This window comes from Xiphophorus hellerii, chromosome 2 (assembly GCF_003331165.1).
Source record: "Xiphophorus hellerii strain 12219 chromosome 2, Xiphophorus_hellerii-4.1, whole genome shotgun sequence".
Classification (NCBI taxonomy): Eukaryota; Metazoa; Chordata; class Actinopteri; order Cyprinodontiformes; family Poeciliidae; genus Xiphophorus; species Xiphophorus hellerii.
The window spans coordinates 11207012-11455083 of record NC_045673.1 but is presented as its reverse complement, the minus strand read 5'-3'; the positions used below and the strand labels follow the sequence as shown (position 1 = coordinate 11455083).

At 37.9% G+C, this 248072-nt stretch overlaps 9 protein-coding genes and 1 non-coding gene across 17 annotated transcripts; 7 read left to right on the top strand and 3 right to left on the bottom strand.

The window, feature by feature from the left end:
• The first annotated feature begins 1535 nt into the window (after positions 1 to 1535).
• Positions 1536 to 25607, top strand: vwf (von Willebrand factor). Its single transcript, XM_032550680.1, has 53 exons — positions 1536 to 1661; positions 1781 to 1832; positions 1945 to 2088; positions 2337 to 2439; positions 2522 to 2730; positions 3346 to 3467; positions 4147 to 4366; positions 4438 to 4560; positions 4642 to 4753; positions 4847 to 4893; positions 4982 to 5118; positions 5232 to 5370; positions 6386 to 6486; positions 6571 to 6766; positions 6844 to 7059; positions 7815 to 8061; positions 8155 to 8249; positions 8401 to 8552; positions 8628 to 8731; positions 8805 to 8943; positions 9053 to 9187; positions 10317 to 10463; positions 10561 to 10701; positions 10955 to 11053; positions 11127 to 11283; positions 11647 to 11814; positions 11907 to 12042; positions 12127 to 12436; positions 13392 to 14541; positions 14623 to 14727; positions 15404 to 15547; positions 15698 to 15841; positions 15917 to 16081; positions 16173 to 16219; positions 16304 to 16481; positions 16644 to 16885; positions 17172 to 17361; positions 17491 to 17832; positions 17922 to 18160; positions 18628 to 18730; positions 18812 to 18883; positions 19165 to 19269; positions 19370 to 19575; positions 19650 to 19799; positions 19872 to 19988; positions 20117 to 20297; positions 22495 to 22535; positions 22614 to 22730; positions 22942 to 23040; positions 24708 to 24836; positions 24930 to 24969; positions 25058 to 25155; positions 25305 to 25607. The coding sequence occupies exons 1-53, from the start codon at positions 1656 to 1658 to the stop codon at positions 25488 to 25490; spliced, it is 8547 nt and encodes a 2848-aa protein (XP_032406571.1). The 5' UTR covers positions 1536 to 1655; the 3' UTR covers positions 25491 to 25607.
• A 1480-nt stretch (positions 25608 to 27087) lies between these two features.
• On the top strand, positions 27088 to 49851 carry LOC116729584 (anoctamin-1). The gene is given in 31 exon segments (XM_075074339.1): positions 27088 to 27196; positions 29416 to 29535; positions 31918 to 32087; positions 32223 to 32528; positions 33994 to 34089; positions 34792 to 34964; positions 35206 to 35260; positions 36147 to 36198; positions 36486 to 36541; positions 37895 to 37942; positions 38167 to 38231; positions 38584 to 38718; positions 38818 to 38978; positions 40784 to 40866; positions 41282 to 41293; positions 41534 to 41608; positions 41703 to 41759; positions 42253 to 42327; positions 43165 to 43366; positions 43626 to 43737; positions 43820 to 43877; positions 44434 to 44534; positions 44970 to 45133; positions 45243 to 45395; positions 45616 to 45668; positions 46421 to 46599; positions 46796 to 46901; positions 48012 to 48335; positions 48337 to 48393; positions 48395 to 48563; positions 48654 to 49851. Coding segments are annotated over 29 exon segments (3909 nt in total). The 5' UTR covers positions 27088 to 27196; positions 29416 to 29535; positions 31918 to 31958; the 3' UTR covers positions 49307 to 49851.
• A 1919-nt stretch (positions 49852 to 51770) lies between these two features.
• Positions 51771 to 59851, top strand: cers3b (ceramide synthase 3b). The gene is given in 15 exon segments (XM_032546204.1): positions 51771 to 51833; positions 51975 to 52002; positions 52005 to 52041; positions 52298 to 52344; positions 52566 to 52611; positions 54945 to 55121; positions 55282 to 55399; positions 56329 to 56486; positions 56582 to 56639; positions 56835 to 56885; positions 56983 to 57075; positions 57324 to 57452; positions 58163 to 58269; positions 58351 to 58504; positions 58600 to 59851. Coding segments are annotated over 15 exon segments (1380 nt in total). The 5' UTR covers positions 51771 to 51785; the 3' UTR covers positions 58729 to 59851.
• On the top strand, positions 59245 to 67021 carry cfap161 (cilia and flagella associated protein 161). The gene is given in 9 exon segments (XM_032546194.1): positions 59245 to 59390; positions 61360 to 61449; positions 61535 to 61752; positions 61826 to 61907; positions 63951 to 63986; positions 64078 to 64200; positions 64291 to 64364; positions 66618 to 66765; positions 66767 to 67021. Coding segments are annotated over 9 exon segments (864 nt in total). The 5' UTR covers positions 59245 to 59318; the 3' UTR covers positions 66788 to 67021.
• A 1689-nt stretch (positions 67022 to 68710) lies between these two features.
• LOC116728922 (high-affinity choline transporter 1-like) lies at positions 68711 to 78135 on the top strand. The gene is given in 10 exon segments (XM_032577269.1): positions 68711 to 69441; positions 73201 to 73391; positions 73481 to 73518; positions 73520 to 73595; positions 74055 to 74210; positions 74500 to 74648; positions 74796 to 74942; positions 75190 to 75343; positions 75540 to 75757; positions 75838 to 78135. Coding segments are annotated over 9 exon segments (1638 nt in total). The 5' UTR covers positions 68711 to 69441; positions 73201 to 73207; the 3' UTR covers positions 76354 to 78135.
• trnae-cuc (transfer RNA glutamic acid (anticodon CUC)) lies at positions 70979 to 71050 on the bottom strand. The gene has a single exon. It is a non-coding gene; the product is annotated as a tRNA-Glu (tRNA).
• Positions 78136 to 81441: 3306 nt separating the features above from the next.
• igf1ra (insulin-like growth factor 1a receptor) lies at positions 81442 to 179082 on the top strand. The gene is given in 24 exon segments (XM_032583469.1): positions 81442 to 82599; positions 94699 to 94880; positions 94882 to 95263; positions 149878 to 150101; positions 150103 to 150179; positions 152153 to 152289; positions 152750 to 152894; positions 154499 to 154707; positions 156428 to 156554; positions 156703 to 156938; positions 157018 to 157185; positions 157299 to 157506; positions 160748 to 161034; positions 161120 to 161262; positions 161842 to 161955; positions 161957 to 162008; positions 162577 to 162679; positions 162870 to 162940; positions 163040 to 163269; positions 163823 to 163927; positions 164754 to 164913; positions 165122 to 165251; positions 167333 to 167467; positions 171366 to 179082. Coding segments are annotated over 24 exon segments (4251 nt in total). The 5' UTR covers positions 81442 to 82499; the 3' UTR covers positions 171892 to 179082.
• Positions 166161 to 181392, bottom strand: pgpep1l (pyroglutamyl-peptidase I like). 6 transcript variants are annotated; one of them, XM_032583513.1, is made up of 7 exons: positions 180508 to 181392; positions 180381 to 180433; positions 180187 to 180303; positions 179637 to 179863; positions 179389 to 179565; positions 169442 to 169509; positions 169237 to 169356 (listed from the first exon to the last, which is right to left on the bottom strand). In XM_032583513.1, the coding sequence occupies exons 1-6, from the start codon at positions 180536 to 180538 to the stop codon at positions 169443 to 169445; spliced, it is 672 nt and encodes a 223-aa protein (XP_032439404.1). In that variant the 5' UTR covers positions 180539 to 181392; the 3' UTR covers positions 169237 to 169356; position 169442. The 6 variants fall into 6 exon arrangements, with proteins under 6 accessions (XP_032439412.1, XP_032439427.1, XP_032439397.1 ...); XM_032583521.1 differs by lacking the exons at positions 169237 to 169356; positions 169442 to 169509 and adding an exon at positions 166161 to 166714; XM_032583536.1 differs by lacking the exon at positions 169442 to 169509 and having other exon boundaries at positions 168418 to 169356; positions 180187 to 180325.
• Positions 181393 to 181394: 2 nt separating this feature from the next.
• Positions 181395 to 189067, top strand: synm (synemin, intermediate filament protein). Its single transcript, XM_032583554.1, is given in 7 exon segments — positions 181395 to 182046; positions 182048 to 182302; positions 183095 to 183219; positions 185311 to 185390; positions 185518 to 185774; positions 185776 to 186689; positions 186691 to 189067. Coding segments are annotated over 7 exon segments (3012 nt in total). The 5' UTR covers positions 181395 to 181500; the 3' UTR covers positions 187526 to 189067.
• ttc23 (tetratricopeptide repeat domain 23) lies at positions 187715 to 202617 on the bottom strand. 3 transcript variants are annotated; one of them, XR_004341903.1, is made up of 12 exons: positions 202335 to 202617; positions 201696 to 201849; positions 201111 to 201234; positions 200385 to 200544; positions 200164 to 200289; positions 194208 to 194379; positions 193989 to 194094; positions 193133 to 193260; positions 192214 to 192363; positions 190489 to 190571; positions 187972 to 189328; positions 187715 to 187937 (listed from the first exon to the last, which is right to left on the bottom strand). XR_004341903.1 is itself a non-coding variant. In XM_032583482.1 (11 exons), the coding sequence occupies exons 1-11, from the start codon at positions 202382 to 202384 to the stop codon at positions 189217 to 189219; spliced, it is 1365 nt and encodes a 454-aa protein (XP_032439373.1). In that variant the 5' UTR covers positions 202385 to 202617; the 3' UTR covers positions 187715 to 189216. The 3 variants fall into 3 exon arrangements, 2 of the variants coding, with proteins under 2 accessions (XP_032439373.1, XP_032439386.1); XM_032583482.1 differs by having other exon boundaries at positions 187715 to 189328; XM_032583495.1 differs by lacking the exon at positions 202335 to 202617 and adding an exon at positions 202218 to 202306 and having other exon boundaries at positions 187715 to 189328.
• Between the last annotated feature and the right edge of the window lie 45455 nt (positions 202618 to 248072).

Below are 248072 nucleotides of genomic sequence, written 5' to 3'. Positions count from 1 at the left end.
TAGAATTCAACACCTATGGCCCTATTAGCCACACATTCAACCTGGAAGTGCATCACAGGAGACACAAATAGAGTTCAAAGACCTGGCAGGTTTTGACATTCCACAAAATCAGTTTCATTTCCTTAGAACTTTGTAACTTGTATTTGTTTGCACCAATATAATGTATAATGCGAGGTAGGAAACTGTTAAAAATCAGTTTTTAACAGGTGTACTTGTTCAGCCATGTTAGTCACATTTACAGTTTAAACTTTGCAGCTATCAATCTGGCTGTAGGGATTGGAAGGAATGCTACTTTATTGTTATCATTTTTTGGTTTATGAATATTATCATTTTGTGCATTTTATTCTTTCTTTCCCAGTGTTTGGTTGGTTGACATCCGCCTCAGTGTCGACCAACCAATCGAGACAGGAAAGAAACAGGAAGTCTTGGGTTACTAAATGAAAGTTCTTAAATACTCTGGCAAACTAAATACATGAAGTGTGTGATTTAAAAAATCACCAGTTGCATTTATTGTATGCAACTGTTGCATACAATAACTAGCATTGTAGGCAATGTTAGTTATGTATGGTGACTATAGAGAGTTTTTTGTTGTTTTATAATCAGTCAAGATTTACTTATTCAAATCAAGCAAGTAAATCTCATTTACTTATTTACTTACTGAGCATTTACTTCCTATGTAAATGCTCAGACAGCAGGAGCATTTAGATATCAGGAATCATATGTCAACATAAGTGAGTCACTAAATTAAACCAAATGTAACAAAGTCAAGTTTTTATAAGGTCCTTCAAAACAACAAAACCTCTGTAGGAAGGAAGCATCATTGGCAAAGGAAGCATAACAAGTTAGCAGAGATAGATTAAAACGATGTTAATCAGACAGTTGATTGTGCAATTTTATTAGTATTAAACAAAATTCAAGTCTACGTTTATGCTCTAAAAATGTAATTAAATCATATATTCAACACAAAAACCATAAAGGGGGAACTTATAGATAAATTGTCATATAAAGCAGATGGTTTAACAATCATGGATCAAACAATGGATTTATTTACATTTGAGACATTTTGGCAGAAATTAATATTCAGTTTCCCCTTCTTTATCTAAATTCCACACAATCACCAACCATTTGACCTGAGAGCTTTTATCAACACTTGTTCTCAGTGTGTGTGTGTGTGTGTGAGAGATTTTGGTACAATCCAATAAAGTGTCCATGCTTGGGACACCGCAGACACAGTGTTATTGCGTGAGATATCTCTGGTGAGAGTGTTTTCCACTATAGTTGTTTGGGTTGGCGCTGGTACAGATGCGTTATGTATGGACTAATCACTCAGCCCGGTGATCAGTAGGCATATCCTGGCATTGTCTTGCTGAGTTGTGTTTGATGGTGTCAGTCTGCAGGCACCACATTGCAGACAGAATGATATTCCTTCTTGACATAACCTGGTGAAGGGAGTGGCCTTCAGGGAAACCCCTCAAGAGCTGGGCGGGGGTACAGTCTGTGTTATAAAACAAATCTCCTACAGTAGCTGCAAATCTTTATGTTCCCACCAAAGCAGTTCTTGACCATCACAATATCTCTTAACTATGTAACGTCTGAATGTGGATTTTTTTTTTCCTTGTTCTGAATTTTGTTTTCCCTTTCTGGTGTCTGGAGCAATGGAGGTAGGACTAGTTTGACAATTGAGGAAGAGCTTGTTAATCAAACCTGCAAATTTGTTAATAATTAAGGAATGTCAATAATGTAATTAACTGTGATGGTTACTTTTATGTTTTTAATTCAGTTGCACATGAAGAGGCATCTGCAAGGAATTTTTGTTTTCCTGCAGCTTACAGGTGTATATCTATCAAGTTTTACATTTCTGTTAACTCTCACTTTCCATAAAATAGCCTGCATTTAATGTTGCACATTGCTATTTTCATACTCATTGGATATTGTTGTGTCCAGCTTGTGTGGCAAGCATAACTGGGAGATGCAGTCTTTTCGGACGACATCATATTTACACTTTTGATGGGGTTATATATGAGTTTCCAGGAGACTGCAGTTACCTTCTGGCTGGGGACTGCAACCATCACTCCTTCACTCTGCTGGGTGAGTAACATGAAGAAAATTAATTTAAGTTAACAATTAAGTTTAATGGCCTTCCACTAAAATCTAACATTCATTTTCTGTTGTTTAATTGATAGTGTTATATTAAACATTACTTGCTACAGAATGTATGGTAAAAAAATGTGTTTTTATTTAGAAACCCTCATTATTAGCTTTAAATTCCAATGTCATTCTTTTTATGCAGATGTAGCTGTATCACTCATGTAAACATATGCTTTGAATCGCTATAGGTGATTTTCAAAATGGCAAAAGAACAGGAATAACATTGTTTCTGGGGGATGTCTTCGAGTTGCACCTATCTGTAGATGGACAGCTTTCACAAGGAGGAAAAAGGTGAAAAAATAATAAAGATAAAACACACAAAAAAAATCATCAAATCATTGATAGTGACAGAAATTAATTTTCCTTTTCACAGACTGTCTCTTCCCTATGCATCTCATGCTGTGTTTGTGGGCTCAGAGCTTGGGTTTTATAAACTCTGGAGCGAAGAGTTTGGCTTCGCTGTCACCATTGATAATGCGGCCAACATCGCCGTGACTATGACTAAACTCCACTCCAATCGCACCTGTGGCCTCTGTGGCAACTTTAATGCAATCCCATCTGATGAATACACTGCTCAGGAGGGTAGGTGCATCGAGAGAAATACTTTGTAGGTGCATATCAGTAAATTAGAATAGTGATATAAATTATGTCTGCGATGGACTGGCGACTTGTCCAGGGTGTACGCCGCCTCTCGCCAGAAACATTCACTGGAGATAGGCACTATCACCCCTCCTGACCCCAAGGGTGTAAGAAAATGGATGGATGGTATAAATTTTGTTTCATGCAATAGTTTGAAATTAGGAGAAGTGGAATTTGGGTTTTCATGAGCTGCAAACAAAATCAGCAAAATTAACAAAAATAAATACATGAAATATATCAGTATGTATAACAAATCTATTCATTATATGAGTCTCTTTTTTAATGAACCAGTGGAATAAGCACATTTTTGTTAATATTCTATTTAATTGAAAGTCACCTGTATGTCAGGGAGTTTTGGAGCTGAACAAGAGAGAGTTCAATATTCCTGGAATTTAGGAAATGATTTGAATCACCAGAACTCAGCAACAGGAAGAGTAGCCATTGAGTACAGGAAAAGATAACAGGATTAAAGCAAGCAAAGACATTTGTGGTAGGATGAGATTAAGGAGAATCTGTCAGCTCTTATGTGTGTCATTGTTCATGTTTGTGTGCTTTCAGGATTTCTGACAGAGGACAGTTATGATTTTGCAAACTCCTGGGCTGTGAAGGGAGCTGACCAGGCTTGTCGACGCGTCTCAGATCCCACTCAATCCTGTAACAGTACAAAGGGAACTGCAGCGGTAACAGACAATTAACACTAACATGAGCAGTTCTAAGAATATTAAAGTATATCTGATTTTAAATCTTGATGTTAAGAGGAAAGTGGAAAGACAACAGAAAGGTCTAACAATATCTGAACTTCCCCACATGATTATGTCTTTCCCTTTCTAAATTCCTTCCTCTATTGCAAAATTCAGAAAGTGTACATCACTTCAGAAGACATGATCTGACTTTTACTTGTCAGATCCCGACTGACAAATCATCGTCATTACTAACAAAGCATTATAAGCCATTTTGGAGAAAATGACTGATGGTGTTTTAAATGGAGTTTAAATAAATGACGATAATGGACTAAGTGTTCAGTACAATGTCATTATCTAACATCAGATTTGTGAAGTAGATCATTTCACTCAAGTCACTCATTTCATTAGAATAATTTCACTCAAAAATTAAGTGTTGTGATATCCCAACAGTATGTAGCACATCTTATGTTTGTGTTTTTGGCTGTCACTCCAGTGCCTTACACAGAATGTACAATTTCAGCCAAAGATAAAAAAGACAAGATTTTGTTAGTAACTAATGTAACAAATAAATTGGTAAATGAAAGCCTTAATTGCATGAAGCCTAAAACATAAGAGGTATGTGTAGTTTTTCCATTCAAACAGGAAGAGTTGATCATTTACATGTCTATTTGTGCAGGTATTGTCCAGCTGCAGCGTGCTGCAGACCTCTAGTGTGTTTCTCCACTGCTCCCACCTGGTCTCTCCCGATGCGTTCCTGTCCCTGTGTCAGGCAGAGGCCTGCTACTGTGACCAGAAAAATCCAGAAGACTGCTCCTGTCCTTTCTTACTGGAATACGCTCGCACATGCCATGCTCATGGGATACTCCTGCACGGCTGGGTGGAAGAGAGCCAGTGCTGTAAGTTTGTTAAATCTGAAAAAAAGTAATAAAAAAGTTTGTAAAGTAAAACATGCCATGTGTTTTTGCAGTTCCCAAGTGTCCAATTGGCATGCAGTACAGTGAATGCACCAAACCCTGTTCTACAACCTGCCACAGTCTCAACATACAGGAGGTCTGCAAGGAGGAATGTGTGGATGGCTGTACATGCCCCAGTAAGCTCTCACTGACTAAATATAACTCTTCCCTTAGCTGTAGTGTTGCCAGCAGTAACATGGCATGTGCATGTGTTTCAGCTGGAAAGGTTTTGGATGGGAATCGCTGTGTGGAGGTATCTCAATGTTCCTGCACACACATGGGGAGACATTTCCCCCCAGGATCTACCATTTCACAGGACTGTAATACATGGTGAGAAGCAGTAGCCATGCACAGATTTGCATGTGCATAAAAAATAAAGCATCCAAATGAGCTATGCCTCAAATATTTTATCTGCCACTCTAGTGTGTGCCGCCACGGGTCCTGGGAATGTACCAATGAAGGCTGCCCCGGTGAGACACGTGTCCAGCACCACATTCAGGCATGTTGTTGACATTCTGTGGAGCCAATTTCAGGTGTTGAATCTTCTTTTTTGTGTAGGTGAGTGTTTAGTTGTTGGGCAGTCTCACTTCAAGTCTTTTGACAACAAATTTTTCACCTTTACTGGTCACTGTCAGTATCTCCTGGCAAAGGATTGCACAAATAACGGGTTTTCTGTCATCATTGAGAATGTGCAGGTAATTCTTGATTTTATGCTTTTTATTTGATATTTTTAGCTGTAATGCAACGTTCGCCTGACAAAAACAGGTTTGAATAGTTTGAAGCATTTTTTGGTTGCTTTATGTCCCAGTGTGCAGATGATCAGGATGCTGTGTGCACACGCTCAGTGACACTCAGTCTGCCCTCTCTGGAGAACATGACAGTGAAGCTGAAGCATGGAGGAGTTGTGTCTGTCAACAGTATGGACATCCAGACCCCAATGAATCATGGTGTGTATTTTTGGTATATGGGTGGAAAACTGCATTTTACAGTCAATCAAATTATACTGTATTGTTGTGTGGTGAAACATTTGCCCAATTACAAATTTCTTTTGATTATTCTTTTCTGTCAAGCTTAAATGTTTCAGATCATCATAATCATCATCATCATCAAAAAATAACTAAAATCAAACAAAGATTCTCTGAGTAAATACAAAATGCTGTTTAAATCAGTGTTTTTTGTTTAATAAAGGAATAGCTCCAAACCTAACCTGCTCCTACATGAGAAAGTAATTACTTAGAGTGACCCAGTAGCCCACTTGGCCACTCTATGTGCTTTTGTTGGTGCCATTTTACATCTAATGTCTTTCTTACAATTGAATCAGAAATGTTGACTTTAACTAAGGTCTTTGTGGATTAGTCATTAATGTATTTCTGGAATAATTTTGATAGGCCAGCCCCCAGAAGGCTCACAAACATTTCCTTTCTATACAATGGTTCTCACTGTGGTTCACTTGAGTCCCAGAGCCTCTGACATGGCTTTGCAACTTTTTCTAGTGTGTTAGATGGTGGCTTTGTTTGTCATCTGTTTTTTTTTTTTTTTTTTTATCAAGACATTATATGCGTGGTTTCTTGAGATATTTTAGTCTACCTCATTTTGTCAGACAGGTGCCACTACTTAAGCTTGATTTTACAGGTCAGATCATAATCAGACAACCTATTTTTTATTTACTTTTTGTCATATATCACTCATGCTCAGTGTAAAAGCAAATTTCACTTTTTTTCAGCATATATGTTTCCCCATGTATTTTTTTGCTTTTTATTCTGATTTGTCACACATTTGCATTTTTTATGTAATTATTAGAAGGTGTGTGTATTCTGTGTTATAGCAAATCAACATGCTTCAGACACATGGGGATTTTTTTCCATTCTGGGACAAGCTTTGAGAGTAACATTAGTTCAAAACTGTAGGCCTACATTTATTTTGAATTCACATTTACACTTTGTTATGTATGCAATCTTACAGGCCATCTGCATATTGCCAGATCGGCTCAGTCTTCTGTTCGAGTGAGGTTTGGTGATGACCTTCGATTGGACTGGGACGGTCGGGGTCGTGTTCTTCTGAAGGTTGGATTATAGATGTTTTCAGTGATAATGCTGTAGTAAAGTTTCAAACAGCCAACAATACTGAATCCTGTAAACCTTTCCCAGCTGGGGCCACGATGGACAGGGCAGACATGTGGTCTGTGTGGGAACTACAATGGAAACCATGGTGATGACTTCTTGTCTGGTTCTGGGCTGGTTGAAGCAAGTCCCCAGGCTTTTGGGCAGGCCTGGAGGATCAATGGCGATTGTGAATCCACTCACAAGCATGACACTGATCCATGTGCAACAAATCCCAAAAGAGGTATCATCTGCGCATCCATTGAATCCCGTTGTATTAAAAATAATAAATATCAACATATGTTCATCTGGCCCTTCCAGTGCGCTATGCAGAAGAGGCTTGTGCAGTGATCATGTCAGATGTGTTCAGCTCGTGCCATTTTCTGGTGAATCCTGCTCCATTCCAGCGGTTTTGTCGGTATGACGTGTGCGCCTGTGGAAACGGTGAGCAGTGCCTCTGCTCGGTTCTGTCTGCTTATGCAGCTGCCTGCTCTGCAAAAGGAGTGCTGCTCAACTGGAGATCCCATTCACTCTGTGGTAACTTTCATTTTGAACTCACTTTCCAGTTATTCAAAGTTGTCTCTAAGACAAACATTTGATTTAATGCTTGTTTTGGATCCTTTTTGAAACTGAAAGAGCAATGTTTCTGACACTGTCATATACTGTAGCTCTGTTGTTTAATTCTCAGACGTCACACAACCACAAAATACATTTTGATGTCTCTGTGTTTGAAGTTGACGTGTCTTTTTGCAGTTGCAAAAATCCTTTTTCTAAAAACAAATATTATTTGCAGTCAAATAGTCTAACTAATAGGTCCTAATAGGTTCTTCAACCACATTTTCATGGAGTCTAACAGCTGAATGTACATCTGAAATACATTACTTATTCACAAAATTCATCTCTTTTGTCACCAAGAACTGTGTTTGTTTATGTTGACAGGAAGTTGGTCAAAGGAAGCTACCACAAACTTAAACCGTCTTACAGTCTATGATCAAAAGACGTCCAACTGAGTAACTCAGCTATTACAACTTCTCTGGAGTTTGGCTGATTTTAAAAATTATTTTAAAATTTTCATCCATCAGCACATGTGCATCCATCCATGCAAGATTAGGACATTGTAACACAGTAATAGTCAGCGTATACAGTGAATTTGTGAACAACTTTTACATAAAAATCAACACGCTTTTACTGGTACTTTCACTTTTTAAACTCCTGCGTTAAAAAGGAGATGGGAAAAAACGTAAGCTAACCAAGAATTTATAATAAATTTCCCTTTGATTTGATGTTCTCAGAGATGGAGTGTCCTGGAGGTCAGGTGTACGAGGCCTGTGGAAGTACATGTGAGCGAACATGTCACTCTCTCTCGGGTGCTGAGCCTGGCTGTGAGGGAGAGAGAGTGTGTGAGGAGGGCTGTTTCTGTCCAGCTGGGAAATACCTGAGCCCTTCTGGTGAGTGTGTGACTGCGGACATGTGCCCCTGCCTACACGATGGACAGCTGTATCAGCCCAGTGACGTCTATGCCGATCACAACAGCATTTGGTATGTGACTCCATCTGCAGTTGCAGAAAATGGTCTGAGAAGATGCATGATTCTATTGCATTATCATAATTGGTGTTATATTTGACCCTGCAGCTACTGTGAGAATGGGGCCATGCGGTGCAGCTCCACAGAGATGACATCATTTCTTTCGGACCTCTTCTATGATGATGACACAGTGCCATCAAGAGGTACTATCTTATATTCCTTCTGTTTTTGCTAGTTATAGTCATGCACTTCTTTATTAGTCAACATGTTTTTGGGAGTCACTCTTTTATTTTTTCTCATGATACAACAAAAATTGAGAATTATTTGGTGTAGATAATGAATTTTTGTTTGCAGAGCGACGGTCAGCCCAGTGCCCTCCTCCCCTTGTTCATTCAGAGTGTAGTTCAGGTGAAAGGGGGCTGGAGTGTGCCAGAACCTGCCAGAATTTGGACCTACCATGTGTGAGTCTTGCCTGCATCCCTGGCTGCCTCTGTCCACCCGGCACAGTAAGTGGTGTGTTTGCTTTTTGTTCGCTAAACACTTAAAAAGAGCAAAGAGATTGACTGATGGATTGATTTCAGGTACGCCATCGCAGAGACTGCATCCAACCAGAGCAGTGTCCCTGTTACCATAACAACAGACCGTACTCCGCAGGACGGAGTATCACCGTTGACTGCAACACCTGGTAAAATGACAATTGGCAAATAACAAGGAAACCTTAAGTAGTTTGCCTGACATGTTTCTCCTATATTTTCCAGTGTGTGTGAGAACAGGAAGTGGCGCTGCACACAGAAGCTGTGTGATGGTGTGTGCCGCACCGTGGGGGAGGGGCATTACATCACATTTGATGGCCTTAAGTACTCCTTTCCTGGTCTATGCCAATATGTCCTGGTTCAGGTATAAAGCAAACAGATCTGCAGAATCCCACTCCAGATTGCTGTGTAAGCTGGTTCTTAGTAAATTTGTATTGATTAGTATGTTTTCTCCACCTATCCTATGTGAAAAGGATATGTGTCACGCAGACGAAGGCTCCTTCAGAGTGCTGGTGGAGAATGAGGCATGTGGAATTGTCGGGCATCGTTGTGCAAAAGCTGTCACTATCTTCTACCATGGCGGCTTGATTGTAATGCAGGATGGAGAGGTAATACACAAGCAGTCCAAACTGTTAATTCTACTTATATATAGCATTATTTAGGGTGGTATTAACATTGACCTGGAAAAAAGCCAAATTGTGTCTTTTCTTTCCCTCTCTCTGTATGCTGCCTTTCTTGGCCAAGTCTCTCTTGTAAAAGCAATCTTTTGAACTCAATGGGAGAAACCTGGCTAAATAAAGGTTATTATTATAATTACATATAATCATTTTTTTTCATTTATAGCTTCCTTAAATTTTGAAGCAAACAAGTTTATTTTTGTCAAGAATCTCATGCATTGTTTTGCAGAAGTATTTAGAACTTGCACACCTTTTCACAATTAATCACATTACATATAAATTTAAAGTGATTGACCAATATAAAGTAGAGCTTGGTTTTTGTTTTACAAATAAAAATCAGAAAAATGTTGCATTCATTTGCATTAAGGGCCAATGTGTCTCTTGACCATTGGCAAGACTATAGAACTTATCTGCATGCTAAGGAGGCAATACACCCACTTGACTCAGGTGTGTTGGAACAGGGATACATCTAAAAGTTGAGGAACACTGAACTAGAGTTTGACACTTCTAACTAAACCACCTCACAGTGTCTCTGGGGGTCTGTTTGGAGTCACTTAGAAAACCAAACCACAGTATGATGCTGCCACCATGTTTCACATGTAGATGGTGCATTCAAGGTGATGTGCAATGCTAGTTTTTGGCCACATATTCCATTTTGCGTATAAGATTAAAGCTAGGTTGTGGCTTGTACCATATGCACCGTTTTATTTTCACTACACAGTTTAGTGTCACTTTAAGTTGTTCTACTACAAAGCATTCCCAGTGAAATACAAGTGATTGTGTGTTTTTAATGATAGAAAAATGAGTACTTTTTTGTTACTACAGGTATGAGCACTTTGGCAAGGCATTGCACATGCAAAAAACACAAACCTTATAATGTGCAAAACCCACTACATTCATATCTACCTCATTATATAAAACCTTTTGGTTACTTTTCAATATATTTACTCATAACATTAAATACATTCCTATTACTTCAATTTTCTTCAGCCCCTTTGCAAATATCCCAACCAAGGTACTTCAGACATGACATCTGTATGTACTATATGCATCCATCCAGGTGACGATGAAGAGGCCTGTGCTGCAAAGTTCCCAAGTGGAGATTATCAGATCTGGTCAATTTTATACCGTCATGTTGGGGAAACACATCTCCCTTAGCTGGGACAGAGGAACTCGCCTCCTTGTTCACATCTCAGCTTCCTACAGGGTACTACTGCGTTAGTCTAACTCCAGTTTGAACTGATTTACTCACATCTGTTTAATTAATACAGTTTTCTTTGTCATGATTACTTTGTCATGTGAAGGGCCGTGTCTGTGGTCTGTGTGGGAATTTTGATGGAAATGTCAACAATGATTTGATGAGCAGTAACAACCAGATGGAGGTGGATGCCTCACACTTTGGCAATTCCTGGAAAGTCATTCCCAGCTGTGCTGATGTAACTGAGGTAATTTTGAGGGGTTTTACACTATTTCTGCACAAGTACAGTCTGTATGTTAATAACTCAATGGCTTACAATCCATCTAAATTAACCTAAAGGAGTATGCTTTCTGGTTGAAAGAAAATTAACATACTAAGCTTCCCAAGATACTTGCTGTTACATTGCAAAACTTCAAGTATTCCCTTCTACCAGTCAATGAATACAATTAATAAACAAAGTAATACATGCTGCTGATGTATGTCTCCTTTTGGATATTCAGATGCCAGCTCCTTGCAGTGATAACATTGTAAAGTTGGTTACAGTGGAGCAATCGTGTCGTGTGATTACTGGTCCGCTCTTCAAAGAATGCAACAGCCAGGTATGTAAAAGTAATAGCTCCAAAGTTGCTCATCAACACTTCCTTCCTCTAATGTTCATTCTGTTGTCTCCAGGTGGATGCAGAGGCTTATGTAGAGATGTGTGTTGAGGCAGCATGCTCATGCTCGTCTGTGGGGGATTGTGCATGTTTCTGTGACGCCATTGCTGCTTACGCTCAGGCTTGTTCAGAGAAGGGAGTGTCTGTCATGTGGAGATCCAATGAACTTTGCCGTGAGTGATCACATCAAACTGATAATACATGTCCTCATTTTTTATTTTTTTAAAATAGAGGTTTATTATAGAAGCTGACAAGAGATTGGATAAGCTGAATAGAATCTTTTTGACATGATTTTTATTTTTTTTATTTCTACTACTTTTTATTTGTGTCGTCTTTGTCAATCTAATTCCATTTGTATAATGTTTTTTAGGCGTTTTTAATTTTTGTTTTTTCTGATTTCAATCAATCTGCAAAACATAGATATCGAAGTTTGTTTTGACTATCTTTAGACTAGAACATCAAATTTAGAATCTTATCTTTTTGACTAAGTCACTAAAATTAAGTTGTTTAACTAAAGTTGTTTCACTAAATCCTAGCTATGAGCTGTGAAGAGCTGAACCCTAAGCTCGCAGGTACAAGGGAGGAGTTGTGCCAGTGGAGGTATAACACCTGCGGACTTGCCTGTCCAATTACCTGCCAGCATCCTGATCCCCTCCACTGTTCACTGATGTGTGTGGAAGGTTGCCATGCTTACTGCCCACCAGGTGCCAAGACACAAAATACAACTATTTTACAATCAAACATACAACGATATTGATAGTGTGATTTAGTGTCAGTCTAAACTTAATCTGTTTAGGTCAAATTCTTGATGAGGTGGCAATGCAATGCGTAGATCCCTCTCAGTGTCAGGTTTGTATCCACGAGGGTCAGAGGATATCCCATGGGAACAAGGTCATCCTGAATCATGACGACCCAACACACTGCAAAATATGGTAACGTACAGAATAGCAAATAGTTTTATAAAATGGAACCAAAGTGTGATTAATTTAAAGTCAATCTATTTTTTCCTATAAAAGCCACTGTGAGAACAACACTCTCAGCTGTGAAGACTGCACCTCCCTCAACATGTTGTCCACTCCCACACCAACACCGAGTTACGGCACTTTTACCACGATGCCTTTCACCACCTTGATGCCTGAGGGCATGTGTGACCGTGCAATGGATCTGGCTTTCTTACTGGATGGATCAGAAGCACTGACTGAAGATGAATTTCAGGCCACCAAGGAATTCATAGTCGGAGTGGTTGAACGTTTCCGTATGGGCTCAGCTCACACTAGAGCCACAGTGCTGCTTTACCACTCTGGAGTTAAAACATATGACCTGCAGGTACAGTAGCAAATATTGACCATGTGTGACCTTACACAAATGAATCACTGATGGCTTTAGGAATAATAAAAAGGCAGTGTTATATTACATCAAATTATAACTCAAACATTTTTTTATGTTTTTTTGCTAGTGTTATTAGCAAATTTGTAAGATAGAAGTTGCTGATGGAATGAAAGGAAGCAGAATAATTTGAAAAGTGCAAAACAGTAAAAATACTGATAGAGCAAAAAATCTTGAAGTACAAAAAGATACTGACTTGCAGAAGCTGAAACTAAAGCTAAAGACTTCTGAAGTAATTGAAGTCAAAGCAGACCAATCATCTCAACGTGTTGTTAAGAATCAGTATAACAGAATAAAACAAAAGCAAAATAGCTACATTTTTACACCTACTGGCATAGCTAACTATTATCACATTAACATGTTAAAAACCCAAAATCGGAAAGCCAACAAATGAAGGTAGTGTTAAAATCAATTTAAATTGCTAATATGCTAAAAGTTATGTTTCCAACTAATACGGATGAATCTTCTCAAATTAAAATATTAAAGAAAGGTTTTATTTAGTTCAGTAGTTCAATTCAAAACATAAAGCTCATAGATTTTACTCATAAGTGTCTATTTCTATCCATTTTGATGGTTATGGCTTGATGGTTATGGAAGCCTGTGCTGTCCCTGCACAGTCAAGTGATGTACCAACGGTTATAACCAAAGAAGCTGGCTGTTCACAGAAGGCTGTATAAAACCATCTGAACAGTTTTTTTTTTTAGAAGAAAAACGTGTGATAGACAAAGCAGCACAAGCAACAAGTATAACCACAATCTCTCAAAATGCATTAGAGGAGCCACATCCTCAAGAGATGCCCCAACTTTATATGAAAACACTTTTCAATAGAATGACATATAAAACATTCAGACTTGGTTGCCTCATGCTTGTTTCTTATGCTTTTTGAAACCTATAGGTTCAGAAGTGGCTGTTTAAGAAGACTGTGCGTGAGCTTCATTACACAGGGGGAGATGCAGCGTTCTTGGACGAAGCTGTCAAGTATCTTGCCATTAACATCTATGACAAGAACAAGCGTGACAATGCTGGCCGTGTAGCAATTATCCTGACCGCTAGTGGTAACCCTCGTCCCGTCCGTGCCATCGTGAAGATGCTCCGTAAGAAAGCCATCACCACCTTGACAGTGGCGCTTGGTCCTGGTGTCAACATGGGTCAGATTAATGACATCACCAAGGCCAACCCAGACAACAGGGCCTATGTCCTAAGCAGCACAGGTGAACTGTCTGATCGTCTATTGGAGGTAACAGATTACCTTTGCACCTTGGGGATGGAGCCAGAGATGCCAAAACCTACACCAAGTAAAGCCCGTCGGGCCTCTCCCACCACTTCCCCTGTGTCTTATGTGAAAACAACACCTGCACAACATGTACCCAGCACTCTGGCATCCACTGCACCCTCTGGCCTGTCTCCTGCAGCCACAATACCACCATACCACCCTCCAGCCACAGATGTGACATTCATCATAGAAGGTTCTGATACTGTTGGTGAGGCCAACTTCAATAAGTCTCTAATATTTCTGGAGGAAGTCATCTCTCAGTTGACAGAAAAGGAAGAGTTTATCAGCATCACAGTGATCCAGTATTCTATAACAGTCACTGTGGAAATCAGCCGCTGGGAGCTGAGGCAGCAGAGAGAGCACCTGCTGCAACGACTGCGGCAGATTCGTTGGAGAGGAGGAAGCAAGACAAACACCGGAGCAGCTGTCACCACGACTCTTCAGGAAATGGCTACAATTCATCCTCCTCATGTTCCTGCCCCACCTCAACTCGTCTTTCTTGTAACTGAAAATCCCCCCACTGATACAGTGACACGCCCACCAACTACTAGCACTCAAACACGTGTGTATCCCATCGGTGTTGGACCAAAGGTGCATGAAACAGATTTGGTGCAATTCAGCCACCCTCAGCGTCCGATGATGGTCGAGGACTACAGCCGTTTGACGTCTCTAGTCCATCGTGTGGTCAACATCACACAGACCACAGTCAGGCCCCTCTCTCCTACGTTGCCACCCCTCATCGTCCCAACTCACTCCACTCTGCCACTCACAGGTGGTATCATGGTTAATTTTCAAGTATCTTTCCAGTAGAGGTCTATCAGCCACATTAATATAACAATGTATCATCACACAGTGCCATGCAAGAAGCCTCTTGATGTTATGTTCCTGTTAAAGGCCGGAGAGCAGTTTGAGGACATGAAGACCTTTGTCAAGACTTTTATTAGTAATTCTGATATAGGTGGGTGTGACGCATTCCTTCAGTACATGCAGAGATAACTGTTATCATAACAGTCCGTTATCAAAGTTTGTCCTCTTTAGAAACATTTTAAAACATCTGATTACTTAAAATGCACAGGTTAAATAATCTCTAGAAACAATAAATAACTTTACTGTATATCTGTAATTTTGAATAACTAGGTTTTATTGAACAAATTGTGAAAGGAAATTATTTTCAAAACTATTTTCAGTAGTTGAAAATTTATGAACGGCTATGTATTTCCAGGATGCCAAACATTAATAGATGTACAATTACTCAACCTAACATTCCTACCATGTCTTTTTAGAACCTCAATCAGATTTAAAGATCTAGCATGTGATATGATTTTCTTTCAAATTATACATACCCAGTTCTTAAATTATAATTGACATAGTCTGGGTAAATAATATTACACTTTACAAGAAAAACATCTACAATTGCAATAAACACACATGGAATACTATGCTGTTATTTTGTTCCTTTTATTTATTGTTTTCAAATTTGTGAGTCTAAATCCTTGTTTTGAGTTATTTTCCTCAATTTATTTGTCATGATTGAATGTAGTCCAACTATTGTAGTACTTCGGAACAAACTGTAATGAGTTTAAACAAAAAAAGGGTAATTATGTAAATGTCTCACTGTTTTTTTCCATGCGCAGGGCCAGGTGGCACTCAGGTGAGCTTAATTCAGTATGGAGACATAAACACAGCTGAGTTCATGTGGAACAGTCATCAAAGCAAGTCAGACCTTCTGAAGCAGGTGGAAGGCATCCCAACCAGGACTGCTGGAGCTCCAGCATTAGGTAATTAACATTAATCTCTGTGCTGTCAGAACTGGGTATGTATGAGGACATTGGTTTCCTCATGGAACCATTGTTTGACATCTGAGGGTTTTGGAGGTAACTGGAAACAGGTCAAGCTGGATGTACACTAACTGTTCCTTCCATTTGCAGGGTCAGCTGTAAAATTCGCTGTGCAGGCATCCATCTCATCTGTCAGCGGTGGGAGAGTTGGTGTCCCGAAGGTAGTCGTGATGGTGATGACAGAAAAATCAACTGATGATATTAAAGAGGCAGCTAATGAGGCTCTTGCAGCAGGTAACCTGGCTACTATTAAAACAGTTAAAATCTTCCTGACATGACAGAGTCTCACTGCTTGTAGTTACTTTCCAGGTGTGTCAGTGTTCCCCATTGGAGTTGGGCCAAACTATGACAGCAATGACCTTAGTGTACTCGGTCACCACGGCAACCAAGACAATACTCTGCATCTAAACAACATGGACCAGTTAAGAATATTTTTAACTCTGGACAAAAGCTACACGGAGAGAATCTGCAGAGGTGTTTTCTCTTTTTTGTAGAAAATAAGTCTGCATTTTAGATTATAGTAATAACTAAAGGCAGTAATAAAAATGTGCTTGGTTATTTTTAGCTGGTCCACCAGGACTGTGTGTTGATGATAACGGAAATGAGAGGAAGGTTTGTAATATGGCTGGATCGTTTTCAAAGCCAATTTACAATTACTTGTAATCATTTCTGTAATCAGTCATCTGTTTGTTGCAGCCTGGTGAATCGTGGCTGCTTGACGATGGCTGCCATTCTGTCTTGTGCCACCCCAGTGGAGCGGTGACGGTTCAGAATCACAAAATCAGTTGTGACAGACTGGAGCCGCCAGCATGCAGAAACAACATGCCCCCTGTCAGAGTAGAGGAGGCCTGTGGCTGCCGCTGGGAATGTCCTTGTATGTGTAATAAAGAACTTGCACTTTGATATTTTGCCTCTCTGTATAACAAGCACATCATTTCCCACCTGCTAACTGTTAATAAGAAGGGCAAGCATCCCAGGCCAAATTGGACCATATATTTGACTCCTCCTTCCCCTTTTCCCTTGTGTGTGTATATAGGCATATGTATGGGCAGCTCCACAAACCATGTAGTGAGGTACGATGGCCTAGCTCTCAGGTTGGAAGGAGAGGGATTGTGCTCCTATACACTTCTAACGGTCAGTAAAGGCAACAGCGAAGGCTCAGAGGTCAAACTTCACACCGGACCTTGTCAAGACTCAGCAAAATACAGCCAGATCTGCATGAAATCCATGGAGGTGACCCATGGACCATACACACTGCTGCTGAAGGATGACATTACGGTAATCTGTACAGTATGTGTTTGAAATAGTTAGAACAACTCTTTTTCTCAAATTTTTTCAAGTTAAAACAGAAACTATTTTATTTGGGTTTACGTGTTGCATAGACAAAGGAATGTATAATTATGTAGAAAATGGAAAATGATGCATGGCTTTCAAAACTATGCATTAATAACACAGAATCAATCTGTGTTATTGATTCTGACTTCAATAAAATAATCAGTTTTTGTAGTTTATCAAAATGTTTGCACTTCCTGCAAAAGCTCTTATTTGCTCTCTCCACAAACAGGCCATGATTGGTCGAGAAGAGCTTGCCTTGCCTTGGCGACATTCTGGTCTGGAGGTGGTGCGCTACGGAGGAGTGATGCTGCAGCTGAAATCAGATCAAGGCTACGTTTTGACTTTTACCCCTCAAAGCAATGAATTTACCATCACCTTGCTCAGTTCGGAAACCAGTGGGCACACTGCTGGACTCTGCGGTAACAGAACCGGCGAGCCATTTGCTCACAGCTTTATGCAAACTATCGGAAGCGAAAAGTGTGTCTTCCTGTCCCTTTTGGTTTTGGCCGTGTTACTTTTGAGCTGTGTTGTCTATACCTTTCTCACAGGTGCATGTGGGGAGGCGAAGGTTAATGTCCTGTCTTTCCGTAATGGCAGCACAACCACCGACCAGCCGGCCTTCATCTCGGACTGGACTGTGGCCGGAGATGGTGGTGTGTGTTTGCCCAAACGGAAGGCGGTGTGCGTGTCTGGAGTGGCAATGGGATGTCAAGCCTTACGTTCTGAGGTGTTTGAAAAATGCCACGCCTATATTGCTGTCCAGGTTTTCCTCATCAAGTGTGAAGAGCAGGCGTGTGATGAGTCAGATGTGTGTGAGATAATATCAGCCTATGCACGCCTCTGTAAACAAAGTGGTGTGTGTGTGGATTGGAGGAGCCCTCATCTTTGCCGTAAGTCACTGTGCATAACCCTTAGTTTATTACAAACATCTTAACTCTTGGAGGTGGATCCTAACTCCTTCTTCTGTTCTGTTGTGCAGCACTGAATTGTCCAAACGCTATGGAGTATGATGCATGTTGGACAGGATGTGTGGAGGACTGTGGCAGTATACAGGCATTGCCAGGCGACTGGTCGACTACCCGGCACAACGAGTCATCATGTATGGCGACACCTACAGAGGGCTGCTTCTGCACCGGAGGGACGGTTTTGCATCACGGAAAATGCGTCTCTCCGGAATCCTGCAGACAGTGTGTGGATCATCAAGGACACACATATGCGGTGAGACATGAAGGACTGAAAGCCCAAGAAGAATCAGAGATCATTAAGATATTATGGTAAAACTGGACAAAATGTTTAGTAATCATTGGAATCCCTGTTTTAATGTGTGCAATATTGTAGTTGTAAAGGAAAGCTCAAACTAAGATAGGGAAAAGCATAATTACCCAGTTGGATGAAAATAGATGCCTTTCTTGTCCAAAACTTGAAGGAATGTGCTGGTGGATTGAAAAGACGCCATTGAAAAGTTCTGAAGATGACAATCAACAAACATTTGTTTGATTGCAATTGATATAGTAACCACAATATTCACCCATAATACTGTAATTGCATCTTTTCATAATATTTGTGCACCCCTGGAATATAAGGTAGTGTTACAGAAAAGCTCACATCCCAAATGTGTGATCCTACTGCCCTCTGCTGTTTATTTCTAAATGGAAAGGAAACATGTTTTCCCTCTGTTTAAACAGCATATGCAGAGTTGGGTGCCAGATGACAACCCATGTTTGATTTGCATGTGTTTGGACCAGCAACATATCAACTGCACTGCCAGACCATGCAATGATGTCAAAGGTTCTTATCTACTTTTACTTCCACTTGCTTCATCAGCTAAACTTTTGTCAGCCTTTTAAATTAGCATGGGTGTGTGTTTAGCTCCAGTGTGCGGACCTTGTGAGATCCTGCAGGAGAAGAAAGAATCCAAGTGCTGCCCTGAGTACGAGTGCGGTATGTATGGATATTCATGTATATAAAAATATGTTAATGTTTTTATTTCAACATGGGATCTTACAGTAGCTTTTCAAAGTAAGAGAAGTAGAGCAGATACACTTTTGAAAACAGTAATGGAATCCCAAAAATATCAAACTTTTCTGTGAAGTGTATGAATAGTTAAGACCTTTCTAGAATTACTAATATTTAATGATGAATTAATTATGAAATATCCCATAAATAATATGGTTTATACTAATGTATTAACTGCTGACCTCAGTCTCACCTTGTGACCTCAGTGTGTGATCTGGTGAACTGTGATCTGCCTGATGTCCCTCGCTGTGAGGACGGTCAAACAGTGGTTCTGAAAAACCCCGGCGAATGCCAGCCTATTCATGAGTGCGGTAGGCTGATGGTCTCTTTTACAACGCATGCAAGCATTAAACAGATGACGCTCTAGGTGTGATTTTTTTGTTATGCCACATTTCTCTTTCTCTGATCTAGTGTGCAAAAAGGAAGAGTGTTCCCAACAAGACCCCCCTGACTGTCCAGCCCACCGCCAGCTGTCCACAAAAAAGACAAAGTGCTGTGACTCCTTTGAATGTACATGTAACTGCCAGAACTCCACCCACTCCTGCCCCACTGGGTTTGTCACATCGTCCTTTACCAATGACTGCGCTTGCACAGAAATCCTCTGCCAACCTGACAAGGTGAGTTCTCTGAATGTGGCACTCCTGGACACACTGGAGAATTCATTTACTGTGTGGCCAATGTGTGTCTCCAGGTGTGTGTAGTCGGTGGAGTGGTTCATCCAGTGGGCAGTGAGTGGGAGGAAGGATGCGAGAAGTGTCGATGCACAGAGCTGAAGGACAGAGACACATCGCTCCATGTCGCCCAGTGCAGCCCACCTGTCTGCAATCGGAACTGTCCTGTGGTCAGGCAGCACTAAATGTGAAAAATATGCACAGTTATTGAATGTTTTCTAAAAATGTTTAACAAATTTCAGGGATCTACATACACTGAGAGAAAAGGGAGTTGCTGTGGAGACTGTACACCAGCCAGCTGCATAGAGACTGAGGGAGCAATGCGAGGGGACACAGTCATTGGAGGAAAGCTCAGAAGGGTATGTAGGTTGCTTAAATACTTTATAAAACTGTGCTTTTTTGTCTTTCTACCTAAAAGAATCAGTGGTGTCCCCCCAAAATAACGCAGAATATTTTGATTGGTTTGCTTCACTTTCTCTGAATGTAGGTGGGTGAGAAGTGGCTGTCGGCACATGATAAATGTGTCGAAAATGAGTGTAAGAAAGTGAAAGACGAGGTGTTTATCTCTACAACAAATGTCAGCTGTGGCAGTATGGAGACTACAAGCTGTCCGCTGGGAAGTGAGCTTCGCTGCGACACTCAGGACTGCTGCCCCCGCTGCCACTGTGGTAAACACACACACATACACACACACACATACACACCAACATTGGCAGAAAACATGAGTTAGAACTCTGATCATCTATGAAATTGTACATGAATGACTTGTGTAGCTGATGTAAACAGGGTTTGAGGCTAAAAAGGTCTTAAAATTGAATGACATTTAAAAACTAGAAAATTTCTTAAGACATTTAAACTGGGCCTGCCAAAGTATGCCCGTCGGTTGGAACCCAGCGTTCTGATGCTAAACATCAGCATCAATGCTAAAGTAAGACACAATGTACTCAATAACATGTGGAGAGTCACAAGCATGTTGAGTAACATGGACTTACTCCATTCAGTATGTTAAAATTAGTGTGTAAGCTAAAAATAGCCAAAATGCTAATGTTAGCCTAAATGGTGCCAGTGGCATGTGAGGTATAACTAGCATATTGTCTTACATTGACTTCCTCCATTCAGTGTGCTAAACGTGGCTAATAAATAAACAAAATAGCTAAAAAGCTTATTTTAGGGAGAAAGCTACAGCTAATGTGGGCAGTGAGTGAACTGTTAATGTTTGTGCTAATGTTAATGCACTGCCTTCTGATTTTTACTTTTACATGTCTTACCACCAAATTCATTATTGTTTATAAAACCTAAGCTCTTTTGAAATGCTGCTTATCTGCTTAGACACAAGAAATTTATAGTTTGTACATTTAGAAAAAGTAAAAATCAGATGTTTACTTCATGGCACTTGGTTACCAGGAAACGTGCTAATCTCTTAGCAACAGATTAACAACAAATATTGTTATTGTTCAAAAACCATAAGATTTCATCTGCTCTTTTGAAATACTACTTATCTTATAACAAGAATTGTGCTGTTAGTGAATTTTTCAGAAAAGTGATTTTTTTGTTTTTGTCATAGTTGGTGAATATATTATAAAACAGACATTCAACACTAAATTAAAAATTGGGTTTATACTTCGTGGCAGTTCGTTACCAGAATAAAATGCTTGTTTCTTAACACCAAATTAATAACAAGTAATATTATTGTTTATAAAACATAAGCTCTTTTGAAATGCTGCTTATCTGCTTAGACACAAGAAATTTACAGTTTGTAAATTTTGCAAAAGTACAATTCAGATGTTTACGTCGTAGGACGTGGTTACCACAAAACGTACTCAACTCTTGGCAACAGATTAACAACAAATATGTTATTGTTCAAAAACCATAAGATTTATTCTGCTCTTTTGAAATACTACTTATCTTATAATAAGAATTGGAACTCTACTTTGAAATATTATTTTTAAATTCAGCCACATTGAAGGGTGTTAGATCTTTAGTGGCCTGTTAAAAGTAATTTCACAGAAACTTAGCAGGATTTGAATTCAGACTTTAACAACAACACAACTTTTTTTTTTATCCAGAGGTATACTTGCTGGTGTGATCATTGTCTCTTAGTTTTGCTTGAGCTTAAAGTCCCAACTGATAGCCTGACATTCTCTTTAAGATTTTCTAATAGAAAGCAGAATTCATGCCTCCATAATATATGGCAAGTGGTCTAAGTCATGAAACAATAAGATCATCACACTACTAGCACTCGTTTGATTAATGGTGTAATGCTCTTTTTCTGAATTACTATCAGTTTTGAACCAGATGTAATGGAACAGCATACATACAGCCTATATTTGTCAGTAAAGAAAAATCTTTTTATTTATATGATTGTGAAACGGCATTGTAGCATGTTCTATTTAATAAGGTTTAACTGGAAAGCAGGGATTTTAGTATATTAATAATGGGTTTGAAAATTAAGGTTATGCTCATTAAATTTATGTACCTTCGGTGTAAAAGAACACTAAATTGCACATCAAATTAGCTGTTTTTTGTCATCTTGCTTAAGATATATATTTGGTTGTAATTTTCAAGTCACTAAGTTAATTTAAGTTATTTTTAATTCATGTATGTTAAAAACGTAAATGGTCTTAAATATCTTCTTAAAATATTTAACTTACTGAAACTTGCCTGGTTAAATTGCAGTTGCACACGGTGTCCTGCAGATGTCTCCATTACATTGCTGCATTCTTAAAGCCAGTTATCCTGATTTGACCTCTTAAATAGCTTTTACAGATCAAGCTAGGTAACTTAGACTCCTTATAAATTGACAGAGTTGACATAACATTCAGAGAACTGAAAAAAAAATATGCTTTTCTGCTCTTCTCTCACCAGCACGAATGGATGCTTGTGTTCTCAATCATACTGTGATAGGGGTAAGTCATCCACAGCAATAAAATGTGGACAGCGCTTTCTGTACTCTGGTTTTAAATACTGTATGTATATTTATGAAGGCAGGCGAAAGAGTGATGGTGGATATGTGCACACACTGTGAGTGCACAGTGGAGAACGGAGCAGTGAAGAAATACAAACTGTCATGCAAGCAAGCCAGCTGTCCATCCTGCCCCAGGGTAACTCCTTACGTCATCATTTTCCATTTTGACCATCACTGTTTCCCGTCCTCTACATAACTTATTAATAAACTCAAATGTCCATCGCTTTCATAAGAGGTGCTCTTAGGTTCTGACTACATTTCCTCTCTGCTCATCATTAAACAGAGGCTGCCCTTAACGTTGTTTTATGTCATTAAAATAACAGCTAACAATTTATTTTTTTTGCAAGGGATACGCAATGCAGAAGGAGGGAGACAGTTGCTGTGGACGCTGTGTTGCCACTGCCTGCTTCATACAGAAGCCAGATGGAAAACTTACCAGTCTGCAAGTGGGTATTATATGGAGAAGATGGCGTTGATACATGTGCTACATAGTATATAATAAACAAAAAAATGTTTAGATAAAGTTTTGTTTGTTAAAACCTTTTTCTTTAACACATTTTCAATTAGGATGTTTTTCCCCACCACTTTGACCCTATCACCTGGAAAAACAAGTCGAAGAGGAAAAATGAAAGAGAGATAATTCACAGTAAAACTGACAGTCCCCATAGGTTAAATGCACCTACTTAATCTCTCCAGCTCAATTTGCTATAATGAGTTGTTTACTCAAAACACTGGTTTATGTGTTTTCCAAAGTTATAGTTGAAAACTGCTCTCCTGACTATTTTATTCTTGTCAGCATGGATTTAACTCATGTCTGAAAGTTGAATTCACTCATATTTTTAAGGCAGCTTTTGGACTTTTGTTTATAGGTTAAAGGGCTTAAAATTTATTACAGTGCTGTAGTCGTGTGTCCATTATGATTTCCTAAATTTTTATACCCAGAGCTCGATATCTCAGCTTCACAATTTGTTGTGCACATTTCCTCTGCCCTGCAGAATTGTGCTCTTTATTTAATTTATGTTTACTGACTTCTAAAGTTCAGCTCCTTGTCATTAACTACTGTCTGCGTCAGTTGTACAACTTCCATTAAAACCACATTGCAACTAAAAGTAGTTCAACAACCTACTACAGCCTTCTTAATGTTAATGTTCTACAGCCTTCTTATCTGTTAAGTTTTACATTTACAATAGAAATTATTTTATTGTCGGTAAAAAAACAAACAAACAGGAAAAACAGTTAAGCTTTGTCTTTGCTCCATCATAAGTCAGATGTGGAGACGTCCTGGTCTTCTTCCTGTGATAATGCACCAGAATGGGACAGAAAACAGACTGTCTCATTCTGGTGCATCACAGGGGTTAAAGTTTAAAACAGCAGCAAAAACAGCCAAACTTCCAAATCTGAATCAGGAGAAGCAAGTCATCTCCTGAAGAAGATGACTTGCTTCTTCAGGACAGAGACTACTTGCATTGTTGGTGAAGTCATGAAAAATTCTGAAAGAGAATGTCCTGTCCTGTAACAGGCTTGTGTTAAGGCTCAGGACATCGCAATGATCCAAAGCACATCAGCAAGCAAACAACATGAACATTTTGGAGTGACCCAGACTCAAGTCCGATTGAGATGTGGGATTTCTAAACAAGCTGTTCAAGCGAGGAAAAAAAACCAAAACAACCACTTCAGTTTGGGTAAAATAAGACAATACTGCATAGAAGAGTTGGCCAAAATTCTTCTAGCATGAGTGACAAATAACTTATTACATTACATAATTAGGGCCAGGTTAGTTTAACAACTTTTACCCTCAATGTAAAAAAAATGGTCCTATAGCGACTGCTATTTTCTGTTTGCTTTACAGTCTGATAATAAAATTTGTTTAGATGATCTGAAATATTCAATTCTGACAAAAAAAGCTAAAAACAAAGGAATATGTAGGGGGGGCAAATATTTGTTTTATGCCACCATGGCTTCTCCTGCAAGCCACCTTTCTTCCCATTCTTCACATAAATTTAAAGAAATAAAACATCCTTAAGGGTGTAGGTAACAAGCACATGAACTGTTTATAGGAAAGGACATGAATCAAAATGCCCGATCTTATATGCATCTGTGATAAACTTATCAGGTCAACTCAACCCATGAGGATGGCTGTTACTTGTATGCTTGTGGTGTGAACAGCAGAGGAGATCTTGTCCTGGAGACCAAACAGACCACCTGCCCTCCTTTTAACCGCCAAGCCTGCCTAGATCAAGGGGTACAGCTCCCTGACCTTTTATTACGCTATTATTTTTCCTTTCTCAACACTAAGTTACATTCAGATGTTTTACTTGTGTGTTGTCTTTGACAGGGCAAAGTCAACCAAATTGGTAAAACCTGCTGTGAGACTTGTAAGTGATTCTTTTTCCAAGACTGGATTATTATGAGAAAATTTGAATGATCAAATTTTTTTTTAAAAAAACAAATGCATGCGCACAGGTAATGAGCCAGAGTGCCGCAGGACAGCGGGAACACTCAACTATGTCAAAGTGGATGACTGCCAATCAGAGCAACAGATTGAGCTGCACTACTGTGAGGTGAGACAGCATAGACAGATTTAACATTCTGCCCTTGGTTTGGCCTTTAAAGTTACATTTTTTTTTTCCTTCGCCCTTCCACCTGTTCAGTCTGGCCTGTGGTGCTTATGCATGAGTCAATCCTGTTTATCTGTCTGTCTGTCTTTCAGGGCAAATGTCGCAGCAAATCTATGTACTCCCTGCAGAGTGCTGCCGTAGAGCAGGAGTGTGTGTGTTGTGCAGCCGTGAAGACAGAGCCTCTCAGCGTGCCCGTCTTGTGCGCCAATGGCACACGCAGCCACCACACTGTCCAGTCTGTAACTACATGCGACTGTGTGTCCAAACATTGCAACTAGAGAGACAATAACAGTTTGCTAAATGTAGATGCTTTGTGTGTAACCAAGCAAAATGTACCCATCGAGAAACACAAATACTATACCAATAAAACAAACCTCACAGTTTCTGCAAGTTTAGCTTGTTGCATTGTGCATTCTTTTTTAAAATATGTTTGTAAAAGTTGATGCTGGGAGTTTTTATAAGCTTCCATCGTTAGAGGTGCCTGATATTTCAACCAACATCCATCCATTGACTTTACCCGCTTGTCCTTACAGGATTGCGGGGGTAATAGTGCCATTCTCCAGGGTTCATTGGGCAATAGACTTTGTACACTCTGGATTGGTTGCTATTCCATCACAAGGGAACAGAGAGACACAGAGGAAAAACAACATTCATGCACAAATTTAAATCTAAGAAAAATTCAGAGTAATCACACAGCTATGTTTTTGTATCTTTGGGACAAAGCCTACACATGGAATGGGAGAACATGCAAACTTCATGCAGAAAGAAGCTAATATTGCAGACCAGGACAGTGCTACCACCTAAGCTACTGTACAGTCCTGTCTGTAGTATTATTTTTACTTAAGATGATTTTAATTTGGTCAAATAAACATCCCAACACAGAAGTGGTAAAGGCTTACTGCAATCTTTAAACTGAAGTTTTTACATTCAAATATATTGTACTTATAAGATAAGATAAGATAAGATAAGATAAATCTTTATTGTCATTGTCACAAGGACAACGAAATTCAAAGGGTGCCATCAGTCGGTGCACATGCCCAAAAACAAAAAATAACTGTCTCACAATTCACACACAACGTAAGAATCAACAAACAACTGGCAAAAAAAAAAATATATATATATATATATATATATATATATATACATTCCAATCACGTTTAATAGAAACCCTGGTGTAGTTGTGTAAAAGGTTTTCTAATAAATGTTATAGTGGTGTTATCTCTCACTGAAATATTTAGAAAAGTACAGCAAATGGTAACTAGTTGCCATAACAAAAGCTTTGTTGGTCATGCAATCACAAATGTAGACATGCAGAGTTTTGGTGAGCCCTACTAGGAGTTTTACTTGAAACCTATGCTTTAAACAGATGAGTCTAATAAAGTCTGGCTGTAGAAAAGCAACTCCTGGTCACTGTTAAGTACATTAAAGGATGGACAATGATGTGGACTTGTGTTGGAATAGTCAAACGTAACCCTCTCTATCCTTCTTAAATGAAGTAGAAGAATAACTGCTGACCTTTTGGTTAAAAGGGGCTATAAAATAGTTATTAGCAACAGAGCTAACAATTAATGATAGATAGATAGATAGATAGATAGATAGATAGATAGATAGATAGATAGATAGATAGATAGATAGATAGATAGATAGATAGATAGATAGATAGATAGATAGATAGATAGATAGATAGATAGATAGATAGATAGATAGATAGATAGATAGATAGATAGAAGCAGAGGTAGAGTCTGATCACCTGTAAGCTCTTCTTTCCCTGCTGCTTCACATACACACATGATGGCTCAGTAATATGCCCCACACCTTCCTTCTTCTCTGCGTGGACTGCTCGGGGAATTAGCCGCCCTGTTCGCGCGCAATAAGCCAGTGGTTGCGAGAGCGCGCGCGGATTGTCCACCATCTCAACGCTTCGGGCGGTGTCATGTCTTAACATTTATCCCCCTAACAAACAACTGTTTTCGCGTGGATACTGGTGAGTTTTCTGTTTACTTTTCTTTGATACTAGGTGCGTTTAAAATTTCCCCTTGCATCTTTTGGAGTTTATACTTCCTATGGTGCTCTAGCAGTGTCATCTATAGATAATTTTCTTTAATATGACAAATCTTTACTTAGCCAGAAGGATACATAAAGATAATCCAGGGTTTATAATGTTTACTAAATGCTGCCTCCAAAGCGGTGTAACGGAGTGCTAATGGTGTTTTTCCCCCCTTTTCATCCATCCATATGTGCGTACAACTGTTGCTTTTAATTAATCACATAGCCTGATAAGCAGTGCGAAACATCTACCTTGGGATTAATTAGCCAAGGTGGAAATTATGTAATGTGGAGCATAGGCCTAACTGTTATTTTGTCAAACTTCTCAAAAACCTAATTTAAAAGTGAATGTAGTTTCTATCAAACTCTACATACATGCTTTAGTATTATTGCTATGGCATAATGCAATGATACATGTCAATGTATTTTAAATAGGATGTGTAATCTGCTTTGAATTGGTGATGCATGGTTGTCAGTGTGAGAGTGCAGTCCAGCCTCTGATTGCGCTGACTGCAGGTTTACAAGCTTTTAAGCCTCGCACTGAGGCGCACACGCAGTGGCGCACTCTTCTCTGTGTCTTCTCCAAAATAAACAGGGGGCAGAATAAAATTTGCAAAAAAAAAAAAAACTGAACGCAATTTGAACCTTTTAAACACTAAAAAGCCAAGGGGAAATGTCAGGAGGATCGCAGCAGGGGCAGAACAATAATTTATGGGGACCTCAGAAAAATTCATTTTGGGTCCCACATGCAGCTAAAACTATCACAAATTTTAGAATCAATGTGAAGTTTAACATTTAATTACAAAAATCTAAAGCAAAGGAGGGACAAATACTCAATCTGGTGTTCAAGTAAACATCTACAACTGGCATGAATTGTGACTCTGAGACAATTGGGCATCTGAGACAAAAGCATCAGCAATTACTAAGTTAGCACTAAAGTAGGTCTTTGTTAACAAAACTCACCTTTTAAGAAAAAAATTCACTGAGGTGTAAATCTAAAAAGAGTATCCAATCTAGAAAAAAAAGCAAATTTAGCATGACACCTTTTTTTCTTAAGAATTTAATGTGACATGATGAACATCATCAGTGTTATGAGTCCTAGAAGCAATAAGAGCATCAATGCCTGAAGGAATTGTATTTTAATTTCTGGGTCAATCACCTCTGCTCTCCAAGAAGGAATGTGTGGTAGATGGGTTAAACACACATTTTATCTCGCTCTCTCATTCTCTCTCTTTCTGTCTCTCTAGCTTTCTCTTTTTTAAAACAGCATCATTTGCTTTTAAATTCATTCAACATTCTTTAATATCAAAATGCATTGAATTGTCAGACCTATTTCTGTACCACAATGAGAAAGCAACCTAAATATGTGTAAAAAATAATGTCTCATACAATTTCTACTAAAACAGGGTGAAAAAAGTAAATGTATGAACACAGAATTGATATTTGCAGATATTGTTTTGAAACGGTAGCAATAATCCAAATGCAAAACTCCTACCAGGTGGTCAAAATAATACCTTTGATAAAATAAACTCATCATTGAATTTATCTCTGAATTTTAAATTCTATGGGCATAAAGCATAGTTTAAGAATATAGATCTACAGAAAGCAAAAAAACCAAACATTCTAGAAAAAAAGGCATAGTATCAATACAAAACTGCAGTTCACAAAGATACTACATGCCAAATGTTTAAAGTAAATAAATTTAAAAAAAAATTAAACTAAAACAAAGCAAAAAAACTGAAATACTTTGTCAAAATAACTACCAGTCCATTGTTTCTACTGGAAGCTAAAGCAATCATACCCAGAACCTCCATTGGACTCCTTGTGGAAAATGAATGAATGCATGATCTTCTCCCACCTAAGAGTCTGCATGCTAACATTGGGTCTCAACAACACAAGTTGAAACAGACCGAATCACAAGCAGTCAGGTTTAAAACCCCTTTCTGCAACCATCTCAGTGTGCTGAGGTGTAAAGGGTTGAACCTGAAGAGATAAATAATCTTCACTTCCATCTTGGCACTGCGCTTCTTAATGCTTGGTTAACTGAGATTATGAGGTAAGTGGCTGCACATGTGTAGAAGGATTGACAGGTAAAGCAATGTGCTTACTGTCAACATGCAGTTTGGTTGATTGTTGTTGTGTTTACATGTCTCACAGCTTTCCCTGGTTTCTCAAAAGGACGGACGGATTATGTTCAGGCCTGGCCTGGGACCATTATGTGTGTGGATAACTGAGTATTGTCAGATTGTAGTCTCTTCTCACCATCAATTATTTTAAGTAAGTGTCTCTGCAGACCTCATAATTTTTGACTGAAAATTCTACCTTTGAGTTTGTGGAATTTCTTGGTTTCAGTTCCAACACACAGGACAGCACATATTTATGTTAACATTGTTTAAAAAAATTAAAAAATCACTTCACCGATTAAAGACGTTTAATATAATCTGATTTTGTGATGTGAAATACGCAAAGCCACTGTGATAATGCTAGACTTTAGAGATTCACCGATCAGATTTTGTACTGATCAATACCGATTTTGACATAACCATTTTTTCCCCTAAGCACTTAAAGACATGAAAGAGAAAATAAATGTGTTGCAGTTTATTTGATAGACCTAGCATTTTCAAGTTCGACCAAAACAAATTACTTACAGGATAGTCCCCATTAATGCACCAAAGCAAATATCCATAAGCCTTAATTGATATCTCCAAAAAAATTGAAAAAAGTACATCAGATTTTGACGAATCTATTATAGACTGAAAATGGTAGGAGTTCTTTGATTTGATACAATGGTAAATAGGAGTACAGAAATGTATATTGTTCAGTGCTTTACCAATTAGAGCTTATCGACAAAAAATGGCTCATTGATTGATTCATCCCTTCTAGTCTTATTAATACATCACACTATATTTAGATCATCTCCATTCATGTTAAGAGCTTTTTTAAGACCTTTCTCATTTGCACCATGTGAATAGACTGTAAAAGTCTTTAAATAATTAATAAAAGAAAGTATACTGAATTGCTGCTCTGAATTAGAATACACTGTCATTCAAACATTAAGATATGTCTAGTGTTACAGTAAGTTGGATCTTTAAAAATATTTCAGAAACTGGGAATTTTTGTCTTTTTTTGTGTGCCATGTTGAACCATGCTTAATGTTTTCTTTTGGTAGAATTAAATGTAGGGATTTCCATCTGCTTCTCATAGTGTAATGCTTAAGAATTTCTGAGCGTATTTTATTCTTTGCAGAATGAGCCCACTGACCAAATTACCCCAGCAGATTGAAGCTGTGCTGTCTGGGTTTCATTCTGCTGCACTGCTTAATCTGACTCTGCGGCTTCCAATTAGTGAAAGACATGGGCAGGGCAGATTAAATTTGCTTAAGTTTTTATGGCTGCCTAAACAGACTTCCACTGTGTATTGTGTCATAAAACCTCCAATGGTCATTTTTGAGAGGTAATTTTTGTTATTGCTTTTCTACTGTTTTTTTTTTTCAGAAAGAAATGAAAACCAATACCCTTAACATCACTGAAACAAACTGTTAATCAAGAACATATCTTCATACATCCCAAATCAAAAGGATTGGATTGGAAAAGGATCCAAAAATGTTTTCAATAATGAGTAGCTACATAGCTCTTGTTTATCATTCCAAAACTGGTTTAGATATGCTTAATTTGAATGTTCCTAGTAGGCTAGTGTAGATGGTGCAGTGTCTAAACCGTCTACACTGAATGGTGTAGATGGTGTAGATAAGACTGACTCCCTTTTGAAGACCTATACCCTTTTTGGGTGAACAGTTCATTCTATTTTAAAGGGATTTAGATCAGGTCATTTTTACAAGATTATCCAAAAGAAGGGGTCCTCTTCAGGAGTATAATATTTTCAAAGTTATTCTTTTGGAAAATGTATTTATCTGAGTGAATTTGTGAGCAGAAGGCTTTTTCTTTTTAAGGACACTCATTATTGCACAGGCGAAGACCCTGAGTTGAGAGGGATGGTCACTTAAATCTTCCCTTCACAAACAAACATGTTTCAGCAGCTCTGGACATCCTGAAGCTTTATTTTTACACTGAAGGACGTGTAGAACACATCTACAACAGTTTAACCTTGTCATGGCATTCCTGGGTTTTTTCTCATCCAAGAATGGCGTTTCCATTTGGTGTTCCAGTGCAATGTGTAAATGGACAGGTTTGTGGTATGTGAGGATCAGTGGCTTTCAAATTAGATTTTTTGTTTATTCTTCCTGGCCTTTTATTACTATTACTACTTTATGGTTATTGGACTTCAGTCAGAGTCATTAACGGCCTTAATTTGGGTTGAAGCCATCTGTGTTTTCATGATTCAAAGACAAAAAGCATTTTGCTATTGCCTTCAGGAGGGTCATAAGATGTTGAGGGAGTGACAGAAAGTGAAAGGAATGTGTACATTCAGATTTTTATTGTTTTGAAGTGGTTCTGAACTGAATCTGACAAAGAGTTTGTGGGGGAGCTTAAGATTAAGGTGCTAGCAAGGAGGACTAGACTTCAAGCTCATCTCCAAAAGTAAAAATGGCCCAAAAAAAAACCATTTATCAGCAATAATAAAAGGTGTGGACGGTTTTAATACCGCTAAAGACTTTTTTAAGCTCAAAGAAAAACAAAAAGCTTTTTTTCTTTCCTTCAGAGGGATGAAACGGAAAAGGGCATATATCCTTCACCAAAGCAATGAGTGAGTCATCATCCTTTCACTCAGCAAAGCTTGTGTCACTGGCGCGATCTCTGTCTGGGTTTGGACTTGATGCTGCCAATGGAGGACCTGTCAACCTCCCTGACAGCAGTGAGCCCCCGCCACCGGTAAGATTACTGCTGAGGATAAATCTTTAACAGATTGTCTTTCCTTTAAAAAATGGTTTCACTTTTTTTTTCTCCTATTTCTAGATTACATGCTTTAGTAATCATAACCTAAATATTTGCTTGTTTGTTTGTTAGGAGTCTGGCATTGATCTTGGACCTGGACTTTTTTTTGCTGATGGCAAGAGAAAAGTGGACTACATACTTTGTTACAAATACAAAAAGAGGCATAGCTCTAAGCCCCGATTGTCCATTTCTTCCAATGGAAATTTGCCAATAATACTACCGGTTCGACTGGAAGCAGAAGCAGAATCTGGGGAGGCAGGTGGAGCAGGAGGGGATGCGGAAGACTCAAAGCTTACTGAGGAGGAGAAAGCTCTGATGAGGGAGGAGTTTGAAGCAGGTCTGCTGGAGGCTGGACTACAGATTGAACGTGACAAAGAAGTAGGTAACCATATATCCTTACACTGATAACAGACCATCTTGTTGCATATTGTTTTCTTGTATTTCCAGCATGTTTATGTGAATGCATTTTTCCTCTTTCTGAAGGAAAGTTTGTAATTTTGTGTCAGTCTCTGCACACCATTTGCTCATGCATTAAATCAGCTGCTGTTTTGGTTGCAGATTAAAAACACTGTCTGTAAGCAACTTGAGCCAAGGGCTGGATTACAAGACCTTCTTAGAGAGTGATTCACTATTGAGAAGTGTGTTTACTGGACGAGAGTTACATTTGAGGGTTTATTTAGGATTCCTGAATGTGGTTACAAAGATTGTACATAATAAACAATATATTTGACAACAAGTACTTAATGGATACCAGATCAGATATTATTTGAATAAATACGTGTTACATTTTATATAGTCTATAACCTCTGAAACAAAGAATGTTTTTCCTATTTTATCTATTGTTAAAATATTGTCAATATACAATCAGCATCTACAGTGCAGTGAAGACATTTTACACAGATGTCTTATGTTTTTTGCTCTTAGTGTTCTCTCTGATCAAACAAAAATTCTCTGGTATAAAAAAAACATATAAATTTTTATTTGTTATAGGAAAAAGCTATCTAAACCTGTCCTTTGTGAAAATAGTATATATTTTGAGGTCTGGATTTCTTAACTAAGCCATCTCAATTCCTTCATTCTTTTTTTAGCCACTCTGTTTTAGATTTGCTGCTATGCTTTAGGATTATTGTTACAATTGACTTTTAGCTTGAAATGTTACACAGGTGGTCTCTTCTTTGACCTTAATATACTATGGTAAACAGAGAGTTTTTGGTCGACTTAATGACTGTACCCAAAACCTACAACTGCAAAGAAGCCTAATTTATCTCTTTCCTGGATGCTTCACAGTAGATATAAAGTATTTGAGCTGATAATCAGTATTTATTTTTATTTTTTTCAAAGAATAGCACAACCTGTTATAATCAGATATCTTAACTTTGGATTCAGGTGTCTAAAGAATGATCTTCAAGAAGTCTTTCAGTTATCTCGGCTGCAAATTTGCAGACCTACATACTATCTGATCTCCATAAATTCTGCAATTGAGATATACAACTTTTGTCATTTATTTGAGCATTGCTGGATTTGACCTTGGGTCAAATTTCCAGAGACGTTGAGTAGTGTAAAGATTAGCAGCTGTTCTTAATGTTTTGTCACTCGTGAATAGTCTCTCTTACTGAGAAAGATTAACTTCAAATTGTTTTCCAGATTAATGGAAAGATACAATCCACTCTTTCAGGTTATTCTTGATGTTTCTCCTTTTTGGCATTGTAATTTACTCCAGATCAGATTGTTATGATGACTTGACAAAAGCAATGTTTTTTGGTACTGAATTAGGCTCATTATGAGTCAACATGGCTTTTCACATTTGTTTTTACCCCATTTTCATGTGTGTCTTAATGTGTAGAAGTTAAATGGCATCAGCTTCATTCGACTGCACATCCCATGGTCAATTCTCAGTCGTGAGGCAGAGTTACAGAAGATCAAGGTAGCTGTGAAAAAGGTAAGTCTGTTTTCCTCTCCTAATGGTGAAAATATTAGGTTTATTCAGCACTTTTTGGCCATTTGCAAAGCCTCACTTTGAGGAAGAGTTATATAGACTGTTAAGCCATAATATTTTGACCACTGTGAAGAAAAGGGAGCAACACCTTGCAGCTTGGTAAATTGTAATTCTACTGAGAAAGCCAGTATTCTGACTTGGAAAAATATAATTTTGACACCTAACTCAGCATACATATTTGAAGATAACTGGTCACCACTGGTAGAAATAGTTGGTAATCAGGCTGCGTGATATTAGGAAACCTTGTAATTGGAAAATTTGGAGGTGACCGAACAATACTGTATATGCCTATTTTATTCTTTCCTGTCTTTGGTGCTTCTTGCACTCTGGGACCTTTGGCACTTTGGACAATGTCATTTGTGTTTGGTGTGAGGCTCTGTCGCACTGGATAAATATTAAATCAGAATTTAAAATGCAACTTCATAACAATTGGAATATATTAGCCAACAATTCTGGCAGTCCAAACAGTCCTTTGTGATATAAATACACTGCTATATAATTGGACAATATATCAGGCATTTTAGTTGGAAACAAAAATTTATATGTTAATAATGTTACAGCTAATGAGTATCTACTTTTTAGGGAACTATGAAATCTAGTTGATTGGCAGTGGTCAAAGATTTTTCATTTGTTTCTTTTGAACAGAAATGTGAATTGCGGAAAAGGACAGGCATTGCTGGAATGTGGGATACTGTCATCTCCCAACTAAACAGACCATTTCAGCCTGATGTCCCTGACAACGACATCCACAAAGACTTGCAGTCACGTGTCAATTTCAAAACTCTCAAACACTCATTCATCAGAGATAAGCTCCACCTGTGAGTACATGAGCAAGCTCTTCGCATGACTTGATGTCTTAGATGTGATTTGATATAACTATGCTGATTTAGTTATATCAGCATAGTTATATATGCTGATATATGCTAACATCAAAATCTCTCAATGGTCTTTTGCTTTCTTTGCCACATTGTCCACAATTTCCAAATGCCAAATCTAAATTAAATATATATTTCTACTTCAACCGATAGCTGATGTTTGTAATGTTGTAATTTCTTGCAGGTATGACATCAAGTCAACAGCAACTTTATTTGACAACGCAACACGGAGCAGAATAGTGAGTCTATGAGATGATTTCTCCCAACTGTTGCCTTATGTAATAGTCTTTACTTTCCTTGAAAGAAGAGGTTACTTTCCCGGAACTTATCAAGAAAGCCTGTATTTACAAGGCATTTGCCAAGGACTGTTTTCATACTTACTTGTTACTTATATAGAGCCTACAAGGTACTATCAGGAACTGGGATTTAGACTGCTGTTTTTTTACATAACTTTCCTGGAACCTTTAAGGGACATATAAGGTACTTTCTTAATATTCATGTAATACAGTAAGTTTGTAATATTCATGAGACTTACTGTATCAGGAACCTTTCTTAAAACAACAAGGTACTATTATGAAATTTACTTCACTGAACTTTTCTGAAGTTACCAAGTTCTTTCTGGAACTTTTAGAGATTTTTGAGGGGCGATTTTGTAATGAACATTTCCACAACTTTCTAGCTACTTTCATGGAACTTACAAGATATTTTCTGTGATTTTCATGGGTCTTATCAAGTACTTTACAGAACTTGGGTCAGTTCCTTGCAAGCTCCACAAAACTTTCTGAAACAAAGGTTTCAGAAAGCAAATTAGTTATCAGAAACTAACAAAATTCCAGATAAGCTTCTATGAAAGTTCCATGAAAGTAAACGAAAATACCTGGTGAGTTCTAGAAAAACTTTTTTTTTTTTTAGCAATAATCAGTTAAGTAGCTGAATGTTAAATTAAAATGCTGGTAAGTATTTGGAAAGTTCCATGAAAGGACCTGGTGATCTTTGGAAACTATCTAGTAAGTTTTATGAGGTTAACCAGCAAAGTCACGGAAAAGTCAGTGGAAAGCAACCCCTAAGTTCTAGGAATTTTTTAATTTATTTTAAATAGGTAACTAATGTCATGTCTGCTTCTAGGTTGCTGAAATTATTTCACGCACTACCTGCACACGCACTTGCCAAACCACAGGTGAGTGGATTTGGTGGCTCTCCGAGTTGTCGTGGGAATGCAATTCATTAAACAAACACAGTCAAAAATAGCTTTTTCATGTTGTAATGGTTAAAAATCTTTAAACTCCAAATTATTTTATTGGCCATAAACCAGCAACAAAACAGGCACTATGGTGTCAGACTGTGTCAAGATATGCTTCAAGTGCAGGCACCCTAAAACAATTTTTAGAAATGTTACATGTGTTCCTTGTTTATTCCCAGTGGTCTCAAAACGGATTTTGTGTTCCTCTGTTTTTGTGTCATAAGGCATCAGCTCATTACTGGCTCGAGGTGTTTACATTTCTGCCTTCCCACTGCATGATGTAAGTAAAACTGAAACCTGAATTAAGCAACTTTTCTTTGTTTTGTTTTTTCCACATGAAGCTGTTTCTCAGCAAATGTTACCTCTACCTTAATGTTAATTACATAAACAGTGGACCAATTGGGCATAGGGATCCCAACAGCCTGAAAATTAGCTATTTGACTGCCTGTTTTAGTAGTTCAAACACCTAATTTACCTTAGTGTGCATTAATACACACAAGGAAATCACCTTAGGACTACTGCAGAAGCTAATGTCTACAGTCTTTCCTTATTTCCATTTTTGGGGTACAGTCAATCAGTGGCAAGGAAAATGAATGGTGCTCCTGGATTGGCTGCTTTGGCAACCACACTCAAAAAAATAACTCTTTGGATTAACATAAAAAAATCATGGAAAGGATTTTCACCTGATTACTTTGCTTTATTTCAGCACTATGCAATTATGTTACTCCAATTTAAAGTAAATGTGTTCAACTCAATTTATTACGGTTATTAAAATTTAAAGCAAATATGTTTGCTCAACTTAATTTATTAAGGTTATTCCAATTTAAAGCAAATGTGTTGGCTCAACTTAACTTTTAAGGTTGATTCAACTCATTTACTATAGTTGGACCCAATGTAATTTAACAGAGCCAGCCCAAATAATTAGCAATGTTTTGGACCAAATAATGGCCTTTACTTGACTAAGATGAATGCAAATTTAGTTGAAATCAACTTATTTTCCAATGGTACCTTCACACTACTTAATTAAGTTGATCCAACTCATGAAAATTACCGTAAGTTAGCTCAACAAACATGCTTCATGCTGAAAGAAAGCTATTTAATCTTGTGGAAATTCTTTCCATGATTGAATTATGTTAATTCAAAGACATTCTTTTAAGTGTTATTAAATTAAGTGTTTTAAGACAACACTGGCTGATAGGGTAGAAAGAACACTCAACAATTAGAAAAGGTACAACAGAACTGTATTTTCAAAATTGTTATCCATTTTCTTTTACATGTGCAGTGCAGGCACTTTACAACAAAAGGAAACTCTTGCCATATGGCAACCCATTTGAACATGCATTTAAGCTAGTTTAAATTAATAGTTTAAACAAAGCCTTTAAAGTCAGTGTTTAATTAGTAACAAGAAACTTCAAAATAGATCAGCCTACCACAGTGTTTAAGTGCCAATAGTGCCCTGCAAAGAAAAACAAATAACACAAAACAAAAAACAGCTGAGGTGAACATTGATGTTGGAGTTATAGGTGTATGATGTACTGTGGATAAGCAGGGGTCTACTATGGTGTGTTTAATGATCAACAAAATTTGCTACATTATATGCATGAGATAAAACTGTAGTCCTGCTTTTCTTTAGGGTCCATTCACACGGAGAGGAACAAAAGATCAACGAAATGAAAGACAGGTATGTAACAGTGGTAATGGTGTTTTCTTCCTTAAAATGTCTGCAGATAAATTGGTAGATTATATTCTTTAGACCCCGTCAAGATAAAAATACAGTGTCACTCTTTAATACATTACAATAGGGTACTAAGAGACAATCATTAGCTTTTTGTTTTTTTAACTGGACCTAATTCCAGACATAAATGAGTACATTAACCCTGTATGATATATGTCTTTGTTGTTTAGCTGCTTCATGAAGAGTGGGCCAACTATGGAGTCATGTTCAAATATCAGCCTGTTGACCTGATCAGGTGACAAGATCTTTTAGCAAACTACGATTTGTTTTCAGCAATTAGTTTTGACTGCTGTTTGCAGAATGCTTGTGATGAAATACAATTACAGTATTACAGAAAGCGTATATTTTTTAAATGTCCCTGATTATTACTGTATATTAAGATGATTTAAGTCTCAATGACAAATTATGCCTTATGATAGGCTCAGTTACATTCCAGTGAAGATATTGTTAGATTTATATTTAATACATTTTAAGTTTATTTATTGTTTGATGTTGGCTATAAGAATGATTTGTAGCTTTTCCTATCAACATAAGTTGAATCCTGCTGATGAAGGCAGCTGATTTATCTTCTGTCTCCATGTTTACAGGAAGTACTTTGGAGAGCAAATTGGGTTATATTTTGCCTGGCTGGGTGTTTATACTCAGCTTCTCATTCCACCATCTGTGCTGGGCATCATTGTCTTCCTGTATGGCATACTTACCGTAGATACCAATGTGCCAAGGTAGGCAAACACTTTATCTATGCTCATCAAAACTAATCACTCTATTCAAAGAGAGAGAGAAGTAACAAACTTCGCTATGTGTTTCTACTCATATTTCAGTCAGGAGACATGTGATGACAACCTGAATATCACAATGTGTCCACTGTGTGATGCCGTGTGTGATTACTGGCGTCTGAGTTCAGTATGCTCATTGGCTCGAGCCTCATACCTGTTCGACAATGGAGCTACTGTTCTCTTTGCTATTTTCATGTCCCTTTGGGGTAACTATATACACCAACTACACACTTCACTCTGAATGTTTTAAAAAGCAGCACACAACTACTCAAACAACTAGCCAAACAAAGACAGGAAGACTTCAATTCATTATTTGATCAAGATTACAAAAGAGACTTGAATGAGAATAATTTTTACAGTTCATTATTTGAAAAGCACCCAGGACAGAAAATGTCTGCTCCCTTTAGTTTTATGTTGGCTGGAAACCAGAGAGAAGGTGTTAAGTGGATAATCTAATTACTCTTCACCACTGCATAGACACGCAGGGTGAAACACTACAGTAGTGTACATATACTGCTCTGGAAAAAATGAAGAGACCACTGCACTGAACCCATGGTTATTCCACCAAATATTTATTTCTGAACTCTTCCTGAGTAAAAACATTAGTATTGATGTTTCAAAATGAATGTGAATTTGTTTTCTTTGCATTATTTGAGGTCTGAAAGCAGTTCATTTTTTACGTTATTTTGACTATTTCTCGTTTTCTGCAAATAAATACAAAATTTAACATGCTGTTAGTAGTTAATAGAATAAAAGAATAATGTTCATTTCACTCAAACATATACCTATAAAAACTAAAATCTGAGAAACTGATCATTTTAAGTGGTCTCCTATTTTTTCCAAAGCTGTATATTTATTAATAGTGGGCAAAATGTATGTCTTGCTGGGAATTTATCTTCTTAATGCCAATACTTTAGCATGTAGTTCAGTGTCTTGTCTGCATCATATAGTCTTCATGTTGAGATTTGTTGTTACATCATGCTCTTAGTTGCATCAGTCTAATTTTGCTCCAATGACTGTGAGGCTCTCTGTGAAAACTTGCTACTGTCTGCAGAGGAAGAACATATAGAACATACGTTAAATAAATTGTTCTGCAAAGTTTCTTTTCTTTACTTTACTGTTAGTTCAAGAGATTTTGTCAGATCATATTTAACATTAGAACCACAAATATAACATAACTCCTTGATCTATTTCACCTTTTGTACCATTGCATCCACAAACCTTAAAGCATTTTTAAGAAATTTCATGGGATAGACACAAAAAGAAGTATAGATGCATTTAAAAACAGGTCAATCCTGAAAGAAAAATGAGAGGAAAAGAGGTACACTTGAGTTAGATCAAGCCAAGTTTATTTATTGGAGTGGCCCAGGCAAAGTCCAGCCCTCTGTCTAGGTGAGAATTTGTGGTAAGACTTGAAATTTGCTGTTTATAGAAACCCTCCATCCACTATAATTGGAAAAGAAGAGCTGGAGAAAATGTTTTGTCTCTGGATGTGCAAAGCTAGTAGAGATACACTCTAGATGTTTGCAGTTTTTATATCAGTAAATTGTGGTTCTAGAGTATTGACTTCTGGAGTAAAGAAACACTGAACATGCAACACTTTTCAAATAGTCATTTGTAAAATAAAACTATATGTTCACTTTCCATCCATGGCCATGCTTTGCCTTGTGTTGTACTATCATAAAATCCTAATAGAAAACATTGACATTTGTGGTTGTAACATGACAAAATGTAATGTACCATATAAATGATATAAAAATAGCATGTCTTAAAGTAAGAAACTATAGCTTCTAATTAGGTTTTGAGTAAGTAGATTTATTCACCTAGTTTTGTTTACTTGTTTCTTCTCTTAACTTAAGAGAATAATTTGTCTTCTAATGTTTTTTGAAAACACCATTCCAGTGAGATGTTTATAAGCTTCCCATTCTGTTTGCTTGATGTAAATGACAAAATTATCAGATTTATTTTTGTCTTTTTCTAAAAATGATTCTATGTGCATATTGTCCTGCAGCTGCATGTTTTCTTGAGCACTGGAAAAGGAGACAGATGTGTCTGAAACATTCGTGGGACCTTACAAGCTTGGAACATGAAGAGGTAATGAATTTCCTCAAGAAAACCATTTGTGGACACATATGTAGACACAAAAGATTTTTATTTATAAATTTATTGTGTCACATAAGAATGAATTATCATACCTGTGTCTCTGCACTGGAGCTTGTAAAAGAGGAAGCCAGTAATGCCTACAGTGATCATTTTATGGCCCAAGCCATGCACAAAAGGAATACTGGTTTTCCTGGACGCCTCTCATTAGCACTTGACCTTTAAATTCCTCTAACAAACCAAAATGCTTGCTGACAGACAGTTACCCTGTGAAGCACAGTAATGGGATTGGTCCTGGCCTTTAAGGACAGTTGGGGGATAAAATGACACAGCAAGGTCGCAGGACAAACAATCTTAAACTAACGCCACTGTTCTCTCTGTGTTTCATGTGTCTCCTGATGCCCTGAAGGAGCGAGTTCAGGTAGGGAACTTTGTATTAGAAAGTAAAAAAAAAAAACAGAACAGCATAGATTTTAGAAAAACAAGACAAAAAACAAGATAATCACTGAAAATGTGGATAAACAGAAAATAAAACTACAGTATATGCACGTGTTATGGAATGGCAAAACAGTGTGTAGAAATGCTCAGAAATTGCAAAATGTAAATCCCCAAGATATGGTTGTTGTATTTTAAAGTGCATGTTTTTGGATGTGTACTGCAGGATGAACTGAGACCTGAATATGAAGAAGCTCTTCAGGAGAAGAAGGCTAAATTGAAAGCACAAGCTAAAAAGAAGGTAAGTCTACATGTAAATGTTCAGATCTCTGTTCAGTTTTTACTCTTAAGGCAAATTTTGTTTGTTAACAATTTTTTTATATCCTCTGTGTTAGTTGACTCAAGCTGGAGAAAGTGTGGATGGAGAAACCGATCAAATGCTGGCCTCCCAGGTACCATTGTACTGTACATTAAATAGATGGACCCTTTTCATGAAGCACATACATACATACATACATAAATTACCTATTTATATTAATATTGCTCAACTGTGAAATGTAGCTTTTGTTATTGAGACAAACAGTACTGTTTGTTTACATTGTTAGTGTCAAAATAAAGTTACTGTGAACTAATTCTGCTTGCATGACATTATGTATGTACATAATGAACTTCCCTTTCTGCACTGTGTGGGGTTGGGTCCAAAGAAGATTAGCTGCCTGAGATTAGCCCAGATTACTGACAGAGACATAAAGAGGAGGAGGGAGTGGAGGAAGGGGAGGAGATTTCTGTCCTTTCCGATGGCAAACATGCACCCTCCCCAGTGTTAACATTGTGTGTCTGTGGCAGAACAAACAGCCAATCACAGACTCTGATGCAATGTGAAGGATGCGTCTGAAACCATTGTTTTTCTGTGCATCCACGTAACATGTACCTTTGCCTTGACAGCCAGATCCCGAGTCCTTGGACATTGAGGATCACCTGTCAGGTTATGTCATCAATGTGTCCACCTTGCTGCTGCTGGTACTGCACTCAGACTCTCTTCATGTTCTCACTTTTCCATTTGCCATCTGTCTCTTTGTCGATCCTCTAGTTAATCTTTTGATTAACAGAAGGATGAGGTGGATTAACAGACAGAGAGTCATTATGGTTATTTTTCATGACGTCGCAGGTAGTTCACAAAATTCGATTGTTTTATTTTTCTCAGTTCTGTCAATCTCTATTGGTTTGTCTGCATAACATTTTAGATTTCTCCAAATTCATCTATATATGGGGTCTTTCAAGGTTAGGTCAGACAATATTTGGTAGCTTCCAAGGAATGACCCTTTCTTAAAATCTTTTAAGTTTTTTAACCTACATTTTACTGAGATAAAAAAAATCTCTATCAAGATTAAAAACCAATCTTTTAAGGCAGTCCTAGCCAAGAGGCAGCAACAAATACACTGTATACAAGTGATGGACATGATTTTTTTAATCTTTCTCTGGGACTTTGCTTTATTGTAATTTCATTTTAGTATCTAAACAGATCTTTAAATAATATTGGCTTTTATTGGGTAAAATATGCTCCTTATCTCTTTAGATTAACCAATGACATTTTCCACTAATAATCAGTGGAGTCATTTATTTTTTGATTCTCTCAAAAAAACCTCTTTGACAGATTACAAGAAAGTCTGGCTCCTTCTTCAAAGGAAGAAGTTTCCTTCTTCTTTTGAAGAAGGAAACTTTGAAGAAGCTGAATTTTGCCTATAACTTTTGCGCAACACAGAATAAACAAATTCAAATGCTCTACAACTGTAGTTGTATCCTCCCTTAGAATCTGTATTAGTTTAACCTTTTTATTTTGTTTTATTTCTTTGTTAGATTTTTGTCACCTTCTCTGCAGTGTTTGGAGTGGTAGTTTACCGCATCTGCATGTTAAGTGTGTGGTCCATGAACCCTGATCCGGAAGCCAAGGCCAGTGTGAGGATGACAGTCACCACCACAGGCATCATCCTCAACATGCTGGTTGTTCTGGTATTAGAAGAGGTCTATGGCGCAATCGCTGTGTGGCTGACTGAGCTTGGTAATGTGTTTAATGCTGTTATAGAGTAACCACTAATCAAGGATGGTTAATAATTCACAATGATTTCCCTATGGGGCATTTGTTTTAAAGGAGACAGATGAGAGGAATGAATCAAGCACTAATTGTGTAGCAATTAGTCAGCATATTTCAACAGTTTTAGGAAATTTAGTGTAATAGTTATATTTCCTAAGTTTATTACACAATTAGTGTTGATTGTTGTGTTGATATATTGCTAATTGTTTTGTCCAATTTCCAACAGAACTTCCAAAGACAGAGGAAGAGTTTGAAGAAAGGTTAATCTTTAAGTCTTTCTTTCTGAAATCCATGAACGCCTTTGCCCCTATTTTCTATGTTGCCTTCTTCAAGGGCAGGTGTGTTTCACCTTTTTTTTTCACAATTATTTGCCTTAGACCTTAAGTCCTATTCAACTAACCTGGTCCTGTCGTCATACAGGTTTGCTGGGCGGCCCGGTGATTATGTTTACGTGTTTGGAGACTATAGAATGGAGGAGGTAGGTATAGCTTTGCATGTAGCTGCTTTAGGATTTTTGGAGACAAATATTGGTACATTCTCACAAAACAGGAATTCTGTTGTAAAGTAACAGTAAAACCCAAAACAGTGTTGTAACATGCTTGGCATACATTTGAAAAAGTTTTCATTTTATAAATGTAATCCTTTTTTGTTTAGAAAATTGTATAACTTTTAAATATTGTTTAAAAATTACAAGAAATTTTAATTTAATTTGTAAACTTAGGTGAGGTTATTATTGGCTTTAATCTATTGTGTATCTGTTGTGTCAATTATGTACTTGCATATGCAAATTTAATTAAATTACACTTACGCAGCGATTTTCTACACATCTGATTCTGTGGTACTACATAATATTTTCAGTAAGCTTTTCTTTGGAGCTACAATGTAAAGTGCTTGCCAACAACCAAGACTTTGCTTCTGTAGCAAAATAATTACAGGTGTAGAAAAAAAAGGTACATTTACTGGTTAAAAATAAAGTCTATTTAGACACTGTGGTTTAAACAATCATGATGAAAGTATGTATTTGTTCTCCACAGTGCGCTCCTCCAGGTTGCCTCATTGAGCTGTGCATCCAGCTCAGCATGATTATGCTCGGAAAACAGCTCATTCAAAACAATGTCTTTGAGATTCTTATCCCGTACGTATACACCAGTGTCTTCTCATACCGTATTTATTTTTGTAATAGCTTAATAACCAATAGTTAAATTAAAACACAGTTCACAAGATATTTAAACTATTTCTGAGGGGGGGTGAAGCCCGTCTCAGTTCACCTTTTTTTCCTATAACTTCCTGTAGACATTTCAGAATTTACTGAGTTCTGTTGTAGTTCTGAAAAAAAAAAGTTCATATTCCTACTAAAATTAGGTAATCAACAATTTAGGGCCTCTATTATCAAAACTTTGGGTCACACAGCCTATTTACAATTCTTGTTAAATTCATATGTTTAAACAAGTATAAAACTTTAAATAATTAGCATTATGTTTTCATTTACACCTTAGCATCCTGACTATTGTGAAAATGTTATTTTTTAATTTTAATTTTGTCTTTGTCCTATTTATGCTCACTTTGTTAGTAAAATGAAAAAGATGTACCGAACTATACAAGAAGAAAAAGGAAAGAAAAGAGCGGCAGAGAACGAGGAGAATGAAACAGAAGAGATAAGACCAAAACAACAGTTTGACAAAGATTTTGCTCTTGAACCATTTGAGGGTGTTAGTCCAGAGTACATGGAGATGAGTGAGTATAATTTAGTCTCTTTTCAAGTCTTTTATACACTGATTCTCCCAAAATCACAGCAGCACAATAATTTTAATCATGCATACTTGTGTCTCAATACTTCACGCAGTTATCCAGTATGGATTTGTCTCTCTATTTGTGGCTTCCTTCCCACTGGCACCTGCATTTGCTCTGCTCAACAACGTCATTGAGATTCGGCTGGATGCTGCAAAATTTGTCACCGAGATCCGGCGACCGGATGCAGTCAGGTGTAAAGACATAGGTACAGAATCATTTTACATCAGGACCTATCTTCTTTCAGTCTCTATAAATGTGTAGAAATAATGTGTAGTTCATTGTATTCACTTCATTTTTCTTTTTTTTCATGCTGAACTTACACATCTTTTTCATACCACAAAAACCCACTACAATCATACACACTCATATGAACTGGACACTCTTCTCTTTCTTTGTCTGTCTCTTTATATTCATGCTGTTCTCAGGGATTTGGTACAACATTCTGTGTGGAATCAGCAAGTTCTCTGTCATTACCAATGTAAGTCTGCATGTGTCTGTTCTGACTCTCTGTCTGCGACCTATCATCAGTGGTTTATTTTACTTGTTTATTTACATACATTTTTAGGATGAAAACTAGCAGATGTATTTACACTCTAAACCAAGCTCCCTAATATGTGCCTGATTTTGAAAAAAGGAATAATACAACATGTCCCTTCTTTAAAGAAATGGAAATGTAGATGTTTTCCTTGCTGTAGATTTTAGTTGATAATAGTATGTCTCGAGCAAAATTCAGTTTCTTGTTTATTCTGATCGCCATTCAAAAATCATAAGATGGCATCTGCCAGAACAAAAACAACTTCAAACTTGTTAATTTGGACTTGGCATAGAGAGCAATACATAACATGCTAAACGATGAAAGACATTATTGAAAGACTTATTTTCATCTCGGATAGTCTTGATGTCCTCCAACATTAAAGACCTTACAAAGAGATCACAGTGGAGATATTTTCTAAATAGCACACTGGACAAGATTTCACTATGAACTAGGGAGCTTTTTCCTTCGTTGGGAAAAAGGACTCTTCAGGTAGATTCTCTGTTGGCTGTGTGGAGATTTTGCATCGCACAGTGCTCTTAACTGAGGGCTCTCGTAGGTGGTTGTTATATGACATCTCTCAAAGCCCAAAATTGAATTGGTATTGGATTCCTCATTTGAAAACTAAAATTCAGATCATTATGTTTCAGCCAAAACTGCAGCGTGTCAAAGCTTTCCTCCAGTGTTTATCTTTAAAGGCATTCGTCATCTCCTTCACATCAGAGTTCGTTCCAAGAATGGTCTACCAGTACATGTACAGTGGAAACGGCACCATGAGTGGCTACACAGAGCACTCGCTGTCCTACTTTAATGTCAGCAACTTTCCTCCTGGCACAGCACCAACCACCACACTCATCACCGGTGTCTCCATGTGCAGGTCAGAGTGATTCTCCTAACCTTGACCTACCTTGATCTTCCTTTTAATCCCTTAGCCAGAAGCTTAAGGCTTCCTTTGGTGCAAAATTTGGCAAGGATTTCAGGATCATGCTGAGAGCAAAGCACCATTACCAGAATATATTTGCATTTAGGTGCAGTGAGCTAAGATTCTTGTTTAATCCATTTTTCTCTTTTAGATACAAGGACTATAGAGATCCACCATGGGCATCAGATGCGTACACTTTCTCCAAACAGTACTGGTCCGTCCTTGCTGCTCGACTGGCTTTTGTAATATTCTTCCAGGTATCAAAAAATATTTTTGCTAAATGGTTATTTCAGTTTGAAATACTTAATATCAGAGGTCTGAGGTCATTGTCTTTTAAATTTATGAATTCATTGCCATTTATTTGGTTTTCTTAGGTGCCAGTCAGATTATTTAATAATTATCTCTTTAAACAAGGCTCCAAAAAAACAATTTCACTCTTTGTCTTTCTATTTATTCTTATATTTACTGTTAGTTTGATATTGGTGGAATCAAGTGTTTAAGTATCTTTGGCACCAAGGCCAGCCTAAAGTCTGGGGAATGATATTACTATATTGGCAGGCTTCCTTTGGGAGATTCTTTGTGTTCTTGGCAGAGATATTCCTGCTTAACCAGGTTGGAATGAAAATGTCAGTCATTTTGAGGTACCAACAAAAATGCTTTAATGGGTTCAGACACAGGACCTAACTGGGTCAATCTAGAGCTTTGACATTTTTTTTTCATAAAGCTTCTATTTTTTTTTTCCTAGCTGTATACCTCTAGCTCTTTTATTACTGAGTTTGATTTGAGCGATTACTTCAAAGTAATGATGTGAAATTCCTGCTTTTCTCCAGATAAACTTATTTGAATTGTGGCCAAATGGGTAATGACTCAGTCTTTGGTCGGTTAGAACAGATCACACCAGAGGATTAATAAGGTTTAGATCTACGCTTAATTCAACTGCCTTCTGGGAAATTCCCAGCTTGTGCATTTGGTGAAACTTGGCTCCTATCTGACAATTCTACGTTAATGGTGTTTGCGCAAGATTTTCGTGGCCCTGGATTTTATTCTGTCTAACTCTCAGTGACCAATTAAACTAAAGATTAAGAATGGGATGAAGATAATTCATGCAGTGCTTTCTATTGCATTATGGCACTAGAGCTATTCCATGTTATGCAATGTTACACTTGTTCAAAATGCAATTTTGTGGAATTTCACTTCATAAACCAACACAAACACGTGTATAATTGAGAAGAGGAGTAAAATATGCGGTTTTTGTTTTTGTTATTTTACAAATAAAAATCTGAAAACTGCAACATGCATTTCCTATCACACAGACATGACAAAAACAAAAGAAAAACTGCTTGGTTTCTTCTTTTTTTTCCTTAAAGAACCTTGCCATGTTCCTCAGTATGCTGGTGGCTTGGATGATCCCAGATGTCCCACGGTCACTGCGGGAACAGCTGAAAAAAGAGAACATGGCATTGATGGAGTTCTTGCTTGGACAAGACCAAGAAGCATGTGCCAAAACTCTCTCCCAAAAATCCTCAAGCCCTTGCTTTCCTGCCAACATAGACATTGTAGTGGAGGAGGCACCAGAGGAGGAGGATGTGTGCCAAGTGGGGGAGAAAGAGGAAGAAGTGAGGGTTGAGATCAGTCTGGATGAACCTAACAGGTTTGATACCAACCCAGAGGTATATAAATCATTTGAAGAAGGCTGAAACTAACATGGAAGATGAGCCAAAAGGTGAAGAGTGTGAGGAAACTGGTAAGGATGGAAGGTAAAGAAAAGGAAGAAAGTGGAGAAGTGGAGGAAGAGGATGAAGGAGAAAAGGAAGACAGCAGAAAGAGCAATGAAGGTCAAGTTTATGAAGCAATGGCAACTGAGGAGGCAAACTTTACTGTGGATCTGGACTCTTTCATGAGTGAGCTGGGCCTGTTAGGTAAGAGGAGAAAACTCTGTTGTTACTTGTGATTTACATGACACTTCTTATGATATGTTCTGATCTGTTTCTCGTCTTCTATTCGTCTAGATGAAGAGCCTTCATCAAGCATGTTTGAGAAAAAAGAGCTTCCTCGTTCAGAATCCAAGCAAAGTCAACAGAAGGACAGGGAACCTGCGTCCCATCCCTCATCCCAAAGAGGCTCATCCCAGAGTCTGAGAGGCTCCAGGCCAGACATTACAAAATCAAATGTTGAAACTCTGATGTTGACTCTAATTGCTCCACCCCCCAGAGAGCCAGACACAAGGGTAAAATCCCGCTGCTCCACCCTTCCTTCCCGCTACAGAGGTGCTGAGACTTGCTACAGCCTGCCTCGGCCCAGCCAATCCACCAGCCTCACAAAGCTCCAGCAGCAGCCCTTGCTCACTGCCCTGGTTCCTTTGGGCTCCATTTCCCCGAAACCATCCTCTCCTTTGCACAGCCCTGTGTCCCTGTCATCTCCACAGACACCGTTGACCCAACAGCCCCAAGCCTCAAGTGAACTTTTCATGCTGAAAGGCCCTCCACCTCAGCTGCCACGTTCCAGGGGCAAAACCCGCTGCTCCACTCTGCCTCCCCGGCAGAGAGCACCCGGACCCGAGGAGGCGACCTCGGGACCAAGTCATTCCTCCAGTTGCGTGAAGCTTGGAGACCGCATTCCACCATCACCCAGTGAACTGAAGCGTAATAACACTCCAGTATAGGGAGACCAAGGAGTGGGAGCTGTAGGCTGCAAAGGGAACGGACCAGATCAGCCTCTTCTGCTTGTGCCTGAGGCTGCATCCTTCCGGCTGCCCTTCTCACCTACATACACCTGGGCTCTACAGAGAGGAGCATCCAGGTGAAATGGACATCATTTAAATTCTTGTAACTTCACACGTAATACTATTTATATCATTTTTTTTATATCAAAAAGTGTTTTAGATCTGAAGAGGTCAGAGAAAAGTTCCTCAGAAACTCATTTTTTATGCCATGAAAAATAAAGACTCAAGTTGTTCTATTTCTATTTTACTTCATTTTTGAAAGTTGTTTCATTTTAATCACATGCATATCTCATAAGGCGCTGCGGTGTTGTTTGCATTTATTTTTTATTGTGATTGTTTTACACACATGCAGCAATGCTACTGTATAGACCGGTTTAAGGTGACACCTAGAAACAAGAGCTCTGCTTGTAGTGTTTTTGTTTATTTTCAGAGATTTTGATATATAAAAGATGTGAAATTCTAATAAAACAACCACATATTTTTGATGTTTGTTCTTCATTTTGTTGTCTTTGACATTGCTTATTCTGTTTCGCACAAAAGTGTTGTTCTGCACAAACTGGTTGTTTTGTTTGAAACACCAATATAACTCTTAAAAAAGCTTAAAAGTAACATACATTTAGCAGTTGTTTATATCGGTATCCATCTTATTAAATTAGATGTTATGACATTTACTTTGAAGTTTTGATTCAAAAACTAAAACTCATCACATAAATTCATTACTTGGGGTGATTTATTTCAGAAACATTTTGTTAGAACTAAACCCTAATTCAATTTCACAGAAAATCACAATATTAAAGATGAACGAATGTAAGAAGGATTTTCAATACATACATGAGTGTTTATGTACAGGATGTGCACTACTAGTAAGGTAGATCCTCCATGCACTGTAGCATGGAGGCTCTACTGAGTCTACAAGGAAGCCCAGACTTCTTGAATGGCAACCTTCGGATCGTCGGCATTGTTGAATCTCACACTTTCTTCTTGACAAAAATCCATAGTTTCTCCAAAGAAACCATACTTTGGGGCAAGGTTAGACCAGCTTAATGGCCAATAAAGCTCATAGAAACCATGATGATAAAGCAGGTATTGATACTTTTGGACATGTGGGCAGGTGACAAGTCGTGCTGTAAAGTAAACTTTCCACAAAGCATGAAGTGCTTTGAAATTTCCTGGTAAACAAACTCATTAAAATAACAAACCAACATTATATGGACAATATTGCTGCCCAAGATCCTCACTGGTGTTAAAACGTCACAATTAACCTCAAGCTACTCAGATTATTTGTATTTTGAACTCTCTCTTAAGACTCTTGAATTTTGATTTCTAAATTAAATTCAAAATGTACTTTAACCTTAGAAGATGACTTGTGTTTGGAGGAACCTAACACAAGAAATGTGAGTTGTAGTCCTACATCCATCACTCACAGTTCCTACTAATGAATGCCCCACAATCTCTTAAAAAGAACCTTACTTCCAATCTTCTTGCATATTCACCTTTGTCTACCACACTGTTTTTCTCCTACTCCAGTAATGCGAGATTATTCTTATCTTTCAGTTACTAAACATCATGTTCTGAAATGGACTAAATACTCAATCAATACTTCTCTTGCCATACTGACCACTTCAAGTACTTTACTTTAGAGCTACACTCAAACATTTGCACTTTTTGTACTACTCTTTTCCCTTCTGCTTAACTTTCCAGCAATGATTCAACACAGCTCTCTATGTAAAATGTGATTCTTGTATGGATTTTTGCTGCTTACTCTCTTGGTGGAGGATATCTAAGACTGTCAAGCCAGCTTTTCCCATTATACACCTTAATTTTGCTGTACTATAACATTTTGACTTTAGAAATCCTTCAAATTTGCTTTTCTGCAATACATCCTAATTTCTGAAAAACTGACTTTAAGATTTTCATAAGCTCTAAACCATAATCAACAACTTTAATGGAAATAAATACTTGAAATACATCACACTGTAAGATAAAAGTGTGTACTTTTAAATTAAATGAACAACAGTCTTTTCAGCCTCTTATAGACATGTATGGTAGCCTTAAATTTGTTGTCTGTGTTGACCTCCTTAAGCACAGGTGTAACACAACAAAATGTGTCTCAGATTTAATAAAACAAAGACTCAGACATCTCTTGCTGTACTTTTATATCCCTCTAGCTGTATGTTCAAGACAACTAATACCTCCCAAAATAAAGCCATAAACTAGTTCCTGAGAATAACCTTTGCCTTGAGAAAAACTAAGGAAATTGGAGACTGTGTGCCGCACCCAGGGTAGCTCAAGCTCCATTTATGTGTTTATTATTAACTCAGGTAGCTATCTTTGCAGCATGATGTTTCACTCTTTGTTCTTGTGTGAGAGAGTTCCTCTTTCTCGCTTGGCTCCTCCTCCCTTGCTGCCCCACCAGTGAATGGGGCCTTTGTGGGGGCTGCTCGGCATTCCAAGGGAATTCTTGCAGGTGAGGGTACTGCAAACGATCCTGATCCTGTCCTTTAGATGACTTGTTGCAGTTTAGTCTTTTGCAAACTAAAAAAATTACTGCCAAAATATTCATAGAGCACTAAGCTGTTAACCGTTACTCATATCAAACGACTTGTAGCAACAACGAGGGTGTGATCAACACAGCAGGCAAAGTGGGAGGGAAGGACCCAGGACTTTTTCATCAGGTGAGCGACCAAACACAGATCTACTAATCTATTTGACATGTTCACTGGAGACAGTCCAAGCACATTTATGTAAGTTGTGCAGATTAGGACGATTACTGATTTTCAAGCAAATCTTTTTTTTACTTTAACTTCCTACCTCTCCTTGAAGAGACCTCTTAATAGCCAGAATGCTTTGGGATCTAACAGAACTGTTATCTGATGTGATTAAGTGCAGTGTATGGGTGGCATATTTAATAGACTGACCTCACTCAGACAGATTCCCAGACAACACCCAGCATTACCTGCACTGGGCACAGCGTAAAGGTAAGTGTGTGAATCTTGAGTTTAATATTTGTTATGCTGTTCATTTGTCTCTGCTGATGTATATTTTCAAATCAGTGAAGAGAACAATAACATCAAAGACATAAAAGCATATATTAAAAGATTTACTGTGGAAGAAATTATTACGTAAAGAGCAATTTGAGTTGCGTAGTGTTTTACTTGACTTTCATCAGACCTGGTAACCCACTGTGTATCTGCTTCAGCTTCTCTCCTCACTGTTGAAACTTGTCAAGACAACACCGCCTGCAGGTATGTCTGCCTTTTCCCATGCTGACTTATTAACCACTGCTGAGCTTCAGGGACATTTTCATATGGCTTATGCTGCCTTTGTAAATACAATTAATTAAAAATAAGCATTGATCATCTTGTCTGTTTTGTTAAGAAGCCCTGAATTCAGATATGAAGGAGAGTTTTTTTGTTTTTTGTTTTGGTTTAATTAGCTTGTTATATTTTTTCTGTACTCTTGTTATGTGCAGAGTCCATAAGAGGAAGGACTTTACTTCTCTTTAATCTCTGCTTCCATGAATTGTTCCTCACCTTTCTTTTTATCATTCTTGCCCTTTGATATCTGCTGGAGTTCTTTATCTCCAGTATGCTGGCTTCCTTTACAACTTCAGGTTCTCACCGCATAGATCTGGTAACTTATTTTAGATCACTGGATGCCTCAAAAATAGGTAATTACAGGCTGATATCTAGTTTTAACTTGCCAGTGATCATAGTGATACATATAAACATTCTGCATTGTTATTATTGGACCACAGTACTACATTTGGCCCAGATGATCATAACATACTGGATTACTGACTGGAAAATTGAGTGGGATTGTCTGCTACTGTGCGGGAGTGGTTTATTTATTTATTTATTTATTTATTTATTTGCCAGAGTCACAATATGTTGTCTCATTTGGTATTTATAAAATTGAACAAACAAAGATCACATGTGGGGTTCCTCAAGGCTCACCTCTTGGACTAGATTTATTTAACATCTATTTGCTCCCCCAGCTCAGATTATCAAGTAATCTGAGCTTGGTAATCTGAGCAAATATTGTGTGCTATTAGCACACAAAAAGTTTTTTTGTGTGCTAATAGCATACAACTTTATATTTTTGTCACCACATGACGACAGTGCACTATGGTATTGTTTTTGACTTAAAAAATGCAAGATTAGAATTCTGCTTTCTGTCATACTCAACAATGTTATGGATTTAGGTGTAGTTTTTAAAATCTATATTAAGTCTATTGCAAAATTCACCTCCCACTTTCAAAAATCATTGGCAGAATAAAGGATTTGTTGTCAAAACTGGACTCAGAACAGGTGCATGCTTCAATCACTCAGTCACTCAATCACTCAGTCAGTCAATCAAGCAGTCATTTATACGTCTTCAATACTGGTGACCAAAATCAATACATAAATGAAAACATTAAAAAAAACAGGCTAAAAAGAAGGTAGATCAAACCAAACGAAGCAAACATAATAGACAAAAACAAATGCGCCACCAGCATTTTTAAGCATTAAAAGCCTTCCCCAGATTTAAAAATAAAGAGTCTTGAGCTTTAATTTAAAAGAGGCAAAGTTCAGCTGTAGTTCAAAGATCTAGTCAAAGTGCGGCCACAGAAAAAGCTCGGTCACCCCAATGTATGTACTTTGTTTGTGGAATCATGAGTAAACAATAACTGTCTGACCTCAAGAACTTGTCCTGACCAAAAAAAGAGAGAAATTGATCATCTCACATCAGTCCTGCACTGATTGGAAGGACTTCCTGTTTATTAAAAAATATAATTTAAAATCTTGTCAATGATCTATAAAGCACGGAAGGTTAGGTTATGAATCATCTGAACCTAACAGGTCATCAGATATGTGTACGCTCAGTGTTTCCTAGACCAAATCCAAACAAAGGAGATCAACATAATGTTTGCATTCTTCTCAGCTTTGGAACCAACTTCCTGAAAACATGAGATATTCGGAAATAGTTGGCTCTTTTAAATTGAGACTGAAAATAAGTTTACTTCGTCTTTCTCACAAAAGTCAAAGATTATTTCATTAGTTAATTTCCACTATTTTATAGCAATTTGTTTGGTATTAAGTTGCCTTTCACAGTTTCTTTCCTTTTGTGTTGAATTGTTACAATTATTCTCTTAATGTCTTTCTTATCTTTAATCTAATTCTCTTCACCAATTTTCAGCTTATATTTATTCAAAGTACTTTGAATTACCTTACACATGAATGGCACTGTACAAATATACATGCCACACTTTGTGAGGATTTGAGATAAACTTTCCTGATTTGGGATTTTAAGAAAGAAGAAATTACCTTTTTCAGTCATAAATCTATTTGGACCAAAATATGCGATATAGCAACAACAAAAATTTTTATCTGACTTATTTTCTGATTAATTAAATCCTTAGGTCAAATTTTTTTATATTGAAAATAAAAAATGTCATTATAATAAAGGAATTATGAACCCAATATAGTCTTCTCCGTAAAAATGTTTTCTTTATTTTATGTGAGAAAAATGTAAAAAGAAGATGCGTATTGTTTAAATTGTGCTTGCTTTGTTTTGGTTTTTTTCCTCCACATTTTAGCATCATGTTGCAGACAATCAAAGACTGGCTGTGGTGGGAACGTCTGTGGCTTCCAGAGAAGGTCTCCTGGGCAGATCTCAAAGACAAAGAAGATCGTACTTATGCCAAAGCCTCTCAACTTTATGCATCTGTGCCCTGTGCCCTCTGCCTACTAGTTGTCAGATACCTATTTGAAAGGCAAGACTACACAACTTAAGAGTAATTGTGACTGAGAGTTCAGCCATTCCATCGTCTAATTTCAATATACTGGGATTATGTTGCACAATCTAGGAGATTCTAAAAAGTCGCTGCTGTTGTGCAATAAGGAAGGTTCACAGAGCTCTGTGTACTGTTTCAGATACTTGGCCACACCGCTGGCTAAAGCTCTAGGGATCAGAGACAAGGTACGTCTCACAGCTGAGCAAAACTCAACCCTAGAGAAATACTTCTACAGCCAAACCCGGAATCCGTCACAGGTAAGTTAAGAGAGTTTATTTCTTACACACTTTAATCACAGGCAGAAATGTGTTGTGCTTTGTAGTTTTTGTAGATGTTTTTCAATAAATAAAATAACTTGTTGTGGAAGAAAATAAAGATAAAATAAATTTACAATATTGCTGCTGGAAGACAGCAACAAAGATATATTGAGATTAAGAATCTCAATAATGTGTTTTAAAATAAACCTCCAGTGTTATATTAAAGCATTTACCCCCTTAAATATTTTTGGCTTTTTGCCATATTTTAAGGTCTGAGATCATCAAAAAGATAAACTTCATATGATTATATGCAAATACAACATGCAGTTGATCAAAGGCAATTTATGAGCTGTTTGGCTGAGCAGTAAGACGATTCTAGGTACAAGTCCCAGACAGTGGCCTTTTGGCAGTGATTTTGCATGTTATGTTATCTCCACCATGCTCCAGTTCTCTCCTGTGACTGTGACTTCCTTTCACAGTCCAGGATTTGGATGGAAACTGATCTTTGGTGTGAAGTGTCTATGTCCACATTGTTGTCTGTCTTTTGTGTCTCTGTATGCAGCCAAAGCAAACAACTGCTGTTGATTGTGCCCCCCTGCAGCATAACCTCTAATGTCAGCTGGACATTGTCCTTCAGAATTTTCTACTAGATAGCAAAATTCTGGAACCGAACCCTTGAAATTTGGAACCTAATTTTTTTACTTGATAAAATAGAAGACACAAACAAAATCTCTAACTAGCCTAAATACTTGTTTATGCAACATTTCTGCAAGCTGTAAATGTAGGTTAAAAGTCAGGGAAATCTCTCAAAATAAAGAATCATGTTTCACCTGCCTTAGTTATTGTAAATGTATACTACAGCATACTGCAGGTGCAACAACTTGATTCTAGTGTATAACTTGTGCAAAATTGAAGAGTGTGTATGGTAGTGTGTTTTAACACCTGAACTGTTTGCTTTGTGTCTCAGGCGGACTATTCGGTCTCTGTGTAAGAAGACCGGCTGGCCAGAAAGGAGAGTAGAAGTATGGTTCAGGAGGAGGAGGAATCAGGATCGACCTGGGCTTCAGAAGAGGTTCTGTGAAGCCAGGTGGGTGTATGTCGACACAAAGATTTTTGGACATTAGTAGGACAATAAGGGTCTCTATGTAAACATTTAACTTTACTGCTCCTCTGTTCGGCCAGTTGGAGATGCGGCTTTTATCTTTGTGCATTCCTTGGAGGACTTTTAGCCCTTTATGATGTAAGTTCTCAGAAATTTTTTATTGTTATTTTCGCTTTCCACCTTTAATGTGAATTGATTTGTTATATGCTGGAAGCAGCTTGGGCAATAAATACAAGATCCAAAGGACCACAAGTTACTAAGCAAATAAGCAATAATTTTTGCTTTTGGTTCAGATCTTTCTTACTTTCTTCTGTGTCCTGTTGTTGACTTTAGAAACCTTGGTTTTATGATCTAAAAGAGGTTTGGGCAGAATTTCCTAAACAGGTAACTCTATTCCCTTTGTTGTATCAGCATAGGCTGCACAAGAGTGTAAACAGTGTGATTCATGAAAATGTTTTATGTTTGTTAAATATTCCTTCAGTCCATGCTCCCATCACAGTACTGGTATTATACCTTGGAAATGGGCTTCTACCTTTCTCTGCTCCTCAGCCTAACGTTTGATGTGAAAAGGAAAGTGAGTATACAAGTGTGCTGAAGTACAAAATTAGCAAATCTTTATTGGTTTGAATTTAACTTCAAATGTTTATTAGATTTTATATTGAAGTGTTAAATCACAGTTCCTATTACATTCATAAACTGAGGAATGGAGGAATGCATGACTTATAGAAAAAAAGTAGCACATACCACTACTAACTTTATAAAAATCAATGTTAGAGTTTTACAAAATGCAGTAATGTTAACCTGTGGTTTGCATGCTGGCAGGACTTTAAAGAGCAGGTGATTCACCATGTAGCCACACTGACACTTCTGAGTTTCTCCTGGATTTCTAACTACATTCGTATTGGAACTCTTGTGATGGCTGTTCATGACTCTTCTGACATACTGCTTGAGGTCAGTGCTCTCGTAATGCTCAAGTTGTAATGATTCTGAATCATAGTTGTTGCTATAAGAAAGACTATTTGCTGATAAAGCAGTGGATATTCGTTGTCTACGTCTGATATTCTGGAAAGCAAAAGTCCAGTGAGAAGATGTTTATATGTTTGACAAAGCAACAACAGAGAGAGCCATAACTAAGTGAATAGGAGGACCAGAGTGGGTATGAAAATGAGATACATTCTCTTATGCACTATAATTTGCATAATTTTTCCATAACAGATGTCTGCAGGCTCAATAATGCCTGTTTATTTACATAACTGCCTCTTTTTTTACAATTTAAAGTAAAACATTTTTTTTAATTATTTCTCTAAATCTGCGAATACTTTGAAAAGCAGAAAGCTACAACATATATGTGTATAATGTAATTGACTAAAATGTCTTAGAAACAAAAGTTGGTACTGCACACAATTTTAGATAGATGGATAAAAATATTTATCTACAAGACAGCATGACATTATGTTGGTCTATTATTTATAAACTAACAAAAAGTCATTTTTTATGAATAAAAATCTGAAAGGTTTGGGATGCATATCTATTCACCTCCCTTTACTCCCTTTCTGCTTTGTTATTTCTCCTGAAGTAACAGTATACTTGTTATTCCGTTGAATCTCTTTTTTTTCCCCAAGAGAAACAATGCTCTTATCCCTGTCTTTGCTTCTTTACAGGGAGGAAAGTTGTTTAACTACGCACAATGGGAGCAGACTGCTAATGTTATGTTTGTGATATTTACAACTGTCTTCATGGTGACAAGACTTGTTATTTTTCCTTTTTGGTGAGTAAATTAAAAAAATTTGTTTGTGTAGCACATTACAGCTGGCAGCTAAGGGAGAATAACAAGCATACACATCTACAGGCTCATCCACTGTACATGGGTGTACCCACTGGAGAGGTTTGACCCCTTCTTTGGCTACTATTTCTTCAACATCATGTTACTGGTTCTTCAAATTCTACATGTCTACTGGGCTTTTCTAATAACAAGAATGGCTTACAAGTTTGTCTTCAGCAAGGTATGTTCAAAATGGTTTGTGTGTATGTGCAGTGTTTCTCGGCTAAATGTCTGCCTCTCGGTTCTAAATCTTCTGTGTGGCATGTTTTCATCCAGCAACTGGATGGCGATGTTCGGAGCGATGAAGAGGAGGACGACAGTGATTCGCAAAAGAATATAAAACACAAAATGAATCATATTAATGGTGCCATGAATGGCGCCAGAGATCGAGCTAACGGTCACTAACTTATACAGAGAAAAGAGGAGCATCTACCATGACAGATGGACACTTTCTACTTGGAGTGCTTCAGTTAAAACCTTGAGAATTCAAGGAAGGGATATTGTATTTGAAATAACTGTGAAGGAACCTAAATAGTGTGATTTTAATTTAGCCCTAATTAAAATTTAGGATTAGCTCTTTCATGAGTTGACTTGTATTTTATGTGAGGGTACAAATTGGAGTGATCATAAAAAATACAAGGCTGATTTTGAGTCTTGAAGTCATATGTACCTGTTTATGCTGCAGCAGTTGATCAAACTTTATGTATTTATTACATTTTATGACCGTGTTCGTGTTTTTAGAACGCTGCAAATCAGTATTTATTTTTGTCTTGTTAATTGTTTGGAAGGCAGGCTATGAAAGATTGATGTCCTGTGTAATACCAGTACGCCCCCTAGCGACAGCTGGTGAGACGCGGTTAAAGCTCGTATCTAGGGAAACCGTCTCTATAGAAACCGCGTGTAGCTTAACACTATGGTTATCGAAATCTGTTAGCATACTGGCTGGTTGGTGTGTGTTTGTGTGTGTTTGTTAACGTTTCATAGCTATTGTCAAAATGACTTATCAGCGAATGTATCAGCCTAAGGTGAAAACCGGAAACTGGTTTGAAGACCTGCTAATAAAGGAGGTTTGTGGAAAAGAAAATGAGGACATATTATCTGAGCTAGCCGTCACGTCGACATATTTTTAGCTAAATCAGTAAGGGTGTAGAAACGTGAAAATAAGAGTTTAGAATTTACGGTAAACTAAAAGGGTTTCAATTTATTTCATATTTTTATATTTAGCATTTCCATTAAAGTTAACCTCATAGCTACATTTTTTTCAAAGCTGCATTTTAGATGTACACATTTATGCATCTGATCGTCTATGGTAAGCAAAAAATAAGTGAAACGGTAGTTTAAAAATGAATTAATTTGTGCATGATCAAAGTTTCTTCCAAATACTGCTTTTTCTTCTTCTTTTTCTTTTTTTAACTCAGTTTGATTTACCAGGTTGTGAAAAATGTTTTACTGATACATATATGAAGTGTACATTTGTGTTCACCCTACTTTAATTTTACACGCTCAAAATAAAATCCAGTGCATCAAATTGCCTTTAGAAGTCACCTTAATTTTAAATATAATCCACTTGAGTGGCTATATAAGAGAATGTATTTATCTTATCAATTTATTGACCTACGGTTAAAACAGGAAGCAGGAAGGTTAATACATGTGAAGGTCCTAAAGTTCTTAGTCATTTATTATGATGAAGTATAAAATATTTCATGCTCATGGTAGATATAGTTATAAAGTATTTTCTTTAAATTTGACCAACAAGTTTCTTCTGACTAGAAGTGATGTTAACAGTCCTGACTTGAAGCTAAAAGAATTAATCTGGAGATGGCATAGAGGCCTTCCAACCTCAATGACTTGGAGCTTGTCATGGAAGATAAATTATGAAAACAGCATTGGAAACATGCAAAACGCTCTCTAGCAATAAAAAGGGTTTGATTGCTGCAACGCAAAGAAAGGTTTTTCCATTGAAAAAAAGGCTTGAATAATCTTTAGCATGAAATTTTCAAATAAAATATTAACAATAATAAGAAGACGATGAAGGCAAAGAAGAAAAAATAAAATAAAGTTTTGATACAAACAATATGCTTTTTATCCAATTAGAATTTTAATGGAATTTATTATTCTTGAGAAATCCACCTCAAAATGTATCATTTTCAGTGATACATTTTTGATTGAATAGAATATAAATTATTTTGAATTTGACACTGCCATGAAGTATGAATAATTTTGAGCTTAACAATATCTGCTGCATCTTTGCAGAGGGTATCTAAAGGATATTTCAGAATACTAAACAAAGCAAATAATAACTTAAAAAAAAATAATTAAATGAAATATTCTAATATGACCAGTATTCTCATTGTTATTAAATTATGATCATAAATTATTTAGCTGAGATTTGTTAACATAATTGTCTGATAATGACAAAAAATATTAGCTGGTGTTCAAAAAAGAGAAGAACATGGGAGAGCAGGGAAAGCTTTGTGAATCAGTTGATTTGGTCAGACTTCTTTCTCTCTGCAAGTTTCATACTTTTAAAGGTTTATTCTTATTCCTGTTGAAAATTCTGTTATGTCGCTTAATATTTTACCATCTATCTGAAAGTCAAGTCACATACAACTTTTTAACATTACATTTTAAGAGTACTTTTAAGTCATCTGTGGAATTAGAAATATATGTCAAGTCAAATCAAGTTTGTTTGTAAAACACTTTTTAGCAAAGCAGATCAAAGTGCTCTACATCATAAAAAACATAATAGAGTTTTTACATATATAAGCAAAAGACCGGCCTAAGTTTTAAACAAACGTTGACCAAAGAACCACTTCAGGGTTTGAAGTTTCAGCAAAATGCTGGGCTGACCAGAGGTAAAAATAGTTCTCTTCCTCTCGCTGTGTACTTGCCAGTCTGACAGAAGAAAAGTTACCACCTGTTTCTCGCATCAAATACTTATCTCTACTTATTTTAAGACATTGTGAAAAAAATACAGTGTGTCGTGGTAAATAACAGCTTGCAGGGAAACCTTTCATATGCCGTTGTTTTTTCCAGGATACAATAAAAGAATTTCTTAACAAGAGAGGGCGGGGAGAGCTTCTTTCTCAGAAAGTGGACTTTCTCAAACAAAACATTTTGAAGCCGGTAACATGAATCTAAGTTGATTTAAAAGTTTGAATAGTTACTTACAGGCATCAGTGATGATGAGGGTGTCTATCTACATGTGCAGGTGAATCTCTCTGCGACAATCAATGGACAGCTACATTTTGGAGATGTTGTGATGTTGGTGAATGTGGGAGGAGCAGACAGGGAGCACAGCGCTCTCAGCATCAACGCCAATATCGACAATCTAGTAAAGACATCTCCGCCGAGCATTAAGATACCATGTGGGGTCAGCGGAGGAAGAGGCATTCAATCCTGCGTTCGCACTGCTTTTATCATCACCAGGTAAGCACCCAGAAAATGACTTTAACAGAAACTAAAGAGTGAGCACCTAGCTGACGTTGTCTGTGTGGTGCAGTGTTGATGGCAGTCCTGAAGGATCAACTCTGCATTTTGACCAGAGTTTTGCTCTCAGAACAACAAGTGGCTTTGCCAAAGGAGTAAGTAAAACCTTTTCCTGAAGCTTTATTTGTTTTAGCGTTAGTTGGTTTATACATCTTCTCACAAAATATAGGTGTATCTGAACTGATTGGAGAGTTATGATACTTTGATGGTATTCAATAAATGTCATCAAGTTTTAAGAATGTAATGTTAAAACATTACAAACCTAAACTAAAGCTCTACTAAAATATGTTGCACTGTAAATCCTTAAGTTCCATCCATTTTATTTACATAGTGCACATGTTTTCTAAAGGCATTTGCAAGGCAATTCTTATAGAGAATACATAGTCAGTGCGGTCTCTTCATAAAAACAGATTTAACTTCAACTGCACATATTGCAAATCCAACCTTGCTATAAATTTTGTAAAGTTCCCTGTACTACAGCAGCTTTGCTGATTGTATCGAGTTGTCAAAATCAATGAGTAATTATACATTTAAATGTAATGGTAGATGTCTATTTTTAAAAATGGCCATTAAGAAGTTTGCAAAAAGCAGTAACCTTAGTAAGATAGCAATACATGCAAAAAAAAGTTAAAACAGACATGAAAAATCAATCAATGAGTAATTATACATTTAAATGTAATGGTAGATGTCTATTTTTAAAAATGGCCATTAAAAAGTTTGCAAAAAGCAGTAACCTTAGTAAGATAGCAATACATGCAAAAAAAAAGTTAAAACAGACATGAAAAATCAATCAATGAGTAATTATACATTTAAATGTAATGGTAGATGTCTATTTTTAAAAATGGCCATTAAAAGGTTTGCAAAAAGCAATAACCTTAGTAAGATAGCAATACATGCAAAAGAAAAAGTTAAAACAGACATGAAAAACAATATTGTAAACAGCTACCAGGCCTGGTAGCAGTGCCAGTAAAGAAAACCCCCCAAAGTTATAGTTTTTGGACTGGCTTGTGATTATTAGAGTCTGGAGCAGATTTCTAACCAAGAAAATTGATCTAAACTGAGCTCACACAATATTACAGTTTCAAAAGGGAATTGTGCTGGTTTTCATGTCTGTTATTTCAACCGTTATTCTACCTTTTTTAGTACATTTAACAGGATAACTTACAAGTTTTATTTGACTTTGGTGACTAATTTTGACCTGGTCAAATATACAGTCCTACAGTCCTCATAAATTTTGTTAAGAAGGAGCTGAACAATATGGTTTAGTGAATTATTGCCTCAGGAAATAATCTTTCCACATAAGTTAAATTTAAAATGTTAATTTCCTGTTCTGTGTTAAACACAGAAAACACACATTATATAACAGGGTGCAGTTTTACTGACATCACACATGACTTTGGTCAGTTATATACTTTCATCTCAAGTAAGTTATAACAAAAGCAGCTTAGTTTAATTTCTTTCTTCTACACTATCCTGTAATATATTTAATATAATGTAAAAATCTCAGGAGAGTGGTCCTTAATAAAACACACCAAAATTAATAAAGAAAAAGGCCTTGTCAGGAAAGTAATTATATTCAGGCTCTTGGAAAAACACATATTTTGTGAGCAAGTTTATTCAAGAACAAAGTGACTTGTGACAAAAGTTTTTTTTAATAATTAACACCTGAAGTCAGGTAAAGTTTCCATTAACCTTTGTTTCACCTGCAAATGGCTGCTGTAGCACTTGAACTCATTCATGATTTAGTTAGTTGTACACCACCTGCAGAACACCCTTGAGTAATCTCTTAGCAACCAGTCAGACACAAAGACAGGAGTTTACTCTGCCTTACAAATCCACGTAGAACAGAACAAACTTTTTATAGAGTAAGTTAGCTTAACTTCTAAGTGGGCTTTATCAGCTTTCTGGAGCTTCTGTTGAGAATCTTTAACCTAAAAATAACAAATATTTACAACAGTCTTCTTATCACAGATTAAAATGTGCTTTGCAAAATTCCTCAACACACAAAAAAAGAGAATTCCAGAAATAAAACAGTGAATGTATAATTTTCTGTAAAAAAAAGTCAACACTTCTTCTTAAACACTATCTTTAATCTGTCATTTGACCACTGCTTTTTTTCTGTTAATGTTTTGCCTCAGCTTTACTTGACCAGTGATAAACCGCGTTTCATAAAGGTACATCCACATTTATCATAAATGTTAAGTGAAAATCACTGAAACGAAAACATGTGCATCTATCACCTATTGGATTGTGTTTAATTTAAAGTGTGCAAAGAAGTCTGGCCTCCAAGACGTTTATCTGGATGAGACCTTAAGCATTTTGTCACGGTGGAAAATATCGCACTTCGACCCCCAGGAAAGATTTGAATCTGAGGGTCTGCCAGTTCCTGTAAGTTATTAACAGTTAGACATGTGCACTGCTGAAGGCAGCATATGAAATGTTATGTAAACAAAAACTACCCTGTATTTGTTTTTGCAGGCTAACGAGAAGGTGCTGGTCGTCCACTGCATGACAAACCAAGGCCTTGCTGTTCTGAGTGAAAAGCAACTCTGGTATTTTATTTTTGTATTTTCTTTTACTTTTATTATAAACTTCACCTAAATGGGATATTGATATTTTACAGGTGGTGGTTTTACAGTGCTGGTGAAAATCCAGCTTTTACTACAGCAGCATCATCTCACACAAAAAAAATTCTACAGATACTGGTCCGTTTGGCGACACCTGCAGAGCATACAGGGAAACTGTTGACAATGTGAAAGACATTTTGGTAAACTCGCGATCTAGAACATGGCCAAGGGCAGAACTGTGCAATAACCACAGGGTGAATTCAGATATATTTGATTTGACATCAGGCCATTTGTCATTGCATAAGTATGTATCGTTGCCTTGAAAAGTATACAGCAAAGCTGAAGATGATTTCCTAATGGACCCAAACCAACAACATGACTTATTTGCACCTACTTGCATATGTAATGTAAGGTGTGTCCAAATGTGGAATTTGATTGGAATGTACCAAGGAAATGTGCTTAAACTAATGTGTATCTACACATCTGTACACCATTACTTTTGATGCACATTCAGTTTCTAAATTTGAACAAACATCAGATTTCAGTAGGATTTTTTCTAGCCAAAGTTCCAGAAGAATTTGTCCAAATGCCATGTGTTCACATTTATGATAGCAGAAATTATGAAAGTAAAGTCTTCTATCTGGCATCACACAACAACTGCTTAATATGCAGGTGAAGTCTAGTGGTTGTCATGGAGATTTGATGAATGTGAGAGGTCAAATTTTCCTGTAGTTCTCTAACATATTAAAGCAATATAGGCTTCCTTAGCACTTCAGAACTGGCAAAGGCTCATCTCCTCTATGCCACTTTCACTTTGATACAGTAATTAAAGCAAAACTAACATGGATCAAGTATTGAGTTCAAACACTGTGCAGTAAAACTATTTCATATCTGACTTATTTTACAATGCTATTCAAAGTTACAAAGGTGCATTAGTACAGTGTAAGGATATAATTAGTTTTGAGTGCAAGCACTTCGCTGTACGGCGCTTGCTTGTTGTTCTCCTTCTTGTCGCTATATGTTTTTTAAACTTCCTTTACAATTTTTTTTCTCTGTGTGTGGTGGAAAGATGAAGATTGGTCCTTGTCCAGCGTGATGAGCAGTCCTACTTATACCGCAGGAAAACAGAAAGTCATAGATTATCAATTTGAATTTCCTAGAAACTCTGACTGATTTAAAAGTTTAGTGAAAACTTTAAAGAATGCTTCAGTTGTATTTGCAAGCAACTATTTCTTTTGGTGAAATTGTCTCCCTCCCTAAATACATATTCAAATTAAAAGTTGACTTGTACCTCAGATTTGCTGTGTGCAGTTATGCTACTGCAACAAAAGACACCAGCTACTTAAAAAACCTTAAAATATAATGTAATGCTATTATACTTCTTTTTCTATCTCCACCTTGGTAATGAGCTTTATTCGTATTGAGTAAACTGTGGTACAAAGAAACTTCAAAAGAACACTGCACATTCATCAAAGCTGTAGTATATAAATTATATTAAAAAAAAATCTTTTACATATTTGTTTAAACTGCTACTATGTTGTGACTGTATAGTATGAGACAGATGATCTATGAAAAAAAAGCAAGACCCTCTGCCTTACTCCCAGTGCTCCCAGTGCTAACTATGAACAACCAATCACAACCACAAGGACAGTCTTAGCGCTGTCAATCATGCCCATGTGCACACTGCTCATCTCCATGACTCCCTCCCTACTGTCTGTTACGCAGCAGCTTCTCACCGTAAGAAGAGCCTGCTGTGAATGAGGAAAATCTAGTTAGCATGGCCCCAAATGACAGCGGATGAACGATTTTCCTGTAATAGTCAGTTGTCTCTTCGCCGCTACCACATTTAGCCTCACCAGGTTGACTGACAGCACTAAAACATCCTCCTGTCTCTGACTGGTTGCTTTTCATTGGGAGCAATGCACTTCTTCAGACTGGCAATTGTAGCTCAAGGAGGAGGTGAAGGAGATTGATCTTTTCATAGATTATCTCGCTCATAGCAAACAGTCATGACATAATGACTAGTTTTAGCTAATATGTATAAAACATATTTCTTATTAAAGTTACATACTGCAGCTTTAAGTCATACTAAGTAAGAAAAAACTCACTGGCACAAACGATAGGCAAATACAGCATGTAATTTAGATAAGGGGTCATACTGTGAGTCCAAAAGTTTGTGTTTGGCAGTTGAGACATTTTTGCCCTTACCAAGTGTTTAATGATTTGTTTTCCTTACAGGACAGCTTACGGAAGAGAATATGAAGTGGTAGCTCACACATTCCTTGACACCCATAGAGCTGAACAAGATGTTAATTTCTGGATCCTTGGTACTTCTGATCCTGCTGGGGATGGGCTTCTATTCCTGAGGCACTTACAACCTAGAGGTTCACGTCCAGCAGCCCACCTAGACACCATTTAGTTTTAATGTGCACAAACATCATAAACAATACCGGAAATTTCCACAATAAAGGCTACCTTTTCTAACTGAATCATAGCTTTTACTTGATACATAAGAAGCTTCGAGGCTGGACTCTGACCATCGTGATAAGGTTATATGATACTTCCAACCACAAACTAGCATTAATGCTTTGTCAAATGTACTGTCTCTTCCCTTATTAAAATGAAGCAGCTGAATATTTTCATTGCAATTGTTAAGTGGAATTTTTCCATAGCATTTGGTCTAGAATATAATGACTAATGACAGATATAGTCACAGAGCAATTGCCTAACTCGGTATAAACTGAAATACTCTCATGTTTCTCAAACAGGTAACTGTAGTCATTGATGATTTTGAGACCAATGTTATTTGCCTTTTGCCCAGTGTTTAACATAGTAAAAAGTCAGTGCAAGCCAATCAGAAAATTTTAGAGTATTACTTGCTTCCTTCTGCTGACAAGGTGTAACTATTTTGAATGTAATGTAGAGGCTCTCTCATTTTTTAGGAGGACTCAGTATCAGCTCCCACTGCCTTTAATGTACCTCTTTCATGACCACATTCACTGGAAAGCAAGTGTACCTGACCTAAACTCCATAGAGAATCTATCAAAGACAGTAGAGGAAGATGTGAAACCAGATCCAACAATGAAGTATACTGCTCAAATTTACAAAGTTGCATTGGTACATGTAGTAAATTTGGAATGTATAATTAGTTTGGAATGCAAGCCCTTCGCCCCAAGCTGTGCAGTGCTTGTCTATTGTTCTCCTTCTCATCTGTGTGTGTGTGTGTGTGGAGCCAGAGGCAGTTCTAGCTTGTTTGGGCGAACCATCTTTCTGGCATCCCTCAATTCTCCTAACACACCCAAAGTTCGTCATTGTGCTCTGCCTTCGGCACTGCTGAGATTCAGATCCTCCTGTTGTAAGAGCGGGAGGTGCTCAGGCAGCTCATGTTGCTCTCGACAAGATGCCGCCCTGGGTGGTTTGCCATGCAGCCCATATCAGAAGCTGGAGCTTTAAAGAGATGCAGTGTTTTTCACAAATTAACAAATTAGTTAAAACTACACGTGATCCTGCTCTCACTTTTGGCACAGTATCACACATTCACATCCCTGACTACAGCTGTGACACCCTGGATGCAATATCACCCATGGGCGGAAATCCTAGGGTGTTAGGGGGAAAAGTCTAGAATTGTCCCCCCCCAAAAAAAATCATAAAATAAACTTTTGTATTTAAACAATATCAATATGAAATGGCGAAAGAAGCAAAGAGCGAAGTAAGTCCACCATTCATCAAAGAAAAAAATAAGAATGAATTTAGGTCCACCCCAGCCATTGTTAGAACAAAGTGTGTCCAAAGTGTAGGAGCAGCAACAGCAGGCTCCGTCAGAGCCTCTGAAGAGAGGAGCTAACTGTGGCTCTGTAGCACTAACACTAAAATAAAAAAACATCCAGTAAGTAAATACTTAAAGCAAAAGACATGTAACATTATTTACTTTCACTGCTCAATAGGAAGAAACAGATCAACAATAAAAATCAGACTGCAGTTTATTATATTATTACTTTGGCTGAATCATGATAAACTGCCTCGTTATGCCTTGGAAATCAAAACTGGCTACATTGCTTTGATAGACTTAAACTTTTTGTCGAAGGTAGCAAATACCTCAATTATATTGAGCTCTTTAACTCTTATGTTAATGAGAAGAGTTTGAAACGGGAGGGACTAAGCACTACAACTAGGTTGTTGGCAAAACCAAAAAAGATTTAAACGTAAAGCAACTTAGCAAGTTATAATTTAAGTAACACATAACTTGAGAGCCACTACAAAAAATCAATATTTATGAGGAATTTTATCAGGTGGAGTTACTCATTAAAACTTGTTTTTATTTATAGCCTTAAATTTTTGTAAAGGTGTACAAAATTTTACATTTTAATTGGACTTTTATGCGTCTCAATAGTTTGCTTACTGAGAAAAACACATGTTTGAGCATTACTAGTCATTTTTGGTCTTGCAGCTTGAACACATTAGATACTTTTTAAACCACATTTTACGTTACATTTCACTGTAACTTTGCCGACCCATCCAAATTGCTCTTAAAAATATCTTTGTTTATGCCCCTGCAAGTAATGGGATGTCCTCCTTTGGTATAACTATTATTTCAGCTCAGTACAAGACCCAGGGTAAAACATGCATGAGGTTTGGCGTGAGTAGGAACGGATACTCCGTCTATCTGACGAACCTACTCTCGGTGATTAAAACTTTTAGCAAAATCCTATTATAAATGTATAGGAGGTAGCAGTCAAACCGACTCATCGCCTCCAGCTACGAGGTGCATTCAAGTAAAAAAGAAATTAACGTTTCTTTGAGTGGTACCCAAAATATCCGTTTTGTCTAGGTTTTGTGAACTAAGCAACGCAACTTTTTGTAAACTATCACATATTTGTGCAGAGACTTATAATGAAGGCGAACTGAAGAGTCAGCGAATATGAACAGGCGCACTGACTAACAACGCTCTGTGGCGGGGCACTGAACTCAACCTGACCTGCCAGTTTTTTACAATTAGCCAAGCTAGTTCAGTGCCTAAGAAGAGCAAGGTTTCAGCGAGGAGGGATCTCTTCTTTACTGAGAGGTGAGTTAAACACAATTTATTCCCAAATAAGTCTCGCATGACGGATTGAGCAGAAAGGCGATGCGCCTGCACAGTCACTGACAGAAATAATCATACATAACTGGCAGCAGAATTAGACAGGTGAAATATTGTTGATGCTCCTTTTCTTCTCCGGGGGAAGCTAGTTTGTTATTACTGGCTATGAATTCACGCTGATAGGCAGCTATTTCAAGGAGCATAAAGTGAGCATATTAGAAATTTCTGTCGTTGCATGCTGTTTGATAAAACACATGGCAATAGAAATAAAAGGACGAGATAAGCCTCCTAAAGGCACATGCTGTAGTTTTCCATTCCTCTTCCTTCTTTCTCTCTCAGTTGGACAGCGCATTGACACAATATCAGGCGCTCAAAGGAAAAAGCCCCCCACCCCTCCCCCGCGCTTTCAAGATTCACGATGCAAAGCAAAGTCCTCCACTTTTTGCAGCATTTGCCACTGCTATTTCCTTTATTTCTACTTTGGATTCACAAAGAATGTACCACTAAACACATAAGAGCAAACCTACCAAAAACTACAAACGATTTGAACAATTTACACCTAATTAACCTTCTCTGACCTCTAACCCTTCAAGGCACCATGTAGGTTTTTACCTAAACATGCATTTAACAGTGAGAAAAAGAAAACAAGACAGATAAACTATTTTAGGAACAGATTTACCTTTGGCTCTAGCTTCAGAATGAGAACATTTAGCATCTACAAATTCTTCTGTGCATCAGCCACTGTGTCTGATAATAAACATATATGGTAAAACCCCCCCACCCAAAAAACGACATAAGTCACATCGAGTCATTTCTCGACATGACTCGACTGCATGTCTTGTGAGGTCGGGTCTCCAAATTTGGTTATTTTCAGTTTATAATTGTATTTTCAAATGTCAGTGGTGTAAACTCCTGGATGTACAATACATCTGGGATGTTATCCGTCAGCTTGTGTGACAAGCTGCATTTCTATCAGGAAACATTTATCAGCACCCACCCCTTGTCTATGTTCATTTTCTGTGGCATCCAGTACAACCACATACTGTTCTTTGGCCTGGGGGAAGAGCTTCTCAAACTTCTCAAATAGTTTGGGGGCGATGTGTTGGTTGCCATTGCCTTTCTTTACCATTGACATAGCATATGTGTTAGAGGTATTTCTTAGCTAAAGACACATCCTTTGCACATCCTGTGTACACTAAAGGAATGCTGTTTTATTGCATTTTAAGCAACTTCAATTTGCTTATTTGCATTTTTGAATGTATTTCTGATATTACATAAAATAAGCTAAAGTGGTTAAATGAAAAGACAGCTAAATGTGACTTTTTTTTATAAGATAACATCAGAGTAATAGATAGACTAATTGAAAATAATGTTCTCTAGCATAATAATTTATAATATAATAATTCCTTTATTTAATCAGGTAAACCCCATTGAGATCTAGATCTCATTTTCAAGAGGGACCTGAAACAAACTTCACTCCCCGTCGGGGAATCGAACCCCGGTCTCCCAATTCTAAAACAAGTTCCCTGACCGGGAATCGAACCCGGGCCGCGGCGGTGAGAGCGCCGAATCCTAACCACTAGACCACCAGGGAAGTTAGCATGATAGAAAACAGTTGAGAACCATTGCCTTGTAAGTATTGAAGGTAACTGGAAAACTTCCAAATTTGACTGTGCTTTAAAACTAGCATACCTAAGCCTTAAACAATAGAGGTGTAAGATCAGTACCTGCTAATCTATTGACTCCTCTTCACACCTGAAGGTGTGTTGTGAAGTTTGGCACCGATATGTTAACTGCAGATCCTTCAAGACTTTGAAGTTGAGAGGTCCAGACTTCTTGGATCTTATTTTTTTGGCCATGGTCTCCAAACCTACAACGCTTCGAAAAAGTATTTTCTCCCTTCTCTTTTCTTTTTGCTTTTCTGACACATTTAAATGTTTCTGATTAAAAAACAAACTTCAGTGTCACAGAAAGATAAGAGTAAATCTAAAATGATTTATTTAATTCTTTAGGGGAAAAAATGCAACCTAAAGCAACTGTGAGCTATAGTAAAAAAAAAAATACTCTAAACCTAGTAACTGGGTGTGCCACCCTTAGCATCATCTGCCAGAAAGCATTTGTGATGATTTGTAACAAGTCTTTCACATCACTGTCCCACAACATCATATCTATCTTTGCAGACTAGTGCACATCAGAGATGTTTTAAACATGAAAGGGCTGTTGAAGACCTTAGAACAGGCATCTTAATCAGACCTAAATCCAAACATTTACTAGTCCTTTCTAAAACTTTCTCTTTGTCTTCTATGAGCTGCTTAGATTTGGGTGATCTTTTGAGCATCACCCTGCTGCATAACCCAATTGATGGCTGAACATTGTCCTTTAGGATTTTTTGTTACAAAGAAAATTTGTTGGTTTCATCATTTATGGCAAGTTGTGATCCCGAAACAGCAAAGTTGTTCTGGTCAATTTGCAATGAATTCAAAATAAAAAAATAAAACATCAGTAAGAGATGGAATGATTTTGTGATCCTTACAGGGAAATAGGTATAATATTTTGCTGGACTAAACTACCTCCTAAATTGATTTTTTATTAATTTTATTTAATAAAGGAATGAGCATGAATCTCTTCCTTAGGGCCTTCTCATTGTTTTTGAACTTCTGTCATAAATAAAGCATCCTGGTGGAAAATCATTAAGCCTAGGAATATTAGAAATCTGGAAACCGCTAGGCATTTTGTTCAGCAGTTAAAGTTCTTTCATGAGAAAGAATCTCTATCTGGCCGTATGCCTCTTGTTTTTTTCCAACTGTCATGAACGAAGTCCCCCCTCACCTCTGTTTTTGTGTGGGTTCATGATTTGCTCAGTGTTAAATTATTGGTTTAATTTAACTATTGTGGTCAACCCAGAAGGAGGGATGACAGGAACTCATTTGTTTGAAGCTGTAAGTAAAACCTGTGCTACAACAATTCACCTTTGCAGCCTTCGAAGGGTTTTAATAGCATGTTGAAGTCAAGCTGACAGGTAGATGGATGAAAGGAGTATTTAATTTATACAGTAACTTTTTTATCAATATGAAAAAAAAAACAAGTGGTAACTGCTCCAGGAGATTACAGTATTACTCATCTGAAGTTTAAATTATTATCTTCTGCTCCAGTCAGTGGGATTTCTTGAGTGAATGGGCCGTTGGATGATTCCTTCTTTCTGATCCCCTGTGGGTATTCATCCCTCGCTCAACACAATTCGAAAAAAATAAATAAATAAATAATTTTTTATTATGTAATTTATAAGAAATATTAACAACTACAAAATATTGATATGTTAAAAAAAATACTTTCATAGATGATGCAGCTGTTCCTCCAGATGGAGGTCAGATTATTTTAATAAAGACTGAGCTAGCCCTTTAGTTTCACACTGACACAGTGACAGCAGAGTTTTTTTCAGAGGGTGCTGTTTCCTATTGACATGTAATTAACAAAATAATTTTCTTTACGGTGCAACTGATATATATATATATAAATCTATATATAGATCTATATATATATAGATCTATATATATATGTATAGACTCTTAAGGGTGATCCCTGGACATGCCACCGTGGGTGAAAGCAATATAACCTGTACCACAAACCACCACTGACAGATTGAGAACAGCTTTGTTTTGTTTTATCAAAGTCGTTTGCTATATATTGTGTTTTACACATTAAAACGTGTGTAAGAGACAGGCATTATATCTGTGTTGTAACCAGAATCATCATGGCAGTAGATGTCCCTGGACTCGTCTCTGTGATCGTTTTTTATGTTTGCATCCTGGCAATTGGAGTGTGGGGGTCTCGAAAATCCAAGAAAGTGGAGAAGAAATGCTCTGGCTCAAAGAGTGAAGTTGCCATCATTGGTGGCCGCAACATCAACATCCTGGTTGGAATTTTTACCATGACAGGTGGAGAGCATTTCATTTTATATGTTGAAGCTGTAACTACTGTTTGTGTTTTCATACCCACTTATATTGTTTCTGTGCTTTACTTTTAGCAACATGGGTCGGTGGTGGTTACATTATGGGAACTGCCTGAGTCTGTTTATTCTCCTACTCAAGGTCTCGTCTGGGCTCTGGGCCCCCCTGCATATGTCTTGTGTTTTTTTGTGGGTAAGTAGGCAAAACAAATTCTCTCTGTATGACGCACAATTGAAGGTTATAGTTTCCCTTATTGTTTGCAGCATGCCTAATATTACATTTTGTAAGCTTGTATTTTTTACCAGGTCACATAAAGTTCCTCATATTGTCCTTGTACATGACAGAATGTTTCCAAATATTCTGTGCAGGCATCATAAAACACTTAATATTTGTATAATCTATAAGATTAGTTAAAAACCAAGGACTTTCATTTGTACAGATATTGCTGAACTAATTAACGGGCAGTACTAAAATTCTTTTCTTTTTTTGTCTTTGCTATCTTGACCCTTCATCCCTGTCAGAAGAATTGCCTATGAGAAAGTAATTTTAAAACAACTCTCCCTAATTAGAAAGATCATGATTGAGAGCAGACTTTAAGATTGAAGCCATGCCCAGACCCCAAATTTGTTTTTCTCTCTGTTCCTTCTTTAGCTGGACTGTTTTTTGCAAAACCTATGAGGTCAAAGCGTTATGTGACAATGTTGGACCCATTTCAGAATCGCTATGGCAAAGCATTCACTGTGACACTCCTGCTTCCTGCTTTGGTCAGTGACATATTATGGGTGGCCTGTATCCTTGCTGCTCTTGGTAAATAAAGCTTCTTCTGAATCTTAATGGCATGATGTGTAATGTGAATAAAATAACTATCCTATAATTCTGTCTATATACTTATAAAAGAGTTTTTTTTTTTTAATTTACCGCTTTTAGTTTTCAAGGTTATGTTTCTTTTGTAATCTTGCTGATGATCTTGCATCTTGCTACTGTTGCTATGACAGTCTCTTTGCAGTGTTTCTAGGTGCTTTAAGAAAGTAAATTCTACTCTGGAAAATATTATGGAATTAAAACAAACTGGTGGATGATTTGTTTTGATTTTCAGGTGGAACAATGAGTATAATTCTTGGGCTGTCTTCTACCATCTCCATCATCATCTCAGCAGCTGTCTCCATTGTCTACACATTATTAGGGGGTCTCTACTCAGTTGCATACACTGATATCATTCAGCTTTGTTTTATTTTTTTCAGCTTGGTAAGAATTTTGAGCTCAAGTGGGAATGAAAAGCGAACTAAGCAGATGTATGCAATGGCTAAAAATGTGGAACTGGAATCTTACAGATTGAGCTAAAATTTGGAAGATAGTCATTTTATTTTGGCCTTTTTTTCCTCTCTCTTTCAGTGGCTTTGTGTTCCTTTTATGGTTCTTAGTCCAGCAGTTACTGTCATCTCACAAACACTCCCACTCAACCAAACAAGTGAGCATGCATGGATGGGACACCTGGACCTGGAAGTTGCAGGAAAGTGGGTTGATGAGATGCTTCTTATGGTAAAAATTTATGTGCAATAAAATCATAACATTTTGGCTGTCGTAAATAACCTACAATTTTCAGTAAAACTATTTTATTTGATGATTACTTTTGAGTTCTCATTTAAGGAAGCGTACAGTGCATATGAAGACACATTATTTATATGTACAGAGCCAGTTCTGCTTCACTTCGCATGAAGTGAGAAATGATCGGTGTGATAAGTGCAAAGTAGTTTAATTTTCTAATCCTGTTTTGTTGGTGTTGCAGGCTTTAGGGGGATTGTCATATCAAGCTCTATATCAAAGAATTCTTTCGGCAGCCTCCTCTGTTCAGGCTCAGATATCCTGCTTTGCTGCGGCTTTGACAGTTTTTATTATGGGAATCCCCTCAGTTGTCATTGGAGTGATGGCTTCTGCTGCAGGTGTACCTGTCACACTGTTACATCAGAAAGCAATACACGTTGTTACACTTTTAAATCTTGACCATGGTAAATTTCAAAGCACCATATACTGTATATGTCTGTTTTTTGTTTCATGTTTTAATATATCCAAAATCTCAGCTTTGCATTCCCATCATGTATTTGTCTGCCTCGGTAACCCCCTCTTGTTTTCCCTAAGACTGGAACCAGACTGCATACGGTCTTCCCCCTCCTTTTGAGCGTGGAGATGCAGGGAAGATCCTGCCTCTCGCTCTGCAACATCTCACACCCACCTGGGTGTCAGTGCTAGGCATTGGTTCTGTAGCTGCAGCTGTTATGTCCTCCATGGACTCGGCGCTGCTATCCTCTGCATCCATGTTTACACAAAACATATACAAGACAACTTTGAGGAAAACGGTGTGTGTAGACATAATTTGAATCCGCTCTAATTAAAGAGACTGGGTTTTTTATCTGCTATTGTCCTTCCTCCCCTGCAGGCCTCAGAGAGGGAGCTCCAGTGGGTGATCCGTATTGGTGTTCTGGTCGTGGGCCTGGCTGGAACAGGTCTGGCTTTTGGAGATGACAGTGTGTTCGCTCTCTGGGTTCTAAGTGGAGATCTCCTTTACTGTGTGATTTTCCCACAGCTGCTCTGTGTTCTCCACTTCCAACGTGCAAACACTTATGGTGCTTTTTCTGGTTTCGTGGTGGGTTTGTTGCTGCGTGGACTGAGCGGGGAGCCCATACTTGGGATCCCTCCTGTTCTCCTATACCCTGGTTGGAGGGAGGAAAATAATGTGATCAGACAGTACTTTCCTTACAGAACTATTGCCATGCTGCTTTCTGTGGTAAGTATTCTAGCAGTCTCATGTCTGCTGAACCTGATTTTTGAGCACAAACTTATCCCACAGTCCTGGGATTTTCTGCAGGTTTTTAAAAACAAGAATGATACAGAGGAGGATGAAGCACCTGGCTCCTTTGAGGAAATGAACCAAGTTCTCCATACTAAATTCTAAGCTAAACTTCAATGTAACCCAAAGAGTAAGACTAAACATGCTGCAGATGGTTTTGTGATTTGTCAAGGCAACTCCATCTGTAGTTACTTTTTTTAAGAAAACAGTTTTGCAGTCATTGAAAGAATAAATGATTCCAATTTCTAGTTTCCAATCACAAACTTCAGTGTATGTTTTAGGCGTTCATGATATATAGTACATAATTTCAAAGTAGAAGGAAAGCATAGGTTTTTTAAATTTGTTTTTAAGTTAAATAAAAACCCTAAAGTTATTACATGCACTTGTGTTCAGCTAATATATGCAGATTCTTTTTTGCAAACATTCCAGTTTAAGGTCAGTCAGACTGAACAGAAAGTACCTGCAAACACCAATGTCTAATGTTTTGATTGAAATTCCCAGTTGGTTTTAGGGCTTATGTTTTTGTTAACTGAACCACAATTTAATCACACACTAAATTGAGCAGCAAAATTAATTACATAATTTTATCACAATTAATACCTTCAGACCCCACGCCCACTGGAATGGACATGATATTTCTCTGATTTTAAATCAGTAAGAAAGGAGGAAATTTGCTATTTAAATGATACTTGTTACTTATTGCTTTCTTATTAAACAAAAACAATGTAGTTCAGTACTCTTAACTTGACACTACTGGGTTTTAAGCATCAGATGAGATGCACATTGTTATGAAACCAGGGAAAGGGAGGAGTAAGTATCTCTTTTCTATCAAAAATATTAATTTATCTTCATAGCAGCCTAGAAAAATTGCTCTCAGCATAATTTTAAGTATTTCCAGTGATAGTATTTTAAGGTATTTTGAACATTGTTTCTATCATTAAATTGCAGGATTTTTTGTAAAGTTGAATGTCCATCCCAATGGACATCAGTTTAGGTATGTTAAACCACACTTTATTATTCAGTGCTACTGTGCAAAGAAAAAAAAGCACCCATAAGCATTTTGAAGCCAGTTTGCGAGGTCCATACTTTTCTTAGTACTTTATTTTTTTCAATAACGGAGTATTAACTCTGACTTTCTTGAACTGCTTGTACATGGAGATATATCTGATTATGGGTGCTCAGATATAGGAAATAAGTCATGTGAGAACAGGAGTTAGACGGTATATTGAGAAGTAAAGCAATTCAAGTTTCTTAAAATGTCTCAACCAAAGGAGCTTCAAGCTGTACAATGAATCAATGGATGGTTTTGTCCTAGATGAAATTGTCAGTCTGTACCACAAAAAATCACACTGAAACTACTTCAAGGGTGCTTATCAAAATTTAGAGATTACATGAAAATGCCCAGCAAGCTGATGGTTTGCCAACTGTTTAACTGTGTGATCTGTTGTTAAATAATCTAAACTAAAAACCTGCCTGTTTAGAATTTCTTTTTCTTTTTAGATTATGTTTAACAATCTGATGAGTAACAATAGCACTTGACAAAATGCAATGCGTGAGTTGTTGACTGTGTTGTATGAGTTTGTATTTTTGTGTTTTTATGATGTACAGCACTTTTGAAATGCCTTGCTGCTGAAAAGTGCTATACAAATAAGATTTGATTTGGTATGTTCAGATTACTATACATACAAAGTAAAAAGTAAAAAATAATATTAGATGTCACACACAAAAATAAGTTCACTATGCTCAAAAATTGTATACATGACTGTAAGGACGTTCTTATTACTATAAACATTACCTTTTTCTGTACAGTTTATATTTACATTTTCTACTTCATATTTGGGCATTTTATAGTAATTTGCATTGTAATTAATTTCTTCCTTTTAATTATTCCTGTTTGTACATTATTGACTTGGTTTGTAACTGGTTTTTTTTTTTTTTTTTTTCGTTTTGCCCTGGATCAGTTGAAAATTATATCTTATCTCCGTTTTTTTTTTTGTTTTTTGTTTTGTAATGTGCTTGGTGGAGCAGCAGGGGGCACCACCGAAACACTAATGGAAACTATGACAGTTATTTTTAACTAGGTTCAGGGTCAGAGACAGTAAAAAGCGATTTAAAAAATTAGACTCGTTGGCTGGTTTTCTCTTCTTTTGAAAATAACATATATGTGCAAACCTGTATGGGGATGGAGGCATCAAAATGAATACAGTGCGCTGTCTCTGCTGTTTGTGTGGGAGAATAAATGAGGGATGCAGGCAGAGTTGGCCGTCCCGACTCCGCTGAATCCAGAGATCCATGCCAGATTTTCCTTCACGCCTAAGGAGGGTTTTCAGTGTCACTTTAGTGTATTCTGTGCATTAAATTACTCTCAATATTAAAAATGGTTTATATTTTGTCCCAACAAAATTCTCCAAATTTAATAAAGCAATAAAGCTGTAATCTTCCACTTTCCTTTTTCTATAGCAATACTGTAAAATGGAAATGGACCTACCACCTATGGCAAAATTTTACTGTCAGTCTTTCTTAAAATAACTTTCTTTTCAAAAGATACTGAGACTTTGCAAGACATCTCTGCAATGTTTAAGGTATTACACATCAATATTTACATATCATGTGTATTAATATGCAGTAGCTGGCAGCAGAGTTCCCCTTAGAGGAAAAGACCAGTAATGTACTCATTATAGTACAATGCAGAGTATGCGTCTCCTATTTCTTGCACTGAAGAACATCACAGCTAACAGCATTAGCTGTGGTGAAGAATAATTGGACACCTACACTGTTTAAAAGAGCAGAGGATCAAACCAAATTCACAAAACCATTATATTTTCTACAGGAAGAGAATGTTGTTACTTGCTCCTTTTTGAGATTTTTTCCCCCCTCACCTTCAGTAAACAGCATTATTTTCTACCTAAAGTTTTATATCACCTTTATTTATTCCTTTCTTATCATACTTTTAGAAGAGAATGTTATTATATTCATATGAAAACATTATAAATAAACAAAACACCTGATCAGGTCTTTATTCATGTAGCGAATGAAGCCAAATTCCTTAGATTTATACTGTTGATTGTTGAAGAAACAACTTTACTCAAAATCTTTGACAGCAAAATGTCCGACAAGACTTTTTAGATCAATCTAGTTTTTACACACCAATCTCTTCTAACAACCAGGTCATTATGAACGTTTCAAGAAAACTTCTGTCAATTAAAAGTATTGTCACACCATACTATAAAATCTTCTACCTGCTGACCAGGTTGAGCTCAGTGGGACAGAAAAGTAAAACCGTAATTAGGTTTTACAGTTATTTAAAAAACTGCTTTACGTGATGATGCATCAGAAGGCAGTAGTTGAAAGAATGCCTTAAAAGTTTGTTACAATAAAAATAGAAGAAGTTCGCGAAAGGTTGTTTTTATTTTCTCCTGAGTTTTTATGTGAATAAACAAGAGCTCTGTCAATTAGAGCTGAATTTAAATCTGAGGGTTTCTTGTTCTGTTATGTGTGAAACAAAAGCAGTTCTGTATTTGTAGGAGCCTTGTTTACTGACCAAATAAACTTCTTTTAAATTAGAGGAATGTCCCCTGCCTTCCAACTTTCTCCATTTATTCTGCTTTAAATTACGCAGCCAGTAGTGGCTGTGGGGCTTCCTCCCACTGTCCAAAAACATGCATGCTGGGTTAATTAGTGGTTCTGAAATGACTTTAAGAGTGAGTGTGTATGAGAGCTGCCCCACCCAAAGTGGTATGAATACCATTTTTACTAATCAGACCAACATTTCTCCCTAACCTTTCAGCAGCCTGTGTTTTCTACACAGCTTGCTGGACACAACCTTTACTGTACATCCAGTGGCTAAAAGGTACCAAAAATAGGGAAGTTTTTCATTATTTGCAAAGCAAAGATGCGACACATATTTTTAATGATCTCTGATTAACAAATGTAAAATGATGATGTTAGTTTTAACTTTTAGTCATCAGTGTTTTGTTAAAAGCTGCCCACTCTGATTTAATAATTAAGATGAGACTATACTGAATTATAGATGTTATTTTGTGCTTGCAGTTTCAAATTAGTGTTAGATGATAGGTGAATATTCTACTGACAAAATGCAGCCAATATGAGACAATTTGTCTATATAGTTCATAATGGTAAGATCTGCTTCTTGTCATGCAACAGAAGTTTTTTACATAAAGCTGTACTGGGGCACTAAGCCGTATATAATTTAGTTTGATTGTGTAATACTGATTGAATATTGAGAGTCTCAGAAAACTAGAATATTACAGAGCAATATAAGAATGATATTTTAAACAGAATTGCCAGGTTCATTTCTAAACATTTAATACTTGGTTTTGCCGGCTTTATATTAATAACTGCAACAATGAGGCATGGGATGGACATGATCAACTTATCGCTCTGCTGAGTTGTAATGAAAGCCCAGATTGCTTTGATGACTGCCTTCAGGTCATCTGCCTTGTTGGGTCTGGTGTCTCTCATCTTTGTCTTGACGGTACTGTGGGTTCCAGCTAAGGTCAGTTTGCTTCATAAAACATAAAACGTCAAGCAGCATGACTTCCAGTCGTCCTCCAGGCTCTGGGAGCTTGATTTCCAAATGAAATTGCAAATTTTACTTCCATCTGGAAAGAGGATTTTTGACCACTGAGTCTAGTTCAAAAACTACAACTGCAGCACTCTGTGAGCAGCCAGTTTCATTAGCAGTGACCTTTGTGGCTTCCCTACTTGCTGAGGGTGTCAATGACTGTCTTCTGTCTAGTTAGAAATCTTCCCCATCATTGTGTTTCCTACTGACCCAGACTGAGAGAGAAAGCTCATTGAAGCACTTGCAGATACTTTGAGTTTATTACCTGATTAAGGTGTGCCACCATATAGTTCAAATATTAAACTTTTTCACAATATTCCAACTTTCAGAGACACTGAAGTTTGGTTTTTCTTTCAAATGACCAGAAATAAGTTTGAAATATTCAACTCTATCTGTAATGAATATCCATGATTATCACTTTTTGAAATAAGTAACGAAAGATATAGAATCTTTTGACGATATTCTATATATTTTTTTTTAAACTGTATCAGTGCTGTTTTCCGTTTGGCGTGGTGCTCTTTGGGAACTGGATCTGAATCCACTCCGGGTTTTCACGACGCTCCCACTTTATCCGTAAAGCTATGTGTTTTCTGTGTGAGAGACGCCGACTCTTGTTTGGAGCAGCGATTCCACGGAGGGGCTGAGACCCGCAACAGCCTGCGCTAACCGAGGGCGAGTCTGAACCATTTCATCCTCTGGATTTTACGCGCAACCGGACTATTTTTATTTTTTTTTTCTGCGTTTTTTTCCACGTTTGTGTGAGGACAAGAGCAAAAAAAGAAGAATCACTCGTAAACGGCAACTGCGTGGCCACGCTCTCCCTCCCACCCCAGCCGAGGTCGTCTAGCTGGAGATCCATTCTCTTGCGTGGCACAAGTCTGGTATTTTCTTTCAGCTGCAGACCCAGACTGACGGAGGGGATCAGTCCAAGAGGAGCTAACGGGAGAAATTTGGTTTTTAAACCGAGCAGGAACTGCTCTGCGGGGATCTTACTATACCCTGTTCTTGCTGGATGGCATAGGCAAAAACGGGTGGGGGGGGTTTCATTCATTTTTCAGCCCCTCTCAGCCACCACCCCTGTGGATCTGTCCGTGTGTTTTTTTTCCACCCTCCTCTTCATCATTCAGCCTTGTTCACGAGTGGAATGCTGTGAACGATTTATTGGGCTGCTTGTGGAATTATAAATAATAATAGTAAAAAAAAAAAAAAAGTCTAGGCAGACTTGTGTTTTTATTATCCACGCTAGGCCTTAACACACTGGAGGCGCACTGCTGTTTTTAAGAGATGGAGAATGAAGATGGGGATTACCATCATTTATCCAGGAAAATCATTGGCCCGTGTGCCACACCAGCCAAAGTGTACAGTGATCGGCAAAAATAGCAGACTGCATTTTTGGGATTTTTCTTTCCGATCAAAAACGCCTCCCCTCTCCAATCAAATCGCCTTTATTTATATTTTTAAGTAGATCTACATAAAAAAAAAACAACAACACACGTTTGGAGGCTACTAAAGAGTAGCCTTTCGGGCTACAGACATTTATTATTCCTTTTTTATTTTCTTCAATTCCTGTTTTTATTTTAATGTGCAGGATCTCTTGCAAGGGGTGGACGTGTACGAACCAGTTATTTTTATTTTTATTTTTTTTGCGTTTTTTGAAAGGAAAATAATGAACGAGGGAGCAGAAACATCGATGGGTAGCCTGACCTTGTTTTGGGGTTTGCTGCTGTTTTTTTCTTCTGTCTGCGTGCGATCCACTCATGGAGAGAGTAAGTATTTTGATAGTGTAAATGCTATAATTTATTTCTCCATTCTCAATACGTCTGAAAGCTTATCATCTTTGTGCGCAATATATTGCAAACAGGTTTTTTTTTATGTGTCAACAGTGAATAAATTATTATTTTAAGATTATTTTTAATTAAATACGCCAGTGTAGCCGCGCCGCGCGCCTGTTATTAAAGCAGTATATTTACACCATGTGTCGGAGGGTGCCCATAGATAACCCAAATACGTAGTATTATTTTATATGCACATGCATACTTATTAATGTGAACCCAAAGGGAAGGAATCCAACAGCAGGCGCATCCGACGCATTGTTTTGAACGCGTAGAAGTCAGAGGGATGGATCCAGAGAGCAGAGCTGAAGGTTACTACGACCATGTGGCCATTTTGCATTTCGTAGTGCGTCGCTGCGCAAAAACAACAACAAAACCCCCCCAATTCAGACAATCCTATTAGCCCTGTTATTTTTTTAAGTTAAACTTATATGGCTGCAAAAACAGGTGAATCAAATTACACTTATCTTCCATTAAAAACTATATTTGAAAGCTAGTTAGCCTCTTGTTTTTGTGCGTCTGTCAATGAAATCTTTAAACTAGAGCAACTTCAGAGCGCAGCTTGTTTTCCACCTCTGCTTTAACACTGTGTGCTCTGCGCTAATTAAGCTTAAGAAACGGATGGTGGCTTTCAGTCATAGACATGGACAATTTTTGACTTTGTTATGGAAACATTTTATAACAGGGTATATACCACACTGGTAAATAGCTAGAAAACACTGGGGATAGCACGTATTTTGAGACGTTTTCGTGATTTCACCTTCTAAGCCAAATTTAAACATGAACTTATCCTACGTGTTACACATTTTTAAGTTCTTCAAGTTGTTGATTCACTTTCAAAAAGCAGGGCTCCCACTTTTATAGTAGTTGACCGTTTTTGAATGATGCAGGGTTCATATGCAGCCACATTTCTTCATGACTTGTCTTCCATCTTTCTTTCTTTCCTTGTGTCCTTTATTATTTTCCTTTTATCTGTCTTCTTTAATTTCTTCCTACCATCTTTCTTATTTCCTTTCCTGTCTCCCCAGGTTGTCTCTACTTCACTTCTTTGTGTTCTTTCTTCCCTACTTCCCCAGGTCCATCTTTTCTTTTTGTCCTGACAGCCTATCTTCCTTGCTTGTTTTTTCCTTGCATGCTCAATTTAGTTTTTCCTTTCTTCCTTCCTCGAGTCCATATTTACTTCCTTCTTTCTTGTATTTTTCTTGTGTTCTACCTTTCCTTCTTCCTTCTGTTATTCCTTCTTTCTTCTTCGATACCTCCATTGTGTTAGAATTTTTTTAAAGAGATTTAAAGCCTATTCTCTGTAGAAATATCTACCATAAAATCATGGTGAACTACAGATTTTATATTTAAAATTAAAAGGACTTAGTGAGAAAGTTGAGACTTAAAAAGTCTGTAATTCTTTCAGGACTATGCAGAAAACTGGATTTTTATTCATTTGGGACATGATTTTATTGGTGTAGAGCATTACTTTTAGCTGTAAAAGTGATAGCAGTCATCATCTTACTCTTGATTTGCGACGCCAAAAGGAGACCCAATTCCCATAGTGGAAAGCACTGTACTATGCTAAATTGGGAAATAAAAAAGAAGCAAAACAAAATCATTTAATTTAATTGTAATTAAACTGTTTTATTTTAATTATTTGTCAATTTCTTGCTTTTTGTCTGATCTGAATATGTTCAGTATCAGGGATACATTGATCAGCGTGGCCTGGCCAACTCTAATCATTGGTTTTCTTTGAGATCTGACCTGTTAATTTTACTTTTCTTTCCCTAAGCCCTATATTAGACAAATGGCAAAAAGTACACCCCTGATTCAGTCTTTAAAAATAAAATTAAGTCATTGCTGCACGGGAAGCAATGATCAGGCCTCTTCTTGCTCATTCAGATTTTGTTTACTGTATTTTTTTCCCCTTAGGTATGTCATAAAAAAAGAGAAAAAATGAGCTGCAGATTCTTTTTGAATTATTAGAGTCAGCGTAGCAAGAAATACGCCGATCATTATTGTGATAGCCAGTACCGATTTCCAGTTTTGATTGTGGTCTGACACGATGAGTCATATTTTTATTACCAATTATGATTTTTATTTCTTAATGTATATATGACAAAAGAAAAATGTGCTCCATTTTTGTTTAGCAAAGAGCAGCCAATACAGAAACAGTGTTTATCAGTATTGTTCACATTTATACAATTTAACTTCTCTGATAAACATTGTTGAAAATGCAGAAATGCCAAGTAGTGTATTTACCTAATATTTTAGATTTTTGTTAAACTAAAAAGCATATAAGTACATGCTGTTATTATCTGTTTTAATGAATGGAAATTGTGTTTTTATTTTGAGTTTTGACGCATTTAACGAAGAGGAAAAAATGTGATGTTCTAGTATTAATCGTAGTCAATCAGGGCAAAACAGGTCTATTACAATCTATCTGATGGACTGGTGTGTTAGTGGCTTTCTTTAACTAGTACAGTTAGTTGTAGTTTTTGAGACTACATTTCTCTCTGCTATTAGGACTTCCCTCTTACTTTCACTCATATTTTATATGTTATTACAACAGCAGGCATTACTCATTCATTAAGCGCCTGTATGGGTGGATCGTTCTGCCCTGAACGTAGAGATTGTGCTTGTGCTGCAGGACATCCCTCTGCACCCCATCACATCAATTCCCTTATTACTTAAAGTGGAAACATCTTTGTATGTGAAGGGGGCAGGCAGAATAACCTATATTAGCATCCAAATACAAGAGAAAAAAAAATGGTTTCATCCCTGTTGACCAGTGGCCCGACCTTAGCCACGTTCTTTGAACCTCTCTGAGCTCCCTGAAAGGCTTGTGAGCGAGGGAGTCGCTCTTAGATCTCGAGCCTCTGTGCTGTATAATACATCAGACCTTCCAGAACACAGAAACTTCGGTGACAAAAGCCTGCAGAGAATATAAGGATCCGTGTCACTGATTCACCACTTGTAGATGGTGTTTACTTTACTCGGGCTGGAGAGCGTCAGAATTTCCAGCTGCTGTCATCACTTAGCGGAAAATCACAAACCTCTCGGAGCTCCATTTGGGGTTCAAATTTTTCTGTTCGTTTTGATAATCTGTCCGCACCAATAAAATGTAATTAAGCCCCCTTTTAACTCTCACCGCAACAGACTTTCCATGCCACAGCTTTCAAGTATGTAGCTGTTTTTTCTTAAAAGAGAGCAGAGAGAGTTGGTGTTTGGAAATCATACATGAAACACTTGCAGGAGACTCGGATTTGGTTTTATTGATTTCAGTTTCTGAGCTGCTCTAAACCTCATCACTTGGCAGCTCCACCTGCAGCTCTTAAACTGTCACCAGCAGCACTGGTGCAGAGGTTGTGAGAGCACAGGCACTCTCTGTCCTGTCTCACGAGGACACAACGATGTTCCTGTTCCTGTCGCCTTGGAACATTGGATTGGCAAAGACAAATGATCAAGCATCATTGAGAATCGTGTTTGACAGGTACTCTTCTCCTGTCCGACTTTTTCCCTCCTGGGTTGGGCTTGTTGCGGGTCGGCTCTTCCTTTTTGTGGCAGGGCACGTACCTCAGCTATGACTGCTGTCACTGTCATCCAAGGTGCCCCGTTTTGCCTTTTGACAGTGGTGACATAAGACCTCCACGCTGACTGGGTGGCCTTCTATCTCTGTGATTACTGTGTATAACTCGGTGTGTTAGTCTGAGTCAGTGGAATGCCCCTGGGTATGAATGTGAAAGTGTGTCACTGGGCTGGTTTGTGAGCATCCAGTGAAAACGCTGTCCCGTATCTCTTCCGGTCTGCCAGCCGAGGTTTGGTTTGCAAAGCTTTAATCAAACACTGTATTTCAAGTGGCATGCCAGTGTATTTGTTCAGTTATAGTTTTTCCATCCAACCGTGTGCCTATCATCATTTGCTGTGGGTTTAATAGCCTGTAGAGTGTTTTACAATTTGTGCGATGATTGTAAATGTTAGCTCCTTGACTGCATGCCACCTGTCTTATCAAATAAGTGGTGTAAACACATAAAAAAAAATAAACACATAAAATCATTCAAAGATAATGCTATCTTGAGATGCATTGATTGTTGTATTCTGGGACAATTTCATATTCCTCGACAAAAACATATTGAAGTTGTTTTTCTGATGGAAATCAAATGTTCATAAATTCAAGGAATTATTCAAATTGGTTAAAGTTTTCAATCAAAGAAAACCCAGCAGATTGCTCTGAGTCACTGAGTTGCAGTATTCACTCCACCTCGCTTGCATTGTGTTGTTGAAATAGTTTATACCTGAAAAGCAGCTGTAGAAATGTAGTTAGAGGTTGCCTTAGAGATCATTAACATGATTTCAAAATCTAGCTGTTGAAAATCATGGAGCCAGCGAAGTGACTTAAGGATTGTTGTGATGTGATCCATATTCCTTCTGTCAGTCAAGACTCTTGCAGCAACATTTTACAAAATGAACCAGAAAAAGTAAACAAAAACATCTAAACATACATATTGTATGTGTGTGAAAACAATTAAAATTGACCATCCTACTTTTTATTATTATTACTTTTTTGGCTATCCACTATTGCCACATTCTTACTCCAGAAGAGCGGTAGTTGTAGACTCACTGAATCAACATAGTTTGCTAGGTTGCTTTAAATCTGGACCTATTTCTTTTTACCAAGTGGTACAATAAACTCAGCTGGACCAACTTTATGGCCAGGATCTAATTGGAACGTATGTAATTGACTTTAATTCTGTCTACATCTTTGGATTTAATTCAGCGTACATTATTTAAATATGAAATAAGTATAAAGAGCGAACAGACTTTTCTAAAGTGTTTGAGACGAGTTTCTATATATTTATGCAGTCTATTAAATCACATTAAAAACTTACACTGAAGGATTGCTTTTGCTCTAATTATCGCCTGCGATATGATGCATTCACTGACTTGTTTAAGTGAAAAAAACAAAGTCTTTGTACATTTGATCTGGCTGTCACCAGCCAACCTGGATCGGTGCATCTCTACCACAAATCCTTTTGGTGCATCCTATAAGTCGGGGCATTGGTGGTTTGGAGTTGTTGTAATAAGGATAAACGACAAGTAAATTTGTTTATATAGCTCTAGATTAAGGGATCCTGAGTAATTCCATTTGTCTAATTGTCATAAACTAGCTTATTCTGGGGATTATAACACCTTAATATTTGTTCAATAGCTTGTTTTACTTCATGCTTTCCACATATAGCTTTTTATTAGGGAAACAACTTAATATTTTTGTGATTTTGCAAAAAGAAAAAAAAGCTGCCTGAAAGTGCTAAGTAATGTAATAGAAACATAGTGCTGAATAGAACAGTTTTTATTTTCTTCATTTTGTCTGATTTCTGTCAACCTACATGCACCCTTCTCCTTATTGATCTATTATCAAAGCAACTATTTCATAGAAATCAGGTCATTGCAGCTTGTAATGCTGTAATGCTCCTGCCCACTTGAGTGAGAGGCAGTCTTTGTTTGGGACTTGTTATGATGAGGAGTGTAGAGTTACTGTTTGGGGTTTCGGTGATATCTGAGCCACAGTGTTTGAAGTTGGGTCCACTGAGGGGAAGTGGCCCACCAGAACACTGGTCAGATGACTTCCAGTATGCGGTGGATTAGAGCCGGTTGATGTGACAGGTGCAAGTTGACGTGACATGCATAACAAGTGCTTTCTGGCTCGATTTCAAGTTAAATTGTTGGTGGTAAATGAAGCAAGTATTACCAGGATAAAATCCCGTGGAAGTATATTTAAAAAAATATATTAATATGTAATATATTGATCCAGTGCAACTATGTACTTTTAATACTGCTTAATTTTAGTGGTGTAGTAATGCAGCCTATTTTGAAATTGAAACTTTGATTTTGTAGCGCATTATTTGTATGTTTTTCTTTTATAATTTTTTTTAATAGCCAAAAAGATCATGTTTTTTATATTTTCGTTTCTTCTTAATTTTATTGTCATCCCAAAAAAGGCAATGAAAATTGTTATAATATTATGTCCATATCCTAATAATTGTTAAAGTGAAGTTTTGAGTACGAATCGAAATCGGTTTGCTTTCTAAAGTTTTGAGCAAAATATTTGGTTTCACTGCCATGAAGAAGCTGAAATCGCCTGTTTTCTAAACAATATTCAAAGAATATACATTTAGTTTTCATTTTTTGTTTTTATGTGATTCTTGGCAGCTTAAACAATACTGTGGATCTAGTGGCCTTACAGTGTCAGTGATAGATTTGCTCTGTTTACTGGAGAAAAAATGACACTAATTCTAGTCTTACAACTGTGGATTTAATTTTCTTCATGGAATCTTTTATTAAAAAAAGTCTGTTATAAATTTAAAGATCTATATATAAAACAATACTGTCTTTGCTTTCTGGCTTATTAAATACATTTAATAACTTAAAACTCCAAACATACTTGGTCCATAAATTGATAAACCAACAGCATTAACTGTGATTCACTTTTGAATTTAGTAAAAATAAGCTACAGGTTAGTGATTCATGATTTTATGCACACATAGGATTGATCTTATTATTCCTTACTCTTCTGTTGTATTCAAACATATATATATATCAAAAAACCTGCAGATAATTTTTGTTTTATGGTTAATGTTTTCAGCTTATTGTTGAAATAACACAGTGAGTTTGTAAATGTTGTGGTTGTTAGCGATAACCCCCCCCCCAAAAAAACACTCAGAATTAGTATCAGCAGAGAAAACCTGAGTGATGTCTTTTCATGCAACTAATTAACTTAACAGACCAAACTTTCTCACATGATTAAACATTGATTTAATGTGTTTGAGCAAGTTGACTAGAGATCCAGTAAGGGTTTAAAATGTCCTCTATGTAGGTGTTGTAAAATCTCAAATTTCTGAGGTTAAAAATAACTGCGATGTCATCAGGATTGTCATTAAAGAAGAATCTTAGTAAACTTTTGTGGAATAAAGAGATCTCCCTCTCAGTGTTTCCAGATTTATCGTTCATATACTACTTTTTCTCCCAAATTTCATGTTTTTAAATTTCTATTTTTTCAAAATGTTGTGTTTGACAAAAAACCCCAAAACAAAACACATTGCTTCAACTAAAACATAACTATAAATGTCATAAACTAATACAGTTCAATAGTTGAAAAATAAACAAAATGTAACAAGATCAGGAAGTATGTTTCTTAAAATAATTAAACAAGCAAATGTTGTGAAAGTAATATTTTCCATCTAAATGTGAAATAAAGTTTATTATTTACAAGCTCAGCATGTTCTGTGGATTCAACAAGTGTTGGCCTTTAGAGTCGTGGTTTAATTTTAACGGAGGTGCGCAGGGTCATGTTTGCCTGTGTGTGTGCTGGTGCAGGTGCGCTTGTGTATGTGTTTGTGTGTTGACATCTCCACAGAGGTTCGGGGCAGGGTTTATCAATCATAAACATGAGCCCATGGATCCCGTTACGCTGTGCAGATATGTGTGTTTACTCAGCAGTGTGAAGAGCAAAGAGACCCAGGAGGAAGAGACGGACACATGCGTGCAGGATATCAGTCTGTGTGGACAGGGCTGAAATATGTCTTTATCTAATGTAATCATGGTAACTACATTATCTTTAAGTGTTTTTTTTTGTTGCAACAAGTGGAGTAAGGAAAGCTTGCAGCCTTAGTTGGAGGCAAAATCTTTCTCAAGCTTTTGTGTGAGAAAATGATTGGAATTCCTGCTACTTAACATGCCTAATGGGCAGAATAAGAGCCTCACAAAGAGGAAGGCTGTCATTCCTCTCCCTTGTTGTATTCCCATTCCAGCCTCTCTTTTTCAAGAGTCTTCAAAACATTCAGAAACGCATTCAGAAGGTAGCAGTTTTTGCTTGCAGGAGTTCTGCACCCGTGTGGCCTCTCCATAGTTTGGCTTGGCTGAAATCTTATCTTCCGCTGGCCAGACGCCCCCTGATTTTATTAATGCCCTCATCAGGAAGTGGAGCCCAGAGCTTCTCTTTACTAACAAACAAATTAGCCTTTGTATTGGAGTGGCTCCACCCCTCCTCCTTCGCTCCCCGGCTGCTGGAGAAGCTGGAAGAAAATTCTCAATGAAACAAAGAAGACATGCAGCTCGATGGCTCACATGTGGAGCCCAGGGGCATTGGTGTTGATTGGACAAAAGCAAATACTATTTTCTTTGGGAGTAATTGTTTCCGTTCTAAATTTGGACAAGTGAAACATCCCACTGGGGGCAAATGTAACCCATTCATCCTCTTTATAAACAATGTGACTTCTATTTTTAAGCAAAAAAGGTTTACGCAAAGCACAAAAAACAGTGATTTTGATGTGTAGATTGAATGCATGTATTTCCACAGGAAACATAATTTATGAGGGACTTCCATTACCATTGTTGTGCAAATAAATCAATGCATGGGTACAACATTTGTTTTGGACTAAAATAGCTCAGTTATCTGCTTTTCTCCGCAGTACGACAAGGATCAGAGAAATACTTTGAAGACTTGCCTGTTTTATTGGACAGGGACTTCAGCAGTGTAACTATGGCTGTCTCCTAAGCTTCTGTAAGAACATAACAGGTTTAACCAAAGAGCTCATATGTCAAGGCATTTCCTGTACCAATCACTAAACCTCCTTTTAGACAACAATTAACAATGTTCTCTGTACTATTCACACCTTCACTGAATAGATAAACTACTTATGATGTTTTGTTTACTGTGAAATAAAGGATAGGTAAATGCGATACTAATTTAAATGTCCAACATTTAAGCTTAACAGACTAAAGTTGTTGGAATAAATATTAAGAGTTCTAAGGAAAAAAAAAGGTTTTTGCATTAAGTGAATAAATGTTGTGAGAGAACTTTGAAAACTGAAGATTAAGATATAGGAGATTATTGAAAGTGAGAAATCAAGATAGAATAATGTAAAACATTTAAAGTTAATAATTATAATGATAATAAAAATACTTTGATAAAATGGTAAATGTCAAAAAAAGTCAACAGGAAATGTATAATATCTGGAAGTTTCTTCTAATTGCGATATCATGTAAAATAAGACCTAAAAATCTGTGCTGTTTTTGTTCCTAGTTATTACAAAGGGTGGTAAAGCTGCATTTATTAGGAACAGTACATATAGTACAAAGACCAACGTTAGAGAGGCCAGGTTTAGTTTATAATTTTTCGCTTATAATTTATGACTGTGTTTTGTCTTGTGTTTTTTTAATACTGCTCTACTTTTTGTACTATTTCCTTCATTCAAGCACTTTGAAAACACGTGAACAACAAAAATCATTTATAGCACGGCAAGAATTCAATTAATGAGTAGAACAGGCACGGGCTGCTTGCTCTAAATAAGATAGAAAACAGTTTTAAAAGAATTCAAAGCTCGTAAGAATTTCAGCTAGAATTTTCCCTCTTCTACCTGGTGCTGAGCCCTGCTGTCCAGCTGGCTGAAAGAGGGCTGCTACACTTTCCCTTACTTACATGTAACATAACAAGCTGCTTGGAAAAAAAAATCTGGTGACACAAAACATGGACTATCATTGTGTGGACACTAAATAATCTCCGGTCATCCCTCTTATAAAAACTACAGCTGGGAAGCTTAAAACGTCTTGTTAAGCAGCTGACTGCAGCCTGGCCACCAGAGTATCTAGGCCGACTGATTAACCAGCTAATATCAGTTTGTTACATATGTCACTATAAAGAGTGGCACGGCAAAAAGTTGTATTAAGAAGTGTATTCAATTTCTACTCTTGTAGCAATCTGAATGTATTTTGTAAAACATTTAGTTTGTTAAAGATTTTTTTTTTTTTGCTGTTCTTTTACTCAAACTAATTACCCCTTGACAATCTCATAACTACAGCAGATGCATTTTAGATGAGTATATGCTCATTAATAATGGGCAAGATAACAATACATGACCTTTCCTAAGTTAACATTCTGATGAGAAAGCAAAATGTGGGTAATTCAGAGTGGCTCTGGATTAACTCACTTCAGATCTTTCCATGTAAAGAAATAATAAAAATTGGAACCTATATGTAGTTTTCCTTCTACTTTGCAATTATCCAAAGTAATTGCAAAGTAATATATTAGATGACACTGTTTTAATTACAGTCAGTCGTTCATGGGCCTCCCTAGAAACCACAATTCTAGATTACTAAAACAGTAATGGCTCATACTGATGGAACAGGTCTAAAAGGAGGCAACCACTAAAGGTGTCTGAATAAGCCATGAGAAGCCATTTACAAGAACTTCAAATACATTACAACAAAACTTTACTGGAAATGTTTCATTTGAGTAGCTAAGCAAGGTAATAATATTGACATTCAGACACTTTACAAACTCTGCCTCTCTTCTATGTGTCATATTTACATATTACATCTTTCAGGAAACCAATACACCTATTCCCTAAGCAAATCTAAGGAAATGATGGGAAACTCCTAACAAACAGTCCTAGAAAGGCCATCGCATTCTCAGATGGAAAAGGGTATTTTGAAATGGACTTTGATCAATAGAAAACTGTAGTTTTACAAGTAAATATGTTGTAATCCTGGATACCACATCCTCCACGCTCAACAAAGGAAAGGTTATGCATTTTAAAAAGCACTCTTTGCAGTAATAATGGGGTTGCTTTGAAGCATATTTGTGAATAAACCAGTCATGCTGATCCATGATGAATTTAAATGTAAGGTTAGAATGATTTGCAGATCATCTGTTTTTGTTTATATTAATGTAGTCGCAGGATTTTTGGAAATAACATTAAAAGAAAAGTCTCTTCATATGGCGAACACGTGTGGATCACTGGTTATGCCTGGGAAACTGCATGATGTCACTACATTAAATTCATATCTCAAAAGTTTATATTGTTGTTGTTGTTGTTGTTGTTATTATGGGACTTCTGGCATGAATTTTGTCACTGCTTCTCTGTCAAAACTTGTTCACACATTGCTGCATGCTTGGAAGGTAGCATCAGAAGCGATCAGTGTCACAACCTGGCATCCCTGAGCACAACCAAAGCTAGAATTTGGCTGGCAGATCGAGACAAGTTTAAGTTTTATGGGTAAGGATTATGTTTATGTAAGTGTGAAAGTTACAGATTTGCATTTGATGGAGCGGTGCATAGTTACATTTACTGGCAGAGCTGATTGTCATCAATAATAAAAGGTTAATGTGAGTGTTGTCAGTGGGCGCTCCCAGCACTGTGGTTTCAAGTGTTGTTTTCCGAGCTCAGAGAATTGGCTCATGTACACGTTGAGGTTATCTGAGGTGAAGGACGAAGCATTTTACTGTAAAACACAGGTGTTGTGTTTGAGGTTATACAAAAAAGAAGTTTTCAACATGTTAACTTGTGCATCTCAGTGGGAAAATAAGAGAGAGTTTCTGTACTCTGGTAATAGTTTCTTATTACTGAGAACAAACTAATCTTTTTTTTTTACAGAGTGTTGAAAGATGATGTCCTAGTGCAGCACACAGGCTTCCAGAAAGCGAGAAAACATTCTGTCAGGCTCACTGTCTTGAATAAAAGGATTATATGCTTCAAGAAGATTAATGAAATTATTATTTTTGGTCAATGAATACATGCTTATTTAAAATCTGGCCAAATAGCTTTACTACCTTTATTCAGTGTTTCTGCAAAGGCTGTGAAAGTGCAGAATTTGTTTTAAGAAGGTTCCAGATCTGGAATGGCTGGAAAGACAGATAATTTATACAAATAAAGCCATACTACATGGCCTATCCTGTTCCACAGCCATACTTCTTGTCTTCCCTCTGTCCATCAATCTGTTGGCTCATTGCTTATTATCCACTTATCCTTCCATTAGTTCACCATCCAAATATCTATTCATTGTCTGTCCTTTCATCCACCCATCCATCCATAATTCAAAAATTGTCTTTAAATAGTTGCTAACTTTGGAGATTTTAATTGTTGAAATAAAATGATGTATACAGACCCTATTTTTTTTTTTGCTACACGTGTAGAATGTTTACCAATAATTCTGTTAGTTATCAATTCACAAATGCATTTATTAATTATTTCTTATTTTTTTTTCTTTCAGTCTGTAGCCCGAGTATTGACATCCGGAATTACATAAGTGAATTCCAGGCTCTTGAGAACTGCACAGTGTTGGAAGGTTTCCTACAAATCGTTTTAATCAATGAAAAGACAAGCAACATCAATCAGGAGGTCTTCCGCACCCTCAGCTTCCCGAAGCTGACAGTCATCACCGACTATCTGCTGCTTGTTCCGCGTTCCTGGCCTGGATAGCCTCAGCACGCTCTTCCCCAACTTGAGCGTCATTCGGGGCCGTAATCTCTTATATGGAAATGCTTTGGTGATCTATGAGATGACCAACCTAAAGGACATTGGCCTTTACAACCTGATGAACATCACCCGTGGGACAGTGCAGATTGAAAAGAACCCAGAGCTCTGTTTCCTGGACTCAGTGGACTGGTCTCTGATCATGGACAGCAATGTTAATAATGTTATAACCGGGAACAAGAAGTCGAAGGAGTGTGATGATGTCTGCCCAGGCACAATGGAGGACAACCCTACATGTCAGAGGACATTGGTCAAAGGCAACAATGACCACCGCTGCTGGACATCAAAGCATTGTCAGAAAGGTAACCCAATTTCTGCTTTTTTAATTAAAGAATGACTTTGATCTTTGAAGTTTACTGCCTTTCAGACATTTTACAATTGCATGCAACTTCAACACTTAATCCAATGAATCTATGTAGAGATTTTTCTTTGTTTTGGTCAGACAGTACAAACATTTTCCTCTGTTCATTGCACAGACATTTTCTTTAGATCAGGCTATTTATGAAGGGAAGCATGGCGGAAATATACAGCACCAGGTATTAAGGAGACATACTTGGTTGAGGTTAAAGGAGCTCTGCCAAGAAATGAGGTAGTCTAGCAGTCTGGAGCATGTCAGCTAAATATTTGCCAGAGGGACATTTAGAAGTTTGTGAAAAAAGGGGTTCATTGAAGGATCTGGGGGAGGGTTGTCCTCGTTGAACTTTAGCCCAGTGGTGGGGTTGGCCACTTTTCATTAAAGTAGTTCAGAAGGAGGTCACATAACAGCAAATAAGGCAAATAGAGATAACATTGATGGATAGCTATACACACTGATAGCATCCGAACAAGGAAAGTTGAGGAAAACCTATGCCTTAAGTTGAGCAAAACTTGTTGAATAAGTGTGAAAGTACATTGAAACTGCTTGTTGCACAAGGTGATAAATGTGGACACACGCCTCTGACAGCTACGTTAGCTTTGACATTGAGTACCACATGTGGAGTCAAAACAGATATGTAGTGCCAAAAACTTAAAGATACAGAGATATTCTGTTCTAAAAATATTTATGTAAAATTATACTCTGCTTTCATTATTTCTCTGAGCTACATTCACTTTTAAAAGAATATGCATTAATCCATATTAGATTTTGTTTTGCTACAACGCCATACTTCAATGAGTTTTATTTGAGTCTTATTCGATAGTATAGTAGTTGCCACTCAGAACTAAAAGGATAAATTATTTACAAGTAAACATTTGAAAAGAATAACATTCAAATGTGTGTAACCCTTTTTACTCTAATACCCTGAAATAAAGTCAAGTGTAACCAATTACATGTTTTAGTCACCTGCAGAGATCCACAACAGTTGAAAGGACAGCTAGTACTCATTCACTCCACAGATCTGACCTCCATAGATGAATGGCAAGATTGTTGACCTAAACCTAATACATTGAGGTTTGTAGTTGTTACTTGACAAAAGGTGCAGAAGTGTTTGTAAAGCACTGTTAGTTAAATAATAGTGAGAATAAATTGCCTCAGACACCAAAGGCCTGAATCATATTTTTCTTTTTTCATTGTCCTTAAGACCTCTGTTCAGCTCCAATGGTCAGTTTAGATTCACAAACAAACTCGGGGTCTCTGTGGGAACCTGCAGAACAAATAGTGGAAATAAAACCTGCGTCTTTCCCCTTGTGACCACATCTTTCTCTGCAACGTTTATTGTTTATCTGTATTTATTCTTGGACGGGTTGACCCATCGGGAGTTTCCCGCAACGTTATCAGCTGCTCAGTTCGTGCACAACTGACCCTGTAAAATAAAAGTTTTTAAATCCCTTTGTTAAAGGAAAAAAGTTTCATAAAGACTGCCACATTGTGAATGGTGTAGTCCACACAATTTTATTCTTTGCACAATTGAGGATTGTGTGGTGTTTTGCTGAGTTTTTCTCACACAACAGACCTGAGAGCAGGAGTATTGTTTAGAGCAGTTTGCCTCTCTCAAAGGGCCTGGCTGAGTTCAGGGTAAACACATTCATCTGGAGAGCCCTGAGGTATCAAGACCTGCAGATAAAGGTTTTCAGGAAGCTATACTTTGGTTACAGAAAATAGGGTTGGGTGGCATAGAGGCAGTGTGAAGCATTTTTCATTCAATAATGCGGCAGAATGAAGCTAGAACCAAACTGGGTTGTGCTTTAATATGTTAGAATTTGTGTTGGGATTTTTTTTTTTAGGTAAGATGTGTTTTCTTGGAACTTTCCCACTGTAGAGCACTCTTCTCCCCTCTCTACCCCTTTGTATAATTGCCTTGTTTTTCTCCGGTACAGATGTTCCTTCAAGGGCATGCAGTGGTTTTCTAGTCAATACAGCCCGGTCTTCTCTTTAATTACACTACATGAGGAGGAGCGCTGTCTGCTAGCTAACTACAGTAGCCTCTGGGGCTTCAAGTTCTCTTCAGAAAAAAAGTTTTTTTTTCTTTCATTTTCTTCTGGTCTTTAGACATTATTGGTTTGTATTAGATTAGGAAATGTTAATGGTAATGTGGAGCTGAGTGGAATATTCCAGGTTAATGTTAGATAAAGGTGAGTGGGAGTCAGCTATGTTGCTAAATGGAGACTGGAGAAATGGGCACTTCTTAGAGGCAACCAGTGATGCGGAGAGAGGCCCGTTCTGAGAAGTTCTACACAGGAGGAAGGGCATAGAGGCAAAATGTCAGACAAATGTCAAGTATACAGACTCAACAGCAGTCTATGAATGAAAGGCAGTTCTGTGTGTTGAGAACAATCTTTCCCTACTCGTGTTTTCCTCTTCTTTTTGAAACACCCACCCCTTTAGCTTCAATGCCGTTTCTTCTCCCCTCTATGTCTGTTCATTTTCTTCCTCTCCACTTCACTTAGCCTCATCTCTGATTGTCCTTGTCAGAGGTTCTGCTGGTGTTTCCTGCTCTATTTTCACCTCACTCTTTTCCGCAGGGCTTATCAGAGGCTGCTAACAACCTCGGCTGTCAGATATCTTCACTGTGTACTTGTCAGAGATGTTCTCTCTCTCGCTCTTGTTTGACTGGCCCCTGAATCTTTTACTGTTTTTCAAAGGGTTTAAAAGGTGTATGGTGTATTTGCCCTCTGCAAAAAAATAAAATAAAAAAATAAATAAAAAAGACTTGTGACAGTTAGTCACATAGGCAGATTGTGTCTTATTATATGCCTGCCCTGCTTCAGGTCTGGTTGGTCTTCATAGCTCCACAGGGAGGCACACATTCCCTGATTCGCAAGTTCTCACAGAGCTCACATTTCTTCTTCATGGAATCAAATATTAACTTGGTATGCTGGAGGGCACATTCAGTTAAGGCTATCTCATGCAAAAGAATACCACTTATGTAACGTTTTTCTTTTCAATAAGCAGCATGTCTGACTCTGCACATTAACATACTTTTAAGACAATGGAAGCAGACAACATGCCCGACTCATGACTTGTTCTTGTCTTTTTTGTTCTCCTTGATTTAACTACAGTCACATTCAATAAATGAAAACGGTTCCGATGAGGTTTATTTGTCAGATTAAAAGTGCCTTTTTAAAATTACAACCTTTAAGGAGGTATCAAACATAATTTTCATTAGACCCATATTTCTGCATTCAGAATGTTTTTTTAATTAATGGTCTGATGTAATATTCTAATCTTAAATGTCATGCTTTCAATAGCTGCAAGCAAGAAATCATCAGCCTTAAAAAAAAGCTTTTAAAACATCAGTCTACAGTGTAATTAGTTGATATAATGTGTTTTACTTGTGAGCTGTGTTACTGAAATGCATGAATTTCTGATTTTTATTTGAATTTATTGAATATGTATTTATTTAGTTATTTGAATTTATTGAGTATATCAGCAGGAGGTAGACACAATTTATTGACCTTGGCTTAATAAGTAGGAATATTGGAATGAAGCAACTTTTTATAGAATTTTCCATACCATTGGCTCATTTGTGCACATGCTGAAGAAATACTTATGGAAGACTCTTAAACTATACATCACCAAAGTGTAACATATTTATTTATGTCAATTAAAATACTACTTGTTATAAGATAACTTATTTTCCTAGACAATTATATACATCTCTTAACAAATAATTGTCATATGTTTAGATTATAATTCAGTAGAAAATTGTGTATGAACTATACTGTATTTACATCAACAATGCATATTTTGGTGGACTCATTACAAACAACAAAAAAACACTATTTCATTCATCTTTTATGAGAATAACTAAAGGTGTTATAGGACTGCACAACACTTTTCTTCACATCTTCATTTATCATGTATGCATACATAGCTGTTGATATGATAACATATATATCTATATATATATATCGATATATAAGCAGCATATCTATATCTTATATATCTATATCTATATATATAGTATATATATATATATATATATATTATATATATATATATATATATATCGTATATATATAATTATATATATATATATATATATATATATATATATATATATACGTATATATATTTATTTAATTTGGTACCATTGCCCCTAAAGTCTTAAAGATATGAATCTTTTATCTCAATTGCATAATTTTACTGGAAATCTCAGGAAAAAAAGCAAACCTTTTAAGCAAATTTGTTTAGTGAAGGAAATAAAAGAAAAAAGTCCATATATATATATATAAACTATATATACACCATTCTGGCTTTGCAGTAGGTTGCAGAGTTGACTCACAATAAGTCAGTGACATTGATTCCATATTTTTGTTTTATTGCCAGGGATTGTTAGAAATTTGTATATTTGGTGTAAATGAAATCTAATTGCCAAGAGTCAGATTTGTATTTTGGCATATGAAGTGGGAATTGCAAAGACGTCTGCCATTAACAATGTAAGAACATAAGTTTTCATCTTCTGGCATCTACTAGCAATACTAGATTGTCAATTGTTTTCATTTTTGAAAACTGTTTCAAATAGCAGGAATTCACATATTCACACTGATCACATAGTTTGCTTTTTGGATGGCTCAAAAAACAAGCTAAACCCAAGTAGAGTGTTAGGTTTTATCAAACTGAGCGTCAGTCAATTCCAATCACTATCCAATATCCTGATACATCTCTAGTTATACAAATTTGCTGTTAAGAAAAATATAGGTCTTTCACTCCAATTGGGTTTGCTGTTTTACGTCTTTTGCTGTCCAACGTGTGCAAGGAGTGGCTGCAGCTGTAGACCCAAAAGTTGTCTCCTTTTTCTTTCAGTTACTTCGTTGTCTTTGAACAAAAATAGAGAATAAAAAACCCTTTCTTGTTGCATGCAGTAGTGGAAAGAAAGTCACATGATAATGTTTGGACATCATTGGTTGTTTATTTATTAATGCAATCTGTTGTATTGCTATGAATAGCAGATCATATGCCAAATAAGTACCCAGCAGCATTCTTTGGCTGTATCTTGCAAAGGGACTTGTGAGATGTGCTGTGTTGAAAGTGATACCTTAATGCTATGAGGTCCAAAGCTCAAAGTTTGCCATTTGAAGTTAGAATTCAGAAACTGAAAAACAAAACTAAACAAACAAAAAAACATTAAGTATCACAGAAAGAATTTGCTGTTTCTTTATGTCCTTATTTAAAGATGCATTTTGGGTTTCAAATGTGGCCCACTCTGCTACTTTTTATTAACACTTTATTCATGAAAAATATTCTGAAAAGCAATAAACATATTTAAGAAAATATCCCAAAGTCCAATTTCTATTCTTGAAAATCGAAGCTACTTTTGCTACTGTTAACTTTTATCTCACAAAGAATAAGCTGGATTGCAATACTGCTTATTTTTACTTGCTGAAAGCCAGAATGATATTTACTAATAGAGAATGTATGTTGGATAAAATGTCTCTGCCCCTTTAAGTATATAAGGCAGAAATTCCTCTTGGCTTACTCATTGCACGTGTGAGGGGATAAAGAGGGGGAAATGCACCACACAGGCTGTATGTGAAGACTGTCTGTGCTTGGTCATACAGAAACTGCTTGTGTCCTATTTGCAATTATGAGTAAAAGAGATTGATCTGTGGTCCATTCTTTGTTTTTCTGGACTTGTTGTTCCTGTAAAAGTACCTGGGTGGGCTCAGTTCACAGATAACGGAAGGCTTTAAAATAGTTAGTGGAATCTCTGGACCTTATCAAAGTCCTGCGGTTTCAGGGACAGGAAATTCAAAAGAGCTCAAATTCCAGACTTGTAGTATGGTGCTTTCCTCAGGGCACATCTTGTGCCATGACTCAGTGCCCATACATCCGCTGTTTCTGCTCGCCTGCTTTTGCTTTCATGAAGAAATACTGGGGCTCCAGCATTAATGCTTTAAAGATGGTACGGATGTTGATCAAACTCTGTCACACCTAAATGCAGCACACTGTTCCCTGTTCTTTTCTGTATAACTGCAGCTCTGTGGGAAGGAGAAAGGTGTACAGACATTATTACTGCAAAGACACTTCATTATAGAGACCTTAACTAAGACAGATTTATACAACTCACGAGCCACAAAAGTCTTGTTTAATTACCTTTTAACCTACATTCAATTCCATTTAATTTAGTTTTATGTAAATAGCACCAATCACAGATGAAGTCATTTTGTGCTGCCTTTTGTAAGTTAAGCTGGACCAGCAAGGTTGAAAACCGCACTAGAACGCCCCCTGGTGGATATTTTGTTATGTTTTGGTGACGCTAAAAAAGAATATAGATCCAAGATGGTGGAACGCATCACCGAACAGTTCATGATTTAAGCTGATTATTATCCTTATACGTTGTGTTTCAGACAAGATTTGTTCGTAAGTATTGGTTAATTGTAAAAGCAATAATTGTCTCTTTGTTTTATGTAACTGGTGTAAATAATTGTACGCTGGAGTGATTTAGGAAAAAGTTTTTACTTTTAGCTAGCAGCAAGAATGGCTAATTTGCGATGTTTGTTGGCTAATACTCAGTTTTGTATGTTTCAGTTTACAATGGCCAAAGTGATGGCAGTGGTCAGAGGCCACTCTTCAATAAACAAGTAGAAATTAAACAAGTTTGGTTATTGGAGCGTCGTTGTCTGGCTATCTAGCTGCTGAAAACTGGAAATCTCAGGGCGAGGACAGCACACATTTCAAGGAATTTTAAGGAACAAGTATGTCCAGGTTATTCTTAGATCATCCACAGGGAAGTTTTCTTTGTTTTGGACTTCTGTAAGAGGTGAAGTTTTCGAGCAGGACCCTATCCAAGGTGGACCGACTGCCAAAAATAACAGTTAAAAACTATTTTTAGGATTTTTTCTAATAAAATAAATATTCAATAAGCATCAAACTGTGTTTTAATCAATTTCTATACAATGTGAGAATATTTAGCTTTGACCAGTTTAAGTGTTTTAGACAGTTGAATTTAAGTTGAGTCTTGATTCCTTAAAAAAATAACCAAATGGTTATTTAATTAGCACTGGAAAGGAAGCTAAGTTGGATGCAAACATCAGTCATTAGCAAGCCGTGGTGAACATATATGTATGTATGTATGTATTCATACAAATAAATGTAACTCCAGCAGACAAATACATGTTCCACCATGCTTCTGTGTGTGAGACATTAGTCAAAATGCAAGAAAAGCAAATTCTAAATATATTTAATCCACTGTCAAGCAAAGAATTTGAGCTTTTACCAACATATTTTGATGGATGAAATTTTCTTCTTTGTTGATTATTTCATATTTTCCAGTCCACATTCATTGCATTGGTTTCTGTATTTCTTTTTATGTATCTCATCTCCATCCTCTAACCATCCATTCCAGCCATTTCTCTTCAGGGTCTTTGCCGCTTGTGTCCCTTCTGGATGCCTTTCAGAAATGATAGAAGTTTGTCATATATTAGCTTTAAACAGAAACGTTCTTCACTGGGTTCTCAGAGCACGAGCTCTCTTAAAATAAGGGGGAAACATTGCTTGGTTACAAATAGTTTTTCTCCTTAATTTGTTTTATTGGTGGCATTTGGACTTCCTGAGAAGCTGGGTTGGATTTTTTTTCTTGCCTCACACTTCTAATATGTTTTCTGTTTCTTGTAAATGCAGAATTATAAAATAAAAATTTGTCTCACTGCTCTCAAGCTGTGTGTGGTGGAAAAATTACAGACACATGTTGACCACTAATACTAACATTTAATGTTGTTAACAGTGTCCTTTCTTTGGAGGGATTAAACTTGTGAGCTGGCACAGTTTTTCCAATTCATGATGACATGGTCGCACAGTGTGTTCTTGTCCATGTATGAACAGCAGTCTGTATTGTCCATTGATGGCTGGCCTGTGCGAGTTTATCCTACTCATGTCCTCTGTGGCCTATAAAGGTCTTCTCTCGACAAATTAGTCCTTTTTTTCCAAGGTTTCCTCTCATCAACTCAGTTGACCAAAATAGGACTCGTGTGACTTCTTGCCAAAATCCAAAGAGACGGACCGACACGCTTGTGCTCTCATCCAGATACACAAGGAAGCCCACTGAATACAGATGTTCCTTTCTGCTTAAAGTACGCAGGTTGTTGAGTTTTAGCAAGATAATTTAACCTATCACTGTTGGCACTGGATGACTCACTTTACTTTACTGACTTTAATGTAAATATCAGTTTTTATTTTGCCAGCCTTCATGGTGTGTAAGTGTGAATGCATTTAAGCTTGTGGAAGAGCAAGTTGCGTGTGTAGTATATTTAAGCCACCCAGTGCCTCTGGTGATAGGTTGCCTGCTGCTTCCTGGCTGTGCAGTACAGAAGTAGTGACTCATCCTTTACTCTCACCACTCATTCATAAATCTGCATGAATACTATAACTTCCATGCAACACCACCCCTACTCCAGCTCAGGCTGTGTTGTGGCTTCCTCTCTGTCCTGCTTTGCACTGCAGGAAGGGAAGGGTGAAGTCTATTGCCACCTCTCTGTGATGCCCCCCCACAGAGGTGAGAAAGAAGTGTGCTCTCGTCTGCTTCCTGTCCCTCCCCTTGGCACCTAAATGGCACCTCTGACTTGATGCCTACTCCAGCTCCCCTTTTCTCTTGCTCTCTCTCCCTCTCTCTCTCTTCAGCTCAGGCCAGAGCAGCCATTTACTCACAGCTTGGCTGCCTTGGCAGGGACTCCTGGGAGATAATGTGCCATGCCTGCAAGTAAGCTCTGAGAGCATGGGTTAATACCACAGCGGAAAAAAGAAATCTCATGCTGACAAATCTCTCCTGCAGAAGTGAGGATGTACGCTGGTGAGCCGCAGAGAGAGGAGATTATTCTGCTCTGCCAGAATAGTTTGTCAGGTTCACTGAGGTCATTGAAATACTGCTCCTTATTTTCTCCCAGTTATGTTTGTGGTAAAGGGCATCTGAGCTTCTCCTTTCACCTCTTCCTTCGAACATGCCTGAAATGTACACAGCACCTTGCAGAAGTGTTCAGCCTTCTCACATTTTGCTGCTTTGCAACCTCAACTTTGATCCATTTTTTTGAAATTGTATGTAATAAACCAACAGGAAGTTGGTCTGATCTGTTCCTTTTCCTCAATGATGCTGTTTGTTCTCTAGCAAAGCTCTGATATATTTATTTTTCTGCTGCATTTATCTGAGATTAAATTGCACAGGTGGACTAATTTACTCATAAGAGGACTTCTGGAACAGTTCAGTTTCGTTATACTGGAATATGTTTACGGTCATCAGAATAAAGGGGGATGAATACAAACACTGTAGATTTTGAATAGAACTGGTTTTTTCTACTTCTGCTTCCAAAACAGTGTGCGTGTCATAAAACCATAGCAAAATGCTTTGACTTTTGTCATTCACATTTATTCTAATGTGAATAAATAGGAAACACTCCAGGCTCTGCGTTATGAATGCAACGTGTATCAGCATAAACATCGGTATTGGTGGTTGCTAATAATATTTTGACGTATCGCTATCAGTTCCAAAAAGTAAAACTGGGCCTGTATTTATAACTGATGTTTACGTTTCACCCCTGTTTTTGCCACTTTTGTATGCATTTCAGGAAGGACATGGTAGGTGGTTGATCATGTCTCAGTGATAGTTATGTAGTGCAGGATTGTTGTTTGTTTAACTGAATCGATATCATTGATTTTTCCTTTTTGTGTGTCAAACCTTTGGGCAAATATGTATATTATGTATTAAAATGGTAAATTGACGATCACTGCAATTTTAATATTGGACGATGACAAGCAATCCAAATTTTTAAATCGGTTCATCTCTGCTCTATATTCATGTTTAAAGTTGGTTAAAGCTCTTGCTTTTGTTCAAGGGGTCTCCTCCTACAGAGAGAACAGCAGTGTGACTAGACTGATGTTATGCACAAGGTTGAATTCCAGTAAAGTACATTGAAGTTTATGGTTGTAACAATGTGGAAAAGTTGAAGGATAAAAACTTTCCTCAACTCAGTTAGTGATGTAATCTGGAGTGATCGTGTCCTTATCAAATGGTTCTGGTCATAAAAAGGCAACGTCATATATGAGATACAGAAAAAATAATGGTAGTGTAGCTTATAGTATCGTATCTTGTGGCTGCTTAGCAAAGGGCGGATTATACTTTTAAAGCTTGTATCTGTCTGTGCATTTTGAGTTCACTTCTTTCTGTAACAGACATACTGAACACGCCTCAGCGTGCCAGCAGTGATCTGCTGTCTGTTCTTCTTTGTAGCATGTGCACAATGAGGAGATGAAAGGGCATCATAAAATTACAAAGGAAACCTCATGAATTACACAGCTCGATGAAATGCCTTTGACAACCACGCACTTCCCCTCAAATAGTTTTCTTTTTTGTCCTTTATGCTAGCATGAGGAGTTGCATTATGTTTGCTCCAAGCAAAGTTTGAATTGTGCCAGCTTTGTACAAATGGTCCTTCGTGTTGTTTTTAGTGTCAATAATGAATAAAGTTACCATACCCACTCAAGGGCTCAAAAAAGCAAAGTTTAAATTTGATAAAACACTTTAATGAAGGCTCAAGAAGTCTTTATACTATCTAGGTGTGATTAATGTAATGACATGGTAGGTTGGTGGGGGTTCACCATGTTATTTAGTCATTTATTTTGAAAATAATAAGAGAGGAGATATCGGACGCACATTTTATTTGTAGTACTTATATCAATATGCCTCTCAGTCCCTCTCTGTGCCTCCTTGGTTGTGTGGTGTTTCATTTATAAACTCTCAGATCGCTGTTTGACATGGCCAGCTTTATTGGTGATTTATGAACAGCCGGAGGCAGCATGAAGAGTGGCGTCTCTTTGTGGTCATATTGAAAAACTGTTTTGTGAAAGACTCCTACGACTCATGTAGAAGTAATCCCTCTGATTCATAATTGCTAACCTACTCAAAATATGTTGTGACATGTTTAACTTTGTGGAGATCCTGTTGTTAGTATTTCATAGTGTTGAAGATATTTCTGTTGATTGGAGCAGACATGCTGCTACCAGCTGTAGATGGATTTGTCCAACGGATCATTTTCTCCACTTCCTGGGAAGATCTGGGAGTTTTCAGTTAGGATGGGTCTCTGGAGATAGATACTTTGTTATCATGGTTGGTCTACTGTAAATAGTAACATAATTAATGATGTTTACTATTGATAATGACCCTGATATTCCATCAATAACATTTTTTTAAACATTTGTCTCATTTTCTATTTTTAACTAGTTGTAACTGTTTTTGTCTGTATTGCTGTGAGCACAGCGAATCTTCTGGCTGCTCATGAGTGCGCTGTATACATTAGTTTGTTTTTGGCTCATGTCATTTGTTGTCTGAGCAACACCTTCGAACCAAACATGGCAGATAAAACAACTGATCCACTGCCAAAGCGGTGTGGAGGTACTTGAAGTTAGCCGACAATAAACAAGGGTTTGGATGCTCAACACCGCAGAACAGACTTGATGGATGAAGAGATAGGAAAAGAAAGGAAAGGAAAGGATAGGATCTCCGGGCTTCTCTGGAACTAGAAAAAACAAAACTACTGTGTTTTGCTTCAAAGCTAGGAGACACAATGAAAAATTGTTTAACACTTAGATGTATGAATAGAATAGACATTTCTTTTATTGTCCCATACTGGGGAAATTCAGGTAGCTGCATCGGGATGTAAGTTTACGCAAAAGATTAAAAAAAAAAGGTGTTTAAAAAAATAAATAAATAATATATATATACAGTACAGACCAAAAGTATGGACACAACTGTTGTGTCCATACTTTTGGTCTGTACTCAATACAGACCAAATGTATGGACACACAGTTGTGTCCAAACATTTGGTCTGTACTGTATATATATAGAAGGTTTGTACCAAAAGTTTGGACACACCTTCTCATTGATTTCAATGAGAAGGTGTGTCCAAACTATTGGTCTGTATTGAGTACAGACCAAAAGTTTTGACACACAGTTGTGTCCAAACTTTTGGTCTGTACTGTATATACAGTATATATAATAACAATAATAATAATCTCAATATACCGTACAAGGTTATAACATGAAAAAAACAGCATAGTTGTCAGACAAAAATATCATGCTGACAATGCAAGGAATGTGTAGCTGGGTAGGGATGTTTTTTTTTTTAATTTACATATGTGTATTGAACATTAAAAAGACAGCTTACAAAACAGTATGCGTGCAGTGCAGCGTAACGTGCAATAAAAGCAGAGATGTTCCTTAAAAATGAGTATAACAGAGTAAAGGTTTGACTGTTCCTGTGCTTGCATGTGTTTATGTGCAGTTGACTAAACACAGTTGACTAAAATAAATGAACTTTTTCCTGTTTTTAATCAAATTTAATTTCCTGAATGTCTGAATTGTCTGAATTAATTAACATTTAAACCAGAAACTATTATAAAAAACACATGCTTATAACAAGTTCTGGTTATTCTATAGCTGCAGATTACATAATTACTTTTGATAGAAATGATGTACAAAAAACAGATTGTTCTTTTTTAATTTGAACTAGCAATCATCGCCAAACTAAGGCCTATTTTTGTTTTCCTCGTTCAGACCCATTATGTCTGATATTCCCATTTAAATTTTTTTTAGGATTGTTGCAAATCTTAATAAACATTTTCTTCTGGTAAAAATGCAAAAAATTGTAAATGTAAACAATTATTGTGATAAAAAATATGTATACTGTATATTTTTATACTACTGTGACTTTCTACAATATCACAGATATACTGTAATAGTCCTTGTCCTTGGTGTTAATTTACAAACATGGGGTGTTATTCCGTTAGTCTAGTATGTCTGCTCTCTATCAGTAACAATAATAATGACCTTGAGCCTCTTCTTCCTCTGCTTATCTTGTTTGGGTGGGATCTTGAAGGCCGGCGTAGCTGTCAGCGCGCGGCCTAACAGGCACAGGTGGCTGAGTCTGCTCTGACTTCGCCTGCCCTCTTGGCATGGCTCTCTTGGCAGACCAGCAGCTCCTTGGCTGCTCGCCTCAATGGGCCACTCCAACTCTATAATCACCAGTTGGTGCTTTGTTAACATCGGGTTGGCCCACGATGAATTATTGCTCTCAGCTTTGAAATATGGCTCCTCCTGTGGAGAAATCCAATGGAGTGTGAAGTGCCGATCAGAATCTTGCGTATGTCTCTCCCCTTTAGCCACGGACGTAAATACAGTGTCATTCATGACAACTCTCGTGGTGATGACATCTTACTGGGTCAGTGCTGGACCCCTCGTGATTGGCTGCAGTGGATTAGACAAAAAATAAACTGAATGGGGATGAGGCAGTTAGAGAAGGGGTTGATGAAGACAAACCGTGTCGCACCATGCTGCAGTCAGACAGCAGCTTGTTACTGTGTCAGATAAATATAGAGGTCTCTGGAGCTCCCCTCTGCAGCGCTGTCTTTGCTTGAGGGGAGGGGAAGGCCATGTCACCTGGGAGCTGTCGCTATCCTCATTCATCCTCATTAAATTGGCTTTAGATTTGCAGGGCATTAAAGATTTTGCCATCTCTGACGTGACAGATGACGGTAAAGTAAGGTGACCGGACAATTTTGTCACTCTTGTTCCGTAACCTCCCTAGGCTGCCTGGATGACAGCGCAATGCTGACCCAATAATAAGATCAGCAGAGAGATTTGTTGCTTTGGCAAGCGTTGAGTCTAGACGAGGGATATTGGTAATTTATTTAGATATATTTTTTTTATCTGATGTGGTGCTACAAGAAGCACAAACCTTCACACTCAATAAACTTGAATGAAAGAGACGAGTCAAAGCAAAATATCTGTCTCTTTTCATTCACACTTTAAGTTTGTTGTACAGCTCAACTTGGCAGTTTCCTCAAAAACAGAAACAAGAGAGGGTTTTTCTGCTCAACACTGATATCTGATATTAAGATGGCAAAGTCTGTTTGATGTGGGCATTTATCCTGGGCGGCATTAAAAGATGTCTGATGTAAAATATCAGATTTGACTGTGTTTTGTGTTACTGTGCATCTTCCTTTGTCAGTCAGGCTCTGCTGATGAAGCAAGAGAAAAAAAAGGGATAGCTTGATGCGGGTCGGAAGAGAGCAGAGCTACATTGGTACCTTTCATCTCTTCCATCCCGATGAGAAGGCAATGGTTGAAAACTATCCATTCTGAAATGACCCTTCCCGCATAAGTACGGTGTGAATCACCCCCACCAGCCTGCTCCTGTTAGTGCATCGGTTACAGAAAACAAAGCTTACTAGGCTTGTTTGTGCTTGACTGTGAATCAGGAACCTGCTCTTTCTCTCTCAGGCGGTCTGATAAACAGGAAAGGCACTATCCTCCCGGCTGCATATAAACATTGTCATCACATGTTATTACTCACATTTTTTCAGTTTTACTGTCAGACTTTGTTAAGTGCCAGTTTTTTTTTTCCGTTAACCTTCTGCTTTTCAACGTGTCTGCTTCAACATTGGGAGTTAATTAAAAGTTTGTCTCGATCTTTAACCCTTCTTAGACGCTATCCGCTCCTGTGTGCCCTGTTGTTGTTAGATTTCCACAGCAGACATGTACTTGCTTGTTAGAGGGTTGTTGTTACGTTCCACCTACGTGCCTGCATAATATATGGTGTTATCATGCCGACCTTTTAGCATTCTTGTTCCCTTCCTGCATGTGGGGTAATGACACCGATCATTCCTGTTCAGGAAATCCCCTCACATTTTGTCCTGGTTTGACTTTCTCCTGCTTGTTTTGTTGTGCCTCTGGTTTCATTTCTGAGATGTATTAAAAATGCCCATCCAGTATGTGTACCGTAGTGGTGTTAGGTAGACAGAATGTAAAAAGAAGCAAAGACCAATCTGTTATTCCCCTTAATTGTACTTATATTTGTTTCTTTCCCAGTTTTTGAAAACAAGAGAGCTCAGTTTCTCATTTCCTCCTTTTCTGTACTTTTTATTTACTACATGGATAAATTCCTCTCTGTCTCCTTTTCTGGAATGCAAAACGTTTCTATTGCAAACTTACAAAGGCAGATTTTAGTCTCCGTTGTTGTTTTTAAATATTTACATAACTTTTCTTTTCTCTTTTTTGTTTGAGAGCTAACTCAATAGGTTGGGGCTTTTTATTTCGCCATTATGGCACAGCCCTCTGTCAACAACGCCTTTTAAAGGGATGGAGATTAACTCAAAACACTAAGCTTAGTGTTCAGAAAAAAACAAAAACAAAACCCTACACCACTTATGTCAGCCTGAACATCAATCAGCAGCTGGGAAGTGCATGAGCAGACATGTGCATCACCCTTTTTCAGTGTATACCAATATACTGAATATCTGTGCAGAATCACAGCTCACAGTTACATTCATTTAGCAAATTGCAGCATTTTGAAGCTAATATATTTTTTGTTAGTCTTGTTTATTTACATGATACAGTAATTTTCCAAGGCTCTAATCAAAGCATTTTTCAAAACCATTTACTTTAATTTTTGATGAGAATAGCTAATTCGAAGTATTATTCATAAACTAATGGCAAGCGTCTGAAGACCATCTACATGTTGCTACATATACTATAAAATTGTAATGAATTTTTACTTTGTTTTTATTTTTCCTGCATTTTTTTAAAATTATCTTTAGTTTTAATTTTGTTTAGTTTTAGATTTTGTGATGCCTCTGGTCTTGAATATTTCAGACAGGAAAGGCACAGAGAAAGAGTGAAGGGGGGAAGATGTGCAGCAAAGGTCCAGAGGTCAGGGAGCAAAAAAACACTGACTGCTGCACTGAGAAGTGCTAGACTCCATAAATGAGAGATCAACCTTTTATTTTTCCTCCTTTCCTTTTCCAGGCATCTTTATTTTTCAAATATAGATTTTTGTATAACTCTTTTTTCCCATTTTTATATATTTTTTCTTACAATTGTCCTTATTGTCTAATCTAATTATGCGTTATAACTAGTGCTGTTTCTATTTCGTAAAGGATTGTTTATTCAGTCAGTTTATTCAATCAATCCAGAACAGATTGTATTGGAAATTGCTATGTACAGTACAATCAATTTAATTTAATATCTGTTTCACATATTTCATAGTGTGCATTAGGTCATTTTATGGCCTCTTACTAAACGTTTGGTGCATGACTCAAGGATGGAGGCATACCTAACACTTCAACAGAGAACCTATCTGAGACTATCACCGGGACAAAATTCCCCATTATATTAGATTTTAATCACATACTATCAAGTTTAATAGCCATTGCAATTTTAATATGTGCAATATTGGTGGCTATTATATTTCTCTATTTTCTTACCCTTCCTGCTGTGTATGCCAGTGATGGATCTGGTCAGCTGCATGGACTTTAAATGCTCACACCTGGAAGAGAATTTAATGGTTGGGATGAAAGAAAGCACAGTTAGTCATACCACATTTTTCAGATATGTATTCAAAATTGTGAAGAAAATAAGCAATCCCATTTCTTCCATTATGTATATATACAGTATATAATCTCAATAAGATGAAGAGAGGTTTATGGTTGCTACCTGACAAATCATGAAAAGATTTGCACTCTTAATACTTTTATAATGCCTTGTAACTATATTTTTTTCATTTTATTATGTTTCAATCACTTTAATGAAAAGATCTATGTTCTTCATAGTATTGTGAGAAGATCGAAAAGAGTTTTTACTATATTCCAGCTTTCTTGTATACGTTCTCTTTCCGACATGCTCTCCTGCGCTGCCATGGAGACAGACACCTCGGCATCCATCACTTAGTGCCTGCGGCTGTCAAGAAAACGCTACACATAAGCATGTGTTTAAAACCTCTGGCTCTGAGGCAGTGGGAGGAAGCGGCCTCTCGGAACACGGCTAACAGATCCTCCTCTGCCGCCGTCATTGTCTCTTTTTCCCCCCTTTAAGTACAACAACGGAGATGAAGCCCTTGATTTATGGAGTGAGTACAAGCTAGGCGGGGCAAGACAGGCCAGCTACTGGAAGCAGAGTGAGTGTGTGGGGGACTCAAGTCTAGGCCCAGAGCAGCAAGGTTTCAAAAATATCCACACAGCTGCAGGGTCCCATCTTACCACATGGCTAAACAAGAAATCAACTGATCATCTCCGGTTGAAGTACAAAGAGAGCAGAGCTGCCAAGCTCTTAAACGTTTTTTCTTGTAACCTGTGTTTGTGTATGTTTGTGTCTGAATAAGTAAACTGGAGTAAAGGGCCGCTGTCTGAGCATGAAACACGGGCCAATCCTGCTGGGAAATGTGCTTTTATGTGATTTTTTTTTTCTTCTACGCGCCTTTCATTTTTTTTCTTCCTGTCAACTAACGGACACACCCATTCCAAGAATCTCTGGTGGTTTTGCTGATTTAAACTTTCTCATGTAAATGCTGAACCTCTAAATGGCCCAAATTAACTTTATCATCCTGCAGACTGATTCGGGAAAGAGAGTAGACGGGCCACTTTTGGGAATGTTTTGCAGCCCTAATGTTCGACAGAGGAGGTCTTGCATGTCTGCCTTTTGTGGTTAAAAAAAAAAAAAAAAGGCTGTGTTTGTGTGTAAAGAGGTGGGGCAGTAGGTGGGGCCTGAAGAAACAGCGGCGACTGCTCTTAAGAGTGTCGCCTGGACTCTGCCTCTTGGCAGCAAACTTGATCAGCGAAGGAAAATACATGCTCTGCCTTTACAATGCAGGTCTTTGTCTCTGTTCTGCATCGGAACCATCAACTATTTTGGAAATAGTTTCCAGCTTATTAAAACGGTTCCAGACCGTGACTGTTGAACCAGTGAGTTTCCACTTAATGTTTTGGCATCCTTCCCCATCTTTGGTCTGCTGCGGGCATCTTCAGAGAATTAAGGCATTCTGGTAGAAATTTATCTACCGTTGGTGTTTATCTTTCTGTTTTTTGTTAGATTTTCTCCCCATTCCCCTTCCTGATGGCCCCTGACTTTGATTAACTGTGAAGATCACAGTCCTCTTGCCTCATACCTTTGCTGCCTTGCTGTCATTGTTCTGACTAAGCTTCTCTCTTCAGCAGAAATGAATTAGGCTTTTTGTGCCAATGGCCACTTATAAGTGCCATTAACAATGTGCTGGAGTAGTTCTGACTCTATCTAAGCTGAATCACCAAGGCTATGTAGCAATTAGGCGACATTTGACTCACTGTTAAAACTGTGACCCTGAGTTAAGATGCACATTATTCTCTAAAATTGTTTGTGAATTTGAACTCGCATTAAAAGCTTAACTAGATTTCTTTCATGAGATATTCCTTCATCTGTGTTTTATTTAACCAGATAATATTTCTCTGATATCATTCTTGAATTGATTTCTTGGAGGTAATAGGAGCGTAAAGCCCCCTGTGTTATTAGATCCAGAATCTTTTATTGCTCATCTGAGTAGCCTTTCCTCCCCATTAACTGATTATTTTTTTTTTTTTGTGCCCGTAAATACTGAATAAATGATCATGAACCTGCTAACCGAGTTTTCTCAAGTGTGATGCTCCCTGAAACTGTACAGCTGTGAGTTCTTGGCAGATCCTCATGATTCGATTCAATTACAGTCCTTCAGTGCAGGATTTGATTCGTTTGTGCTGCATCTGCCCTGCTTAAAATTTGTAATAAAACTCCTTTAATTACTTTTGGTATTCACAACAGCCTCTGAAAGATCAATAGTGGTCTTTTAAGTTCACAAATATATATACATTATAGCTCCTCAACTTGGAGTGGAGTAGAGCAGTACGGTAGAGTACCTTGCAAATACTTCTTGTACTTGATCTTACCTTGTCAAGTTAAATCCACAAACCTCAATATATTTTGTTGCAGTTTTACATGCTTGACCAACATAAAGGGGCATAAAACTTTGAAGTGAAAAAGAAATAATTTATAGTTTTTGTTGGGTTTTTTTCAAATAAAAATATGAAAAGTGTGTCATTCAATACTACTGACCGGATACTTTGCAAACGCATTTTTTGCTGTAGGGCTCCCCAGGATACGTTTTAACCAACTTTTGCAGATCTTCAGATACATGTATCCATTCTTCCTCACAAAATAGCTCGAGCTTCAGTGAGACGGGACAGAAAACCCCTGGGAACAAGAATTTCCAAGTCTTGTCACAGTATCACAGTTTAATTGAACTTTGACTGGGCTATTCTGAAACATGAGTATTCTTTGATGCAAATGTTTTCATTTTAACTTTGGTTGCATATTTTTCTGGTGGAAGGGGAACCTGTGTCTCTGTCTTAAGACTTTAATTGGCTTTTTATGCAAGATTGCCCTGTATTGAACTTCTCCCTGCCTGCTGGCGATGCTGCCACCATCATATTTCATTGTTTGAATCCTGTGTTAAGAGGGATGTGAAGGGTTAGTTTTCCACCTGTGTATTTGAACAGTTACAGAACTGAAGATGGACTTAGTAGAGGTTCTAAATTGCTGTTTACCGCAATTGCTGAAGTACTCTTGATTATATAATCTCCTTGCATTTACACAGAATCATTAACAAAGAAATGCGTCAAAGACTCAAAATATTAATTAACAGGAATAATTTGCTTTGATATAAATGATTGTACTTAAACACAACTTATGAAAGTTGAGCATGCTGATGATTTTGGAAAGGAAATGCATAATTTCATTAGGTTCATATTTTTCATTCCTCTGATATTTTTAGGGCCTTCATCACCCACTTGTTTTTTGATGTGCTGCCAGAGAGTTGTGCAGGTTTACACAGGAACAAGTTTTAAATTCAGCTCAAACTGATCAAAACTGATCTAGTTTTTGCTCACTGCTTTACATTTACAGTCTAAACCTGAACTAGGCTGTCAATCTGTATACACAGTTAGCATGAAAACGAGTGTGAACACGTTTGGGCCTGACCATGACCAAATACAGTTACATTTAATTAACCACAAACACCATGTTTGTAGTGAATCCAAATCCAATTTTTTGTATGCCCGTAAGGGGAGAACAATTCTAAATAGAAAATATTTATCCAATGATTTCAGTAACAAAAAATGTGCAATGATGAGAAAGCTTGTATAATGCCTTTTCAGAGTAGTTTCTGTAAGCCAGATCTGGTGAGGCAAACAGCAGATAATTTCATTCATTGTGTTCAAAGACAAATATTAGCAACTATTTTCTACATAAAACAGATACAGTTTGTCTGAAATTCTCTCAGTTGACATCAGCAATTCACTCCTGAATGAAACATTTTTCAATGTCTACTTCAAGTTTGTCATGTAAAAGAAAAATATATAATAAGCCTGTTACAATAAAAATTGTATTTATATGAATTTTTATTAACATGGTCAACAGTGTGCAGCAAACTTAATGGTTCTTTAACCAGACATCTTCCAATAACAGTGACTTTTACTTTTTAAATTTTTATTTATGTAATATTTTGCTGTCATTTTAAGCTAATTCTGCTGACTGAGTTCTCGGTTGACATTGTTGTTGCATGCTAAAGATTCCTCTGGCAATGAGACAGATAAAAAAAATGGATACAATGGTATCTTGGAATGAAGGGTGCTAGAGAACAGACAATGGGCAGATTCTGGTAAATGAGTCAGTTGATTATTGACTCAGGCTTAATCCATCTCACATATTGTGACAGCGTTGGTATTATTCTCTTGATGATGTCATGTCTGCCTCGTGAAATTGTTGTTCCTGATGCCTGGTAGTTGAAGCTTGTGCAAAACACAGACAGTGCTTTTATAGGACGCAGCATGTGGGGGGCGTTGTTCTTTTCACTGTCTGACCCTTGCAGGGAGATCTGGAAGAATGCCTATTGTTTCCTCATTGCATGCTTTGTCTGATAAACTCTGACCAACTCTATAGCGCCCTGAAAAGTTGTCGGCACTAACTGGCTCTCTTTCCTTCACACTTTTTCCATCATGAAGGAGGTTTTCTTATACTTCTTCAGACTCTACTTAAAGCAGTTGCTGACCTGGAAGACCATCTCTTGGTGTTGCTCTTTAAGCCTGCTTACTGATAATTAAAATGACTCATCAGTGTGATGAGTTACTCAGGATTACTCAACAAAATAACAGCGTCTTCCTTAAAAAAATAAAACAAAACAACAACACACAAAAAAAAATGACGACAAAACAGTAAGACAGGTCCCAAAGATTCCATGCTGACAATTAGAGTTCTACTTCATAACTCTCGTTACTTTTGTTGTTTCATTTTGCTCTAAAGATCTGGAAATGATCAAGTACATATTTAGAACCTTGGTTTCCTTTAAGCTTGTGTTTGTGAGTTTAACAGGGGGCTTTACAGGAACAGCCCAAATAAAGAATGTGTGAAGGTACATGAGCTGCTCACACGTCACACGTTCACTAAGCTCCTCCAACATTAGGTGTTCAGCCAATAAAACTCAAGCAAATTAAGTATTTTTAGAAAAATCTGCTTCTTAGTCCTTGTAACCCTGATTAGGCTGTGATGTCACTGTTTTCCTCCTCGTTTCTTTCGGTCTTCGATAATATTATTGAGTTGTATTGTAAAAGGTAATACATGCAGTCAGACTAGGGATACAGCTAATCTTCTGTTACTTTTTGAGCTTTTATACTCTGACACAATTCCTTCAAGTTTGGACTAGTTACAGTTGAACACGTCAGTTGATTGTGTTCATGCTCAGCTTGGATGTTCTAGAATTGCTATTATTTTCTATGATGTTAAAATATCACTGGATTCATTCATACTGTATAGATTACACATACTAATGTATTTCAAGTGTTTATTTCTCTTAATATAAATGATGAAAATGTACAGCTAATGAAAACTCAAAATCCATCTACTATAAAGATTAGACTACTTTCTGAGATTATTACATAAATATATACATAAATGTTTTGGACTTAGTAGAGGTTTCTAAATAGCTGTTTACCACAATTGCTGAAGTACTCTTGATTATATAATCTCCTTGCCTTTACACAGAATCATTAACAAAGAAATGTGTCAAAGACTCAAAATATTAATTAACAGGAATAATTTGCTTTGATATAAATGATTGTACTTAAACACAACTTATGAAAGTTGGCCTGCTCAGTCATGGCCAAGATTGCTGAACTAACAGTTGTCCAATGAAAACTCATTAATACGTCACAAAATATCTTGACATCAGAAAATGGCTGTTTAAAAAGTCCTGTATCCAAGCAAATTCGAAGTTAAGTGGAAGGAAAAAATTGGTTATAAACGGTGCACATGCACTGCCTTGAGAGGAATATGGGAGACGGTCTAATCAAGAAATTGGGAAGATTCGCTAGGTGTGAACTACAGCCGAAAATTAGAACCATCTTATCTGGGTTAAAGAGAAAAAATATCACTGGAATGCTGCTCAGTGTCATGGGAAGTCAAGAACGTTTTTTGTTTTTTTTTCTCATTTTATTTGAGCATTAGCTCAGAATACAAGTTGCTTGAATTCCAATGTGAAGTCTCCACAGTCCATGAGGATTTAATTCAAGTCCTTACTGAATCACAGAGAGGTTTTCAGTTTTACTTGGGGTGGAAGAAATTTTAATACGGCAATACACTACACCCCAGTCCCCCGACACCATTCCTGTGCAAGTCTCAAATATACTTCCTGATTGTTTTGATGATAAAAAGCTCCTTTAGTTTTAAGAGCACATACTGCTTCTGCACACCTGTGGCTGTTTTGACACAGTTATTCATTGACCCGCACATAACATTACAACTTCACAGCTTACCCTCATGCATGCAAACAAAATATGTCTGAGTGAGATAGTCAGATAAGTGTCTTCTCAGTGGGATCCTTTGGCCCGTCTCTGACAGCTGCAGCAATATGAGAACATGGGGTTCACCTCTGACCAAAAACAGCCATGTGCCCAAATGACGAAGTGGGGTTAAGAGTGCACTGCCATGTTCTTTCATGTATTCCACTTGCAAGAATAAATGCTGACTATATAGGGGCAAATTGTCCATCAAAGAGCTGCCTTAGTTCTTGTTCTCATTTGGAGATAGGGATGCTTGCAGTGCTGCAGCCAATGACCCTGGTTATCACATCCTGTGCCCAAGGCTGATCCCTGATCTATCAAAGACAACTAGTGCAGTCATTTATCTCTCAGTGAAAATGAGAGGAACAGGGAAGCAAGGAGGCTAAACAAGTGAATTACCAGAGGGGAACTTCATTGGACTTTGCGCCACGTAGTGGCACTGTTTTTTTTTTTTTTTTTTTTTTTTTCATTTGACAGAACTGCAGTGCTTCTCAGGCAATAACTTATTTCACACTCTGGTTTGGCAACATAGGAACAAAGAGGATTTCCATTTTTATTCACACAAACCTGCCAAGTACCACAGTGATGTTTACTTTAGCAATGTAACCATGGCTTCAAATGAAGCATGACTTGTACCTCAGCCTCTTTGACATGTCATATTATCAATGATGTCTGTCAAATCTCTAACCACTGAAGTGAACCTTCTTTCATCGAATGCATATCATTTAATCTACTTCTATCACTGCTTTGCTACATCTAATGAGTGTACTGCTTTATCGTTTTGCTTTATTGTTATCCAGATTATTTCAACATCTAACTTTTCTCCATCTTTTGAGATCATGTAAAATTAGAATGAAATGTAAAGACTTAAGAAAAGATCATGTAATAAATTAAAAAACACATGAGACTTGACATTTTTATAGCCATTTGCTTCCATACTCAAAATTAAAATGATATGCAGTGATTTAAGTGCGCAGAAGTGAAATAGTCGAAGGTATTAATGTAACTATACTAAAAAAGGATACACATTAGCAATAGACCAGACAGATTCAGAGCTAACTGTCACTGTTTTACCTCACTGTTTAGGCACAATAAATTTGTTCTATTATTTTATAGATTAGATCGACAGCATTTCTGTGGTCCTTATTACCCAGCTATACCTTACGGTAAGCAACAGTAAGCGATCTTCATAAAACAAATGTGTACACCCCTGTTCAGCACGGTGCTCTAAGTACCCTCTTACATAACTGGTTCCGTGAGATAAGATTAGCTTTCTTTTTCCTTTTTTTTTTCTTTATTAAAATGGGGTTCATCAGTGCTTTAAATGAAAGCCAACTTGCTGTGTGCAAGTGGGAACTGAGAATCTAACATCTGTGCTTTAAGTTCTTGGTACACCATTACTCCATCACATCGTTGTGTAAAGATAACACTTCAACCTTGGATACGAACATTATTTTGGCTTTGTGACAACATTCTCTTTGTGTATCATTCGTATCAATATTGGATAAATTTTACCGCCTATTCTTCCTCAGTTTTATACTCTTTACTTAGTAAATCTTACAGTGGTGGCCTCTAGTCTAAAATAATATCAAAAATTTAGAACATTTGTATAAAACAGTAGCACTTAAGATAATTTTTTTAGTTCTGCTTGAACCTTAGATAGCTCTGAAGATAAAAATGCACATTTTCATCCTGAGATTTTAATGAGGGAAGCCAAGTATTTCATGATTTGATTTTGGCGGTTGGTGTAGAATATGGGAGGGGTGTTTACCAGCCTCCACTGCACCCTCCCTGAACCGTGTAAGGCATGTGCTCTCAAAGCTTAGGCAGACAGACAGCTGGCCACACAAGCTTAGGAGAGGAGTGGGCTGTCTGGTTACTGACTTAGGCCCAGTAGACCCACTTCATTCCTTACTGGTCTGCAGTCCCAACGTTCAGAATTGTTTTGATCATGTTGAGGACAGGTTTCCAGGTGCAGGGGCTTTTTTGGTCAAACAGTAGCAACAGATGTTCCAACGAAACCACAGAGGATTTTCATTTTCACACACTGTGCCAAAGCGTGCTCTCCTCAAATCTGTGTGTGTTGTTGTCATTGAATGTGACAGGGTGTACTCTGAGGGTAGCAAGCACCCATCCCCTCCGGCCATGCCCCTCTATGCATGCTGTTGTGCGGTTGTGTTATGTTGCACGTAGGCTTGTGGAATGCCAGACCGTTCTCCGCTTCCCTCACGGCGGGTGGCCTCAGCGTTAGGAGCCAGTAGAGTGGCTACCAGGAGGCTTCGGTGGGCAGCTCATGGGGATCAGTGGAATGTGCTTTAGAATGGGTGTTTTTGTGTTTTGGAGTCAGAAAGAAAGATTAAAATTTTTGGGCAAACCTACTTTTTTTCCCCCCTCTACCTTTGAAGAAAGACAGACAGACAGATCAATTCTAAGATGCTCTTAGAGGTTAAGTAGCCCACAACAACATCAACACACAACTTACAATGTTTAACTAGCACTTTTGTTAAATAGACAATACAGTTAATGCCGGATGAGGATGTTTCTTTTATTAGATAATTTAATAACAAGCTGTCTATGACTGAACAGTAAAATAAGAAACACAGTTTTACATCATCATTATGAACAAAGAATAGAGAAATGCAAGGCTTAGATTGTATCCAATCTGACCTGTTTATCCAATCTGATGGTCTTCTTTCAACTGAGATTATTTACATGCATTTCACTACCCTTTGCCAACCCTAACTTTTTTCTTTAAATACAAGCCAGCAACTGCTGGTCAACCAGTCAGAGCTATTTTATTTGAATACTAGCCTTACTGTGAGCATCGGGCATTTTGGAGTTATTTGAGAGCAGACATATAATTATACCATTAGCCTGACAGCAAATATGCACAGCAAAATGCAAAGGTCTTATCTTGCTTGTCCTAAGAAAAGCTAATCTTGGTTTTGGCCTTAGGGGCACTGCAAATGACTATGACATCAGTAGCGTACTTTTCTCCTCCGGCCTTCCTCGCATTCGCTGCATGAAGCCATGTCATGGCTATGGTCAAAGCACACGCCCGCTGACGTCACACGGGCTGCTTGTGGACTGACATCAGTGTACAAACTTGAGCTATATCAAGGGGTGAGTAGAGCCCCTAGCCAGTGTGGCTGCTGGGTAGTGCGGTCCACAATGGCTCCTGTTCAGACCTCATGACCCAAAACCGAAACCAACCCTTGTGTGGGTGATTTCGCGTGTGTCTTACGTCAACCATTTCATACCAGCTATATCTAACGCAAAAGCAGATCAAGTGATCAGTATGTAATATCTTAGAATAGCTATCCCTATCCGTATCCCATTAACAGTGCAGAGGGTGGTAGAGCCAGATGTGACAGCATTAACAGTCACATCCTTGGAAACTGATGGATAGGAAGAATGATTCTGTTATTTTAGGCTACTTAAAGGGAAACTATTCAGAGCTCTCCTCTGTATCCTCCCACACTTTGTCTTCATCTGTACATCTCAGTTGGTTCGGCCTAAATATCCATTTATAGATCTTCGAGCAGATCAGTGGGTTCATAGCTGACTGGTGACCGGCTGCTGACTATCCAATTACAGAGGTCTTGACCTCAGTTTATCAGAAGAGTGCTTTACCTTTCCTACTCCATCCCAATGCACTTCCACTAGAGCCAGTGAAACATTTTTATGCAAAATAAAGTTCCAGAAGCAGATCCATACAGTTATTTTGTCTGACCTACATTTGTCCTTTTCACAATGTGAATTTTTTTAAAGCATGTTATTCAATTCAGATGTATTTTACTCTTTCCATAGAAATGCCTAGTGAACAGAGTGTTTTTTTTACTAAGAACAAACATTCTTATTGTTAAAAAAAAATAATTAGAACTGGACTGGTCAGAATTCTGTTTTTATTTCAGTAAGGATTTGTTCATTTCCAATTTCTTTTTAATTACTACACTAAAAAGATACATTGTAAATATTTTTTTTTCTTGCAGTCATGTATTTTAAAAAGATGGGTTTACTTATATTTTAAAACAAAGACAAAACAAATACAAAGTTGGTATTTTATCTGTATTTGACATACTGTATTCTATCTATCTATTGCTTTTTCTTAAACCTTGTATGAACTGTAGACATTACCCATCATAATCATTTTATTTCTTTTTAAAGAGTTGTGTGTCCTCTTTAAACATGTTACTCATTTTTGTTTGTGTTTTTCTCAATAAGAGTTAAGAGTGTTGCTGTCAGTAACCTTGTGGCACCGACTGGTCAGAAAAATGTGAGTTTCTGATCTACCTTTCACTATTTGAAGCCAATCAGACTGAAGACAATTAATTTTGGTCAGTGGATTTCTTAATGCATCTCCCTCTGAACCGTTGGAGGGAATTGCAATGTCAAAAAAATTACAAAATGCAAGAAGTTACTGGACCTTTGGTATCTGTACACACTGCATCCTAAAAATTAAGACATGCCTGGTTTTTGCAAAAAAAAAAAAAAGTGCAAAATACAGCAAATCGCTCTGTTGTTTTTTCTGCTGTAACAATGAGTCATGGAGAAAATACCTTTTCTTTAAAAGGGGGATTGAAATCTTATTTTTGTCTATATTATAGTAAATATTGCTAAATTTCCTATATTTACAGTAGCAGTACATGAGCACAGCCTCTATTTCATCCCTGCCATCACCTTTCAGTTCACTTTTTTCTCTCACATCTGGATCCAATAGGAGCAGCTTCCTTCTCTAAAGGAGGGACACATATAAATAGCCAGGCAGCCATAACCACACCAAGCAGAGCTGCCTGGATGTTAGTTCATTTGTTTACCGCTAACCCTCTTTTGCACTGCCGGCTAAAGATGCAGCATTTCCCCCTGCACAAACCCCAGCTCCTGTGTCCCTCGACTCCAACTCAGATGCTTTCGTCACCAAGTTGTGGTGTGACTGACGTACGTACACTAAAAGTTGAACACGCATCCACACAGCTCCTGTGCCCATCTGTGGAAATTTTGAGTGAAATGAGGCCAGGATAGAAATGCAAGCAAGCAAGTGATCGGAGTACGGCTGGTGGGTGGGCTGACTGGCCTGCGTGGGCTGGGACATGTGGGCAGAGGAGGGTGAAAGCAATATCCTGCTTGTAGCTGAAAAACAGTAGTAATCACGTTGCTAGTTCATTGATGATATAACCGGAGCTTAAACAAATCACACACATATGTCTACGCAACATGTTATTGTTTTCTAGCTAAAACATTTGTAATTCATGAATAGTACACTGCAAATTGTAATGCCCTTTTTTGTATTGACAAACTCTTAACCCATTTTTTAACACCTCTTTTTGGATTTATTAAATTTGTATATTAAAAAAATGTAAATGGAAATTGACTTGTTAGGAATTGTTAGGTATCAATACTTTGAGACCTAAAGTATTAATGAATAGTAGCTACACACCTAAAGGTATCAATTCACATTGATGTCTAAAGGTGGTACCAAAATCCTATGCAGGCATTTAAAATGTCTCTCTGGTGAGCCCAATCTGGCCACAATAAGGGACTGTAGCAAATAACTGCTTCTAACAAAAACTGCAACTCAAAATATTAAATTCGGACAGCCTTCATATAGACAGTGGACTGATAAAGAACCTATTAAAACTAAAAACTTCAGTAGATAAAAACAAACATTTTCTTACCTACTCTATTGATAAACTTTATGCTCACAAACAACAGTTGAGGTCATCTTATCTACTACTGCGGGAGTTATCTGCTTTAGCCTTAGCATAAACTGTGTTGTGTACTCTACCTTCAGCTTTGGGTTGTTCCTTCCCTCATATCCACAGTAACATCTGTTTCAAAATCTGAGGGCCAAAAGTATTTCCAAGATAGAGATTTTTTGGTGCATGAAGAGAAACCTGGCCTCTTTTACTATTTTCTTCTATGTAGTTCAGTAATGACTTCCTGCATAAATGATCTTTGTAGTAAAAGGTTACTGTGATCTTTTCTACTGTTGACAATGAGCGGACACACATCAAAGGTTTTGAACAAGACTTTAAAACAATGTGGTTATAGATTATACCATCATTTATGAAGGTGTATTGATATTGTTCTATAATATTGCTCTGTATGATTTTAGATCAATAACATATTTCAGAAATTCTTAGCCCCCTCTATTTTTTATGAGAGGACAGGGCAGGTGTACATCTTAAACTTTAAAGTAGTTCTTAGAATTCTATCAAGATACTTGCTAAACTATAATAACTAAAAGATTGTGGAATGTTACTGTCTTTGCTTAAAGAACTTCTACCTTCTCACAGTTCCAAGGGTCCAAAGTGAACTAGGGAAAAGGTCTGTTGCAATCGGTTGCTCCATCTGCCTGTAATTAATTGCAAAATGTCTTAGATCTCCACGAGTTTGTTGCTCTGATAACATTAAAAGAGTTTTTAAAGAAAGTAGAACTAAGTGTATCTAATTGAAGATGCTTAGGTTGTATGCGTCTAAAAACTGTTGTATGCTGCTGCTCTGGCCAGGGCCTTATTGTAAAAGCGATTGTTAACCTCAATGAGTGTTTCACATGCATGTGAAACATGCTTGTTTTTCATGATGTTATAACAAAAGCCAAGGTGTCGTCCAAGCTCCTCAAATGAAAACTCATTCCAGCCTGAGGCGACCCCAACTCTTACCTCTCTCTCCCCTTTGTGCTTGTACCCTCATCTGCGTGGGTCTGCAGGAGGAGGAGTAGGAAGAAGGAGGCGAGTGCACATGTGCGTGAGGGGCAGCTGCAGTGCTTGCTTGAGTGTGTTTTAATTTGTGTACATCAGAAGTCGCTGTAGGGTGGTGTGACTGGGGGGACAGATGCACGTCTTTGTCACATTCAAAAGGACAAACATTGACACCGACTGTTAAACTATGCTGTGATTTTGAACGTATTGTTTTTGTCCTGTTTAATTGACGTGCTTCTCAAACATAGATTGCAAAATGTTTCTGCATTAGAGGACAAAAAGATCTCTTTTAAGAATGTTATAAACAACAAAAAGGAACCTCATGCCACTTAAAAAAACTTGGCACATGAGTCTGCATGCGAGTCTGTGTGATGTGGTAAAACTGCAGGAACACTGAGTTCGTGTTCAAGGGATATAACTTGAGAATGTCCCCGTACCCCCTCTCCCTGGCCTCTAAGGAGGAGTCTCCAGCACTTTACTCCTGCCCCTAAACTCCTTTTCGACAGCCTTTTTCTGTCAAACACATAGCTTCAGTTTCTCTCCGAGGCCACCAGGGTATCAGGTTATTGGAGGAAGGCAGACGGAAGGGAACAGAATGGCACATTCCTGTTCTTCACATATGAAGAACAGGAATTAGTCAGACAAATCTGGGGATAAGATGGACAGAGAAGGAGTGAGAGGGAAAAAAAAACAAGAAACAAAAGTAACAAGACCCTCCTGGCCCATTGCTGCCCTTGACCCCTCATCCATAAATTCCATGCCAGCTGCTGAAATTGCAAAGCGGCCATTTTATGAATGAGGGTGTGAGGCAGAGAGTTAGGAACGAAGAAGGAAGAAGAGAGGGAGAGGGGAGGCGGGTCAGGTTGTGTTTGGTGCATGTGTGTGGGTGTATAAGACGCAGCTCAGAAGGATCTTGTGGTGGAGTTGAGTATATGTGTGTTTCGCTGTGCGAGTGTGTGTATTGTTCGTGTCTCTGCTGAAACACTTTGCAGTCTGGAACAAAAGGCCAGGTTTTAGTTGTGCTTCCACCTGAGGCTGCATGCACAGCAGCCACCACAGTTCTGCTGTGAGGTCGGTGAGTAAACAGGAGGACTTTGACGCTTTGTTTAACATCTTCGAAGGTTTCAGTGAAGAGACTTCCTGATCCAGCTTTGTGTTGTCATAGTGATATTGTTGTTGTCCCATCACACAACAAAATCCACTGTTACTTCATGTTTCAAAGGCTTAACGGAGAAGCTCACTAAACATTTTTCTCTTTCTCCGTCACTAAGATAACCAGGTTGTTCTTATAAATGAAGAGGTTTTTAATTAAACAGGATATTTTTTAGAGTTGTGCCTTGGTTGTCATCAGAGATGCACCAAACCTGGCTTATCTTGCTGGTGACCAGAGGATCGGAAAATTGCTCAGTGGATGCGCCATATAGCCTGCCAGGTCATAGTAGTCACAACACTGTTTAATGTGAACGATGTCACTGAGTCAAGAACTCAAAAGCACTTTTAGATGATCAATTCCAACAACCCCCCAATTTTTTGTGAATCATTCTGTGATTCACATTAGCTAAAATAGTCATCAGCTGGTCTAAGCTTTGCAGAACCACAGATTAGAAATTTAGCTGCAAAATTCGGAGTGGTGCCTATACTACTTGATAAAGCTGCATCCTTATATGTACATTTATGACTACACAGTGCTGGACTTTGCAGTTTCTTGATTCTTGAGGTCACTAAATGTATCTTTTGTCTCCTTTTCAAAGGAGGCATTGAACTGCAGAGACATGTTGATCGTTAGAGTTCATTGTCATCTGTCCATTGTCGACTCTAATGCCCCAAATACAATGGTGGCATGGCTGGCCTTCAGTTCCTGTGCACATTTGAATAGCCTGCAGCATTCGTTCCTTCATGCATCTGGTTGCTGCAAGGTGCATGAAAGAGGATCCAAGGAGAAGGGTCGACTCTTTGATTCAGTGTATGACACTTTTGTTCAACTATCTTATACCAGTAATGAATCATTTTGTAAGTTTAGCTAACACACACTGATGTGAGCTTGTTAGATCTGAAGAAGCATTGTTAATTCATTACAAACAAAATTAATCTGATATAAAAGAGGTCAAGGATAGTTCATCCTCTTTCACCATGGTGATCCCATCATCTAACTGAATGAATCATTTTGTGAGTTTAGTTAACTCACAGTGACATGAGCTTGTTAGATCTGAAGAAGCATTGTTAATTTATTATAAACAGAATTAATCTGATATAAAAGAGGTCAAGGATAGTTCATCCTATGTCACCATGGTGATCCCATCATCTAACTGTTATCTATGAAGCAGTAGGTAGGAAGTACCATATGTCAGTAAGAGAACACGGGTCATCCAGCTCTTCAGGTAATGAGAGCTGACTCACAGTGACAGTAAAGACAGAAGGACATTCTGTCACTGCAGCTCAAGGCAGCGAGGATGTCCTTTGTGTTTATTATTCTTCATTGTGCACATTAGTTCTGCCAGTCACCCTTTTCTCCAATAATTTATGCACACTGGGAGTTGGCAAATCCCCAGTTTTAGGTGAACCGAATTATCCCCACATGTGACATGAATGCTTACAGGCAAAAACTGGCTGAAAATGATCTGGTGCTGTTACTCACTATTATACCTCATAATTTACCTGATAATATTCTGGGAAAATACCCAGAATAATAATATCTTGTATGTACATTTTCCTTTTTACCCGTTTGTTCAAGAATAAAAAGATAATATGCTTTATTATTATCTTTTTATTTTAAATGTGCATGTTAGGAAAATTATCCTCCTGTTCATTTACTCATGAGTTTATTTTACAAGTTATGTTTTCATATTATTCTTTTCATATTATTCTTTTATATTATTACTCTCATATTATTCTTCTTTTTATATTTACTTAACTTCTCTTTATTGTAGTATATTATTAACTTTGTTTAGGATGTTTGCTTAGAAGCTAAAAACGTTAAACATTCATGTGTTATTAGTTCCATATGTAACTGATTAGTTGTGGTCAGCCACATGCCCTTATAAGGGCATGTCCATGAGAGGTTTCAGAATGTAAAGACGGTTGGTCAATTCTCTGTGTGACTGTGTGAAGAGAAGCCCAACCTCCTTTTTCTATACAATAAAGAGAAATGCAAAGAAAGAACTGGCAGAATTGAGTCCAGACAGTGTTTGACAGCGATTCGTCGCGTCTGTTCTCAATTCTCCTATTCTGCAGAAAAGAAATCAAAAGAAACCTAATCTCTGTCTCTGGCTGATTCTTTGCAGGTTATGACAAAATAAACCTATCAGTGCACTTAAACACATTTAAAAATTTGTCCATTTGTATCTAAGAGAATATTTATATTCACTGAAGACATTGCTCTTAATGACCACTAGGAGCTGATGCCCCTATTTTTTTTTCAGGAAAAACCTTTTAAATGTTTGAATTAAGTTATCAAATATAGAGTAACCTGAGCCTTTCCTGCCTGTTTATAGCTTTTTTAAACATTTGCCTAACTAATGGGAGCCCTCATTGTTGGGCATCATGATGGCTAAACGCTGCTTTTACCATTGGAATGGCAGTTTTTTAAATATATATAACAATATCATCTTAACATCTTAGTTCTTTTAATATGGATATACATAAAACAAATAAGGAAAAAAAGAGTATTAAATAGATATTAAATAGATATTAGCACCAATCAGAATTTTGTGGCCAATATCCAATTTATTAAACCTATAACACAAAAACAGCAATACATGTGTTTTTCTGGTCTTTTGCAGACTTAAATTTTCAAGCAGTTTTTAGCATTTTATGTTATCCTTTAACATGATTAGCAACACTAAGTGAAGAGCTACAGTGTCTGTATCCTCTGAAGAATGTACAACCTTACCTAATCTGTGAGATTTCCAACATTTTTTTTTTCTAAATCTAGCATTTTCCATGACAAAGCTAAAGTAGAAAATTTGAAATACAATTCACTTAATTAATCTAAAAAGAAAATGTATTACTTTTCTTTTGTTATTCTTTTAAGTCACTGGCTCTGATGCTGCTACCACAACAGATGACAGCAGAAAAGATTACACTCTCTCCACAAAATAAAAAAAGATTTAGATGATATTCAAGGACCAAAGACTCCTTGAATATCAGACTTGTGCTTTCTCTCTTGTAGCCTTAACAAACCTTATGTGATGATATTTGTAGAAAATATAGCATGCTTTTTGAAAAGCTTCTTACATCTCTGTAAGAAGATGACTTTATTTGAAGTACCTCACTTATATTGAAATAGATAACTTTTAATCCTCTTCACTCAGTAGGATTCTCTACACTGAAAATTGTTCCTGTTTGTTCAACCTGCAGCATTCACTAGTGAGAAAAAAAAATCTAACTTTAGTATTTTCTGATTGGCCTGTTGCTGGTCAGGGCTGATTGAGCAGAAAAATTCTCTGATGCTGGAAACCAACTAATTTCTTGTGCATCTGTTAACTAAAAAACAACCTACTGTGAATAAACGTTGTGCTTATATTTGCTATTTCTGAAGCATAAACTATGTGTGCTTTTAAATATATGAAGCATAACAAAGAAAGATATAGACTCTAAAAACAAATTGGAACAGAAACATACAGAAACATGGCAGTAGAGTATGCTTGCTCATATAGGCAAAGAAGAAATATAGAACAGAAAGGAAAACACACATCACAGATTCCCGCAGCCAAAGATAGTGGCTTAACTTCTGTAGTAACATGGTCCAACTTTAGGCAATTCCAACTGCTCTATTTTTAATCATTTGATGTTGCTCATTTCTTTTTTTTTTTGGCTTAGTTTGAAAATACTATCTGTGTGGTCTCACATACCTAAAACATATGCATTACCAAATATATTTTTCATTTTTAATCAAGTTTTCCATTTGGAGACTTTTACAACAAATTTAAGTTATAAACAGTTGTTCAAGTGTTTTTTCTGTAATTTGAAAAAACTCAGAGGAGTGTCTAAAATACTTCTAAAAGGTCTGAGTTGCTAACAGAGACAAAATGTGGAATACTTTTCTCTCTCTGAATTTTTGGACCAAAAACAAGTATCTCTGTTTTGTCTTTGCTCGAGTTTCTGGACCCAACAGCAACAGATTGCAGCAGTCACACACACAGAAACGGAGAACTCTCCTCTGAGAGGGGTCATAACAAGAGTAATAGTTGGCCGTGGAAAAAAGCCTAGAGTCAGAGCCGGCACTTTGATGGCTTTCCTTTGAGAGGTAGTTAAAGGATATGGCCTCCTGTTTCCTGTGTTTGCTCCTTCTTGCTGTGTGTGATTGATTGCTCATTGATTGAGCTGTGGGCTTCCATTCCCTCTCTCAGCCAGCTATCTGTCCCCTAACTACATGTAGCTGGTCGATCCATCGCCAGCTGTTGGGAGGCGTGTGACTGTGTGTGTTTATTGAAGGGCAGCCTGGTGGAAATCACAGATCCAACAGGTGTGATTCCTCCTCTTTACATCAGGTTGTTGTGGAATGGTTTAAAACTGAGGACAAGAAATTTTAACTCAATATTTATGCCCCCACCCAAGCCGCTTAAGGCCACAACCACAGCAGTTGAAGAATTAAGTTGAAGAAGAAAAGGAGATTTTCTAAGATTGATTTTAAATCAGTTATTTCTGTCTCTTTTTTGTTTTATTTGTTAACTTATTTCATTTTTCTAAGAAAAAGAGGCTGCACAGTGATGTAATTGGTAGCACAGTTGCCTTGCAGGGAGAAGGTCCTAAGTTTGGATGCCAACCTGTCTGTGTGTATGTGTGTTTTCTCATGTAGTTTTTTTCTATGTATGAATTAGTTCTCTCTTGGTACTCCTGCTTCCTTTCACAGTCCAAAACATAACAGTTTGGGTAATTGGCTTCTCTAAATTGCCCCTAGATATGAGTGTGTGGATGCATAGCTGCATGGTTGTTACCCCAATACTGTCTGGCGACCCTGTCCAAGGTGTACCCCAGTTATCTTCTATGACTGCTGGAGAACGGCATTAGCCTTTTCAATCAAATCAAATCAAATCAAATTTTATTTGCATAGCACCTTTCAGCAACAAGGCATTTCAAAGTGCTTTACATCACAAAAACACAAAAATACAAAGTCATAGAACACACAGTCAACAACATTACATTTTGTCGTCATTATACATCAGATTATTTATTAATGTTTCATGCAACTCGAAACAGCTGGGTTTTTAGTCTAGATTTAAAGGAACTCAGTGTTTCAGCTGTTTTGCAGTTTTCTGGATGTTTGTTCCAGATTTGTGGTGCACAGAAGCTAAATGCTGCTTCTCCATGTTTGGTTCTGGTTCTGGAGATGCAGAGCAGACCAGAACCAGAAGACCTGAGAGGTCTGAGAGGTTGGTACAACCACATCATATCTTTCATGTATTGTGGAGCTAAGCCGTTCAGTGATTTTTAAACTAGCAACAGTGTTTCTTTTTTTTTTTTTTTTTTTTTTTACCCCTCCAGGGGGTCTTTTTGTGGGCTCTAGTGTCCCTTATATCACAGTAGGCTGACAGGAAACGGGGAAGGAGAGGGGGGAAGACATGCGGCAAATGTCTTCGGGTCCGGGAGTCGAACCCGCTGACGGCCGCGTCGAGGACTCAAGGCCTCCAAATACGGGTCGTGCTAACCGCTACGCCACCACGGCACGCCCCTAGCAACAGTGTTTCATAGTTTATCCTCTGAGCTACAGGGAGCCAGTGTAAGGACTTTAGAACTGGGGTGACGTGCTCTATCTTTTGAATAGGCATTTCACACATGTGCTATTTTGTTCATTGGAGCTCCACTCTGACCCAAAGATGAGGGGACCAAATCCGCAGCATGAACTTTCCCAGTAAAACTGCTCTCAGACCCTCTGTCAGAAAGCCTGTTTATTGGGACTCAAACTGCTAGTTTTTCTTTACATTATGGTAATTACTGCTTAGTTTATGCGGTTTATATTTTTGCTGTTGTACATTTGAAGGTAGGCTGAATGGTGATACTGTTCCCATATGCTATGATTCAGCATATGGTCTCCTGTCAACTAATGACATAGCAAAGATTAATAGTTTCACTGCATATACTGCTATATCCACAGTGATAAAATTGACTACAGGATATTATTTTATTATTTCATTAAAACCATGAAACAGAAACCTCCTCCAGCTGGTTAACTTCCTGATGTCCAGGTTAGCTGCTTCAAAGACTTTCACAGTTAACAGGAAACCCATGAAATGGCTCTAATAAAAGCTGGATCTGAGAACAGCATTGGTACTACAGCCTGCTTCTTCTGTAGTGCAGTAGTATCATCTTTATGCAGTGCTCCACAAATTTGTCTGAGGAATAGATATTTCTTAAAAAGTGAACAGTATGACGTTGTGCTGTTTTCTTTCTAAAAACGTGTTAAACTGGTTTTGCTCACCCTGTTGGAGTTCCTGAGTTGTTTGGAGTTTGTAGCAACAGCAGGGGGTTCAAAGAACACCATGATGTTTGAATGTCCGAGATGACTGAGAGAGAGAGAGTTGTCTGCCGCCTTGAGAGAAAGATTGAAAGCCCACTATTTTTAAACTGCCTTTATGTGTCCTCTGTCTATGAAGGCACCATAACATTTTACAAAGCAGTCCATTGTTTGTGTGTGGGGGAGAAGTGTGGCCATTTTCTTTTGATCATTTTTGTAAGTTTTATGTTTGAGATGGTGGGGGATTAGCACTTCATGTAATCAAAGGGGAGCTTGTTCTTTATGCCCATTTACCTGCCTCCATGTTGGTATTTGTCTTTTCTGGCCTGTGTACCATTTCTCTCAGTGCTGTCATTCTCATTGAGTGATCACACAGGTGGAGTTATTAATTTAATTAATTAATTTTATAATTGGACAATGTGTACCTCAAAGCTTTTTTTCTGCTTTTCTGAACCACTTAACACAAAATATATCAGACCCGTCCACCCCTTTCTGCCCATCACTCCTGAATCACCTCATGATGATCTGCATTTCCTATCTCGTGTTTCCTCCTGCAGTGCAGGGATGACATTTTGCCTCTCCTGCGTGTCTTGACTCCTCCTTAATCCGACTAAGAGCTAATCTCTCATGGAGGAATGCGATCATGGACTGAACAGCTCTTCTATCTCTTGGCCTCCGATCTTTTCAGACATGAGGATTTATGTGGCAAAGGAATACGGTGCAATCCCTTTAAAATAACTCCTGCAATTATTTGTAAAATAGAAGTTCTGTATCACTCCTGTCTGGATTTGAATTGGCCTGGTTTCTGCAACCATTGGCCCTGGATCCACATGCTTCTCCTAAGGCTCACTGTGATGGTGGCTCGCTGTACAGTAAAAATAAAGGCCATTAAAAATGTTATCAGCTGAAACACAGCAAATGGACTTTTCGCTTGGCTTCATTTCCTCACCAGCGTTGACTAAATACATTGTAAGCTGAATGTGTCAAACTATGAGATTATTTGTTTATTTCCATCCAGCCATACAGTGTAGTCTCTTATCAAAAGCTGTTACATAATTCATACTCTTGAACTCCAACTGCTCATAGGAAAACATGGCAGAGGAGTTGGTGTCAAAATATGGCACTGTAGAGATTAAGGGCCCAATTTTATCAGTTAATCGTTATTCATCTTATTTATATGAGACCAATTCACAACAGATGATGTTCTAAGGCACTTTACAAACAAGTCATTTCAATTCAGTCACACATAAAATCCAATTGATCCCAGTTATCAAACATTGCAAGAAGTTCAGTTTATTTTTCAAATCAGTTTCAGAAGACTGCATCGAGTCATTGACTTGCAGCATTCACTCCTCCTGCACAATTACCGCGTTGTGTCTTTGACTTTAGAGCGATTCTTCATACTGAGTATACATGCTGTAAAAATACAAAAAAAATAAATAAATCTCCCCTTTAACAGGAATAAAGTTCCAGTAGTACCTGGCACTTTTTGAAAATGAGAAATGTACACACACACACGCCCACACACCATGATATATACTGTATATATATATATATATATATATATATATATATATATATATATATATATATATATATATATATATATATATATATATATATACGATGGTTCACTGAAGTGCTGCTTCATATGTTTTGAAACTTTTGTGGTGGAATGTGGAGTTACACACTTGGAGCTCAAACAACCTCATGATGCATTTGTTCAGTGAATATGCATCCCAAACCAAAAGGCCACACCAAAAATATGTGGATGGATGGATGTTGTTTCATTCTCTCTTTCACTCCTACTGAACTTTTTAAGATAAAAAGGAACAAAAGAAAGTGAACATGTATAAGATGGTAAGGCAGAGACAGGCAGTTTTTAGAGGAAGAAATGAGGTAGAATAAATAACCTCTTTGCCCATTTTGTAAAGGCAATGTTTTGAAAAGGCATTGATAAAAGATACAACCATGACATCACCCGCAGACAACAGAGTCCAGGACCATTTAAAGCTCATCAGCTGTCCTGCATCCTCCATATTGTCTGTCCCCATTTGCTATTTGTGGAAGTAAAGACAAACAAGAAGCTTTATCCACGTTCTGACAGTTTGCTCCATTTTACTGGCCTCTCCAGCTTCTGAACCTTAAATCATGGACCTGTCCAAATCCTGCAGACACCCAACCTCCCAGTTTATGCCTGGCTTCTGAAGCCCTTGAGTCCAGCTCATAGTTGTTACTGTAGTTGATCTGCATCTGTCCCAAACCAAATATGGTAGAGATTAGATCGTGGCCTGCAGTTCGTCACTCCTACAGTTTCAGCATTCTGCTTAGTGACTACAGTGTTTGTCTTTGGGGCCAGAAGAGAATTGGAGACTTGCGTCATGGTAAAATCTCATTAACACCATAACTTAGGTTGAAAATATTAAGTTGTGTCCATGCTGAGCTTGTGTGTAAAACTTACCAAAAGTTGACGTAACTCCCAGTTTATTCAAGAACTTGTAAGCAGTGATTTTTCTTACGCCCAAAGCTTTATTCAGATGTATACATGCAGTTGTTATCTGATTTCTAATAAGGTTAAGCTTGTTTCCAAGTTCATGGTTTACTGTGCTGCGTAGGCTTGCTGTTGAATAAAAAGGGATGCTTAAGGTCACTTTGCCCGCACATTTTATATTCAGACTCAGTCTTTGATGTTAAGGGATCAAGTAAAAGCCAGGTCAGTGCTAAATGCTGCCAAGAATTTTTCATCATCAGTCACTCCTCTTTGGCCTTAACATTTTGCATGTTGACAGTGAGAGCTTCTTTCATTTACCTGACCATGTACAGTAGTTCCTGCAAGACCTTTTGACGTTTTATCAAGAGAGAAAATTGGAACTAGGAACAATATTGAAAAGAAAGAAAATTAAAAATCTTTCATGATTTTGAAAATCTTTTAGTAGTTCCTTGATGTTGTTTGACGCTGCCAGAGACTCTATTATCAGGTTATTGGACTTTAAAGTGATAGCTTAATGTTTCACTACAGGCACTCCAGCTAAAGAGAATAATCTCAATGACTTGTAACAGATGTTAACTATTAGTGCATCTCAGTAAATTAAATTATCATTATGAAGCTTTTTGCTGTTATCATTAAAAAGTTAAATGCATTATTATGGATTCATTGCACACAGACTGATGTGTTTATCTCTGTTAATTTTTATGATTGAGGCTTCCAGCTAATATGGTTTCTCAGAAAAGTAAAATGTTAAATAAAATGTATTAAAAATATATTATTAGTGCAGAAGCTATTGCTTAAACAGTCATTGGGAAGACTACAGACTATACCCCCTCATTACGTATAATGCAACACCTGTAGCCTGAGATCTGACTATGTCTGTGTGTGGTTCTTGAATCACTGGTTTCAGCTGCAGTTCATGCCATGAATATGCTTTGCTTCACAATCTGGCTAAAGCTGCAGTTGTCCCTTTTGTACGTGTTCCTTTTCCTAACACACTTTTTTCTTCCACTCAAATGTCCATTAATAAACTTTGATATTGACCTCGGTGAGCATCCAACTTTTTTAGCAGTTACATTTTGTTGCTTATCCATAGATTATCCATAACTGTCTGCTTGACAAGTTTCAAGGGTTTCATTGCCCAGCCATAACAAAATCTTTCTGTATTTTTATTTTTTTATTTTTGATAATTCAGTAAATTTTAATTGATATTCAAATTTTCAGATAAAATTAATTCAGGTATTTATTAGTTGTCATTTCTAATTATTAAAAAATAACGAAAATAAGCACTTGTTAATTATTGTCATGTACAATAATTAAACTGAAGTTGTACATTTGGAGTTAAATACTAAAATCAATTATTGTGAGATTTTTTTAATTTACAGAGTTGCAGTAGTACATTACTTCTCCTTACAAGGGTCATTTACATTTAAATTTCACTGCTCTAAAAAAAGCGAAACATCTGTCATGTTCAAGACAGAACAAGGGAGCAAAAATATTTCACTGTGGTCTGCGTGTACCAACGGCCAATCGCTGCTACTTGAGAACATGAAAACTGCATTTAGACAGAAATTACTATGTAAATTGTGTTGGTGGTGCCACTTACCTGGCAACATTTACATATTTAAAGTATGTAAAAAATGTTATCTATTATAAGGATAACAACAAAATTTTAAACTGGAATAAATAGTGAGTAAAAACTCTCCCACTAGTTATTTAAAATTTTGCTTAAAGCAAAATGCTGCTATTTTTATTCACAACTAGGACCTCCTTGAAGTCGATGTTAAAGAAAGATGTGTCATTATAGCTCCAGACGTCGTGCCAGCAGAGAGGATCGGTGCCAGACAGCGTGCCAGGATAAAAACTGGGCAACATTTGTCGCAAAGTTGTACATGATCATTTACAAAAATAGGCCCTGGCATCTGAGCCACCACTATTCGGATGCTCTGACGATTACAGGCTGACTTTTTAAGACAAGAGTAAAAATGTAAAACAGAGTGATGCATGTGGTCTCCTCAAACATTTTGTCTGAAACAAGAGGAGCCAAAAAGATGCTTGTTGAAGTTCTGTGGTAGTCAAGAAATTAGTGTTTGCTAATAGAGGCTGAAGGTTTCCTCTGAGCTGCTTCACTGCATCTTCAAATATCCGGAACCAAAGGCAAACTGAGCAATAAGTTGTTAATTTTATGTTTTTCTGCAGTGTCGTATTTTTAAGACTCTGCCTATTCTGGAAGTCCTTTTAGCTCTCTCTCATAATTTCCCAGCCAGTTACCCAGCTAACAGAATAAAAAAACAACAGCCAAGCGCTGCCAGGAAACATGCTGCATTTGATAAAGCAAATATGGGAAGTTAGATATTTTAAAAAAACATTTTTCAACAAAGGAAACACCTAAAAATACGCAAGGAAAACTTGCAGAACATGTCTTGTTAAAAAATCTCTATTAGCCTGTGGGAGTCGATATAGAATAAAATGCTGTCTCATCGCTAAGAAGAAACTGGAAATTATGTCATATACATACGGCAATACATACAAAATTCCTTTTTAAAAGATATTATCATAGGTTAATCATTCATATGTTTTTAAATCATTAGTATGGTTCAAAGGTACAGTCAGGAAATGGAAAGATGTGTATGATCTGTATTTATTAAAAAAATCATGCAATGTGAGTGTTATAATTACAGTGATATCAGCTGAGATTTATCTACATTTCTCTCACTACTCTCTTTCTCGTGTGTCATTATACATCTTTCAAACCCTTATTTACATTTACTATCCCTGGTGCTACAGTCTGTGTCAGGTGTGAGCATCTATCGCAGTAAGACTCCATGCAACAGACAAAATACACGTCTCTTCTACAAAATGTAAACTTATGAAACAGTGAATATACCAATTTGCAAATACAGTCCCTAACAGTCCTCAGCTGTTTGGAAACTCTAATATTTTGATTATGATATATACAGGAACACACTTTGAATCTCTGTGCTCTTCTGGTTATCCAGTGTTGATGTTGTTTTGCTAACCAAAACAGCAACAACACTGAGGGAAAAGCTGATAGAACAGCAGTTTCTTGTGACTTCATGCTGCACAGGGTCTACAGGCTGTGTCAATCTTCAAAATAAGATTCCTGGTTTAAGGAAGGGTTTTGCTGCCGAGAGCCATCTCAGCTGCAAATAAGACTCCATGGAGAAATGAGCTAGGAGGGAGGTATTTCCAGCATGCAAAAGTCAGGTCCAAATAGACTTTCACGACTTGATCCAATTTGAACCCTCTGATCAGTGCTGAACACAATCTTGTGGTTTTTACCTTACTGGCTTCTTTACATTATATTATAGATGAGAACAGATTCATTTATTCGCAGTGCTATTTGATTTTACTTAGATTTTAGTGCCAAAGATTATGAGAACATCTGTCAGGATTGTATTCCTCACCATGTGTGGAACAGACTTATTCAGACTGATCTTAGTCACATTTTCCAGTGTTTTAACAACACTTGTAATGCATTTCTGCAGAGACAAAAGCTCGACATTCTGGCAGATGTAGAGGTGCTGCATACCTTTGCCCTTTTAGTAACTACACTCAATCAACAGCAGCTGCATTCTGGACCAAGCCCTAAGGCCCATAAGGAAGGTGTGCGTGTGTTGTTGTTGTTGTTGTGACTGAGCTCAAGTGAGGGGGGGAAATGCCACGCATGCCTGAACACACAGACCAGCACATAGTTGTGTGAAAAACACATTGCTGCTCTTTAGAAGGCACGGGAGTGGAAGAGACTGGGAAACACAGTCACACACATTTCTGTGCACAGTCCATCTCATCTCAGCCAGCTGTCCGCATGAGAAAATCACTTTTAGTTTACGCCTTCCAAATAAAACCCACTCCAGTCAGCAGAACGGTAAATCTGGCTGAACTCGTTCAGGCAGGCGAACACAGCCCTAAATGTGAAAAACACAACCTTAGATTAAATCAGCCCATCCCAGCACTTGAGACTGTTATCACTGTAGCAGTACTACGAGTCTGTGATGCGGTTTCCCTTTGGCTGTGAGTTGGAGAAAGCATCTTTTTCTTCATTTGTCTGGGCCGATGTGGTTTCAACAAGTGTCTGGAGTGATCCACCGGTGCGGGGGTTGGGGTAGGGGTGCTCCTGGGGAGATCGGGTTGCCGGATCAGGATGTGGACTTGTGCAGCTCAGGGAGTTGGGCTTGGAGGGAGATAGGAGTCAGCCCACGATTCTTTCTGCAGTAGCATGTGGTGGGCTTGATGTTTGCTACTGTATGTCTGCTCTGCTACCTTTTCTACTAACTTCGTAACCTGACCACAGCTTCTTGTTGTGCTCACAGAGTATGTGTGGTGTTTAGCAGAGGGAATAGACTGTGGAATGGGGGGTGAAGTGGGGATAAATTTGATCAAGTCTTAATGGACCTATAGGGCTGTGAAATTCTATCTTCATCCTTACAGATGCTTTTTCTTACGGAAGAGGATTAGGGCCACTGAAAAAAAAAAAATTATGGCCCAGAAAAAAAAAAAAATCTCTGAATTTTCATGTAAAAAAAAAAATAAAAAAAAAAATTCAGTGTCCCGAAAAAAAAAAAAAAAAAAAATTCAGTCCCGAAAAAAAAAAAAAAAAATTTCAGTGTCCAAAAAAAAAAAAAGAAAAATTTCAGTGTCCAAAAAAAAAAAAAAAAAACAATTTTCAGTGTCCCGAAAAAAAAAAAAAAATTCAGTGTCCCAGAAAAAAAAAAAAAAAATTCAGAAACCACAATGACTTTTTGCTAATAAAATGTTACTTTACCCAATACTTTCCTGGTATGGTTTTCAATATGTTGCTTAAGCTCATTTTCCATTTGAGCAGGTCTAAAAGCTATAGTCTAAATGCATTAAAAGACAGTTATCCCTGATAATTACTAAAAATATATAAACTGTTGCATTTGAAGGAAGTCACAAAAACGCTCTAAAAATGTTCTCATGTTTTTTGGAATTTAGAAAATACAATTTTGCTAATTCTAGCTAACTTAGAACAAGAAACGTTGGGGTGGTGCGGTGGAAAAGCACAACCCATGTATGTAGGCCTCAGTCCTGAATGTGGACATCACAGGTTCAAGCCCCGGACTGATGACCTGTGCTGTGTAGCTTCATTACTGGCTTTCCTGTCTGATCACTCTCAAAGGAAGAGCAAAAAAACCCTTAAAAAGTAGGAAAAGTTTTGTCTTATAACATCAGACAGTGAGAAAAAAATTGCACATGACTTTTTTTATTATTATTTATTTTTTTATTATATATTTTTTTACATTAATCAACTGCTCATAAATATCTGGTATCAACTCTACTATGCAAACTCTTGGTAAACAAAACAATGAAGTTCGTTTGTATTTCACAAAGAACTGGTTTTCATGTGTTCAATTTATGACGTAATTCTTGCTGTACTGCCATTTTGTTTACATCTCAACCATACATTGTCAATATCTTTAGTTTAACAGAACAGCATTGTGTTTGAAAAAAATATATATTTTTCATTAATCATAATGCATACCCATTTAAAAGGATTGATATTTGGTACATAACTGATTATCATAGAACAATAATTAACTTTGCATCAGCGTTGTTTCTTCAAATGACAGTGTGAAAGCAAAACAAACTATGGATTGGGAAATGAAAACATGTCAACAAAACTGTATGTTTTACTTTTATCAGCACAGTAACAGCTTGAAGACTAATGTCAGGTCAAATCAGAACTCTACAATAAAATTATGACAGCAATAAACTTTCATGTTCTAGCAGAATGATGTCAAAAATGTTATGTTTGCTTGCACACAATATGTCTTTAATTAAATGCAGTGCAGGAAGTCCTGTTTAGAGGGCACCTATCAGACACTGCAAAAACTATCAAATGGCATGATCGAGATAAACAGCAACACTTTTTAAATTATCTTCATGCGCACTGAAAGTGGCTAAATACTTTGAAGAGCTTTTATTATTTCTAGTAAACATACCAGCAGATTTGCTTTTAATACTTTTTAAAACAAAAACATTACAGTGAACCAGTGAACACTTCTACCTGAATAAGATTAAGAAAGCAGAATTGGATGAGGCTTTTATCCAAAAAGTCTCCTGTAAAGTGACCATCATCCAGAAAGGTTTGAAATAAGTTCATCCAAAACTGTGCACTGTTTGCGGAGGGTCGACCACCAGCCTTCTATGCGCTGGTTGGATGTACTTCTTCCGTAAAGGAAACTTTTGTCCCCTGCAAAACTGTCTGTGTGGTTTTGCTGCAGAAATATCTGCATTTGTTCAACACAAATGTTTTCTGTGCCTCTGTCGGCACGTATCCTCTCTGAACATCCGTTGACGCATGAAACTGTTTTCAAATAGTAACTTGCAATCAATTTGGGGTCATTGTTCGTGGTATAAGCCTCCATCCATAAAACATGTCGGCTAAACCCATCTATACAGCCACTGATAGCAATGCCATAAGGTTTTAGTTTATCGTAGCCAGAGTGCATTTGGTCCTCTGCAATTGTACTGACGTCTTCTCAACCGTCGTGCTCGTCTCAGTTCCACACCTTCTGGGTCAAACAATTTGATCAAATGTCTCACAGTGTCTTGTGACACCACAATCCATGTTGAACTGCACGAAGATGTAGCCACCGATAACCTTGCATTTGTCCATTAGTCATTATTTGTTGTTGGATAAAGGCCAGCACTTCTTCAAGGTCGGACTGATTCTTTCTTCTAAACAGCCCAAGTCTTCTGCAAATTCTTCTGTCAATCTGCACACAAACAGATGAGAAAGGACAATTATTTACTCTGCACATCAACGTTAAAGTTACCTTTTAGATTGTACCCTTAGGTCCCTGCTTAAAACGATTTACTGTTTTGGGGAGAATTACAATAACAGCAGCAGTAAAAGTTCAATCCTCTATTTTACCGAAAAAGGAAGGACTGGATTGGTTAGCATGTAAGTATAAAAACACAGATTCATAAATATACAGTCCGTTTAAGGTAAAAGGTATCATGCATCAAAACACACAAGGAAATATTGTTAACAGTTCCATTTTTATTACAAAAATTAAACATCACATTAACTTTGATTTAGTTAAACAAAGCCTACCATTTCCACACCTGTGCGATAAATGCGCTGATAGTTTAGTTCAGGGATTGAGATGTAATTTCAGTCCTGAACTGACACATCACATTGCAAGAAAATGATTTTGTGATTCTCATAATGTAACTTTTTCCAACGCAGTAACACAAACATATGATATACATAAGATAAAATAGCACAGATATGCACATTAGTTGGTGTTGGTGAAGAGATCCTACGATCAGATCTACAGCCAGCCGCAGATCGGTGCAAGTCATACATTTTCCTTTTAAATATTTGCATATATAAACGTTTATGTCACTTTATACTATAGTTTCTGTCTTCCACTGAACTAAAAGTTACACAATTTAACACAGCGGGCATCTTATTTAGAAGGTGGCTGACATTCAGCTAGCCTTAGTTTCATTGTAAAACATTCAAACAGAACAATAAAATAAAGGCACCAAACATTTACGGGACAATTCCAGCAATGAACAGCTGTTACATCCTTTATTCATCTGTGTGATTTAACATTGTAAATCAGCTTATTGCTATAACCGCGTGAGCTAACAAACATGCTAACTACTAGCCATAACCGTTGGGCTTTAGACACCAAACTATCTCATTTGATTTACTCACCTTTTGTTCTTCCATTAGTGCAATAGAAGCTTCGGGGACTCTGGCACGTAAAAAGTCACTTAAATCAGACATCTTTCTCCAAAACGTCAGCTGTCCGCCACAACTCGCGTCTGTCTGTGGTTCTGAAGCTGGTTGCTTGCTGGCGCCCATCGGTCAGAATTGTGGTTTCTGAATTTTTTTTTTTTTTTCTTTTTTTTCGGGACACAGAATTTTTTTTTATTTTTTCCGGGACACTGAATTTTTTTTTTTTTTTTTATTTCGGGACACTGAAATTTTTTTTTTTTTTTTTTTTCGGGACACTGAAATTTTTTTTTTTTTTTTTTTTTTCGGGACACTGAAATTTTTTTTTTTTTTTTTTTTTCGGGACACTGAATTTTTTTTTTTTTTTTTTTTTCGGGACAATGAAATTTTTTTTTGTTTGTTTTACATGAGAATTCAGAGATTTTTTTTTTTCTGGGCCATAATTTTTTTTTTTTTCAGTGGCCCTAATCCTCTTCCGTATTTTCTGCTTTTCTTGTCACTCTTAAATATTTCAGATCGTGATACAAACTTTGATATTAAATTTTAAAAAAGCCAAAGTACGGTGATTTTGTACTTTCAGGGTTGGAAAACTTTCAGGTTTTCCCTGAAAGTTTGAAATTCAGAGATGACTAACAAAGAAACACACAAAAGGCTAGGCCTGTTTTACAAAGCTTTGAACCTGGAGTAGTTGATAAGTAGTGTGTTCCTTTTACATCTGGAATGAAACTAATTCAGCATATGCAGGAAAAAAACAAAACAATTCAAAATCAAACGTTTTCTAGTTGTAGTGTGATGGTCTGGCTTTGCTTTGTGCAGTTGGACTGTGCTGCAGGAAAGTGATTTGAAGCCCAGCAGAACATCCACTTCTGATTAGCTAACTAATTAACAAACCAAAATGAAGATTTAGAAGGGGCCTATTTAAAATCTGAACTAAAATCTTGGAGGGAGATAGGAGTGCTGTGCCAGGCCTTTCCTGCTAGTAAAACCTCTGACGTGGCTAAATTAAAACAACTCTGCAAAGAAGAGCGGGACAAAAGTTCTTCACAGCAATGTAAACAAAACTAATTGCTAGTTAGTGCAGGTGTTTATTAGAAGTTGTTTCCATCAAGTGACCTGCTACTTAACAAGTTTATGTAGCAATTACTTTTTCACATAGAGCCAGATTGCTTTGAAGTTCTCAACTTAAAACAACATTTTTCTCTCTCTATTAACATTTGTTTGATTATTTGAAGCATGTAAGTGTAGCACATAAAGAAAAAATAGAAGAAATCTTTAGGGGGCTAATACTTTTTCACATGTTGTATTTATTATTTTGTAAATGAAGCACAGCAGTGATATTCACACTTTTTTAAACTACTATATTTTAGTGAATAATCAGTTGAAATGTAGCTGAATTATCCTGTATTTTATTAGGATATAATAAAATACAGAATACAGGATTTGCATAAAGACAAATTAATATTATCATTATAAAAATAAAACTAATTAACTAATCCTCTATGGAGATGTCAGCCATATTTTCAGGAATAACAACATGAAAGCTTGTAGTGGCATGAGCTTGTTGTGACGGACTGTTTTCCGTAAGTTATGGTTCCTCTGAATCCGTGGAAAAGCAATGCTTAATCACTATGGTTACGACTCCCCCTCCCAACGCCTGCTCAAGAGAGGACTTGTTTACCATCTCTGCTTCAGACTCAATAACATGTCAATCACTGGGATTAGGACCTCCCCTCCCTGGCCACTATTGGTCCAACACAGAGCAATCATTTAAATCTAGCTCCTCCTTCTTTTTCTCCTCCTAGACCACCACTCTCTATACCCTCTTCTTTTTCTCTCTCCCTCACTCCCAGAGTCCCAATGTGAATAATGAATGACTTCCCAACAGTCTGTCGCGCTTCCTACTTGTCTTCTATTACACAGGAAAAACATGCTGCGCTTTGATATGCCACGAAGAATGAAACTTAATCTTTCATCAGGCCTTTTTTGTGTTTGATTGTGACGGACACCTCTAACGGATCAGTTCGAGAAAAACTGTGTAATTTCGAGCATCTTTTCTATTTCCACATCACACCTCACGTGCAGATGTGGCAGTGGCATGCTGGCAGTAAACATGTCGCCAGCGTCTACGTGAAAGCAGTGTGTACCAGACTACTTAAGACAGCACGCACTTAAGCAAACAGGGCATGACTTGAATTTTGATGAGGTGCATTGCTGCACTAGTATCTTCATCTTTTCTTTGGCAGCTATTTCATAGACATATTGCGCACTTCGATTCAGCAGCAAGCGAGAGAATGTCTACATAAAGGTTTTGGCAGATTACTCCTTTGTAGCTTCAGCATAGCTGTTAATACATTGCCTTTGACATAAGGTGTCCTGGACTGGCCTTACAATATATTGACAAAATAATAATAATAATAATAATAATAATAACAATTAATAATAGTAATTCATTCTACCTCAAGCCACCATTTCAGACACTCAAGGAGAAAAACAATCGATTAGAAACAAGCAATAAAAACAGAACAAACAAATTGGACTTTAAAGTGAGGGCTACTCAACATATCATCACAAAATCAGTATGTGTATTGGTAATAATAATGCAAATGCTTAGATTTATTAAAATGCCTAGATTTATTGGTCATTATCTTGAAGAGTGATTAATTTAAACTTTGCATATTGATGAGATATTCAGTCTGTTGAATGGTGTCTAAACTGATGCCCACATCACATACTGATGATAATGTTGAAAGTAAAAATATCTTTATCTAATTACTTAATGTCATGCATACCTGCTCTTGAGTATTTACTTAATGTAGTCAAAGGTAAATGGATATTGTTTATGGAGAACATATTGCTCTCCTCACACTGAATTAATGTTATCAGAGCAAATATACAGTGAAATAGAATAACTTTCACATCTTTTACATTTTCCCAGTTTTTCTCAAACATATGATTAGTACCTGTTTACAGTAAAATAATATGAAGCTCTAATAGTCAGTAAGGTATGTCAACTTTTATCATTAACATTGATTGGTGTGATTGTCTGACTGGCATATTGATAGTTTATTTTGTGCATTTCCTTCGATGTACCTTGTATATAATATACAATAAGCTTATTTTTTGAGAAATACAATCAAAACTTTTACAGTGGTTAAGTAATTAGTATTTTCTTGATTTTTATGCCTGCCTTGCTTTTCCGAAGGGAAAATGTAAATACTATAAATGTGTCTTTCTCAGTACCTGTTTCACACAGGAAGTTCTTTGGTGGGACACTACCTCCCTACCTCCGGCTCGTGTGTAAATAATCATTGACTTCCAAGTTCATAACTGAACATATGCAAATACGACAGTGGTTTAAATATTTTTAAAAATAGCATTTACAGAAACTTCTCTAATGTTTTTGAAACTAAAATTGTTTTAAAATGGTAGAAGTCTGCTTTAGCTTTCAGCCCCTATCTGCGTAGCTGCTGACTACATCCTCCATGGCCAACTAATTAGGATGTACCCTTAATAAAGACACTAAGATACTTATCTTATCAGATATATTATTAGTTGCTCTTAGCATAACAAAAATCTCACTTAGGAAATCCTCAAATATCCCTTTGAGGACATTTTCGAATATTTTCTGTGCAGCACTTTACAATGAGAGAGATTATTCTTTAAAATTCATTCAAGACAGTCAGAGACTCCCCAGGAGAGTACATCCCAGCAAGTTCACCTCAGGGTCAGACCCTTTAGCACTTCAAGACGCTGTGGAAACCCCAAGAGCTCCATCTCGGACTCTGCAGGCCTCAGTTAGCATGTCAGATGTTAAAGTTAATGACAGCAGACTGCCAGAATAAAGGCTCTTCTCTTTAAAAAGAGACAGCTTTGTCAGATTTACAGTTGCATCTGCAAAATATACAGGACTCCTGTGACAGTGTCCAGAGAAAAAAGTGGGGATGTTGTTGTAGTAGGTAAAGACCTTATTGAAAAAAGAAATTAAGCAATTTATGGCAGACAGCGTTGAAATCTTGTGATCTGTGTTAAAAAGTCATATTTTATAAATAAAGAACTCAAGGTTAGTCTGGTAGGCAGTTGGTAAAAAAAAATGCTTCATACTATTTAGGTAGGAGTTGCCATAGGAATTAATATTATATGTGTTTAGTAAGTACTCTGTGACCTCCAACATTTTGGAGATTCTTCACATAGTCCTGCCACTAGACAACACCTTTTGGGATAACAACCACTGATGTTATAGACTTGTCTGTCCTTCAGTAACTTTCTGATGCTGGTATATTTACCAGCAGCAGCAAACTGAGTGTGGGGACTTGTCTTGTTTACTATGGATGAAATGTACCCAGTCGATCCTTGTGTCGCAGCACTCCGGTAAACAGCTGGGGCAAGCTGATGCTTGGGTTTTGGTGTCTGACCTGGCTGTGTTTGCTCAGGGAGAGAGCAGGAGGGAGGGAGTTGTGTAACTACTGTATGAGGAGAACAACATGCTGAACCTCCCTACCCCCACTCTCCGCAGTTTGACGTATTTGGCTCAGATTATAGTGATGGTTTCTTTTCCCACCGTTTGAGTCTGAGGTCCGATCTTTCAGCAGTTTTTTTAACACAACACTGTCTGAACTTACACATGGTCGAAACTCGAACCTTCTGATGCATCATGTTTATTCTTGGCCATCTACTTAGAGAACAACCGGGATGCTGACGTCTACCGTTCAGAGGAACCCCTTGTTAGGAAGTCCCACTTCTTTAAAGAGGTGGAAACCTATAATGACCTGCATAGCTATGTGTAGTGAGCAGAAGTGTGGAAATAGGCCTGCATTAGGAGCATCTATAAATAGGAGATTGTATCCTTGATACCATGGGGTTGTTTGGTTGGGCAGCGAAACCCGGTCGACTTATATGGATTTAAGACAGTGATTCCCCCCCCCTCCTGCTCCGCTCTCCTTTGGCAGAAGACATGCATGTTTGGAATTTTTCCGCATTGAGGAATCTGTTAAAATGATACTGAGGGAGCAGACATCCTTTAAGGAGAAGGCTCATTATAGTTTGCTTTGGCTGCCCCCTTTTGGTAGATTTCCAAGAAAATGAACCCCTTTCTGTCTTTTTTTTTTTTCCTTCAGTGCTTGCAAATGTGCAACACTACTCTTCCTAAGCCAACCGCACTAACGTCAGCATAGTAATTCCAATCAGATCCCAGCTGTTATGCGAGAGCTAGCATGTGTTGATATCTGATGCTGTTGTTTAAAAAAGAAAAGTCTTTGGCTTTTGCTGTGGATCTAATCCATAATAACTGGACAGCTACCAAACTTGTCAGCCTGGTCTTTATCTAACTCAACTTTTAAGACCAAAAAAGACAACAATAAGCTTACAACTGCCTAAAGAAACTGATTTGTTTTTTTTTGTAGTTCTATAAAGTAGTTCCACCTCAGTATTCTTAAATTTGACAGAATGTAAGGAGTAAAAAAGCTTAAAGTCTTTGAGAACGGGAGTGGAGGTGATCGATATCTTTCTCAGCTGTACTGTGAAGCGAAAGTAGAGCTGGCTCTGCTCCTTGGCGCAGTTGTTCTGCTGTATTACTGTATTGCATGGTACCATGCAAAAGTCAGAATGTATACACAATACCGGGCAACATGTTTTGGACTAATTTACAGTCTGAACTAAAATATGATCTGTATGAAATCTTGTAAAACCAAGCAGGTTGAGCATGTATGTATCACATGCACATCACAATTCACCTTGTAGAATTATTTGACAATAATTATGATGCTACAGGCATTTTTAAGCTGAAAACCTGCCAACTACAGTAATTTAGAATCCCACAGCAACTTGACACAAGTTGAATCAATTTGTGAATATTTCTGTATAATAACGGATTGTACTGTAAATCACTTCCACCCTGAGCCACAAGGTTAGGAACTAAGAGACAACAAAAGCACAGCTGGACCGTACGAATGTTGTAGAGGTAATGGCCAACTCTTGTAGAGGGTTGGGAGGAAGTCAACAACAACATACATAAGGAAAATTAGAAAAAAAAAAGTTTGCTTTGAACATGAAGGCAGTTCCTACGCAACCAGAAAATCTGTTATTTCAAATTAGTTTAGTCTTATTGGTCATATGGAGAATTTGGTTTTGCAGCACAATTAATATCATCATGTTTTTCTGTGTTGCCACACCCATATGAAAAGAGAACCACACAATCTGATCTGTGATTATGATGACAATTACAGCATGCTAATGTTTAAAGATTTTCTGTTTTCATCCATATATGGAAGTGCTTCCTTCATCAGAAGGTGTTTTGACACTACTTATTTGCTTTTTAGAAAATAAAAAATAAAGAAAAGGTCAACTGTAATTTGTGTACGCTCAATGCTTTCAAGGTTCAGGTTGGACTTTTTTTTTTTGCAGAAAACTAATTGTCAATGATCTGCTATAGTTTTGTATACCCTGTTGGTTGAAGATGGTAACAAACTGTTCTCAGTGATGTACAGTAAACACTGAGGAACATCTAATAGTTCTTTTGCTCAAACATAATTTGAAACAGCCCACACTTATTTTCTCTAAACCTGGAAAGATGCCATTTTTCTTGCTTTAAAGAAACAGTTGTATTCAGGGTGCAACCAGCCTTTATTCTGGTATAGCTAAATATAAATTCTAATAGAAAAAAAAAATTGGATTTTGGATGCTTTATTTTGGAGGAATGGTTTCAGAAGCTATTGCCACACTCATGATGATTTTTGACCTTATTTTTGTTAAAATATGCATCCAGTTTTATAAGAAATGTCTTCATTTTACTTTAAACTTGATGGTTTTCCATGTCATTTGCAACATGTAAGTTCCACAACTTTAACTGATGAAACTCTTTTACTTGCTGTGTCCCTAACCTCCAAACAATAAGTTGTAGAGAGAGTCATTATTAAAGGATAAGATTGTCCTCATATCAAAAAAATGCATGTACGAAGCAGATTTACAGATGTGACAGTGGAACGGTTCCAGTGAGGCATGTTTTTGATTATTCTTCCTCCTTCATGTTTGTAAAGGGAATGAGCCAAACATCAGAATTGCTCTCATTATAATAGTGGCAGCAATGTGGCATTACAAACTAGGGATTTAGTCAATAAACTGACTAAGTCAACTTTTCATTTGATTTGATTTGATTTTTTACATTTTGTAACTTTTAATAATATGCGCTAAATAACATTGAAAAGAAATTAAGCACATTAAAGTGTGATCTTATGCCAACATGGGACAATGGTGCATCTCTTTTTTTCTCAAAATATATATGTCATTTAGAGTACAGTGACATAAAGCAAGCTTAGAAGATACTCAAAGCAGTTGTTCATGAGAATGTTTACTTAGGCTTTTGCCACAGTTTGTCTGACATTGTCTATTTGTTGTTTAACTGTGCAAACTTTTTTTTGGTTTCATCTAATACTAACGTCCTTCTCATGTATGTCTATGTCCACCACAGTGTGTCCTCAGCAGTGCAAGTTGGCCTGTATGGACAATGGGGAGTGTTGCCACAGTCAGTGCTTGGGGGGCTGCTCCGAACCCAACAACGACATGGCCTGTTCGGCGTGCATCCACTACAAACACGAGGGTCGCTGCGTGCCGGACTGTCCTGGAGGCACCTTCATGTTCGAGGGCTGGCGTTGCATCACCAAGAGGGAGTGCTCTGAAGTGCACCTCTCCAACTGACATTCCCTTTGTTATCCACAACAGAGAATGTATGAATGAGTGTCCCTCTGGCTTCACTCGCAGTGAAACTGATCGGTAAGGACACACACCTCAGATTTGTTTCTTATTACGTGGAAATGCCGAGTGTGGTGACAAATGTAATATATGATTTTTAAATACATGGCTCAGCCTTGTCAAAGAATCTTTTAAGGTATGAACGACATCTCTTTTCTATTGCTGTGTTGTTGAATCTCACACAGAACTGCTTCTTGGTGAGATTTCCCATGAACAGGTGTGTGCTTATACTGATGTATTCAGACTTTAAAGGAACTTGTAACCAGTATGCACTTCTGCATTATACATTCTTTTGCATAAGGCATCCTTGACTTGAACTTTACCTGACCTCAACTCTTCACACGGATCTTTCCTAAAGTAGTTCATGACATAGGAAGTTAACATGGTGCTGAACTATTAAAGATTCATGGTTAGACTGTCTGCACAGTAAAATGTCCTCAGCACAGAGCCTTGTTCTCAACTCTCATGCCACTGGTAGATTTTACAGACAACACTCACCAGGGACACCTTATTCTACTTCTTTTGCATGCAAACATAGAACTTTGAACTTTTTCCTCGGTTTTTACCTGTCACAAGCATAATATCTCTTAATGTGATAGACCTGCAGAAGGTAGCACAAAATTGCGAAGTGAGAGGTAATTCACATATAATTTTAAATATTTTTACAAATACAAGTCAAAAAAGTGGTTCTTGCAGTCCCCCGTTTTAAGCAGGGGGGCCACCGCCCCAGTCTGCCCATCCTATGGAACTGTCCCCAAAATCCACATGATGTTACAGAGTTACGTAAACCAACACAACCCCACAGCAGAGCAAATCTCATAAACCCCCGGGATGTTGCGAACAAGAAGCTTTTTAACCACCTCAGTGACCTCAGCGACTGAAGATCCTGACCCCAGGTCCCCAGACTACACTTTCTAATTAGGAGACATGATGGTGAGATTGAGGAGGTCTTCAGAGTGTTCCGTTCACTGATCAATGACATCCCGAATATAGAGAGTGTTGGTGGAGTGCTGCTTCACCTTCCTGAGACGCCGTATGGTGGACCAGAGGTGTCCACCATTCAAAGCTATTCAAAAGTTGACCTCCATGGTGTCACAGAACTCCTCCCACACAGATGGTTTTGCCTTATCAATCCACCAGCATTAAATTCTGCTGAAACAGTCCCACAGGCAAAAATAAAAGGCCTGATCAGATTCGACAGCATCCTTCACAGCAGCAGGTGACTTCCAGCGGGTTGTAGGGTTACTGCAACGACAAGCACCGATCAGCCTGCAGCCACAGCTCTGGTCAGCCGCCTCAACAATGGAAGCACTGAACATGGCCCGCTCCAACTCAAGGTCCCCCGCCTCCCCAGGAAGTGTTCAAAGTTCTGCCAGAGATGGGAGTTGAAGGTCCTTTTGACAGGAGACTCTGCCAAATGTTCTCTGCAGACCCTCACAATACTTTTGGACCTTTCTGGTCCGACCCATATCCTCCCCTACTTGCAGCAACACATATTAAATTGTAAGCCATGTGCCATTTTTCTTCCATTCACCATTATATTTTATTCTGTGTTGATCTGTCACATGAAGTTCCAATAAAATACTGTGAAGGTGTAAATGCTTTTGTAATTAACATTTCATTTTTCACTGTTTCTCTTTAAGATTTGTCTTTTCATAAACTTAAAGTTTGGGCCTGTCTCTTATTTGCTGAATCTGTTTCTAGCCATTGCATGTGTTTTGTCTCAAAGGTTGAAACAGTGAGTCACTCTCTCACGAAACAGTTCGGCTGAGGCTCCATAAAAGATTAAACTGTCCATGTGAGAAGTGACCTTTTATCATTCCCTGAATTTATCTGCCTGAATCCTTTGGAATGCTTTTGGGTTGAGAGAAGACAAATTATTTCAGTGTGAGGTAGAAAATATCACAAAAAAGATGTTCTTTCTTTCTTTTGCAATAACTCCTCTCTCTCCACCCCCACTCCCTTCTCTCTTCTTTTGACTTTGTCGTGGGCAGCATGCTGTGCACCGCTTGCAATGGTCTGTGCGACAAGTTCTGTACGTCTTCTGTTATTGATTCTGTGGATGCTGCTCAGTCCCTGAAGGAGTGCACCGTCATCGAAGGCAATCTGGTCATCAACATCCGCAACGGAAGTGAGTGATTCTAAAACTGTGTGCTCTTTTACACAACAGCAGTGTTTGGCGGTAAATTCCAGAAATGTTTGCTACAAGAGTAACTGATCACAGTAAAGGGAGGATTTTTTTTTCTTTGAGGAGCAAACATCATTTTTCTATTTGTTTCATGGAGTAAAACTTAGTAAGGCCTCACTCTGCATATTTGCCTTTATTTACTAGTATCAGAGAGTTTGTGTCAATGATTAGCTTTAAGTAATGCATAACTGTGAATTGCACTGGAAAATAATACATGTTTTGAAAAAATTTATATACTGAGTCGTATGGTGTGCCTCCCTAAATCAATTCAGTCATGACCTATTTCTAGCTGCCAATTTTTAAAATGATGTTCAATTGCATTTAATTTTCATTTGGTTTAGTTGCAATGGTGATCTGGGAATAATTTCAGTGCATATTTCCTTTCTGTATCTACTCTTTACAGTTAATATAGCCTCGGAGCTGGAGACCTTCATGGGACTGATCCAGACAGTGATGGGATATGTGAAAATTCGACACTCTCACTCTCTCAGCTCGTTGTCCTTCCTCAAAAGCCTCCGATACATCAACGGAAAAGAACTTATTGAAGAGTAAGGCTGTGTGAACCTGGTCATATATGTTCAATTTTAAAAATACGAGAGCAAAGAATGTTCTCCATTGTCTCAGGCAGGGACCAGCAATCTGTACTATCCAAAAATAGTTTTTTACTTTTGCATCAATGTGTGTGGAGCCCCCAAACATTTAAAAGCTTTATAACAACATTATTTATCCATTTTTACAAATGGCTGGGTAGATATTTGTTTATAACCAACAAAAAAAGTTTTATAATGAGGGAAAAGACTACTTTTATTGAAATAAAATTAGGCAACTTGATTTATCTCACACATATTATGAAGCATAGCACATCATGTTTGCGTCATTGTGACATTAATGGACTCAATAAAAAAAAAGCAAACTGTTGTTCCTTGTACAATTAGTGTCCTTGCATTGTTCTGTCACTGCATTGCATTTTATTGCATGAAAACAAAATGGTAAAACTGCTGAAGCTAGGCTTTTTAATGTCCTTTGGTCTAAAAACGTTCCTAATTTCCGTATCATTTTGGTATGTTTTCAAGAGCCAATTTAGTTGAACAAAACAACCACAGACAGACCCAGAGCTGCAGGTTGTAAATCCTTAGCCATTGCCCTCTTGTGTAATTCTGTCCAACAAAATAAAAATAAAAAATCTCGCTTACTGCACAGTTTGGAGTTTCTCCCCTTGACTTGGATTGTCTCCAATAGATCTTTTTACCGGGCCAATCAGCAAACAGAGGGAGAAGTTGTGAACAATGACAATAATTTTCTACTCTATTCAGTCCATGTTTATCACGCTTCCAAATATTAAATTAACATTAATAGCCTCCTCGTTCGGATCAGCACTTCTCCCTTTGCAGTAGAGGATGGTAGTTTACAGTGCAGGCAACTTCCGGTAAGTGTCGAACTGGAGCATCATATACGTCACAGACAAATGTTAGCAATTGGGTAAAATTTAAAACTTCCATACAGTCCACGCCTCCAGGAAGCAATCATTTCTCAAGAGTCAAGAGCTCAATCCCTCTGGAGGAAAAAGAATAGGACCAGGGACTCGTTTTTACCAGACTAGTCTAACCCTCATACTGCATGTAAGCATTGTTAGATACATCTTCACTTAACCTTTTCGTGTCGGGTTCCAGATAGCGATGTGTTTGAAAACATTATAAATGGCAACTAAGCAGACTGGAAAGGTTCACGTTTGCTAATGTCTTTACTTGGATATCAGCAGCAGCCTTAGATCCAAAGCAGAGCTTTTTTCTTTAGCTGAGGGGGTCATGGGAAAGCCTTGTGTCCCTCTTGTTATCATTTTTCCCGGTGTTAAGTTTCTCTCTAAGGAATGCTGTTGAGGATGGCAGACATTCCCTTCCCTCTGGAGGCTTTATGCTTGGACTGCTGCTGCTAATGGTGTTGACATGACACAGTTTCATACCAACGCTCATTGTTAGGCAGACACAAAATTCAGAGCCCATATTTATGCTCTCCCATTTTGGTGCACAACACTGCTACGTTTAACGATAACTAATAACCATTTGATCTGTCAGTTGCTACACACAAGTTGCTTAAGAAAAACAACTTGTTGCAACATGTTTGTGACCATCTGCTTATCTTCTCTCATTATCAGCACATATTCGTTCTCCGCCGTCAACAACCAGAATCTGCAGTCCTTGTGGAATTGGACCCAGCACAACCTGACTATTCAGACAGGGCGTATCTTCTTCCGTGGAAACCCAAAGCTCTGCAAGTCTGAGATTCACGCCATGTGGGAAAAAACGGGCATAACTGTAGAGCCAGAAGAGGGTGATTTCCGCTACAACGGTGAAAGAGCCAGCTGTGAGTGAACATTTTGCTGAAGTCAAAAAATGTGTTAAAAATGTAATGTTGTGCCTCCTTACAGAGTCATATTTTCATTTTGTAGGATTTATTTAAAGGAGGCTTACATGACAGGATATTCCAGTGTTTCTGCATACCTCTGTGACCTGGAGAGCCTAAAAAAATAATCCATATTAGATCAACAAGAACACCAGAGATTAGACTTCTGGCCTGTTTTACATTAGCTAATGTTATAACTGAAAAGCTAAGACTAAAGGGATTTTAGGTTGGATTATAACCACAGCAAGCTGCCTTACAGCTGTGCAATTAATCAAATTTGTAATTTAGTTTCAATTTAAACTCTCAACAGCTCAATATAATTAGTATTAATAATTATTTAGGGATATTTTTCTCGGTAATTCTGCCCTTGCTTGGTTTGTGAATTGCAACGCAGTGTTTTCTAACGCTGTGAGAAATCTGGGTTGACACTCAATATAATTGTTGTGATTATGACTTTTTTTATTTTTTATCAATAAGCCTTAATGTGATTTAGATTTCTCTCAAGAAGGTTCTTGTTTGAGAGCTTTTCCCTGATCCTTGTCTTTAAAGTTTATGAAACAAAAGGACTAGATCCTTCTTCAAACCTACACAATGATTTTGCTTTCTTGCCTTTATTTCAGTTTCATATCATACATGGATAAGTCATGTTTGGATGAATTTGTGTGAGCAAATAGCATGTCATTTAAACTAGGTATCATCCAAAGGAGGATGTGTCTTTTATACTTCCTTAAAACTACAAACCTGAGAAAATGTTGTTCTTTTTAATTAATTAGTTAATTTCTTCTCCCATAATATAATGCTATGCTTTGTTTAGTTTGCATTGCTTTTAACTAAAAGAAGGATTTTTCTGGGGGGGGTTTCTGAGCAATCAGCTTGGTTTGCTTAGTTGCTAGTTAGCTTGCATCAAGTGAACTATTTTTTTGTCCAGTTTCTTTCCCTGTTGTTTTAAAGAAGGACAGAGGCACGTAAATAATTATGGGTTGTACAATTCATGTATGGTATCTGTTGGCTGCCATACATGAACTAAGACAGAGCCAAACTCATCACAGCTATATTCAGCTGTTTGAAACAAAAAAACACCCTGCAATTTAAGATGTTTGGTCCCAAATTAATAGATACTACATCTGTTTTCTTCCTTGTGTTGTTTTATCAGCCAAAGTTCATGTTCATCTAAATTACAGTGTGCTTGTTTCATGCTTTTTGGATTTGTGTTTTTCTCTTCCAGTTGTATGAAATCCAATGCACTTCTCATCAGCAGTGATTTTATTTTCCATGGTTGCTTAGTTCTAATTTGGAGAGCTGATGTAATATATTCATTATTTGCAAATGCTACAGTTGCTATTGCTGCAGTCTCCTTAAGGCTCCTCTGACAAAGCTCCAGTTGACTCAGGCAATTTAAAAATTGTGGAGTGTGAGGCGGCAGTTTAATCATTCTTTGAGGCCTGTCCAACTAGCCTCTATCCATACCGTATGTAAATGTTTTGCAGGGTACTACAGATAAGTGATGAAGCTGTACTGCAAACAGTGTTTTAATCAGATGAAGAGTGCTTCTGTTCTTTACTACAGAGTTCTGGCTATGATATTTTGTTGCTTTTTTGAGACTTTTGAGAAAAATAGCTGAGAAACAAGTCATATTGCTGTTTAAGTTGTCTCACAGGGGGGGTCTGCTTTGTCATTACAGGTGAAAGTCACACCTTGAAGTTCAAGTCTAACTTTACAACAAGCAACACGATCACCCTGACGTGGGAACGCTACCAAGTCTCCGACCGTGGAGATCTTTTAAGCTTCATAGTCTACTACAAGGAGTCGTAAGTCCTCAACAATCTCATATAAAAATAAGCCCCTCATCACACATCGGTTTGTACAGGATGTGTCATGACTTTAGATTGCCAAATTCTAATTTGACATTTTGCAGATTTGTACCGAAGCCTTTCGTTTGAATCGGTTCTCTTTCAGACCTTCCCAGAATATCACAGAGTTTGATGGCCAGGATGGCTGTGGCTCCAATAGCTGGCACATGGTGGACGTAGACCTTCCACAGGACAGAAATACAGATCCCAAATTTACTCTTCAATATCTCAAGCCCTGGACCCAGTACGCCATTTATGTGAAAGCCACCACCTTGCAGATGAAGGACGAACACATCTCTGGGGCGAAGAGCGACATCATTTATATCCGCACGCGACCTTCATGTAAGTCTGAACAGCAGTCTTTCTTGTGTTCTTCAGTGATCACAGATACCTAACGCATCATGACTTTGGTTTGTTACAGTGCCGTCCGTGCCCAAAGATGCCCATGCATATGCCAACTCTTCAACCAAGTTGATAGTGAAGTGGTCACCTCCAGTTTTTCCCAACGGCAATCACATTTACTACCTGGTGCGCTGGCAGCGGCAGCATGAAGACCAGGAGCTCTACAAGTATAATTACTGCTCCAAAGGTTATTACACAAAATTCCTATGAAATATACATATGGTTGCTGTTTGAACTTGAGAGACTTGAAAACTGCCTTTTATTAAAGGTCATTCCACATTGGTATTACTTTTCAAACAGGGCTGAAGTTACCAATCCGGAGCTCATCATTAGAGCCCATAGAGGGGAAAGATCACCTAACCCCCCCCAAAATTACTCTGCCTGGAGAAAAAATGGAACAGTGCTGTCCTTGCCAGAACACACCCGAAGAGAAGGATAAGGACAAGCATGACCACTACTTTTTAAAAGCTTTTGAGAACTTCCTCCATAATGTCATCTTTCTTCCAAGGTATGGTCATTTGTGCTTGTTGGTTGTTGAAGGAAAGATACGTGGACCAGGAATGCATAAAATTGCAGGATAGTAGCTCTGTAGGATTGGGGTTGGATACCCCTTGACAAATTGTGCTCTAAAACATTTTCAGTTGCTTTTTCAACTATTACAGAACAGATCAGGTACTTCATAGTGTGCTTTGCAAAACCATTCACACCCCTTACAACATAACACAAATTTGATTGTATTTGAATTTTATTCAATAGACCAACAAAATGTGGTGTATAATTGCAAAATGGACAGAACATCAATTTCAAAGATTTTCACCAAAGAAATGTGAAAGCTGTGGCAGGCATTTATGTTCGTCTAATATTTAGAAGCAAGTTGAGTCATGTTTGCTGCAATTAGAACTGCTAGTCGTTTTGAGATATGTTTCTATCTCCTTTGCACATCTAGACACTGTCTGTCTAGATGCTTAGTCTTCTTTGCAAACTATCTCAATTGACATTGTATGGAGAGATTTTGTGAACAGAATTTTTCAAGTTTTGTCACATATTCTCAGGTGCCTTTATGTTTTGACTTTGACTGGGCCATTCTAACACTCAGACAACACGGTAGCTCTGACTATATGCTTAGGGCTGCTGTCATGCTGGAAAGTGAACCTCTGCCTCAGTTTCACGATCGAAAGCAAGAAAACCCTAGAGACGGCACACTGTTAGTTTTCTTTCATGCATGGTGCTTTGTATATTTACTAATTAGTGACTTCTGAAGACAATTAGTACTAAGGGGTATTGAAATAAATGGGGTTGTGTGTAAGTAGGCAGGCTGAACAAGCGTAATGGAACTGAGTAGATCCAATGAGCTTAACCTGAACACTCTTCAGGGCTTCATGCTGTTTTGGTTGTGAACTGTTGGTACATGGAGTAGTACTGAACATTTTTAGCTTTGTTTGATTTATATAGTTCTACTGTTCTAAGAAGCATAAAATCATTCGCCTTTGAGCAGCCAAAGTGTGCACAGGCTCTCTTCTGTAATGGGGCCACCATTATTTTACACCAAATCCAGGAGGATTTTGTTCTCTTCAAAAGTTCAGTGTTTAGACGCCAGGAGGGGGGAAAGAGTGTCCTCGAAAAAAGAAACAGAAAGGAGAGGAAATGTTTTCCATTTTGCCTCCCCCCAAACCCAACACACACACACCTCCTCCTCCTCCCCCACCACCCCACGGCTCCTCTTGCATGCTTGCTTTGTTTAAGACGCTTTTTTTTCTGGAGTGAAACAGCTGCCAGGAAATGTACAGTGAGTCCATCTGGAATTTAAATGAAAGGGGGAAGAGTCCCCACCGGGAAGATATACAGTGAGCAAAGTAGCATTAGCAGACTAATTTACAGGAGGAGAGACGGGCGGGATGAAAAAGAGAAATGCTTTGGCAGTATCTGCTTCAGAGACCTCAAAGACCTGTCATCAGCAGACGGGAGCGTTTAGTTACTGTAATCACCTGCTGTTGTGGGTGGTGATGAATAGATACAGATGAATTGATAGGGATTTCCTGGATGCTGCCACATCTAATTTGCTTTACTCACTGGAGCCTTAATGTTTAATCACGACTGCCCCGTCTGAACTTTGTTGTTTCAATTTTTCTCTCTCTCACTCTCTCTCTTTGATAATCAGCCAAATAGGAGGAGGAGAACAAATAATGTAACTAGCTGCTTCAGTCAGCTAAGGATATTTTCCTTAGTTAAGTTTATATGATTTTTTTATTACCTATTTTACTTTGTGCCTGCTTTTAAAAGTGACTGTCAATCAGGGTCAGTTAGACTCTTGTCTACGCTTTTATTTGCACTCCAATATCGGCTTATTTATATGAACGATGTATTGTAAAGCGAAACTCATGTGCTGGGGTTTGGTTGCTTGGCTGCTGAAGAGACATCAATCAGTAGAAATGTTGACCTGTAAGCGAAGCTGTCCTTCACACCTCTTGCAAGCTCACTTAGTTTAGCTTACTCTTCATTTTAGTATGATGGATTAAGCATTGCTCAGTGAGATGTACGAAGTTTGAGATACAGCTTCAAAACTCAACCCTGCTTTATGCATCATCCCAGCTTTTATCCCTGACCTTTCCGGCGTGTTGGATCTGTTTTGTGCCGGATTTTGGTTTCAAGGCAAATAGAGCTGAAGCAACAACATAAAACACTTTTCAAATACTCAATTCTAAAAAACTTTGAAAATCCTTATTACTTTCATTCCACTTACCAACTGTCTGCTATTTTGTGTTGGCCTATCACATAAAATCTCATTAAAAAAACAAAAAAACATTCTTTGTTGTTATAATGTAATATATTTGGAAAAGTCCAAGTAGCTGAAATACTTTTCCTCAATGCTTTGTTCAAAATCCCCAAAATAGGCTATGTTTCAGTTTGATTTGATCTGAGTTTTACGTAAATGTTAAATTACTTTATGCAGCTTTTGAGTGTCTCCTCTGGTAAAATTTTATGACTTATTCAGTTTAATAAGTTTGGTAGACACCGAACTATGCATGTTTTGCTGCTTCGAGCAAGTTAACAGGGCCTTACTCTTTTCTTTTCAGATATTTTTGAAAGCTGATAAACATTTGAGGCTAAAATAAGTAGATTCATCAATTGTAAGCCTTTTTGTTTCTGCCTTCTTAACTGAGATCAGTACAAGTTTAACTTGTGGACTCAATGTCCCGTTGTCTGTCTTGTACAACTGATGGTGCTGCCTTCACAGCTGTCAGCGCCTTCCCCACCCTCAGTGGTGATGATGTGCAGTTCCAGGAGGCTCTGCAGCTTATCATCTGAATTCTGGCACTGAGAGTGAAAAATCTGTAACATTCTGTGTACAACTGAGCTCTGGGCATTAGGAATGAAGACTAAAAATTTCTCTGTGAGGACAGTTTTCTCTGACTGGTTTTATTCTTTATTGTAACATGTCCACAAACAATGTGTTTTTTTTCCATATTATTTTTTTATGTAATGTGGAAAAAACATGTTTTTTTTCCTCTGTCCACTTTGCAATGATCCATCTGACCTCATTCTTTAACACAGCACTGCTGAGACTCATTGCAGACCATAGAAACACTAATAGCACCAGCAGCACTTCTGCAAAACCTTATTCAACTTTTGAGCATAAAGCGTTGGTAGTTAATAAAACACAATTGCATAAGTGGAATTGTAAGGTTTTTTTAAATTTTTGTTGCCCAAGTTTTTACTTTTTTTATATATGTTTTGTTCCTTTGTTTTAGACCTCCAGATCGTCGTCGCAGAGACCTTTTTGGTCTTGCTAACAACACTCAGTTTCACGACAGCAGTCAGGGCAATACTACCCTTGGCTCAGGGGATAACGGCACACATGTCATCCCTCCTGTCATTGAGTATCCCTTCCTTGATGACAGAACATCAGCAGAATCTCTAGAAATCTCTGACCTAAAGCCTTTCACCTTGTACCTTATTGAAATCCACGGCTGCAACGAGGACCTGGGCTACAACTGCAGCATCGGAGCTTTTGTTTTTTCTAGGACTAAACCTGCCGGTAAGGAGTGAACACTCTTGTGAGTTTTGTGAAAAATCTAGAGATAGTTATGTTATTGTTTTGGGTGTGTAAATGTGTTTGGCAGCCAAAGCAGATGACATCCCTGGGAAGGTTGTCCATGAAATCTGTGACAAGACTGAGGGGTGTGTGGTGCTGCACTGGTCAAAGCCCGTCATGCCTAACGGACTTATTCTGATGTATGAGATTAAGTACCGTCTGGGGAATGAGGTAATTCTGGCAGGGTATAATTACACACTTATAGACACTTTACACTTTACTATATGTATGCTGCTTGCCATGTTTAGTGGCACCTTTGATAAGGATGTGTTAAAAGCCTTTAAGAAAAGCCGTTAGTCTTTTCTAACATTTCGCAAGTTGTAGGATACAGAGTGAGTGATCTTTCATCTTTCCTTTTTGCAAAATGTATTCCTAAATCCTCCAGTCCTGAATCCCATTTACAGTTTCTGTTAGGGCGTCACCAGATGTTGTTTCAAGTCTTGTTGTATTTCAAAGTGTTTAACTTTGTGCACTTTGTGAAGGTTTATTGGGACTTTGGAAGAGAAACAGGCCAATAGCTAGACAAATCCTCCACCATACTTGAAACTTAACCACTGTTGAAATCAGTCTTCCAGAACCTAAACTCTGATATAAGTAGAACATTTGTTTTGTCCCAGACACTACGCTCTAAAGTGAAAAATAAAGGTCAAATAATAATATAATGTGAAAGTGATTCAGAATGCAAAGAGTTTAAAACAGGCAAAGTTGTGTTTTACGAAAAATAACCTCTCTTAATTTCTTTTCTCCCAGCCTGAGAAGCATAAGTGTGTGTCGCATCAGCAGTACCACAAATACAACGGAGTTCGCTTGACGATCCTGAGCTCCGGGAACTACTCTGCTCAAGTGAGGGCCACGTCTCTGGCAGGGAAATGGCTCATGGACAGAGAGCATTTTCTTCTACGTGCCTCCGCCTAAACGTAAAGCAACACTACAACATTTTAAGATTATGTGTGCATGGGTCCAGTAAAATTCCTTGTCCTTAGCCTGTCCAGAACTTTAATGTCAAAACTATCTTACCTGTGATAATGAGAAGAATTATTAGACTGTTGCTCATTGGTCTGAATTTTATAATTTTATTTGAAATCAAGATTTCAGAGTCTTAAGGAAGAGCGTAGAGACACAGAATCCAAGTTGGTTGGTTCAGTGTGAAATTTCCACAGTGAAGATTTAGGGAGGCAAGCCATCTGCTACGCTGTGCAGCTTACCTGCATTACTGCTGCATTACTGCATCACTGCAGTAATGCAGTGAGTCACGCAAAAAGATCAAGTATAGACACAGTTTTTGTTGGTCATTTACATACTAAAATTTTTTTTTCTTAATTCATCTGGTGCAATATTTTATTGCAGCAGCTTTTTGCATGAAATGTATCACTATGTTTGTAATGAATTAAGTTTTACTTTTTGAATTGAATTTCTGAAATAAATGTAGAATTTCTTAAGATGCACCAAATTCAGCTCTTCTTTTTCCTTTATTTTGTCTCTCAGGAGATGATTTTGCGACTCTCTACTTGGTCATCATCCTGCCCATTATAGCGACTCTCGTAATCGCAAGCCTCACCACCATTCTCCTCATCATCAACAAAAAGAGGCAAGTGCCTCCACTTATTAAGCTGCATTGCTCATGAATCGTAATGATGAGAGTAATGTTATTTAGAGTTAATAGGTGTATTCATTTAGATCCCCCTTTGGGGAAGAGCAGACGTCCTATTGAGGATTAAATATTGCATCGGAAATCAAAGCTTGCTTGTCAGCTCACTGAGCCGGGCTTGTGTTTCCAGAAACAACAACAGACTTGGGAATGGAGTCCTTTATGCATCTGTCAACCCAGAGTACATCAGTGCGGCTGAAAGTAAGAATGTCAAACTTCTTTCCCCGACTTCTCAGCTGTAATGTTTGGATGTTTGTGCATGTTGGGTTGACCCGGCGTATGTTTTTTTTGCTGCGGCAGTGTACACTCCAGATGAGTGGGAGGTTGCCAGGGAAAAGATCACCATGCACAAGGAGCTGGGGCAGGGCTCCTTCGGCATGGTGTACGAAGGCACAGCAAAAGGCGTCATCAAGGATGAACCTGAGACACGGGTGGCGATCAAGACGGTGAACGAGTCAGCAAGCATGAGGGAGCGGATAGAGTTTCTGAACGAGGCGTCCGTGATGAAAGAGTTCAACTGTCATCATGTGGTAAGGTGGACTTATGATAAAACAGCTGAGAAAACACAGACAGATGGTTCAGAATAACTTCGTAATGGATCAGGAAATGGCACAGTGCTCACCATTATCACTACTTCCTAATTATTCTGCATATACACAAACAGAGAGAGAGGCCAGCAGGGCATGAGGACTTGGAGCTTGTAGTTCTCTGCAGCTGTAGCCCGAGGCAAAGAAACTGCCTCCTGGAGATTCTTTACATTCTCACATCAATGTGATCACGGCCTCATTAACTGCGTTAAATGGAAGTGGTAAAGATTCCCCTTTTAGAACGCTGCTCCCACGGGTTTCTGTTCATGTTTCACTGATAAAAAGTCAAGTGCTCCATAATTAAATTCACTTTGAATAATGTAAAAGCTTGTTTTTCCTTTTGTGATCTTCAGAGCTAGTTAAAGATAAATTGTGTGCTTCTTAAGTATGCATTACAATTCCACTACAATATTATGAATATTTTAGCTTTGTAACATGATGTTGGTTTCTCTGAATTTGTGCAGCCGACTTATTTTCTGCTGCTGTTGACGTGTAGGTGCGGCTGCTGGGTGTGGTCTCTCAGGGACAACCATCCTTGGTTATCATGGAGCTGATGACCCGTGGGGATCTCAAGAGCCACCTCCGCTCTCTTCGTAATGAAGTAAGCAACGTCTCCCGACAAACACACACGCACACACGCACCCCTTCACACAAAAACCAGGGGCCAGAAGGTAATTTGTAGTAGTACATTGGTTAAGAAATGAAAATCATACTGTTTTACATTTTTCTACCACACAAACAATGGATTTTATTAAGTGTTTAAGACACACCAATAAAGTTACTGGAGAAGTTTACAGCGGGGTAAGGGTAACGATATCCTGAGCTTTGAAGATCCCACAGGGCACTGTTTAATCCATCACCTGAATTGGGAAAAATATAAGAAAATTGCAAGACATGGCTGTCCACCTAAACTGACAGGACAGGCAGGAGAGTATTAGTCAGAGAAGCACACAAGAGGCTAATATTAACTCTGGAGGAACTGCAAAAGTCCAGAGCTCAGGCTGGAGAATCTGTTGACAGGACAGCTACTAGATGTGGCATCAACGCTGTCCTTTGTGGAAAATTTGTGAGAAGGATTCCATTTTTGAAAGAAAGCCATAAAAGATAGTTTTTTATTTATTTCAATTTGCTGTTTTGTTGTTTGTCTGTTTTTAAAACTTTTGTAATCTGAGTTTTTGTGTATTGTAAGCATAAGGCATTAATAAAGTATTAAAAACAAGGACAGCACATTATAGGGCTTATTTTATCATTCTGATCAGAACTGTATTTATATTAATAGCTTTCTAAATGTAGACTTTGTGGATATATGTATGAAATTTGTTTTAAGCTTCTGAAAACAGCCTAATTAAATGGATAAAACTAATTTTGTTAAAAGCATTGGGGCAGCTTCTGAGGTCTCATCATCTTCTCGTCTTGCTGTGCAACAGAACACCTCCTCTCAGGTCTTGCCCCCGCTGAAAAAGATGATCCAGATGACAGGGGAGATTGCAGATGGCATGGCTTACCTGAACGCCAACAAGTTTGTCCACAGAGACCTGGCTGCCAGGAACTGCATGGTAGCGGAGGACTTCACGGTGAAGATAGGAGGTGGGTCTCATAAATGTTATGTGTTCCTCTCCCAGGTTGCTCAAGGCTGTACTGATTCTAAGTGAATGCCTGAGGCAGTGGAGTCTTAATGTAGACAGACAGAAAGAGGGAGGTTGTGAGAGAGAAAATTTTTGCTTTCAGGAGTTTCCTCTGAAGAGATACTTAGTGGACTCCCCCAACCTGTTTGTTTTGTTTTTTTTTCCGTCAGATTTTGGCATGACCAGAGATATTTATGAGACGGATTACTATCGAAAAGGAGGAAAGGGCCTGCTGCCAGTTCGCTGGATGTCTCCAGAGTCACTGAAAGATGGCGTCTTCACAACAATGTCTGATGTCTGGTATGGGAACAAACTGCTCACACAAACACAAGACTGCCTTCCTTCATACATGTGTGAACCTGCTTCAATCTGGGGGCTTTAAACCGCCTGCATATTTTCTCTTTGTGTTGGATAATACTCTAAAACTGTTCATGCTGTGGGGTCACAACTGTATAAACCTACAGCTCACTTCACAGCCAGGATTCTTTACAAGATTTTCACTCAACAGTTTGAACATGAGTTTCCTGCCATGACAGCTTGTATTTCCAAAACATCAAAATCTTTTTTTTTTTTTTCTTCTGTTTAGGTTGCTGGCTTGCTCTTTGCAAATTCCTTCCGCTCTACAAAACACTATAGCTCTCTCTTTTTTTTTTTTTTTACTTTGTATTTCTGAGCCTACAGCAATCTCACATTTTCCCTACCTCTGTAGCAGTCTCACTGTTTACTAGCTCCCCTGCAAGTTTTTGTTCCCCAACTCAAAGTGTCCCACGGATTAGTTTGCAAGAGTGGGTATAAACTGCTCCAGATGTTCACAAATGAGAGCTTGTGTTTACACCACAAACCCACCTTCACATCATGTGTACTACATCCTGAGCCTCTTTGATGTTAAAGTTTAGTGTGGGACAAACCAATTATGGGCTTCATGAGTAGTGTGTTAATCAGGAGAGAAGGAACACTTCCTGAAGCATATAGAGTGTTGTAATCTGGTTAATTTGAAGGAACTCTTTGAAAATAAGACTTTCAAAGAGTAAATTAACAATAGGTGAATGCAAACATTTTCTTTTATAGAGAATAACATTTATATGTGTAGCATGTATCACACATGTACAGCACTTATCACATAATTAAATAAGTGTTTCACAAAATAAAGCAAAAATGTATGATAAAAAATTATGACATTAAACAAGAAATTAAAACAGAAAAACATAAAACAGCTACAATTTTATTGAAGTTTAATCATTTGTTTCTTTCTTGTACAAATTAGTTTCCACCTAATCACTGCTTGATGGTCATCAAGCAATTGGTTATAGAAAACAATTTGTAGACCTCTGTGGGCTTGAAAGAGCAAAATAGCTAAATATAATCTCCAAAAACACAAGGAGAAACTTGGTGAACCCGACAGAATATCTTTGCTGAAATATTTATTTTTAAAACAATATGAGCCTTAAGACAGAATCATGTACTTGTCCATATTAAAGGACAGTAGGTTTAAAAATTTAAACGCTGATGCTTTCTAGGGTCTACACATATAACTAGGGACTGAGTAATAATTTCTCTTCTTCAAAAAAAATCCTTAACTAAACTTGTCAAACACATCGCTAGAAATTAGATGAACTTAAATTTAGACTTGTAAATAGTCTATATTTAGACTTGTTTTGCAGTTTACCCTCATGTTGTCTTGTTGACATATTTTGGACAAGCAGGTATGTCAGATCGTCTGTCTGTTTGGTATTCTCATATCCAAAAACAGTCTGAAGAGTGAGCTGGAAGGAGGACAGGATTCAAGATGGACAAAAAATATTACTTCATTTTGTTTGCATTATGCTTCAAACCAACAGTGCTGACTGTTATATATATGTGTGTGGGGGGGTGTATACGTATACTTGAGTCAGCAACTGATGCATGAAGGAACTGCTTTGCATTTTGAGCTAAAAAAGTATTGTTCCATTCATTCTTTTGAGATTTTATGGAGATGTTGACATTCTGTTCATTCTTTGCTCCAAATAAATATCAAGTCCATGCCTGTCTTATTTAAGATCTCTGTTCTACTTATTTAATTTAGCAAGAATAAATCATTATTTCATAAAGGAGTAGTTCTGATATTTTTTTAATAGGGGATTAGATTAGAGGTTATAAGTAGTCAATATCTTACAGAGATTAGTTTGCAGCTAATCCCAGTCAATCTGCAGTGTATTTTTGCTATGGTAAAACAAGAAAACAAAAACTCCCACTAGTTTAATAAATGTTTATTTGACTTTAAATAAGAATGTGGAGAATTTCAATGTTTTTTAAAGAGAAATTAATTATAGAAGAATTTTGAAGTTTTCTATTTAAACTCCAGAAACATGGCGTCATGTTTGTTTTTTGATGTAACTCTCCAGGTCATTTGGTGTCGTGCTGTGGGAGATCGCCACCTTAGCTGAACAGCCTTACCAGGGCATGTCCAATGAACAAGTGCTGCGCTTTGTCATGGAAGGGGGACTCCTGGACAAACCCGACAACTGCCCGGACATGCTGTAAGTCTTGTGATTGAAAGAATGAACTGCTCTCTATGCCTCTTCTGTCCGGTCAATATTTTACCACGCGTCTATTTTAGGTTGAGGTTTTAAGGGTAAGAGATACCGCGTGCGTACGCTGCAGTGAGGGCTGACATTAACGTCAGCGGTTAAAAGCAGCCGGTTGATGGCATGACTTAGACGGTCAGCTGGCAGCCGGGAGCCTCCTCACTCGTCGATATCGGCCCATAGAAGGAATGCCACAACCGGTGTGTGAAAGATGCCAGTCATTCCGACTGTGGGAATCGTTATCGAGAGGGACAAGCAACAGGAATAAGCGCATCAGAAGCTATTAACATATTTGTGATTTCTTTGTGAAAACATTCCTGCTTTTTGAGAGGCGGAAATAGAAGACTGATGACTCTCAGCATGTAGGGCTGCATACACTGTATGCGTTTCTTTGACCTCAATAAGAAGGCATTCTGCGCTCTCCCCTGCCGCTCCACACGGCTGACCTCACCTTAGAAAGAGCGCAAGCAGAACAAAAAATAGGGCTGAGTGTTGTGCAGGCACAAACCTCTGGTTTCTATGGCAGCCCCAACAGTTTTGTCCTGATTACAGGAGTGTGTGGATTGTGTTACAGAGGTGGTGCTGGAGTAAGGGCTTAGCTTTTTTTTGTCTTTGAGCGGCATGCAGTGGAGTCAGGCCGCTGCTCATGGCCCCCTATGCTTTGGTGTTTTAAAGGAGACTTGAGGAAGACTACTGAAGCCAGACATTTAGACAAAGAGTGATGAATAGAGGGGATAACACAAAGTGGAAGTAGGGAGGAAAACATGCAGTCAGATGAGTCATATTTGGATGTTTTTCAACGTCTCCATGCAAAGTATTCCTCAGGTAGCTGTGAGTCACACAACTTGCCTACGGACTAAAGTTGCTTCTTTTAAGCAGGGTTACGAACAAAAGAGACTACATGGTGCCAGACACTTTTATTGACAACTCTGTTAAAGATGTATTACAAAACTTACAATGAATCAGTTTTTATTATTGCAGTAGAATTATTAAAGATTATTTATCCCTCCATTGATTATACTTGCTTGCGGGGCTAAGGGGATCTAATAATATGTTTAAAATAAATGTAAATCGTGGAATTCTTTACATTTGTGTTTCTTATTAAGTCTATGAGTTTCAGTAAACTTTAAATTTGTCAATCCGTAGCTTTCTATTTCCCTGGTGTATAAGTATGATGTGATAGAGTGACTGATTTTTCTTAGAAACTGGCCACCAGACCGGAAGAGGGCCCATATTTATATTAGCTATGAACAAAGGAGGTAAAAAAAAAATCTCAGTGCTACAGATATGTACAGAGCGACATCCTGGGCTCACCAAGTGCAATACCTCCACAGTATTTTCATGTGACACTCAGCATCTTATTGGTCACAACAGTTTAAAATCTGCATCACTGACACTGTGTTATTTGACCAGTGCCTGAAATTAAACACCAGCTGAGATGAGCACTGATAAACCCTGGTGAGAAATTTCAGGATGGCAATGGACACCAGCCTAGTGCTAAACAAAACATTGACAGAAGGAATAAACAGCAAAGTATAAGGTAGCATAGCTGAGGCTATATTTACATGGCATATACAATTGAAACAACTCTGGTTTTGACAGGTTAGAAGTGAGTTTCCACTAATAGCACAAATGACAAGATGCTGACAAGAAGTCAGGTTTTTAACCTGTTTTATAACTTAGCATCAACAAGTGTACTGGACACCAGATATTGGACGAAGCAGAAGGCAGGTTACTGTGGTGTGTCAGCACAGCCGAAAGTATTAGATTTCTTTTCATTAGAACTCTCCTCTGCGTGGGTTTGGACATCAGATGTCAACTTTGAGATGCTTCCTGCAATTCTGGCAAAAACAAACAAAAAAAAGTCAGCCACCCCCTCTGCTGCTCCAGAATAAGAAGTTAGACCTGGGCTTAGTCAAGCTCTACCTCAAATTTCTCTGGGAGGAGAACAGCTGGCACCTAGCTGCAGGACTGATTCTGAACGCCAAGAAGGCCTCAAGGAGAGAAGACAAACAAGACTGAGGGGGAACAGCGGTAACGGAGCCTGAGATGGCTGAGGTGTTTATGTCAGTGAGCCTTAGAGAGTATTCTTAGCTTGTTTGTGTATAATTGAAGTTGCGGCATGTGGTGCAGAACCACACAAAACTGTAATAATTCTCTCTTTTTATGGTGTTGTTTTGACATTCCCAAAGCTCGGTTGCTGGCCTGGCACAGTAACCTGAAGGAAGACTTACTGCTCCACTGAGTGGATTTTACATAACGGATCTAACAGCACGCATTGTGCTGTGGTAGAAAAACATCAAAATTGCAAATCTTTGAAGCAACCATAAAGTTAACTTCTAAATTTACAAGCAGTGTCAATACGCCTCTGCGCCAAAGATTAGTCTTTGTTAGAAAACTAGACATTATGGGAGAGGAGACATACTCATTAACATATTTGAAGCGTTTGAATGAAGTAAAAAAGGGCAGATTTATAACAGATGGGACATGCTTTTAATATTTACACCTGTAGAAGATGATGGAAAAACAGCAACTAAGGCTATTTATGTAAATCTATTACTTGTTACTGTATTTTATAACTTTAATATTTTGTTTGTACACAACTTTAAAGTCAAAACACATCAGCAAACTGAGCTTAAATGTCAAAAGAGCTCAAAAACCTAAAAATGTCAGTCTCTCCTGCCACCTGCTGGTGAGAAACAGGCTTACAATGATTAAACGCTGCATCCAGGCATGCCTCCAAACTATTTAAACCACTGCAGTGCAAGTAGTTCTCTACCTAAAACATTCAATGCATCAACTTACACAGTCTCGTTATTCAGTTTTTTGCATATAATTTTGGATTCTGACATTGAAGTGTAATTTAGGAATCTTATTCTATAGTGCAGCATTAATAATATTGCTTTTTGTAAAGTTCTCTAAATCTGTTTGCACTTTTCTGTTCTCTTTGCACACATGTAGTGGATTTTAATTTGGCCAAATTCTCCATAAATCTGCACTCGTTCACATTTCTTCCTGCTTTGATTGTCAGAGGGCAAAATGAATCTTAACTTCTGGGCGTGCCGTGGTGGCGTAGGGGTTAGCGCGACCCACATTTGGAGGCCTCAAGTCCTCGACGCGGCTGTCGCGGGTTCGACTCCCGGACCCGGCGACGTTTACCGCATGTCTTCCCCTCTCTCCTTCCCCCTTTCCTGTCAGCCTACTTCATGAAAAGGGACTCTAGAGCCCACAAAAAGACCCCCTGGAGGGGTAAAAAAAAAAAAAAAAAAAAAAGAAAATTTACTTCTAAGGACCATATTACTTATTTCAACCACTTTTAAAGCACAAGGTGGATATTAAACCCTGACAATACATTAATTTTGGCTATGCTTAACAGTGCTTTGAAAACATTACAGACTCCTTTTCTTGTTGCTTTTTGTCACAGTTGTCTATTAGTCTTTTGACTAACAGTCAAAAGCGTTCCAAGTAAACAAGTAATAAATGTAGTTTTTAAAAAATATATTTTACTGGGGTGAAAAACATCTATTCAAACCAGCCTGGTACAATATGAAAAAATAACTGCACCCCTGAACCTAATAACTTGGCAGAAAGAACTGAGACAAGAGTTCTTGGTCCCATCAATTACAGCAAGTTGTTGAAGTGCTGCAGCAGCAAAGTCATCTATCCACTTTTGAAATAATTTTGATTGGCCAAACAGAATATTATAATCTATCAGTTTTCAAAAATCCAAAGTGGTGTTATCAGGGCCAAAATAGAATATATGGCTCAGATTTCTTTCTTTAACTAAGTTCAAAATTTAAGGAGCAAATTCTTTAATCGCCATGGCATTCATACGATGTGCTCCCCTCAGGTTTGAGCTGATGAGGATGTGCTGGCAGTACAACCCCAAGATGCGTCCGTCCTTCCTGGAGATCATCAGCAGCATCAAAGGGGATCTGGATCCCCACTTCCAGGAGGTGAGCTTCTTCTACAGTGAGGAGAACAAGCCGCCGGACATGGAGGAGCTCGACATGGAGGTGGAGAACATGGAGAACATTCCACTGGACCCTGTATCTACCAGGCAACCATCAGCTGCTGGCGTTCCCCCATCTGGGTGTATGGGAAGCAGGTCACCTCCTTCCTCGCAGCAGTTATCCCCCTTGCAAGGCCCAAGTACTCCCTTACTAGGATGTGTGTCCCATTCGCCACCGGGGCCTCTGCCCTCGGCCATGACGTCTTCGGGACAGGGCTCGGACAAGCACTCAGGACATGCTTTGCCCAACGGGCCTGTGGTGGTCCTGCGGCCCAACTTTGATGAGTTGGAGCCATACGCACACATGAACGGAGGCAGAAAGAACGAGCGCGCGTTACCGCTGCCCCAGTCGTCGGCCTGCTGATATCAGTCCAGCATCTCCTCTTCCTCTCACACAGGGTAACTAAAACCTCTCAGTCTCTTCAGGAGAGTTGGGCGAGGTAAGAAAATTACTTTGTTTCTACTGTGTGCCAGTAGATGGGCTCTCCACTCCATTTAAGGCGTGGAACGACCAGAGAACACAAACTCTGAGAACGGTATAACAGCACAGAAACCTGCTGAGGCATGTGGAGTTTGGTGGCTCAGACACATTGGGGGACTCCTTCCTGTGCGGCCTACATTGTTACATACAAGCCCTTCAAGAAGGAAGGATGTATATTGGCACACAGACTTCTACATGAACTCAAGAAAAAATCTTTTTAGCATATCTGCCAGCAAAACCAACAGAAGAGCACTTTTGTCCTGAGGATTTCAGAGAGGATGTGATGAATATATTGAGCGTCTATTTATAGAATCCCATCATTCTCTCTACATTATGGTAAAGCTCCTCCTTTTTGTGAGCCAGCCGGGTTCATGTTGTGTGGCAAAATCTCCTTTAAAAATAAGACTCTTAAATATTATTATTTTCTACGTGATCCTGTCAGGTGTGGGTTAAATTGGTAGGCCTGTTTTGTATCTGCCAAACTTTTGCCAAATCAAGCTTTTCCTTCAGCCTCCTAAGGGTGTCCTCTTTTTTGTTAAAAACTGTGATTCAGAGTTAATGACAAATCAAATCCTCCTGTGCAATAAAGAAAAAAAATACTTGCCATATAACTTAGAATGTTTTTACTAAATTTAAATGCAATTGTTAACAGATTATGCTGGGCCAAATAACACATCATAAGCAGAAGCCAGCCCAAACACAATACCAGGTACAAGACTTTACTTAAAGAAGTGACTATCAGGTCATAAGCAGCCACAATATTGTGATTGGAGATGGAGAATGCAGACTTTGAATTTGATTTGTGCTATTGTGTTGATAGCGATAAAAGCTGATAATAAATAAATCATTTTGGCTGTAAATCTGTTACTACATGCAGTCAGATCCTCAAAAACAAACATTGAAACTAAAACTACAATACAGTATTCATTCCAATCAATCCTACTTTTAAAAATAATAACCACAATGTATGCATTGAAAAATAGTTCATAAAGCAAACAATAAAATTGATCTTTAGTTCTGAACAACTAAACAATTGCTATATAAAAATATTTTATCCCTCCATATTAATTAAACAAAAAGTAGATCAAGGTTTTAAACATTCATATTCGAGGCATAAAACATAAGACACAGGGCTGGGTGATACAATGTAAAAATATTTCAATATATTTAGGATTTATAGCATTACACAACGAGACATGTAAATTCATTCCTAATCACTCTAATTACATTCAACCTCTGACTTCAGTGGCAAACCACAACTCAGATTTATCAGGTTAATAAAAGTTGCAGCTGTCCTCTCACATAATCCAGCATTAGAAATGACTTAACGAGTCTGGCTCCAAAGGTTAAGATACTATTTTTGTCTCATTTTGAAAAGATTATATTTGACTGGCAACTATTTTTGCAAAAAACATGTGATAACTGATATTACAGGGAAAATACAAATCCGTTACCACTGACAGCTGACAAGATTGCAAAACTTTTAACTACTGAACAAAATATCCAAATAAACAACTGTTTGCACAGCATGAGAGAGAAAACATGGGACATGCTTTGACACATCAGCGATTTAAACACATGGGAAATAAATTGAAAATCTCGGAAAAATTATTACAAGTTACTCTGTAGGGTTTAAAATTAACAATACAGTACAATCTGTCTAGAAACTGATTATGCAATCAATGTTTAGCATAATATTTACACCTGCGACAGGCTAAGAGATGGCAGAATAAAAACTTTAAAAAGCTGTTTCATAAAGGCATCAAATTACTAACACTTTATCGTTAGTACTGGTATTGAGAAAGGTCACATAAAACTACTCTTTGTTTTCTGGCTGCCTAGTGTTGTAAGTGTTTTTTATCTTTGTAGATACTCCCATCAAGATAAGGTGCCTTGACGGATTTTTGCGCTGCAGCCCTCAAGTAGTCTTTCCTCTTTTGCAAGATCATTAGCCAAAATGTAGCTTTTAATAAAACTTGAGCAGCTTTTGTGGCAATGAGCTGATGGCTCTCTCATCCAGGATGATAAAATGTCAGAGTTGTTTCAAGTGTATCACTTCTCTAAAAGTTCATGATGCAGGACTGTTTTCATTTGTAAACCTATTTATTTGTTAATTTAGCATCTGTCACTAAAAACTAAATTGTTGGGCTGTTATTTTTACCTTTGTCACAACTTGTAAACAGTCTGGATGCTAAAGAGTTTTTTTTTTTAATGGCTGGGGGAGATCTGAGTAAGCGATTTGATCTGCATTAGGGAAAAACATATTTATCACCCAGTCCCAAGTTGAATTACCAGAAACCACTTAAGCCTAATCAATTAAACAATCAGTTCAAAAAGCAATCCCAGATGAGCCCCAAAATTATTATGGCTGAAACTCAGTAATAAGACAGAATTGCCCAGTTTGGCTGAATTTTGGGAAATTAATATAAACAGGAGAGAAAAATGCTGAAAATGCTGTGCTAGTATTTGTAACATGCCTCATATCATGCAGCATAGCTTGTGCGCTTTAACAAAGAGAAAGTACAGCTGTGACATTACATTGTTTCAAACTGATGTAAAAATGTGGTTTCTCACAGAATGAACCAAAAAATATAACATATCAGCATGATACAGATGCACTCAAATCATGTTATAAAACATTTAAAAATCTGATTATAATTTATTAATGACATTCAACTACCAATAGTACTTGCAGTTCTTGAATCTAGATCAAAAATGAAGTTCTTGTAGCATTTTGATTAGTGTATAATATAAGATAGATTTTTTGGGGGGAAGGGGGTTAAATAATATCCACAACAATTAAAAAATTTGTTCCACCTCAGGAAAATCCCTTTTCACATATGTTTGGTCCAAAAAACAACAACTCTGAATTACTATCTCAGTCTATTCTTTAGTTTGAAATATGTTTCAGTGCAAATCATTGGTCCTCTAGAGCTGGCAACCCAGCTTGTCACCCTGCTTTACTTTCTCAAAGTTTTGAGATGAACATTGTTCAGATCCAGTGGTATCAAAATCACAGCAACAAATTGGAGGCATCAATCGAGAGGCTGTTGGATCAGATTTAGTAGCCTAGAGGCAAACGTTCAAGTCTCTAAAAAATGGTCATTATTGGTCTTTCTTGCATTTCAAACACACAGGAAAGGTCTTACAGTTGCATTTTAGACTGCAGGATCATTTTTATACACATCATTGGGTTTTGTCACTTTTAAAAAAAAATTAAATACAACTTTTTTATACTTTTAAAAATGTTTGCCTCTATGTCTGTACAGAACAAAGCTGCTATTTTATTCTTTTTCTCTTTTTGGATGTTATATATATAAATATATCTATATATAGAGAACTCCTTCAGGTTTGCTATTTTATGATCTCCACAGCAGTCCCTTTTTATATCTTTAAGCTCTGTTTAAAACAAAAAATAAAAGAAAGTTACCCCTCAAGATTTTGAGTAACACTAAATTTCATTCATTGCCTTTTTTAATGACTATGTCTCTTGTTGTTTTGTCAATATATATAATTATTAGAGATGAACATGTTAGCTCGATGTGTGAGCTTGTACTTCTACACCCTTTGTTTTGTTTTTTTCTATTATTATTGTTTAGCACTGTGCCTAGTGTTGCCCCCTAGGTACGATTTAATCTCAGGTTAAAGTAAAGGCTTTGCTTTCCCCACACATTCTCCTCTCCTTTACTTGCCTCACCTTTTGCCCCTTTCTAAGTCACCCCTCTCATGTTTTCTAAAGTGAAACAGTTTCCTCTTCCCTTCCCTTTGCTGGTCTCTAACAGCAAACCTCCCCTCCCTGTGCCTCCTTTCAAAGTCAGGATTAGCTCCGACATACAAGACGGCACTTCAGACAAGATCTGGTTTTGTAAACCCATCCATCTCATGCCTAATCTCCAGTAAATAGGGCTAACTGGGTTCTCTTGTTTGCCTTAAATATGTCAACCATATACTCTAAGCATTTAAAGTTTGCAATTTTCATTTTATCTTCTCAAGCACAAAATGACATCACTCCTGCTAGTATCAAAATTTCAAGATGAGATTTCAAAAGCCGCATCTGAAAGCCAAATAAGGGATGGGTTAAAGTCCAGGGAAGGGAACAAGTTTCAATGTCACGATTGAAAATAAAAGGTCTTAAAATGGCTGAATAGTAAAAAGTGTGTTGAAGGATTTCTAATGTTGCCTGGTGATTTTCTTTTTTTTCTCCTCTTAAACTTATTTTCCTTGTAGGAGTGTTTATTTATTTATTGTTGTATTTTCCTTTTGAATACCAGTAAAAATCACTGTAAAAATGCCCCATAAATAAGTACAAACTTGGTTTAATATTTTTATTATTTTATGTATGCATTGTCCTTGATGTCATGGCGAGGGTACTTGTTTTTTTGTTGTTTTTTTTCTTCCATTCAGGCGTATATCTACCTCACTCTTTTTAAATATGTGTATAAGCAAAAACAAATACATCTCACTCTTAAATTTTAGGATAAACCTCACCTAGTTAAATTTAAAAAAAATCCACAGGGATCTAGATAAAACCTCATATAAAGCAGACTGGGACAGAAGGTGGAATGAGTTCGGCCTGTGAATGCCCACACGACTGGTTTTACGAAAAAATCAAGTTTCTATCTCAAATTTAGAATAAAGACACCACAGAGCTGACAAAACTTCACTGTTTTTCAGCAGGATCATGAACAACCAGTGTGGATCAGTATGTGATGAAACAGAGCCAAACATTCCATCTCCACTGAGTTCCGACCTATTGTCACAACCTTCAAATCCTCAAATCACAACCATCAGAATCTCCTCAAAAATGTATTTATAAAGAAATCTTAAAAAGATGACACAGGAAATATTAAGAAAGGGAAATGTGTTATTTACCTCCAAGAATGAAATAAATAAAAAACACACTACATATGTATGCGGTTCTACTTGCAGGTGATATGCCATTTTAAAACCTTCACTTTATTCCAAAACCGACAGCATTTAAGTTCTGCCTGAAGTATCAATAAGTGTTGTGAATGTAACAAGGACAGATATGTAGTTTTCACACAAAGCATCTAAGAAAAAGGAAAATCTCACCTTGTACCTGTTTCTACCTTCTGTAAGCATAAAAAAACACTTTTCGATTATAAGTGGCAGAGAGCTAAAAAGCCACTATTTAGTTTTATCATTTCTGTAAACTCCATGTGGTTCTTTGTCATGTATCGATTAGAAATGTTGTGTCCATGTGATTTTCCTAGTTTTGATCTTTCAGACATTACAATGGATATAAAACGTTTACACACCGCTGGTAAAATGCCAGATTTCTGACATGTTCAAGAGTTGGACCAAGATAAACCATTTCAGAGTTTTAACCCTCTCTAATGTGACCCACTCAAAACACTGTTGTAATGTAAATGTGTCCCCATTAAACTATGTTGTATGGGACCATTCAATCTAAGCTTCAAGGCATGACTCTACCACCATTTTGCATCACTGAGTGTATGAGGTTTTTTTTATTTATTTATTTATTTTTTTTGCTAAGGTGCCTTGTTTGTTCTAAACACCTTTTTAAAAACATAGCCCCCCAAAAAATTAAACACTGGTTTTGTTGAACTGCAACACATTTTCATGTCATGGGTTAGGGAAATGTCAAATGTGTTTTTGCAAAATTGGATTGGATTCCAGTTTGTCATTCTACTCCTTAGCCTAGACACATAAAGAACACAGGAGGCCATCATCTCACATGCTACACAGTCAGTACTTGCCAGACTTCCTGACCAGTTTTCTTCTCGTCTTTCCACTAACTTCGGATGTTGTCCAGTGTCTGGTAATGTCATTGTTGCGCCCCAATTTCTCAACCTGATGTTGACTCTTTGAACTGTGCTCCATGGAATATCTAAAACCTTGGAAACTCTTTTGTGCTCTTCTCTCAAAGATTTTTGGTTTGTTTTTCAAGTTTGTAGTACATTAAAGGAGGAAAACGTTCTGACATGGTTTATCATGATTTCACTTTTTACATATAAGCAGGCATGTTAACAGGGGTTGTGTTTCCACTGTATCTATACACACCACTTTTAGTGCTGCCAGTTTAGTCACCACAGTGGATCTTACAGCATCACCAAAAATGTTATCTGTACAAGGAAGCGAAAGCAGCTCCAACACCTCAAAACCTCTTTCAAAGCCTCAGCTGCACGTTTTACTCATGGCCATCGGCATATTGACGGACTTGGAGGAAAGCTGGGCTTTTTCTTTTCCTTTTTTTCAAATTAGAAGTTACTCACAAGGTAACTTTTAATATAAAAGTTTGGTGCTCAGTCCTCTTAATCATGCAACTGAACAATCTATTCATGTTTTTTAAAGAGCCAAGTTGCTGCTGAATTTCTTTACAGAAACCACCACTGACAAGCAAAAAAGTTCAAGACGTTAACATATCTGTGTGTTTATGTTTGTCCAGAAATCGTTAAATATTTTTGTTTTTCAGTTCTTAGGAGTCACTGATATGCTAAGGGAGGAGCTACCAGTTACTATTAGATCCCGAACCTGTCAAATCTGCAACATTTCCAACATGGACAGAGCCAGGAAAGGGATGTTGCATAAATTACGGGTAGTTCAGGTAACAAGTGAACAATGTAGTTAGAAAAAGATAATTTAAAGTTTCACAAGTTCTTCAATTTACTGTAGACTGTAACCATAATCATACTCACATTCTTTCAATTTTTTCATTAAAAAATGTCAGGTTTATGGAGAAGGCATCACAGCAGTCTCCTGCAATAATTAGGTTTGAGGTGTATCGATTCACTCATGTCTGTTTTTGTTTTATTTCATCTGCATTCCTAAAACCTTCGGAGGGGCCTTGGTCTTCTACTGCTACTACATTTATTAAATTCTGTGTTCATAACTTGACGGGGGAAGAATAATCAAACTGTTTTCTCTAGTCTCTGTCTTCTTTTCAAGCTCTGTATCTGAGGCCTCAAAGTTGTTTTTTCACACTTATAGCTGAGATGGTGTATTTTTGACAAGCCGTCTCAAAAATGTGTATAAGAGAATTTCTTGTATTTTACTTTTTTCTGAAATTTTGAATAAATAAGTAAATGAGAACTATGCTTGTTTGTTTTATTTTTCTGCATACAGGACAATCTTGGAAGAAAACCTAAAGGAGGCTGTAAAATACTTGAGACTGAGGTAAAAAGATAAGAGTTTAGATCAAAGCATATTCATATAGTGAGAAGGCTCGCTTAATTGGCCCCGAGCTGAATTAAATCAATTTTGTGGCAAAATTTCAGTAATAATGTTCACAGACTCTTTTTGTTAACCTTTCATTTCAAATCTCAGTGAATTACCCCACAGTTGTAATGTGACAATAGTGGAAAAGTTCAAGGCATGCCTGAGTGAAAATCTACCTACGTTTCTGAGTGATATTTGGCTTCTTCCAGCTGATCAAGCATCATGACAATTGTTTCCTGCAGAAGAGGTACCAGTCTCTCAGCCGAGGATGAACTGCCAGATGAGGGTATATGGATGAAAGCTGCTCTCCTCTCACCATGATACAGTGAGCAGTAATAAGCAAAATCACACAAGTATCTGAAAAGAAGAAAGCGCAACCTTATACTTGTGTCTGTTAATGCAGATCAGAAAAAGGGCTGGCTGCCTACCTGCCAGCATCTCTAGAATGAACCACATCCATCCCTGCTTGCTTAAAGTGCTTGGAGATGGCCCTCATATTAACAACGGAGTCCAGTTTCTCTGGGCCGCCTACGATGCAGAGGTGATCTGTGGGGCAGCAGTTGCAAACGTCTCGGGTGCTATATCCGCTGTTCTTACCAGTTTGCTCCAAAATGACAAGACTGGAACCTCTGGCTATGCCCAGGTGAACAGCAAACTTTGAATACAAGCATGCAAACATGATTCAGCTTCTTGTGTTTCAAAAATGTGTATTCTCTATAGATACTGTAGCAAAAATTACACATAGTGATATCATGTCTTATTTCATAGGTATATTGTGGTTACCCTAAGGATCAAAATAACAAGGCAAATAATGCCAACAACTACCAATATAATATCTTCTTATATTTAACAAAAACAAAACACCAATTTACAAAAAAGAAAAGAGTAGTACAGACCTTTAACTAACATTTTGAATGCTTTGCATGATGATTTCTATTAGGTCTTTTAGGTGTGTCAAACCCAAATTTTTATTTCTACCTTTGGTTTAAGGGTCTGCCAAAGCTCAGCAATAATCCTCTGGGTTGAACTGTAGCTAACTGGCAGTTCCTTGATGTAAACATCTATGCGCTGTCCCATCCCGGCCAACTTTAATCCCTGCGGTAAACGAAACACACAGCTAAAATTAACCAGAGAGGTAAACAGGAGTGTGTTTTCCAAACATTGGACCTTACCTGGGCTGTTGTCCAGCTGGGGTTCACCAAGAACTGTCTGAACGGTCCAAACCCTTCAAAGTGTATTCAACACGTGTTTTTAAAAGTATGAAGAGTGTACATATCATTGAGCAAATTCTTATTTTACCTGTAACAACAACAATTTCTCTTTCGCTCATAGCGTGTCCAAGCTAATAGAGGGTAGCAAACAGAGTAAACAAGAGGGAAAACGTTTGTACTCCTTGTAATTTACGATGCGCCCGCCAGGGGGAGCCATTCCATTTAATAACTGAAGTTATTAGAAGGGGTGCGTTCATGTGCTTCAGGCAAACTAATGATAAAAGGAGCCTGGGTAGACTACAAGTAGACCGAAATGCAAAGTGATAGATCGTTACTCAGACATTTAGTAATATACTTACATTTTTAAATGCCCACTATCACAAATTATTTTCATTTAGAATCATTTGAACAATCAGAGAAGTTGATGTTTATTATTAAAATACAAAACATTACCAGAAACAATAACACCCCATTCCTCACAATTGATCATAACAGTCCTTTACGAAAGTTATATGAGAAAGCATTTTTCCCTTCTGTCACATCCAAAATTATGAAAACTAAAAAAAAATATCTACGTATCTTTATATGTACATAATAGAATTGCCAACAAAAGGTTTTTAATTTACTGAAACATCTAACATTTGATGCAAACCAGGTACAACAAAAACTACACTGATGCTATTGATTAAACATAGAAAGAAAAAAAACTATATTGCAAATGACATTAGATAGTACTGCAATCATAAGAAATAGGAGAAGGCACGTATTCATAAAAATATAATGAGCTCTATGAAACATTTTCTGCAATACGGTAATTAAAACGCTTCAACTGTTTGCACGAAATTTCTGACTGCACGTGAATGCAGCGTAACATCTGCCATGGCCACAGCCCGAGGCGTTGCAAAGAGCTTGGGACGCTCCTGTGGCTGTGATGCGTTCAGGGACCCGCCCTCCTCCTCCTGCACTTGTCAAAGGGCACCGATCGCAAATTACATCACACTTCAGCCCACCGAAGCACACGCAAATAACCCATCTGCACGCAGCATTTTTGAAACCGAAAATTTAATTATAACAGATCAGAATGCTTCCTTTCAAGAGAACTTTTGACAGCGAAAAACAGCAACTGCAAAAGCTGAACAGCAGACTTGCTCAGTATCTATCCAGGACCAAGCAGCTGGAGCAAGAAAACGCGCATCTTATAGCTGAAATTAACAAATTGAAGCGCGGCAGCGGGACGGCGGAATGGGAGCAGAGGTACAAAGCAGATATGAAGGATCTGAGGAGAATGGTGGGGCAGATCTCCTTCGAGAAGTCCCAGGCGGAGATGGAGAGGGAGAAGCTATGGCGAGAGTTGCAGACGGTCCGGTCTCTGTGCAGCGAGCAGACCGAGGCGTGCAGGGACATCAGCGGCGAGCTGAAGGGCTGCGAGCAGGAGCTGCAGCAGGCGCACAAAATTAACAGCGACCTGCAGCAGCGGCTCCTTCAACTGGAGAGCGAGTACAAGCGCTTAGAGGACGCGCACAGGCATGAGACGGTCAACCTCCGGCATCAGGTGGAGTCTCGGGTAGTGCCTATCATCACTCAAACTTATCACGGGCCCCCGGTGGTTTCTGTGGAGGAGGTGCAAGGAGTACGCCCGCGGGCTGACCGAGGGATGGATAGAGACGTTTGATATGTACCAACAGAAAGTGGAGGAGATGGAGCAGTCGATCAAAGCGGACCAGGCGAGGCTGTGCGACCTACAGAAGGAGAAGATGCTGTACGCATCCGAGCTGGGCAAACTGCGCACGGAGGCGGAAAAACAGGGCCAGGTTCAAATGCGTCTGGAAGAGGAGCTCATGCACATGCAGGACAAATTCCGAGTGGATTTAAGTGAACACCAGGTGAGTTGGTCTGTCACTAAACTGCAAAAAGCATTTGTCAACAATATTAACATGCGTTATTTGTTAAAATCGGCCAAAATAATAATAAGAATAATAAAAATGCAATATAAAGTTTCAAAGAATTCAAACTGAACAATCTACTGATTATTCCGACGAGCCAGGGGAGAGGGGTGAGGCTGCATGGTCCCTCAGCCACACCCACAGTCCATAATGGCTCTGATGCAGCTGCAGCTTTCAGTGCCTGCAACAAATAAATCATGCATAAGTGAGACGCCTGAATAACTCCAAAATAGTTGTCTCATATATAAGACATGCATAACCAAAGCTAAGTGCATGTTTCAGAGACTAAATATCAGATTTAATTAATTTAAGTTTGAGCTAAAATATCTACAAAAAAATATGGATCCTGCATGTAACATTTGACCTTGGTAAAAGGCTTAAAACGCTGGGACACAATCTTCCTCCCTAGCACTTTACAGTTGCTAAATGACTTCAGTCACTTAAACCAATTAGCTGTCAGACTGACAAATCCTTACTAGCTTCCCAAAGGTGCTGGGGACTTAAAAACGATGGTCGTACTGTGAATAAGTCACAATATTACAGCAACAAATGCATTTCAGTCCAACAAAAATAAGAATAAAAAATTAAACCCAGTTTTTAGATGATCAACTCAGTGTGTTCTTATTTGTTTTTGTATGAACTGGACTGCAACATAAATTGGCATAAAAAGATTTTAATAATATCCATAATTAACTAAAATGATGAAAACTTTATTTTTTCTTTCTCTTTCAGATAATTATTGAGCAGTTGGAACATGAGAGAAACATTCTGGCTGAGGCTATGGAAGAGAAAATGAGGGAACATCAGCACCTTCTCCAAGTGAAAATGGATATGGGCATGGAGGTGGCAGCATACAGGTGATGAATCACTGTGCTTTAAATTCTGTTCTCAAATTCTAAACAAATAATGACTTTGTGTAAATATTCACACTGAGTAGAAGGCTCTTATTTATTTCAACATTTTGATTTTTCACTGATAAAAAAGACCAGGTTACAGGCCAGATATTTTTTTTCTATAATTAAGCAAAGCAGATTATAATTTTAAAAAAGGAATAAGTAATGCAATCTTCATAAAAAATGGCTATGTAAAAATAAAACAGTTCAAGAAATGACTCCTTCAGGTAAGATTTTTTCAGATTCAAATATAATTTGGAGTAAAAGTACATGTGAATATAAACCTAGTTCAAATACAAAGGTTTGCCGTTAGAGAGTAAATTTCAGGGTTTATCAAGAATTTAGAAAAAAATTGTTTTTTACTTTAAGTTTCACACTCATTGGACCACAGATGTGGCCAGCCTACATAAACAAATGACTCACAGGGGACTTCCTGCTGGAAAGATGGTTGCCATCAATGCTTTGCAGCTAGAAGCCCGGTGCAGACTTCACATTTTCCGTCTATTTATTTATTTTTTTTCAGTTAGCAGGCCAGTATGCGAGTATGCATGGTTATAACTTTTTATTCACCTAATAATCTAAAATTGTATTTCTGGACCTCTAGACACTCTAAAAATAACCTTCTTTGTGCTTCTTTGACTTATGGGTCAAAAATATTCCAGTGGCACTGGTTCATACTGACAGCTTAATTTTCAAATTAACAATAAATTTGTCAGTCATTTTGTGCAACTCCCCTGAGATGGACAGGCAGCCTGTCCGGGGTGTACCTGGGCTCTCGCTCGTTGACCACTGGAGATGGGCACCTAGCATCCCTCACCACCCCACATGGTATATGCAAGTTGGATAATGACTGGATGGATGGCTGGATATGTGCATCTCCTATTCCATCACATTCCAAAGGTGCTGTACTGAACTGAGATCTGATGACTGTGAAGACCACTGGAGTAAAGTCAATTCATTGTCATGTTCTAGAAACCAGAGCTAAACTTTGTGAGATAGAGCAACAGCATAGGTATGCCATGGTGTTAAAGCAATTCTCAAATGGAAATAAGGGGCTTAAATTGTGCCAAGTGAACATCTCCCTCACCATCACACCACCACCAGCTCAAACCATTAATACATAGCAGAACAAAATGTGTTAATGTTGTTTACACCAAAGTCGAACCCAAGCAATTTAATGTCTCAGCTGAAAGTCAGACTTATTATTTTTTTCAATCTGGTATTCTTTTGGTGAACATTTGTATTTTCACCATATATAAAAGCCAAAATCCACTAAACTGTTGCCTTGTGATTTAATGATTAGACATTTGTGTTCACAAGCAGCTGAACAAGTATACCTAACAAAGGGGCAAGAAGTGTATTTCTGTAGATATTCAGCTGTTCTTGTTCAAATGTTTATGACTTTTTCCTGTAATATAATTACCTAATTTATATTGATACATTACAAATAATGCCATCACAAGATTAATGATTACACTCCCTCCACTCATTCATTATGACTTTATATGGATCTCTGCTAGGAAATCTAGTCTGTATAAAACGTTTGGATAACAGAACACTCCCTTGGAGATGTGGCAACAGCACCATGTGTTTTTGTAAGTGTCACGAGTCAGCTTTTGCTGTGGGATTTATAGCATAGAACATGGACAGCCAAACATTGTAGTTGTTATTTTTAGGTCAGTCTATTGAAAGGCAAGCTCCAGAGAGGTTGTTCTTTTCAGAGACCCTTTGGTTAGCTAACTCCTGAAGCGTGGCCAAGGAAAGGTAAGTCGTTTCAGCTAAATACAAAACGTCTTATTTTTTAACATTTTAAATAACACTGGCTTAGCCTCATAGTTTTATGATTACTACCCTATATGGTCAGGTTCAGGATACATACCATCCTGTAAGTCTTGAATTCAGTTTGAGGGGGATGAAATGGCAGACCTGAATGATGTGCATCACCTTGTGAGGTATTCGTCCTGAAGTTTGTTTCATAACCCTGCGGAACACCTTGACATCTCTCATTGATATCATTTGCACTCATGTAAGATATTTATTCCTGTCTTTGTTCAGGACTCTCCTGGAAAGTGAAAGAGTTGGTATGCAAGGTGCTCACAGGAGGATGACCCAACATCAAAGAGAGAGAATAATAAGTATAGTACCAATAAAGTATTTGCAGTAAAAATATTATCTTTTATAAATGTTTTACTGTGATAAATGAGATTGCTTGCAACACAGTTAATACAGGAATTATTTACAATTATTTCTTTTCTGGCTTAGATATCAAGGTGCCTGGCCCAACATTACTCTCCAAGAACTTCAACCTTAACCTCAAGAAGACATATAGATATGCGGTATGCATCACCAACAAACCTGAGAAGACCACCTGTGACCTCTTCTGGGTCCATAAGTCCCTCAAGGGTCATTCCCATTTCAGTTGCAGGAAGGGCTCGGCATCAAAGTCCAGCATCCAGAAGGGATATGATCTCGTTCAACAAAGCTCGGGCTGCCACTTCTGTGCCTGCTACCAGTACCGAAATTGGCCAGGATAAAAACAAAATAAGTAAGCCTGCACAGAAAACGGTAGCAGAGGAGAAAACCATGAGATTCAAACAGGTCCCTTATGAAAGCAAAGCCAGTTTTTCACCAGAGACAAAGTCCATAAGAGTGGTGTCACCCCCAGCAAAAAGTACTGCTCAAACTGTCACAGAAAGCAAAAGGCAGGTGTCCAATGAGAAAGAGAAAGGTTATGATCCAGATGAGTTCAAAGACAAAGAGAAGGCAGAAACTATAATTGAAAAAAAGATACTGGACTCTGTATCTGTAGAAGAGATTATTGAGAAAGTGATCAAACCTGCAGGTTTAGAAGCCAAGGCATGTTCATCAGGAGACTCTAAGGTCAGGTATCACGTGGAGAAAAGTGAGCAGGAAGACGGCACCACTAAGACACAGATTGTGCTGGAGTCCAAATTCAAAGAAGAGATAGATGTTTCCGAGGACTCTGCCCTGGAGGAATTCCTGAGCCACGGTGTGAAGAAGGTATCAATGGAGGACATAGAAGATACAGCAACAGGAAACATGATTAAGAACCTTATAAGTAGTCTTCAAGGGGGAGAAAACATGGAAAATAAGTCAGTCAATGTGGAAATTATTGAGGAACCCATTGAGTCTTTCAGTGATGAGGAGCTTGAAACTGAAATAAATAGAAAATCAAGTTCTTATGAGCCCTCAAGATATTTCCAAATTGAGGAGATGGAAAACATAACTCACGACTCTGAAGAAGAAAAGAGTGAGGATAATGCCACAATAGCCTCCAAAAGAGGCACAGACCAGCCCTGTGGTGGATCTGTGCATATTCAGGAGTTCTCTAGAGAAAACAAATCTCCTAATTTCTCCCGTGAGCAGGAGTTTCATGAGTACTTTGTTTCCACACCAGATGAAAACCTTTCTGAACCCTGAAGATGGTGGAGGAATAATGTCATATGGCCATTATGGCATTGTAGATGATCTGTCTGATGAGAGATATTACCAAGACGAAAGTCTTCCCCAGAGAAAAGTGATAGTGGAGGAAAGTGAGGAATACCAGTACAAGTCAAGCAATCACTCGATCCCCAAGGAAAGTTTTCCAGAGTGCATAATTGAAGAAGAAGTTCGGGTATCGCCTATAGTGCAAGAATCCATGCTTGAGTTCCTGAGAGAGGATTCTTTGGAACCCAAAGAGCAGCTGAAGGGAGCCTTGGGGACACTACAGAGCTCAGTCTCTGGTCCCTTGAGGGAAGAGTTGGTTTTCCTCACAAAAATGAGCAGCGAAAGTCCACAAAACGTGGCAATCAAAAAAGTTGAGCAGTCAAGTGATAATGGAACCATGACTATAGTTGCAGAGCTAAATGTCTCACAAACCCTTGAAGACTCTGGGCTGTTGGAGGAAGGAGATGATATCTCCGAAGAGCAGATAATGAAAGCGCTCAGATCTTCCAACCTGGATCTTGAAAAGGCCTTCCAAGGAGGAGCAGGTTCAGGGTACAGTATCAGAGTGTCCAAAGAAGAGGGGGTTTCATATGCTGAGGGCTTTGAAGGCTTTGGCAGCATAGAGGAATCTGCATCTAAAATAATTGAGAAACACATAAAACTGGACCCATCCGAAAAGTCCTTCACCTTCCAGATGGAGGAGCAGGGTGACCATGGTGAGGAGAGCTCAGAGCAGTCCCAACTCTTAAAAAACCCAGAGAAGATTTCTGCTGAAAAAAGAGTTGCAACAGTTTACCTTGAAAGGCCCTTAGAAGACTAACCAGGAATATTTTTAGAAAGTGTACAAATTTATACATAAGCTATTATGCAACATGGCAGTGGCTCTGCTAACAGATGCTGTAACATTGACATACTAATGCAGGACAAGGTATTAGAACTACAAACCCAGTCAATCTATCATGACAAATGTGGATGTTGGTTACAATTTTTGTATTAACTTCATTTTTACTTTCATATAGCTTGGCTTATACACTTTGTATTTTTTAGGTATTAAACTTATTTGTGGAGCTTTAAAAAGCCTATTTCACAGTTTACAGCAGACCACTAACTCAGTCATCATGTGCCATATTGTTGAATCTTTTGGATCAACACTTATTACAGACCAACCAGGCACTGGGAGTTATGGGTGCTGTGCACCGTTTGCAGATTGGGATTTCTTGTGCCTTGAGCACCTTACCAAAATGGAGTGATGTTGGTAGATGTTACATTCTGAGGACATATGTTACATTTAAAATGAAATTACTGAATATTAAGGATGGATTGAATTAGGATTTCACGTGGAAAATGTCTACTGAATGTGACAAAAAACTAGCTGTATTTTGATTATCTACCTTTATTCATTACTGATAGGAAATTATGTATGTTTTAGGAAGTATAATGTGTTTTGAGCAACAGATATAATCTACAAACAGAGAAAAAGTTGTTTGTTTTAACAATATATTTACATGTTATTTTACACTGCTGTGAATTACTGGATTGATGGCAAATAGTCAAGATTCACACAAGGTGATGGGGTCAAGTTAATCAATAACTTTAAAGAAGTTTATCTACATATAAATGAAGGCAATAATTAGAAGAAGCAGGATACATTCAAAAATTCTAATGTTTCAGCAATGGTGATAATATGTTTGTGAGACATATTGTGTATGTTTGTGCATATATGTTAGGTATCACAGTGTTGGCATGAGGGATTCAGTTTTGCTCTGACCTAAGAGTGTTCCAGGACTATTTTTGGATCATCAGCTTAGTGGCATTGAATGTTCACAAGGGGTTGTTGTCTTGTATGCTGTTTGCCAAGGCAGAATTAGTGTGCAATGTATTCAGTCTCTTTATTTGTTTCAGACCTTTTCAGCATGTTTGATTATTACACTTTATAACAATTTATAAAATAACAATTTGTCATTATGTGATGTAGCACAGACATGAGATATTTAGCATAAACACACTTATCTGTTAGAGAAAGACAGATTTGTTGCATTTAGGTGCCCAGATACATCCTGTTTTCACATATTTTCTGATCTTTTCTCTATTAACATTTATAAATTTGGAATGCATCTTCAAGCAAACTGGTATCTGGATACCACGTGCCAACACATTTTATTCACTAAGATTAACTATATGGAAAATCTATTGGTTTAAAAAGAGGATATGAGTCAATGTTTAATGAATGTGGAGCAAACAAAATTATATGTATTTCATTTTATTGATTTCTGATAAACAAATGATACAACTGCTTTGGCTGATGGGGATTTCTGCATTTCATTGATGAATATCTTAACAATATTAAAATATATATATTGTTGGAATGTTTTGTGTGCATTATTTTTCAGTAAATTCACATAATAGGCCAGACAAACTAATTGCTTACATAATGATTATCTACTGCCTCAAACCTTTAGGGGTACCATAATAACCTTGTCCAAAGGTAAAGAAGTGGGGAATAATGAGATTTCAAGCATCAAATGTAGAGTTTGCATTTTCACCACTGGATGGTATAACTGGAAATGTGTCTAAGTTTGTCTGTCTTCTTCTTTGCTGTTGTCTCTTTACCACTTCAGGTGCCCTGAAAAGCAAACATTACATAGTTGATACACTAACATAAAATTATTAACATTAAAGGGCATATAACACCATACTGTAGAGTCAGAAAACCTTAAAGGGAACAAATCAAGCTAAATCCACTTTTCAGCCCTTAAATAATTTTTTTGTATGCTTTGAGTGTCTAGAAGTGCGGCACATGAAATGTTTCATTCTCATAAAAAAAAGAAATCGCAGAAAAGTGAGTTGACTAAACGCACCTCAGAACAGGAGTAAACAAAGGGTCAGTGAAGCTACAATAATGAGGAATTCACACTAAAGCATTGCAGTACTGCTTTATATAGACCATAAGTAAATGATTTAGAAGTGAAAAGGAGGACTTAAAACCATGACATGTCCACTTTAAAACAAGAATGAATCTCAGTTTAAACTTTTTTAAAGTTGAACTTTTTTAAAATGAGTAAAGTTTATGCATACTTAAAGAAGGCATTATCATATAGTCATGTTAAAAAGTAGGACACCCCATTAAATATTTGGTATTTTATTAAGAAATGTTCATACACTGATGTCTAAGCTCATCTTGGGAATAGAAAGTGAAGAAATAGGAGGGCTGTTGCACACCCATGCACACCAAAGTAATAATGCTGGTCAGAATAGGAATCTAAACTACATATTCTGAATGCTAGCACAACAGATTGGGCTTCACCACTTTTTAATCCCTTTGGTCTGCTGGTTTTTCAAGTATCAAATCGACTACACTCAGAACATGTTTCATAACTTTTACTTGTCCCTTTTGTCCTTGTCATTATATTACTTAATATACATATTTAAATTTTATGAATTTACCTTTATTTTCAGAACTTTACTATCAGTATCTTTGTCTTGTTCATTGTGTTATGTATCAATGTCTGCATTCAGCATTCCAAACATAACACAATCTCTCTTTGGAAACTTCTGTGTTCTTGGCTGCCATGAGATAGTTGTTTTTTCTCTCATGCTTTTTAAAGAGTTTCTTGATTTTGGAGATCAACAATACCACTGGGAGCTTAATGGCTGAACATAGCTAAAAACAAAAGTTGAAAACACGATGATATATGCCCTTTAATCATCTTTATTTCCAACACTGAAATGTCTTAAAATTTAACACAGTTTAGCAGTAAATTAATCTTCGTCTCCAGGAGTTACCTTGCCAACATGTTCACAGCTTTTTGGACTGCTTTTGATTTCTTGTGCTGAGGACCATACAGCAACTTGTGTACATCCAAGCACTAAAATTGAAACATAAAACAATGACAGTGATATAGGTAGGTAGAAAATAAAAAGTGCAACTCAGTCTGGATGGAAATAAACTGACATCCTAGCAACATACTGGAAGCACTAAACATACCGAAATAACCCCTGTAGCTGTCCAAAGTTTACATAACGCCTGTGCTGACCACTCGGAGAGTCAAATGAAACAAGATGGATCTGTCATCTTGTTACTGATAGCACTTCAGTAATCTTAAGGGTAGAGAGGGTAAAGGTTGAGACAGCCACAGTTTTCTGTCAGTACACAATCTGGCAGAACAAACAAACAAAAAAAAAAACCAGAGGTATTATTGTCCAAATCTGTAATGTCATACTCTTTTAGCAAACTGAAAGTAGAGAAAAGTTAAAACATCTGAATATGATAACATACACTGACATGACATATGATGAAAAACCTTGACTCTCTTTTCTGCAGTCATTATAAATAACAAGAAGCAAATGTTTCGAACCAGGAAAGAGGGAGGGAAAAGCTCCCCTCTGTAGTGGGGAAAGCAAAACAGTGTTACTCTGGAAGAGATCCATCTGGCCTTTTGAATGTTTTTACGGTTGCTAAGGTTGATGTAATGGAAGGCTGTTCTTTTCAGCAATACTGCAGAGGAGGATGGAGGTGGAGTCAACTTTGTGTCTGTATGAACTATTGTTCTTTGTCTTTAGGAGTTCTCTTGCATTCTATCCACTGTATAGGCCAGAGTTCCTTTGCAAAAACAGGTTACTCAATCAGACTGGAAGCGGTTTCATGATGACAGCATTGGAAAATAATTCCTGCTGACATATCCGGTGTGGGTTAGAGTGTTTTAGAAAGGTTACAACTTCGACGTGGGGGAGATAGAGTGAGCCTTGATCCACCCTGTCATTCTTGGACCCCCTCTCTGCTCAGATAGCAACAACAAAACAACATAGCAACTGGGGTGCTTCACTGAGAGGCAAGTTCTTACAGGTCTTTTAGAGACCTTAACCATGATGGGACAAGTGAGCTCATAGGGCAAATCTGCAGCTATGCCGTATTTGAAAAATGACACCACTCATTACATAATATGAAGTAGATGAAACTATTGTACATATAAATAAAGATTGATTAAATTAACAAAATATGTAGGTATTTATGGAAATATGCACAATAACTCAGGAATGTTGTTTTGTTTCAGGGGACTGATCGAATTGGGATCAATGTGCAGCAGATAGCAATCTGCCATTGAACTTCTGCTTGCCGATCTGTCAATTTCTATCTATGTTTGACTGAGGAAAAACAAAGTCACTCTGTGTGATATTTTACACCAGGGAAGTTGGCTCTGCACACTGCCCTCTTCCAAGATTAGCCTGTAACTCTGATAACATTCAGCTCTTAAGAGACAGTGGAAATAGCTTGTCTCAAAATGACAGGGACTCTTTGTGTGTATTCTGGACTGGCTTGTCATCATCTCACTGGTTTAAATGTGTTTAAACATGCAGACTCTTGACCTTTCATCAAACGATGTTTATACGAATGTCATATTTGATGACAGTAATTATAACATTCTCGTACATACCGTCTATGTCATCTTCTCCTATCTTAACAGGAAAAACAATTCTACATAAATTGTATGCATTGTGTCACATGATTACCTTTGTCATGGTCCTGTGGGCTTGGTTCACCCAGCCCTCAGTCATTTCCACACCTCCAATCAGCTGAAGAGTCTCTGCTACCTCAGAGCTCAGGTCACCAAATGTAGATATTTTAGACTCAAGAGAGGCTCTCTGGATCTCCAAACATTTCTGTTGATATTGCACAAGTTAAATAAAAGCATAAAATACAACATTTTTCAAATTGTGATTCAGTTTATTAAGAAAATTACAGGGAAAATCTTTCAAAACCATCTCCTCTTGTTGAATTATGGAGTAACTGTGATTAACAAGTTTGTGATTCAGTTTCACCACCAACACATAGGCCTATTTTCTGTTAGGCAACTCATGAAATCACTTAAATAAAACTTGTTTGATAACAGGAAGAAGTCCAAAAGATCTTAAAAAGTAACACATCATGCCCCAATTTAAAGAACCTCAAGAGCAGATGAAAAACAAAGTCATAAACATCCAACACTCTGAAAATGGATAGAAAGTCATTTGTAGGCTTTGAAACTTCAAGAAACTACAATGAGAACTAAACAGAGGAAACATATGGAACAATGAGGACCCTGTGGCCTACCACTTATTTACTCCAAGAGCCCATCAACTATTCACCCAGGAGATTGCAAAAGGGTATAGAACAACATTTGAGTTGGTTTGCATAGCTTTTTACTTGATAAATGACACAGTCGATTGAATACTAGATTTTGTATTTATTCAAATGATCTATTTGATAATACAAATTTGTTAAATGTCCAACAACATATCAGTGTGACAAAAAAGCAGAAAAACAGATGAAATTTGTAAGGGGCAAATACTTTTCACAGCACTGCATGTATCAAAATTGCATGTGGAGGATTATTCTGTATGTTGTACTATTTGAGTGAAAAGGGTGATATGTTAGGAGACCGTTTCTAACCTCCTCTTGTCCATTAATCAAGAGATATCGACAGAAGTCATCCTGGGCAGCAAGAAAATCTGGATCAAGTGGACCTACAGAGTTCCTGTAAGCACGTAGACTTTGCTCAAAATAGTGACCCGCAGTTTCTACAGCAACATGGAGTAAACAAGACATTCAAGTCAACAGTTTTTAGAATCTCTGATTTGCAGTTTGAATCCTAGCATAAGCATCCAATATCATTGTATCAAAACAAAGGTGATTTTTCAACAACAAAAACAAAAAAATAATAATTTCAGATGTTAGACTTCACATTGCATTTGCCTTTAAGTCAGCAGCAAACCATGCCTCTGACAGCTGGGGTCTCTCAACACAAACAATGGAGGAATTTTAAAGGAGTGCAAACTAAAATATAACTGACTAATCAAAATATTTCTCATAACATACAATGTTATACAGTTTAAGACTGAAGGTAATGCAGATAACCCTCAGCAGACAAACTCTGCCTACTTATAAGAAATTCTGATAGGCTACTTGTCAAAGAACAAAACAGGTTACATGAAAAATTCTTAAAGAAAACTCTGAATTAAGACAGTTAAAGCATTCTTCCCTATGTCAGAGAAGTATCCCTCTAAATATTTAAATATGTTTTTTAAATGTTAGTTTTATAATTATTTTATTTTTCTGGGTTCACTTAGAACCTTCTATAAATACGTTCTAGGTCCATATGGCTTGATGCTTTCAAGCTGATGCTTAATTTATAAAATGATCTTAAAGAACTTGCCATATAGGGAAATCAATTATATTCAAATTCTAATTAGCCTCATTGAGTCCTTCCCTTCTGACAGACCTAGCCAGTTTCTCTTAACACACTCACCATTGTGATGTTGGTCTGGTGCAGCAGAAAGGATCATGGCCAGGCTGTGGGAGATCTGAGCTCCCTCCAGATCCTCTGGACTGTGACTCATCGCTATGGTATGAGCCTAGCAGAAACAATCAAGTGAAACAAGACAGATAACTAACCACCAAATAAGAAGGGTAATTATGTAACAAAGGTTGGCAAAGTTCTAAAAGGGACCAAAGAAAGTTTACTAACCTTGGAGAGATAGTTTATAGCTTTGTCCAAGTGATCTTTATCCTGTTCAATGGTAGCCATGTCTTTATAAACAGCACACATCCTCTCATGCTTATTGCAATTCTTCAGTAGGTCCAAAGACTTCTCACACTGGCTTAATGCCTCCTCTGGTCGATTTTGCCTGGCATAAACCCTATGAGACACAAACACACTTGCAATATAACCATAATGATGAAGTGGAAATTCTGCAATGCTGTGGGAAAGATTTCTTCTCTTTTTGCTTTTTTGTCATACTAAGTAAATGTTTCAGATCAGTAGGGGTAAATGCAAAATACAGTTTTCAAATGATGATTTATAAAGGGAAAAGCTATCCACACCAACCTTGCAGAATATTTATGAAAACAAAAAAAATAAACCTACACCTCCTGGTTGTGCCGCCTGTGGTAGCAACAACTACTATCAAGCATTAGTAACTAATTATTGGTAATGAGTCTTTCACATTGGTAATGTGAAAGACAGTGGTGCAGTTCAAGGTTCGATTCCCGGCCCGGGCTCTTTCTGCACGGAGTTTGCATGTTCTCCCTGTGAATGCAAGGGTTCTCTCCAGATTCTCTGGCTTCCTCCCACAGTCCAAAAACATGACTGTTAGGTTAATTGGTCTTTCTAAATTCTCCCTAGGTGTGAGTGTGTATGTGCATGGTTGTGTGTTCTGTCTGTTTCTGTGTTGCCCTGCGACAGACTGGCGACCTGTCCAGGGTGTACCCCACCTCTTGCCTGGAACATTAGCTGGAGATAGGCACCAGCACCTCCTGACCCCTCTAAGGGACAAGGGTATACAGAAAATGGATGGAATCTTTCACATCGCTGTGAGGGAAATCTGGAAAACTCTTGTTTGCAGATTGGTTTCAGTTTATTTACACAGGAGGGATTTTGAACATGGACAAACTATTTAAGGTCATAGAATTAGATTTAAGTTCAAACTTTGATGAAACCACAAGTGAACTTGCTGATGTACTTCAGATGATTGCCCCAAGTGGACCAAACATGTACCAAACCTTCACATCACAAACTGATGGATAGTCTTCTTCAGGTTCCATGTTTTTTTTCTATATGGATAACTGTTCCTCTGAGGTCCGGAGGTTTTAGGAGTAGATTTGTAACCTTTTCCAGATTAATGGGTATCAATGACTTTGTGTTTCTTCTGTACCCTAATTTCTTTAGAATGTTGCCATACAGATTTTTTTCAGATGGTGGTATCCAGCCCTTCATGTGGAAGTGCTCTGAAACATTTTAGTATGATAAATAAAATATTGAGGAGGCAACTGTATTTTCACTGCAGCATATTTAAATAAAACTGTTAAAATGTAAATTTGTCATGTTCTGTGTTTTCTGTGTATTTATTTAGTTTTCTGTGTCCCCGAGTCTTCGCGTTGTCCTGTCTTCCCCTTGATTGTTTCCCAGGTGTGTCTCGTTTCTGTGATTACCCTCTCGTGTATTTAATGTCACCTGTGTCTCAGCGTCTCTGTCGGGTCCTTGTCTAATGTGCGCTCAGTCCTTCGTGTTGTCCATTGGTAACCAGTTGCTACCGGCGTCGAGCACCTGGCTTCCACTCGGCCGTGCTGCCCGGTGTTTGTGGACTGTTTTGGTTTTTGTTCATTAAATCGTCATTTCTCACTGCATCTTGGGTCTGCTGCGTCTGCCTCACCACCTCAACACCACCACTTCATGACAAAATTCACATTTTGTCCTACTTTTAGTTGAAAGTACACAATAACACTTGTGTCATCACTATAAGTCTAAATCATGTTCCTACAGCAACTAAAGTCTAGACAAGCTGGCATCCTGGAGAGTAGTTTTCTGCAGCTAATTAGTGTTGCATTAAAGACTGTAAGTAGAGAAACAACCCTGTAAACTTTCTTTATGCCATCAGCCCAACTTTCCGTCTGTTTCCTCTGAAGGTTAAGGACTTGCACAGCTCCTAATCTGTGCTTGGTTTCTTTCTTCTTCCAGGATGTCTAAATTAGGGGACATTCTTGGTGAGTCAGGGGAAACCACCTAAGCACATCTGGAATTGGACCAAATGGCACAAGAGAAATGTGCACTGCATCTATAATAATTCATGGTTTATTTGTTCTTCTTAAGCTCCCCACTCTTTTGTAGGTAATTTCCTTTTACACTGTGATATTTGAAGGCTCAGTTAACCACCAGAAGGACAACGGATCCACAAAGCTACAGCATTAACAGCTTCAAACTATCTAATGGACTCTAAATTTAATTTAGCTCTAGTGCAGGGGAAGGGCAAAAGACTCAGAGCTGTGCAGTGTTTGGCTTCATTACTAACAAGAGCATTACAGAAACTGTTTGTTTTGGTCATCTGATACAAAAGTGAAAGTTTAGAATAAAATCCATTTGTATGACACTTGTTATATAAAATCTTTGATCAGTAAGGCCAGAATGTGTGGGGACCAAGACTCCATGCTTGCCAGTATTGGACTGAATTCTGCCATAATCATGTCTCTGGAGTGAATGAATTTGGATCCATTGGAGCATTTGCAGATTACGGTATAAAAGCCAATTTCTTCAAATTTTCCAATGGTTCTTTGACTGCACTAGCATGAGTTGATGGACAGCAGAAGATCCCCACCCATTAAAGTTCACTTCAGATCCATTTATGGCAAAACATTTGCTGAAGCTACAGCTAAATTCTCACATTGAGTCCTTCCCTTCTGTCAGCATGGGTAAAGTAAAACAAGGCCTTTCTATCCTTTCATTCACTCTGCATCCTTCCTGACCAAAAGGCAACATGACAAATTCTATTGAAAAATATCAAGAGTCCACAAAGCAGGGAGTAAGGCTGCCAAGCAAGCCACATAGTGTCCTTTTTGTAAATGTTTCCAGAACATGGCTGACGTGAGTTTTCCTGGGCTTCCCTTAGGTAAATGAAACAAAACAGATGGACAAAAATCTTCTTCTAATACATCTGGAGAGCTTCAGATCATGTACATCCAGACAGATGAAAATTGTACGTGTCGTTAATAGACAGAAAACATTTCAAAAATTATTTCATTAGTAACTTTCCTAAACAGGCAGGTACAAAATTAATAATATAAATGTCCCATAGTCTATGCAACCATAGGGAAGACTTTCAACCTGACCTGTCAGTCTTCACATTTTCAGCAGTTTCTTTTGTTACTGATACAGTTGTACTTCAATGACTTGATTGGACTTTACGTCCTTTGTACATCAGTTTTCATTTACTCTTTCTTGAAAAGTTTTGTTTGCAAAATTTAACAAATACTAATGCAATACTTGAGAAAAAATGCATTTTACTTTAGAGAGTTTTTCTGTATTCATCATCCAACCAGCAATAGTTTTCTGAAATACACCACAATATTTATCCAATTAAAACCTTTTGACAAAATGGATTCATTTATGGTAGGTAACCATAAAAATCCAGAAAAAAAGGCCAAATATTATTGACAAACAAATAAAGTTTAAGATTTTGAACAGTAAATCACATCCTACTGGCTGAATAAGCACACCTTGAGGCTGGATCTGAAACTTCATGGAATATTTGGAAAAAGAATCCACAACTAGAGCGGAGTTTACTTTATTGTTCCAGGCTTTTGTGGGAACATTCCCCTCTATCACAACAGTGTTGACTGACAGAGCTTTTAGCAACGTGCCAAATTCTTAGTCATCATCCAACAAAGGAGATTTAGCTAGCTTACACACACCAGCCAGTCTGCACATTTTTTCAACCACACACGTCAACAAACACTGACTCTCAGAAACAGATAAAGATGGTATCATTTAAAAATTCCCCTAAGTATAACTCACTTATATACACAGCTTTTGATTTGAAGTAAGGATCACCATTAAATACTAGGATGAATGTAAATCTTTTTGCAAACAGAGTCATTGCAAAAAGAAAGACCACACACATTCTTTTATTCCGTAAGTTTACACAGCAGATTATAACAGTTAGTTCATATTCCTCAATAGGTTTAAACAAATTCTAGGTACAATGTGTGCAAAATACCTAAAAAAAAATCCATCTGATGCTCTGTGGAGGTTATTTAGCATTTAAAATGTTGAGGTTTATGACAATAACTATAGAAAGAGAATAAACAAGGAGGTTTGTTTAGAAGGATAGCTGCTTGTCTCTAAACAGAACTTTACACCAGGATTTTAAATTCACAAAGATTAAGTTTAAGACTTCAGTACCAATTATTTTGGACAGATTGAACTAGAGTTACAATCTTTGGCTAAAATAAAAGTGCTGAGACTAAGTACATGATGTACAGATGTAAAGATCAGATTTCTCCAGGAATTTTCATGTTTTGTTTGGAGACCTACTGAATTTGATTCTCTTTTCTCCAAACACCCATAATGCATAAAAAAAGAAAACAGTTGTGTACCCTTTTCCAGTTGTGCTACTAACTTTATCCCAAGTGGGCTGAACTATGACAAGTGGTTGCCATCTTATGTTACCACAACAGACTGTCTCACTGTGCAGCTCATGATCTACGTGCTAGCTGTCTCCACCGTGATCCTTTAATGCTTTAATCTTTTCCTGAGCATTTAATACCAGCTTTGGTACCCCTGTTGTTAACTAAAAACAAAATAAAGGAAACAAATCAAGTAAATGTAAATTCAACATTTGTTAAGTTACACAAATCTAAAAAGAAAAAAGCACAGACAAGCTTTGTGAGGTTTAAAAGATTCAAAAATAAAGATGGAAGCCAAATCCAAACAATCAAGCAGAACACATTATTAGTGATTAAATACAAATGCAGCAACCCACCCAAAAGCATCTGCAAACATTAGAGACCAAAGCTTGAGAAAAATTCAAGTTTTGTTCAAGCAAATGTGAAATACAAACATCTATGCCACACAACAACTCGCCAAACACGCCTTTCAACTTGCAGTAATATACCGCCATCTATTGGCTAAACTAACTATTTACCTGTATACATTTTTTGTTGTTAAAAAAAAGTTGCAATTACATGCTTCAAAAACTAATGTGAATGTACATATTTTTGCCCATATTGACCTAAACCTTCCACTCGATTTAATAACTTTTTTTTTTATTAACCATCCTGTGAGGTTTAACTTAACTTAAACCAATAGTATTAACTTAATGCATAAGCAATTTACCATTTTTCAGAACACCTATAAAACATGCAGTAGTTCATATTATACGGTAGGTAATTATAAAAAGATTTTTAATATCAAAGTGTAATCAACCCCCTTCTGAAAGCAAAACCCCGTCCCTGGCAAACTTTGAAAGAATCCAGCAAAGTGGACGGAGCCAAGAAACATGGCCACGTGTGAGCGGATGAGCGGAAGGGGTGTAGAGCTGTGATGAGGAGGAAAGAAGCACTGTTCTCAACTTATTCACTTTGTTGCTATATTTATCGATTTTTCAGACAACTCTAGTGACTTTTTTTCAAAATAGTGATAAATAGTTAGAGCACAGGAGACTCATTCCACTTCTGTGTCCACATTGCAATAAATCTCATATTGGTAAAACCGAGTAAAGGTTATTGATCAATGCTCGACAGTCTCCATTGCAATGCTGCTACTCCAACTCCTGACTTTCCAGAGAATGGCTGGAGGCAAAAAAGGACGGAGGCAGAGAGTGTTGTGTTGTACCGCTGCAACCAGCACAAACATTCAAGAGCCTCAGAACCATTTGACCAAAGAGGCAAGTAGTGAGACGATTTTAGGTCAAATAATGCAGAACTAAAAGAACTGCGCAAAAATGTCAAAAATCGCACAGAGAGATAAAGATAGAACCCCAAATAATAATAATCAGTTATCAGCAAAAGTTGATTTGGGGGTGAGTTTCACTTTAATAATTTTTATATTTTAATGTAAAAGCTAGCTGCAACGAAGTAACTGTTTTTTGTATTCCCCAGCCAAAAATAACAAAACTACACACATATATGTTTCTCTTCTCGATATCTTGTACCTGCATAGACCACTGGTGATTTCCAGCTGAGTCTTTATCTTCTCTTCCAGGTTCATATCACCATGTTGATAAAGCTTCATCAGAACTTTATCTGCCTCCTGGAAAGATGAGACCGCCTCCTCCAAAGTTAAAAGGTCAAGGTCTTTTTGAACTTTTATTTTGAGTTTACTTTTACCATACAGTTTGTATTATTGACCTCCCAGAATTTTATTAAAGGATATTTGTCTGTAAGAAGTGAAGCCCCTCCTTTTGTGAGGTGCATACTTAGATGGCATGCGAGAACCTCAAGCTTTTCATCTTCACTGTAGGCCGAGACGGAGGAGCGAAAAAGAAGCAACTCTTTGGCAACTGCCAAATGCTCCAGGGCTTGGAGTCCCCAACCTAATAATAAAGCAGAATTAATGTTGTTATTAAAAATAAACTACTAATAATGTGGTGTTTGGAAGAAGAAACAAAAAACACAAGCTGACGAATGATTTGACAATCACACAGGAACATCATCCATACTGATGTGAAATATGTGTGAAAAACGCTTCATGTGAAATGTTTTCTTAAAAACAAAACAAAGAAAAAATTTTGGAGTGATTTCAAGTCCACACTTAAATGATGCAGCGGCATGACTTTATGTTTGAAAACCATAACCATGTAGATGAATTGTAATAATTCAAGAAAGACGAGTGGACCTAAACTCTTCCACAGAAATGTGAAAGGCTGACAGCAAATTCCTAACTATTGCCACTAAAAGTGGAACAACCAGCTACTTGTTTTAGGGAATAATTACTTCACAAGTGATAGTTTAAGACTGTATGGATAGCTTTTTGCATAATAAATAAAATAATTTAAAAATTGCTTTCTGCATTTATTCATGCAACCAAAAACAGAAAAAAATCTGTGGGATGCAATCACCCTTTTGCTGCACTGATACAAAAGGTATCATTTAATATTACCTTTGAATTGAAAGTATGCTTTAGCCAGCCTGGCATGAGCCTGTGCGAGTTCTAACTGTTTCTCCCCACACACAAGTCGTGTCAGAGCCACACATCGCACCAAGTCCTGGATGCATCCATCAAACTGAACACACAGAGTTCAACAATGTAAGAGCCATTTGTATAATTCACCAAACATGACGCAAAAATTTGTTATAACAATCAAATATACTTTCTCCTTTAACATACCTATATGAAAAAAAAGAAAAAAATATTGTGTGAAGTTGAGACTCACCTTATTTCTTTAGATTTATTTTTAAAACAAAAATGAAGGTTGATAAAATCTTTTTTAAATTAGTTTATATCTTTATTAAAAACGTTGTTATTCAGTACAACTTTAGAAAAATTTGATGACACTTTGATGTTGGACACTTGCATGTCATGGGAAGTATTTAGAATTTTCAATTTACATGTTTGTTTACATACACCCTCCATAATTGTTCTAAACACGTGAAACGTGTCCAAATAACTCATCTTTTTTTGGAACAGTATATATACAGAGAGAGAGAGAGAGAGAATACATATACATATATTCTGTCTTGTTACCTTCTGGTTGTCCTCGTTCGTCTGAGCTCGACATCTGAAGTGTTTGAGTTTTTCTTCTGGAGACATCATCAAAAACTCATCCTTGTCATATTTTACTTCTGTAGGTCTGTCGGAGAATCGACCACTGTTGGTACTTTCATCACTCTCAAGGGACCTGAATGTTTGGTGGAAGAAAACACATTTGCACTACAATGCTATTTCTGGACTGGAATAGTTGTTTTTTTAATTTATTTTATTACAAGCAGAAGTGGGTAACCAAAAATTGTACTCAACTACGTAGCACAATTAAAATAAAAAAACTAATAAAATAAAAACAATTATAGTGCAAAAAATTCAGGTAAAATAAATATTTGTTTGTTTTTTTTTCAATATAAAACTGTATATTTGCCTGACTGCCAAACGGCCCAGCAGGCTCAGCAAATAAAAAACAACAAGCAGGTTGCGTGCAAAGTCTCGCTAACACAAAACTGCAGGACGTCTCTTTGTCTTAGCATTTTTGGTTAGTGTTTCTTCTTCATTTACCTCACTGTAGAGTTTCCAGAAATTTACCATATCTGTTAAGTCTCCCGTTTGCCTGGAAAACTACCATTTTTAACCCCTCTATCCCGTATTATGGCGCTACGTCGGAAGAATACTTACGCAGTCGAGGAATGATTCCGTTCTTTTATTTCTGCTTGATCGTCTTCCATTGTAAACTAACGTTGAAGACGGTTGCCGTGGTTACACTGCCAGAGTCGCTTTACTGCTGACTGTTGTCTAGAAGCTGTTGTATACTGATATAAAACAGTATCAATTTATGTTTAGGTTAGTACGCCCTAAACATAAATTGCTTCTGAATTATAATCGAAAACATCCGTTGTTATTGTAGCCGCCGCCGCCTGTAGCCTCTTATTGAAGCCACACTCAGTTGCTAACTCACTGCTACAGAAGCACAAGGAAGTGAGCTACATTCAAGAACACTGACAGCTCAGAACAGTTATAATTGAAGACTTTCCAAAGCTTTTGGCATGTGGAACCAAAAACGCGTTGTTAAGGCTACACTGGATTTTCTTTGAGTTATCTTTAGTTGATTTTTAGTGAGTTATAGTATTTTTCAGATCATTATTATTATTTCATTGGGATATAAATAAACATGAAAATAAATCTTTCAAATGCTGTTATACAATTTATCTCCACAAGATGTCAGTATAGTTACACAAAAGTAATTGTCTCCCTCACTTGCCATGGGAAGAATTATATCAGTGTTGTGATCTTTACGAAGTGATGGTTTTATTAGACACATATTTTGTAGTTTTAAGCACATGATGCTCTCTGATGTTATTTCTTTATCAACGCTTTTAGGACCACAATGTTGTATGTATTGATAACCGTTAACTTTAATCTCAAATCCTGTGTATTATTAGAAGAAACACACACACTGCTGGAAATCAAAATCATTTACAGTACCATATGAATGCATTTACACCCTTTTACCTTTTCCACATTTTATTATGTAATAGGTTGATCATATATTTTTCCGCCATTAAAAATGTTGATTGGGGCGGGGTTTATTTATAAAGACGTGTGTTGTCCAATGAGGACACGTTAACCAACCAATCACATGTCGGTGATGAACTCATAGTGCACGTTGGTCTGAGTCTGAAGCGCCTTTGCATATGCTAGGCTATTCGTATGCTAAGTAGAGTCGTTAACACCTCCCGCCAGCCCGCTCCCCGCTCCTCCACCTCCCCCTTGTGGGACACCGCAATCGACACCATTCGACTGCGGCCGACGAAAATGCGCTGCCCCGCCAACTGTCGGTTGCTGTCGATAGCTGTCGCTCACGAGCTGCGCTCGCGTCGGTATACAGGGTCAAAACCGCCACTTTTCGTTTAGTGTAGGGTGGTTTTTGTTGGTTCTAAACCTTTTCAATTTCAGAATAATTAACAAGTACTAAGCTTTGTAGGACTATGAGTGGTGCCAACAAATATTTTCAGAAACATCTGAGTTTATTTTGAGTGAGATCTCAAAAGATGTGAATACTTATGCATCTATTATTTTTAATGCTTGTTTTTTTTTTCCATAAATGTACACACATTTCAGATTTATTTTTCAAGATTTTTATTTTTAAAATGTTTGTTTTTCCAAGTATGTCTATAATGTACACTTCAGGGATAAACTTATTCATATCCCTGGCAGATTTAAATTAAAAGTAATTCCTATTCAACTGCGAAGTTTGTTTCTAATTAACTCAGTGTACAGATTCTCTGTTAGATTCATGTTGGGTATCTGGCTGGGCCACTTCAAAATCTTAATGTTAGTTCTACTGGAAGAAACACTTTGGTCAATTTAACATACATATAATTTTGCAAGGGTTGTGAAAACCTTGGCCCATCTGCGACGAAATATGGAAAAGGTAAGGATGGAGAATGTGTGAACATTTTCAGGTGGCATTTTATAATCTTAGCCTACGCATTGTAAAATGCATGCGGCTAAACCAGTATGTTCATGTTTATAGTTATTATAAAGAAAGGTTATCAAATAGGATGAAGTCAGTGTAGAGCTCAGGATGAAAGGTGTCACTCAAAGACAGTTCTTCCTATTTTCACTCCTAAATTGTATTTTCTTCAATAGTTAGTTGAAGAAAATTTTACTTCAATAAGTTACTGAATGAAACAAACATAAGGGATTTTGTTCTATAAAAACATCTTTGGTTTTCACAGAAAAGCTGCATTATATTCATGGAAAAAGTAGAGGAAATGTACATTTACTTGTAAAAATATTCCTTCTCACATCAGAGCCCAACATCCACGCCATATAAACAAGAAGTTACGTCTCTGTGGCCGCTTTGAGAAATTGGTCTCCGGAGACAGTTTTCTAGGTTAATTTATTCTGTACTGGGCTGGCAGAGTACGCAGCATCACCACTTTTAAACTCGGGTCACGGCACATTTTGTGTGCGAGACTGCCTAAGATAACTTCTGCTGGCTCCTTGGGATGGCCACTGCCAGTTGGTTCTGGCAGGCCTTGAGACAACTCGTTTATTTGTTTGTTTGTCCCATGAGTTTTTGGCTGGCCATCCAGGGATCTGTTTGGCCTCAGTCCCTGTTGGGCTTCTATTTCTGAAACCCAAGTGGCTCTTAATGAAGCTGGTCGGGTTGGCATGGGCCCCTCAGCAAACCCAGGCCTGATCAGACCCTTCTTCTTCAGCCTTGGCAGCCGCACTCCATTCGCTCCCTCTGGCTTCCTAATTTAGTAACGGTGGGTAAAAATATGCGCTAACGAACGAGGTCTGGTATGTCAGGCTGGCGTCCAGAGTGGAGGGAGGGAGAGTGAGAGAGGAGGGGAATGAGCAGAGTGGGGTGGTGCTGTTTTCGCAGCAGGCAACCGGTGACAGGGATCGAGTCACTCAGACTTCACTGACATCTGAGTGCTTGTGTGTGTGTGCAGACATTCAAGAGGAGAGTGTGTGTGTAGGTGGGCGTGCAGGGGTGTATGTGTGTATGTGTGGTTGGGTGTGTGATGAGAGGTGCAGAGTGAGTAGTAGTGGTTAAAATTTTTCACCCTTGCCAACCTCCAGTCTGACACTTTTAAGCACAAATTCCTGCTGTATTCTGAGTAAGTTTGCAGATTACTGAACACAATATGCTTCTCAGAGAAAATAGAAATATATATATTTGAGCTGTGATTTGTCTCTTTGTCACACTCTTAAGCAACTGTTAACAGTGTCTTACCAAAGTATTAATACCTCTTGAACATTTTTAGATTTTCTCCCAGAAGGTTCTCAAACTTCGTGCATTTTATTCCCGTTTTTGAGATTGTGCTATAAAGTAATGCATTGTGAATCTTGAGGAAAAATAATATTTATTACAATATTTCACAAATAGAAATTTAAAAAGTGTGCTAGCCCCAGGTCTAAGGACCATTTTATCAAATAAAAAAATGTTGTGATTGCAGTAACTCAGTTCACTCAATGAATTATAATGACTTCCCCTCACAGTTACTACAAATAGGACATTTAAGATTAGAATATAATAACAAACCAATAAATAACATATTTAATACAGAAATTGGGGCTTCATATTAAATTGCCCTTAAAGGTAGTACCTGCTTAAAGGTAGTTATTTTCAAAATATATTTTAATCTGAGAGAAAAGCATCTTTGCAACAAATAGTCTTACTTGAATGTGATGGTATTTAACTAATTAGGAAACTTCTGAAAACAACAGGTTTCACTGGAGTGGCTCTAAATGACTCAAAAATGTCTGAATACAAATGAAACCCACACCTTTTCAGATTTTAAGTCATTCTCCACTTTAAAATTATGTTACATTGTATTGCCACCATGTTCCCATCATAAATAGGGTGGAAACAGGAGTTGCTATCATAACATTAATGGAATACAAATGTAATTATTAAATATATTTTAACGATATGTTAAATTGTTGCCACATCTGTACTCTGCTCATTGCATCATTTTCTTTAAGGTGTTTTTCCGGGTAACTTTTTACATGAGCTTCCTGCCCACCTATTGCTGTAGCTACTTTACAGACTGCATGCAGTGGTAGAAAACATGCTTTGCATGTATGCTTACTCTATAAACATATGCTTTTCCAACCTCACAATTTTCTGTTCCAGACACGTCAGTCATAAATTACTTTTTTTAATTGTGGAAAGGCTTTTTCTTCTTTTCTGCTTTGCTAACTGAAGTTTGAGTGGTTTACTGGTGTTTCAGTAAACTAGGTACAGTGCATACACTGTACCTAGAACAGTGGTATGCAAACCTTTAATGACAAGTACATTGTGTGTGAAACCCAATATATTGTTTCGGAAATCCCACTTGTTTTCCAACTTATAGGAACATGGATTAGTCTGATGTGATGTTAAACCAAGAGCTGTGTTCAGGGCTAAATAAAAAAGCAAAAATTAACCCACCAGCCCTTTCTCAGGCACTGGCATGCATTTGTTTTCCCACAGGTCCACAAACTGTTTGTGATTGACATCATTGCACTTAAACTCATCTTTTTGCTAGTTTCTACTTCAACCTCCACCTTGCAGTGGAAAAAAAACATTACTAAATTTATCTCACGATCACACAGTGCAATAGTTGATGGCAAAATGTCTTCAGAGTACAACTAAAGTCTGCCCGAGGTGCATTTGTGCTACTTGAACTACAGCTTTAGAAGCATGGGTCTAAAACAAATTACACATTCAGCTACTTCAATTAAATTTGTCAACACGTGTCACTGTGGAAAACTGCTATCAAACCCGTTATAGTAGCATTTCCTGTTTCAGCTCTGAAACCCTTTGGCAAGGCTGGCTTGTAAAACAGAAGACCTGCTTGTTTGCTGAATGGCAGCTGAAACCTCTGACTTTTCACATGGGTGGATTCCCTCTAGTTGCAAACTGAACTATAGCCACACAGCTCTGCGGTCACTAGCCCCCAACACATGAAGCCACATTTTTTTTCAGCATGTGCAAGACATTCTCCATATGAGTGATGAATAATGAACAATAACCTCCAACTGATCCTATTTTAGATGAAAACATGCAAATTAGTAGGTGTAATTTAGACAATAAGTTATGTGATTTGATTTTTTTTTCTTAAAAACATAGCGAAAACAACAAGCATTACAATGATGCAACAGTTTTAATAAGTCTCATGAAATTATACTTTATAGTTTTAATGGAGTAACGAATCAAATAAGATTATTCACCAAAATGTGTAAATTTACAGCTTTTCCTCAGCTTCAGCTTTCCGCACAGGAATGTGCATATCTTTGCCAAGCGGAGAGCAATTTACGGAGCCAATTCGCAGCAGAGCGAAGACCTACAAAGTTTTATTGCAGTTAAATTCAATCAGCAGTAAGCATCAATCATTTTTGTGCTTGTGTTTGGCAAATATGTCACAGTTATTTGTTGAAACCACAAACTAGCACCTATCTTTTAGACAGCTGTCCCCACTTCCTGTGTTAGTTAACCCACAGGCGCCCACCCCTCGGCAATGAACATCAACTCCGGGTGTCACAAATGGTGTTCAGAGCAGTTCCAGATCAGTCAGGCAGTATTTCTGTGTCTGCCACATAGACAAATGTGTCCATGTTTTTGGATCTGTGTGCTTCTTTTGCAGCAGTTTATTGCATTTTTATAGAACACTAAAATTTCTGACAGTAATTGTTCAAATACTAATCATAACTATTCAACTGAACAAGTAGTACAGAGCTACCCTCTCCTGACTCACAACAAATATGCAAATGTCTTCCCAGCTGCTACACTTCAGATAAAGCTAGGTTTGTTGCAGGGATGGAAGTCAATACAATAATCAAAGTATTTGTGCAAGTAATGCCATTGTTAGGGAGGCAAAAACAAAACCAGACACTTAAGCTCGGCACCCGTTCCTTTGAGCTGACTGAAGCCGTTCACAGCACAGACGTGATAGTTGCATTACAACGAGATAAGCTCTCTTTCCCTCAGCTCCTCTCAGTTCCAAGTGCTTTGTACAACAAGAGCTTCGTGTTCAAACGTGAATCGTTCTCAAAAAAAAAACAAAAAAAAAAACTTGGAATGACTCAAAGTTAGGTTTATCCTTAGCTAAACACTTGAAGGATATGCAGACAACAAATCCGGCATTGTCTTGGCGCTAAATATCTTCTCTTTTCTACTCAATGTCACATTCAAAGATTATGGACTGCTTTGGAGGTGATGTTGGCATTCTTTGTTCAGACAATAGCAGGCTAAAACCAATAACTGCGTTTTATGTGTTGATAGGATGTGTATTCCTGTTTATAATTGCAGTTTTAGCTGCATTGTAGGAAGAAAATATGCATAGTGAGGGGTTTCATCTGATTCCACTGTCTGTAATCAAGCTTCAGCTGCTAAAACAAGGATCTGCAGCTATTTGCAAGACATCTACAATGGTGGATCATTTGTCTTGGTGTAACATCAAAGCATATGCATAAAACCTTGGTCAGATACACACAGCAATGCACATATACATGAAAGTGCCAGTGACATCGATTTAGGCCTTTAAATTAGAATGATAACTACAAATACCATGCCACACTCTTTGATTTTTTTTCATTTGTTTGTATTGAAATTTATTTAAGACTATTAGAATTAAGGAAGATGAATACAAATGCCTGTCTCACTTTTCATATTTTGATTCATAAAACATTGAGCAAACTAAATGTTTTCCACATCACAATTCAGACTCTCTGGATTGTGTTTGTGAAAATTGTTGAAAACCATGTAACATTTTCCTGCTGCCTCACAATTACGCTTTGCGTTGATCTATCACATGAAATTCCTTTAAGATACATGCATTTGTGGCTGTAACATGACAAAATGTGGCTGACCTGAAGTTGGATATACTTTTTGTGACCCGGCAGGGGGTTCTTTTTAAAACAAGATGCACCGGAACACAGAATAGTTCACAATATTTTATTTAAACAATTTCATTTAAAACATTTCTTTTTAAAAGCAAGGCTTCGGGCCCACTACTCTGTCCCTGGAAATGAAAAGGGATCATGTGAAAATAAAAGTGACAACTTGAATTATTCCAAAAAAATAAATGAACAAACAAAACGTGTAATGCCAAAGAAAACAAATTAGTAAATCAAAACAAAAAAGCAAACTCATTAGTAAATTCAATAATAAGCAAACAAACTGTAAGAGGAAAAAACACAAACACTTTAAACGGTGGAACAAATCGTCGTCGTCCAATTTCAGTGCCCTTCAAATGGGCCAGAGGAGTCCTGCCCCGCTCGCTCAGCCTGTCCAATCAGCAACAGGTTGCCTTCAGAGCGGCCCAAACAAACAACAAGACAAGACAGCAGAGCGTCCAAGCGCTGCAACTCCAAACAATCCTAAACCAAAAAAACGCATTAGAAAACCCGTGGATTCAGGTAAAGTAAATTAAAATCTAAACAGGTAGCTTACCCAGCAGTAGTAGCACAGCCGACCCAGGGAGAGAGCGGATCAGCAAGCGAGGGCTAGATGGAAGCCGCACGCCGCAACAACCTCCAGCTGCAGCCGCTAACGCCAGCCGAGCAACGCTGCAGAAACGCACGGCAGGTATAGCACCAAAACCTAACCACAATCCCAGCCAGATGGCACAAAATGGCACTTACAATTCAGATGAGCGGTGTAGCTGCTCCCAACTTTTTCTCGCTGGTTGATGAAGGTGCAACACTTCGACTGATGGTTTCAAACGTTTTATTAAATGAATTTTTGCCGCATAAACGTCCAAGACCACCGTGAACACTGCAATAAAATACACGGTGACAAATATACATCAATAAAACCGTCATGTTCCCTTATAGGAATTATTCAAATGAAACTTATTACACATGTACAAACACAAGAACATTCCACTCAATTGTCCATACCGTATGCCCCTCCAACCAGAAGGTTAGGAGCCGCTAGAAGTCCACCTCTTCCTTATTTCAGTTCTTTGTCTTTCTCGTTGCCGCCCGCGCACACCAACTGAGCATAAAACGAAACTTAAAGTTCTCTACCAAAAGCATCACGTGACCAAGTGACGACCCAATTACCGAGGTGGTCAGATGACGCCACCAATCAAACGGTACCCCCAAAATATGTACAAAAAAAACCCCCATATGACTACGTTCGTTACACTGCCACCAAAATTACAAAAGGTTTACCTTCACCATATTCAAAGAAGCAAAACATGTAATTTTCAACAACTTCAAATTAACCTTCACCCAAAATGTCCATCAATAGGTCTTACAACAAGTGACCGATTTTCATGTTAATGCTGAGCTATTTTGAATAATATTCAACCAATACAACTAATTTCTGCACTGGACGCTCAAGAAATGAAGGTTGTGTTAAGCGTTCACCCTTTGGTCCTAATTTAGTTTGGCCTACTTGTATTTTCACCTTTCGCACGAGACCATCATCATCTTCCTGTGCCTCAACTACTCTAGCTAGTGGCCACTCATTTCTGGGAGTGTTTTCATCATTAACGATGACTACATCCCCAACCTGCACGTTTCGTCTGGTTGTATGCCACTGCTGACGAAGGCTGATGCTAGTTAAGTATTCTCGACGCCACCTGTTCCAGAACTGTTCTGAGAGATACTGTACTTTGCGCCACCGTTTCCTTGCATACAGATCTTCTTGAACGAATTTTCCTGGAGGTGGAAGGGGTATTGTAGATTTCATAGTAAGCAAGTGATTGGGTGTCAAGGGTTCAGCTCCCTTGGGATCTGTTAGGGTGTCTGTTGTCAGCGGGCGACTGTTGACTATGGCCATGGCCTCGTAGAAGAACGTTCTTAATGAGGAGTCATCCAGTCTTCCGGCAGCCTGGGCTAGGACAGAGCTCAGCACGCTCCTTGTCGTCCGAATCTGACGCTCCCATATGCCTCCCATATGACTGGCTTCGGGAACATTCATAAGGAAGTCACATTCCTTTCTTGCGAGATAGGTCGCAATCCTTTCCTTGTCAAGTTCCATCAAGCATTTTCCCAACTCACTCTTTGCTCCTACGAAATTTGTACCTTGGTCAGATCTAATTTGTCTGACTGTTCCTCTTATTGCAATGAAACATCTTAATGCATTTAGAAATGCATCAGTTGTCATGTCCTCGAGCATTTCGATGTGAATAGCCCTAGAGCCTAGGCATGTTAACAACAGCCCATATCTCTTGTACTCTTTTCTACCTTGCTTCGTGTAAAAAGGGCCAAAACAGTCGATGCCTGTATATGAGAAAGGAGGAGATGGTTCTATGCGATCAACAGGCAAGTCAGCCATACGCTGTCCTTCAGGTCGACCCCGCACCCTCCTACAGGTCACGCAACTCCTGATGTGCTTGGCCACAACTTTACTAGCACCCATAATCCAGTAGCCGTTGGCTCTGAGATCGTTCAGTGTTTGCCCTCGGCCTTGGTGTTGTGTTCTTTTATGGCAATGATCAAGTATCAGATGCGTTACGATGCCTTCTTTCGGGAGTATTATGGGATGTTTGAACTCTAGCGACGCTGATGACCTTCTCAACCTGCCACCAACTCTGAGCACTCCGTACTCAAGAAACGGATCGAGTTCATACATCTTGTGAGTTCTCCTGAGTTTCTGTGATTGGCTTAGCAGCTTCAGCTCTTCTCCAAATGCTTCCTTTTGCGCCGCCTTGATCAGCACGAGAGCTGCTTTCTTTCGCTCCTCTACTGTAACAGGCCCAGATATGTCTCCATGAGCCAGCCTCCGAATGCGAGCAATGACGTTAAGGCAAGTGACCCAGTCTGAAAACCTTGCCAGCCTTATCAGAAGGTCATCTTTCTGCACAACATCAGTTTTCAGGACTTTGACCTCTGGGTCACCTATAAGAAGCTCTGAGATTGTTGGATTAGTCACAATTTCCTGTTCCCATAAGAACTTAGGTCCCTTTAGCCAATCTGATGTCATTAGATCTGCCACCTTGAGTCCTCTAGATGCATAATCTGCTGGGTTTTGACTTGTTTCAACGTAAAACCATCGATTGGGGTCAGTAGAGTCTATGATCTTCTGGATCCGATTCGCAACAAAGACGTGAAAACGCCGGGCCTCATTCTTGATATATCCCAGTACCACTTGTGAATCCGTCCAAAAGTACTCAGCATCGATTTTCAAATCAAGCTCTCCTCTGAGAACTTTACTTACGGCTGCCGAGATAGTGGCTGCGGTGAGCTCTAGACGTGGGATACTGACAATCTTCATGGGTGCTACCCTAGCCTTGGCCATAACTAAAGTGCAATGCACTTGTTCTTCAGCCACGATCCTGATATATGAGCACTGCCCATAGCCATCGTTACATGCATCGGAAAAGTGATGCAGCTCTATCTTCTGGATCGTGCCAAGATTGTTGGGAACAAAGCACCTTGCTATTTGAATGGTTTGAAGATTGTTCAGGTCATTGAGCCATGTCTCCCACCTCGTATTTAGCTCTGGCGGGACAGGCTCATCCCAACCTACACCTCGCTTGCACATTTCTTGCAAGATTCTTTTCCCAGTCAAGATGTAGGGGGCCAGAAATCCTAGCGGATCATATATGCTGGCGACTGTGGATAAGATGCCTCTTCGAGTGGCTGTTCTTTCTTGTTCAACCACATTGAAAGAGAAAACATCCTTTTCGATGTTCCACTTAACTCCCAGCACTCTCTGAGCTGGTAGCTCTGCATAGTTTAAGTCCACGTCCTTGACTTGTGGAGTACGCTCACTCTCTGGAATGCTTTCCGAGACCACTTCGTTATTGCAAATAAACTTGTGCAGACGCAGCTGTCCCTTCTGACAGACTTCTCTTGCTTCATGGACAAGTTGCTTGGCCTTTTCCACGGTATCCAAACTGACAAGACCATCATCCACATAAAAGTTCCTACGGATGAAGCTTGCTGCCATGGGGTACTCATGCTCATATTTGGTGGCGAGGTATTTCATGCCATAATTCGCACAACCTGGCGATGACGCCGCTCCAAATATGTGCACCTTCATGCGGTATTCCTTGGCCTCACTCGCTGTGTTCCCATTCTCCCACCACAGGAACCTCATGAAATCCCGATCTTCTGGAGTAACATGAAAGCGGTGGAACATTTTCTCCACGTCACAGTTGATCGCAACTGGATACTGTCGGAACCGACACAGCACTCCAGTCAAGGCGTTGGTTAAATCCGGTCCCGTGAGAAGGTGGTCATTCAACGAAGTGCCTTCATATTTGGCAGAGCAATCGAAGACAATTCTAATCTTGTCTGGCTTTCGCGGGTGGTACACTCCATGGTGTGGTATGTACCAGGTGTTCCCATCCTTTGATGTTGCGTGGACTTCCTCTGCATCACCATCTTTGAAAATATTGACCATGAACTGACCATAGTCCTTCTTGTATTTGGGATTTTTTTCCATTTTTCTTTTCAGATGTTCCAGCCGAACTGTGGCTAAATGCTTGTTGTTAGGAAGCTGGGGACGCTCTCTGAAAGGCAGAGGCATCTCCAGATGACCATTGTCATTATGATGGATTCCCTCTTTCATAATTTGTAGGAACTGAATATCTTCTTGAGAAACCGTTCCATCTGTAGGATTTGTATCCTGAAAATCTCTCTCAAGAGCCTTAATCGCACATGCAGGTGTAATAGGTGGAATTTCCTTTACAGAGATGCGATAGCAGAATCCTGCATTTGTTCCTCCACCAGTATTAGGCACTTTGGCACCAACCACGCTCCACCCGAGGTCTGTTTTCACTGCATATGGCTCATGCTCCGCTCCGGATACGACTTCTTTCGGTTTTAGAGCTCTGAAGCAATCGTAGCCTATTAGCAGTCCAGCAGGACAGTCTAGCAAGTCTGGCAACTCTTCAGCTATACTAAGCAAGTGTGTCCATCCTTTAGCTGTTTTCCGAGTTGGAATGCTGGTCTTCTCCAACGGAATATCGTCTCGAGTGTAAGTTGGTGGTAGTTCAATGCATTCTTCGGAACTGTATCCTCTGACCTTTAACCCACAGGCTCTGTGACAATTCACTATTGACCTGCCAGTCATTGTTGACAACTTGAGCTTAACTGGCTCAGTGTGTGCTTCTAGTTTTTCACACACGTCTTCAGTAACAAACGTATTGCTACTTTGTGTATCTAACAGAGCATACACTAAGATCTCTGGGCTACTCTTGACAGTACTAGACAGCCACACTGGGACTATCATTGAAGTGCGGTCAGCATTCACCATGTTCATACTACACGAAGCAGCGGCGGTACTGTCTCTCTGTTGGTTAACTTCAGACTTCTCCTCTTGAACCGGTTCGTCATGAAGCGGAGTTGGATGGCCTTTTCTACAAACATTGCATGTAGCCCTTTTCCGACAATCCTTTGCAACATGGCCAACTCTCAAGCAGGCGAAGCACATTTTATTGGTTCTCACAAACGCTTTCTTTTCTTCAAAAGTCAGAGCAGCAAACCTCTCACATTTGTAAATGAAATGGTTCTCTTGACAACATATGCATTTTATTTGCTTCTTTGTTTGAGCAGCAGATGAATTATCTGTCGAGCCTGCTGATTCACCTGAATCCTTAGCTGGAGGATCTTTCCTTTGAGCAACCTTTGTTGTTGTCACTAGGGTTCTAGCTTTGATGCGCGTTACTTCTGTGCCTGATTTCTCGTCTGTCTTCTTCAAAGCATGAAGCGAGGAAACCGGGTTGCAGGCAATGCGTGCCTCCTCGGCTAAGAAGTTTGAGAATGCTTCAAAACTTGGGTATGGCTTGCAGTCATCCAATTCCTTGGTGACAATTCGATTCCATCGAGTTGTTGCCCAGTCAGGAAGTTTCTGGAGTAACTTTTGATTCTCCTCACAATCGTCTAGAACTTTAAGACCTGATATATGAGGCATTGCATTTTTGCATGACACAAGAAAATCACTGAACTCTCTTAGTTTTAGTGGCTCTTTTGGTCCTATCTTGGGCCAGCTACTAAGTTTACCCCTAAAGGCTCTTTGCACTATGAATGGGTGTCCGTAGCGCTTGTTCAGTGCATCCCAGGCTTGCGTATATGCTTCATCATCACTTCGGTAAAATGTTCCTTCCAGCACAGACAGCGCATCTCCGCTTATGTATTTTCTGAGATAAAACAGTCTATGAGCTGGGTTTGTACAGCTAGTCTCTATCAAGGCTTTAAAGCTGGTACGCCATTCAGTGAATTTCAGAGGATCACCAGTAAAAACGGATGGCTCTGGTACCGGAAGTCTTGTCATCATCAGAGATTCTTTGAAGGCTTGCACTAGTGTCGCATCATTCAACTTTTGCTCTGACTGTTTTTCAGAACGAGGAGGGACTGGTGTTTCATGGACAATCTGAGCACATGGCACTGAGTTATACTGAGTTTGGAACTGACTTGGAGGCAGAGTTATTTCTTGCCTTTCTCCAGCTTCAACATCCATTTTCATTTCCTCTTCCTCATACACATCATATTCAGCTTGCATAGCTTCCAGATCCCTTTGGTTTTCCAGCATTTTCAACCTCTCTTGTTGAGCAAACACTTCCTTTCTTTGTGCAGCTATTTCTCTCTCTCTGTTTATTTCAGCACGTTTAGATGCTAAGCGTGCAGCTACTTCTGTTCTTTTTATTGATAGTTGACTTCCTGCTACGCTACTTGCGCCAGCTCTCGATACAGTAGACCCATATATTGATTTCGCATTGTCTATCTGAAGTAATTTAACGAGTGATTCCTTCACTGCGGCAGCATCGAACTCTTTGCCTATTTCTGAGCAACGCATTTTCAACAGAGCAACTACTTCATTAGTTACTAAGGTGCAGCTATCCATTCGCCGTCTTATGTCGTGGCTTGGTGTGGTCAATGCACGTAAGCTTTCGTACTCCTGCTTTAGGTGTGACTCATATCCTTCTAAAGTAGCTGTCATACTTTCAAGACTCTCTTTGTCACATTCTTTTTTGAGTTGGCTCCTAATGTACTGCACCTCACCTTTGAAACTTACATAAGTTAACATAAACTTTCTTTCCTTTTTTGCACTCTCTTCTTTTGCATAGTTAAGCCACTTTTCCGTTGGTCTACGCTCTCTTTCTGATCGCCTAGGTTGTTCAGATTCAGAAATTGGTTTCTGACTCTCTACGCTATGTGCTTGCAAAGTGTAATCAATTTCAACAATGCGTTCTGTCATTTGGTCTCTTAATGTTGCATCTGTTTCATTTCCTAACTTGGTTTGTAAGTTTATTTTTTCTTCTTCAAGGGCCTGCATTACTCCCTCAAATACAAGAGCACTCTCTTCACTTTGATCCATTTTCTGAATTATTAATAATCAAAATCTTAAGCAAAACCTTAACCTCAACTTGTGCTATAAGTAATCCTCAGTATTAATTTCAAATACCAAGCACACACATATAAAACCAAACAAGAAATCCAAAGTAGGAATATCAAGTTCCTTAATAACACAGGCCAGAAATATTCACACAAAATATACACACGATGGCCTTCACGCTTAAAATTCAAATATTTACAAGTGATAATGTTTCTTATCAACTGAAAACCTGAAAGCCAAGGGCTTGGTAATATCACTCACAACCACGCGCGCTGTTGCTCTCTTGTGATGACTTGTGGAAACGGCGCAGTCTCAATCCTTGTCCTCATTGCACGCCGACACCATATTTTGCAAGTCACTGCAATCGCAACGGTCCGAGCAGATTGCAAGGTTGAAAGACGAGCGGTAGTTTTCTTTAAGCTGCAGGCGAGTTGTAGTCTTCAAGCTGCAACGGTCCTTTTCCATCCATCTCAACATGGCTGGCGAGAAGTTTACAGCTTGTTTTCACCTCGCGGCCTCCCTCGTTGTTCTCTGTCGTCGAGCTGAGCTGCACACGGTGCACGTGTTCACTGTAGCTGCTCCCAACTTTTTCTCGCTGGTTGATGAAGGTGCAACACTTCGACTGATGGTTTCAAACGTTTTATTAAATGAATTTTTGCCGCATAAACGTCCAAGACCACCGTGAACACTGCAATAAAATACACGGTGACAAATATACATCAATAAAACCGTCATGTTCCCTTATAGGAATTATTCAAATGAAACTTATTACACATGTACAAACACAAGAACATTCCACTCAATTGTCCATACCGTATGCCCCTCCAACCAGAAGGTTAGGAGCCGCTAGAAGTCCACCTCTTCCTTATTTCAGTTCTTTGTCTTTCTCGTTGCCGCCCGCGCACACCAACTGAGCATAAAACGAAACTTAAAGTTCTCTACCAAAAGCATCACGTGACCAAGTGACGACCCAATTACCGAGGTGGTCAGATGACGCCACCAATCAAACGGTACCCCCAAAATATGTACAAAAAAAACCCCCATATGACTACGTTCGTTACAAGCGGATCAAGCACACCAGCCACTTGGGCAGCCGTCATGTAGTAGAGGAAACAAAGACACACACCTCGCAGCGGCCTGCTCAGCTATAAAGCTATTTGCCCCGCCCACCAATCAACTGCACATTACTTGATACACCTGGTGCACATAGTTGGGAGGGTGGAACACCATCCCACCACATTCTGCAAGTATTTGCTGTTTTTTGCCGACTCATTAACACATCCAATGGACCTTACCAAGCTCCGCCCACAACCGACCCACGTGACCGCAAGTCTCACAAGCAAAGCCTCGCGGCGCGTTGTTTCTATGTAAACATGACTGATTAGTGCATAATTTCTACCGGATTTTCACAATATATCAGCTACTACAATGGACAGAGGAACTAACAAGTTCATGTCATCAACTGGGAGGAGGTTACTGGTTTCTCAGTCACAAGCTGGTTGCAAACCTGAGGCCAGCAGGCGTCAGTCAGTTATGGTAGATCTGAAATTTGGTTTGATGACGTCAATATGAGAAGCTACAGACTGATAGTAGGAACCCAAGAGCTCTGTGAAGGTAAAGGCAAATCTTCTTAAGTTGGGATATAATTAATTTAATTTCACATAATTACCACAGTAGAAGACATTTGTTTGTTAAAATTTTATGAAATATATTTGTTCTATTTGATGTTTGTTGTGAATGACGTAAACTCACAAACGAACGAGGTAATTAGTCCAACGTTTAGAAACTACAGCGGCTGTAATGCCCACAGCAAAGGCAAAATAACCCGAACAGGTGATCAACTCAAAACCACTCTACCTTTTTACTCTCTCTTTGTAGTTTAAGCACAACTGTTACCGTGACAACCGCCTGCGCCCAGCAAGACGAGCAAAGATTACGTTAAAAACATAACATTCAGTCCGTTACGATATCAAGTTTCCAGGTTTGATATTTATTTCTAGATTATTAATCAGCGCTCCCCTGAACACAGCGATGGCTGATTGACTAGCTGTACTTGGTGCTAGAGTGGCTAAGAGTAACAGTTTAGTCCAAAGCCTTTTCTGCTAAAATAAAATATTTAGTGTATGTCAGATACAGTACACATTGCATATTGATCTGTTTAGCTAACGTAAGACTGTGTAGCAGACAGGCTTCAAGGTGTAGAAGTTGTATCAGTTCTGCCATTATGCTGTACTTAGCTAACGGGAAGCGTGTGTTTGTGAGACGGCCACGCACGTGACCAGGTAGAATGGACATCAGCCAATGAAAAGCTGCCCCTGTGGTAAGGTCCATTTAAGCTGACTCTATAAGCTGGTTTGAGAAAAACTATTAATGAGGTGGTTTTGATTTTTTTTTCTTTTTATCTTTGATGACCTTCAGAACACTTTGCGTCTTTTGTTAACTTGCAGGAGCACTAATGCTCTCTCTGTAGTGATGTTGCTTCAGACTTGAGTGCATCCACCCAGAGCTGTTTATGTAAAATAGAAGCAATATAAAATTGTACTTTCCCATCTGCCTTTGACTCTAAATGTAAGAGAAAGTCTAAATCTGTACCTGTTGATTTTCAACTTCTTGTGACACCTTGGGTGACTGAGCTCAGTTACGCTTTAGCTTGTGTATCAGTGATGAAAGAAAGGCAACCTCCTCCTTCCTGCTGTGTTATGTGGGTCAGTGGAAGCTGGTGGTGTATGGGAGAGATTGATGAAGAGTACCAGGGAGAGTATAAGAGAGCTTGTACCTCACAGCAGTGCAAGCCAAGCATCTCCCTTTGCATTTGTTCATAAGCCCCCCTCCTGTGCAGCACCACCTGGGCGCTCTTTATATGACCTTCAAATTAGACCTTATTTTTCAAGTGCTTCAACTCCTTCTGGATCCTTCATGAAGAGATAGCAGTTCTTGTTTTTTTTACTCTTTGTTTGCTTTTAATTTCTTTGTCCTTCTGCTGATGACAGACGGGAATGAAAACTGTTGAGAGGCGGATCTGGAATAGGAAAAGAAACTTTTTTTCCACTCTTATTGATGTAAACATACAATTGCACTGCTAGGTGCCACATGATTTCCACCTTCACCCATCCTTAAGTCAGCATAAGTCTGTAAAGAATGATTCATATGTTCTTATGAGACATTTGCATGTATGAAGGTGGAGGGGAGCCAAAGTGGTCCTCTTCAGAGTCACTCTCTGTCACGCTGGCATTTCTCGCCACATCAAGCTTTGAGGCCTGGTGCACAACTCTTAATTTTCCATTTACTGTAAGAGAAGTGTGTTTACACAAGATGAGTTAGACAGTTAACATTTTGTAAAGAATTGCATTGGGTAAATGGATCGTTTGAAAAAAAAAAAAGAAAACAAACTAAATCAAACAAAAAAAAAAAAAACTAGTTTAATTTACCAGTATTACTAGACTCTCTAGAGTAGGGTGCTACTGTCCTTCAACTTATCCCCAACATTGTTCCAACACTGAATCAAACGAATGGCTTGTTACCAGGCCTTGGCCAAGCTTCATGGCATACTAAAGAGATAATTCAACCACTTGATTCTGCTGAATTGGAGCAGGGATGCATTTAAAAGTTGCAGGACATTAGCTCTCGAGGATCTGGGGTTAGAATTCTCTGCTCTATGGCACTATTTTTTCCCCCCAAATGTAAGCAATTTAGTTAATTCCCTGAGCTAAAATCTCTTTGGTAGATATGGTATGTATTGAAACTTTTAATTAGTGATCCAACAGTCATGACTTCCTGTTTCCCTGGAAGTCATGATTGTAAATATGAGATGACACAGTCTTAGCATCTCTTGAATACGGGGAAAAATAAGTGAACATTTCTCTCCTTTAACTATGGCTGATTTTTGTTAACATTTTACAGTCAGGAAGTACAAATAAAAATGTACCTACTTTTCAAGAACAATAATTAAAAGTTTAAAACAACTGGAACTGGCTGGCTGAGGAGAGCAAATAAATTTAGGAAGAAATGATTGACCTATTTCACACTTGGCACCAAACCACATCAGACATGAAAGGTGCAAATTAAAATATAACACTTTAATCAACATAGGAAAGATACTAAAGTAAGTATAACATTTGTACTATTGAGAATAAAACAACTACTTTTTGGAGGTACTATTATGCTACAGCATTAAAGCATTCATTTACATTTTCTTCTGTCATACATCTCTACCAGGAGAGCCAAAACATAGAGAGAATAACTGAATAATAAATAGGTCAACAATCCTAAGTAGTGTTCATTTTTGACCTATTTATTATACTGTTGTTGCATGCCAGCTACTTTCTGAAATTCTCGGGGTAATTTTTCAGCTATTAAGATGAAAACAGAATGTGGATTTGTAATTCACATGCAGTGGAAGAAAAGGGAAAAGGTGCAAAGCGACTTTCCTCCAAACATCGTAAGTCATTGTTTTTGTTGTGGAGTAAAAGAGATGCCATAAAATCAGGCAAGAGGACATAGAAAGGTGGCCGTGACTGATGGCTGGGAAGCACGGGGGCTTGTTGCTGCGGAAGGGCAAACCTGACCTGATTGATTGGTTGTTCTTTCAGTGACGCCCCATGTTAGTGTATGTTGGTAGCATTATGTTAACATAATCAGAACCCAATGTAAATGAGGATATGAGGAGAATGAGACTATTGACTTCATAATTTTTGTTTTAACTGAATATACGGTACTGCATTTTTTTGGCTATATACTGTTAAAACAATTTCTTACATTTTATCTATAATTCTGGTGTTTTTTTCAAAGGTTTATTGGCTCTAGTGGCCTTTATTTGATAGTGAATTGACAGGAAAGTAATAAGAGAAGGGGGAAGACATGCGGGAAAGGTCACTAGGCTGGGAATCGAACCTGCGATGGCCAAATCAAGGACTAAGGCCTCCTTATGTGGGTTGTGTGTAACCCCTGCACCACCACAGCACCCCCATAATTCTGGTGTTTTAACTGCACATGAAAAAATGTATTTGCTAAAAGAGAGTAAAAGTTTACATTTTTAAAACTGAAAGTTGTGTTTTTAAATTTAACATATATCCTGCAGATGAGCACTTCCCATAAAGTGTAACAATACACAGTAATCATACACAAAGTAACAGATTACATTTTCTCATGTTGTATGTTTTTTCAGACAAAGTAGAAACTCATTGTCACTATCATTGTCATATAATTTAATCATGGTTACTTTTGAGGTTAAATAATAATTTTCTGTTTGCTTTTGTCCTGACTGAAAAAAAAAACACAAATTAGTGTAAAGCTTGAGTTCAAATATTCGATCATGATGAGAACGTTTTGCATTTTGCAGTGATTTATGTAAATGCAACTGCCACTGCTAAATGACTTGTTAAGATCTAGACCACAAACGAGTGAAAGCAGATATATCGCACACAAATAATATTGCGAGGGTGTGGATATCTTACAGAGATATTCACATAAGATCAGTTGATGTAAATGTAGAACTGAATCATACATCCTGTTTTACTAGTGTCAACAGTCTGTTCCGTAAAGATCCCAATGTTAACAACCTTTAAATTTGTATTTAGTCCCAACATTTTAGATTGGAACCAAATGTTTCCGTTTTCTTAGAGATCATGACACAACATTTAAAATTGTAACAGACATTCCCTACTAGCATCCATAAATACAATGAAAAAGCTGTCAAGTTATCTCACAAAAATTTATGTTAGTGTACCACAAAGTGTGCCAAAGTCAGTTGAAGTGTTTTGTGCATCTGATCAGAATTTCTCCTGGGCATATGCCTTTGGAGGTTTTCCAGGCATGTCACACTGGCAAGGAGACAGTGGGGCTGAATCTGCTTGAGGGAATTTATGAGAAGGAAAGGATGAATGATTGGAAAGATGATGGATGGATGGATGGATGGATGGATGGATGGATGGATGGATGGATGGGTGGGTGGGTGGGTGGATGGATGGATGGATGGATGGATGGATGGATGGATGGATGGATGGATGGATGGACTGTTATGCTTGAGGCGTGCACAACGCCACTAGCGTTGCCATGCAGCACTTTGTCTTCTTCCGTGGTTCACAAGTGGCTTAATAATTGTATATGTTGTGGATACATCAATGTGTTTTGACTCTTGAAGCTCTGGCTCTAGCTAGTCTGTTTGCCTCCTGTAAACTATTGAATGACTCTTGTATTCTAATATTCCCAAGGCTGTGGTTATCCCTGCAGCTTATGCACCTTTTGTCTACCTTGTTGTTTTCTTCCACTTAACTTTCCTTTAATATTCTTGGATACATCACCAGGTGAACAGTAAGCTTACATAGCAGTGATTGTGGCTATGGTCTTTGGGGAGATTATCAATTCAATGCAAATATGAAGTGTATGTCTTCCCTTTGGTAGATCAGAGCTTGATAAAAACATAATATTCCACAATATGAAGTATTTTATGTGGTTTGCATTAGCTGTAATATGTAAGTTTTAAAATTGATGTTAAAAAAAACAACCATGAAATATATCACTTGGTGAATTGGTGTAATACAAATCACTCATTTTGAGTAATATTGCTCTGTTACTGCACTGCAACAAATTTAACATTATTGCAAGTGTATTTCCTCTACCGCCATCTCTGAGGAACAGGGTTGCTATACTGAAATATGAACAACTGAAATATTTACTCTTGCAAATCTGCTTGACTGAAAATCTGTCCTTCATCTGGATGATGAAATTGCTATTTTCTGATTGTTGTCTGTCCTCATAAGTTATTGCACTGAGCAAGGTTTTTATGATCCACAGACCTAGGTTAAAAACAATCATGAGCTCTCAGTGAGAGCCCAGCCAGCTGTTTGACTGTTTTAAATAAGGAAGGAAGATACAGGCAGGATCCACGTTGCTCTTTTCCTCTGCTTTTGACTCTTTGAACTGACTTCAAACATTAGTTAGTCTGTGTTTAGTGTCATGCCAGGAATGTGCATGGCATATGCTGACACTCTAAATGATCCGGCTGGTTTTAAATTGTATAGATTGACCAGTAGCTATTATTATTATGTCACTGACCTGCAATTTCAAGAATAAATGGATATTACAAACGGAAATCTGATGGTCAAGGTGAATGTGGGCATCGAAACAATTCAGGTGCAAGCAGAGAGTGTTACAGTAGCCACATGAAAGGTCCCTCTGCGGGGTTCTGCTTCCTTTCTGCTGGTCATCTTCCCTGGTCCATTAAATAATAACAGTGCTTTATGTCTCCCTGGAATGAATGAGCTAAATAGGTACAATGTGAAGTGGAAACAAATCTGTGGGGCGTTATGCTTTTAACCAAGCAATGGTATGTTTACTTTCTGGAGACTGTCATAATAGACCCCAAAATTCCCATAAATCACAACTAAGATGGCAGATTAGCCCATTTAGCACCTCTAGACAGTAACTTTCACATGAGACTTGAGTCTTAAGTGCTGTTCTGCTGGTGGCAAGACTTCCATGTGGGACTGGCCACGTCTTTAGTCTTATTTCTGCTCTGTGATCTTGCACTAAGAGGCACCTCGTGTAAAAGCAACAGTCACAGGGAGGTCGCCCTGACATCTTTATCATAATTGCCCTAAATACCCCCATTAGAGAGGCTATCCAGTATCTTCAATAACACAAGTCATCCCTGGTAGCAGTGGTGCATCTAATTGCCTGGGCCTTTTTTTTTTTTTTTTTTTTTGAAAGATTGCCTGACATCAGCTTGGTTCCCCATGGGCCAGCCCTCTTCATTCTCTGCCCAGCAAAGCATATCGTTATCTCAGCCAGCAAAGAGACCTGGCCTCCCTGCTACTGGATAATTAACTGTCTGGCTTAACTGCAGAATGGAAAAAGGAACATTGGAGGCATGGTAGTTATTGAAGCAAGCCACAGAGCGGAGAGGTATAAGACAATACCAGGGTCATATATGCTCTCTATTTTTCAGCTGGGTAGGTGATAATATAGATGGATAGAAAGTCATATTGGAGGCCAAGGCTGGTGGAGGTTTGGTTTCATATGATAATTAGGCCCATATGCTAATATCTGTGCAGGCTTGATGATTTTTCTCCTTCAGTGAGGCTCTCCACTCCAGCACCGCCTCTATTATAAGCTGTCCCTGACGTCCCCAACTTCAAAGGCGTTAACCATCTTTACATAGCGCTACATTTGCTCTTTATTTCTGTATTACAATTCCCTCAGCCCCCACTCTACCACCAGAGTGGAGGAAACTGAACAAAGAAAAGAAAAACAGCAGGTGAAAGTAGAGGAGCGTCTGCAGTTGGGTGACATTTCTTATTCTGCTACTGAAATGTATGATGCTCGTCCATGTAAGCGTCTGCAAGCAGCAGTGTAATTAGAACACGCCGGGCTTGTGTTTGTCTTTGCGTTGTTGTATGGTGAAGCTATCAAGGACAAGTACATTAATGAGCACCTGGAGAGGAACAGCTTGTGTCTCCTGGTTGGTGTGACCGCGAGCAGGGCACAGACTCCTTCACTGACTCAGATGACGTGACTGATGGAGGAGAAGGTTTCTGTCAGATCTGGGGCACTCCCAGGAGCTGCAGTTTGTCTCCGGCTGACAACAGCGCTCACCTAACGGGCCCACATCCTATAGTTCAGTAGAAGAAAAAATAAGGGTGTTGCCCTTCCCTCTGAATCACATTGTTTCTCTTTTTAATTTTTTTTTCTCAACTATGATTTTTATTTGTTTCCCTTCTGCTGTTGGAAATCAGAGATAGTAATAGTCTTCAACTATTCAGAATAACTTGCAGTTTGGTTGAATTACTTGATGTTATATGAGATAGGAAATAGTGAAATATAAAGTTTTTGCTTTGAAACTAGATTTTACCAGTGTCCTACAGTCAAAATGTAACCATAATCAAATAAAAGGAGCTTTGAGTAAAAAGGATTCTAATTTCATGTTTTAGTTATAAGGACATGGAATATCTGATTCTATAAGGGTTTGTATATACACAAGTTTGGCAGCAATACATCAGCAATACATCAGTTTTTGCAGTATATTATCATTTTATATATTCATCATAACTAGTCACTGAAAGTGAAAGTTACTTTAGCAATTTGTGCAGAAAATTAAGTGCAGTGTAATAAAAATGCTTCTTTTGACAAATCAATATAACCATAAATTATCCTCTTTAGCAAAAAATATTGAAGTGGAATATTCAGCCATCACTTTGCTTCTTTAAGCTCAAATCCATGTGGGCTATGCAGCAGGGCAAATATCCAAAGTGTACAGTACTACAGTAGTAAGTGTAACAGCTTAAAAATAGCAGAGTAAGAGTTTGTCCTTAAATGTGACTGAGATGCTAGGAAGTGATTTTAAACAGGGTATTCATGCTCAAAAATCACCCAATGTGCCAAAGTTAAAACTATTCTGCGAAGTAGAGTTGACTAAAATTCCTCAAAACCACTTTTAAAAAAAAAACTAACTCATTGGTAGTTGTCACTAAATGACAGTTGTTCCAGACAAAGATGGCACAATTGTTTAGAGGTATTTATTTATTTTTACATTTAGGCCAAAATTGGTTAGCAGTGTTCACTTAATAGAATTAACTATCTAGATCTAACTGCATCAAAATACACTGTGGCTGGGCCAGATTCTCATTACAGAACACCAGCAAAACTGTATGTTGACCTTAACTCAGTGATCATTGTAAAGAAAGGTACGGCAGCATTTCCCTCAAAAAGGATGTGAGTTCATCTAAGAATAACCGTAACTATTCACTACACCCTCTACAGATTTATTTCATGAATGGCAAAAGAACAAAGGGAATGGAGTCACATCCTCACTTACATATGGATTGAACTGCATACATATGGAACCAAAGCTAAGATAGAACAGTATTATTTTCAGGCTTTGGCATTGCTTGAAAGTGTGCTTTGGTGCAGATTCCAGACCCAATTTGAACAAAGAACAAAGCTTCCTAACAATTGTTAAAACTGAGACTGTGTGGTGACATACAATGTAGATAATAATGAGAATGTCCACTACTGTTTTAACAGGAGAACTCCATTTAAATAGGTGTTATGTTAAGCATTATATTATTATTATTTGTTTAGTGTTCTTATGTTGACAGCAAACAACAATATTCAGAAGAGTTAATTATGGATTTTTCACAATGAAAAGAGAAAACAGAAAAGCATGATCCATGTTACATGTTTATGATGCATCAAAGCAGCTCATCATAAACATTGCAAAATGTAACAGCATTGAAACATTTCTCCTGTAACCCTGGCCTGTAATAGTTATGCCATTGTAGCTTGACTGATGTAACAACAAATGAAAAGGGTTGTATTGCACAATTATCAGAATTATACAGCATATTTTCATTCAAGGAACAGTAATGGAATATTTGTCCTTTTTGCATTTAAGGTTCATTTTTTGACAATGGCATAATGACAAGCAGGTGAAGAAAAGAATCAAAATGTTTTTGTGAGTTTGTAATAATGCACAGCCAATTCCCCAATCCAATTAAGCATAAAACACATGTTTTTGACATTCATTTAGCTTTAACTTTAATATCTGTTTAATGTTAACATAAATAAGACAGAAACTGGTTTTACTTAGTAGTGGAATCTGACTTTATCAACAGACAAGGATATTCACTGACTGTGCCTTGAACAACTTTTCATGGCTTTTGTGCTTATGCAATCACTGAGGAGTTTGCTTCCCTTACTTGCTTCTGAGAATAGGGAGTGTATTTTATGTGTGTTTTGTGGAACTATGCTGCATCAATCCAGATATGTAGATGATTTCCCAGATTTTGATTTGTTGAAGAGCAGCAGAACGAGAGACTGACCGATGGTGCCATTAATGCAACAACTTAGAAAGGCTGTGTTGGACTGAACATTGGTTTAATTCTTCATGACGCCACAAGAGGCAACAAGTTAAGATGCTGCTGATGATCAACTGAACCGGCTCATGGTATTCCGAAGGTTGATCTTCTCAATATATGCTTCCTCTGAGGAGCATTGTAACATCCAATCAAGCATATGCATGCAACATGCACTTGTGTTACAGCTGCTCATGTTTACCATCCTCCTCCTCAGGCTCTTTCCACTGAGAGGAAGATGCTGGCTAGGGTGCAACTGAGCAAATCCCACCTGGATGTGGCATTTCTAATAAACAGCCTAGAGGCATAGCTTCTTTTCACTCCCAGCGCTCCTCCTCGAGCTCCTTCAGCGCTGTCCACGGGTTCTCCAAACAAGCTCTAATTTGTCTCTTGATTAGTGGCTTATAAACTGTGGTGTGTTGTTTCCAAAATAGCACTATGGATTATTTCCTGCATGTTCCTTTCCTCCTGCATCCCATTCACACATGCACATAAACTATTACGTTTCATCATTGTGATAGCACACGCGGGGGAAGATATAGTTATTCAGGGAATTATCTGCCTCATTGGTGCCATATCTCATCCCCTGCCTTTGTGCCAAATGGCCGTGTTTCCATAGAGCCTGCCTCTGTTTACTGTGACGTTCAATGGCAAGGCCTTTCCTGCTACACAGGGACTTACTGCACAGCAGTGGAGGGTATTTCAGTCCCTGCTTGGAGTTTTGGGGCATACTTCTGCAGCTCTCCCTGCTTCTCCCACCTGTTCTTCTTGCTGTTCCTTCCACTGGCGGCCCATGTGGCTGTGTGCTGGTGCTCCTGGCCCTGTTCTTGGACAGGCAAGGCTAATTGAAAGGGAAAGGTGCTCTCTGCTGATCAGGTCTGACAGCACTGTCTTGCCAGAGGAAGGTGTGCCATCCCATGCTGAGAATGTTCACAGAAAAAAAAACAGCTCTGTTGTGAAAAACAGTCTGCGCCACAACTGCCCGGGCAGCTTGCCAAAGGAACCAGATGATTTCTAGCTCAGAAGGAAGGGGGGATACCCATTTTATATGCTTTATGACTTTGGGGGTAAAACTGTAAAAGCATTTAGCGAATATCCAAAAGGAGTTTATCAATCAGAATGACTTCACCCAATACTTATGCTTCATCAGAGACAAATCCATTACATTGTGTTCTAAAGTTTCAAATAGACTGTTAGTGAAAACTAAATGTATAAATTCCCATCATTTATTCATGTTTTAAGAAAAATAAAAAAAGACAGTAAAGTGCAATAAATCATTCACTGTGGATTAGAAATCCAAATGGTATATTAACAAATGCATACCTTTATGTCAGTGTCAACTTTATCTATTAGTGACCTTAGACAAATAAAAGTTGCACTCAAGTGCTGCACAGCAAATATTGAACATAAGATCAATAAAGTCATTATTCATAAAATAATAAAAACAAAGGAATACATTTTGAGTAGATAGAATGACATAGTACAATTATTTAGTTCAAGAAAGTAAAATACACTTATATATACAAAAAAAGCTTAATAGTGTGGAAATATCCTGTTCAGGACTACACCAATAAAACAACAGAATCCTAAAGTCAAACATGTAACAACCATGAATCTGGTGGGATGATACAAACTCACATTTACCATTAATGATATTCTCTTCTGATTAAACCATGAATGGCTTTTGAGTTTTAGGACAAAAAATCCTTTTCAGATACAAAGTTTTTATATTACATAACCAATGCAAAATACTTATGGCCCAAGAACAGTAAGACATTCTGCTTCTCAAACATAAAAACTACCCTTTGTTTATTTTAGAATAAAGAACATTTCAATGTATCAGTGTTTGTATGTCGGTTTGATATCAAAATACAAAAGTTTCAAGAGTCACTTGTTTTTTTATATGTTTATGGACAAGATCTTTATATGGAAAGGATGGATTATTACGTCACGTTACTGATCAATATTTCACAATCCTGTTTTCAGAATCAAAGCAAAAGAAGCCAGATTTACTTTCTCTGCTTCTCAGCTCCCAAACAAATAGCTTAATGTGTCTGAAAATTATTAAGAAACTACAACACTCATAGGCCCTCTTGTGATGTTTTTATAAACTGCCTCTGACATGTCACCAAAGTTGTCATTTTCCCCTGAATTGTGCTGGTTTAAAATCCAGCCTAATCATATCTATCCTGCAGATCATCATCACTTGCTACAGATACTTCTTGGCACATCCACTCAACTTTTGTCATGTGTCTAAGCTTGCTAGCAGGTCCATCTCACTGCCCATATCAGAGGTGCCACCATGTAGTGTGACTTAATGCACCAGGACAGGCTGGGAGCCCTTAGCAGGCCCACAATGGACAGCTGTGATTACCACTGACAATAATTTATGGTCCCTTCTGATTGAAAAGAGATGGAGAAGGAAAGACTGATTTGGAGTCAAGGCACCACCTTAAGATATAAAACTGAGGCCACAGCTGCTGTCAGATGCAGGACTCCTGCCAAGCTCTGCAGGCTTTCTGCCCATCCAGACAAACACAAGCATTCGCTCCCTTTTTGTCTTGCTTTATATTCTCCTTTGAACTTTCATTTTATTTACTAGTCTCAGCTTTCATCCTGATTGTTTTTCTGAGAACATTCTTAAACCTTGCTACCTGGTTTTTTTGTTGGAATCTCACTACTAGTCCCTTTTTACTAAAAGCCTAGTCAAATCAAGTAAACCGCAGATAATGTGCTAAATAAACTCAATATTGAACATTTCTTGCAGTTACAGTGCAGAATAAAAGAGGAACAAGTGCTTATCTACTCTCTCTGATCAGGTGTCTCCTCTGTGAGCTTTTCCAGCCCGGAGATTACCCCCACTAATCCTAACAATAGCACTGTGCAGCTGGTTTTAACAACTAACTGCACCATTGTTTATGTTGTCATCCCTGCTGAATCGTACTCATGAGGAGTAACCATTTTAGTGGATTTGCATTTACTATTTCAGGGCCTTATACAACGGATGAAGACCCCCTCCTCCAAGTGATATGTGCCATGGGTATTATGTTCTATTTCTGAAAGACGGAAGCAATGGGAAGGTTTACAAAAGCTCATATGGATATAAAACAGAAATAAAAGCAGTTTACAGAATGAAATGAAAATCTAAAAATGAAAGTGAATACATTAAATATTGGATACACTTTAATAAATGAACACACTAAATGACACTTTAGTCAGAATATACGGAAATATGTTGTCATTGTAAAGAGATTAAAATAATACAGATATTAAGAGCCTACTGAAATGTTTTTTTTTTCATATTATGCAATGAATATGGACAGAGTGCACATGGAGAGGGAAGTTCTTTCATATTTTGGGCCATCCAGTTTTCTTTGACAGGTGAAAATCAAAATCAGCTTTCCACATGCATGAGCAATAAAGTTTTGATATTCATATCTTCATTTGTATTTCCCAGTTTTCTGTCTTAGAGAAGAAGTTGGAACATACAGTAGAGCAGCAGTTGATCAGCGGACCGAAGAACCTATGGCCTGCAAGAATGTATTAGATAATAAGTAGACCTATGGTAGCCCATTTAATTTCAAATAAATCATCAGTTTCCACAATTTGACTCTAAACTTCACAAGCAACCAGTTTAAATTAAGCTAAATGTTTCAAGATACTTTCGCCAAAAAAAATCATCATTTGGTAGCAGCGGCAGATAACAGAGCTACAATACATTTAAGGAATAGTTACTGCTTAAGGTAAACCTTTTCTTCACACAATTATTTAAAGTAAAGATTTGATTCAGTTTATATATATATTTTATATATATAAGTATTATATACAGTACAGACCAAAAGTTTGGACACACCTTTTAATTCAATGAGTTTCCTTTATTTTCATGACTATTGACATTGTAGATTCACACTGAAGGCATCAAAACTATGAATAACACATGTGGAAATATGCACTAAACAAAAAAGTGTAAAACAACTGAAAATACCCCTTATATTCTAGTTTCTTCAAAGTAGCAACCTTTTGCTGTGATTACTGCTTTGCACACACTCTGCATTTTCTTGATGAGCTTCAAGAGGTAGTCACCTGAAATGGTTTTCACTTCATAGGTGTGCCCTGTCAGGTTAATAAGTGGGATTTCTTGCCTTATAAATAGTCATGAAAATAAAGAAAACCCATTGAATTAGAAAGGTGTGTCCAAACTTTTGGTCTGTACTGTATATAAACATATATATATTATAGATAAACAACTTTTACTATATTAAAGTTATACAGTTTAATACAGTTAAATATATATATATATATATATATATATATATACAGTACAGACCAAAAGTTTGGACACACCTTCTAATTCAATGGGTTTTCATTTCAGTCTGATAGTCATTTTCATGACTATTTATAAGGCAAGAAATGCCACTTATTAACCTGACAGGGCACACCTATGAAGTGAAAACCATTTCAGGTGACTACCTCTTGAAGCTCATCAGAAAATGCAGAGTGTGTGCAAAGTAGTAATCACAGCAAAAGGTTGCTACTTTGAAGAAACTAGAATATAAGGGGTATTTTCAGTTGTTTTACACTTTTTTGTTTAGTGCATATTTCCACATGTGTTATTCATAGTTTTGATGCATTCAGTGTGAATCTACAATGTCAATAGTCATGAAAATAAAGGAAACTCATTGAATTAAAAGGTGTGCCCAAACTTTTGGTCTGTACTGTATATATATATATATATATATATATATATATATATATATATATATATATATAATTATTATTATTTTCAACCTGGTTGTAAATAAGAATCTTATAAATTCTGTACCTATTAACTGTACAATAATGTTGAAGCTGAATAGTATAACTATTTCTTATGTAGCCAGATCTAAAATATTCATTTCAGACTAAGGAGGCTAAAATAAATACTTTTACTGCATTTAGTAATTGCGTGTTAATAAGTGTATTAAAAATAAGTAAAAATGCTGTAATTTGGGTTAAAAGTACAAGAAAATCTAGTTCATTTATTAGTTAATAGTTCATAAATAGTTACAAAAATACTTTAAGCCACCAAAACATTTGTCATTTATTTTGGGTAAAGATGCTGATTATTTGTTTGAAATTTACATCTAAAAAATATGTGTCCTTTTCACAGCCTAACTTGTGCAGTCTTGTATTTTCTTTTATTTCATTGTAAACCAAATCTTCAGTCATATGTGTAAGGGACCTAAGCGAGGCAGGTGAAAGGTCATCTTAGCCTGTGAGATTCGACTGCCATCCTGTGCTAGAAGGTGGCAGACATAGCTAAGCTAAATGGAAATGAACATTAAATACCTGTGGATGTAGAGTCTACACTCCTGTTTTGGACTGTTTAACTGTTTAACCTGTGGATGAGTGAGTATTTGCTGTAAATGATATGATGCTAATCGCAAGTTAGCATTTAGCGTTTAGCATTTTCACGTGAGCTATTGAGAACTGTATGTAGAGTGTATTACCCTTAGCCAGCTATATTAGCCTATCGCACTGAACAAGGGTTACAATCTAGTTATTTGGGTCGGGTGCTACACTAATGATTTTTCAAAAAACTTAAGCATTATCATGTTATTCTTCATAAAATATCTGAGATATGGCATATATCTATACCAAATAAGGTGAAAAGGCATCTCCTCACATGGTTAAACCTTAAGATTTTACTCTTTCACAGTCATGATCACTGATATCCAATAACACACATCTTTGAAAAAAAAAAAAGAGAAGTTAAACTTGTCCTTATGGTACTACAGCTGTTTTTTTTGTCTATTTTTTTGAAAGTGCAGTTGTTATGGTTTTCTTGATCTTTTATTGCTCTCAGAAGGCAGATACCGTCAAACTCACTGAATTATTTTCTCCACATCTTCGTCTCCCTGCATCGTCTTCACTCACATTCATTCTCTGCCACCTGCACACACTCACATCTGTACACTTCCATGACACAAAAAGACTGAGTTCTGATGAATAAATTTGTATATTTTAGAACCTATCCCCATTTCAAAAAATATCCTCCAGAGGCCCCTGCCTTCTTCTCTCATGAGTTCCTCTGCAACCCAGTGGAGTCATTAGTCTGCTTGCTGTGTTGAACTCTTTAATCATCTGTGTGTTACATAAAAAGGGGACTATTCCTCAGTGACACACAACGGCATGCTCAGTTAGGTTGGGGCTCGCTTTGATGTGCACAGGCTGTTGTGTTGTGTCTGTGCTTTAGGCTTCTTCTATCTCACTTTTTCCATTACTTTGTGGATGTCAGTCTTCCTCTCCTTTCAGTAAAGTTGTAGTACAGTCTGCTGCTAAAAAGGAGCACCATTTAGTAGCACCTAGATGTTCATTGTTTATGTGTAATAAATACATAAACTACATACTTTTAAATGTCCTTATTAAGACCTCTGTTTCACCACTATTAACACTATTAAAAAGTTTTCGTTGATTTTTGACCAAATTTGCAAGGATTCCATTCAGGAATACCATAATGTCAGCATTGGTGATACTGTTTTTAATTTGTCAAAGATGATAGAGTTAGTCTTACAAGGACACCACACCAGAACAGCGTAGTTCCAAGTTTAAAAAAGCGGCATGTTTGTTATTTATTTCAATGCTAACTATTAGTACCAATGCAAGGTGATAAGTACGTAATTATCTCTTATGTGTTCAAACTCTGAGGGGGCTTGTTCTTAGGTTCACAAGCCTATGTGTGCTCTTGGTTTGATTAGACGGAGCCACTTTCAATGTTGAACTCAGGGCAGTTCTTGGAGCTTAGATTTTCTCAGTCAGAAGACTGGCTTTTGTCGTTCCTGTTATAGATCAGACTGGGATTAGAAGAGATTGTCCCATTCCAAACTGGAAAACCGGTGCAATTGGCTAAATAATGGCAGCAAAGAAAGCTGTGTTTATTTCTTTTTATTTAATGTGTCTAATGATAAGTTAATATATTCACAAATGGAGATTGTTCAAACAAGCTTTTCCTTGAGATCTTTTTCAATGTTGTTTTATTAATCTTCATTTAAGTGCATCGTTTAGGGCTACACAGTGGAATAGTCAGTAGTAATGTTGCTTAGTGGCAAAAAAGTTCAGATTCTAGGTCAACCTGACCTAGAATCTTTCTGCATCGAGTTTGCATGTTCTGCCTGGTTAGCCCGGTTTACAAAAACTGTCTGTTAGGTTAAATGATCTATAATTGTTTTTAGTTGAGTGTGCATGGTTGTTTGTCCTTTGTTTTACAGTGATACCTTGCGATGGGCTGATGCCCAGTGACAGATGAAGATACAACAATGCAGCAATAAGCAATGCATGCTGCATTTAATTTTTTGGGTTTTGTTTTTTAAATCATGTTTTAATTCAATAATGTTTTAATTTACTTCTCTGCCTTTATGAGGCACTTTGTGATTTTACTTACAGATGTTCCAAAAAGGCTTTAAAATTTGCCCTATTGTTGTGGTTGTTTTGAGCACAGCTGGTGGTGGCACGCAAGCATAATGCGAGCCTCTTCATTATTATTTTTAAAGATGCATTTTACTTGCACTCTGATGCTGAATTTTCCAATTTCCCAGCTATAAATGCAATAGGTAGGCTGTTATGGATTCAGGAATGTAATAGAAAAACTGACTGAGGAAAAATACATTGTAATAACCAAACAGTAAATCGTACAAATTATTAGATATTATTCCACATTGCTGTATCTTATAGTTCAAAAAAATCGTCACAGTTGAAAGTCTTTAGGAAGATTTTAACATTTGTCACCAAAGTGTGGTATACTGTAAATGTATCAGAAAATTGCAGTTTTTCAAAATATCAACTATAGCAACAAAGCCTTAATTAACAGAAATATTATTTGTTTCATAATTCTCTTTCTGTTTTGTGAGATGTTCAAAAATTCTGCTCAAATGCAAAGAAATGCAGGCAAGTATATTCAGAACTAATGGCACCATTATTCCAAAGGGATACAGACAGGCGCCTAAACTGCCATGGTATCAGGTTGCTGGTCTGTCAGACACAATGGTGAGGAGTTGCTGCGGGGCTCCACCTGAGAGGGCAGAACAATGGAGTCGCAGTGCAGACGGAGCAGCAGAGGGCACAACGAGCCGATCTGTCAGCCTGGCAGAGCTGCATTGACCCACTCCAGACTAAGACCCTCTCCTTGTACATACAATGGAGGGTGGGAGGTCAAGAGCACAAGGAAATGGTGGGGAATTCCCAGCATGCCATAATAAAATGGAGTTCTCTATTTTGGTAGCTGTAGGAATGGGACACAGTACGGCTACACCCAGAATCACATCACAAGTTTCAGCGATTACAGTGAAGTCATACCATGCAGTTCAGGATAATTAATTTATGCTTCTGCGGCCACTGCTCATTACTCCAGAAAGGGAAATAGCTCATCTGTCTGACATTTGATCTCGCGTTGCGGGACAAATACCATGCATTCTGCTTGGATTCAGCAGAATATGCTTACAAATGTCATTTTAAAAGGGCAAAAATATTTTGAATGTGGGTCACTATCAGAACTTTGTAAAGTATAGTGAAATGTTGTGGTCTAAGTAAGTAATTGAATATGGTGAAAACTGACTGAATCACATTGAGCCGTGACATCCTACAATTCTTCACAAACATGAAGAAGAGAACTTCAAACATGATTAGCTCAAGGTTCATAAGACATCAAAAATTAATTTTCTTGCCTTTTGTCTATCTCGCACATGTACTCAGACCCAGTACATTCAAGGGGACTAAATGTTTAGCTGGGTGTGCGTGCAATCTGAGGTCCTGAAGACTGCTGCCTTCAGAGTGTGGAGTAATGTGGGACTGTGAAAGCCAGATTTTATAAAAGCTCTTAATAAGGCACAGTGTGATATATAAGCCCGCAGGCAGTAGAGATCTGTGTGCAAACACTTGAACCACTCGTGAGATAGGGCAATCTGTGTATTGAGCTCTGAACAGCCTAACAACTCTGTTATTTCACACATGACCCTATTTGGCCTCTCTGATAGCCTTAATTTGGGAGCTGAATTTGATATAGTGCAGCAAATATTTACTCAGGCACATTAACTCTGTTTACCAGGTATGTTATGGTAAACAAACCGCAATGGTGTACTGAATGTAATAAATGTTAAACAGTGTGCGCAATTATATACTTCACATGCTTAGCTGTGCACACTGAAAGCATGCCTTGTGGACCTGAGGTCTATTTTGACAGATCGTTATGATCCTTCCTGGCCACCTAGGGTCAGAGTCAGAAATGACCTGTTTATGGATATCAATGGTGGATGGCTAATTTTAGGCCATATTTTAGTGCAAAGAAAACATTCATCCTGGAGAAGAAAATGTACAGTGCAACCAACTACATGGCAGTGTTTGAAGATCGTCTTCTGCAAAACTTTCCAGCAGATTATTTTTCCCCATTAATGTCTCAAATATTTCTTTTAATTAAAAAAATAAAAAATAGAACTAGACCTAAGTTGGGACTTTTGCCACTGTCTCTAATCATTCCTGCTGAAAAAAATGGAACTGTGAGTTGTCCTTATCTGCCCATTAAAATTGTGTTCATGAGCTTCATTTTAGATTTTTGTTTGCCTTTCCATTTTGGATGAGCATACAACTGAGCTTGAAATATTTACTGAGGGAAGGCTTATGTATCAAACGTTAAAGTTGATTTTGTTAACCAGAAACATGCAGTTTGATGTTATTAACAATCTTAATATTCCCTGGATATTTAGCTTAGCAGAACTGGCTAAGCTAATCCAGTCTAGCTTTCTGACATGATTTTGACTTGAACACAATTCATATATTTTAAATAGCGTTGAGGCCAGGACTCGGGAAGGTATCCCCAAAAATATGATTTTTAGTCTGTTCTGTCACTCCACCAAGAAGAAAGAAATGCCATTAATGCAAGAGAATAGACAAACCTCTAAACAGAAAGCTGAAAGTTAACCAAACTTTGTTTATTTTTTATGCCAAAAATAACCTTCATTGTTTCATGAGGTTTAGTTGTTAGCCTCACAGACTCACATTAAGGGTACTAAAGTTAACAAGGGTTCAAGGGTTCAAAAGTGCACAACAGGTTTGTCTTTTTCCCATGATGTTCAACTTGAAGTCAAAAACCAAGCCACTGTCCGTAAAGAGGATTTATTGCTACTCCTGCTGTGATTAATTTCCTCAAACTCGGCCTCCAAAAAGAAGAAGGCGGTGTGTGCAATCAGAAGAAAGTGGGGCATCAGCAGTCAGCTGCATTCGGATTATAAGTCAACATGCTTTTAGCTGCGCTGCTTGCTGAATCAGCGGTTTCTTCGAGAGGACGCTGAAAGATCCTAATCCTGTATATCCAGGTAACCTTCTTCAAGGAGGGGATGGGTAAAGGAGTAGTCCACCTCAGGGTCTCATATTCCATTGAGAGACATTAAATTCTGTAAAAAGTTAAGGCTAAAAAAAGAACTGCTTTAAAATGTTAACTTTACATGTTTTTGGCTGTGTTGTTTAAGAAGGAACATAGATTTTCTTCTAGTTTATTATAGTAGTAAGAAACAAGCTTTTCTAAAGACAGTGACAGCTTGCAGCATTGGTGTGAAAGGAGAAGACAAAGCACCCCATACTCTGAGTCTGTGTGTGATTAATGACATAGGTGTGTGTTGCAGTGGGCACCCTTAGAGGACCTACAGATCAGTCTTCCTGTAAGACAAATCTGACACTCACCAACTCACTGACTCACCTGCTACCCCCTCCACGCCATCAAACCTCCGGCTTCTTGCCGCCAAGTACAGCCGCACTCATAAATCATCCAAAACAAAGCATGTTTAATCTGTGACACGCAGGCTTGACACGCAAATTTATTACCTGTTGTGGGGAAAAACTGCATGTGTCTCCATGAGTCAAGCCTCTATTTACCTTCGGGAGACCAGAAAAATCTGGAGAGACAAAGTGTGCAACAAAGAAAGCTGATGATGCCAATGTCTTTCAGTGAAATCCTTGAAACAAAGGCTTGCTTTCCCTCACCGTCTTATGGTATTTTCTCCGGGTGATGATGTGCTCTCATGACTTCTTCTCAACTGCACTTGGCAGAAGATTTCTGGATTTTTCTTGAGCACATTTGTACAACATGAATACTGAATTACATTTCGAGGATTATGATTGCATAGTCGTTCTATGCCTGCCGTTACTTATGATGATTATGTGAACCTAAGAGCGTGCCATAACTACGACTGTGGTTTACGGTTTTTAGAATTCTCCATGAACCAGTATTAGGCTATGTTTACACAGCAGGCAGATATATATATATTTTTTGCCCATTTGCAACCCATGTCTGACTTTTCTGTGGATATCTGAAAGGGCCAATTCTAATCCTTTCGTATGTCATATTAAAATAAATATGTATTTGTTTTTTTTCTTTTGAAGAATGTTACATTTTAACAGACCTTAAGGTCACTGATGTGAAGTGTGCATCATAATTCATAATTATTAGGTTCGTAAACAGTCCCCAACTCTGCGATGTCTACACTCTTCTGTGCATGCAGGTCGCTTTGGAGTTGACAAAGAAGTCTCATTGCGGTTGTATTTAGTTAGTAGTATAATGACCACAAATGCACAAGCCCTTTTCCCCCTAACAACTCCTCCTTCCCTCTTACACCTCCCAAAAATAGATTTCAGTAAAACTTTGAATTGGACATCAAGATCTGCTGTGTGAATGTAGCTGTAAGATGAGCGTATATATGGTATTAAAACAAGCAAAAAAAAAAAAAAAAAAACCCAAACAGACATGAAAACCAACTAAGTTAAAAAATGCCAAAGTCTACTTTTTGGGCCCAATTTCTTTTTCTTACATTATTCTGGCAGTTAGATTTTTGCACTGTATGCCCCTTATGTTCACCCTTAAAATCCATCCAAAGTTCACTCTAATACCAAAAAGATCTAGTTTGTGACCTGATTGGAACTTATTTTTTAAAGGAATGAAGCTTCTGGTATTGAAATTAACCCTCCCCCCCTTTTTTTTAATGTGTCCATATGTCACAACAGCAGACTCTCGTATCCTCTGCCTTCTTGGTAAGCAAACAAACAAAACCTGACAAGCTGAATTAGCATAGCTTGATTTGTCATTGTACCCGCATGCAAAAGAGAAATGGCTGAAAGGCAAAAATTAGAGTGGTTTCTCCCACACACGTCTTTTCACAGACTTTCCTAATCCAGCCTGTCCTCGACATGTCTTTTCACTGTAAATTGTGGGAATGAGAAGTGATGGCACCTGCTCACCGATGCTGCCAATGCTTGAAACTCACACTTACACAGACACATTCAGACACATTTTTGCATATGACGCAATCAACATGTCAGAAAATCTGTGAAAGTAGCCAACAGTGAAATGTACAAAACGATAGCTCAGTATTATGTACCATCAGAACAAATCCGCTGGAAAACCATTTAAATGCCTCTGAATCTGGGTGACTTTCTCCCAAGACTATACTGACTGGCATTCAATATTAGAAAATTGTTCTGTGCAACTGAAATAGTTCAGATGTGCTTCAGTAAATTTGAGTATCATAGAAAAAGTGAATCTTCTATAACATGTAGATGCTCTACTCACAGACTGATTTATTTGAAGTGCTTATTTCTGTTTACCTCGATGATCGTGGCTTATAGCCAATAACAACTCATAATTCAGTTTACTGGATTATTTGGGTACTATATAGGAACAGTAAAAAGCCATTTTATACATGCATTTTGACCTAAACAACAATGGATAACATTGCTCTCTTAACAGTTGTCTAACAGTCATTGACTCTCCGAAAAGAGGACAGGTCATGATAGGGTCAATGTTCAAGAAGCTATATGATCACAGAGAATTCTATTCACACATTGAATGGATGAAAAAAATGAGGTAAAGGCGCACAATTGGGATAACCACAACTTTGAGAGGCTTGTGTGTCAAAACCCCTTCAGTTAAAGGAGATTCATATGATTTGGACTGTATTTGGATTCAGAGGTCTATGTTGAATATAGTCATTGGATTTCTTAAGGCCAAGGAGGAAAAGGACCGAACTGTTGCTCAGTGGTCCAAAGTCGTCCTTCCAGATGAAAATCCTTTTTGTGCACTTAATTTGAAAATCTAATTCTCAGAGTCTGGAGGAAGAACAGAGAGACACCAAATCCAAGTTGCTTGAGATACAGTGAGAGATTTCCACAGCCAGTGATGATTTGAGGAGCCGTGAATTGCTGGTCTTGATCCATTGTGTTTAATCTAGTGCAAAGTGAGCATAGCCATCTATCAGGACAGCTCTTGGAGATGCTGATTTTATTTTCCAGTGGAACTTAGAAACACACTCCCAAAAGTATCAATACCTGCTTTTTTACCATGGTATCATTGTGCCAGATTTGCCATCCATCTGGCCTGACCTAAGCCTGACAGAGGATCTATGGGTATTTATCAAGAGGAAGATAAGAGACACCAGGTCTAACACGGATGAGCTGAAGGCCATTTTAAGCAACCCGATCTTCCTTAATATCTCAGGAAAGCGACAGATATTACATTGATTGATGCCAAAATTCATGCAAAAGATGCCCTAGCCAAGTAAAGATATTGGTCTTAGGTAATATTTGTGTTATGTAATATGTAATATTTTTATTAGCTTTAAGTTGCAATCATAACTAAGGGAAATAAGCACTTGAAATGGATCTGTCTGGAATATGTTTTACTTTTTGAATTAAAATACATAAATAAATTAATCTTTTGATGATTTTTCTAATTTACTGAGATGCACTGGTATAATTGTCAGTATGAAATTTGTTAATTTCATTCAGCAACTTTTCAGGCTGTGAATAATTTAAGTCATTACAGGTGATTAATTAAACAATGCTTGAAATTAGGTAGAAAATGAATAATGGTAAGAGGGGTTTAATTCCCGACCTTACTCAATTTTTAATGAGCTCACTTTGACGGAAACTCCATTTTATAAAAGGAATTATGGACCCGTGTGAATCTGGCAGATAATTAAAGAACTTATGTTATTATCTGAATCTCAGCACGTATGCTGGGGGGATGAGGGAGGCCATCAAGCAAACAAGACGGGATGGATGTTTAGAAGACTTCCCCTTGCAGTTGATAAGCTTTGAGCGTTGTGATAAACAGAGGCGAATGCATTAGGAAACCCAGGGGACTGGTAATCTCAGGAGGAATCATCAACTTGTCATAAAGACTTTTGCACGCCGCGGGAAGAGCACAGACGCTCACGTCAGAATCAAAGTTGTGCAGAAGAGAAATGAAACGAGTTAAAAACATCAGAAAGCAAAAGTATAAGTTAGCTTTTTAACACAATACAACTTAACAAATACATTAAGCTCTGCTGTGGCTTGTACATTGTACTCTCGTAGACATTTCCAACAGCTTCCTTTCTGCTGAGCCACATTTTTTGGGGCAGGCACAGCTCCAGTTAACTGCTCCACTTTTCTCGGGAAACTTGCAACATTTCGAGTGTCACTCCCTAACACTTGTGTGCTATTCGGAGCTTGGAGGCCTTGGTTACATTTAATTACAGCGGGTAATGAGAGAAGACTTTCAGACTGTGACTCATGGAGTATTTTTAGATCTCCATCTTGATTATCTAACACATCGCTGGTGTTGATTCTGTTACAACTTTGTTAGAGGACTTTGTACCCTTACATGATTAAAATTAATCTTAAAGCATTACTTCAATTGGTCAATATTTATTTTATAAAGAAGCTCTCTGAATTGTGGTTGGTGAACATAATTTTGACTCGTTGTTTTGAAAGTCATGGTGTTTGTTAGAGAGTCCATATTAAAGTTAATATAAATGAGCAGCAAGTGGTTGGCTGGATTCTTGTGAAATGTTCAGTAAAGTTTTCTTAATCAACCTTGGTTAATGAAATGTTATTTTAGTTTGATTATCAATTTACTCACTGAGAAAATCACAAGCCATTGTGCTTTCTCATTTCCAGACTAAATATCTTGTTTTTCCCTTGCTCTAATATTGTGGGTCAAGCTTGACTTTTATATTCTAAAATTAAGCTTACTGAAAGCACTTTTAATTGGACAGAAAAGAGTGTCTGGGTCTATTTGTGGTCTGGTGCAATGTTGGAAATGCCAGCTGTCTGCACTGCATCAAAGCCTTGCTGGAACAAACCATTATGCTGCCCATCCCCACAGTTTGCTGAAATAGGCTTCATCGTTTACTGTGTCATACATAACCCTTCACAATTATTGGCAAGCCTTGTAAAGACATGTAAAATCTCCTTAAGATAAATCAACCACTCTTTTAATACAGCAGCATAATGTCATAATAATATCAAGATATTAATGAAATATTGAAATATATAGAAAAAAGTAAATAAACTAAATAAATAAAAATTTTACTTCATCATTCATTTGTACCACAAACAAGTCTTGTAAAATAAATTGTCAGGGAACTTTTAGCTATTAATCTGTGACTTTGTGGGCTAAGTAAGACATGGCAAAGAAGTTTTTTGATTTCTCTTAGCCACTCATCCAAGATGGGAAAGACAAGATAATGTGCCATACACTAAAGAATATGCTCATTCATAAGTCAGTCTGATAATCCATTAAAAACTTTCAGAGCTCTGGTTAGAAAAGTTTAAAATAATTAGACAAATTGGCAAACAAGACTGGATTTTAATTATTACCATGCAGGGAAAGGAGAGTAAGAGGCGTGTATTTCTGCATTTCCACTACACATGTTAAAATGTGGAGCTTTTTGAACTGGGATTTCAGCTAAAACTATGTGCTTTGGTCACATGACAGAAAATACAAAAAAACGCTATACAGTGTAGGAGAACACTTATGCTTCTTGTTTAGTACGGTATACAATCAGTGATGCTATGGGCTTGTTTTGCTTTGACAAGGTCATGTGAACTTTGCTAGACTGATGGCAGTATAGATATTTTGAAGTAAAAGGAATTTAAACAGAATTAAATCTGATTGCCTCCATCAGAGAAAAGTGCTATTATTTGATTATTTTACAGAATAATATCTTGAAACAAAACACCAACTCAACATTGAAACGCAAAGCTAGAAACAAAATCAGTCTTTTTCTTTTTCCATTTCGGTCCCCTGAACTATCCGAAACTTGTGGGTTAAAAGCACATAAGCAGAGATCCAGAACTTTTCATCTACTGCACGAGTGTCCAAATTGCAACTTGTGGGCCTTGGAATGACTTTGTGTGGCCTGTAGAACTCAATTCAAAAATATAATTTTTAATTGCCTTGCTGGGCAAATAAGGGACTTTTAAATTTTGGATCAATAATGTTTTACAGATTACTTTTCTATTCTGTGTTAGTTTTATATATTATTAACTGCTTTTCAGTTAATAAAATGTTGATTTTGGACCACATGGTAAGTTGTTTAGATTGATGTAGAGAAATTGTCCAAAGAGAAATGATCACGTATCACTTTTTCCTTTTGCTCTAACCTTATGAATTGTAGAATGAGAGTGCTGTCCAGTTTGCTAAAAAGGAGTTGCAAAAGCAGGGCTATCAAAAAAGGTCAGACTGGTGATTTAACAACTGTTTCTTAACATAGGATGTTTTATTGCTTGATAAATGTATAACAATTTAAGGTTTTTCTATTTTTATAAGGCAACATTTTGGCACTGCAACAACAAGTACATTGACACTGATAGGAATTATAAAATATTGAAAAATGTTGTGCACCATGAACTTGCTTCACTAGCCAGACCTTAATTTCACATAATAACTTGTAAAAGATTTTACAACAGCTTCAAAAGTTTTTGTTCACACATTTGAAAGAAGAAGCAACATCTTCTGGAATTATGAATGACAGCTGTGGCTGATCCAGGGAGCCCTGAGCCAAGTCCCGTCACGTAACGCATGCTCGACATGTCGGCGACCATCAGGGGTCCAGCTCTTCAAACTGCTCCTCCTCTTTGCTTTCTGCCTGTAGAGAAGCCAAGGGACAAGAGCAGAAACAGGGTGTGAAGACGGGCCCTCTCAGGACTTGAGGGGACATATTCAAAGCCAGCTGGTCTGGCTTTGAGGATGATCAATGGAGTGAGTGACAGAAAGGCACAGAAAGAAGGGGAGAGCTGTAGCGTGAACTAAAAGGCAAGATAAGGAAAGTGAATGCACACAAAGGAGGGAGGTGGAGGTTGCAGCAGACTGTGAAACTGTTTGTGGAGCAACAACAGGTAAGAAGCTGCTGTTACACAAGGTTTTGATTTCTTACAAAGGGTTTGAAGAAAAATATAATGTAGAAGTCATATGAAAAACTCATTTTCAACTTTTACTATTCACTAACAAGAATAAGTCTCGCAACCAAGTGTGTTAATCTTACTTACAACCTTACTTACGTCTTTATGTAAAATTTTAGGAAAGAAACTAAGAACCTGTGACGTGTTTCTGACATTGTGTGACATGAATATAGTAGAAATGTCAGTTTTGGAAACTCAAAGATGCAGAAAGAGGCAAGTGGTGTGACCTCATTGAAGAGCCTGTTGGTGGCAGATGTTAACACACACACTTCTTCATGGTAACCCCAGAAACAAAACAGCTAGGTAGCATGAGGGTTTGAAATTTAGCAAAAGATCCAACAATTCTTGACTCCTAAACTAAAATTGTAAGGTAGTCAGGGGAATTATCTCAGGAATTGTATAAATTGGAGTGTACAACTTAGAAAGAATCCTTAATTTTTACAGCATTCTGAATGATCACATTTAAACAAAGTGCAAATGATGAAAAGAACAGAGTAAATACATTTTAGGGTCTTAAAGGGCACAAGAACAATCACACTCCCCCTACTTCCTGGAAAGTAAAGAGACAGAAAGCTGCATGTTACAAAACTAGAAGCTCCCAGTCTAGCCACAAAACAGGAGAAAACATGTTCAGTGAAAATGGCAGAAAACCCGTGTGGAGTTTCCACTTTCTTCAAAGCTGGTTACTTCAGTAAGAAAGAGAAGAGATTCCACTATCGTGCTGTTTTTCCTCTCTAAGAATGCGAGTTATCTTGTGTAAGAAAGGCTCACACATCACAGGGGGGGAAGAAAACATGGTATGAGTTAGTATTCACCCACCTTTGCTATAACACCCCTAAATAAAATACATTGCAATACCAAGTTCTTGCAGAAATAATCTGTTCAGTAATTAAAGTTCCTTGTGTGTAAATACAGCTTTCCTCTGAAGGCATCACAGGTTAGTTAGAGAACATTAGTGAACAAACAGAATTGTGAAGGCAAAAGAAAATATAGACAGGTCCAGGGAAAAGGCTTACAAATCTCACACAGCACTGATCCATCTATCCAGCCCTTTTACCATCTTGATCTGTGAGAGATCGTGGAAGAGAGGACTAGTGCCTCGGACCATTAGCTGGGCAAGATGCGAGATAGTCACCTGAACAGGTTGCCAGTCTATCACAAGACAAGGCAGAAACAAGCAGAACACCCAACCATGCCTGCACTCTCTCAGACCAATTGACTTGGCAAGTTCTTAGTATGCTGGAGAAAACCAGAATACCTTCAGAGAATCAAAGGTCGAGATCATGCAACCTCCATGCACAAAATTCCAACCCAAGTCCTCCTTGCTAGAAGCTGTTCCATTATACAACCACTGTTCAATTCATTTTTCAAAAAGAGAGTGGCAAATTAAGACAAGACCATCCAAATGAACTGCCAAGGAGAGCATTGCTCAAAGAAGCAGTTAACAGGTCTGCAGTAACTCTGAAGAAGCTGCATAAATCCTTAATGTATGTTCGGATAATCTGTTGAAAGAAGTTAGAGTTGAGGTCAGTGGCAAGATTTGAAAAGCTTACTCAATCCAATATGACTGACATTCAGGTATTTTGCATAGAAGACACAGGAACATGTTTAGTTTCTGAATGTGTAAAGCTGGTCGAGACATGTCTCCCCAAAATCTACATCTGTAACTGCAGTAAAACACAGATCTGCAAAGTGTTGACTGAATGGGGCAGAAGGCGTCCCATAATCAGATATTTATTGATAAAAAATATTTTAAAAATTTAAAAGCCATATGCATTTTACCTTAAGCTCTAGTACTAGATTGTGTAAAATCAGAAGAAAAAATAAAATAAAATAGATTAACTTTTGTAGTGACAATGTAACAGAAATATGACAAAGTCTGAGTAGCTTTATAAGCCAGTGTGCAAAACAAATAGTCTGAACAAGCTGTCCTTCTTCAAGAGCCCAGTAGATCAGTGGAAGTAAAAAATGTGTATGAAAGTCTGTTATTTCAAATGCCATGTCTTTACCTCTCCTGTCAGAAACACTACTCCTTCAGGGCAAGTTTGATAACTAAGAATTACTCTTGCATGTTGGAGTTACTTAGATTTAGGATGGTAAAAATGTGAAGCACAAGAAAGGAGGAGAAAATGCTACTAAGGCACAACTTCTGCTCCTGTATTTTATGTCTTTTTTAACGCCAAATTGTAATTTGAAATCGAGTTGAATATCAATGATATATTGGGGCAAAACGTTTCCCAGATTTCTAAAAGGCACCCCAAATAAGCAGCATGAAAGGTTAGAGCATAATCCATCCGTAGAAATTGTTAATACCAAGAAGCTGCCTAATTTTCTCATAAGTAGAAGCTGCTGAGACCTGTGTGACCTATATGCATCTTACATTGCACAGGGGAGGGAAAGTAGCACTAATCAATGGCAAAAAACAGCTTGTTCTTGATCAAGATACTGTTCAGACCTCTATAATCTATATAGGGCCTAAGTGTTTCTTTCTGAGAATGTATTTGTAATGTAATGTAATGGTCACTTAAGCACTATGGGATATTTTTAACAGACCCTGTTGGAAATTATTGTAAATAAAGTTCAATTTAATGACTAACAATTAGATTTTTTATGAAAAAAGCTAATTTGGGTGTCCTCCCTGTGTTATAAAACAACACAAAACACTGACAAAAGATATGAGGCTCATTCATATCTGAAACAAGCTCAATTGTAGAAAAATGTGTTGTAATTCATATACACCTACTAAAAGTGTTGCAGCTACTTACATCTGTGATACGAGGAACGGGGAAATAAGTTTAAATTGAGGTTGGAATGAGACAAACGCGTGAGGCTGGATTATTTCTACTGACATGCTTGAAACCATGAGGCTCTGACAAATGGACAAAGTTTTTCAATATGAAATGTCCCCTTTACACAAGACATTTCTTTAATAATCTGTGAGATTTATTTAATCTCACAGATTAAATAAATACGAATGGAGAAAAGTTCTAAACTGTTTAAAGATTCTGTTAGAAGGCATATTTTCTTTTAGCACTGAATGATGAGGTTTAGCACATAAACAGTCCAGAGGGTGACCTTATGAGGAAGCAACATTGTGTAATGAAATTTTATTGAGGCACAGAAAATGCCCTGGGGCAGACACCTATGTCACCACCTCCTTCATTGTAGGATAAGAAATCTTAAGAAAAATATATTATTGACTTTTGATTTTAGTATGCAACCCTGTGATTATCACTGCCCCCCATCTGGATGACCACCCTTTAGGAAACTGTCTGAATGCACCCCTGTGATTACAGTGGTTTCTCACCCGCACCTGCTTTCACATACAAGGTACAGTGAAAGCAAAGGCAGGGCAATCTCAACTCCGCTGATCTCCCTCACACACGTGACGTGCTGCACTAATCCCGCCTTCTTCTGCTGATTGGCTGCTGAACAGACGCTGCGGATCAGTATTGGCCCGAGGATGTGGCCTTTAAAGAAAGTGACTGCTGTTGTTGGTGGAACTAATTACTGAAAATCCTGAGG

Coding starts and splice junctions, on each gene's coding strand:
- ttc23 (XM_032583482.1), bottom strand. CDS start 202,384: ATGGAAGACGATCAAGCAGAAATAAAAGAACGGAATCATTCCTCGACT. Junction 201,235..201,695: donor CGAACGAGGACAACCAGAAG/GTAACAAGACAG, acceptor CTGTGTGTTCAG/TTTGATGGATGCATCCAGGA. Junction 200,545..201,110: donor AGCATACTTTCAATTCAAAG/GTAATATTAAAT, acceptor CTTTATTATTAG/GTTGGGGACTCCAAGCCCTG.
- vwf (XM_032550680.1), top strand. Junction 17,362..17,490: donor GCACACTGCTGGACTCTGCG/GTAACAGAACCG, acceptor CCTTTCTCACAG/GTGCATGTGGGGAGGCGAAG. Junction 24,837..24,929: donor AAGCCTGCCTAGATCAAGGG/GTACAGCTCCCT, acceptor TGTCTTTGACAG/GGCAAAGTCAACCAAATTGG.
- pgpep1l (XM_032583506.1), bottom strand. CDS start 180,538: ATGAGCGAAAGAGAAATTGTTGTTGTTACAG. Junction 180,434..180,507: donor AGAAATTGTTGTTGTTACAG/GTAAAATAAGAA, acceptor TACACTTTGAAG/GGTTTGGACCGTTCAGACAG. Junction 180,304..180,380: donor CCAGCTGGACAACAGCCCAG/GTAAGGTCCAAT, acceptor CGTTTACCGCAG/GGATTAAAGTTGGCCGGGAT.